The sequence below is a fragment of the Peromyscus maniculatus genome, chromosome 12 (assembly GCF_049852395.1).
Source record: "Peromyscus maniculatus bairdii isolate BWxNUB_F1_BW_parent chromosome 12, HU_Pman_BW_mat_3.1, whole genome shotgun sequence".
NCBI lineage: Eukaryota > Metazoa > Chordata > Mammalia > Rodentia > Cricetidae > Peromyscus > Peromyscus maniculatus.
The window spans coordinates 52,639,262-52,927,619 of NC_134863.1; the positions used below are offsets into that span (position 1 = coordinate 52,639,262).

General features: G+C 39.7%; 4 protein-coding genes and 2 long non-coding RNA genes across 8 annotated transcripts; 3 read left to right on the top strand and 3 right to left on the bottom strand.

Moving 5' to 3' along the window:
* Window positions 1-44,363: 44,363 nt before the first annotated feature.
* On the bottom strand, window positions 44,364-91,952 carry Nsun3 (NOP2/Sun RNA methyltransferase 3). The gene is made up of 7 exons (XM_006981612.4): window positions 91,451-91,952; window positions 90,447-90,556; window positions 78,752-79,095; window positions 71,335-71,489; window positions 70,278-70,399; window positions 46,227-46,922; window positions 44,364-46,034 (listed from the first exon to the last, which is right to left on the bottom strand). The coding sequence occupies exons 1-6, from the start codon at window positions 91,460-91,462 to the stop codon at window positions 46,658-46,660; spliced, it is 1,008 nt and encodes a 335-aa protein (XP_006981674.1). The 5' UTR covers window positions 91,463-91,952; the 3' UTR covers window positions 44,364-46,034; window positions 46,227-46,657.
* A 6,909-nt stretch (window positions 91,953-98,861) lies between these two features.
* Arl13b (ARF like GTPase 13B) lies at window positions 98,862-159,103 on the bottom strand. Of its 3 annotated transcripts, none has more exons than XM_006981614.4 (10): window positions 158,764-159,103; window positions 143,129-143,199; window positions 136,820-137,069; window positions 119,096-119,201; window positions 117,571-117,773; window positions 111,277-111,382; window positions 107,103-107,325; window positions 106,148-106,264; window positions 105,137-105,205; window positions 98,862-99,580 (listed from the first exon to the last, which is right to left on the bottom strand). In XM_006981614.4, exons 1-10 carry the CDS (start codon window positions 158,820-158,822, stop codon window positions 99,504-99,506), a joined length of 1,281 nt encoding a protein of 426 aa, XP_006981676.1. In that variant the 5' UTR covers window positions 158,823-159,103; the 3' UTR covers window positions 98,862-99,503. The 3 variants fall into 3 exon arrangements, with proteins under 3 accessions (XP_006981676.1, XP_076405200.1, XP_076405199.1); XM_076549085.1 differs by having other exon boundaries at window positions 136,820-136,903; window positions 158,764-158,804; XM_076549084.1 differs by lacking the exon at window positions 105,137-105,205.
* Window positions 120,752-130,648, top strand: Stx19 (syntaxin 19). Its single transcript, XM_006981613.3, has 2 exons — window positions 120,752-120,889; window positions 129,617-130,648. The coding sequence occupies exon 2, from the start codon at window positions 129,627-129,629 to the stop codon at window positions 130,518-130,520; it is 894 nt and encodes a 297-aa protein (XP_006981675.1). The 5' UTR covers window positions 120,752-120,889; window positions 129,617-129,626; the 3' UTR covers window positions 130,521-130,648.
* Window positions 159,104-159,243: 140 nt separating the features above from the next.
* On the top strand, window positions 159,244-165,095 carry LOC143268142 (uncharacterized). The gene is made up of 2 exons (XR_013043790.1): window positions 159,244-160,476; window positions 162,932-165,095. It is a non-coding gene; the product is annotated as an uncharacterized LOC143268142 (long non-coding RNA).
* LOC107401765 (uncharacterized) lies at window positions 163,080-167,729 on the bottom strand. Its single transcript, XR_006062592.2, has 3 exons — window positions 166,653-167,729; window positions 165,890-166,019; window positions 163,080-163,398 (listed from the first exon to the last, which is right to left on the bottom strand). It is a non-coding gene; the product is annotated as an uncharacterized LOC107401765 (long non-coding RNA).
* Pros1 (protein S) lies at window positions 166,382-236,814 on the top strand. The gene is made up of 15 exons (XM_042259472.2): window positions 166,382-166,637; window positions 188,943-189,100; window positions 192,379-192,403; window positions 202,315-202,401; window positions 203,591-203,713; window positions 203,824-203,955; window positions 208,645-208,770; window positions 212,520-212,641; window positions 214,798-214,913; window positions 218,166-218,355; window positions 222,438-222,605; window positions 224,044-224,212; window positions 229,728-229,876; window positions 231,547-231,772; window positions 235,533-236,814. The coding sequence occupies exons 1-15, from the start codon at window positions 166,562-166,564 to the stop codon at window positions 235,691-235,693; spliced, it is 2,028 nt and encodes a 675-aa protein (XP_042115406.1). The 5' UTR covers window positions 166,382-166,561; the 3' UTR covers window positions 235,694-236,814.
* Window positions 236,815-288,358: the final 51,544 nt, after the last annotated feature.

A 288,358-nucleotide genomic window follows, 5' to 3' on the forward strand; every position in this document is an offset into this window, starting at 1 on the left:
CCTTGAAACCCAAGCTATTAAAAATTTAAGTCCTCTCCCTTAGCAATAAATACCGAATGAAATACAAATATACTCAAGAAGGAGGAAAGAACAAGAACCTTGAGACTGCTGTCCTAAGCAAGATACCAACATTTCTACCAATTCTATCTCTAGCTTGAAACAGAAGCAGAAGCATACCAAAGTAGCATACGGTCCCTTGAAAGAGCTTCAACTTGACAGGAGAAGGAAAGGACATGTGAAGTGTCATTCAGGGCAGTGAAAGGAAATGTCTCCATTTAAATCACACACATAAACAGTCTTTACTGAGTTATGTGTGTGAATACCCAGAACCTATCTCTTCCCCTTCACTTCCTGGCAAATTAGGGAAGGTTATTCGCATTGGGGCAGCAGCAGGGCCGCTGGACCCGAGACTTCCCTTTCACCAGCGAGAGAGAGGGTGTCTGCCATCAGTCAGCCTCCAGGCAGGTGCCCCGGCGCTTAAGTCACTGAGTGCCCTCAAGCCTGATGAAAACGATGGTGCTGCAGTCCTTGAAAAGTCCTTCTCCTAATATTAACACCAAAATGGTGCCCCCTTTCCACCTGGCTTAGTACGGTCACATGGGCTTTGATAAGAGGTGGTGGTTTATAATACTGTGCAGAGTTTTCAAGGGCTCACGGGGGGATTCTGTGGACCTCCTTGAGCTCAGCTTTCAACTTCACTGAATTTAGAGCAGAGGATACTATTTATTTTCTAGCGTTCTAGAGGGCCTCTTAGCTTGAACTTATTACACAGTACTGGTTGGTGATCTGTAACTGATGAACATAGCTCTGGCCAGTGCATGGAAAGCTATGGCTTCATGCTTCAGTAGTGTATATGTGTGTATTTAAATCTTAAAAATATAATACATGAACTCCCATGAACAGAAACAGAATAAAAGAAACACCCTTTATGGTGACACAAAAACATTCTGAGGGCAATTGGCTAAGAGAAATAAGCCAATACAAAAAAGACAAATCCTGTATGATGCTGCTTCAGTACAGAATCATAAAATGGAGAATTTATGAAAATGGAACATGCTAGTAGTTGACAAAAGCTGGGAAGAGTAATGAAGATAAGGAGATGATGAATAAGTTCTGGGGAACAGAAGTACAGCAGGAAGGAAGGAAAGTAAATCATGGAAGAATATAGTTTTTTAATTATATTTTTGTTCATTGATGTGGCCCAACCAATAATCAAGAAAAGAACTTAGCATGAAACAAAAGCTCTAAAGTTTATTCATAAAATTGTATGCATTTAGCTGGAGAGAATGGAAGGTAAAGAGAATAATCACATAGCGTTGGGTGTACAAATTAATACAGAGAGACATAGAGAAATCAGTGTGGAGGTTGAACTATGATATGACCAGCAATACAACTCAACAGAAATGAAATCAGCATATAAAATAAACATCTGCATGCTCATACTCATTATGGCATGGTTCACAATAGCTAAGTTATGAAATGGGCCCAGGTGTTTCTTAGCACATGAATTTGTAGATAAAGAAAATATAATAGGTGACAGATGATAGACAGATTTATAGATCAGTGGATAAATAGAGATAGATAAGTAGGTAGATAGATAGATAGATAGATAGATAGATAGATAGATAGATAGACAGATAGATAAATAGAAGTATTGTTTGACCATAAAGAAGAACAAAATCATAACATTTAGAGGAGAGTATGTGAAACTAGAGGCCACAATGTTAAGTGGAATAAAGTAAATAGAAATGCAAGGGACATATGTTTTCTCTCCTATGTAGAATCTAAATTTTTTTTGAATGATGATGAGGTGGAAGTAATAGAGGTACTAATAGGAAAAGGACAGAGGAAGTGGGAGAAAGGAGAGGCTTACAAGGAAGGATATTAGGAATGATGTATTCAAAGAAAATACAACATATGGATGGAGAGAAATATGTCATGTAGACCATTAATCTACATACTTGGTTATGGATTAAAAATTTAGAAAAGAAAAATGTTTAAAATACAATGGTAAATATAAAGCCAAACATATTCTGGAGGGCGTCACAGGCTTGTAGAGGGCATATATAAATAAATAATCGCAATACATCAGTATTAAATTTTTGAAGTGTCTACAAAAGGGGCGTGTGGGGTAGCTCAATGGTAGAGTATGTATCTAGTGTTTTTAACTCACGAGCTCCCCCATCAGCACCCCACACTGGAGAAAGAGGAGGAAGGTAAGGAAGGGAAACAGAAGGAGAGGAGGAGGGACTAAAAAGATGGCTCAAAGGTTAAGAGCACTGACTGCTCTTCCAGAGGACCTGAGTTCAATTCCCAGCAACCACATGGCGGCGCACAACCTCTGGTGCCCTCTTCTGGCATGTAGGCATAACACTGTATACATAATAAATAAAGCTTTAAAAATTTTTTTTAAAAAACTAACTTTGACTTAAAAAAAGGAGAAGAGGAGAAAGAGGAAGAGATTCTCCACAAATATGTATTTGATCTAGTTATAGATACAAAATGAAAGCCTCAGAAAGCATTTAAGTTTATTTCTCAGAAAGCAAGTCAAGTTCTGGGAAAACGGAAGACTGGAGTGACGCTGCACTCATGCTTTGTCGCCAAGGTGACAGCCAGAGCAGAAGAAACAGATGGGCCTAGCCCGATTAAATGTGCTGGGTTAGCTCCTCGCATGTGTGTAGCAACCCATTCTCTAGAATTCCTTCATCCCTCCATCTCAAAACATCAATAATAGTCTTTAAGTTTGGGTATTCAGTCGAATTGCAGAAACTGGGATATTCGGTTAAATGCAACCATCTCCATTTTACAGCTCAACACCACAGCCTATGAAGCTCAACACTAAACCCCAAGGGAATGGCCAGAGACAGGACTGGGAGAAGATGTATAAAGAAAAGGAAACCACAAACGCGTGGAGTTTGAGACACGGGGAATCACAAGGCCAAAGAACTGCAAACAGTTCCGCAGGGCTGCGTCTACAGTCCACAGGAGAGTGAAGCAAGGAAGCAGTGGCTGGGAATTAGTCACACGGGACCCTGAGTACCATGATGGATTACCAGGTTCACTGACGGCCTTTAAGCAAGGCATGACCTAATGAGGCATAGAACTTACAAAGGACCTCCTAAATGTTCTGTGGTTTATGGAGGAAAGCAAGAATAATGTCAAGGAGAACACTGGGCAAACATCTAGAGTGGTTCTAGGAAGAACTGGTTGCTTGAGTTAATGTGTTAACACTGAGGGGTGGAGATGTATGGAAGTAGATAGCTTAGACCGGTGGTGCTCATCTTCCCTAATGCTGTGACCCTTTAATACACTTCCTCATGTTGTAGTGTCAATCACAAAATTATTCTGTTGCTACTTCATAACTGTGATGTTGCTACTGTTATGAATCATAATGTAAATATCTGATAAGCAAGATATCTGATATGTGACTCCTGTGAGGGTCCTGACCCATAGGTTGAGAACCACTGGCCTAGATGATCTGGACAGAAAACATGCAGAAGTGAAGAATGGATAAGCAAATTTCTGGTTATGGGAGACAGTGGTGGAGGTACCTGAGCACATACCTAGAGGAAGGAAGACACAGAAAAGGCAATGAGTTTGAATCATTGGAACTGACGTTATGTAACACTTCTTTAATAGCACAGCATGGTGGCTGGCCCCCAGTAAATACTCTACAGCGCATTTGTCAGTGAATGAGTAAAATGCTTAGAAAAGAGGTCTGAAGCCCGGCAGTGGTGGTGCACACCTTTAATAGCCAGCACTTTGGAAGCAGAGGCAGGTGAATCTCTGAGTTCGAGGCCAGCCTGGTCTACAGAGTGAGTTCCAGGACAGGCAGGGATACACAGAGAAACCATGTCTTGAACTGCACCCCCCCTCCAAAAAAAAAGAGATTTTAATCTGAACTTGGAAAAAAGGAATAACAATCATAGACTTGTAGAATTTATTTTATGAGAGTGAATTCAACCAATTCTACTCAAAATGAGGACATAAGAGAATGCTGGCCTAAAAACTGCCACCCATCTTCAATGAGATAAACAGAGGTATTTTAAATAACAATTTGGAAATTTTCACAGCATTTTACTAGGTAATTTTATGTCTGTTTCAGCTTACATAAGAAATCTGGCTTATATTCTCTCTCTCTCTCTCTCTCTCTCTCTCTCTCTCTCTCTCTCTCTCTCTCTCTCTCTCCTAGTAAATCCAAGAGATTCCTTCTTTATTTGCTAACTTTTATAAAATTCAGGGACTGTAAAAATTGGATATGTTTAAAACAATGACCACGAATAAACAAAAATCTAGGCCCAGAACCATAAGTGGTTGAAGCACAGAATGAGGCTATTTGAGGAAGACGTTGACAGAAGCCCCTTTCTCAACCATTTTCACCTCCTCTTCTCTTCTCTGTTTCTATAAGCCAAATCTTATTCCTCCACCTAGTATCTCTGCTGGTTAGGTTTTTGTCACCTTGACACAAATCAGTGTCACCTACGAGCAGGAGGGAAATGCAGTTGAGAAATTGCCTTCATCAGACAGATTGTAGGGCATTTTCTTATTAATGATTGATGGGAGAGGGTCCAGGATACTGTAGGTAGTGCCAACTCATGTGCAGGTAGCTCTATACTGTATGAGAAAGCAAGCTGAGCAAACCATGGGGAGCAAGCCAGTAAGCAACCTTCTTCCATAGTCTTTATTTTAGTTTACTCCTGAAGATTCCTGCTTAAGGTGCTGCCCTGACTTTGCTCAGGGCTTTATTATGGCAATAGAAAGCAAACTAATATGGTATCTGATAGTGAACAAATTGAATTCCGTTTTGCTTTTCTGTTTCTTTATTCAACTTGGCTTTAAGTTCTCTTATTCATTTTCCTTGCCCAGACCCCACAGAAAGAACAGTGTGATGAGAAAAAATTATAAGACAGTCCAGATGCAACATTGTTTTTATTCTGTAATGTGAACAGGGTCTATGATTTTCTTCTGGCTAAGGGAATTTGGTAGTGGTGATTGGATGTTATTCTCTTAACTAATATAGATAAAATGTAGAAAATAGATCTATGAATGATCAGTCTCCCAGAAGACTCATTCTCACACCAGCCTTGAAGAAGCCAGGCACAAACTATTGTTTCTAAAATGAACATTCTTTTTAAGTTAAGGATTCTGCCACCAATGTACAGAATCTGAGAAGCTGGTCCTTTTCCCGTTGAGCTGTTGGATGAGACCTAACATTTAGCCAACAGCCCTATTTCAGTCACCTTGCAGACCTCATACACAAGTATCACTCATAGGTGATATCCGGGATCCCAGCACAGAGTAAAGGTGAGATGGTGACTCTTCATTGCTTTAATAGCTAAATTGGTACTAATTTCTTATGCACCATAAAAGATGAATGTAATCAGACAAGTGGTACCTGATTGGATTCAGATGAAGTGGAATCGGGGCAAATGGTGCCTGCGTTGCAGTTCTATTATGCAAGACAAGAGAAAAGAGGACAATTGTGAGAGAAATAAAACTTGTTTCAGGTGGAATGAATCTACAGTACCACAACTAACAGAATATCTGAATAACTTACAATTAAAACAAGAAACACAAGATTATGGTCTGATCTTTAAGTCATTCACTGTGAAACTGATGGTCTTGTAGGTGGGAGCTGGGAAGAAAGAATTGAAGAGTTATGAGATCTTAAGAAGGAGAAAAGGTTTCTTGAGAGAGGGCATTATCAGCCAAGGCTAGTTTTAAGACATGTGAAAAGGAATAAGAATTAAAAAAAAAAAAGAAAGAAAAGGAATAAGAATTATGAAATACCATTCATTAGAAATGCAAAAGAATCTGTAGGGCATTTGGCAAGAATAGCTTCAATAAGATGGACTAGCAAAATCAATATGGTGTGACATTGGTGGCTGGTAAAAATGTGTAAGTATTGAATAGCAATTCTGGGGAGGTAGAGAAAGAAGAAGTGTTTAATAGCAAACAGGTGATAGAGAGTACAGAGCCAAGAAATTTCTCGCATGGAAGAGGGATCCAAGAGAGATGAGAGCAAGGGGGCAGAGAAAGAGAGGTGACTAAGATACCACACCTAATGCTCAAGCACAAGGAATAGCCTTGACACAGAGATGCTTCTCATTTTCAATTTGTTACAAAACACAAGTAGCTGGACATGATGGTACCTGTGTTAAGTCCCAGTACTCAGGAGAAAAAGGTACGCCAACCTCTGTGAGTTCAAAGCCATCCTGGTCTACATAGCAAGCCCCAGGCTAGTCAGACCAACAAAGTGAGACCCTGCCTCATAACAACAACAAAAAAAATGCACAAAGGATCAGACTAAGAAAAGTGTATTATATAAACACATATTATGCTCAGCCTCTGCTGCTTGAAAGAGAAGAGAAGTTGTCCACCTCAAAATAAGAGACAAGGGTGAGACCAGAAACTGGGAGTGAGACCAGGTTTGGAATAGCTCATGTGCAGACTGTTAGAGGATCAACTAGAGATTAATGAAAGGATTAAGAAGCAATTAAAGTCAGGCAGCATGAATTGGTTGGAGGCCAAGACTGCAGAGTTTTGCTTGAAATCTGTTATTGACACCGGGTAACAGTGAGGAGAAAAGCTAGATTGATGGTGAGTTGGTGGCCCACAGAATTTCATCCCATCAGTAAGGATGCAATACTGCATACACTATGTGATAGCACACGGGCAGTCAGGAAGTGGAGGCTTTTCACGGCAGGTGGCAAATGGTCTTTCATCCAGCTATGACACAGGTACATTTTGAAAATTTAACCAGTAGAAAAGAGAAACTTCCTGGAAACATTTTAATCATGGTCTTTTTAGCACTGCCTTTGATGATCCACCTAATTGCCTGAAATGGGTATTTTTTATTCTGAAGTTCCTCATGCTTTGTGTTTAAATGCACACATGCATGAATGCATGCATGCATATGCAGTATTGTCATTTCCTTGAAATGGGTTAAGCAGGAGCAGCATAGTTGACTTTGTCTTTATAGAAGGGATTTAACGTCTTGGTTTTGTAATTTACTAGGTGCATTAAAAAGTCATTTCAAGATTGGGACCAACTGTCAAAAGAAGGGCGTCAGAAGGTACTGAGGAGGGCAGGAGAGAAGGGAACAGTATGAGGACATGTGAACATGAAAATCTCATGTTAAAGCCCATGACATTGTGTCCTAACCTAAAGTTTAATTTTTTAAAAGTTGCTTCATCTCTACATGCTTTAGATTCCTCATTCCAAGCGGCACAGGTAATGACTTCTAACTCCCAGTAGGCATTTGACAATAAAGGAGATCATTTATGTGTTTGCTCTTTGTATCATGGCATCTATACTACATCTGTAGATAAGACTGTTAATACAACTTCATATATTACTGTATTTTTGAGCCAGTAAAATATTAAGAAAAAATAGAAATGTGGAAATTTTAAAAAGAAAAGTGATCAAGAATCTATCATCTAAGCATTAATTTTCTTGACATTTTGGTACTAAACATAAGATTTGAAGCCAAAAGAATTCTGAGGCCACAATACCCCCATAGTTCTATAAAAAGAGAAAACTGAGGCCCACAGAATCCATCTGGCCTTTCTACGAGCATATGGCTAATGAACTGAAGAGTTGGACCAACAAATGGGGTCTTCCATCTCTAGGACATTTCTACTCTCTGTGATGGGGGCAATAGGATCAATAGCTAATGCTTACTGAACCCACAGATGCTCAGGGCACTCACTACCCTGTGTCGAGAACTGCTGTTTGCTATCCATTTATATCCGCTCACAAACTGGTCAGAAGTAGATCAGCAAAAGCCAGCCCTTCTAGATGGAACGAGAGCACCTCAGAGCTATGCCCACAGCACAAACTGAACGAAGTTTAAGTATGCACTCTTCAGCTCCCTTTGATACCAAGGAGAGTACAAAAGCTGTTTGTCATCCACTGAGTGAGTTCTGAAATTAGTACCTAGAGACACATGCCTTACAAACAGGCCTATATGATAAATTCTGACATTTTTAGAAATAGAAAAAAAATCATTGATAAGGACTTTGTGTGGGTAAGTTTTTCTCATCAACTTGACATAATGCTAGAATCACCCGGGAAGAGGGAGTCTCAATTGAACAAATGCCTGTCCATATTGTCATGTGACCGTGTCTGTCAGAGATGGTCTTGATGCTTGTTGTGGGAGGACCCAGCCCACTGTGGGTGACATCATCCCTAGGCCAGTGTGCCTGGACTATATGAAAAGACAACTAAGCATGAGCAAGACAGTAAGAACCATTCCTCCAGGTCCTTCCCTCCAGGTTCCCACCTGACATTTCTCAAAGATGGACAGTGACCTGCAAACAAAAGTCTTTTCCTCCCCGAGTTATTTTTGTTCAGTGTGTTTGATCACAGCAACAGAGAAGCAAACTAATGCAGGCCTCGAGTGTAGCCCATCAACTTGAAACTCATTCTGCAATGTGGCAAGGCTCTAACTAGTTTTTTAAGTGATCAAGCAAAATGGAATAAAAGTTGAGCTCAATTTGCAATGATAATTTAACAAAGAAATACATGCTGCACATCTCACACGGTGGTTTAGACCATAGGCTCTCAAACTGTGTTTGTTACGTTTAAAAAAGAAGAAAAGAAATTTGAAAAATTAATTAACCTTCTGCATTCTTTAAAACAATAAAATTCATAAAAGTCTTTAAACTTAAAACAATAAGGTGAGAATCATTGGACAGTGTAACAAGTAATAGAAGTCACCTAACTAATGGAATCCCTTCAGCTTAAAATCTGTTTATTAAGTGTGGCCAGTGCAAGAAAATTTTCATTCAGATTTTTTGTTTTGTTTTGTTTTTTTTCTGAGGCAGGGTTTCTCTGTGTAGCTTTGTGCCTTTCCTGGAACTGACTTGGTAGCCCAGGCTGGCCTCAAACTCACAGAGATCTGCCTGCCTCTGCCTCCCAAGTGCTGGGATTAAAGGTGTGCCACCACCGCCCAGCTTCATTCAGATTTATAAACTTGCTGTATTCCTACTATGTGTCAGTCATTTTATGTTCATGTGCATGGGTAACTAAATGCCCTGCCGTCTAGAATTCCCTTGTCTTCTAAGACAGGCAAATACATAAACAGATAATTTCAATGTTAAGTCAGAAATATAATGAGGGGTTCTATTTGGAGCGTAGAAGCAAAGAGGGGTGTGGGTGGCATTTAGTCTCATCTCTAGCTCAGAGTTGTAGAGGAAGATGATTAATGTACTCGAAGGAGAGGAACAGAGTTAGCACGGTGGTAAAGGGTGAGGAGCATCCAGGCATGGAGAAAGACACCTGGCATCCGCCAGCGTCATGTGTTCTGAGCACTGCATGCTGTTGAGTACTGTTAATTAGGAAAGTCAAAGCGGAAAGTAGGAGGAGATAACGATCAAAGTATTCTTGAAACCAGTTATTGGAGGGGCACATGAGCTATGTGCAATATACCTTAATAGCCTGGGCTTAATTCCAGGCACCCTGAAGCTGCTAATGGAAGTCAGAATGTGGTACAAAGCTCACTCAGAACAAAGCAAAGTGTGAGCAGCTTACAGGGGACTAGGCTAGAAGGAAAAGAGCAGCTAGTATGGTCTAGATGCAATAAAACAAGCATCTAAGGGGTTGCAGTACCCGTGCACGTGAGAGCTGTTAGATGGAGAGAATGTTTGAAGAGGTCAGCTGCAGGGACCAGTGGCAGCATCAGATGAGGAGGTAAGAGTCTAAGACGGGACTGTGGTTTGCAGTATGCAAGTATTCATGTCACTACTTCTGGCTAGGGACACCGGATAAAGGAGGGATGGGGGAAAGAAAATGAGATTGGGACAAGTAGAATTCTGGGTGCCTGTGAAGTATCTAGATATTATGGTCTGGTAGATGAAGGCTGCAGAAGTCTGTGGTTCGGAGTTTCTCCTGACTGCCACATTTTTGCTGCTCCAGCAGTATGTGGCCCATTCTGAAGTTGTGTAGTTACCCAAGGAGGCACTGACCCAGAGAATGTAAGCAGAAGCACCACATCCACTTCTGTGTTTGAACTGTGCTTCCCGACAAGAAGCCTTTCTCGCCTTTGACCGAAGCTGGACCAAGAGAGGCAGACAGGATGGTACTGTGCATAAAAACCATGGTACCTTCCAGGACCCCTGCTATGTGCTCCTTCAGTCTACTGACCAAGTGGAGTATTGCAGACTTAATTACTTCCATGGCCAATCTCTTCATCAATGTCAGCACATGTGCAGCATGTGATGTTTCTGTCTCACTATCTCATGACTGAGCTACTCCCCATGGACGTGAATTCTTAAGACCACATTCATGATGAACTGAATCACCTGGAATCTCATCTTTCGCTCCTCCTTGCCTCATGCCGGGCATTTCCCTGTTCCTCTAGAGGCTGGTCATCTTGTTTGGTCCTGCAGGTCTCAAAATAGTCTAGTTATAGGCTATTTAATGTTAGATGTTTTTTTTTTTTCTTGACTGTCTTACTGACTTTACCACCCAATTTCTGGATTGAGTCTCAATCTTTCTACATAGGCAAATCAGGTGAGCTCACTTTGTCTGAAAATGGGGGCACAGAAGTCTTTCCCTGTCAAGATGGTGAAAAGAAGATGAGGAGTGATGCTGAAGTGCCGGGCAAGTGGTAAGATAGCCAACAAAGACCACTTCCCTTCCTGACCATCATTACTTCTACCCATGAATTCTTTACAGTTCATCTTTGTCCTTCAGCTTTCTGCTTCTCTGTCTGTCTCCCTGTCCTTATTCATTCATTCATTCATTCATTCATTCATTCACTTTTTGAGAGAGAATCTCACTATTGTAGCCCAAACTGACCTTGAACTGAGAATCTTGCTGCCTCAGTCTGACAAGTGCTGGGATTACAGGCATGTGCCACCATGTTCTACATGCTTTCATGTTTTCTAGAACACTGCCCTTCTGTTTTCTTGCTCAGTAAGTCTTCCCCGATTTCATAGTCACAGCACTTTGCACAGAGAAGGGGGACAGTCATGTGGAGAAGCCTGGATTACAAAGCATGCACAATTCTGATACCTGTTTTCTTCATATCCCTTTCACAGTAAAGTCTCCAGGAGCAGTCCACCTCTTTGCTGTGCATCTGTAGCTGAGTGACCATTTTGTTGGTTCTTCTCTAAAGATTTATTTTATTCTTTTACTTCTGTGTATATGTATGTGTTGGTGTGGAAGTATACAGGTACTCTCAGAAGCCAGAAGAATGCATCAGATCTCCTGGAGCTAGAGTTAGAGGCATTGTGAGCCTGGCCATCTGTGTTCTGGGAAGTGAACTCTGGCCCTCTGCAAAAACAGTATGTGTGTGCTTTTAACAGCTGAACTCTCTCTCTTTCCAGTCCCTCATGTTCTTAGTAAGCTTTCTCAAATCATGCTGATGTCTCTCAGTCAGTGGAAAGTGTATGAGGTCCCCAGTCTTCCCCTGACTCCCTTCTGCTCTTCTTGTTCTAAAACTGTTCTAATACAGGCCCTCTGATTATTAGAACATATGTTTTAGTACATGTTTCTCACCCGATGTCCTGAGATGTCATCTGCATAACAAGAGTTTGGAAGTTCCTTTCTGCATTCATTAATATCAACCCTGGGGCTGTGGAAGCTCACCACAGAAATCAAATTCTGTAGACTCATAAGAGCTTAGGTTTTCTAACTTGTTTGCTGTTTCTTGAACCATGCTTGAAATGAAAGGAGATATTTTTATTCTGTTTAATTAAAGCATTAAGAAACTGGCAGAGTCCCCAGGCAAAACTCTTCTGCAAATTCAGAGTTCTGAGTTGCATCATTAGTTATGATGCTTTTAGCATCAATTAACAAAAATTTGAAAAGAGGTAGTTGAAACTTTTACCTCATATTTTATAATCCCAGAGACAGGGTTCATGTATGATTGGTTCAGTGGGTCAAAGTGTGGTACTAAGGACTTGGATGCTAATATGCCATTGTTTGCCTGTCAACAATCCACCTTTCATGATTCTAGCAGGGCTAGACACGATCTGCAAACAGAAGTCTGTTACTCAAGGCACAGGAACTTCCCTCTCTGGTATTCCCTTTACCTACTGAGGAAACTTTCCCAGGAATATCCCAATTCCTGTTCATCAGGATTGCATCACTTGCCTGTAGTCACCCATCATTGGCGAGGGGCATGAGAGTACCACAGTGGGTTTGGACTTTCTTGATTCAGAACATTAGTTAGGAAGAACATACCCACTGGTTATCCAATACCAAATGGCCAGCCCTTAAAAGATACATAAAAGTAACATTACAAAGGCTGAGCAGGTTATATTTAGGGATGGATATGTATATATACATATATATGCACACAATATAATTAATGAAAAAAGATCATGAATTTGTAAAAAAAAAAGCAAGGATGTGTCATTGGAAGAGTTTAGAAGGAGGAAGGGGAAGAAAAAAATCACTTAATTATATTATAATCTCAAAACAAAAGAAATAATAGAAAAGAAAAAACTCATGTTGTATCAACAAGACAAAAAGGAGAGTAATGGCTGTTGGTACTGTGAACATCCATGTCATTTGTTACCGTCCTAACAAAATTGTCAGTACAATGCTCTGCACATGCTGTAGACCAGAGTTGAGGTTTTGGCACTAGGGTCACAAAATTTACTCTCAAGTGCTGACTCTGAACTCAGGGAACAAATGCATTATTAAGTTCTGTACCTTAGCAAACTCATAGGCTTCACCCTGGACATGGACCTGACGGCAGATATGACATTAGCTCAATAAACATGTTTTTTTTTTCCTTCTCAAGTATGTTGTAAATTGATTGTTTCCATAATATCTTACCTGACTCATAGAATCTACTCATGAGCTTTTATTCCTTTATGGGAAGCTTTCTTTTCTCTTTCATATTCAGTGCCTCTAGAGAAGGAACTTATTATATGGTTATCCTCTTTCCTTGAAACAGAGAGACACATTTTAGAATCAAGGCACTAGGTTGTCCACACACACGGTATCTGTGTCAGGCATTCACTGCTTGAGGCACCTTCTCTGGTATCACAGTAGGATAATATAATGCTGGATTTTGGATTTCTGTCAAGTGCATTCAGGACATACTGGCATCCCCCTAAGGTTCGGAGGTAATATCACCAGAAATACAGGACACAGGAGGATAAAAGGCACTTCATGGGAAGCAGTTTACCTGGGATGCAGAACCAAATGTCACATGACACAGAGGCTTGAGGTAGCATCTGTTCGCTGCTCTGGAGACTGTATCTGCAGTGAGGTTCTGCTGATTTCAGAATGTCTCTGTCAGGCTTATTCCAGTGTAGCTTGAGCAAGAGCTGCAGTCTCCAGGATAGTCTTAAGTCTTATTACATGGAGCTCTAGGTCTTCCACTACCTAGGAGGTAAGCCCCAACTTACATGAGACTCTCCAGGTTGCACAAACGGCAGAGAGGCAAGGTGTGGAGTGCTTTGCATTTGTTCATATGAACCTATTTGCTCATATTCCATTAGCCAAAGCAGATCATGCAATTAAACCAAAAGTCAGTGTAAGGGAGCACCAGTCTAGGGGGGGGGAGGGCAGGGAGGGAGGGAAGGAGGGAGGGAGAGGGAGGGAGGGAGAGAGAGAATGAGAAAACAAGTGGCTATGTTATCTGTTTGACACGGGACTATTCTTTTCTGTGAGTATTTCAGGGTGCCTATATTAACTTTCTATTACTATCATAAATACCCTAGATAATCAGCTTGTCCATTTTGCTCTGTGGTTTCAGGGATTCTAGTCATGATTAACTGGTCCTGTTGCTTTTAGGCCTGTGGTGAGACAGTACATCCTAGCATCAATGGATAGAGAAAGAAAACTGATCATCTCATTGTTAGCCAGGAAACAGAAGGAGGCAGAAGGGGTAGATTGTCATAATCCTCTTCAAGGACATGTCTCGAATAACCTAAGATCTCCCACTGCACCCCACCATTTAAAGACCCCATGATTTTCCAGTAGTGTTACTCTGAGGAGTAAGCCTTTAGCACAAGGGCTTTGGGGACATTCAAGGCCCCAACACTGATACTGTGTATAGGACTCTAGAAATTGTTAGGATCGTCAAGGAAGGCTTTCCTGAGAGAAACAATTATGTAAATAAAGACCTTATCGTTAGAGCAACCACTTCAAAATGATATAGAAGCTCTGTTACAGGAAATGCTGACGATGTCCAGGCAAATACTAAGCCTCCAAGGTGATCCCGAAGTACACCCTAGCAGATATTCTTGTTCTTGTCTCTCTGCCTAAAAAGGAAAGTCTCTGGTCATTTGAATCATGTGACTTACCACCTTGCTCTAATTCCTTGATCATAAAGCAAGTTCCTTGTGTCTTAGCTTACTATTTGACCTATAAAGAAGAGAGTGCAGTAAAAATAATGGAAAATTATGTTTGAAATCTGTATTTCTCATGGAAAAGTAATACATTAGCGTTCTGTCTTATTATGATAGTTCATACCACTTCTCAACTGAATGAGATATAGATTTACCTGGGAGCTAGGACTCTGGGCCTGCCTGTTGGGGGGTTATCTTTACTATGTCAATTAAAGTAGGAAGAACTGCCTAGGTGGCACCATTCCTGAGCTGGAAGTCTGGACTGTATAAAAAGAAAAAAGTGAATTGAGTGCTAACATCCCTTGCGCTCTGTTCTCTCCTGATCACAGATGAATTATGGTCATCTACTTCCATCTCCTTTTGTACCTCCTTCCCCATCATGATGGAGTACACCTTGAACCGTGAGCCAGAATAAATTCTTCCTTCTTTAAGTTGTTTTTGTCAAAGTATTTTATCACAGCAACTGGAAAAATAACTAAGACATTTATATGTGTCACCATTGTGTGAGATTTTAAAAGTATAAAAAGACTTTAAAATAATTCAAAGATATCTTCACATCATATTATGATAAATTGAAAGTTTAGAAAAAAATGGTCTATATGCATCATTATATCACTAGATCTTATTGTTTATAGGCTTAACAAAGACATATATATTACCGAAGCATGAATTTCTCATAACTTTATAACTACATTTTAATGTAATTTTTCTTTGTAAACAATCACAGGCAAGAATATTTCCTGTTTTGCCTTTAATATATTATTCTGAGATGAGATCTCCAGGCTCCAGGTTGTGATGAGAAAAATGGCTTTAGAAAAGTTTGGAAGTTGCCGTGAACCAGTCTCCCTGGTCAAATAAAATGAAAAGAACTGATATGTATTCTTGAACTTGAAAAATCGAGAAACAAATCCTAACACAAGGAAAATCACCAAGTATAGTGGTGCTCTTCCTGCAATACTGTTATATAATTTCCTACTGTGTTTAGTAGTGATCTGGAAATGCCAGTGATGTTATTAAAGTGAGCTTCTTGGACTGTGTGTTCTCTAAAGGCCATTCCAACCTAATGTTGTACCATTTTATTACTCTACGGCCTACCACAAGCCCTGGACACAGTTATTCCCTAACTAAATGGAGAAAGTTACATCCAGTCTTCTATCAAAAGAAGGTAAACTGCCCTCTGCAGATCCATGGTCTGTTTTTGTCCTGCCTTCAAGCTAAGGATGCTGTTATATTTTAAGTAGCTAAACAAGTCAAGAGAAAAATAATATTTTGCGACACATCAAAGTATATAGACTTCAACTATGGACTTTTGTAGACTGCTTGATCACAGTACAGCTACATCCTCTCGGTTGAATATGTCTGAGGCTGCTCTGTCAAAGTCGAGTACCTGGAGTAGATCCCATGTTGCCTGTGAAACCCAAACTCCTTAATGTTTAGCCCTGGATGGAAAAAGGTTGCCAAACCTTTGGGAAAATTGAGCATCTAATCCTGCCTGTAGTGTCGGCGCTTTGTACTAAGTGTTCCTTCCCAGATGAAGCAAACCTAAAATAACTTTCTTCTCTCCCTACCTCAACTGACTTACCGAGCAGTTTCACTGCGTGTTCCACTCACTGAGTCACATGTCAGGCAAATCATGCACATAATTCACACTTTAAACGAGTTAATTATTTAAGTGCTCAATCTTTTAGTCAGTCTATCAGCCAGAATTACGAGGAAATGAATAAACATGAGGGCATTTCATACTCTCTCCCCGCCCCCATCATTCATTAAAAACATTTCAGCGACTCATTAGTTAGGAGCTTAAGCAGTCTTTCCAGCAGGCTGATAAGATGCCAGACATTACTTCTCATACTCTACAAGCATCACCTAAATGGAGGGAGTGAAATTCCTATCAGCTCATAGAAATTAACTGTGACTCAGCCTCTCACTACCTTCCTTTAGCTCTTCAGGAAAATCTAATTCCATCTCTTTTTTTCATTTAAGTTGCTGAGGAAAAAAACTGGAAGTGAATAAAGGGCTTGGATGCATAAAATGCTGTGTCACTTGCTTACCTAGGAGTACTTTTCTGTTTCAGCCTCAGAAAATGAAAAGTAGGAAAAAATTGGGCACTGTGCTCCCAAAATCTCTCATGGCTTATAAAAAGCCTAGGATATTTTATCGTTTTGTGGCATGATGATGGCAAACATTCTCTTATTTTAAATGTAATTCTAAAACGTGTCCCTTTAAAGTATCTTCCACAGCAGTATTCTTAACCGTCTCTATTCTTTTTTTTCTTTTCTTTTATTTAAAAAACTTTTTTTTTTATTTTATATGCCAACCACAGGTTCCCCTCTCGTCTCTCCTTCCCCTCCCCCCAGCCTCATCCCCAGAACCACCTTCCATCCTCTCCTCCAAAAGGGTAAGGCCTCCCATGGGAAGTTCACAAAGCCTGGTACATTCAGTTTAGGCAAGACCAAGCTCCTCCCCACTGCATCAAGGGTGAGCAAGGCGCCCAACCATAGGTAATGGGCTTCAGAAAGCCAGCTCATGCACCAGGGATAGATCCTGTTCCTACTTCCAGGGGTCCCTCAAACAGACCAAGCTACACAACTGACTCCCATATACAAAGGGCCTAGTCCAGTCCCGTGCAGGTTCCACAGCTGTTGGTCTAAAGTTCATGAGTTCCCACTAGGTTGGTTCAGTTGTCTCTGTAGATTTCCCCATCATGGTCTTGACCCTGCTTTCTCATATAACCCCTTTTCCCTCTATTTGACTGGACTCCTTGAGCTCGGCCTGGTACTTGACTGTAGATCTCTGCATCTGCTTCCATCAATTACTAGATGAAGGCTCTATGATGACAGAGTATTCACCAATCTGATTACTGAGGTAAGCCAGTTCAGGCACCCTCTCCACTATTGCTAGCAGTCTAATCTGGGGTCGTCCTTGTGGATTTCTGGGAATTTCCCTAGCACCAGGTTTCTCCCTTACCCCATAATGTCTCCCTCCATCAAGATATCTCTTTCATTGCTCTCCCATTCCTTCCCTCCCCCAGCTCCACCATCCCTTTCCCTCATGTTCTCATTTCCCAACCCCTCCTCCTACTGCCCCCCTTATCCCCAGTTTACTCATGGGGATCTCCTCTGTTTCCCCTTCCCAAGGTGATCTGTACATCCTCTTAGGGGCCTCCTTGTTTCCTAGCTTCTCTAGAGCTGTGGGTTGTAGTTTGATTATTCTTTGCTTTACATCTAGTATACACTTATGAGTGAGTACAAACCATGTTTGTCTTTCTGAGTCTGGGTTACATCACTCAGGATGACATATTCTAGTTCCATCCATTTGCCTGCAAATTTCATGATGTCATTTTTTTTTTACAGCTGAGTAATACTCCATTGTGTGTACCACATTTTCTTTATGCATTCTTTGGTACACCTTCCTCTTCTACAGTTCATATATTGTACCAGGGCAGTAAGCAGTGACCTCAAGAAAAATTGCTTGGTGCCAGAAGCTTCGGGTGGCATTTTGTGATAATTCCTCATGATTGCCTGTTGCAGTTTTCCTGGTCACATCTGGTTGTTGTGTTTGTTTGGAGTTTACTGAAAGAGCATCATATTTCAGTAGATGAGGATCAGGAGAAAAGGGTTTGTGCATCTATTTGTTACTAACATGCCAAGAGCTGTGAATCAAACAAAATGAGTGTCTTTTGTGCGCATGTAGTTTTCGAGGTTACTCTGAACACTGAAAATCCCTTAGGTTCAGTCTTTGTGCCCAGAGCCTGTGTGGCATCTGTTCTCAAAGGCGGAACAGATTAATGTGTGGTTTCCCCATAGCGGCAACAAGTTCCAAGGGTTGAGGGTGTATGCCTGGTGGGGAGAACTGTTTATTTTGGCAAGGAGGGGAAAGGACAGCAGATTGGGGCCAATAGGAACAGAAAGGCATAACGGAGCCTTGTGCTGCCATCTAAATGAAAGTCTGCCTGCCTCCTACGAAATGGCAGCATTTGGCAATGAACTGCTTCCAATAAGAAATAATGAGCTCCCTTACTATAAAGTAATAGTCCTTAAAGTAAAATTTCAAAGCATAATTAATGAGACTCTGAAGACTGCCAGGAAAACAGTAGCCCTGAATGTCAGCTCTGAAAGTTTACGCGTTTATATATGGCAAGGGATATTTGCTAGCCAGGTTTGAAGGCTTACCAAAAACTTTCAACTATGTTTCCCTTCATAAATAGTACCTTGAAATTGTATCTCTTATCATGTTGATCATGTTCCTCTCGAATGTGTAGTCTAGTGCATTTAACTAAAAAGGTGTGCGGATGAAATCATGCAAGGGCTATTAAAATATTCATTTATGAGAGTCCATAATTGCATGCCTCAAAAGAGAAGGACTTTACTTATCATATAACATGATGGGCTCAAGGATAGCCAGTCATTCAATGAAACACAACATTTCAAATCATGACTACTCCAGAAGAGACATGACATTTGTCTATTATACACATAAATGCTTTGATTCTGTGTCAAACCATCTAGTTACTATGTATGTATGCTTAACATGCAAGCATTCTTTTTTTTTTTTTCCTTGAGAAATTCAGGCCAATTCCTGTAGGAAGAATAGTTAGGGATTAATTAAGGGAGATTACCATAACAATGTGGACTCGGTCATTGCTACAAGGGTAAATAAGTGACCAAACCAAGCACAACAGAGGCACTTCTTCTTTGCATTACAACATGAACACTGGGAGAAAAAAAATGGTTCATTTTTCTTTGGAGATGCTAAGCTGGCACGCTACGGGATGGGAGGGTGCTTATCAGCTCATTTTCATTCCAGCCAAAGAATACAGAAAACCAACAGGATTGAGTGAGACTTACAGGCAAAGAGAGGGAGAGTTGAACAGGCAAGAAGAGTACAGATATGAAAACACAATTGGAGTCCAGGATCTGGTCGTATCTGATGTGGTTTGGATCAATAGACCACTGTTTCCTTTAGGCTGCTTGGCGATGGATGTCTATTCCTTATTGCTTAAAATGATCTGACAGTCTGTCAATAGGCAAGAAAGTCTCTCATAAAAAGTGAGAGGGCCAGCCATAATGAGTAAGTTATTGAGCACACTTTCAATTCTACCATAGCTGTATGCTGGAGGATGATATAATTTTCCCTTCCTAGTTAAACTAAAGAAGACATTGAACAGCAAGCCTGGGGTGATGAATGGCATAGATCTATCTTCAGTACGGACAGCCCAGAGAGTAGTAAAAGGTGTCTAGGCCACTTTAGAGGGTCTTCCAAACTTGTATAAGATTATCAGATTGGAAAGGCAAGATAGGTGTGTGGCCATATCTCCCTGAAATCTCCCACTGTCTTCATATAGCAGCCTATATAAGTGTATAATTATTTTGGGCCTTTGACATCTTTTCAGTATTTTATGTTAGCATCCCGTAGATATTTCTCTATGCTAATTGTCTTACTGTTTCTTTTGTTGTTACAAAAGATAACCAAAAGGCAAGTTGGGGAGCAAAGGGTTTATTTGGCTTACACTTCAGCATTGCTGTTCATCACTGAAGGAAATCAGGACAGGAACTCAAGTAGGGCAGGATTCTGGAGGCAGGAGCAAATACAGAGGCCATGGAGGGGAGTTGCTTACGGATGTGCTCCCTATGGTTTACTAAGCCCATCTTCTTATAGAACCCGGGACCAGCAGCCCAAGAATGGCACCACCCACCATGGGCTGGGCCCTCCCCGATTAATCACTAAATGAGAAAATGCCTTACCACTGAATCTCATCGAGAGGCATTTCCTCAGCCGAGACTCCTTCCTCTGATGACTCTAGATTGTGTCTGGTTGACACCCACCCGATACACTGATTTAAAAACAGAAGAACCCAAGTCCCTGCCAATATCCTATTATGAAGATGGAAGCTACATAAGCAACAGCAAAGCAATACCTAGGGCTGGGTAACTGAAACTTAGAGGAAGAGATTTTTCAAATATGGTGGTGAGACAGGCTGTGTGGTGTTAAAATGCAGTGTATGTACATGTTGACAGCACAGAACATCTCCTCAGCAGCATGGACCATAACTGCTCCTAGTTAGCAAGACAAATTAGTCAAAAAGAGGGAAACTGCCAGATGGTGCATGTTGTTAATAATGCCCATCTGTGAATTATGGAGCTGATTTGCGATTGTATTTGGTGCTACTTTTTTTTGGGGGGGAGAGCAAAATAATAAATAACACCTCTGTAAAGAAGCCCAGCGCAGACACCTGACTAGTTTTGTGGGAAAATTTTATTTGTTCTTAGCATTAGATTTTGATGAAAACTTGCTCAGCCTGGACCCAGCAGATCTATGCTGCTCCGAAGGAGTTATTGGAATTATTGTGACTCACTTCTCTTTCTCATTCTTTTTTTTTTCTCATTCTTTTTTTAACATAATTTTTTATTGATTCTTTGGGAATTTCACATCATGCATCCCAGTCCCTCCATATCCACCCTTCACACCCGTAGCATCCTCTGCAACAGAAGAATTAAAAAAGATTAATTAAAAACAACAAAGCAAGCAAACAAACAAAAACCACTTAACTCCTTCATCTTTCCTGCCTCTCTAACACTTCTTCATTCATCTTAGTAGCATTGGGAGTTGTGGTGTGTCTCACAGTATACCGTTTGTCCACTCAGCTTTACTTGCGAATGTTCATTGTGTAATATATTGTTGGTCACGTTCAAGGCTTCTGATACATCAACGCTTGACACTCACAAGATTCTTCTTAGATATCCTGTTGTCCTAAGTCATGAAGATCCTTCTGCCATGGTTCCATGAGACCACTCCCTTCATGCACTCCCGAAGGTCATAGATGAGGTAGATGTTGGGATGGGCCAACTCAAAGCCCTAGAGGTGGGTCTGGATTTGGTCAGTCTGGACTACTGGGGTGCCTCCCACCCCCCAGGCTAGAAGCAGAGCCATCTCTTTTATGCCCATGCCATTGGGACCAGCTCTCCCATGCCCATGGTGCAGGGTAGGATCATCTCTCTTGATTGTGGGGCCATCTCTTCTGCTACACTGACCAGCAAGGAGTAACACCAGCTCTCCCAGGGCCAGCAAAGGGCAGGGCTCAGCACACCCCTCTAATTTCAACACACATGATTCCTATGGCCCCTTGTGCTAACATGGGCCATGGAGATAAGCACAGCTACAGGTGCAGCAGGACCATGGGACCATACATGGTCTTCAGCAGCAGCTTGGGCCCAGATACCACCATGGCCCTGGTTGCAGCACCAGCCACCCAGATCAGTATGGCCCCAGTGGCCACATGATCTCAGGTGACTGACCAGACCGTGGATATTCCCATGGTCCTCGGGGGAAACAGGAGCCATGACATCAACTCAGACCCTGGCTGGTGACGGGCCACAAACCCAGACATGGCCAGCAGGAGCAGCTTGCTCTTTCTCATTCTTCAGCATGTTATTTTTATTTTATGTGTATGAATGTTTTGCCTGCCTGCATGTCTCTGTACCAGGAACATTCTTGGTTTCCAAGGAAGCCAGAAGAGAAGTCCAATTTCCTGAAACTAAAGTTACAAATGGTTGTAGCCACTATGTAGATCCTGGGAAGTAAACCAGGGATCCTCTGGAGGAACAACCAGTGCTCTTAACTTCTGAGTCATCTCTGCAGCCCCCATTGCTCACCCTTCCACAAAAATCAGGAAAATAATAAATAAGAGAGGCTTCAGAGTGTTAACTGTAAACACGCTAAGAATCAAGACATGCAAAGTTCCTAGCCAGAACCAGTCTCCTAAAGAAGATGGCATTTGGGTCTAAATAGAAACTAAAGAGAAAGGGAAGAGGGCCACTCTTTCAAGGTGCAATGTTGGTAACAAAAAAAGAGCAGGAATACTTAGGAATCCTCAGGAATCCTCATGACCTCAAGATATAGTAAGGATGCCTAGATCCTGATAAGGTCACGACTTGAATGAAGAGTCATGTGGAGGGTGTGGACAACAGATTCTGATTCTCCATGTAGGTATGCAGATGTGACAAGCATGCTATTCTGAGATCTTGATTGTTTTGATGTCAATCATTCTGATTCCATACTCAGCACACACACTTTTAATCCCAAGCTTGTTCAAGTTTTCTCATTATTTGCATCTCTGTACCTGTAAAGGTACTTTCAAAAGTAATCAGAAAAGTCATGATAGATTGTTATTGTCTGTCTTAGTTTGCCTTATGTTTCTGTGATAAACACCACGATCTGAATCAAAATTGAGGAATGGGTGTGGTAGTTTGAATGTAATTGGCCACCATAATCTCATAGGGAGTGGCACTATTTGGAAGTGTGGCTTTGTTGAAGTAGGTGTGGCCTTGTTGGGGTAAGTATGTCACTATGGGGATAGGCTTTGAGGTCTCTTTTGCTCAAGCTTCCCTCAGTGTGACACACACTGTTGCCTACAAGATGTAGAATTCTCAGCTACCTCTCCAGTACCATGTCTGCCTGCACACAACCTTGTCTTACCATGATGATAATGAATTGAACCTCTGAACTGCAAACTACCACCTCAATTAAATGTTTTTTCTTTAAGAGTTGCCATGGTTATGGTGTCTCTTCACAGCAATAGAAACCCTAAGACAATGGGTTTGTTTCATTTTAGGCTTTCAGGTGTTTGCAGTCCCTCTTTGAGGGAAGTCAGGCAGGAACTCAAGGCACATCGGAAACAGAAACCCTAAAGGAATGCTGTTTACTGTCTCTTTACTTCTGTCTCATGTCAGCCAGCTTCTTTATATACCCAAGAACATCTGCACAGGCTTGGCACGACCTACACAGAGCTGGGCCTCTCCGTATAAACCAACGATCAAGCCAATCTCCATAGGCATGGCCGCAGGGCAATTTGATCTGGGTAATTCCTCAGCTGGATATTTTGTCTTCTAAGGTAACAATAAAACTAAGCTGGATATTGTCTCCCCATTAAGTTAAACCTAATAAATTTACTGACAATTGATTATCTTTAGATGTGTGAAACAAGGCATTCCTACTGCAACTGCATGAGGACTAAGAATTAATAACAGACTTCAATAAGTTTCCCTGTAAGCTAATAACAAACTGATATTTCCAGTGTCTACTTCTGAATCATCTATCATTTAGTTAGAGCAAGACAATAAAATTTCCAAAGGATCATGGAATGTCAGAGGCAGAATGATTAGATGTCAACTAGCCCAATGGTCCAAGTTTAGAAAAGTATCAACTAAAGTCTGGATTGGTTAAGCAACTCATTGGGACATACAGAGCATTTTGGCATCATAAGTAAGACTAGAGTCTAGAAGAGTTTTCTTCTATCACATTAGACTGAAAGTTAAGCTAGCTCCCGGGATCACAGAGGGGAAAAAGACAAATACCAAAAAAGTGATTGTACTTAAAGAAGTGAAGTAAGTCTTGTTGCATCTCTTATTTATGTTCTTGTTTTTATAAGCACTCTGGAAAGGTGCCACGCAATTCAACTCTTTTCAAGTAATACCTTATTAAAGAAAATGTCCACGACATTGAAATACATGCAAAACAATGGATGTTATCTATAACTCTTATCAAACAGAAAAATCAATATGGACATTTGGCAAATTTCTTTCCAGTATTGTGTAGATATAAATTTATGTGTCTGTTTTCTTTCCAGTATAAATATTATTCCACAAAGAAGAGATTGAACTAGCTAACATAGGTTAAAATCAACAAGAAAACCTCATGTTCTGCTACAATGAGTATGTGACTTTGGATAATTAATTAGCAACACTCCCACTCATAGGTCAAAAGCACTTTTTAACAAAGTTTTGAGAACTTGGGGCTGGAGCAATGACTGGGTGGTTAAGAACACTTACTGCTCCTGCAGAGAAACTGAGATTGTCTCCAAGCATCCATGTCAAGCACAGCTCCTTGTAACTCCAGGAGATCTAATGCTCTCTTATGACCTCTCTGGGCATCTGCAAACATGGCATGCACTCACTAATGTAGACACATATAGATGATAAAGTATTTGTTTAATATTAAAATATAATTATGAGTCATGGTAATATCTGGAAATGCCTGAAATAATAGTGCTGAAAAAATACTATAGAAATGTATAAAATGGAAGCAAATATTAATTTAATAAATATTTATGGGATTAAATATATGGGTGTTCATGATTATAAACCATAATACAACAACAAACTTTATGCTTTGTTTCACTAAATATGATATTGTTAAAATTTTTGTACATTAACAAAATAATTACTACATCATCATTTGTTCACTCTCTACTAATTGGCTGTTATCAGTTCACATTCCTTTTAGTTCATTTTCATGGCTAAGATCCTTAGCAAATTTTGGGTCCTATGGTCTTGACAATGAACCCTCCCTTAGCCACTGCAGCTGTGAACTCCGGCCCCCGTCCTTTCCCCCTACTTTTCGATTTTCCTTCACGGCACACATCACCCCCTAAAAAAAACCTGCATTGTGTAATTAGCCATTTATGGCATTTACATTATTTTATCCTTCCCCATGGACAGTAATTGCATGAGAACAGGAAAATGTTTTGTTCATTGATTCCTCCAAACCTCGGCAGAATGCCTGTTTCCAAACAAATGCTGGGGGCACATCAGCTAAATTGAAAGGCATTCCTTCTAGTCTTGTTATTACAAATAATCTTGCGCTGGATACTTCTGTAATTTAAATTCTCTTTCATTCACACTGTTGAAAGTGAAACTATTAGGTCAAATGATGATAACAGTTTTGATGCTCTCATTACTTAATGAGTTATTCAGGTCTCTCTGAGGAAACTTGGACCGACTGTTCAGTGAGAGAGGGAGTACAGCAACTGGCCTTCCTCCTCAGTTCTGCTCCTCTACAGAAAGCTGAACTAACCTCTTTCCGAAATACTGAGTCCTTGTTAATCTGACTGATCCATATCCAGATAATGATTGGGCAAAATATACCAGTGAAAGGGTACTAGACACAAACATATCAAGCACACCTGTAAATCCCCTCTCCATCATTTGAAGACTCCAGTGACCACATGGCACACCACCCCGAAGCAGCTACATACCCCTGCATCAGCTACACGCCCCCTGCAAAAGCTACACACCCTTGCACCAGCTACACCCCTGTGCATCAGCTACACAGCCCTGCATCAACTCCACACCTCAGCAGCAGCTACACACCCCCTGGAACAGTTGTACAACCCCTGCCCCAGACACGCACCCCTGCAGCAGACACAGATGCACACTCCTACATCAGACACACACCGCTGCAGCAGCCACACCCACATTGCAGGAGACACACCTCATGCAGTAGCTGCACAACCCTGGAACGGACACACAGCTTTGTACCACATACATACACATCTCACTTCTTTTGGTCCTGCTGACTTTCCCTGTGTGTAGGTTAAAAAACCCATAGTTTGAACACTTCATTTTCTTTGAATGTATTTATTTATTTACTTGTTTGTGTTTCTGTGAGTGTAGTGAATACATGTATGTGAGGAGAAGAGGACATCGGTTGTCTATCTTCTATCCCTCTCTGCTGATGCCCTTGAGGTCTCTCACTGAACCTGTGGCTGGGCTGGCAGCCAGTAAGCTGCAGTGATTTGGTCATTGTGTTCCAGTCCCCTACAATGCTAGGATGACAGACATGCACACTAACCAGCGTTTTACGTAGGTGTTGAAGATTTGAACTCAGGATCTCATGCTTGCTCAGCAGGTGCTTTAACCCACGGAGCCATCCCCGCAGCCTCCATACTTTAAATTAAAAATATGAACCTTGAGTCACCAGAACTCATTAACGATCTGAATATATTTCTATTTGTAGATTTAAAATACTCTCTCGTCTTCAACTTCCTTATTTGAATACCGCTCCATGGGCCTCTATTCCTTTAACAATTTTCTATGTAGAATATAATACCGGTTCCTACCAAATGTCTCGGTAGAGTATAAGTGTCACCTTCCTCATTCTAGACAGCATTCTTCTGCTAACGCCCATTATTTTTATTGGCTGCCTCAGCCCCCTGTTTGGTTCATTAAGTTTCCTGCTGAACGCACGTCCCCTTTGGCCGTTTGTGCTGACATCCAGCCTCCTCTTTCCTACATTTGTGACCTCCTTTGATGGAGTCAGGTTCAAGGTCTTACGTAGTGTTCGTGCCCATCGAAAAGAACCCATTACACCCCTCCAGACAACCATGTGTTCATCTCTAGATAGTTTCCCCATGTCCACTGTCATTTCATGCTTATGAGAAACACTGCTCAAAAAGAAAATGTGGTGTGGTGTACTTTATGGGGGTCCGTGCCACGTACAATCAGCGAGGGATTTTTCAGCGTTTTCTGTAGCAGAATCATAAGCCAATTTTAAAGGCTGCTGACTGTGGGAAACTGACACAGGAAGGAAGTCAGCAAAAGGATTTAATACACAAAGGACAGTGGGAGTATTGAGCACACACACACACACACACAAAAAAAAACCCTGGCAATATACGGTGGTTTATAAATTTGAGGAAATTAGACTGTCATCATTAAGCACTCATCAGTTAGATTTTAATCTTGCACCTGTTTCACAGAGAAATATCTGTTCTCACAGACATTTCACAGAAAGTGTCTAGTTCTGTAAGCACTTGAAGAGATCAGAATCTTTGTCTATGTCACTGGTACGGTACTGCTGAGAGAATACTTGAATTATATTCAATCCAATTAGATAGGCATCCCAATGTAACAGAAGAATTGATGCAGATGACCCTCGGGCCAGGGTTTCTTACATTCCTGTGTATTTATTACATTCTGTCCTGTGCTACTGGATACAGCCATTTTTAGGATAGAATACTACCGAGGCTGATCTGAAAAACAGAAATCTGTTGGTCACCTACTTTTGAAGAAGCATTTCTCCCTTTGCAGATAAGGCTTGAAATATTTGTGAGAATGCAAAGATTATTTTTCACATTTTTATCATGATTTCTTTGTGTTCCTCTTAGTATCATAATTCCTGATATTTTCCTGTGTTTAACCAGGAATTGGCTAGGTTATTAATTAACTTATGAATAAGCTAAGGATTGCTGTTTTATATTAAGGATCACATTTATCTTAAGGAACTGTAGGAAAAGTCCCAGGGTGTATCTTAAAATTTTCTTGAAAAGTGGCTCATGGTTGTCAAATTTCCCAGGTAATGTTCAGACCCTGCTAAAAGTACCATGAGTATTATATTTTTGGTTGTGAGCCTAGTCTTTAATGGCTGAGCCATCTCTCCAGCCCCCATGAGTATTATAATGATTAAAAAATGAAGTGTTCACATGAACTCACAGAGACTGTGAATACATACGCAAGAACTACAGAAGATCAAGAGAGGCAAATCCAGGTACAGATGGGGGTGTGGCTCATGAAGTTCCACCCCGAGAGGAGATGCTGTTAGCATCTGGTAGCTTTTGAAAGAGAGAGAGCCAGTTTTCTTCAGGGATGTGTCCCCTGAGAGGCTGTCCACACTCTAGTAGCTGGTCCTATGTCCATGCACATACAGCAAGCACTAAGTGGATTCAATGGACACCCCATCCCCCAAAAAGGAGCACATGAAGTTGGGACAAGGAATGGAGAGAGAGATGGGATAGGAATTGGAGGGAAGGGATGGGAGGGAATTTGATCAAAATGCATAATATGCATTAATAAAATGTATGGGATTCTAAACAATTTTAAAAATAATATTCTTAATAGTAAAATTAAATAAAAAGATTCTAGCTCGTCTATTCCCTAGACATGGACACCAACTTCTTTAAGCGCCTACTCTCTCTTTTAATTAATGAAGATGTGATTATCCCTTCAGAGGTCTGGAATGAGATTGAAATAATATTTTTTTTGTAGTAGAATATTATTTTAAGGTATGTTACTTTTGTTTATGTTGCATTTGTTTAACTCTGAAGCTGTGTTACTGTGCCTGTGTAAAACACCTGACGGTCTAATAAAGAACTGAACAGCCAATAGCAAGGCAGGAGAAAGGATAGGTGGGGCTGGCAGGCAGAGAGAATATATAGAGGGAGACATCTGGGAGAGGGAGAAAGAAAAGATGAGGGAGAAAAAGAGCTAGCAGCCAAAGAAGGAGGAGGACTCCAGGGGCCAGCCACCCAGCTACACACACAGCAAGCTATGAAGAAAGAGTGAGATGTACAGAAGTAAGGAAACAGGAAAAGTCCAGAGGCAAAGATAGACAGGATAAGTTAAGTTAAGGAAAGTTGGCTAGAAACTAAGCCAAACTAAGGCCAAGCATTCATAAGTAAGAATAAGCTTGTGTGTGAATTGACTTGGGAGTTGGGTGGCAAGCCCCTTAAAGAGAGTAAAAACAACAACAGCATTTGTTTATATGTGAGAGGCACTCAAGAAGAGTGGTGATGATTGCGTTAGCTCTCCACTGCTGAATAGCAAGTGGATATCAATACCTGAAGCATCCCATGGTTGCCTCCACAATGTCCTGCTGGTTGCACAGTCCATCCTTCATCAACTACAGTGTGTTAATACTAGAAAGCAAGGGACATTAGAAGCCTCTTGGAGACTACTTACCAAGATGACGAAGATGACGACGATGGTGATGGAGGTGATGGCAGTAGTGGCGGGGACACCAATGTGGAGAGACAAAGAGTGCATCTACAGCCCAGTAGAAGTGAATGGCACTCCATTTACCTTTTATGATGCTTAAGAGGCTGGATAGTCAGTGCGAAGCCTTCAGAGCTCTTTATACCTCAAATACCAAGAAACTTCCTAAGTGCACTGTTCTCTGGAAGAGCAATATAGATTACTGGTTCTATGTTCCCCAAACACAGCATATTCTCAATGAATTCAGCAGATATTTGCTAAGTGATGAGAGTGTTTCTATTTGTCAGGTCAATGAATGTAACAAAACTGTCTGCCGTGGGGAAGCTTCTTTTATAGTAGAGAGAGAGGGATGATAGAAAGTGGCAAATGACCAAGTATGCTTCCAATAAATGAACAAACAAAGCCGGGCGTTGGTGGCGCACGCCTTTAATCCCAGCACTCGGGAGGCAGAGCCAGGCGGATCTCTGTGAGTTCGAGGCCAGCCTGGGCTACCAAGTGAGCTCCAGGAAAGGCGCAAAGCTACACAGAGAAACCCTGTCTCGAAAAAAAACCAAAAAAAAAAAAAAAATGAACAAACAAAGAACATATCATGTAAAAAGAATCTAGAACTTTGGTGTGAGGGATGAGTGTGTGATATTTCCAAATAAATGCAAATTTGACTCATGTTGTTCTCTCTGTCTCTCTATGTCTCTCTCTGTCTCTCTCTGTGTGTGTCTTCCTTTCTTGTGTGTGTATGTGTTTACACAGATACTCCATGATTGCTGCCCTAGAAATCCATACTTAAGTAGGCAGACTACCTACTAAGTGCATCCTCACAATTTCATGCCAATCTTTTCTCTCCAGATACTCAGTTATCTTTAAAAGAGAATGGTGACACTTTTGCTTAAACAAAAACTCACTTTCATTTTAATTTCTGGACACTGTGTGTTTAAAATCAGGCCATGTAGGCTGTGCAATGCTTGTCTCTGCTCCATCAGACCTAGGCCAGCCCATCTAACAAAAAGGGCAACTGAGAAGCATTTTCCCAGCTTCTAAGTGTTAAGCCATACATGGTAAGGTAGGGCCTCACTCTTCAAGCACACTGTTGACAGGTGCCATTCCTTTGTTGTCCTGTCCTGTCCCTTTGGTCAAGGTCGTTGCTGGTCTCCCTTCTTCACTTTAAAGAGAAAGAAGACAGTGTCTATCTTCCCTCACTCAGCCCTGGTTTGCCAGGCTTACTCCTGAGTATGTAAACACTTTCACAGGAACATAAAAGGACTGGCTTCTCGGTCTGTGAAGGACAGAACAAAGCCGGAGTGTTCTCAGGGCAGGCTGCCAGAAAGCCAGGACATAGTCTTTCCCCTTAGGAAAGTGTGTAAGCTACTTCAGCTGGATACCTTGGACAAGCAGCTAGGAACTCCAGGATTGCTGCTCTAGAAATCTGTACTCACATAGGTAGAGAGGAGAGGAGATCGGAGAAAAGAAAGGACGTTGAGGGAAAGGAAGTGACCACTGGTGACAATCTTTGTGTGGCGCTAACAGCAGCGAGACAGCTGTCTAAGCCAGCTTAGTGTGTGATTTCTTAAGCAACATACCTGGGGTTATACAGCCATGCTAGGCTTGACAGAAGACACTTAGAGTTCTTCAGTCTGGCAGTACTGGGAATTTATGACATCACATGCTATGAGCTAAGTGCACAACATCCTCAGGAAAGAGTCTCATAATACAGGGTCAATGCCATAACAGCCCTCTGCATGTGTTTTGAAATAAGGCACATTTTTGTGTATTACATTAGCACCACGCTAAGGACTGATCTTCTATGGGGACCTTCAGAATCAATCTAGAAATTTTTGTTTATCCCTTTGCCCTTGAGTTGCCAATTCAAACAAAACAACACTGTGTAAAAAGAAGGTATTAGAGGGCCAGTATCAATGCGTTATGCCACTGCCTACATGACCTCCCTTCAAAGTCCTACTATGTCCTTGCATGGCTCCAGGGATTAGACCTGACTGGCGCAGTAGGAAATGAAGACATGATGGGCACATGGACACACAGAAAAGCTGGGATTGGCTGGACTGGGCACTCTGATGAAGAAGCCTCAGCACCCAGGAAGCTCAACGTTCTTATTACATACAGAACATAGAAGTGAAGTTACTGCATATAGCTAAACAATGAAGTGGGGGTCATTACCTACAGAAAAGTGAGCACTCATTGAATATACTCTATCTGACATCATTTAAAGTAATAGACAAAGTTGTTTTTTTGTTGTTGTTTCAAATTCCTGTCTTTAAAGTGTCCACAGCACTATAGTGCTTTCTCTGAGCTTCTGAAATCTGTGTTACAGTGAAGTAAGCCTATGAGAAATAAAATTATTGAAAGTTATGGATAGAGTCATAGGTGTTGATACAAGGAAATATTCCATTGGGTTAACTGAAAGTTATAATATACAAATGAGCTAGATTCCATAGAATATCAATTATATGAGATACAAACTAGCACTAAGAAAACTATCTTTTAATGAAAGCATTTATACACACACACACACACACACACACACATACACACACACACACACACACACACACACACACACACACACACACACACTGCTCTTTTATACTTGAGCTGGTTGGGGATTGTCTTCTGCTGGGAGAGAGATACCGGAATGACAGCAGTTACCATTCCAACAGCACCTTGAGGGGCCTTTTGTGCATTCAGAGCTGAAACAGCACTAAATAGTGTGCTCCCACACCCATGATCTCATCTTAACTCTGTGACCACTATCAGAAATCTCCACCACTTTGGAGGCATTGATTTCCTGAAAAGCAAATCAAAATGGATAGAATACATGACCAGATTAGCTGCAAAGACCTATGATTCTTAGATGCTTCTGCTTTGAATCAACTGGAAAAGAGTGAAGTCCAGAAACACTGAACCTGCAATGGGCAGCAGCCATCCCCTTTAAATCTCCAAGGCTTCCTCTCCACTTCCCTGAGATCAGCTTAGCAGTCAGTCACGGTCTCACAACTGCTGGAATTACTCAACCCGATCTCTTCTATTACTGGTGTGTTTTCCCCAACCTCTCCAGAGCATTTTATTCTAATAATCAACTGTTCCTTCTTAAAATGAACTCTTTCCTGGCCAAGTGCTATACTTGCCTGCTTCTTTCCCATCTCAGCCTATTCTTGCAGGCTTATTTGCAACCCTAAGCTCTGTGAGAGCTATGTTGGGCTTTTTAGCCATGTATGCCTCAAGTTTTAAGTCACTCCAGGCCCCTTTTCTTCCTTTTTGGACTCATTCCTACTTACGATCCACTTGTACTTAGATACTGCCCCATAACCATTTGCCTGAAATTCTGGTCCATTGTCTCCAATTGACTGGAAAAGCAGTTTCTCTGGATAGATTTCTCCACTCCTGAAACTCAGCACATCCAAAAAAAAATCAACTATTTATTTCCTTTCTCCATCAACATTTTTACTACCCTCCATCCAGAACCCTTGAGTTGGACCAGAATGAAAACAAGAAGTTTTCCAATTATTGGAAGAGTGACATGTTATGAATGTGTGTCACACACTTCTAACTTTCTCAGAATCACCTCCATTTGTATGTATCCAGCTTTGTCTCCCTGATTTCCTTTGAGGGTTACTGGGGTATTTGCAAATGTGCTGAAGAGTTAAGCCAGAGACTTTCATCAGCCTGCGCTAGAAGACTGAACCAGATATCTCTTTTCACCATAAATGCATTAGTATTAGGGAGCACAGCATAGTTATTTACAGAGTAAATTCAAATACAAATAACTGCTCAGTTGGTTTAGGTAAGGGTTCACTAAAACACTCACAGTTAGACAGCTGAGTGTGTTATAAAAATAAAACAAAACAAACAGTGATTTTTGGAGCTGTATAGATCTGAAATTATGTATTAAAATATTTATGATAAAACAAATATTAATGGTGAAAACAATGTTGAGATAAAAATGATTCACTTAAAACTGATAATTACATCTGTGTATATAAAAATGATAATAGAATGTGTGCCTCTCAGGACCTGGGAATACTTATTTCCCTCATTTTATATATAAGAAAATTATAAGATGCCACCCTGAATTTTTAATATTTTCCATTCTAGTATCTTGTGTCTTTTTATTTTCTTTCATCTGGAGCTTGCCTTCATAACCTACTGACTCATTTCTGTCGGTCCCTGTCTCTGGAGTCCCCATGTTGTAGTATGACTCTGGAGTCCCCATGCTGTGGCATGTCCTAATTTTGGTTCTGTACACTGTGCTTTGGATGAGAGTCCTCCCAAATTGCTTCTGGTCTGAATTTTATCACAGCAACAGAAAATCAAATTAGGATAATGTCCATGTGAGCAACAGAGTCATAGAGTGGCAAGGGGTTCACAGTAAGTAACAAAGGTGTGCAATAAGGGAGCATCAGCCACAGATCACCCTTGGCACTCACTGCACACTAACTCGCCAAATGTGGACTGCGGTATCAACTGTGATTCCTGTTCACTTCACCCACACTTCCCAAAAGTTAAACCATTGTTTGATGGTGTCCTAAGACCACTGCGGGTGTTTGGCAGAAGACTAAGATTTCTAAGAAGTCTAAGATGGCGCCCAGGACTCTTGACACAGCAGCCCACACCTTTGAACTCTCCTCTTAAAAATATAAGCCACACTTGTTAATATGATAGACAATTACTCCCATATTTGAGTTACTGATTGATGCACTCAGATTAAGAAAAGGGAAGTTATCCTATGTAGATCTGATCAATCAGTTGACTAGTTACAGGGACTAAGAGTCTTTCCTGACAGACGATCAAGAGGGGAGAGATGACCTATGGAAAGGACTTCTAGCTGCTGAGAGTGGTTCCAACCAGTTCTAGTAAGAGTTGAAAAGAAATGAGTTGTGCCAAAAAGCCAAGGAGCTGGGGAATGAAACTGGACTCAAGCTCTAGAAGAGGGTGTAGCCACACTTCGGTGAGTGCATCTCTATTTTAGCCTTTGGACATCTGGAGCAGCCCATCTGTAATTTCAGCCTAAGGAAGAGAGAGACACGGGATCACAGAGCAAGCTGGCTGGTTAAAAAAGCTATATTGACTCACTCTGGGTTCAAAGGAGAGACTCTGCCTCAATAAATAAGCTGCAGAATGATTGAAAATGACATCTGACATCAATGTTGGGACTTCATACACAAGGACATGGGTATGTGCAACCTCATACACCCATGACCACACACATGCTTGAACACCACAGACACACAGACGCACAGACACACACACACACACACACACACACACACACACACATGCACACACATGCATGTGCACTTTAAAAAATAAAACATAGAGAATGATAAAGGAAGACCCCTGACATCTATCTCAGGCTTTAAGCCACATAGCAATACACACACACACACATACACAGGCGCATGCATAACATATGTAGCTACATACAAAGGTGTGATATATTAAGTATTAAATATATAATATGTATGTGTTATAGATGATTATGCCCAACCTCAAGATTTCAAGAAGAATCATTCCATCAACTTGTCTAGCAGATGTTTCTAGAATAAGACATGAAGACACACTTTATATAAGTTTATATAACTTCTCCAGACAAGACTATATTTATGAGATTTCCCTTGTTGTATAATACTGAAAAACAAAGATAACCTATTACAGTGTCAGCTCTGAAAATATAAGATGATAATGATAGCTACATTACTGTCCTTATAGATTAAGCAATAAGCTACATTAAAGTATTACCACATTTATTTCCCAGAAAAAAACCTCAACACAAACATTGTGGTTTCTTTTCTTCTTGTTAATTCCAACTTTACTGATAAGGGAGCTATGAACACAAAGAGGTTGAGTAAGTGGGCTTCATCACACAACCAGAAAGTAGTATATGATCTCAACTTGACCTGGTACCTCCACCCTAAATGTACACTTGCTGTATCAGCATTTCATTAAAGGGTGGATAGAGGAGCAAAAGACCTATGGAGAGTGGAATGGATAGAGGGAAATTAACAGAGGTAATTGTCGAAATTATCATAAAATTCAGCTGCTTTCAGTACCAAATCCCAAATGGAATGGAATGTAGCTCACATGGCCCAGACCACTGAAAAATGTTCACTGAAATCAAAATGAAAGTAATGATTATACTTCTTAGTCAAAGGGGACACTAAAAACATAGTATATAATATCTCATATAGGATTATTAAAATGTGCTCCAATTCACTCAAGCCAAGAATAAAATGACCAAAGTGAAGTTTTATAAAGCAATGCAGATACAAATTAACAGTACCTGTATATGCCTTTTTACTTAACTAGAAACAGAAGGGAATGGCTAGTTACTAATGGTCTTCAAACTGCATGTATATCATAAGCTATCAGAAGGCCATGAAATCAACAGAGTGGACCACAACTAGTAGAGAAAATGTGTGTGTGTGTGTGTGTGTATGTGTGTGTCTATGTATGTATATATGTATGCATGTGTACCTTCAGATTAAGGACACGTGCTGAATAGTAAAACATTTAACACATTTGTGGGATTATAATTTTTCCATCTTATAATTATGATTCATTTTTATATTTGAAGTCCATTGTCATAGAATTATTCATTCATCTTTACTATTTTATCTCAGCTAGGATCTTGTCAAAAGCATCCATCAAGGATGATAGCAGGTTGAAGTCCTTAGTGCGTGAATTCTTTTGAATTGATTACAAGGGGACCCTCACCCTTTGCATTTGCAGAAGATAAGTGGGAAAGGAAGTCCTTTTTGTAAGTAGAGAGGAATGTACCTGGGCTGAGTATCTGAGAATAGGGAATGAAGGAAGTGTATAGGAAGGATGAAAACATTTCCCAGGATTAAGTTTTGTTTGATTGATGAGTGCTGTTTGATCTATTCATATGCAGAAGTCCTGTTCTTCTCTCCACATGTAGGCTGACCATGAGGTCAGATGACTATGGTTCCATAGTTGTCTGGTTCTGAGTATTAATAGATTGCCCCTTTATTCTAAAAAAAAAAAAAAAAAAAAAAAAAAGTGGTGTTGGATGATAAATTACATGGGCACTCTTTCCATAGTGAAGGCAAAAGCATGTCCCTGGCCTAGAAAGAAATATTTGTAGGAAAGGGCTGTGCACCAAGGATCTCTTATGTTTATCCTTTCCAAATTAATTCCTAGTCCTTTGGTTTCTGTTCGGAGCCCCCTGAGATACACTTACTAGAAGAGATGCTGTGTTTTCCTATTCAACAGTGAGAAGAGACTAGTGCCGTGCTTGTAAAAGGAACTTCAAGAACCGGGAAATTCTCCAAGGATGCTCAGCTAACAGAGCTTCCAATGTGCATTTATGTATTGCACAGTTTGTCTTTGAACTTATTTTACATCTTAAAGTATAGACTGTAGGTGTAATGTGGATCATCTGAATGACCACTAGAGACTCAAGTGTTTCTGTTATCCATGAGTATAACTGAGCCACACTTGGAATGTTTGGGAAAGAACTTGAAAACAAAAAAAAAATATATATATATATATAATAAATCCTGTATTCACAGGAACTTGGAAACAAAATGGTATAATAGGAACCAGAAAAATGAAAGTTTTCCTGTGGTTAAAATACATACACACACACACACACACACACACACACACACACACACACACACACACATTCTAAACAAACAGGCAACAAAAACACCAATGAAATAACTGAGAAATCATAAGATGAAGAGATGAGGTATTGGTGAAATTATTAAGGCCACTCCACGTAGTTAAAAGGGAGGTTTGTTTTGTGGGGTAACTTACAAGTGAATGGATAGTTTACAGAGTCTGGGAAAGGTGTGGCACAGTCTGGTGGTGTTCTCTGGACAACTCTGCTTGATCTACCTCCAGCATCCAGGGTCCATCAACTCAGAGAGTTGCCCATCTGGCACCCGGGTCTTCAGTATCCTCTCTCAGCCCCGCCTTGTAGGTGTGACCGTCACCGAAGCCTCAATGGAGGTTGGAGCTTCCAGGTCAAGCTGGAATGGCTACCCACTACAATGAGGCAATGATCTACAAAGTTCTCTTTCTTACTCAGCACAAAGTCACATTCCTACCCAAGATGCTATTTGCAATTGATATCTGTTAGGGGAAGGAGGGAAAGGAAAATTAGCTTTCTCCAACGGAGGGACACTGGGTCTATCAACCACACTCCAGGGCTGGTTCCTTTCTCAGGAGTCCCTGGCCAATGCAAAATGTGCTCCATGGTTTTATTGTTTTGCTTTGCTTTGCTTTGCTTTGCTTTGTGTGTGTGTGTGTGTGTGTGTGTGTGTGTGTGTGTGTCTGTCTGTCTGTCTGTCTTTGGGGGTTGATTTTCATTTTTGAGAGAAAGAACACAAAGTTGGGTGGGAAGAGAGGGAGAAGATCTAGGAGGACCTAGGGGAGGGGAAAGAATATGATCAAAATAAACTGCATGAATTTTTAAAAGTCGATTAAAAAAAAAACAAAACAAGCTCAGACTTCGTGTGGCCACATCCTTTCCGCAGAACAACAGGACAAATTAATGTTATCCATTTCTGTTTTATTTTTTAAGCTTTAAGAATTTCTGTAAATATCTGTGTACTTTAGCGTCACACAAAATAACAACATATATGGGATTTTATATGCAGTTGTTTGTTCATCGTCAAAGAAATAATGGAGGAGGGGCTGGAGAGTGTTTTGCTATTAAATTGGGATAGATTTCTATTACCAGAGATTTAGATACAAAAGAGTGAAAGGCCCCACGCTTGGAAACCAAGTCTGGTCCGCTACTGCTCAGAAGAGTAAATGAACACAAAACTAACCCTGCTTTCTGACTTGATGCAGTGACCGGAAGGCCCTTTTAACCAAAGAAATAGACTTGAGGAGAAGGTGACCTAGCATAGCCATTTGCGTCCCACCTCCAGTCCCTGCACAGGATCCTGTCACCCCCACTGCCTGTTGAGACTGCCAGGAGACTGATTTATCAACTCCCCTCCGAGTTACTTTGATTCCCGCACTGCTGAACTACCTCCCCGCCCTCCTAAATTTTGTACACAGCACTAGCCATCTGCTTCAGCCTTAGGAATAGTTCAGAGAGCATTTCCAAGGAGAAGACACCAGATTGAATAAACTGTTGCACCCAGAGTCCCCCAAAGACCACCAAGAAACCGAATCCAATGCAAAAGCAAAGAGTCTTGTTTATTACAAGTTAACTCTCCGTCCATTTGACGCAGCCGCAGAGTAGGAGAGACCCCGAGTAGCAATGCTGTAGGGTTTTTAAAGTAAAGGGGGTCTGGGGTCTACAGACTACACAGGAGTAGACTCAAGATTGGGTAATGCTAGTGGCAATCATGTTTGTGATTTTTAATTGGCTAAGGTTAGTTGGGGGTTACAGTTATCATTTTGGGGGCAGGCCTGGACAAGTCGCAGGCTTTGTCCTTGAGCTGCCATGGAGGCTGGGCTGGCTTAGCACATACTGACAATGGGGGTTGACTCAGTGGCCCAGGCTCTGTCCTTGACTCATGCACATGTCTCTAAATTGGTGAGGGTTCCCAGACAGTAAACAACTGGCTGAACCTTGAGCAGTCAGAGTACGTGCAGAAAGGGAGCTACGGCAAGGACTGTCTTCTGTTCATGGCCCTCCCAGAAACTGCTTGTTCACGTCTCAGGAAACTGAAATTGAGGCTGATCTCTGAGAGAAACCTGAGCAGCCTGTTACATCATCTGCTTGGTGCTTTCAAAACTAGCAAACACAAATACCTAACGAACGGCCTGGAACATAGAAAAAGTTCAAAGTATATTCACTTTTCTCATATTAATCTGTTAGACTAGACAACTGAAGTTCAGTAGGTTTGGAAACAATTTAATGCTGCCAATCAATTTAAATGCAAATACAGTTCATGATCATAGTAATTTTCATTAAAAAAAAGACAGTTCTTGGGCTAACATTTGTTTATTAAAAAATAAGATGTCTGTAGTTTCTGCAAGTGTTCTTTAAGATCTGTTTTTTGACTCTCCTTGATGTGCCTGGGAATTATTTCTTTTTCTATTTTGAGACAGCTTCATCTGCTTTTCTGCCCTTGGATATTCCTCCTAGTTTTGAAGCATCCTCCAGAAGACAATTATGGATTTATCCACTGGCATCCCAACCTTATTATTGAACATGTTTTATTTTGAAAATTTTCCACACAGTATGCATGCCTAAACTTGCCCTTAATAGAGTGGATTCTCTATTGAATTTGCAATTCTCAGACCAGTGAATAGCATTTTGAAAGTAGTCTATTCTTTTAACTCACTTTGGGGGAAATTAAGTATTGATATCATTGGCACTTGGAAGCATTAGGATAAGAAAAAAAAAACTTGTATTGAAAAATATCTGGACCTGCAGAGACCCACAGCCAGACACTGGGAGTGGGGAGAGTCTAAACTGGAGGTGAGGGAGAAATATTCTGAGTAAGGGGATGGAGGACACCAGGAGAACATGGCCCTCTGCATCAACTAAGCAAGGCACATACGAGCTCACAGAGACTGAAGCAGTAAGCACAGAGCCATCATGGGCCTGTGTCCGGTCCTCTGCATATGTTATAGCTATTAGCTTATTTTTATGGGATTCCTGACTGTGAGAACGAGTGGATCACTGACTCTTGTGCCTGCTGTTGGGACTCTTTTCCTCTTACTGGGTTGCTGTGTCCAACTTCGATGTGAACGTTTTTGATTCATCTTATTGTATTTTATTTTGTCCTGTTTGGTTGTTATCACTTAGAAGCCTGTTCATTTCTACTAAGAGACAGAAGGGAGTGGATCTGGAGGAAGAGGAGGAACTGGGAAGGGCAGAGGGAGGGGAAACAGTATCAGAATGTATTGTAAGAGCAAATAATCTATTTTCAATTAAAAATGTCAAAACATATAATTATTTACTTTCATTGGGGGAAAAAAAAGAAAAAGAAAAATTATCTGGACCCCTTTGCAAAATTAACATCAAGCTCCTTACTAGAGTTCTAGCTAATGTATGGGGCATGGCAAATTGCTTAAAGGGCAATACAGCCAATGAGCAATACACTAAGCATTCTGATAATTATGTGTCTTCAGTGGAATTATTCAAATTTTAACAAAGAAAGTAAAAGAATACAGTGTGTATATAAGATCATTTGTTTTCTATTGCTATAATAAAACACTGTTCAAAACCAATTTAGGGAGGAAAGGGTTCACTTGGCTTACACATCCTCATCATGGTCCACCACTGAGGGAAGCCAATAGGATTTTGTTGCAAAAAGGACACATAGATCACAGCGATAGAAAATAGTTGGTTGTGAGGTATAAGGCAGCAGGCAGGAAGATGAAGAGTTAAGAATACAGAGAAGGCCACTGGACAGTATGGCTTAGATAGTGTCCACAGAGATGTTGAATCCATCTTGGGGGAACACAGGTTCTCTCCGAAGATTTTAGATTGTCAATAAAATCCTCAGTGAATACAGGAGACTGGACAGACAGTCCACACCTAATGCACGTTGGACACACACACACACACACACACACACACACACACACACACACACACACATATATATATATTATATTTATTATTTTAAATAATAAAAATATGTGGTGGTTTAAAAGAAAATGGCCCCCAAAAGGAATGGCACTATTAGGGGTGTGGCCTTGTTGGAGGAAGTATATCACTGTAGAGGCGGAGTTTGAGGTCTCATCTATGCTCAAGCCATGCTCAGTGTCTCAGACCACTTCCTGTTACCTGCAAGACAAGATGTAGGACTCTCAGCTACTTCTCCAGCACCACGTCTGCCTGCCTGCCACTCTGTCACACTATAATGGACTAAACCTCTGAAAATGTAAGCCACCCCAATTAAATGTTTTTACTTTATAAGAATTGCCATAGTCATGGTGTCTCTTCCCAGCAATAGAAATCCTAATTAAGTCAAAATGCATCTTAAAAAATTACACATGCATAAGCTAGCTACAGCCTCCCATGGAGGAGGTAACTGATAATATCTGTCTGGGAATCTAAAACAAGCAATATATAAAAAGATATGCTTTTGAAACTGTCTATGTCACTTAAGCTGGTCTTTTACTCTGAGCTCAATTGATCTTCCTGTGTCAGTCTCTTGTGTTGCTGGGACTAGAGTTACAGATTACTATGGCTTACTGACAGAGAAATCTTTTATTCAAGAACACAGGTGGTTAGATTGTGTCTGCCTCCTGTATTTGTTAAACATATTTGCTATAGTCTAGGGCAGCAATCAAGCTTTTTTTTTCTTCTAATGATCAATGTCAAAAATATTTGTTTAACTATGTAAAGATGTGTTGCATTTGTTTATGCTACGGGATATTTGTTTAACTAGGTAAAGATGGTTTGTTTGCATTTGTTTAATTATGTAAAGGTGTGTTATTGTTTTACCTTGCCTTCCTCAGGCACCTGATTGGTCTAATAAATGGCCAGTAGTGAGGGAGGAGGTATAGGTGGGACTTCCAGGCAGGGAGAGTAAGTAGGAGGAGGAATTTAGGCTTGAAAAAGGAGAAAGAAAAAGAGACACCAGAGAGATGCCAGGGGCCAGACAGAAAGACATGGAGCAAGCAGGAAAATAGGACATACAGAATGAAAGAAAAATAAAAAGCCCTGAGGCAAAAGGTAGATGAATAGAAAGAGGTTAAGTTAGAAGAGCTGGTGGGACAGGCCTAGGCTCGGGCTGAGCATTCATAATTAATTATACATCTTCCGTGTCCTTGTTTGGGAGCTGGTTGGAGGCCCAAAGAAAATGCCAACTACAGATCAGTTTAAGAGGAGTATCTATCTTGTGCCATATGATGCAGGCAATTATACTGGATATTTGTGACTCAAAATGCCACACAGAGTAGGGTCTAGTGACATTAGAGACAGTTGTCATTACCGCCACCCCCATCCTCTTTTCCTGAGAGTCGATAGTGGTAAACTCTTTGGACCGCTCCTGTCAGCATCATGTTATGAATCATCCCACAGCCTCCAGCAATCTCATTTCTCCGGCCCTCAGCCTCATGTGTCATTTTGGAAAGGTGCTTAATACCTTTGGAATCAGTTTTAAAGAAAAATAATCACAGGCGAGTTGTCTTATTTTTCCCTTTCACCATTACTGATTCCTCTGGCTTTTGCCTATTATTATTATTATTATTTGCCATTTTATTCCCCTTTTGTTTTTAAAAACTAGATTGGGTCACCTTGCCCAGCCTTAATACATGGGGATGTACTTAGTTTTCCCGTAACTTGATAAGCCATGTTTGGTTGGTACTCATGGGAGACCTGCCCTTTCCTAAACAGAAACGGAGGAGGAGTGGATTGGGAGTGGGGTGGGGGTGGGAACAGAGGAGGGTTGTGGGAGAGGGACTCAGAGGAGAGGAGAAAAGGGAAACTGTGGCCAAGATGTAAAATAAATAAATAAATTTATTTATTTAAAAAAAAAACCTGAAGTTGGGTTCTATGGTCCTGTTTATTTCTTAGTGAACTATATACATTTTCAGTCTGTTTATCCTGTGGTATGGTATAGTTATTCACATGCAATAGGCTCTTCCATAGCAATATGCACTGGAAAATTCCTTTTGACAAGCCATAGCAAGCTTAATTGAGTCATGACGTATCCCATTAAATGGTTTCCAATGAGGCAAACAGTCCTTTCCCTGAGGTAGCAAATGCTATCCTACAATTTCATCATGACTGTGTGGTCTTAAATGCCTAAGGAAATGAATTTCTTCATTTATAAAAAGTTACAGAGAGGTATGGAGTTAACATTAGAGTTATCAAATTAAATTTTAAAGAGGTACATGTTCTACAAAGCTAATCTTCCTTGGATTGAAGGAAACCCATTTTAATTTCTTTTTTTTTAAATTAGCACTGGATTACAGGTCCATTTTTAAGTGTTATGCTTCTTTGGTTGCTTAATGAGTCCCTTATGAGAATCCCAAATCAACTCTTTTTAAGTTTAAATTTTGTTATAGAATGTCACTTGTCATGTTAATAGAAACCAGTCTGTCAAGATAGTATTTCTGATTCTCTCCCACTGACTCTGCAGCCTGAAGCCATTCCAAATCCTGACATTCCAGTTACTGTTTTTAGGACAGATGGTGTTAGGGCTCTCGGAATTACAAGACTAGTAGAAGCTGATGGTGTACAGTATTTAACTTGTGAGCTTCCATCTGAGTCTTCTGTCGGTGCCCCTGGGATCAAGTGATATTATAGCACTGCTGTCAGTCTGGAGAGGGACATCAGGAATGGGTCTCCTCCTTGCTTCCAACCCCAGTGCAGCAATAAGCCAGGAAAGGGAGATGTAAACCATTGATTTGAACCATACAGACGAGCTGAAAATAAATTGTGCTGTCTGCTCTATTTGTCCCTGAAGTCAAATTTACCTAACACATACTACGAGTAGCCCCATTCAGCTGCATCAAAGGACTTCCTGGCAAGTAATGCAATTGTCACCGTTCGTTCCGATCTTCTCTTCTATTTCAGATGAGTTGCATTAGCCTATGCAGATGACCTGATGCTTCTGATCAGGCATACAGGCTTCTTGAATAAAAATCTACTAGGCCTTGATTATTTATTCATGCACCATGTATTCAGGTAGCCATTATTTTATACCTACCTACGTTATATGAAAGCGTATTTTTCACAGCACCACTAAGGGAATAATATGTAATTCAAGTATAAAGCTAAATGGATATATGTAATAGGATAAAGAATAGTAGGCCACCTTGACTTCAAACCACAAATAGTATCTTATGCTTTAAAAATTCAGTACAAACCATTTAAATGCATGACATTTATTCGTAGTCTATTTGTGAAACTAGTGGCCGTTCAGGGTGCTGATGGCAGGGAGAAGCTAATGTGTTGGTAGGTAACCTACATTTTTATGAAGCTGCTTTTAAAGTGACTTCATGCCACAGAAAGTGGCATCAATTATTCCTCCGTTTTCAGTTGAAATTGAAAGGCTGTCCAAATTTCTATTCTCCAGCTCGCCGTCTGTAACAGAGAGGGAGGCACAAAACACCTCCGTGGGAGATTCCTTAGCATTACAATCACAAGACACACTTTCTCGGAATAGGACTGAAATATTTCAAAGGCTTTTCTTTCCCAAGTATTGATAAAGCCTTTGATGCTCTGGGAATAGGGAATTGTGCATAAACAGGAAACTGAATAGTGGAGGAAAGGCATAAAGGTTCTATAGTCCTTACTGGCTGGGAGAGCACCGTGACAGAGGAGGGGCTGGCAATGGAGCCAGCTCTCATCTGGGTTCCCTCTTAAGTTGCCAGTGTCCTTGACAAACAAGTAACTCTGGGCTTTGCTTTCCTCATCCACAGAGAGGAATACCAAGCCACTACCAGCTGCTGTTCATTTGACTGCTTGTTTTGAGACAGCATCTCCCTCTGCGGCCAGACAGTGGGAGGTCTCTGCATTCCAAGGGCTGATTACTGGCCTACACCACCACCATTCCTAGCCCATGGTTATAAAGATCAAAAAAGGCAACATACAGACTTCAATCAACCATTTAATGCTCAATAAATGTTTGCTGTTTTGTTAGAATCATTTTAATAATAAAATACATAAATACATGGAATAAATACATATGAAGCTTTGTTCAGTTGAAGCATCATGACATTATACAGGAAAAATAACGACATTCAACACCTCATACCGTGAAAATTTACATTGTGGTTAACTTCCACAAAAGAAATGCACCTTTAAAACTAGAATCCAAAGGCAGGATTTCAAACAGAAAAACAAACCACTAAGTCAAACTAAAATAAACAAAGCACTTTTCTGTCATTAATCTTCCATATTAACTGAATACATCTGATGGGCCCAAGAGATAAACTCTTACTTTAAACACACTGCTCAGATAAACTTGAACATTTTTTTAGAGAAGAAAGGTGGGGCAACATTTTTCCTAGATTTTCCATTCACTTGAATCTAGTTACGCAGGCTTTCCAAACAAAAAGTATGTACTGAAAAGCTTAACAAACAGAACAGACAAGCAATACCATTCTGCTTCCAAAGAATTTTGTGTTTCACAGCTGATTTTTTAAGCAAATTTTTGGCTTGAGAGATGCCTTCACTCTTAAGAGTACTTGTTGCTCTTGCAGAAGATCAGAGTTAGATTCCCAGCATCCCACAGTGGTTCCCAGTCATCTATATCTCCAGTTCCAGGGGATCTGAAGCCTTCTTCTGACTTCCTCAGGCAACAGTCATTCACATGGTACACAGATTTACATGCAGGCAAGACATTCATACACATAAAATAAAATAAAAATAAATAAATCTTTAAAAATTTAAAAAGCTAATTTCTAATTTCAAGTATGCTTTGTAATTATCTCTCTTGCTCTACCCTTCCCTCCTTCACTCCCTTCCTCCGTCCTCCCTATCTCTTTCTTAAAGAGAGCCTTGCTATATAGCCCAGGCTGGACTTGAACTTGTAATACTTCTGCCTCAGCACTTCTCCCAAATGCACTGCCATGTCTGATAGCATGATTTTTCTTAATAGTTGGAAAAATGTTTGGATCCAAGTGAAGTAATTTCTAAAGAAAAATTCATGATTGAAAATTGATGCTAAAATCCTAAACATATATATAGAAGCATGCACAGAATTTTTGGGGGGATATGCATAAATAGAGAAAGCCATGCAGTGAATGGTTTGGGGTCTTGGTAACGGATAATTGACCCTCATTAGGCATCTCTCTCTTGTGCATTAATATGTGACATCACACTCTCACATAACATTTTATAACCGAGTGAAATAAAAAGCCCCTCCAGATTGCAACTGTAAGATAATCAGATTCTGTAGTACTCATTATGACTGCAATTATGTAACAAAACACTCCAAATATAGTTCAGTTATTGCCGTTATTAATCATTCTGGTTTTGTTTCAAGTGCTTGCTTTATAGCCTGCTGGATAGACTGCATTATTTTACAAGCTGAATGTCGAAAGTCAAACACGTGCACGGGGATCTGATGTTCTAAAGGCCTTTCAACGTAATTTACCCTTTCCGTTTGTGTTTGTGAATAAAGGAGAACGGGGCGGAATGAAGCTGGTGTCAATAGAGTCACTGACCTTTGCAGTAAACAGAAGAGAGTCCTTAACAAAACAACTTTGCAAATAAGAAACCCGTTTTGCTAGAACTAGAAATTGTGCTGCTTAAGAAGTTAGCCTTGGAGCCGGGCGGTGGTGGCGCACGCCTTTAATCCCAGCACTCGGGAGGCAGAGCCAGGCGGATCTTTGTGAGTTCGAGGCCAGCCTGGGCTACCAAGTGAGTTCCAGGAAAGGCGCAAAGCTACACAGAGAAACCCTGTCTCAAAAAAACCAAAAAAAAAAAAAAAAAAAAAAAAAAAAAGAAGTTAGCCTTGGAATACCAATTGTTCTTACAAAAAGAATCTGCACATTTGATGAGGAAAATGGTGAGCGCGTTGGCAGATCCAGTTTTAAAGGAAAGGTTTAAAATACCTATGTCAAGAATACAGTCCTAAGCATTTTATGTACAAAACCATTACTCTGATTAATTTATCAAGTAAAAACAATTTATTATACAGGTCAACACCATTTGTCCCACTTTAAAGCATCACTATAGATATATTTCGAGGAACAAAACTGTACCTGAAAAATTCTTAAGCCTTTTCTCTACAAGGCTGAAGAACTAACTACACAGGATTCCAAATGGTCCAAGGGAAAGTGGTTCTGTAATTTATTGAAGTACTAACATGTAGTGGACTCAAATAATATGCATATAGTAACATATCAACATGGCTTACAAAATCACATCGCCATTTCCTGTACTCAAGTTTTTTTCTTCAGCTTGGCTATAAACATTGGGCCCCAAGCTTTGCCCTTTTCAGGAATCACCAAAAGACTGCATTTCTGGTCAGTGGGGGCAAATGTGAAGTCTTGGGAGCAAGTCCTTGCGATTCCACTAATATCCACAGGCACGACGGTACTGCTGGAGGTCAAGATCTCACTGACCACATCCTGATTTTCAGCCTTGGAAAGTGTGCATGTAGAGTACACGAGGAGCCCTCCAGGCCGTAAGGCTTTAATTGCAGACCTGTGGGTAATGGGAAAATGAAGAGGTGAGTTAGGTACAACAAGGAAAGTAGGGGACTGGAGTCAAGGAGCTCACATACCAGCCCTGCTCTGCCTCAGGCTGCAGTAACTGGTGGCCGTCTGACCCTAGACATAGTTCGTTCGCACCCTAGTCATAGTTTATCACTGATGCCTGGGAAATAGTCACCAGATGACTCAAGATGGAAACGTCAGAGAAAGTGAATTTGGTTGATGGTTTGTTCTTCTAAGAGAAGGAAGAAGGGGGCAGAACACAGATAATATTTTTTAAGTCACGGAAGTAAAACAGAAAGCAAGGATGCTAATTGAAAACAGACATAATAAATTACTGGTTACACTCTATAAACCGCAAGTTGGGCTATCAGGTAGAAATCAGAAGGTATTCATCTGAGAAAAAGGGATAAGTAATTTGTAGAGACATAAGGTAGCTGCTGTGGGCTGTGAAACCAAAGACCTTGGACTCGACCTTAAAGGGGTCCTCTAGAGTAAGAGCCAGCTACCCACATTGTAATGTTAGCGCTGTACTTTAAAAGGATGCTCTAGAATAGGAGCCAGCTTCCCACAGTGTGATATTAGCAGAAAAAGCTCCCACCCTTACAATAAACCTCCTGTACATTGTTGTTTCATTACAGACTGAAAAGGTATGACCAAGGATTCCCAGGAAATGATTAATCAATATATAAGAAAAAGAACACAAACAGCAAAAATGTGGCCTAGAAAGAAACTGACAATTCAATTCAGGGAACAAAATATGACACACTAAACACAGAAAGATCAGCAAAGATGGATCACTCATAAAAGAGCAACATCGTAAGAGAACAGCAAGAAGATAGCTCACACAAACCGAAAAAGCACACTATCTCTGACGACAAGTGTTCAGCCCTAAAGACATACACATACAAGTAACAATGAGTACACTAAGGAGTTTGTACTGTTAAATTTAGGAACACACACATATGTAAGAACAACTAAGAAAAAGAAGCCATGAACTTGAGAGAGAGCTAGGCATGGTACATGAGAGGAAGGAAAGGGAAGGAGGAAATGATGTAATTATATTAATCTCAAAATAATTTTAAAAATTTCCACTCCCTCCAATAGGAGAGTAGAGGGAGGGGAAATGGAGGTCAGGATGTAATAGAGAAGACTACATTTACAAAAATAAAAACTAAGCCGGGCGGTGGTGGCGCACACCTTTAATCCCAGCACTCGGGAGGCAGAGCCAGGCAGATCTCTGTGAGTTCGAGGCCAGCCTGGGCTACCAAGTGAGTCCCAGGAAAGGCGCAAAGCTACACAGAGAAACCCTGTCTCGAAAAACCAAAAAAAAATTAAAAAAAAATAAAATAAATAAAAATAAAAAATAAAAACTATAAAAAATAACACATCCAGAGACCTGAGGAGGGGGGACCTTTATTTTCACAAATATCATATTCTCACGATTGTTTCAGAGAGATCAACTATGACAAAGTATACCATTGACTGCACAGTGCCCCTTAGACCTTAGACCTTTACAATGATGTGTAAACACACACTGTCTCTGCATGGGACTGAGTTTGGAAACAGGCTCTTTAATGAGATAATTCAGTTAAAATCCAATCACTGGAGAGGAGGCACTAATCCAATTTCGCTGATATCATTATAGGAGGAAATTCAGACAGAGTTACAGAGAAAGGAACTTGTAAGCCACAGGAAAAGAAGGTCTGTGACCATGGAGGGAGGGGCTCAGAAGAAGTCAGTCCTAGCAGTGTGTCTGGGACCTGCAGCCTGTCAGCTGTCGGAGATGAACTACTTCGTCAGCTACTGTCAGGGGCACTTGGCCATGGTGGTCAAGGCAAACTCACAGAAAGTACATGTACACACATAAATCTACATGCACGAACATGTAAGAATATGTGAGTCTGTATGTATTTTTATTTCTTGTGTAAATTAGTGGCAGGTACCATGAAGATACACCTAAATCAAGATAAAAAGATTAGGAGCAATTGACCAGCGGGGAATTGTAACTTTAAGTAAGGCTAAATTGAGTAACAATGGAACCAAGCCGATGGGTGACAGATACACAGTCTATACAGTAGGAATAGCCAGGAAAAAATCCCAGGGGAATGGCCAAGGAAAGAGGACAGATGTATGGCTAAAGGCAGGGGAGAGACAAAGGATATCATGAGATCAGAGAGTCGGAGGTGCAGAGGGGCCTGTGAATGCTTGGTAAACTTCACCTTACACATTTGCACTGAAACACATCGTTGCTAAAGTTTAAAATGGCGAGAAAAAAGAGAAGATATTCATCCCCTCCAGAAGGAAAAATGGACACCAATAAACGGGTGGTTTCAGCATTCAGAAATTGGCCTGCAACAGTGGATGTCAAGTGAGTCCATCTGCAGCTGACCCACCAAATAAATGTGCCGGAAGAATACAGAAACTCACGGAGATTAGATGGCTCCGAAATTCTTCCTCTAGCAAACTGAAGAGGTGAGTCAAGGAGGAGCAACAGAACCCATAAAAGAGTAAATACAGCATAGAACGGTGAAGGGCAGGAAGCCTCAGAGCAAGAGCAGTGTGTGAGGTTTGGAGGGAAGGAAGCCTCTTCAGGCGGCAAGGAGAGGGAGGTTTCCAGAAAGAATGACTGACAGGTAAGAAAAACCTACAGACCTGCCATGCACAGCTGGGAAAGAGAAAGTTCGAGGCTCCCATCTGATTTGGTTTCAGGAAAATTCCTTAGTGGTACTCCTGTGATAAAACTGAACTAACAGAAATAGAAATTATATTTTAGCACATTACCCAAGGAAACAATATTTATAGAGTTAAACAACATATACCTGCTGTGGATATCATTCTATATAAATAAAACACTGATGGCCAGTGACCAGGCAAGAAATAGGTTGCCAGGCAGGAAGTAGGTGGGACAAGGAGGGAGGAGAATTCTGGGAAGCGGAAGGCTGAGGGGAGAGACACTGCAGCCACCGCCAGGACAAGCAGCATGTGAAGACTCTGGTAAGCCACCAGCCACGTGACAAGCTATAGATTTATAAAATGGGTTAATTTAAGATAAAAGAACAGTTAGCAAGAAGCCTGCCACGGCCATACAGTTTATAAGTGATATAAGCGTCTGAGTGATTATTTTATAAGTGGATTGTGGGACTGCGGGGCTTGGGGAACCTGGAGAGAAGCCCTCCAGCAACATATACCCTTTATGGATCTTCAATATTCAGAGCCACTCCATGACGGATAGTAGTAATGTCTTCGATAGTAGATAAAACCTCAGAAGGAACACTACCAAGGTTGACAACCACGAAAATGAAAACACCATCAAAGGGTACTGAGAAGTGAATGAGAGGGAGACATGCATGGCAGGGTCTGATAGGAATTCCAACCACGCCCCATGGTCCTGCATGCCCGGTGGGACACTTAGTCATCTCAGCCTAGTCATTTGCAGGTCATAGGTCTTGCGTGACCCATGCCCCATGGTTACTCAGACATGACCGCATGATCTCTGCATGTGAGCCTGTGTGTGCAGGTGCATGCAGCCGCCGCCATGACCAGAGACACTGCAGCCGCCGCCATGATCAGCAGCATGTGAAGACGCCAGTAAGCCACCAGCCACATGGCAAGGTATAGATGTATGGAAATGGATCAATTTAAGATAAAAGCACAGTTAGCAAGATAAGGACAGTTAGCAGGAAGCCTGCCACGGCCATGCAGTTTGTAAGCAAAATAAGTCTCTGTGTTTACTTGGTTGGGTCTGAGCGGCTGTGGGACTGGCGGGTGACAGAGATTTGTCCTGACTGTGGGCAAGGCGGAAAACTCTAGCAACAGGTGCATCCTGGCTTTTATAAGGCAGTGCCATGTCTGTGTCCGTCCGTGTCATGTCCGTCCCCCATCTCTCTCTCCCTTCCTCCCCCCCCCCCCCCCGCCCCCGGCCCCCAATAAAGCTCTAAAAGGTACCAGTGGGTTCTGTCGTGACCTTTCCACACGTTAACCAGCGCCAGCAACCAGCGCTGTTTTCCTTTCAGGGTGAGCATACAAATACACTTATTTGAGAGAGAGAGAGAGAGAGAGAGAGAGAGAGAGAGAGAGAGAGAGATAGAGAGAGAGATATGGAGATGGAGGTCTAAGAGCTGGCTAGGAAGAAATGGGTAATTTGGGGTGCGGGTGTGCTCCACTCATTATAAAGCCCAGTCTGTGCAATCAGTAGTCACAGATGACCAAGGACACAGGGTGTAGTGTAGGGTCATGAACATGAGATGAATACCAGCAGCAGGCTAGGAGTCAGTGCCTAAAAGCTAGAAAAGAAAAACAAATTCTTTAGAGAGCTGGGGATGCTCTATAGAGATTTGGTAGTGATCTGGAGAAGAAATTAAGAACAGAAATATGTGAAAGTCATTGCCTCTGAAAATAGGAAAGGAGAAGAAAGCAACATTTTATATACTCAGTTATATTTCAAGATTTCTACCTCTATGGTTAATTTTTTTTTTTTTTAAATAATCCTCTTCTTTTTTTTTTTTTTTTTTTTTTATTTTCGAGACAGGGTTTCTCTGCGTAGCTTTGCGCCTTTCCTGGAGCTCACTTGGTAGCCCAGGCTGGCCTCGAACTCACAGAGATCTGCCTGGCTCTGCCTCCCGAGTGCTGGGATTAAAGGCGTGCGCCACCAACGCCCGGCTTTATGGTTAATTTTTATGCTAATACAAATAATAGGGGAGATTTAACAGTAGGATAAGTACCTATGTGAAAAAGTCATTTTCACATGGTCATTGTTTTATATACATTCTGGTTGTTAGGGGAAAACTTAATCTCCAGATAGTCTATGCCCTGAAATCCCAGACAGCTAACATTTTCTAGTATGTAAAATTTCTAGACTTCCCATGTATTCCTTTGCTGAATAAAATTTATGTCTAGGCATATTTGGTTTATTTAAATGACAAACAGCAGTAGCAAATGGCAAGAAGGACTTGATGGGAATCTATAACATTTTGCCTAAGGTTGTGAGATTAATCCAAAATAATTTGTATTTTTAATTTATATTAAAGGAAAGCCGGGGTTGGGGATTTAGCTCAGTGGTAGAGCACTTGCCTAGCAAGCATAAGGCCCTGGGTTCGATCCTCAGCTCCAAAAATAAATAAATAAATAAATAAATAAATAAATAAATAAATAAATAAATAAACAAACAAGAAAGAAAGCCTTTGTGTTATTCCACATGGTTTCTTTGTTTAGAAATTAGTGTGGCCAGCTCAGTTATGCCAACCTAACTTTAGAAGATAAATTAAGGATGTTGGAATGAAAACAAAGCAAGCCAATACTGCAACATTACAGAAATTAATTTAAATTTGCATCAAGCCAGGAACATATCGTTTGTAACTGGTGAGGCTTTTGTGTCCTTCTGTACAACTTTAGTGAGAAGAAAAAAAAACAACCCTACTCTTTCTTGATTAAGTACTAGCTTTGTTATCAGTGGAATTAAGACTAAAATAATCCTTTGAATGAGAGTTTAAAGATCTCTGCATTCAAAACTGTGTATATCCTGTGCACAGTGTCTAGCTAATGGATTTTTTAAATTTGTACACTATTGCCATAATCCATAGAAAATGATCTCAAATGAGTGTAGTTCTAATACAATTTTAGTAAAATGAAAACACATTTAATGGCTTAAAGTACTGGAGCCATATCTCCTTTAGGCCTGTGGAGCCCACAGTTTATAATGGGCTTCATGAATCAAATCAAGGTATTCCTAGGCCGTATTACCCCAGAAGCTCGGGGTGAGGAATCCTTACTTTTGTTTTGTTTTGTTGTTTTAGCATCCATGTACCTTGACCAGACAATGCTGTCCTTCCAACGGAACACTGTCATCATAGCTCCTTGTCTACTTCTATGCTTCCTCCTCATCTGCAGGGACCTCTGTGATGACACTGCTCTACTGAGATACCCAGGCCAATCTCCTCATGTCAGGATCACAATCTGGTCAAATCTCAACAGCCTTTGGCCTAATCTGGTGACTCTGGTCATCACTTTCCTTACCACGGGGGGTTATCTTATTAACAATTTCCTTCTCTGATGTCTAGATATGAAGACCTTCCCCCACACTGGCTGTGTACATATTGCAGAGAGTGAGAAGAAAATATGGATAAACTCTTTTAGGGACTCACAGCATGCATGGAAGGTAAGTAAGCCCCACATGGCAGGCAACCCCCCCCACCCCCCCACCCCCCTGGGTATGTTTTTAAGCAATTGAGTTTGGTAGACCTTGACACACTCACTAGAAAGTTAAAATTTGGGATGAAAAGGCATTTAAAGACTAGGGAGTTGAATAATAGATTCTGGCAAATCAGTATAATGCAGGTCACATAAAAAGACAGACAGAGGAAGAACAGACAAGAAAAACAGACGCTGAGGAGTTAACAGCTTCTCCCTCCAGCATGAGCGTCGGTGCTGTGCAGTTACTCTTTCTGTTTTATTGAGAGGAAAACTAAAGGACCCCGATAACCTCCAAGGGAGCAATGGCCTTCTCCATGACCCTGTGTTTTCTAGATTAACAAGATCTTAGCAAACGTCACATTATTTTCTTGCACAATAACCACCAACCACACTGCATGAAATGATCACAAATAACATTAACATGCATTATTCACCACTGAAAAGCAGCAGAGAAGGGCTTACTTACAAGCAGAAAACAGATAGCATGGTGTCATGCTAACTACAACAGAATCAGAGGTGCTCATCCAAATACTCAAACCGGTTGCAAATCTCTGTTCCTAAAATGAGAACTGATAAACAGTATCTTGGGCTACATACATTCTTCAATATACAATGTCCAAGTATAAGGTAAAATTGTGGGGAGCCCTTCACCAGGAAGCAGAATGCCACATAATACAACCCCTCTCGTTTCCCTAGAGCATCTATATTCTTCTCAGAACCTTCCTACATAAGCGCTCAATTAGGCTTAAAGCCTATTTGAAATAGAAAGAGCCGTGCTGTAGTAAACAGAGCTGAGGTTGGTTAAAGGTAACAGAATACAAAGAGGTGGGAAATGCCTTTTAGCAAGAACTACTAACAGAGAAAGAAGGGCACCTCAGCCACAGAATGCATTCCAGTCACCTGGTGCTTCACAGCAGATCTGGGCTAACTAGCTCTCCCCAAATCTCTCAGAGCTTTGCAGGGCTGTATGGGAAAGACTGAAATGCATCTTGTGCTTAAGCATCTAGTTAATGAAGCATCTGAAAACAAAGCCAGGCATATTCCTACTGAGGAAATCATTACACAGAAGAACATTTTGAGTTCTTAAATGCAATAAAATCCTTACTGCATCTTTGGAAGTTTACAAAGTATATGCAAATGGACTCCAGGCCTACTCTGCCTTATACTTCACCAGTAAAGCCCCAAAGCTCGGAAACCTACAGAGGTCTGTTTTTAAAGTTTTCTTTTAGTCTAAAAGTAACAACCTCACACAATCTATTTATGATCAAGACCTGTGGCATATGGTGTAACTATTTCTAGGTTTTGCTGAGTAAGTGTTGATGTTTGATTACAGAGTGTCCCTTTAAACTCTGCAGGGAAAAGGAGGTTATCCCTTGAACCAAATAGGTGTTGTACTCTTTCTAGACCCCCATCTAAATGTCTGAGTTCTGAAAACACCAACACCATACCTCAAGTGTTTTGAACCAGATTTTGAGCTTCGGTCTTATATTCAAATAAGCTTCATTGAAAGGTTATGAAAAATAAGATCTGCAACATATCTGCAGCTAGCCACACAGTTATTCATTGAACATTTTACTCAATGCTTTATGTAAGCGGACAATTGAAATGTGAATTTAAAAGGCATCAGAAGGGTTGATATGTGCAGCTCAGTGGGAGACCACTGCCCAGCATGCATGAAGCCTGGTTCAATCCCCAGTCAACAAGGGTAAATTAAAGACTTTTCAGACAGGCAGATCTACTACTAAGCAGTCTATGTGCTCACCAGTGCTTTCTCATCCTAACAGAAGAAGAAAAACTAGATTCTTTTGCTTTTGCAAGACATCAAGGGTTCCATCCCCTTGACGTCCAAGTGCTTTGATTTGTGTGTGTGTGTGTGTGTGTGTGTGTGTGTGTGTGTGTTTAATTAAAAACAAAACAAATGAAGAAAAAAAAAATCCCAGATCTTTGTTTATAGGTACTAGCTAAAGCCAACTGTCAGGGCATTCCTTTTGTCTTTCTGAAAATTAAATCCTCTGCTTTTCATTGAAGCTCACCATCCTTCCAGGGTCTACTTACAGGAGAGCAGCGTCAACCATCAAGAAAGCTTTGAGATACTGACTCAAAAACAAGGTAAGATTGTGCTCCTTCTCAGCACAAGAGAGCTCATCTTTAGCTCTCTAGATGGGCTCACAGAGTCCCAACTACCAGCCCGTGATCTACAGAGAACAAAAAGAAAAGGCAGAAGGCTACCTGAACTGAAATCCTTTAAGGAAAATCACAGTACTTTCATACCAGCATGTTTCATGAACTTGGAAAGATAAAATGAAATAGAAAAGCAAAGGAGTCTTAGAATATGGACAGCTATCGGAGTTCCAAGGGGAAAGCAATGGATAACTCAGCCAATTTAGCACGGGACACAGGATGTCCTGTCCTGTCTTGCCTATGGCAAATCTCAGTCTCAGAGAAAGTTCTTTGTGTAAATACTATTAAGACCATCTAACATGTAAAGACTGTAAATTCCCCTTTCTCATTTATCCTTCCACTGCCTGATTACAAACCTGGCATTCGGTGGGGAGGGTCACTGTTAATTAGATCAGTACACTGAACTGTTTTCTGAATGTAAAAAGGACCAAACTCACATTACAGGAGGAAAACAAAACAAAACAGAAACCTCCCAGCACGGCAACAGTGCCATCTTTTGACTAAAGAAGATAAAGAAGAAAATGGTTTTCATTTTCCTCTCATTCCTCAGCCCTGCCAGGAGGTAAGCGACTTCTTCGTCTGTCATCACTCTAATGGAATCTATCTTGAGGTGCAGATCCTGCCTCACCTCCAATTTCTGATGCAGAGGTAAAGGAATCATAGATGGCTGTAGTCCTGAAAATAGAGGTGATGGCTGAAAAAATACTGTTGACTAATATATCTCATCTTTCTTCATGTCTTCCTCTTGACACTGTAGAATTAAGGCGACTGGACCATATCATTGGATATAAGTACGGGCCAGGGGAAACAATACAGTAAGACTCACATATTGCTTTCAGTGGACAGAACACAATCTTGGCAAGCTTATCTACCGTAGACTTTAACATTACACTTCAAAAAAAGAGAAAAAAATCAAGCACAGAGGACTCAGTGCTTAAGAATACTTGCTGCTTCCAAAAGAGCTGAGTTTGATTCCAAACACCCACACTGGTCAGCTCCCACCTATCTGCAGCTTCAGCCAGAGGGTGTCCCATGCCTTTCTTTGGCCTCTCGGGTACATGTGGTATATAGATACACCCATTTAGACATAAAAATAAATCCGTCTAAAAAAAATCAAGTAAAAGTTTAATAATTTTAGACATTTAAACTAAATGTAAGAAGTCAATCCTGTAACTGATTATCTTAATTGTCAAGAAATGCCTCAGAGATTCTGGATCACAGTACTTTAAAGCACATGCAACTTGTACCGAAAAGAAAATGGATCACAATGATAGGAAAACTGGAAGCCTCCTTCCCCCACTGCCCAAATAACGGTTAAACTGCAAAGATACAACATCTTCTTCCAGGGTACACTACACACTTCATATATATCATCCTGTGAAGACAATTTCACTCTTTGTTTAGAACAAAAATATAATGTTCCTGAATAAAAGGGAATGTAGATTTACCTCCAATTAACTTGGAGCAGGCAAGCGAAACTCTCCTATTCTTGAACCTCATAAAAGGAAGCCCCATAGAATAATCAGGGCTTTGGAGAATCTTCATTCGAGTGGTCCTCTGTACTCCTGCAGCAACCTGTGCTATCCCTTTTTCTGAGTAAAGTGTTTTTGCTATTCTATAGCCTGTATGCACTTTCATTTCATTCTCAAGATGCCAAGAGCCTGGAAATAAGTAGCTGAAACCCCAACTGCCAACTACCAATAACAAGCTAAACTGTGTGAAGGACATATGATTGGTCTGCGTATTAACACTTATTTGATACCTAAAGAGCACTGCACATGCAGTCTTAATGAGACCGTACAAAGTGTACACGGTAAACAGTCTGACTCCATTTATCTAACCAAGGGTCACAAACTCTGACCAAGTTACACTGCTAATTAAGAAAGCACAGACTGCCAACCTAAGCTAATATCAGAACAGGGCTACAAGCTCTACCACTGCTTCCTCCTAAAGCAAACATTAAACGGGCTAAAATAAGTCATGGAATCTAGGGCAACAAGACCTAGGGTGCCACATGCATTCGCTTTAGCATCCCAACTGTATCAAGTCCTCGTGGAAGGGAAGGACAAACTACATGCCTTCAGGCATTCTAACACGAAGGAACCAGGAGCTGGCAGGGCTGAGGCAAAGACCTGAGTGTGTGTACACTATTACTTATGCTTGCTTACTCCATCATCCTACAAGGTGAATTCTAATTAAATGGTAAGAACCAGACTGGCTGTCCCGGTGGGATCAGGCTCTCCTCGTGACTGTGGAACCTGGCTATCTACTGGTTGGCAATACTGCTTTGGGAAGCTTACTTAAGTTATTATTTATTGAAGCCATTACATAAAGTATCTTTTCTCTGTTCTATCAGGGAGAAAAATACCTTCAGTACTACCGAATCTGGCACTATGCTGGAGCTGCTATAGCAGAATCTAAAATGTCATAATGGTATAATAAGCAGGGAATAAGTTACAAAGCTACCAGTTACAGTGCTAGAATGGTAACTTGTGTCTTTGGAAAACTTCATTGGAACACTGTGCTCAGATATTTGGTTTAATATTATTCTGAGCATATCTGTGAGGGTGGAGAGGTTAAATAAAATTAGCATTTGAATTGAGAGACTAATAAAGCAGGCTGCACTCCCTAATATGGGTGGGACTTGAACAATTAGTTGAAAAACTGAGTTGAACAAAACATTGACCTCACTTAAAGAAGAAACTCTGTAGAGATTGTGATGGACTCACAGAGCAATGTGGGTTCTTCCCCAGGTCTCCAGCCTGCTGGTCTACCCTGTAAATTATGGACTTACTAACCTCCTAATTCCATACAGGTTCTCTGGAGAACCCTAGCTAATAGGGCCAATGACCTTTACTATACTATCACATTTTTTAAATTCACATTTTCCATCTCTTCATTGAGTTATCTAATTGGCATGACTCCATAAAGTGCACAACCCCAGGTCCATGGGTTCAACTTTTAGGTAGAGGATAACAGCTGTGCATACTTCCTTTTGGAATCACAGGGAATCTTTCGGCTTCTAGTTCTGAGAACCTGAGTTCTAACTCTGGACCATTTAGTTCTTGGAGGAATCCAACCGCTCCTCTTCAGATCTCTAACACCACTAAAACTAGAAGCTTAAGAGTGACAAGAGATGTACACAGGTTTTGGAAATGAGATGGATCTCTCTTCATCCTCGTGGGTTCTCCCCATCTCGTGTGCAGTCAGCCTGCTTAGTTCAAGTCCAGTCTATGTAACCAACTCTAATAAGTGGATGGAATCTAATTCTCAGACTACATCCCTGCAGCATTCGGGGAGATTCGTCTTTAGCCAAAATTGCTCCCAGGCAGCCAGACAGACACCATTGTGCAACTAAACAGCTAGTCATGGAATTAAAGTTATGCTTTGCTTCTTTCTATAGGCTTAGTTTTAAGACTTATGTAAGTTTCCCCCACAAAATCATGCTCCTTTTTTTAAAGCAGGTGAACATTGATTCATCTGTCAAAACCTGCTGCAAAGTATGCATAGTGTTGGAAAACTTCACTATGAAATTCCCTAGTACATTTTCCCCAGGCAACATATTGTCAGCTTTTTTGAAATGACGGCTTTGTTATAATCATGCTGTATGTGTCCATGTATTTACTGTTCTGCTTTGAGACAGGGTCTTCCTATGAAACTCTGGTACTTGCTATATAGTCAGGCTGGTAAAGAATTCATGCAAGCCCCCTGAATACTGGGATTACAGGTATGAACCACTATACTTAGCTTATAGTTATAAAATATAGTAGAATAAATGAATGGATGTTACTTTATGAAGGAGATCATGAAAAAATATTCAACATTAAACATAAGGATGTACTTAATTTCAGCAAACATTCACAAATTCTGATTAGAGAATAGCTCAACAGCCTCTAACTTTTATGCTGCAGAAGAGGTGAATATAACAGAGGCCATAAGCTTCACTTGGGGAAAAAAAAAAGGTTTTTGTAACACTTGAATGAAAAAGGGTTTTCCTCATGCCAACATGGGTTTCAGGTAAGCCCCACAGTAAGAAAAACAATCAGTTAAGGGAGGGCTAGTACTAAAAGCAATGTGGCTTCGCTTTTGGTAAAGTGGTATTGTTGCTGTTTTTAAAGGTTTTACTTTTCATTATGTGTTTAAGTGGCTATCTTTTTGTGGGTTTGTACATGTAAGTGCAGTACCTGTGGAGGCCAGGGGAGGGTGTCAGATCCTCTGGAGCTGGAATTACCAGGAATTGGAAGCCATTCCTCATGGGTGCTAGGAACCAAACTTTAGTCCTCTGCAAGAGCAGTACTCATCCACAACCACTGAGCCCCTACGTGGTAACTTTTGCTAAGTAACTGGACTCCATAAAAAAGCATGGTTATTGCTTTAAAAGAGATATGTAATACCAAAAATACAATTAAGTCATCTTAAATACTAATTATCTCAGATCTTGCCTTTTTATTAAGAAAAGAGACATCTAACAGAATACATTTAAAAATGGTGGGGAGGACAATTTGACCTAAAAATAGATTCATTTTTAAAGGAAGATATTAGCCTAATTTGATGGAGTAACAGAACCAATTTAATCACTATTCTATGCTTTGACAAATTGCAAAAGAATCCCTGAACTGACTCTCAGGGCTCCTTTAAACCTCCAGCCCAAATGTCTAATTCCTGTGCATCCACCCTTTGTCTCCCTAGGACTGGTGGGTGGCTTTTATTTCTTTTACCTCTCCACCCTGGGTCTGTCTCTTTCATGGTACACCTGCAGCTTCTAGTATTCCTTTCCCAGTTTCCTGCTTCTGTTCCTTTTCCCTGGCTCTCATTTCTTTCCTTCCCACTGCCTGTTTCTTATCATTCCCTCCTCTATCAGTTTCCTGTTGCTGCTGAAAACAGCAGCCTGGGCAGGGAAGCAAATCAAATATCCCTGCATGATTATGCACTACGACCACAGAAACATTAAGGTGAAAAGTTGGAGCTCATGCAAGATCTATCAAATAAATGCAGATCTGAAATTAAGTTTCAGGTACTATAAGCATCAAAACACAGATATTTCTAGGTTGATAGCTATCCCATGCTATCATCAGTTTTAAAAGTATTATTTTACAAGCCTTGAGGGTACCCTTCACTGTGCTCACAGTAAGTAATCAGATTTCTAGATAGCAAACTGTTTATTATCAGAGAAGTTCTGTAAATTCAAGATAAATAAACAGGACCAAGCTTGCTATTGCAGAGGCACCATGCCCAGTGGCCAGGCTTTTGTCAGTGTGAGAACGAAACCACACTGATAATTAACCATCTCTCTTCTGGCAGTAAGTTTTCACCTGGAAGAAGTGTATTTCTTACACTGTACTAGAAGAACACAGAAATGGCATCAGATATTCCTGAAGCAGATTATAAAGGACAAGCTTTAACACACTTATTACCACTTTCCACTTGATGATGGCAAGTTTTGTGTATCTTTTGCAAATTTACTTTGTTAATATGTGTATGAGAGAGGGGGTTAAGTATTAAAGGTTCTCTGCTTAAGACTGAATATAATACATTTAAGATTGCGCTGCCTAAATTAGCAGAGTGGCAACACAACATTAAGTCTGCCTAACTTCAAGATAGGGCCTTTGATCTACCGGTGAAGTCTCACTTACAGAAAGAAAGACAAGTTTACAAATCTTCAAGCAAATCAACAGAACTGGTGTTTGTGTGTGTGACGGGTGGGGGGTAGGGAGTGGGGTGGGAGTTGGTTCTGGAAAGAGCTGGACAGGAGAGACTAAGGTGTTTATGTGTGCTAGGGGAGTTCTGGGAAGAACTGGATGGGAGAGACTGGTGTGTGTGTGTGTGTGTGTGTGTGTGTGTGTGTGTGTGTGTGTGTGTGTGTGTGATGGGGGAGGTTCTGGGAAGAGATGGAGAGGAGAGACTAAGGTGATTGCATGTGATGAGGGTTTCTGGCAAGAGCTGGGCAGGAGAGACTAAGGTGTGGGTTTGATCAAAGCACTTCTTAAATGCATAAGATTTTAAAAAGAAAAGAAAAGAAAACCATCAGGACCAATTCAATTTGGGCTCATGATGAACACATCTGTCAACAGAGAACTGTTCAGCAATGATTTTGAAATACTATTTTTTTTTAAATAAGAAACGGTCTTTAATTTAAAATCTTATTTAAAAAAAGAAGTGGTCTTTAAATGAAATTCTATGCTTTTACTTAAAGATATCACATCTAACTATATTTTGGGTGCAAATTAAGGGGCTCTAAAGATCATCTTATATACTCCCTCAAGATGTTTCCTGAACCGGTGCTCTAGAACCCTATGTCTTTATAGATGGTCCCTGAATCAGTGCTCTAGAACCCTATGTCTTTATAGACGTTCCCTGAATCAATGCTATAGACTCCCTATGTCTTTATAGACGTTCCCTGAATCAAAGCTATAGACTCCCTGTGTCTTTACAGACGTTCCCTGAATCAATGCTGCAGAATCCCTATGTCTTTACAGAGCAGAGCCACATTGACCTGAATCATTCTTTAGAGAAAAACAATGATCTCCTCTTAAAGAAAGAAGTCATTTGACTCCTGCAGTGGCCAGATTATAAGATAATTAAAAGCCTGTAAGGCTTAGTGATGGCATTTTAGTGAATCCATTTAGGTCAACAGCATGGTAAACTCAGGTGCCTATAGTGAATGGTAGAATGGGGTCAAGTGCCATAGCATGACTCTGATGGAAGAAGCTTTGCAGGGCACTGTGATGAACAGGGTGCACTAATCTAGTCAAACTGTCAGGAGAAGGAATAATTGTTCCCGATAGAGAGAGGTTTCAAGGAAAATTATGAGGCACCAGGTAGCACTTGAGAAAGGTCAAAGCCTGGTGCTGTGGAGCACACTTCCGCCACTCTCTAGAGGCATGGCTAGGGCTACCGACTACTAATGGCTGCCGTGGAGAGAGAGAGTCAGCTGTACTAAGGCGGTGCTCCTGGTAGGTCAACCGAGCTCCAGTGGCTGGCCCATGCCTAGAAGCAAATGGAAAGCACAAACTGAGGTCACTATGTCACGGAATAAACAAAGAAGACATGGAGTTGTTAGGTGGAGGGAGGTGGGGGAGGGCCTGGGAGGAGCTAAGGGGGAGGACTGGGTTGAATACGGTCAAAATACAATGAATGAAATTATTAACAGTTAACACAATATTTATTATAAAATGAAGTCACATAATGAAAAATATTACTTCAGTAGTTCCCTAGTAATGAGCTATTCTCAGCTATTATATAATAAAGCTTTTAAATGAAATGTTAATCAAATGTTAAAATTTTAAGTAGAGGCCTGAGGGTAGGGGCCAGGAATAGAACATTTGCCTAGCATGGACGAGGTCCTGGATTTGATCCTTAGCAATGAAAAAAAAAAATTAGATTGTACACAGTCTGGCTCAAGAACAAACAGTGTGGAAAAAGAATGAAACAAGTGTTAGCCAGTAAGATGGCTCTCTAGGGAAAGGTACTTGCCATCGAGACCGGCAACCTCAGTTCAATCCTAGAACCCCAAAACGTTTGCCCTCCGGCCCCCACACATGCACATGTGGCTCAAAATAAGTAAAGGTGGTGGTGGTGGGGAATAGATTAATAGTAAATACTGATAACACAGCCCCAGTTTTCTTTGTGACGGTACACTTGTTTATTTGTACGTGTGTAAGGCACTGCTTTTCCTGCATTACCTGCCCTCTAGCTATTTTCTCTAGTACAACCTTTATTACATTTTCTGATGTTTTCCTGAGAACATTAAAACTACATATTTTATTATTTACAGTGCTTGGCAAAGTACCATACAAAGTAGATATTTAACAAATGCTTGATCAATTAATAAATACTGATAAAATACTATGCTCAGATTGTATTTCATTGTACTAGAGACACTTTTAATAACTAAAAACCACAGTAAGTTTTCATTTATGAGTGAACACAATAGCTACAAACTATAGGGTTTGATTTCTCCTGAAGTTACTTTGTATAATTTCATTTAATGCAGAAGTTTGGACAACTATCACTGAAGAAGACAAAAGGAAGGGTTGAGGACTAGAGATCAGCAGGGGTGCATGGACCTAGCAGGCAGAAGTTCCTGAGCCTGATTCGAAGTACCAAAAAAAAAAAAAAAAAAAAACAACAAAAAAAAAAAAACCAAAAAAAACAAAAAACCTAACAAAACAAAAAAAAAAGGTTCACTTTGCCAAATTATAGATGATTAACCTCGGAGCTCTGGTTTCTAACCCTAACTTTAAAAAAAATGAAAAGAAAATGAGGGAGAAAGTCAGGATTACTGTTACTGCAGGAATAGTTTGCTTTTGTTTTCTGGGTTCCAAACAAGAATGACTAAGCATGTGATGACAACATGTAAGGTAGACTTATAGGAACTCAGGGAGCAGAATACTCATAGCAGAAACAGTGAAGGAGACCTCCCATACTGATGTACCATGCAGCCTATGATTATTCTTTGGACATCCAGACTGATTTTGGCCACCGTATTGATAAATGATAAAGGCCCATACTCCAAGTCACTAGGAGTCTCTCAGCTCCAGAGCATCAGAGAGTAAATGTTAGTGATTTCTTTATTGCTTCCTTTAAAACACAATTCTTGCTGTCAGCGCACCACTTCTTAAGACTTGTTATCTGGATGATTTATACAAATTTTCAAAACATTACCCAATAAGCTAAACTTCCTCTTTCAATGAGTTCTCAAATTCAATTTTACTTGTCAAGTAGTGAGAAAAGAAAACCAGAAGGGGTCAGTATTTTATGTGTGATTGATTTTCTTCTAGGAAACGGATGACATGATACATTACTGCAATAAGATACCTATATTTTTGTGATAAATCATACTCTCCACTTAGTACTTTCCCAAGCCCAAATCATGTAAACTTCTCCTGCACAAATATCCAAACCACTTTCTAAAAAGATACCATGTTTATCACTTTCAGCATATTTCTCCATTCTGTATTCTTCTGAAGATATTGAAATGTAAATGGAGTGACAGAATTCTATTGAGTAATGTACATACACACGGCACTCACCAGCAGTGATTGCTCGGAAATTATTTTCACAAGCAACAATAGAGGTATACTTTAAACAGCAGCCTATGGATAAAATTGGGTTCTGTTCAAATATTCCTTTAATTCTCGCTCTTCAGTCTTGTATTCTAAGAATATCTTAGGGCACTGGTTCTCCTTCCTAATGCTTCAATCCTTTATATTAATATAAAATTCCTCATGCTATGCTGACCCCAACCATAAAATTATTTTCATTGCTATACTTCCTAACTATAATTTTGCTACCATCATGAATCATAATATAAATAGTTTTGAAGACAGAGGTTTGCCAAGGGGGTCATGATCCACAGGCAGGTTGAGACAGACTGGGTTAGGGGCTATTTGTGTGCTCAAATTTTATATAATGTGTATGTTCATCCTTAAAAAACTCAACAGAGATTTTCACATAGACCAGAGTACCTGCTACATTTGCCATCAACTGGTATGCTTTGGGGATCTGTCCTCTGTCATCACTGTGCTATTCATGTTTTTAGCCATCAACAGTAAAAACAGTAGGTTAAATTACTATTGTCATGATTACATCTAATACTACACATAGATTTGCTTTTAAATGATTTTGTAAGAGAATATAAGTGCTTAAGACAGAGCCCAGCTTGTTTGGGTTTTATCTTCAGCAACACAGAACACCTCTACTAACAAAAACCAAACAACTCGTACATATACTAAAAGTTCTTTTTAGAAATAAAATAAAAAAAAGAAATAAAATAAACACCTTCCACTAAACAAATACTACTTTTAATTTATGCATCACATAAAATGTGCAATATTAATATATGACTATAGATCATTAACTTTCAAAAGCGAAAATTCCAAACCCTTTGAAGATTACCCATCTAAGGAATCATTAAAAAAAAAAAAATCTTGGAAGGTCATAGGTGGCCTGAACTAGAGATCCTCCTGCTTCAGCCCTTACAAGTGCTGGACTCACAGCCTGAGGCACAGGTCTTGCTCACCATCTGGACCCATTGCTTCTCTCCTTTTGTAGTATCATCCTTTGTCCCCAGTATCAGGCCAGGCAACATACGCTTGCTTTTTTCCTAGCTGCTCTTTGCAAGGATTTATCAATTCTTTACAGTTTGGCTAAACTTATATGTATAAATTTACTCTCTTATAAATTGCATATAAATCCATTTATCTGATATTACAGAATAAAATGGCTATTACCTTTTCTTGAAAAAATAAGCATGCAAGGAAAATTAAAAATACCAGCCAAAGAAACTTCTTTGTAAATGATAGTGGTATCTCTGATTTTAAAAATTACCATAATCCTTTTCTTTTCTGAAGGGGTGAATGGGAGATAAGGAAAGATTGCTTGGTATGCTTTATCTTTTTAACCCCAAGACTTGTCTGTATCAGGAAATCGGACCTTTTTTTTTTTTCCATGTGTCTACAGCTTATGCATTTGACTCTCTGCCCTTTTCATCATTATCGCTCAGCCAGACACCAATTTCAGCTGCTTCTCATCACTCTACCTCCAGAGCAGCCTAGGAAGCAGAGGCAAGGCTTGCAGGCTCACTGCTCACGGAAAGGACAGTCAGCTGCAGTGGTGGCCTTTCCCAGTTACAGCTGATGACGTGAAAATGACACCCATTGTGACTGACAGCCACCTACTTTAGCATACGCCGTCCTGTTCAGAGTTAAGGAGAGTGGAATGCCTACTAAGGAGCAGCTTCAGCTCTGAGGTCATAAGAGGTGCAAGTATGTTATGATCTTCATAATGACTAAAATGCTATTGGATCTGAAGATGCAGTACATGGGGAAAAAACATAAAGTCAAGCCAAAAGCACGCTTTGTCTATATAAAAGCTATAGTAATCAAAATATATTATGTAAATTGCTTTACATTTATGCCTAATTACCTTGCAACACAATAATGATTATAAGATTATTCTGATCAGATTAACTTTGGCCAGAATAATTGTAACTGTGTATTCCAGGTATTCAGGCATTGGAATGTACTGTTTTTAAACAATTATTAACTGAGCTCCTTTCTTTGTTGGGTACTACATCGAGAATCAAGATTATTCGCTGACCTACGCATCAACTAAGCAGGGCTCACAGGTGCTCACAGAGACTGAAATAAAATCACGGCCCATGTATGGGGCTAACCTAGGTCCTCTGCATAGACATTATGATTGCATAGGTTGGTGTTCTTGTGGGACTTCTAACAGTGTGGGAGGGGGGGCGTTATCTCTGATGTTTTTATCTGTGCTTAGGATCCTTTTACTCCTACTGGGTTGCCCTATCCAGCCTTGATATGAGGGTTTGTGCCTAGTCTTACTGTAATTTGTTATGCCATGTTTGGTCAATGGTCAATATCCCTGGGAGGCCTGTTCTTTTTTTTTTTTTTTTTTTTTTTTGAGGGGAAACAAAAGAGGAGAGGATCTGAGGGAAGGGGATGTGTGTGTGGAGGGGCTGGGAGGAGTGGAGTAGAGTAGGGGAAACTGCAGTTGGGATGAACGTGTGTAAAGAATAAGCCCCTCTTCTCTAATATGCTTGCAGTCTTGTTGAAAGAAAGATCAACACAGGCAAACATCTAGTGGAGAGTGACTATACACCACACACACACACACACACACACACACACACACACACACACACACACACACGTAGTGGGTAGCTGTTCCAGCTTTGACCTGGAAGTACTACCCCCACTGAGGCTTCGGTAACTGTCACGCCTAGAAGGCGGAGCCAAGAGAGGAGCCCTGAAGACCCGAGACCCAGATGTGCCCGCTCTCTTGGTTCCTGGATCCTGGACACTGGAGGTAGACTGAGCAGAGTTCATCAGAGAACACTGCTAGACTGCACTTCACCTTTCCCAGACCCTGTTACTGATCCCTTTACTTGTAAGTTACCCCACAAAATAAAATTCCCTTTTAACTACGTGGAGTTGCCTTAATATTTCAACCAACACACACACACACACACACACACACACACACACACACACACACACATACACACTTTGTTTTTGGTTTTCCAAGACAAGATTTCTCTATGTAGCTCTGGCTGTACTCGAACTCACTCTGCAGACCAGGTTGGCCTCCAACTCAAGAGATTCACCTGCCTCTTCCTCCTGAGTGTTGGGACTAAAAGCATGTGTTCCCCACTACCCGGCGCACCATTTTTAATAAAGGTAAAGATGTCAAAATACTATCATTGATTGAGGCTTCAATAGAGGGTTAGCAAAGCTGATCCCTGAAGAACCAATAGTTAGTCAGAAGGGAAGGCTAGAATGAGTTCGAACTCTAAGGCAAAACAAACAGGAAATGCATTGGCCTTAGACCTGAAAACTACAGGGACTACATGAGGTGCCGCTCCCTTGAAATACACGTACACTGAGAGTCTTAAGACAGTGAAGGTTAATGAAGTAAGAGCGAGCCAGGTTGAAGAGTGGCCTTGACTATTAGGTTAAAGAGCTGGAAATCTTTATGCTAAGGAGGAAACACTAAACCTGCCAGAATAACCAGGGTTCTGACTTACATTCCAGAGGCATTTCTCTGGCTTCGCTGTGCAGAATGAAGTGAAAGAGCTTACCACTGGAGACCTGCCAGAAGCCAGCTGCAATCATTTCAGTGATAGATACTGGTAGGATCTAGGTTAGGCCGTGAAGAATTGAGAGAACTGGATGGAGCTGACAGATATGTAACAGTTACAACAGAAATGTCTTAGTGATTGATTGGACATAGGAGAAGAACGGGAGTAGCTTAGGATAGCTTTCTGACTTAGGCATAGACATCGCAGCATGCCATTTACTAAGACAGAAGACAAGCAGATTTATAAGGCTTTGTTTTTGTTTTTTATTTTGTTGATTTGGGCAGTGGGTCTAAAAAAGCAATAGAAATTATGAGACTTCTTTGTCTAGAGATCTCCCTGGAAGGTTACTGAGTGCACAAGTCCCAGGCTAGGGAGAAATTTCAATTTAGATATATATTTGTAATATAGCACTTTACATCATTTGAACTCATCATACAGTAAAACAATATAATTAACTTAAAAAAAAACAAAGTTTGTGAGATGAGCTAAGTAAAAACTAAGAAAAATATAGAGAAGATACAACTGCAGGTAAGGAGAAAACTTAATCACAAATGTTAAAAGCAGAGAATATTTAAGAGAGAGCAAACAGTCAACAAAGTAAACTGTAACTAAGACTATGGGCTGGCATCACATATTTTGGAAGGTAATACAAATGTAATCAAGAAAAATGATATTATGCCTGCCTACTGAGACAAAGGACAGCATGCAAAAATGTTTTTGAAAGAGAAAGAAAACAGAATACAATAGACTATTCCTCTTGAATAGTTCACATAAGTTGAGAATGAAGCAGATCTATACAGAGTCTGAAATATTACAAGAATATATGCACATAACAACACCTGCTATTTTTAATGTATTTTTTTTATCCTTACTTACATGCAGACACAGAGATTGATGCAGAGAGTTTATAGGCATATAAACCACACTTAAGTCCAGTGGTTAGCTTTGTAAAGAAAGAAGGTATGTGGATAGATGTGCGGCCAAGAGGCTTGCATCATTTGATAGTTTTTACAATATCAGTATTTCCAGATATTATAAATATACTTAAAAATACATTTTAGCTGGACATCGTTAGGATGAGGTATATGGAGCTGCTACATGACAGACAGCATGGAAATAAAACCACTGCCTTAGGGACCCAAACATAGGACATTTCAGCTGGACATGGTGGCTCATGCCTATATCTGAGGCAGGGGGACTAAAACATGTCGGAGGCCAGGCTGGGTTAGATCGCAAGACACTGTAACCAAAAAACTAAGAGTGAGAAAGGAAAGAAACAAAGGAAGGAATCTTAAAATCCCATGGAATCTGGAAGGTGAGGTGTCTCAGCAGGTGAGAGTATTTGCCATGCACATGATGACTTGTGAGCAATACCTGGGATGGATGGAGGGAAGAAAAACTGACTTCCCAAAATTGTTCAGTGACCTCCATACATGCACCATGCACCATGTTATGCCTGCCCCCCCACATTTATAATAATAAGAAATAAAAATTTAAAATCCTGTCAAATTTATTTTAAACGTAGACTGAGTAAAATTAAGATAGAAAAATATTCATTTAACAATTAGATACTTAAGAGCTTTAATAAGAAAAGGTTTGCAAATGAAGCAAGCAGAAAACAATACATTGAGACGAAATGGGAAGAAAGGCATTAAATAAAACGGAAAAAAATCAAAGAACTTGGTAATGGCAATGGCAGAAATAAAAAACAGTAGAGGCTATTTCATGTGAAGTTAAAAAAGAAAAGTCTGTGCCGGGTGGTGGTGGTGGCAGAACACTTGAGAGGCAAAGCCAGGTGGATCTCTGTGAGTTCGAGGCTAGCCTGGTCTACAGAGCGAGATCCAGAACAGGCACCAAAACTACACACAGAAACCCTATCTGGAAAAAAAAAAAAGAAAGAAAAACAAAAGAGAGAAAAGAAAAGAAAAGTCCTTTGGAAGCCTCACTCTTACAGTTTGGAAAAACTGAGGAAAATCTTGCATAAGACAAATGGAACAACACAACACCTCCCATCTTCCTGGGAAGTTCACTTTTCAGAAAATTACCAAAATAAGGACTGCTCCCAGACTTCGTCAACAGGAAGACGCTCCAATTCTGGTCAAACAGGGTGATAAGCCCCTGGCTTGGAACAGACTAGCCAGAAAACAACTTAATCATGCAAATTCCTTGATGTTTTTTGAAAGACACTTTGAGGGGAGGAGGCAATACAGCATGAGAGATGGCCTGGAATTTTTTGCTCGGAACCTTTGCAGGAATTAATCAGAACAGCTATGGGGACAAAGCTTTCCATTTGCCTGCCTGCCATGCTTGGCTGCTGCCACTTAAATTATATCAGGAACCCAAATAAGCTTTTGAATAAACAGTCCTCACCTTAAGAGGTCTACCTGTAGGACAGGCAAATTGTTCCTTTGACGGATCCTACAGGCAGCCTTCTGAGAGTCAGACGAGAACAGCCAGCTTCGATCATTGGAACACGGAGCATCAACTAAGACCTGGAGAAAACAAAGACAAACAATGCAAACATCCTTAGGATGAGGTCTATGGAACAGCTACATGACAAACAGCATGTAAATAAAACCGCTGCCTTAGGGACCCAAACGTAGGACACGCTAAGTCCTTTGATATATTTGTCTCTGATAGCTCAGAGAATTTTCCCATGCAGTGTTAGTGTTTGTCTCAATGGAGAGAGCGAACATTAATGGACTAAGTGTGCATTGATGTCTGCTATTTGAATTGAGTATTCTTTTTTGTTTTGGGTTTTCAAGACAGAGTTTCTCTGTGTACCCCTGGCTGACCTGAAACTCAGTCTGTAGACCAAGCTGGCCTCAAACTCAAAGATCCACCTACTTCTACTTTTCATGTGATGGGATTAAAGGTGCACCATCATGCCTGGTTGAATTTAATATTCTTGATGACTACAACCAAAACTTACAAAAGTTACTCATCTTCAGAAGGCATAACTGTATTTCTGAACTCAGAGTATTTCTTTTTATTTTTTACCCTAGTAAAATTTTACATTGTTGGGGGCTAAAACCCAGGGTCCAGTGTTTATTTTTAAGAATTAAAAATTCAATTTTAAGTTACTGGAATGGCTTTTCTTCATATACCATACTCTGATATGAAATATTCTGAATTAAAGTAAAATGTTGAAGTGTTTTCTACTGGCTCAAATGATAACTGATCATTTCCACAGTAACTCTAAGGTACCAGAAAATAGAAAACATTCTATAATCCCCGAACCCAAAGTCACTGTTTCCACTGAACCATACTAACCATCAGATGAAAAATGCTTCCACATCCACTTTATAAGAATCTCCCAGATCACTGAGAAAGTGTACCATCTGGAATCAGAAGGTGAAGAACAATGGAGCAACACAATATCATATCACTAGGAGTCTGTCAGTTTTTCACAGTACAATAAAAGTACCTTGTCAAACGTTTCAGGCTGGGCATCTCCCATTTCTCTGCCATCCAATTCAGACACTTTAATTACATTTGTCAAAGACTGTGGGATGAAAGATTCCAATGTCTGTCTCAGCCATCTTACTCTCAGGCCATCATATTCATTACAAAGAAGATAACCTAGATATAAAGGATTAAAAAGGTTCAAAGCAGTCCAAGGCAATACAAGTGGGAAATTTGTACTTTTTAGCAAATAAACTTCAGAAAAAATCAATCCCTCAGTGTTATATAGAGATAGGGCTCAGAGGTAAACATTATGATAACTTTAAAAACAAAAATATACACTTTATAAAATATTTACCATCTTATGCCTCACATCCTCCCAGAAGCTCTCACATTTATTCAATCAAGTTTAATTTGGGATGTGAAAACATAGATTCCTAGAGAGGCTGTACTACCAATACCTCATGTATAATTTTCACCTTGAAGTACCAGCTGTTGAGAGTAGACGGTGTATTCTGATAGGTATGTAAAGTTCCTCGTTGGGACAACACATTCATTTTAAATGAAGGAAGGTAATACAGTGTCAAATAAAAATGGGCAAGTATACAATGTACCAGTAAGGAAAACAGGGGCTTAAACTGTGAGTTGAGAGCCCGGAAAAATTATTTAACTCTGTGACAGCCTTCGTTACCTTGTGGCGTGGTTAAATGGGGATCATACTTGCATAGTGGTTGTTATGATTAAATGTGACAGAAATTGAGATATGGTGGCTCAAGAAGTGGAGGCCTCCCACAGAGACACTGGTGTAAGGGATTGGGGAGTCAGGTGAGAGGCACCAAATAAGAAGAGATGCACTAAGGAAAGCAGAAAAGAAAGAGGTGTCCTTGTCCACACCCCTCCAATTCTAGGCACTGTGATGAGAGATTCCTCCTTTTGGGGGAAGGAGAAAGGAATGAAGTCTAGACTTTTACTTGAAACCCAGTGGCATAACCTGCCAATAGAACCCTGTGCCAACCCTGTGCAGTCTTACAGCTCGTACACTTGGGCTAGTACTTGCAGACTGTGACTGTATTTTCTCCTTAGCTAGGCAGGTAGATGCAGCCACCACACCTCCACCAGGCAGACTGTAGCAATCCCAGTCCACAGGCCAATGCCCATGGACAGAGCTCCTGCCCTAATGCCACCGTCAACTGAACTTGTAAACTAGCCAGCATCTCTTGGGGCTGGAGACAGATGTTCTGGACCACGAGTGGACAAAAATCCACCTAAGGAACAGACAGTACATAGCAATGTAGGTCTCGGTATCCCTGTGCTAGGCTGGTCTCAGCAGGCTGTGCACTCTGTGTATAATCCAGGGTTGGAGTGTGTTTCACTATGGAACTATCCACTCCATTTCCTCCCTGACTCCAGACAAATCAGAGGGAACAGCTGTCTATTTCACGGCAAGTAAAGGGAGGTGCTGGGCTAGTGAGATGGTCACCGAGTAAAGGCGTCTGCCACTAAGCCTGACAACCTGAGTTGGAGCTATAGAGGCACAGAGGAGGAGACAACGAACCCCTGAAAGTTGATCCCCAGGAACACATGCTGGAAGGAGACCACTGACTACTGCAAGTTGTAATTTGACCTCTACAAGTGTGCCCTAGGAAGAGTACATGTGTGCCCCCAACACACATACACACAAATCTATGGAAAGATAGATAGATAGATAGATAGATAGATAGATAGATAGATAGATAGATAGATAGATAGATAGACAGACAGACAGGTTGGTTTTTGTTTTTTAAGGAAAGAGAAGGGAGGTATACATCAAGCCACCAAATAAGTGTGACAGAGAACCAAATAGAGCTCTATCGCCTGACCATAGGCCAGTGACTGCAGCTGAGGCATGGGGGGCTACCCAGCCTTGGAGTAAGGTTTGTAATGACAAACTACTACATTCAGGCACTCCTTGAGTTCATTCTCACCTACGTACCTACTGAAGATACATGACAAAATGCGGCTTGGGGAATCAGGCAGCTGAACCAGCAGCAGCAGCAGCAGCAACAAAAAACGCAACAGTGGAATGGGATAAACCTAGCCTCAGGGTGCCATCTAGTGCTGAAGTACCAGAAAGGCCCACAGACTCACGCAAACCACTCTGAATGAGCAGGCACAAACCTAGCTAGATTCCAAAGACTGGGAGAACTACCTAATGTTTATGCACAGACTACGTCACAGGCCAAGCATGAGAATTCACAGAATCATGACCAAGCCTAACGGATAACATAAGACAAGAACTGGCCATAACAGCACCTGGCTTATGGAAAGAGCTAAAAGTGGCACTTTTAGGGAAACTTGGTAAGTTTCAGAAAACCCAAAGAAGCAAGTTAATACCTAAGCAGAGAAACGACAGATTAACACAACTCTTAGACACATCAAATATTTAAATGCAATGGAAGGAGGCAGCAACAGAGAACAGACCAAACAACAACGACAAAATGCCAGCTGCCTTGAAATCAGTATTTGAAAATATACTGCTGGAGATAAAAGAAGTAACTGAAAAGGGGAGAGATAGAGAAAGTCTGTGAAAATTTGGGGTTACCATTGGAAGAGCAGTTGCAGGGGTTCATAAAGGAAGTGAGAATGTCAGTGGGTAGAACAGACTTCATGAGAAACCACCCCAAATCTAGAGAAAAATACAGGAATCCAGATGCATAGATGTCAATGGTCACATCCGATCCAACGCAACCGCAACCAGATTCACTTTGAGGTATATTATGACTGAGCCCTTAAAGGTTGAAAAAAGAGATAATACCAAAAACAATAGAAAAGTGAAAAAATTCTGACAGACATGAGGGAGTGGCTAAAAGGGCAAGTATAACTAAACAAGGGGTTCTTTCTAATATTTCCTATCACTAAAGGTTAACCAGATGTCTAAACCTTACCGCTGATAGCAAGGAAAATTTCACGCTAGAAGGTCTACAGTTCTTATGGAGAAGCTTGATCATGCCACTCCACTAAGCTGCATCATCCCCGGTAAACAACTCACGCTTTACTATTTAGGATCATAATTGTCTGGTCTTTTTCAGTGAAAACCAGCACACTGCAAAAGCTGTGTTAATGATAATAATAATAATAATAATAATAATAATAATAATAATAATAATTTAAAAAAGCCAGTCCATCACTGTGGTACAGGTGAAAGCAATACCACATTTGTCTAGATCAACAGGCAGACAAGCAGACTAATTAATTCTTTAATCACCTTAAACTTTTTTGTCACCCAAAGCCAAGAGCCTCATTGCCTAGAATAATGTCCAATGTGGATGTAAAGAAATTCAGTGTCACTCTTGAACGCATTGGCACCGGAGACCATTTCCTAAATAAAACACCAACAGCACAGACCCTGAGCACAACAATTAATAAATGGGACCTCTTGAAACTGAGAAGCTTTTGCAGGGCAAAAGACACAGTCAATAAGACAAAAAGACAGCCAACAGGATGGGAAAAGATCTTCACCAACCCCACATCTGACAGAGGATTGATCTCCACAATATATAAAGAACTCAAGAAACTAGATATCAAAGTACTGAACAGTCCAATTAAAAAATGGGCTAAAGAGCTAAACAGAGAATTCACAAAACAAGAACTACAAATGGCTGAAAGACATTTAAAGAAATGCTCAACATCCTTAATCATCAGAGAAATGCAAATCAAAACGACTCTGAGATACCACCTTGCACCTGTTAGAATGGCTATGATCAAAAACACCAATGACAATCAATGTTGGAGAGGATGTGGAGCAAAGGGAACATTCCTCCACTGTTGGTGGGAATGTAAACTTGTACAACCACTGTGGAAATCAGTATGGCAGTTTCTCAGAAAATTAGGAATCGAACTACCTCAAGACCCAGCCATCCCACTCTTGGGCATATACCCAAGGAATGCTGATTCATACCATAAAGATACATGCTCAGCTATGTTCATAGCAGCACTATTTGTAATAGCCAGAACCTGGAAACAACCTAGATGCCCGTCAACGGAAGAATGGATGAAAAAAATGTGGTACATATACACAATGGAGTACTACTCAGCAGAGAAAAACAATGAAAGCATGAAATTTGCAGGCAAATGGATGGAACTAGAAAAAATCATCCTGAGTGAGGTAACCCAAACCCAGAAAGACAGTCATGGTATGTACTCACTCATAGGTGGATTCTAGATATAAAATAAAGAACAATCAGACCACAACCCATAGAACCATAGAGGTTATATATATAGCATGGAGGTCCCTAGGACGACGGTGGCTTATAATAAATTTCAGTTTTACTCAATTATTGAAAAAAAATAGCCAAATGAATGGAAACACATGAACTATGAACCAAAGGCTGAGGGGCCCCCAGCTCGATCAGGCCCTCTGAATAGGTGAGACAGTTGATTGGCTTGAACAGTTTGGGAGACAACTAGACAGTGTGACCAAGTCCTGTGCTCATTGCATGAGTTGGCTGTTTGAAACCTGGAGCTTATGCAGGGATACTTGGCTCAAGTCTAGGAGGAAGGGACTGGACCTCCCTGGACTGAGTCTACCAGGTTGATCGCAGTCCTCGGGGGAGGACTTGTCCTGGAGGAGGTGGGAATGGAATGTAGGCTGGGGGTAAAGGGAGGGGGTGGGAGGGGGGAGAATACGGGAACCCATGGCTGATATGTAGAACTGAATGGTATTGTAAAATAAAATAAAATATATATATATATATATATATATATATATATATATATATATATATATATATATATATAAAGAAATTCAGTGTATAAATCACACATTCTGTATGGCCTTCATTTTAAGTTTTGCTTATAGAAGCACTGACTAGGCATTGCTTCTGAATTCCACATTTGAATAGTGTGGCTAACTTAATTTGGGCTTTAAACATCACTATAAAGACACCAATGCTTTGGAGGGAACCATTAACATTAGTCTACTTAGAAGAAAAGCTTCTTCATTTGGAAAACTACTGGTAGTTCACTGTCCTTGATGAAGACTTTCCCCATCTTCAAAGTCCTAGAATGTTATGAGTTTATAACCTTTGGGTTCCTGAGCCAATTCCCTTCCTCACTACAAATGTGTCAAGTATCTAAACCTACAAATGAGGCGGTTTAAAATTAAAATGTAACTTTTAAAATGGAAATAGATTCAGATATTTCTCTCCCCTATTTTACAATATTAAACATTCTATACCAAAACTTATTAAGCTTGTGAGCGTTAGTATAAGAACATCAAGGGACACAGAAAAAGTAGGTGTAAAACAAATACTTACTGGAATAAATGATTTCACAAAGGTACAGTCAAATTATAAAAATAATAACGTAGTCTTACTAAAATGTAGTCTATTCATTTTTATTTCTTATAACAAAATACAGAAAGTGTCAGGTGGTGGTGGCGGCAGCGGCGGCGGCGGCGCAGGCCTTTAATCCCAGCACTCGGGAGGCAGAGGTAGGCAGATCTCTGTGAGTTCGAGGCCAGCCTGGGCTACAGAGTGGGTTCCAGGAAAGGCACAAAGCTACACAGAGAAACTGTCTCGAAAAACCAAAAACCCACAAAAAAAAAAAAAAAAAAAAAAAAAAAACACCAAAACAAAATACAGAAAGCTTCAGTTGCAGAGTTTTAGCAGAAATCTAAAACATACAGTGTTTTTCTTTTAAATATCAATATATCTGTACCACAGCCAAGTACAACTGCGTTTCACATTTTAAATGTCTCCAAAAATTTTTATTTCAATAGCACATGTTCTCAAAAGAAAAAATAAAGAAATAAATCTACAAGCTAGAAGATGCATGTCCTGGGGGAAAATAATACCTTTCTAAGAGACAGGCAAGCTTGGAGGATCTGAACAAATCGCTCTTTCGCTCATCCACTTACTAAAGACATCTCTTTCCACATGTCCATTCACCAGCTTTACAAATAAAAGCATGTTTCTCACTCATTCATAATCTTAAGGAAATGTGCTAGAGTTTAGAAACCTCCAGTACATCAAAAGTACAGTTTAAAACTCTAAGAGGCTGCAGGCAAGGCTCAGCTGGTAAGAGCTCTTGCTGCTCTTTTAAGGGACCAAAGTTCGAGTGTGCACATCTGGTAGCCCACAGCTGCCTCCATCTCCAGTTCCCGGCTTTCCAAAGCTCCCTTCTGATGTGTGTGTGTGTGTGTGTGTGTGTGTGTGTGTGTGTGTGTGTGTGTGTGTGTGTGTGCACTTTTGCATGTATACACACACACACACACACACACACACAATAAATTTTTTAAAGAAAGAAAGAGTGATTTCTTTTTTGAAAGAGTGGTAGAGTGATGTGTTAACAATTAAGCAAGGAAATGAATGGACTTCAAATTTACTTTTGAAAAACTGAACACATTTCAAAGAGTGCTCACCTAACAGATCATTAAATAATACCTGCTGCACCTATAGTTTGCAACCATAACTCAGAAGGAATTTAAACAAACAATGTAACAAATATAGCACAACTCTTAGTATTGCTTGGGTTTTGTATCTCTGTGAACAATAAATGAAAGTAAGATCATAAAACACAACCAAACGGAGCTGGAACTTAACTCTGTCTCATCTAGCAATAACTAACATTCAGAGAAACATGAATTAGGGTTTTAAAAGTTTTAGCAAAGTGATCATCTATATTATTAAGAAGGTAATTTACAATGAAATAGATTTTGTGTGAGCATATGTGTATACACGTTCATGTGTGTGCATACACATGTAGCTCAGCAAGCATGTAGAGGGGCAGAGGTTGACTTTGGGTATCCGTCTTTGTCCATAGATCTCCAGCATAGCCCCGGGGACATTCCTGGGTCTCCTCAGTGCTGGGATTAGAGGCGCAAGCCAACATAGGCAACATTTTCTTTTTGATGTGTGACTGTGAATCCAAGCTTATTAGGTCCTTATGCTCACATGGCAAATACCTTACTGACTGAGACAGATTCCTAGCCATAGACTTAACACCAATATTAGCAACAATAATAAAGTCACCATAAAAGAACTTACTCCATTGTTTAAAACTATCTTCTCCTCCAAGTACAAGGAGCTCAGAGGCAGAGTACTTATACAGCCTGAGAGATGCCCCGAGTGCCACCCCCCATGAAACTAAGCACAAAAAAGCAAATGACAATCTCAGAACCCTACACTATTAGCTTATGAGCACTCACTCACATTCTCTGGGAGATCTGTGCTCCCAAAATAGAGCCAAGACATGAGGGAAACAATGCTTTTTACACTGATCTCCTCAACTATCTGTTTCCTTCTTCCTCGTGGTGTCCTACCTCTTACTCAGGCTTTCTAACTCTGCATACTCATGCTAACACTGCCCACTCATGCTCACGTTTCTCTTCATATACTTTCATAGTATCTGGACTCCTCAGATGTGAAACAGGTGTGAGGTGTGGTGAGAACAGACAGTACCTGGGTAAGCACACTGCAGCAGAGCTACTGATTTGCCTCCTGGAGCAGCGCACAGGTCCAGAACCGTCTCCCCATCATTCAGTTCCAGAGCCAGCACGGGGAGAAGGGAGGCAGCGTTGAGGAGGTAGTACTTTTTCAAGTTTCCAGTCTGATGTCGCTCTGACGGCATTCGGTCTGGAGTTGGGCTGAGGTAACACTTCATTGATTTAGGATAATACGGTAAGGACCCTTGAAGGATTGTGTGATAGCCCCTCAAACGTAAGTCCTTTTCCAGCTCAAAGGGATAATTGAATCGGTTGAAGAGGATGGCGTATTGCCACAGTGATGGAGATATTAGAACATCTCTATGACAGAAAAAGAGCAATAAATGAGTATCAGTATCATGACCTAGTGCGATTTTATACAATTAATAAGGTGAACGTGGTCCTCGGTTTACATTCCATTTCCCTGTGATTGTTCAGACAGGATCTGTAATGGTTAATCTGGACTGCCAGTGTTACAGGGCCAAGAAAAAAACTAGATTTAGTGATGCACACTTCTGGATGTGTCTATGAGATGATTAGTTCATGAGGCTCTTACCTAATCAATAGATTAATCCCTGGTGGTTCATATATTATGCTATAATTGGGGATGATGAAAAGTTGGATGTGGAGCTTGGTTGGGAGGTAGTAATCACTGGAGCTGAGTCCTGGGAGGTAAATTTTGCCTCAGCTCACCCCCCCCCCCCCCCCCCGATTCCGTTATCTGCATCCAGGCCCTGATGATGTGACTGGCTTTGTTCCACCTTGCTCTCCTCACCCATCATGAACTGACACTTCCCAATCTATGAGCAAATAAATGTCACTTTCAATCTTTTCCTTAACTTGCTCTGTCACAGCAACATAAAAACCTGACTAATAGAGGGTTGGTCTTCCCAACTCTTCCTTTTGCCTCATAAGGCTGGGAAGTGGCCCACCCTGACTTTACTTAACAACACAATTTTATTTATTTTAGCTTATTGTAAAATTAATTAATTAATTTTTTGTTTTGTTTTTCAAGACAGGGTTTCTCTGTGCAGCTTTGTGCCTTTCCTGGAACTCACTCTGGAGACCAGGCTGGCCTCGAACTCACAGAGATCTGCCTGCCTCTGCCTCCCGAGTGCTGGGATTAAAGGCATGGGCCACCACCACCACCACCACCACCACCACCACATCAACAGGAAACATTTAATTTATTTACTAGCTGACCTTTCTGGCTGAGTTATTTGGGAGCCTCTTTAACCATGGTCAATTAAATAAATTCCAACTACTACTCACGGTGGTGAAGTTGCTTATATGAGAAAGGGCGGGATTGAAATGTGACACCTGTGACTCACACATGCCACGTGAGCATCGATCTCACCCACAGTGTGGACTGCTTTTGTTTTTCATTGCCTCCCGCTTACTATGGATGGGGCACCTATTTCATTTACTGTACCACTGGATCCTGTTTGGAGTTACTGGTTCAGCAGGATAGGGCCCCAAGTTTTTGTCTCTTTTTAGGAAAATGGATGACTGACTTACTTATTTGTGTGTGGGTGTGCACGGAGAGTGTGCGGTGTGAATGCAGAAGTACAGCTCCACACACACCTCAGTGTCCATGTGGAGCCACAGGACAGCTTCTGAGAGTTAGTACTCACTCACCTCCCTCCCTCCCTGAGGCGGGGTCTCCCCCATTTCCACTGCTGCACTTAGTAGCCCAAGCTAGCCAGCCCTCCAGCTTTCAGGCACTTCTCCTTCCTCTACCTCCTACTTTGCTCTAGGATTGCTGAGATTATAGATGTGTGCAGTAGCACTCAGTGGGTCTGAACTAAGGTCAGGCCATCTCCTCGATACAGAGCCAAAAATTCTCCTTTCTAAACAGGTTCCAGGTGGTACGATGGCATCTGTCCTCTGGGACCACACTGTGGGAACTACGGCTTTAACACATGCTCCAAAGTGAAATCAGACAGTCATTACAAATCGTATGAGCGTGCGTCCCCCTCCTGTCCCCCAAACTAGATGGAGATTTGCTCAATGCTGAGAGTCACATGCACAGCTTACATCACCTCACCTCTCTCTCTCTCTCTCTCTCTCTCTCTCTCTCTCTCTCTCTCTCTCTCTCTCTTTGGTTTTTCGAGGCAGGGTTTCTCTGTGTAGCTTTGCGCCTTTCCTGGAACTCACTTGGTAGCCCAGGCTGACCTTGAAATCACAGCGATCTGCCTGGCTCTGCCTCCCGAGTGCTGGGATTAAAGGTGTGTGCCACTACTGCCCGGCAACCTCGCATCTCTTAAGAAATAAGGGGTACTCTCTACTGTTTGGCCTAGGACACAGTCTTACTTTGCTTTGGAACTCCCAAAGCTATTCCTGGATTTCTATTCTTTCAAAGAAATTTTAAGAATCCACTGCTCAAGTGCTCAAGTTAAAAAAAAAAAAAATGTGGACTGGGCTCTGTAATGGGTTCCAGATCAGACTGTGCCAGACTGAGAACCTCCTCAAATTAAAAAAAAAAAAAAAAAGTGAAAGAATCATGTATCTAGAAAGCTCAATCATTTAAATTGGAGAGAATTAACAACTTCGTGGCATTCAGTCTGTCCAAGCCAAGCCACCTGTGTTTCCATTTATTAAGATTTTCTTTAAGTTCTCTTAGTAAATGTTATTAATCCTATTTTCTTTGAAGCACATTGTCTAAGAAGACTGTTAGTTTAGGAATACCCCTGTTATTTGTCTATTAGCTAACATGCTAATTAACACAAACCAACACTAGAAAGCAGTTCCAGGAAAAGGGCAGCAGCTCCTGCACAGGTACCACTGGTGTGAGGAAGAACTGGCCTTTGGAAAGCCCAGTTGGTGTTGGCTCATGCTGGAGATATGGACACAGGGTGACATTTAAAACACTGGCTTAGTGAGATGGGACTCTTCACAGACTTAAGGATGAGAGAGCCAGCCTGATCGGATCTGAAAACAGGCACTGTGGTGGTGAAGTAGACATCTTCAGAAATTGTTCTCCTTCATTTATGAACTAGACAAAATAAAATCTCATTAAAACAAGTAAAACTTGTGATCTACACCTAGACCTCGAGAACTGTGTGAATTCCCGAGAAAAAGATCCTTGGAGACAGAATGCCACTATAAAGTCCAGACTAAACTGTAGCTTCAACTTTCTGAACGGTTCCCCGGAAACCCTGCTCCTACAGCATTGGAAGTATCTAAGAGGGAGGGTTAGAGCATTTCTATCCTGGTGTACTGAGGCAGGCCTACTGCTTGCCCCATAGGAACAGCTACCACTGGACAAAAACTCAAGGAAGCCCTGCAGGAGCTGCTGAGGCTGGTGCCTCCGAGCCCTGGGAAGTACCACTGTCTGTCACTAGAGGACTCACACCTCCCCTGTGCAGCAGCCTGCCACTGCTGGATACGGCAGCAGGGCTCCTTCCACAGGGCAGACATGGAGTCAGGACACACACACACACACAGACACACAGGCACACACACAGGCATACACACAGGCACACACACACACACACACACACACACACACACACACACACACTGCAAGCACAGTTACTATTTCTAGAGTTATCTATGATGGATAAACAAACAGGATTAGAACATTCAAGGAGACAAATGAGCTGGGTTCCAGACTCCAGGCCTCCTCCGAAGATTCACAACTATGTAGTCTGAAGCTACTCTAGTTCTTGGACTCCACAGTCAGGAGAAAACCATGTACATCTGAAGCCAGCCTGACTGGCCCCTTCAAAGTCCATGACCTAGATACAACTGTTTATGCACATAGAATAGTGCTGCTATCAGCTTTGGTCAGAGAAGCTTAGTTTTTTTCCATGGTCAACAGTGAATGTAGAAACCCATTGCTGGTGAGGGTACAGAGAATAAATGACTGCTGAATGTCCTGTTATAATTGGCACGTCTCTATCACACTCTTCCCAAGCTCAAGGAACATTTTGGAAGAAGCAGAAGAAAGAGAAAGATGGGTGTAGGTGTGTTGCTGACATCTGGGCAGGAGATGGCTGCTGTATTCTTGGACTCACAGCAGTGTTATTACATGCACAAGATCTGCACAAGGGCTGGCGAGATGGCTCAGTGGTTAAGAGCACTGGCTGTTCTCCCAGAGGACCTGGGTTCAATTCCCAGCACCCACATGGCAGCTCACAACTGTCTGTAACTCCAAAACACGAATGCACATAAAATAAAAATAAATACAATTAAAAAAAGATCTGCACAAGGTCAGACCAGACATCACCTTGTCATGGAAGGGGAAGAACTCATCAAGACTGATACAGTTAATGGTTAGTGCGAGACAGAGAAACATTTTCTTCATCGCTGTAGTCATTGGTAAGCTGCCCAAGCTTCTCTAAGTTGTAATCCACATCCCAACTGAAAATCCTAAGGATACTCATTAGTACACACACACACACACACACACACACACACACACACACACACACACACACACACACACACACACCATGAAAGCAGAAGTGACAGCAGTAGGGAAGAAAATCATCATCAGGAGTGGAAAGGGAACAAGAGAAGGTAACAAAGGGTATGACTATGCTCAAAATACATTATGCACAAGTATGGAAATGCCATAATGAAACCTACTATGTATAATTAATATATACAAGTTCCTGTCTCAGGGGCTGGAGAGATGGCTCAGAGGTTAAGAGTACCGACTGTTCTTCCAGAGGTCCTGAGTTCAATTCCCAGCACCCACATGGTGGCTCACAACCATCTGTAATGAGATCTGGTGCCCTCTTCTGTGTACGTAATAATAAATAAATCTTAAAAAAAAAAAAATGCTCAGAAACCACAACATAAACAAATATAAATAAATGTACCAAGTGGAACATGAATATTAGAGAGACCTGACACCTGTCACTGTTCACATAAAGCTCATATACTGATGATTCTTCAATAAGTAGAAATATATGCTTCCATCCTTTAGCTTTTTCCAATAAATTTTAATGCTTGGAATCCTTTTTTTTTTGGAGGGGGGATCTTTCAAGACAGGGTTTTTCTACGTAGCCCTGGCCTGGCTGTCCTGGAACTCATTATGTAGACCAGGCTGGCCTCAAACTCACAAACTCAGAGATCTACCTGCCTCTGCCTCCCGAGTGCTGGGATTAAAAGTGTGCACCACCGCTCCCAGCTTGTTTTTTGTTTTTTGTTTTTCAAGACAGGGTTTCTCTGTGTAGCTTTGTGCCTTTCCTAGAACTCCCTCTGTAGCCCAGGCTGGTCTTGAACACACAGAGATCCACCTGGCTCTGCCTCCCAAGTGCTGGGATTAAAGGCGTGCGCCACCACTCCCAGCTTGTAATCCATTTTTATTCACCATTTTATTCACACTTCTGTGGTATGCCCACTCACATACACGCTTCACATGTACTGTGCTTGCTTTCCCTGTGCTCTTCAATCTATAAATGGTAATTTCTAGATTTTATTATCAATAATCAGTGCAAATTGACTTAAAATTTGATATTCATTAAAGATAAGTAAAATTTGATAGGAAAGCAGTATCTTAATGAAGTAAGTGTTGGGGAATGTTACTTTAAGCTGTGTTACTTTTGTTTATGTTGCACTTGTTTAACTCTGTGAAGCTGTTACTGTGCCTTACTAAAATACCTCATGGTCTAATAAAGAACTGAATGGCCAATAGCAAGGCAGGAAAGAAGACAGGTGGGGCAAGCAGGTATAAAGAATATTTAAAAGGAGAAATCTGGGCGGAGAGAAAGAAGCAGCCAGAGAAGGAGGAAGACCAGGGTCCAGCCACCCAGCTACACAGCAAGTCATAGAGTAAGAAACAAAGAGAGTTATACAGGAAAATAGACAGATAAAAGCCCTGAGGCCAAAGATAGATGGGATAATTAAGTTAAGGAAAGCTGGCTAGAAACAAGCCAAACTGAGGCTGGGCATTTAAAATTAACAGTAAGCCTCCATGTGTGATTTATTTGGGAGCTGGGTGGCGGGCACCTCAAGAGAGCAAAAACAACAACAACAAATGTTTTGTTTCCACATATCCATAGATGATTATTACTTTTTGCTAGAACGATCCATGGTTCAAGATCAATTTTATAGCTATTTTGGAAAAAGCGGAGAAAATTCCCACTTAAGTCAGTTAAAATTCAATGTTTTGTAAAACTAAATACACTTGCCAAGTTTCACACCTTGAATGCTTCTGAGTTATGTCTCCAAAACTGTTATGGATCCATCACCAAAGCTATTTTAATGAGCTGTCAATTGCATGTTCTCAGTTTTGTTGACATCAAGCCCTGGAAACATCTCGGCCATCAAACCATTTTCCATTTCCTTCCTCGGCCTGCTGTTGACATCCCACGTCTTGAGCCTATGTGGATTTTGATGCCCTGGGGAAATGCTTTAGAGAGGCTGGATAAATGGCTCAGAGATTAAGCATTTTTTATAGAAGATCCAGGTTTGGTTCTTCACATCCATATGGTGGCTAACAACCACCTGTAACTGCAGTTCCAGGGATCTGATGCCCTCTTCTGACCTCAAGCACTAAGCACGCACATGGTACATCTATACACACATGCAAGCAAAATACTCATACACATAAAACAAAGTAACTCTAAAACATAATTTAAAAAAGAAATGCTGTATGGAAGTCAGGATAAAGTACAGCTTTCTTTGTAAGTGTGTATGGTATAAATGTGGGCTCTGTTTTGTTGCGGTTTTTGTTTTTTTCTGGTTATAGGAGGACCAAGAATGGCAAGCTGAGGAAGGAGAGTCCGTACTGGCTTAGGCAGATGGGAGGGCACTCTTCTGAAAGGACTCAGAGACTGTTGAAACTTGCTGTGACTGTCTATGCCTATGACAGTCTTTGTAACTCATGTTTCCTACTCATACTACAACAGGCCAGCTCATTATTGTCTTCTTGCTAAGATTTATTCATTCATTCTCTAAATAAACACTCTGCTTTGGCTATAGGCTATTATCTATTTCCAGTATAAAAAATTTTATGTTTAAATCTTATGTAAAGTGACTTTAAAAGAGAGTAACTAAAACTAAACTTGTACACAGGAGCGACTGATGTTTGAGAAAGTCAATGAAGTCACACCAGCAACAGTCATGCTGTCTGCTTGGCTACTTTCCTCCAGCCGGTGTGTACTGGGTAAGAACTCAATTCTACTGCTGGGGACTGAAGCTTCTGGACAAGTCAAAGAAGCAGATTCATTTACAGAGCTTTTTTTTTTTTTCCAATTGCTCTTTATTTTTGGTCTGTGATGAAACCTATGTCTCATGGATGCTGACAATGCACTCTACCACTGAGATATTCTTTGAGCCCTATAATTACTATTTTAACTAAAGTCAAGCACTTAAAAAACGAAAATGTTGAAAAATCACCTATTTGGTAATACAATCTTCATTTAGCTTTTCTGTGACAACCTTTTTCTCCTGTTATTCTGTTCCCTATCCAACCTTCTACGGTAATAAAATAAAGCTAAGCACAATGGCTATTACAAATTTCAAGTGTTGAAAAATACAGCAAGTCCTAGTGCTAATGTCCTCACTGTCCACTAGAGGGTGCTCCCTAGATCACTTTGAGGGTTGGTCTCAGAAACATGACTCCTGGAAACACTTTTTTTCCAAGGCATTTAATCTTTATTCTTCAAAGATTGTAACACGGGGCTAAAGGCTTCTCACCTTTTCCTGGCAATGTTTCTCAGGGGTTGCCTAAGAATACCATCGGAAAACACAGATATTAACATCATGATTCATAACAGTAGCAAAATTACAGTTAGGAAGTAGCAAGAAAAACAACTTTACAGCCGGGTGGTGGTGGCACATGCCTTTAATCCCAGCACTCGGGAGGCAGAGGCAGGCGGATCTCTGTGAGTTCAAGGCCAGCCTGGTCTACAGAGTGAGTTCCAGGAAAGGTGCAAAGCTACACAGAGAAACCCTGTCTCGAGAAAAAAAAAAAAAAAAAACCAAAAACTTTACAGTTGGGGTCACCACATGAGGAACTGTATGAAGGAGTCATTGTATTAGGACAGTTGAGAACCAATGGTGTATATATTTATGAGAATGTATTTGCTTTTCTGATATAACTCTGGAATAGACATTATTTTGCTTGTCTCACAGATCAGGTCAGTGTGGCAGAGATTTTCAATAACTCATCTAAGTTATATGCTACAAGATGCTGAGAGCTTTGAACCCACACTCGTAATGACTAGAAGGAAGGGTATACCTGGCAGAGGAGGCAGCACATTGAGACCAGAGGCACAAAACAGCCTCTTTAATGGTAGGAATTATACACAGCAGGAACCCCAGAAGCTGAAGGCTGGCAAGGCCAGGGAGCCCGGTCCATGTCCATGAGGGTGGAGATACACAACCTAGACACTGCATCCACGTGGAAATGGTTTATTATAATAGGGAGAGAAATGAAGAGGCAGAAAGACAGAAAACGAGACAGAGAGGGACGGGGTGGGATGGGGTGGGGGGGGTCCGCACCTTGTGGGAGGAAAGCGGAAGAGAGGAAAATAAGCAGAGTTTTCCCGTAAAAATGGGCGTATTCAGGGCATAAGGTGGCGCCGAGGGGCGGGATCAGAATGTTAACATTAACTCTTATTATTTTTGGTTCAAATGTAACACTGCCCATAGCGAAGCCATAAAGTGGGTCTGTGGACAGGGTGACACAATGGAATAGAGAGGCTAAATAAACAGCAGTGACAGAATTTAAAGGGCATCCAAATAAAAGGGTGAAGCAACAGCCCTGGGCAGCCATTTTCCCTTTTGCTAGGGGGAGGGGTTGATCTGAGGTAATACAGAGTTGCCCAAGCTATGCAGTTTCCACAGCAACCACAACTTGAGGGATCTCAGAGGTCACTCCCACATTCCAAAATTCATAGGACACAATGAAAACTGTTGCACTTGCAGTCACGGGCACTGTGCACCACAGCAAAAGCACTCACACTCAAATGTCAGGGAAGAGACAACTCCCGGGGGTTTGTTGGCTCCAGTAGAACCCCAGACAAGTCTAGCTTTTTCTGACAGCAATGTGGGGTAGTACTGCCAACCAAGGATGCTCATAAAAACCTAGGTACCCAGCCTGTCTTGGAGATTCTGTATGGAGACTTAACTGACAGTCCTTATAGTCAATTTTAGTCACCAACCCCCCTGGATGTTGTTAACTTATCTGTGGTCTGTAACTTCCTCTTCCATCATACAGTCAGACTAGCAGGTGTGGCACAAGCCCCCAGGTAAAGCTCCCTCTACTATCAGGGCAGAATCAGTACATTTCAAGGACTTAGAGATCACCTCTCAGGAGCTGAGGAAAAACTCCAGGCTCACTTCCCAGGAAGCTTTCTTTTCTTACAAAGATATAAAGGTCTAATGGAGTAAGGAGACAGGAGCGAAAGTAAGGCCTCCAGAGGAGGGAACGTAAGTCAATCCGGAAAGCAACGTAGGTCTAGAAGAGAACAACAGCACGTACGTGAGTATGCTGAGCAGGGGAACTAAGGGTGATTGCTAGAGAACACAAGTACCGCACTAAAGCTGAAAAAGAACGGCACAGTGTAAAAAGACATCCCATGAAGGAAAGGTTCACGTTCTGCTAGGAATGGACTTCCTGGAAGGAACAAGCCGGAAGCAAGTATAGCAAAAGCTGAATTATGGAAACCCTGAAACGAAAAGTCTTCCCCACTGCTATAGAAATTTGAGAAACTGGAATCCCTTTCTAGATGAGAGGGAAGAGGAGGACAAGGCCGGAAGTAAAAATACTTACAAACATGTACTTCTGTTGTTTTCCTATGCTGTCTTCCATGATCAGTCTTTCTAAGAAAGCTTTCAGTTTGCCGATGGCAAATTTAGTAGATGTTTATGCAAAATTTAAGTTACCATGAAATCCTAGCAAAAGGGGAGATGGAACAGAAGGCCCAGCTAATTAAATGGCTTTGAGGTTCACTGCTCGTTTTGTTCAGGGTCAAATAGTCATTTATAAGCCTTTCTGGAGATATGAAGTAGAAAATCAACTCATTACAGGCTATGAATAGCCAGGTTATTAAAAAGGCTCTAGACAAAATACTTCTCACAATCTTTTGTTTTAAATCATCCAAGAATGCTGATTCTATCCCAGGTATGAGCCAGTACTGTCAGTAGCGGGAGATCTGCCCTTAGACAGACTGGGCAAGAGTCCCACCTCTACTTACTAACCAGCTGAATGAATTTCGGCAAGTTACTTTAACGCCACGCTACAGCCTCAGAAGAAACACTGAAAAGAAAGCTCAAGTTCGTTCTCAGGAGTACTTAAGTAGGCACTGCTTGCATCGAATATTCATGCAAGATGTGTGGCTCTTTAGTTATTAGTCTGTATGAATACCTTTACATACTAAAAACCTCATGAATTCATTATATACTTCACTATTCATTTTCTGAAAGACTCATTATAAAATGTAGCATTCTTAAAATAACTGCTGCATTTCCATATTATAAGTGTCCTAAATATCTTAGCATCCTAAAATCATCTTTGACCCACTTCATATTTTATTATCTTTATTAATAAGACTTAATCTTTGTCTCAAGATATGCTTAAAGCTCTTCTGTGAAAAGGAGAAATACTTAGTCTAAGATGAGATGACATAAAATAATAATTTGAGAAATTATTGTCTGAGCTAAGTTTCAGACTATCTACAGTCATACCACTTTTTCTTTGCTCCGCAAAACAGATTGGGCAAACTCCATTCAGTCCTTATTGTCTGGTTCCAGATTGGGCAATCTCCATTCAGTCCTTATTGTCTGATTCCTTTTACCAAGTTAATTCCAAAGTCACCAGTGGCTTTTACTGGCACCCACACACTTCAATAAATAAAAGACACCATTCTTGCTCATGTTTCTAGAATGTTTACCACGGCTCTCCCATGAACAGACTGTATGTAAACTGGACAGAGGACTATGCTGTTCTTTGTATTCCGGGGGTTACCACATACACACATCAGGAACTCCATACAAAACTCCACTCACTACCATTCTGATCAAGAGCACAAACTCACAAACCCACAAATCGTCTGTTTCTTAAAAAAATAATGAATGAATTTATTTCAGGGACATGGAGTAGGACTGAGCATGGAGGTCAGAGGACAACTTGTAATGTAGTCCCTGCTCTGGATGCCAGCCTTGATGTCACGTGCCTTCCTTCCCCACCAACTGAACCACAGCATCACAGGCCCACTGGCCACTTTTCTTCATTATATGCTTATTTCTTTAAAATACATTGTTCCAAATACAGACATAACTGTGCCTAGGATTGCCAAATAAAGTATGACTTTAGCTAAGATAAAGGAGCACTGACTTTAAGGATTTGTTATTTTCTGAATTTCGGAAAGTTAAATGTCTTCAGAGTTAGAATTTTTGTTACAGACATAGTTTTAAAATGCAGTGCATTTCCATTTTTACAGATAAAAGCCATTGCTTGGGAGGAGGGTATTCATTTTTATTATGGCTGTGTTTTCTTTCTTCATTTAAAAAAAAAAAATTTACGCCTCATTTTGTCCACAGTTCAGGCAGGAGAGGGCAGCTGGGTAATTCCTTCACCTTTACTCTGACTGTACCTTCCCTCCCAAAATGTGTACTAAACTTTTATCTTCATGGGGCCACTCTCATAAAAGAGGTATGGCACACACTTCCACTGTTCCCTCATAAAATATCAAGAGATGAATCATACTAACCTTACTGTATTCCAGGAATCCCCAAGCTCTTTGGAATACTGTTGGTCAAACTGATCCAACACCACTCTGCAAATCTGTTTTGCAAGCGTCCCCTCTGATTTTGCTTTCAGCTATGACGATAAAAGAGAGTTGCTAACGACACATTGTGATATCACACATTTATTGAGATCTGACATTAACATGACCTTAATTTTTTTCTTTACATCTGTATTTATTCGTTAAGCATTTCATACACGTATACAATGTATTTGGATAGTAACCACGCCCCCCACACTTCTCCAACTCCTCCCAGACTCCCCTGGTAAGCTTCCCTCCCAACTTCCTGTCCTTTTAGAGGATATCGTTATGTACATGTGTGTGGGATCACACGCAGAAAACTAAGTTTCCTGCAGCAACTGCCAGCTACTGCCAATAACGCCTCGGCTAGGAGTGAGGCTTCCTGCTTTTAAAGAACTGTTTAAAATAGCAGTTCTTGCCTTGAGAGCAACACCTTACTTGTGACAGATTTCTATCATTGATATTCTACCTATTTATGTAAATGGCGTTTCTCAAAGTAGTAATTACCCAAATGTAAGGCCCAGGTTAAAGATGTATTTATGTTAAGAAAATTTTAGAATGCATAAGGGTTTTTTGTTTGTTTTTTAAGTAACACAGCAAAGATTTATCACCACGGCTGGGTGTATATTATGTAAATGTAAAATTATTCCACACTAAAGTTTATTTACGGAAATAATCGTCGCCCTAACTTCCTGGGACCCCCTGCAATTGTTTCACGTATTCACCCAAGTGCATGCACCGAGGGCCGGGAAAGTTGGCAGAATTACTGGCCCCGGCATCTCAGCGCCGACCCCGGGGCTCGGCCTGCAGTGCATGCGGATGGGCAGAACCAGCCCAAGGGCGGCTTTCAGCACGGCTCCCGGGCTCTGTGCAGAGTGGCTCCCGTCCCAGTCCGCCCTGTCTCTCCGCCGCTTCAGTCCCAAGCGCTGGACCGCCGAGGGCCTCACCCGAGTCAGCATGGTCCCCGCCCGAGCTCGCCCACTACGGTTCTTTGCACGAGTTCGCCGGAGATCACAGCGAGACGCCACACTTCCGGGGGCCGCTAGGAGGTCACGGATTGCCTCGCACTTCCTGCTTCCGTTCTCGCGCGATTGTACTTTCCGGGGCCCCAAATCTCGGCGGAGGCACGGGTCCCGCGAGACGCGGGGGCGGGAAGCGGATCCCTGCTCGGAACCGCGGTGGGTTTTGCGCAGGGCAGAGGTTCGCGTCTGGGTGACTGTTTACAAAGTCACCCTTGGCGTCTGTGATCGTCGTCACTCTTAGGCTGTCGGGGTTTCATGAGCAGAGGCATACTAATTTTCCACGTCGAGAAAAGCGGTGAAAGGATTAATGGTGCTTTTCCTTGGGGGTGGCCCGAGATAATGTATGCGTAGAATGGGAAGTGTTAAGTGTTGCATTGAAATAATAGTTGAGTAACGGGCAGAGACTGCGGAGCAGACGCCCACCGCTGGCCGTTGTCAGTACGTTCTGTAGCCCCCCTGGCCCGCCTGAAGGTCCCCTAGAGACGTTTGTGTCTCGGGGTCTCAGCCTGCGGAAACAATGCACCCCCAAAGAGATGGGGATTTCGCCAGGAATATCCCGAGAGAAGGAAAGGAGGCCAGCAAGAGGGGGAGCTGGTCTGGTGGAGAGATGTTTACCACAGTTCTAACGGGCCAGACCATCTTCTAACAGGACGAGGTTGAAACCCAGATAATGATAACCCGCTAGTCCCAGGGACCATGGGTCTTTCGTTAGGACCCCAAAGACAGACATGGGGGGGGGGTGTTCACTATATCTGTGTTCCTTTTCCCAATGTGGTCCTTTTCTGCTTCCCACTTTCATGTTTTTCAAATAGGCTTGTTGAGGGTAGGTGGCTGGACTTGATGTGACTATTATATATCATTGATAGTTGAATAATGGCTTGTTATTACCAAGCACTGAGACCATATTCCCAAAGATCAGGAAGGACCCACAAAGCTCCCAGCACAGTTCAACCAGCAGCAATGTTAATTATGTTAGGAATAACCATTCGTTAGCATTTTTTCCCTTGTTCTGTAACAAACCTGCAATTTCTCAGAGATGATTTGGTCTCTTACAGTAACTAGGCATCACCACTTTGAGATAGCACTGGACTGTCAAAATGTCAGTATAGGTATATGGAATAGGTAATGTGATGGAAAGCTTGGCATATTTATTTAGGTAACTTTCTCAGAAATCTAAAAAGTCGTTAATTTTGATTCAGTGCAAAATAAAATACAATATTTGGTATGCAAATAATTAAATGAATACCACCAGTTGTGTATTTGGGGGACAAGTAATTCATCTACCTTTCAACTGTTATATGCAGAAAGATTTCGTGTATTTTCTGTGTTCATTATAAAATGGCTCAACTACTGAATTAATAGACTAGCTTTATGTTTGCAAAGTAGACCTAGGAAATAGGAGGTAGACTCCTATTAGGATGTTAAACTTGGAAATATCAGATCTATTCGTCGACTTGTTTTGAACTAACAGACATGAGATAAACAGAACCGACATTTGAGGATTTACTTGTTGCTGGAGGGCTTCTCTACAGGTTCCACCAAGCCCCGCAGTCCCACAATCCACGTATAAAATAATCACTCAGACACATATTACTTATAAACTGTATGGCCGTGGCAGGCTTCTTGCTAACTGTTCTTATATCTTAAATTAACCCATTTCTATAAATCTATACCTTGCCAAGTGGCTGGTGGCTTACCGGCATCTTTACATGCTGCTTGTCCTGGCAGTGGCTGCAGTGTCTCTCTCTTTCTTCCTGTTTCCCCAATTCTCCTCTCTCCTTGCCCTGCCTATACTTCCTGTCTGGTCACTGGCCATCAATGTTTTATTTATATAGAGCGATATCCACAGCATTTACTTCAGTGTTTCTTTGTTAATATTGTTTTGAGGTAGTGTCTCATGTAGCTCAGACTGACCTTGAAGTCACTATGTAGTGAGGGATGACCTGAATTGACCCCCATGCTTCCACCTCGAAGCTTCTGAGGCTATGTGTGGCATGCTTTTGTGCCTACTTTATGTGGTTGCTGGGGACTAAACCTATATAGCTTTGTTAATGCTACCATGAACTGCATCCCTGCCCCATTCATTTTTTTTCTCTCTCAATAATAGTTTCAAAGATTTAGTAAGTTAAAAGATTAGTAACATCTCTAAGGCAAGATTTTTTAATCTAAGCATTTTTATCATTAAATTGTTTTATATTGAGGAGTGCTTTTGGCTATACTTCATAGTCTTTTTCTAACAATTTTGTGAATTTTCATATTTATAAATCATATGTTGCCGGGCGGTAGTGGTACACACCTTTAATCCCAGCACTTGGGAGGCAGAGGCAGGTGGATCTCTGTGAGTTCGAGGCCAACCTGAGCTACAGAGTGAGTTCCAGGAAAGGCGTAAAGTTACACAGAGAAACCCTGTCTCGAAAAACCAAAAATCATATGTCAAACTCTTCTTGTTTATGTTGCCAAAAAGGTGAAGGTCCACTGGGTAGTAAAAGCAGTCAGGCATTGTGAGAGATGTACCTGCAATTAAGGCTAGCGAACACAGTCCACAGTCATGGACTTTCAGCAGATGAGACTCCTATTACTTTAGGGATTCAGGTATTGTGTAGAAACCCAAGCACCTGGGCTGAGGGGAAGGGGAGGGGGGTAGGAAGGGGGAGAACAAGGGAATCTGTGGCTGTTATGTAGAACTGAATGGTATTATAAAATAAAATCAAATTTAAAAAAAATAAGTAAAAAAAAAAAAAAAAAGAAAAACCAAATTAAAAAAAAAAAAAAAAAAAAAAAGAAACCCAAGCACACAATCCACTGCAGGAGCAAGTAAATATGACCTCTATTTTGATTCCATTTTAGGGTTTTTATTTTTATTTTTTTATTTTTTGGTTAAAGTTCTTTTTGTAGGGGGATATAAAATGTATGTTGTCCAGGTAAGTATGTATGTATAAATGTATGAGGGATTAAATTTGTTGTTTTAATATTTTCATGTTGAAGTTTCTTTTTTTATTTTGTTTGGTTTGGTTTTTGAAGACAGGGTCTCTCTGTGTAACCCTGGCTGTCCTGGAACTCACACCATAGACCATACTGGCTTCAAACTCACAGAGATCCACCTGCCTCTGCCTCCCTGAGTGCTGGGATTAAAGGCATGCACCACATCCCCTGGCTCACACTGTAGTTTTAGTCCTCAGTATCTTAGGTTGGGATTGCTTTTAAAAGGGGGCGAATCAGGTTAAAATGGCATGGTGAAGATGAGTCTTACTCCAGTCTAAGTGACAGTTTTTGAAATGGATACACTGAGACACACTAGGGAAAACAAGAGGAGAGAACCTGGCACTAAGGGAAGAAGGGAAGAAGCCTTTGGAAAAGCCAATCTTGCTGGCACTTTGGCTTACCCTTCCAGCCTTCAGAACTGGAAGAAAACAATTATTGAATCCACTAAAATGGCATTACCCAGCTATGCTAACCCTAACCAAATAGTAACAACAGGTATAGAAGAATATACAAATGTTCTTTGATAAAACATGTAATAAAAATTTGCGGACTACTGATTAATTCACCATGTTGTACACTGTTTCCTCATCAGTACATAAATGGAACTTACAACTAAAGACTTACATCCTATTTACCCTGTGGTTATAAATTTGAACCACTAATGAAAGGAAATTCATTTCTCCTTTCCTACTTTTCTTGTTTGGTTTCTTGTTTCCGGAAAGGAATAAGTATCCTCACTTCTGTTTCTACAAGACAAAAAGATCATCACCATTTTCATTACCTCTGCCATATTTTAAGACCTGCGTTATCTGAATTGATTCTCTGGGTCAGATGACACATATTTCTCAATAAATGAGCATCAGCAGAACGTCACTTATAAAGTATCCTCTATTCAGACAAAAGCAGGTATTAAAAGCCAGGGGTAATAAGACCAATAAGCTACAGCTGTATTTATATAAGCAGTTTCAACTTTTGAAAACTTTTAGCCAGAAGCATGGATTTCTTCACTTAGGGTGGGAGAAAGTGAATACTCTGGGAATGATGGCATAACACACTGACCATCAAATAACTTCAGAAGAGATTTAGTTACGGGGTGTGGTGTGGTGTGCATTGACAGCACAAAGGCCCTCATAAGCAAAGAGGGCTTCAGAGCTACTGGAACTGGAGTTACAGCCATGTATGAGCAGCCTGATGTGGATATTGAGAATGGAACACAGGTGTTATGCAAAAACAGCACATGCTTTTACCCTGTTAGTCATCTCTCCAGATCCCAAAATATTTCCAGCTAGAGAACATTTTATAAAATAAAATGTCTAATGGTGTTTTCTTGAAAGACCCTAACCCTTCAGGCTTACACCCCCATGCCCCAGGAAATAAGGAGCTAAAAAGAAAACTAGTTCCAAGGGCCACCTGACTCAGCCATTGTTTAACTTGTAACAATGTAACAATGTAAAAAGATTTCTGTTAAGAGATGTGCTCAACTGTGACTGGGGTAGTTGCAAGTGTTCCAGGAAGGATCACTGTGACCTTTGTGTAAACTCCACTCCTGCCCTGATACCCCTCCCCCCCCCCTTGAGGTTTCAGGAAGAATGTACATGTGGACGTGACTGTACCCACTCTGTGATCAGACCATGATCTTGTGAAATGAAATTGTATGGGAATTGTAATCTTATGGCTTTTGTGGGTTTTTCCTTTAAAAGCCTGCAGTAAGATTCGGCTCTTGCTCTTAGGAGCAGAGTTTGCCCGTCTGTACAGTCGCTTCAATAAAAACCTCGTGCTGTTGTATCAACTGGACTGGAGTCTGGGTTCTTGGGGCGCCCCCTCGAGAAGGTAGTATCCTGGGTCTGGGGTCTATCATTCTATAGGTGAACTTTCCTAGACCATTAAGAGTTTTAGTAAATTCTAAACATTAACTAAAATAGTGTTTAATTTTCAGCTTGAAGAAAACATGGCATGGGGCTGGAGAGGCAGCAGCAGCAGCAGCTTGGCAATTAAGAGCACTGGTTGCTCATCTAGAGTTCCTGGATTTGCAGCCCAGTGCTCACATGGCAGCTCATCACTATCTATAACTCCAGTTCCAAGGGATTCAACACCTTCTTCTGGCCTCTGTGTACCAGTCACACATGCACACATACATTATGCAGGAAAAACACCCAGAGAAATAAAAAAAAAGGTCAGCCAGGTGGGGGTAGCACACGCCTTGAATCCCAGCACTCAGGCGGTGGAGCTCTGGGAGTTTGAAACCAGCCTGGTCTACAGCATGAATGAGTTCCAGGACAGCCAGGACTACATAGAGAAATCCAGTCTTGAAAAAAGCCAAAACCAAACCAAACCAAAACAGAACAAAAAAACCTCTTAAAGTTCAAAAAAGAGAACAGCACTTAAAATAATAAAAATTATAAGTTTGCTTCCCTCAAACAGTTGAAAATTGAGGAAAATATCTAAAGATGATCTCTTGAAATTTCAGCTGGCACTCTGTACAGTTCCACACCCCACATTCATTACATACAATGTCTTCTATGTAGTGCATACATATGGACTGTCCAGTAAGAGCACATGGAATTTTCTTTTTTGTGTGGTTTTTCGAGACAGGGTTTCTCTGTGTAGTTTTGGTACCTGTCCTGGATCTCACTCTATAGACCAGGCCAGCCTCAAACCCACAGAGATCTGCCTGGCTCTGCCTCCCAAGTGCTAGGATTAAAGGTGTGCACCACCGCTGCCCGGCTGGAATTTTCTTGTAAATAAGTTAAAATATATCTTTTGGGCAGTAGGGTTAACAAAACACTGGGGGCAGTAGCGCGCGCGCGCACACACACACACACACACACACACACACACACAAATCACCATGTTGTTTCTCACATCTTTAAGTAGTTTTCATATTAAAAAAAAAGAAAAACTAATCCACTAACTCTTTCCACAGTAATAATGCAAAAAATATTAATTAGCTAAAGATAATGATGTAAAACCAGAAAAGGAAGAGAAAAATGGTATACTGGTGTAAATTATTTTTTTATTGTGATAAATTATAAGTCATGATGAGTAAGAATGAAAATGTATAATATAACAAAATAAGCATCGAAGTGTTAAAATCTGATAGGATTTAGAAAACATCTTTTAAAAGGTTTTTACATGGCTTTAAGAAAACATATAGTATTATAGAAAACATCGATTCCAGTTTATGTTACATTCAATTTCAAAATTGTTTTTATGAAATAGTCGGTAATTACTGTTCTCTACAGTAAACACTGGTAGGAAGCAAGAATTTTTTTTAAAAAATCTTTATTCTCAAACCAGATGAATGTTAAGAGATAGCAAAAGTGTGAGTTTAGTTTTAAAAGGGAATTTAAATATTACAAAGTGAACCAGAAAGATGAGCACATTTTCCTCTAAACTCCAGTTCAGAATTTGCATCCTGTGTTCTTGTGAGTCTCCTCATATCTGAGCCACCTACCAATTCTGCATATGGGTTTTGCATAGAAATTAAAATGCTTCTTCCTCAGTGTGCAAGGTAGGTACCATGCACAAACTCATAGAAACTCTACCAATGCTGACTAGAATAATGTGACCTAACTGATTCAGGTCCGGTGAGCTAAAATGGGAACAATGCATTATAAACATTTAAAAGACAATCATTTCAACCCACCTTAGATGGACTTACATTCAGAAACTAGTATGTCTATTGTCAGTATAAGGTACCAGTCTTAACAAGGTGATAGGAGAATTTTTCCTTTTTATCTTCACTTTGACTTAAAGGCATGCTTTCAGTTGGCTATTACAATATGAATCCATTACTAAATATATCTCTAGAAGCTTTGGTAAGGGACAGATGAACAAAGAGCCTCATAGATGGCACTCATGAGCAAAACCAGTGCTTTCATTTTAAATTAAGATGTCATGTTGTAATCAGCTCTTTATAAAAGGATTTGAGGCAACATTTTCATTCGAATGGCTGTGTTTTACTGTAAAACTGAACTCTCCAGACCTACAGGAGCCCTCGCAGTCTTCTTACCTTTAAGTTCCCAGCATGGAGAATGAAACAACCCGAATAGCCAATGGAGCGCCTACAGATAGAAGGCATGACAGCGGGCACCTGAGCTCTCAAAGTGTCCGGTCCTTGAGTTGGGTCTTTTAGGGCTTTGAGTAATGTCTCACAGGACACATTCTTACTAATTTAAACAACCTTAGGATGTTTTTTAAAAAGTATTTCACATACCTTAACATTTATGGAGAGCATCACCAATGAAAGCAATCAGTGACAAGGGAACTGAATTCTCTCCTCAGGTACAACTTTCAAATCATGTAACTGGATAGAATAAAGATCTGAGAACTTGCTTTTTAAAATAGCAACTACTTTAAAAAAAATAGCAACTATTTTAAAATTACGTCAAAAAAGGGTGTACATTTTAAAAACAATGTTATCACAAAACATACCTCAAGTCATTTAAACACATCCTGCTTGTACACTTCATGTCTGTCAAGTAACAATGTTCCATCCAGACAGATTGAAGCAAGCATGTGTAGAAAAGTGCACAATCAATACAATAGCAAACTCAAACAAAAGCTTTAGAAAAAATATAAAAATAGTTAAAATTTAGGTTATAAATGCCCAGGAATACCCTTTTCATGTACGTGTACTTTATAAAACATGTTTAATGCATAGAAATACAGACTATTAAAAAAATCAGGTACGTAGAGTCCACTGGCTCCATTTCTGAGGAGGTTTTCCTTCGGGAGAATGTCCAAGAGTAGGCACGTGTAAACCAAAGAATCAACACTACATCTTGCTAACTTGGCCAAACGCTCTTGTCAGCTACTGGTCATTTTGTTTCCTTTCTGCTTTACCCACAGAATGTGGAGAAGTGAATGTTCAGGTCAAGTTCTTGGGTATTCTTTCCTCCCTGATATTATAGTTGTCTTGCCCCAGTCATCAGTGTTAGGGCTTTCCTGCTTCGGGAAAGGTCTGCTATTAAAAAGACCAACCCGTCTGTCTTGGTTATGAGATCATGTCCGGAGCATCACCATTAGGTCTCTGCCGCACAGCCAGGGGAGGCAGTGGCTTCCCATAGAAATCTGCACAAAGGGAAATGGAAAACATGAAACAGTATGGTAATCAAGTCTTACACAGCTAATTGTTTTCCAGCCAACATCCTTAAAAGATTAAGACGCAGACAATTCTCAAGTGAGTGGATAGGGGGAAGACAGAAAACAGAAACAAATATAATCCAAAAAAAAAATTGAATGAATTCAAAAAATAACAACCTGGGTAAATTCTAAATGACTGGTAAAATGTTGTACCTAACAGACATACTTAAAGTTTTTTTTTTTTTTAATTACACATTCACATTAGAAAACAAATACAAAATACTGTGAATTGACACCATCTGCTACTAAGACCCTGGTCAGTCACCATTTGTATACACCATGTTGCTTTCTAATGATGTCTAGGTATTTTAGAAGAAGCAGATTAACTTCCTTTACCTAATCCTACTACAATTCTGTGGTTTGGTGATGACTGTACAAAATGGTCTTTCTTTCTGAGTATGTGAATTATACTGAGAATTGAATCCAGAACCTTGTGCATGCTAGGTAAGCACTCTGTTACTGAGCCATATTCCCAGGCCCCCAACCTTTCCATTTATAATACAACTATATTCTCTGTTTGTTTGCTTGTTTTTTCGAGACAGGGTTTCACTGTGTAGCCCCGGCTGTGTACTACCACTGCCCAGCTCATTGATACTCTTTTTAAAAATACTGCATTTCCTTATTCTGATGTTTGTGTATAACAATCTGTGTGAGTTGCTTCTCTCTTTCAACTGTTAGTCTTGGGGTTCAAATTCAGGTCTTTAGGCTTGGCAGCATAAAGTACCTCTACCAGCAAGGCTGACTCACTGGCTCAAATTTCATTTCCTACTTTGCCACAAATTAGATTATAAACCTAATGCCACATTTAAGTCATTATAAATTATTTCCTAGCATATTACCTTAAAATTATTTTAGAAGCACAGATATTCAAAAGCACTTAAAATAAATACACTGGTAATGTACGAGGGGAAATATTTTCAAAGCAACTGCAAATCAAAAATTAAACTGCCGAGATGTCTTAACAAATATTAATGGCATAGTATAAACATAAAAACTTACAGTATGGATTTCAAAACCAGGCAGACGTAAGTTCAAATCTTGATTCTGCAGCTTAGCGGCATGAAAGCTCTTGCCTAAGGTAGTTTGCTGCCAATATTATAAAGCAATTTGGAAGAGCTAAAATTGCCAAGCACAATGGTAGGTACCTATTGCTTGCTATTATTGTTATGATAAAAATGATAAGATATATCCAATTATTTTGATGAATTTAAAACTATTTTTATTAAAAGACCAAATGCATGTATGTAAAATTTGTCTTCCAAGAAATTAGTATACTTTTGTAGTGGGTTCTGTATCACTTCCTTATGGGAAACTGAACCATTCTATAAGATACAGTATTTTAATTCCTAAACATTTTTATAGTGATTATTGAACATTTTGAAGATGAAATTTGAAGAGCAGTAAAAGTATACAAACATATTTAACTTTCTTTTTAACTTGTAAGCCTTGACAACATCCTTTAATTTGTATAGCTGGTATTTTTGACTACCAGAAACTTTGATTATTTTTCATAATGTTCAATATATAGCACACTAAAGAAGTACAGACTGAGAGTGTTCACAAAATAAATACAGATTCTCATTTTATGTCTTTTTGATGTTTCTGTCCTACCCATTACACAGAGAAAGCTTTGTAGGCAATAAAAGTGATTATAGAAGCAAGCTGTTACTAAAGCCAATGCCTATAATCAAAGTAAGAATCTCCCTTAAGCTGCTTTCAACCTGATGATGGCAATTTTTGTCTAAGTCAGTAAAGTATAAATCACAAACCACATACAGCTGGTTTCTAATTATCCATTAGCCCATTATATATCTATTGCATATTTGTCATTAGACTTTTGTCCATATATATTTATATATAATGGGAAAGAAGTGTTCAAAATTAAGAAAAAGAAGAGGGTCTGGGGAGATGGCTCTGAGGTTAAGAGCACTGGATGATCTTCCAGAAGACCAGGGTTCAATTCCCAGCAACCATAAGATGGCTCACATACATCACACTCCCGTTCCAGGGAACGGGATGCCCTCTTCTGGCCTCTGTAGGTACCAGGCACACCAATGGCACACAGATTCATGTGGGCAAAACACTCATATACATTAAGTACTTTTTAAAATTATTTTCTTAAATATTAAATAGAGTAACATTATGTCCATGCATTAAATGAACATTAGCTCTTGAAAAATTACTAATAGTAAACCTTTATACTTTAATATATAAGGCCTTCACCATTTAGCCCAAGTCCAGAATTCCATTTTCTATAATTTAAAATTCCTCTTTTAACCACTATGTAACTCCATGCCTTCAGACAAACTATTGTTCTTTTCTTTGTTTTGGTTGTTGTTTGGTTTTTCTTTTTCAGTCAGCCTCTCCTATAGCTGAGGCTGGCCTGGAACTCCCAACCCTCTTGCCTCAGCCTTCAGTGGTGCTAGGATTACAGGTATACTTACTTTTGGATCCTGTTTATCCTGGATTTTCTTATTTGAACCTCTACTTCTTATGCCCCTCTCTATAAATGCCCATGTGGTTTCTGAACAGTACTCCAATTCTCCACTGAAGAACTTACTGCCATAGATATTACAGTAATTTAGAGGACTATTTTTTTCTATTAAATCAGTGCGTGTCGTATCTTGATATAACAAACATTTAGCTGGTCTCAAATAAAAAATACGCACTGGTATTGTCTGAGTCTGACGTGATTCCCCTCCCCCTTCCCAGCTCGTGTTTTAGCACATTAGTCCCGAACTGGTGGTGCTGCCGTTTTGAAGGCCGTGGAAACTACAGAAAATTAGCAACAGAGCAATGGAGTCCTTGCTGCAATGAATATTATTCTGTAGTTCCTAGACTTTTACAGCTGGTTTTCAGGATGCATACAGAAGAGTTTAGAGTTATGGGCTAGAGAAGCCCTAGAAGGGCTACCCATAAAGATCAACAGAAATTCTGCTAGACATCTGGAAGATCAAGTTAACAAACACTGATGCATGCAGTGATGACCATGTGCATGAGGGTTCAGAGAGGAACAAGGACTCTACTGGTTGGATAAGAGGCCATTACACAAAGAATCTGGCCACATCCGAGTCATCCTGAATTCAAAATTAATAGATTATTTTCTTTGGTGTTTAACATTTAGACTGTGGCCTGGTTACTGTTAGATGCTTTCAGCCAGTCTATACTGAGAACAGAGAGCAAAGGCTGGAACAGAAAGATGGAAGCAGTTTGTCCTGGAAAAGGGAAAGAGCACATTGAACACAAAGAAAGTGCAGACACTGTCGGCCTGGCTACTGAAGGGATTAGGACCAGGGAAGAGAAGCTACACACTTCATACACTGCACTACAACAGAAAAGGTCAATTGGAGGCTACAGCTCTAGAGAAGGTCCTAGAATGTAAAAGTACAAACTTACTTGAAAGACTTTCCTTTACATAGAGAGAGCAGAAAAGGTGACCTACTAGGAAAAGGCCACCTAGAGAAAGATTCTGTAGCCATGGGGAGATGCTCAGAGTGCTGCAGCCATAGCCAATGAGAGTTTAGCTCTACCTTCAGCTGGCAGCAGAACTTGTCACTGACCATGTGGTGATGGTTTTGCAGGCATACAGAATGCAAGAGTTACAGAATCGTGGAAGAGTTGCAGAGAACAGCCTAAGGCCAGGGCATGTTTAGCAACAGCAGATTCTCTGACAGTGTGAACCATGAAGCTGTGAAGGTAAAGCCTAGGCTGCTACCCTGGGATCACCACAACATGGGATGTCTGTCTAAAAAAGAGCAGGCCCTGGGGAGCTACCTCAAGAGAAAGGCCATATGTGCTGCAAATGACAAAGCCACGGGTGAAGGACAGAACAGGACTACTGAAGCTGATGTGATAACACAACTGGTCCTCTATGCCGTACATGTAATGGCAGGACTTAATATTTGCCTTCCTGGGCTTCAGTCTTGCTCCATATCCATCCTTGCTATTCTGTTCCTCCCTTCTGAGAAGGTAATGTTTATTCTGTGCCATTTTATACTGGAAATATGTAACTTCCTTTTTTATTTTAGAGGGCTCACAACTAAGAGACTATCTTACATTTCAGGGTCCAGAAGTAGCAGGTTATGTTTTGATTCTCAACTGTTCCTCCACATGTATGGGAGGCTAGGGGCATTGTTTTAGCACTACCAGGAGATGGAGCAGGTCACTAGGGGCAGCTTCTGAAGGCCACACCTGCTCTAGATGGAGCCCTCGAGGCTTTCTGTATGCTGGCATGACCTCAAGTTGCCACTGCAAGCTCTCTCTGCTCTTGTGAGAAACTATTTTTCTTTCTGTGTATGCATATATGTACATATAAATGGACAGGCTCTAACACTATTTTCTAACACTGAATATTTAAATTGATAATGTATTCTAATATGAATAAAGTCAGGTTATATAATAATACAGGACTTAACCTATTATTATTGATAAAAATATTACAGTGTACAAATCAGTAAATATAATAGAAATATGTAATTCTACTGAAACTATCCTATCAGGAAGTCTAACAGTAAATTCATCTATCTATAAATATAAATTTTCTAATTTTCACTAATGATTAAGTAGAAACCATTAGGAACCTGTACAGTATTTTGAAAACAAAAGCAAGAAGTAGGCTTGACTAGCTTTCAAATAGTATGTTTCAATTTCACAAATGTAGAGTTTATGGTAATGCTTTTTCTAAAGATTCAATGTCTTTTTCTATAAAGTGATCCTTTTAGGAAACATAGTTCTATTACGTTAGTACAGAAAGTGTATTGGATGCTCTTAAATGAGTGAGGAGATGAAGTTACAATTAAACTTTTCCTTTGCATTCTAAGTTCAATGTGAAAACCTAGACATCTGGTCAGGAATGACTTTTGCCTGTGAGTCCTAACTATCTTTTCCTAGGCTCTATTTCTTGAAGTTCTAGGGCAGTGCACTGGCCGGATTACAACTATGACCATTTCATCAAGGGAAATTGTTTCTTGACTCAATAAAGCCTTCAACAACTTTCTGTATTTGGCTTACTAATCTGATCTCTCATTCTATACATTGTGTTGATCTTGATTTCACTTTAATGTTTAGCAGCTGAAAATCTTACAAGTAGAGAGAGCAATTACATTCATGATCACACAGTGCATGAACACAGGCTGGGCATGGCAGTTTTCCAGCACAGTAAATAAAACCACAGTGGCTCAGACTTCAGTTGCTGGGAAGCTTTTTCCATCTCATAATTGTTTCTGTAAGGTTTATCATGAATAAACACAAGAATGAGTCTTCATGTATTTGTATTAAGATTAAAAAAATCAAATTATATAATTGTAAGATGCATTCAAAAATTAAAAAAAAAAGGAGTAAAATGAAAGTTAAAAGTGTAACGAAAAAGATGGTAGTGGATCTGAAAGCTACCAAAAATGAAATACTGAAAATGTGAAGTTATAGGATAAAGAAAAGTGGCTGTATATGCACAGATGATATTGAAAACTGATCCTTTTGCATTACCATTATGACGTGTTTCACCAAGAGGCTCAAGTTTTGGAAGTCTAGTGACTCTGGGGGTTCCCCAGCCAACTAAAGGAAAAGAAAAACATTTAGAAGCTCTGTTAAATGAGTATTTGTTAAGGTCTTTTCAGAGGATCCCTCCCTTGACAGGAAATGTACTTAACACTCTATGACACAATTCTCAACAGACACATTTTCAATTAGCTTCTTTTCACTGTGTTACTATAGGATGCTAACATCTGCTTCAGCATAATATTCCATTCCATTATATTATATTATACTATGTATTGTTATACTTAGTTCTTAACACACATTTAACTAAAAGTTCACACCTCTTATCACCATCACAAATAAACTATTGGCAACCATTATAATACCTAGCAGAGGCTAAGAGAACTGTTTTGTTAAAAATAATACAAGAAATGAATCTTGTAAAAATTCATAATAAAAAATATTACCATATAAAGCTCTGGCACAAAGGCTACAAGGGAATTATTAATGCATGCATTTATTTAGTTCACACATACATACCAACAACTGTAAGAGGTAGGACACTATGCTCAGTGTTGAAGGCGACTTACAGTTTTTGTGTATTGGGTCCCACAGTTTATACATGCATTAACTCCTGCAATGTCTTAGGAATATATGAGAAAAATCACATATTTACATAACTTTTAGGGATAAAACGATTAAAGATCCAGATTTGAAATCCCGATCTAGTCGCCAATCCACTAAACTTCAATTTCCTTCAGCAATGTGTGGTACAGATATTTTGAATATAATCAGATCACATTCAAGGGATTATTGTGTAAATTTACATTAATACATTTTACCATTTCCTTCTTAAAACAACAAATGCTGCATAACACAGACAATAAAGTGTTCTTTCTCACACACTGACAAAATAATGAAAATACTAACTACCAACTACCTAATTTCTTCTTCCTTTTTTTTTCCCTCCAGTACTTAAATCAGTGCTTCTACACCCAGTGTCAGAATCAATTTACTCACCAGGAGGGGGAGGTGGGGGTGGGGTGGGACTCTTCGGAGCAGATTCATCTGTATTGACTGGTTCTACCCGATGACTCCTTTTCATTCGTAGTTTCTTAGTTTTCTTTTTACTATTATCTATAAGAATATAAACACAGAACTTTAACAACTAAGTATGAACTTATATACACTGAGAATACATTTTAGATGGCTGACAGGATAAGTATATGACTAATGAATAAAACACAAACAACCAATTTCTAAGAGAGGTCTTCATTTCCAAAATTATGGAAATGTTTTATGGAAAATCCACAAGGCTGGGAACACTCCTCAAGAGAGATAATGTAGAATAACTGAGTCTAAGGACAAGTATTCCAAAAATAACCATTTAAAAGATGACCTAGAGTCCAATCAAACCTAAACATATTACTCAGTAAAATAATCCCTAAACCAGGCATGTCCGGTATAAATATATGTAACCAACATCACATTGGTAGACCTGGCAGAATCTACTATTCCTAAAAAGGCAAACAGAAACCATACAGGCTCTCAAAGAAACACACATGAACACTCTAAGGCTTTCTATATTATCAATTTTAATAACATAAGACCAAAATTGAACAGTATATTCAACACATTTAGAAAAAGTTATAAAAGTATTTCAACTAAAAATTCTGGACTTCTAAAATTTATTTCATCTATTTGAATGTACATGTAACACATCAGATATATAACAATACATTTTCTAAAATGAAAGTTATCGGTAACATAAGCCATAACTAACATGCAAATATATCTAGAAAACAGTGATTTTTTTAAGTGAGCAAATGTAACCTGAATCATTTCACCTCGTGGAGAATCAAAACAGATATAAAAAGTATTATATTACAGAACCATTTTGGTGACCATGATGAAAATGAAACCGAGTATAAATTTCCTTTCCATATGGCAAGCATGGGAGGCTGAGAGTTAGCACCTGACTCTGATGAGCGCTGGTCCAGCTCGTCTTCATTGTCCAGCTGCTGGGACAGGGCCTCCTTGTAACTCTCTACCACTCCACCGTCGTCGTTTTGGGGGCAGCCACTAGGCTGGCTCTGTGACTCTACTTGCCCCTGTTCCACTCGATGTTCGGGGAGGCAAACATCACTCTCTTTCTCCACAGTCTGCTTCTTTTTCTCTCTCTCTTGCTTTTTTTCATTCTAACAAAAATGAAATACATTTATCTTTATCACAACGGTGGCATTTAAGATCATTTCAAGGAAGAAAGCAAGTAAGCACTTTTGGTGAATCAATGTCACTGTGAGATGCACAATGAACTGTGAATGTATCATTAAAACATACTAACTGCTAAATGCTCCCTACAGACAGAGGTCTAAAGATAAATAAATGTTTCCAGTAGTTTCATAATCTGGAGATGACCACTATTCCATCTATAATCATGGCATACTCATATAGACACACACCACCAACAAACATACATAAATGTGGTTCTCTCTGTACACACATACCATTTACTTGCTGATGAAACAAAAATGAACTGAAAGTTTTATTTTAAATTGTTTCCTTCCATGTTAATGAATACATGAATACTTAAAATAGTACCTCAAATGCAGTAAATATTATGTGTTAGCTTCTATTATTTTTATCAACTGAATTAACATTTCTGTTTATGTTTATAGTATGTATGCATGCATGTATATACACTTGTTAGTGTGAGTGTAAGTAGGATGTGACTTGAGATACGATCTCTATGTAAATCTGAAGGTAAATTTGGCTAGATAGGATGGCTAATGAGCTACAGAGCTCCCTGTCTGTTTTTCCTGTTGTTCAAATCTTAGATGGTCTTATAATAAAAAACCTGGAGCCAGGTATTGGGGTGAACATAAAAGATCAGAGAAGGAGAGCAAGCCACAGCCAACCTAACCTCGCCAACTCCTCAGCAAATCCAGTTTCCTCAGACTGAAAGCCTGTGTCCTCACCAGAAAGGATCTCAGCTGAACTGCTTTAGTTCCTGTTTCCTCATGCCTTGTATATCTTTCTCCACCAAGCCATGTCACTTCCTGGGATTAAAGGCATGTGTGCTTCCCAGTACTGGGATTAAAGGCGTGTACCACCACTGCCTGGCTCTGTTTCCAGCATGGCCTTGAACTCACAGAGATCCAGAGGGATCTCTGCCTCCCAAGTGATAGAATTAAGGGTGTGTGCTGCTGTGGATATTGCTCTATATAAATAAAACACTGATGGCCAGTGACCAGACAGGAAGTATAGGCGGGACAAGGAGAGAGGAGAATTGGGGAAACAGGAAGAAGGGGGGGAGAGACACTGCAGCCACCGCCAGGACAAGCAGCATGTAAAGACGCCCGTAAGCCACCAGCCACGTGGCAAGGTATAGATTTATAAAAATGGGTTAATTTAAGATAAAAGAACAGTTAGCAAGAAGCCTGCCACGGCCATACAGTTTATAAGTAATATAAGCATCTGAGTGATTATTTTATACGTGGATTGTGGGACTGTGGGGCTTGGTGGAACCTGGAGAGAAGCCCTCCAGCAACAGTGTGCTACCATTATCTGGCCTCTAAGTCTAATCTAGTGGCTGGTTCTGTCCTCTGATCCTCAAGGTAAACTTTATTAGGATACACAATATATCACCACAGTCTCCCAGTACTTGCATTACAGGTGCGTTCATCCATGCCCACCTTTTTACATGGCTCTATACGTTGGGGAACACAAGGGTCCTTGCTCCCACAAATCTCTAGGAAAACTAGGAATGTTAAACATATAGGGACCTCATCTCAGTGGAGTAGTGTAAGATAAAATACCTGTTTCCCACCCAGAGGCTGGGAGTGGATATTGTTAATGACCTGGTGACCTTTCTGCTACCTGTGGAGGCAGATGTCACCCACCTTTTGCTATAGAGGCACACCTCATCCAAATTCCCTAGAAGGATTATCCCGGACTCTTGCCTCCCTTGACCATTACCCATCCTTAGGGGAGATGTCACATGTACTTGATATCCTGCCCACTTCTATGCTACCTTGGTCGGAGACCACACTAGATTCTAGGCCTTTTAGCTATAGAACCCCCACCCCGAAGGTCACATGTGCTTTTGAAAAGGAGTTTCTATGTAGTCACACCTTAAGCTTTATTGTGCACCTGGGATTGGACTGACTGACTGTTGCTTGGAAACCTTTTCCCAAACTGTGCTGTATTTTAAATATGCTGACAATGAACCGCCTGACATTAGACTCCCCAACAAAGTCTGATCCAAGTTGATGAAGTCATCTGCACCGGGTTTTCATTCTCATCTCTTTGAGCAGTTCACTTTCCTGTCCGACACCTTCAGGGAACCACTCAGGGAACCACTCATCTGGGGTTCTAAATCCAGGTCCTCATGCTTGTGGATAAGGTAATTAGCTCTCTCCCTAATTCCCCAATTACAGTAATATTTTTAGATGGCTGTATCATTGTAGCGGGAGAGAAGTCCTGAGTGAATGCCTACTGTTGACTTGGGCATAGCCATGTTGGGACTGCAATATCTCAGACTATGGGAATGGCAAAGAACCACCCCACACCACTCCACCCCCATCCCCAGGGAAAGGTTCAAAGGGATGGCAAAGGCTCCTAGAAGTCCAAATGCAAATGTAGACAGTGTGTGCAGAAAGTGTTCCTGGTAGGTTTATGACTTGAAGCCTGCTCCCCTACAGGGACACTTCGTATTGAAAGCAGCTAACCCTGCCTCCTTGTTCAGAAGTATGGAACAATGCTGCCCCCTTGTTCCACTCTATACAACAACCTTGCCTCCCTGTTCAGCTGTATATACTAAACACACTGAGCTTCCAATGTGCTGTGCTTCTCCCCTTTTCTGTGTGTGTCTCTTTTCTTCATTCCTTCACCACCCTGAATATGACAATCCCTGAGGTCATGCAGAATTCGGCAGTATCAGAACTTACTGTATACACTCCAACAGATGAAGTTATATGTAATTTTTCACTATTATACAAAGGAAGTTGCCTTAGTGTTTTAAATTACATTCCTCTCAGTGGGGCAATGACCAGTTGGTCAGTACATTTTAAAATATGTCATAACAGCAAAGCTTACCTTCAGAAAAACTGAATCAATTATATATGCCAGGGTTGGGAGAGTGACATTTGTTTCTAAATGATTTGGAGAAGGGAGGATACTGGGGATTGAACCCAGGGCCTTGTGTCTACTAGGCAACTGCTGTACCATTGGGCTACATCCTTAGCTTCTTTCCAAGTCATTGCCAAGTCTGTAGCTCTGCTAAACTAGCAAATGTTAACTTGCCACTGTTTTAATTTGATTTGAGTTTGACATGACTATAATTTGTTACTACTGGAAAAGATTAGGAAACACCTTTATGGTCATGCCCTCTCCCAGCTTTGGGGTCAGGTCCTGCTTTTGGTAATCCAATGTCCAGGTTTTTATTATTCTTACAGTAATTTCCAGCATTAGTCCATAGTTATAAGACTGTGTGTCTGGTGTGTCTCTTAGCAACAAGGTTATTTTATTTATTTATTTATATTTTGTTTTCATTGGTATTTTAATTCTGTATAGCAATTTTTCTAAATTCAAATGTAATAAAATCAATTTTTTCTTTATGGTTTGTAGCTAGAGTGTTTTGCATTTTAAAGTCTTTATGTCAACATATAATATACATGAGTATAATATAATTTAAAATATAGATATTAAATTATATTTTTCATTATCATGAGAAAGTAATATCAATCCTGGCACAAAAAATAAGATTAAATGTTAGTACTACAAAAATATGGCAAAACAGGTTTTATCAAAAAGAGTAACTATGAAATATTCAGCTTTTACTTTTATTCCTAAATATTTTGAAGTCATGTTTCCCATTTTACACTGTATTAACATGTTATTTTTTAAAAGAGATTGTGTTAGACAAGCATTTGCTCTATCACTGTGCAATTTCCCCAGGCTACAAAGGAAACTATGAGTGGGAAAAAAATTGGTTAACTTCCACCTAGTCCCACACCTTTACCTTTGTTGGAAATCCTCTCTTGAGGAATTCTCTACTGCCCTGCCTAGTGTCCCAACACCTAAACACCATTACCGAATTCTACCTCTATTGTTTAACGTATCAAAACACATATTGCCACAATCCATACCTCAATGATTACAGCTGCTATGGGCTGGAAAGGATTAGCCAGAACTGGTCCTGAGTCCATCTCAGCCAGACCACTGGTCCCATCGAGTTCAGTTTGCTCTCGTTCTCTGTTTGTGGGAGGAAAAATAAAAATTCATTTTGAAAGGGGGCTGAATCATTTTACCTACGAAAACATGCTGATAATAGGACACTATGCTTCTATAAAATTCAATCATTTGAATTTTAAAAGAAATCTAAGAAGAGGAAAAACCCTGGCAGAATGGAGTGGCCTCCCTCCCAGTGTCTGAGTAAGAAGAGTCAACGTGACAAATGAAACCAGATATTCCAGGACAGAGAGCCTGGAGGAAATCTGGGAAGCAACAGGAAGTGAAGACAAATCAAAACCACGAGAAGTGGGAAGGCCTCAGACAAGCACAAAGCAGTCCTGGAAGTCAACCTCAGTTCGCCTCTTGTGGAAGGAGAATACCATGATGCAAGCTGCAATCCTAAGGTAAGTGTGAAGGTCCCAGCAACACATGCAATAGCAGCAGACCGGAAGTCCTAACTACTGGAGAAACCCAAGCTTCTGAAGCTGTGAGTCCAGAACAAGTCTGCTCTCATATCTACTTGTACCTAATAAATACCTAAAAACCCACTACTACCAGGGAAATCATGCCTATTGCTCAGCTCACCAAACACTCCAATAGCTCCAACTAGGAGCCATTTTTGAGAAAGGTCCTAGTGCTGGGAACTAAACTGCTCTAGGGGTCAAAAACCAAAACAAAACAGAGAATGATCACAACTCAGGGTCCTAAAAACCCTATGTAAGAGTGACAAGGTGGGATACCACCAAACAATACAGTTGTTGATAGGATATCAATGAAAAATAACTGTGAGGTTCAAGTGGAGAGGGTTAAGTGTGGTACAGAGGGGAGAGGGGTCCCATTCTGTGAGGAAGAGTGAAACCATAGACCCAGGCTGCCAATTCTGATTTACAGAATTCACTGTTTCGACTGTTTCCTTCATTGTCAAGGAACATTCCACAAACACACCACAGCTTGGGTATTTGCCATGCTCTACAGGCTGGCAGGCTGAGGGCCTTTGAAAGTAGCATGCACTGCCTGGCCATTCCACACTCTTCTGAGGCCCCATATGCAATACGGGCTCTTGGCACACAGACTTTTGCCACACCTCTGATATACATATAAAAAACCTTCAGAGTCACCACTAATTAACCTGTGTGGCAGGAAACAGACAGGGAGCAGCCTGGATACTGACCTAAATTGTGAGGGCGGAAGCAGAGGAAAGACAAGTGGTTTCAGCTACAACTCACTGGCCTTTCACACCTGGTGCACTGGAGTATTAGAAGACCCACAGGGAGTCACTTCCAATCCAAGAACTTGGGCAAAAAGGGCAAGGCTGCTTGTTATTCTCCTAACGTATTAACTTACTTTCTTACCTTTTAATTGGGTCTTTTTTCTTTTTCTCTTCTACTATGTTTTCCTTTCCCCCCCTTTTTTAAGCCTTTAATCCTTTTTCTTGAGACAGGGTTTCTCTGTAGCTTTGGAGCCTGTACTGGAACTCGATCTGTAGACCAGGCTGGCCTCGAACTCACAGATCTTTAATCCTTTTTAATGTTTATTAATTTTTAAATTTTTAGTTTACTGTGTGCTACTTTTACCTTTCTCTTCTGGTGCTCTTAGCATTAGGGTAGATGCGCCTTTAACTGGTTAATATATATATATATTTCCACGAAAACAGATTTGTAATTTCAACACAGAAATATAATTGTGAAAAATAAGGCCAAGAGACTCATGTAAAAGTTTGGACTCACATTGCAAATGGCAGGCCATGGCTATAAGTACTTGGAGGCAGCACAGAGAGATCGCTGGGTTCAAGAACCATTCTTCCCATCAGCACATGCCAGAGTACAAAATAAAGTCCACCACAGAACATTTAATAACTGTCACAGTGATGAGCATTGCATTCCCAAATTCTACTTACACATGGACTAAAGAACCACTTTTTTATTACAACAAGCATCAATGGGTTTTGCTGTGACATTTCCAAACACATGTGTAATGTGCTTTGTCATATCCATCCTTCTTGCTCACCTCTTTTGTCTCTGTCACTCACTCATCTCAGTAGTCCCTCTTTACCTTTCAGATGCATCACCTTTTCTTTATTAGTTAAGTCCCACATATGAAAGGAAATACACAGTCCTTAACTCACTATAGTTGGCTTATTTCTCTTAACATGATGACCATCAATTCATTTTGCAAAAGTGACATAACTTCTTTCGTTTATGGCTGAACAAATGTTCTGCCATGTGTATGCATAGGAAAAGATAACAATGGAATAAAACTAGAAATTAACAGCAAGAAAAACTAAAGAAGCTATACAAACATGGAGACTGAAAATGGACTTTTTGAATAATCAGTAGATCACAAAAGAAATCAGGAGAAAATTTAACATTTCTAGGATCAAATAAACTGAAAGCAAAATAACATAACAGTACCTGTGGGGTATGGGAAAATAATACGAAGGAAGTTCACGGTTATGAATTTCTACTTTTTTAAATGGGGTGAAATTCCTAAACAATGGATTGATGCACCGCAAGGTCCCAGGAAAACAAGAATAACAACAAGTCAGCAGAAGAGAGAATCACACCAATAAAAATCACACCGAAGAAAGAAGCTGCAAAAGATAATCCAAGGTAGAAGGAGCTTCCATATTCAAAGATTAGCAGAATACCATGAAAACGTACATACTATTGAGAGCAGTCTACTGAGTCAACATAATCCCCATCAACATACTCAAACACAGAACTGGGAAAAACCTCAAATTGACACAGAAGCATAAAGAACAAGAATAGCCAAAGTAATCAAGGTCAAGAAGAATAATGCTAGGTCTATCATAATAATAAATAAATAATAAACTACAGTGACCTAGGAAAACCAACAAATAGCACAGCACTGTTAACAAACATGTGAACCAATGGATAGTATAGAGCGCTCAAAATGAGTCCAGCATCTACAGGGATCTGACTGTGATTAGCTACCTATCTTGCAATCTGTTAAAAAAAAAAATCAATTCAAAAGAATTAGAAACCTTAGAGGGAAAATTGAAACTACTTTAGGCGATCATAGGAGAGTCCTTCAAGATCTTAGATAAGCAATTTCCTGAACAGGACCCTAGTGCTTTGGAGAATGAAAGCAAGAATTTGCAAAAAAGATACTATGAAATTTGAAAAGCTCTGCACAGGAAAGAAAACCAGAAACAAAATGAATGGGAAAAGTGCAGAATGGGAGAAAACCAGTGCCCCTGTCAGCTATGCATATGACAAGGGACAGGTATCCAAAACAAACGACAAAAACTTTACCAACAAAATAAGTAATCTACTCAACAAAGAAACACAGGCAAACTCTCAGAACAGCCACTTCCCAAAAGAAGTGCAAATACACAAAGAAAGTGTTGAAGTTTTTAGTCATCATAGAAGTATAAACCAAGACTATCAAAACCACATTGAAACTCAATCTCACTACAGTTGGAATGGTTACCATCATAAAACAAACGAAACGTTGGCTGGCAAGGATGTGAGAGAAAAAGGAACAGTCCTTGCGGGTAGGAATACAAAATTGTATAACTACAATGAAAACCAATATGGGAGATGCTAAAAAAAAAAAAAAAAAAAAACTAAAAATAGAAATACTGTATGATCCAGTTATAGCACTTCTGGGTGTACACCTACAGAAAATGAAGCAAACAAAACATATACGTGCAGACCCACATTCACTGCAATATTGTTCACATTCACCAGAATCAGCCTAGAGCTCATCACCATATATATAATATATGTGTATGTATATAATAAATGGATACTATATATTGTATATAATAGACCTATTATTTATACTGTTTTATACAAATGCAGATATACAATAAAGTATTATTCATCCATAGAAGAAAGAAATTTAGCCTTGTGAAGGAAAAGGAATACAACTAAAGTTATCAAGTGAAGCAAAAGAGCCAAAGAAGTTAAAGACTGCATATTTTCTCTAATACATTAAAGAAATAAAGGGGGGAAAGCTATCGCTCTGAAAGTCAAAGAGGGATTATTGGGGAACAGGAAGGAGATGAGGGAACAGGAGCAGAAGAGGTTAGTGGGAAAGGTGGTTATGATCAAAGTCCATCAAAACCCATTAATATGTTCTAATAATTAAACCAGAAAGAAATGGTTCTCCAATCAGCCTGTATGTAGAATATAGTTCATTGCTATGTCAATTAACTATGTTCCATGATGAAAATATCTACCTTTTCATTCTGAACCTAGAAAGCCAAGCTATGGAGATTGTTCGCTTTACTACCTCTTATGACCTTTGACCTAGAATTCTGAGCCTCCCCTTTCCTACAGATGGGATTACAATATTCATCTCAGAAGGCTATTTCAGCACCAGAGAAGGTGTTCATCTGAGAATAGTCTATAAACGAACACACATATAGAAAAGCATTTGTGGTTACCCATTCATTAGAAACAATTTCAAGTTTAAAATGATAGCACACCATTTTCATAACAAAATAGTATATCCTACTCTTTAATAGAAATGACTATGCAAACCAGTTACATTGGATTTAACATGGCAAATTACTGATTTTCAGTCACTCCTCTCATACTTCTTTAAGTCCTATCTCTGAATTATGTGAAAGGTACCACTGGAAGGCTTCCTTCACAATAGAAAAGATGCCTCACAAAGTCCCCAGAGTAGGGGACAACTTGGAGGCAGCCTGTAAAACTATATTGAACCAAGCTCGTAGGAACTCACGAACTTTAGACCAACAGCTATGGAGCATACATGGGACTGGACTAGGCCCTCTGCATAGGTGAGACAGTTGTGTAGCTTGGTCTGCTTAAGGGGCCCCTGGCAGTGGGATCAGGATCCACCCCTGGTGCATGAACTGGCTTTTTGAAGCCCATTACCTATGGTGGGACACCTTGCACAACCTTGATACAGCGGGGAGCAGCTTGGACCTGCCTAAACTGAATGTACCAGGCTCTGCTGACTCCCCATGGGAGGCCTTACCTTTGTGGAGAAGGAGATGGGGATGGGTTGTGGGGGAAGGCTGAGAAAAGTGAGAGAAGGGATGAGAGGGTGATCTGTGGTTGGTCTATAAAATGAATAAAAAAATTCTTAAAAAATAATTAAAACAAACAAACAAAAACTTTCAAGCTAGGGCCTGGAGAGATGGCCTGGTGGATCGGAACCTGAGCACAGCCCTTCCTGAAGACCCAAGTTCAGTTCTCAACACCCATGATGGGTGCCTTACAACTGCCTGTAACTCCAGCTCTAGAGGATTCCATGCTCCTGTCCTTCCTGGGCACTTGTACCCCTGTACATATAGACAGACAGACAGACAGACAGACACACACACACACACACACACACACACACACACACGCACACACGCACACACGCACACACGCACACATGCACACACGCACGCAATTAAATAAAATAAATCCTAAAAAATAACACACCTCAAGACAGTACTTTTTTTTTTCTTAATGCAACAGCCCTAGCTGTCCTGCAACTAGCTCTGTAGACCAGCAGGCTGGCCTCAAGAGACTCACCTACCTCTGCCTCCTAGTGCTAGGATCAAAAGTGTGTGCCACTTTTGATCCTAGCCTGGTGACAGTGCAAGTTTTTGATAAAATTAGTGTTCCAGATGAGGTCTGAGTTAAGGGATCCCCTAACATCTTAGCTCTATGTCAAGGGTACACACAAGCTTCTCATCCTATTGCATTTTGACACACTGAATCTAACACTTCTTTTCTGAGGCTCCCTGTGCATTAAAGGGTGGTTGACACTATCCCTGGCATCTATCTATGCCATCCCACCCACACCAGTAAAAATGTCTCCAGATACTTCCACCTGGTCCTGAAGCAAAATCTCCCAGGCCTTTGAGAAGAATTGCTCTGAAATCCTCACCACTAATTGATACAAATTTAAAACTTTGGGAAACACTGACTAATTATGAAGTATACTTAATGACTATCACAGGCCCAGGAAAGTTTTATAAGTCCGTCACTCGGCTCCATGGTAGAATACTTGCTTACCATGCACAAAGCCCTGGGTTGGGTCCCTAGCACCACAAAACCGAAGTACCATCTACACTTGTGCATACAAAGGTTCCCAGGCATCTTTCTTCATACAGAAAGAGAGAAAACTGAATAGGCAGACTGAACAAACAAAACTAACAGATGAAAACTGCCCTTTCTAATCTTCAGAAGAGCTGTGTGCTAAATTGATCTACTTACCTTTCTTCCCGTAATTTTCGAACTCGCTCAGCCCTCTCTCGTTTCTCTTGTTCCTCCAGAGCTCGCTGCTCGGTTGTGTCTTTTTGGATGCGTTCACTTAAGGCATCAAAGTCTTTTGCAATGATATGCAGGAGCCAATAAAGCCCCTTTTTAATGGACTTGTCAATTTTCTTTCCATATCCCAAGACTGCCGAACAAGGTTCCTAAAAACAAATCATTTGACTCAAAGATTAAAACTAAAAGTTCTCTACACAAACATATTCATAAACCATTAAGTAAAATTATAGGCAAAGCAAAATTTAGCCTTTTAAGTTAATAACTTCCAAAAAACAATTCTGTAATAACTAAATTTAGTTTAGTACTAGTAGAAGTTGAGAACAATTATAGATGTTATCTATGTTACATTATGAATAAGATGAGAGGACCAGATACAATTTTATACAAATTTACTGGAAGACAAACTGAACTCCCCTGAGGAAAGCACTGCTATTTATTAAGAGCACCTGTAGCGAAGAGACTCAGGAGACACACCTTTAGTCCCAGCACTCGGGAGGCAGAGGCAGGCAGATAGATTTCTGAGAGTTTGAAGACAGCCAGGGTGACATAGACAGACTCTGCCTCAAAAAAAAAGGGGGGGGGGCGGCGGAAATATTGGAAATTATAAATTCTGATGCTGAGCTAGGCCTGGTGGCACACACACCTCTAATCCGAGCCCTCCGAAGGCAGAGGCAGGTGAATCTCAGTGAGTTTGAGGCCAGCCTGGTCTACAACGTGAGTTCCAGGTCAGGCTCCAAAAGCTACACAGAGAAACCCTATCTAGAAAAACAAAAACAAAAACAAAAAATCTTAGAAGCAATGTAAGAAAGTTTCTGGGAGTTGGTGAAAAAAAAAAATAGAAGAGATATTACAGTATTAACTACTATTAACTGAACAATGACAGAATTGTTACGGCATGAAAATTATTTTAGTACTGTTTTCATTATCTTTTTACATTTATTTATTAATCTGGGGGTGTGCAGCAAACTCCACAGCACAAGAGGTCAGGAGACAGATAAAATGTTTCCGTACCCCGATATTAAGCCTCTCTGCCGAGGCAGGAAATCAGATCACCGCAAATTATTAAGTCCAGGTTTAATCTGAGCAGAGCATTCCTGGGCAGTCCCAGGGAAGGGGAGAAGCCAGGATGGAAACCACTAGAGAAGTCTGTGGGCCGGACCTTACATACTCTCCAGGGTGGAGCTGCTGCTTGGCGGCTTTCTTTGGGCTGGGTCTGGAGAGGTCGGCTCCGGAAGATGCCCAACAACTACCTGCAGGAATCAGTTCTCCCTCCCACCACCACGGGGTCCCAGGGAGTGGACTCAGGGGGTTAAGCCAGGATGCCTTTTTCTAGCTAAGCTATGGTACGGGGCGGCCCCAAAAGACTGTTTTCTAGTTGACTATTACTTTATGTAAACTAAGTTTTCTGAACAAAATGTAAAAGTAATAACGATGATGATGATGATGATGATGATAATAATAAACTTACTATCTGGCACAAGCACTTGTGCTCATTGACCAGCTTTTCCAGGGAGAGACATTCAATCACATCGGCTTCTCCTAAGGCCCCCTCCTTGTCCTGTTTATTTGCCAGCCTAGGAAGACAAATGAACTGTTTGTACAGCAAATGTCATTTTCACGGTCTCTGTTCCCACGATTTAAATCTACTGAATTTAGAATAAGCTGGTTCAGGGAATACAGTAGCACAGATTTCGTAACTTTTCATAGTTAGTGCTCTAAAATCCAGTGTGAAGGAACTGGCTACTACTACTAAAAAAAAAAAAAAAAAAAAAAAAAAAAGCAAAAGCAGCCAACGAGAAAGTTCAAGGAAGCACTAGACCGATAATTAAAAACCACCAACAGAAGAAGAAGCAGGCTGCTTCCCACAGGCCACAGCCAAAAGTCCAGACCTTTTCTTCTTAAGAACAATGCCGGTGGGAATGTGAACTCCATTCCACTTCACACTGGAGTGACTAGACACGCAACTATGGAAACCAACATGGAGGCTGCTCCTATCCACCCCTCACTCCACACACAATCATTTTCACTGTTTCTTAGTGCAGCTTCACATTGTCTCCTTTTGAAAATATAAACACGCTTTTGGGTGGTATTTCAAAATTTATACAACTGGGTACTGTGGAGAACATGTTTCTTTTGTATCATGATTTTTTTCCTTCCAAACACAGAATTCAATCCTGAAATGATCTGGATGCAGAAGAAAGCAATCTGTTCTTTGCTCTAAGCTGCAAGATAACATATCATATACATGATCCAGTGTCCATCACCAATCCTGCACGGAAGGATTTCTTGTCTTCACGCAGAGTATCGTGAAGGAGTTGATTTCTTTGGTAGGGGAGGGGGAGAGAGTAGATTTCAGGAAGTGGGAATTCAAAGACAATCTAAACTGTACTTCGAATGCAGCCATGTTCAGCCCATATCTCCAGTGGGCGTGGGAACACCAAAAGACTAAAGGTTTGGAAATCTGATACTATGCAAGGATTTTCATTCCTACGTTTCCCTGTAAGTATTTCTTGCTGGTAGAAATTCACTTTGAATTTCTATATTGACATAATAAACAGTAGTACTGGGTAACGTTATTCTACATTGAAAATTATAGAAACTTCCTCCAGAGTAAAAGTAACAGTATGGGAAGAAAGGTGAAGTGGAAAGTTCAAAGACACAAGTCCTCTCTGGCTAGTGTTCTTCTATTTCTCTATTTTGTGAGTTAAGCCCTGTGGGATTTCCAGGTAGAAGAGGATTCAATCATAAATGGAATCTAAAACACTGCACACTAGGCTTCATTCCATTCCTATTCATGGGTACTTTTAGGTTTTGAAATCTACAAAGAAACCTTTGTTTATCTACAACAGCATTTTTCGGAAGGAAGGCATTCCACAGGTAGTGCAGACTAGGTCCAGAGAATGTACTCAAACTCTGTGCAGACAGTTTAACAAGGACTTCCAGCTACCAAGGAGCTCCGGAGAACAGGCTTTTCCTTTAATCTAAGGAACAGGTGAGGAACAGGCAGAACCTGCTTCTCCAGGTGTGAAGTAAGCAATCCGCGCTTCTCATTTGATAGCAACAGCAAATGTACAACTTTATCTCCAACTTATTTGACTTCATTGTTTGGCTTTCAATTAACTGTATGAGAACCATAAAGCCAGCCTGTGGCTTAGAAGTGATTTAAGCGTTTGATCGAGCATTACACTCCATGGCACTCGGATTTTTTCCCAGACTAAGCACTCTAACACCACGGGTGAGAAAACAAGAACAAGACAGTAAGGTAAGCGAATTAGTGTGTGTGTGTGTGTGTGTGTGTGTGTGTGTGTGTGTGCTATTTAAAGTGAAATAGCCAGACACTGAAGAATGGCTCAGCAGGTCCTCCAGTGACTTTTCTGTTTAGATTTGCACAGAGCTGCAAGCAGCTGACCTGTCCTGGCTATGAGGATCAACCAGAGGACTGAGGTGGAGTTACCAACCTTAGATGAAACCATTACTTTAATTCTAATAAAACGACTTCTCATTTTAGAAACATTAGAAAAGCAGATCCTGTGAAAACAAATCTGAAATTCTTTCTTTATAGACATTAAATTAATAATGCTATGTTTATTTTAGACAGGATTTTCATAATACTGAACAGAACTTTATGCCCAAATTTGAAAGAAAAATATTAATTTCGTCATTCTTATTTCCCAGGATCTGCTAAAACTAATTTGCAGAAATTTTAAAATGGTTTTGTTGGAAAAGGACTACTATAAAATATCAAAGCACTCAAGCATTTTAATGTTGTAGATAGTATGTTGAAAATACTCAAAAATTTATCATAGTTTTTTCAAGCTATTAGATCAACTTAATAGTTAAATCGGCACCATTTAAATTTAACATATTTCCTGAGTTATAATTGTTCCTATATCTGAATTTAATAAATACTCATTTCAAATCAACATAATGACTTTTATAAGTATTTTTAAAGGTGATACGAAGTTGGCCATGTAACATGCAATGCAATCTCTCTTCAAGGCTACCCACTTTGAAATTTAGTATGAAAACTACTTCATATCTATTCAACTTATCTGAATCAGATAAGCAAAAGTAAAAACAACAACCCTTAATAAAGTTATGATATTACTAATTAGTTCAACAAGACAACTAACACTTCTACATCAACTCCAAAGAAAGAATACTGAAAGAATACATTACTGAAAATGTCAGCTAATTCAAGCTTAGAAAATATATATAGTAAGATCCCCAGTTTTAACCTTGAGCTAGAAAATGCTGAAGGTTGCCTTCATATACAAGAAAATGTATTTCTCGAATATTTATTAATCAACATAGTAACTACAGAGAGTTTACTTTAAAAAATCCACAAGCATATTAAACATGTATCCCAACTTAATTTTATTATTATTTTTCGTTAATTTTTTGTTTTGTTTTGTTTTCAAGATAGGGTTTCATTGTATAGCCCTAGCTGTCTTGGAACTCTGTAGACCAGGTTGGCTTTGAAATCACAGAGATACACCTGCTTCTGCCCACCAGTATTAAGATTAAAGGTGTTCACCACCACTGTCCTATGGTATATTTCTAACACTGTCTCACTGTATATTTCTAAAAGTAATGCACATTCACATTTGTATCTAGGAATTGAATTCTCTGTAACAGGGTGGAGAAAGTTTTCTTTGAGTCACTCCTCTTTACTTTCCTCTTTCCCACAAGAAATTATTACAAGTTATTACCACATGTATCAACTACCATCATATTTTTCTTTTCTATAATACCATGTTTAAACTCAGAGATATAGGCAACATTATGAGTGAAACTCAAACCACATAGCAAATTCAAAAACGCAGAGTAGAAAATTAAACATACTGATGATCTTATCTTCTACAGACATAATACTACTGCACGAAGAAACTGCATGGAATAATGATCTCATGAATTTCATCTAGCCTAAACAATTAAATTTCTTATGAGTTTCATATTTTATGATTACATGAACTGTATCCAAAATTTAAATTATAATATGCTTAGTTCTAATTTATGAAAGTAAAATTAAACTGAAAACAGTGTACATATAGTTATGAACACCAACTGCTAAAAAATACATACACACAGCATTTAAGTGGACCTGAGTCCTTTTAAGTGAGTTTCTACACAGTCATACAAAAATTGGAAGAAAATTATGAATATGATAACACTATTGTAAAGGTCATCACTTATGTCTTCATCAAGGTAGACAGCTGCTTTACAAATGGTTCCCTTTAGTTTGGAATATGGAGGGATGTCTTATATAAACTTAACTTTAAAAATATCAATTTGAAACTATATTTTTTTAAAATAGCAAAATCTAGCAGGTTCTAGAAATGAAGAGGGAACATAACCACAGTTATGAGCGGAAGTTAAACACAACTACGCTGGACTACTAGAAGAAAAGAGTCTGTCTTAGAGGCTGGGACTTAGGAAATAAATATTACAGGAAATAAAACTGAATTTCCTAGATGAACTAGGGAAAATAGAACATAGTCTGTGTAGACACAGAAAAACCTATTTTAACTTATCCAGAATTACATTAGGAATAACAAAAATCTCAGAAAACTGAGATAACTATCTGTCTGTCTGACTACCTACCTATCTATATACATATACAAACACATTTGTTTCTGTATCTTTTCTGTGATACTGTAAATACAACTCAGAATATCATGCATTACTGAGCCAGCTTTCTAGCACTGAGAGAAGTTGCCAGACTCCGCGTCTGCATTTCCACTCCCTGACGACAATGGACAAATCTATGGCTCTAGTGGAAACAACCAAACAATCTCAGATTGAATCCATAACTTAGAAAAGCATCAGGGGAATTCCTGCATAATATAATACCTCAAGGGACACAAAAAAACACTTGTCCACCTTCAAGAGAGGAGCTAGAAGTTAATGGCCACCGGAAAGAAAAGAATTTACTACCAAGAAAGATAGCATAATAATATAAAGAAACTTTAACATAAATATGTTAGATATTCCAAAGAAATAAACTGGCAATATCTTATTCATCAGAAATGATGCATACAATATATACATTATAGCTAACTATATAAATTACACATCATCTAATTTATATGCATGCCCTGGTATTCAGCAGCAAAAAGAAACCTAATTCAATGTTTGCATTTTCACATCAATAACAGCGATGTAAAGAAAGAAATGTTCTAATATTTACTTGTGTTTTCTGTGTACACTTGGCATATGAATAAGTGTACATGCGTGCATTTGCACACCCCTCTGCACCTATTAAAACTACACTTCAGGAAAAAGCTTGTCTATGGCCCCAATAATTGCTGCAACTTTTATAAAGATGAAAGAAAGGGTCATCCCATCCTAAACATGTGAGAGGAGGTGTTGTAATGCCTGTGAGAGACTCAGGGCTTGACTAGATATGGAGATGGCCACTGCCAGAAAAGTGGAAATGAGGTCTCCAAGTAACCAAGATGGAGACCAGAATGCTTGTGAACACACAGACATGAATGTGAACAATAACCATTCCAAACTTTAACTAAAGGCTTGAGAATAGTCACTGCACTGCCATATCTTGTTGGGCAAACAGAATGTTAGATTTATTCACAAATGAAATTTAACTTTTACAAAAAATTACAAGTTAAATTTATTACAAAGCTAATAATATCTCCACTGTAACTCTTAATTTAGAATTAAGGATTTAGACTCTAAAATTTGCATTAAGGATTATATTGATTGTAATTAACTATAATTAATTATAAGCTATAATTACCTATAATATGTGACATAACTTGTTTAGTATAATTAAAACAGGGGAAATTGCTGGGTGAGTGATGCATATCTGTAACCTCAGAGCTTGGAAGGAAGAAACAAAGGATTATGAGTTCAAGGCTAGCCTGGATGAAAAGCAAGACCTGTCTCCAGAGCCCAACGGCCAGTGCTGGTGAGATGGCTCGGCAAGTGATGTTGTCTGCTGCCAAACCTCATGACCTGAGTTCAGTTCCTAGTAATCCGCATGGTGGAAGGAAGGAACTAACTCCCAACTCCAGAAGTTATCCTCTGACCTCCATACAAGGGCTATTACACATACACACACACACACACACACACACACACACACACACACACACACACACAAGCATACACATATGCACAACACTACAGCACTAATTATATAATAAAAGGAGGAAAACTATAAAAAAGAGATATAAAATATTTAACATAAAATTGTTTGCTCTAATATTGAAATCTTTCCTGATCAAAATTATTGCTTTCATTTTAATAAAGGACATAAACAATAATAGTCTGAATATTGCTCAGTACATTCATTCTGTTTTGTTTCCTAGACCCATGGAAAAGGGGTAAGAAATATTTCTAGAAGATATACATGATACACAGATCCATAATTACATTTCTAGCATAATATCCCATCTTCTATTCCTCTGTGACGAATTTTCATTTCACAAGTTTTCTACATTTAATGTCAAATTTTATTACTGTTGTTCACTCTGAGCTGTGAAACTCACTGCTTTGGTAATTTCAAATGCAACAGTCTTCATCAGAAGGTGGAGAAGTTTCTCCTTGCAAGGTATGTAGGAAACAAAACAAAGAAGGTGACAGGCGAGAAGAATCCTTTTCCGGCTTAGAAAATCCTTATTTTGAATTTGGATTTAACGTTACAACGTCACATCTGTGTGTGTGTGTGTGTGGGGGGGGGGATCTACAAACTACTGTGGCTAAAATATTTAAAATAGTTGAAGTAAATAGAACACTTCAAATGTCCTATAGTCAGCAGAAGCTTGCAACACAAGAGTTCAGTAATAAAATTACAAAGCAAGTATTGAAGCAAACAGCTAACATGCAAAAGAACTTTCTATGTTAAAAAGGCTTCCTCCCTTGTGAGGCAGAGTCTTTCCTCCACACTCAACCATTCCAATGACTTGTATTTAGAACTTGCTGTGTGCCTAGATAATCTTTCCCTTCAACATGCTGGCTTTTCCTCTAAGAGAAACCAAAGGGGGTTCTCAGGCACAGTAGTAGACTTTAACTGGACTCTGTCTTGAGAAAAGGTGAGGGTAAGAGGATTCGAAAGAAGAAACAGCACTCGGGAGACTATGATAGTAATCCAAATAAAATAGTAATGCCTTGGACCAGACTGGAAGAGGTGGCTGGCTCCAAACATACTAAGGAAGAAAGGCTAATGCATTTTATTAGTTGTCTGGAAATGAGCTAAGATATAAAATGTTGAAAAGAAATAATCAACAATGACTTGAGCTTTTGAATCTGAGTCACTGAAAGAACAGAGTTGCCACTGTCTAAGCTAGAACAATCTAGGCATTGAGATAGTGCAGAGTCATTTGAGATGTGCACATCCAAATGGGACTCAGCAATCAGACAAGTGTCTAAGAATAATCTAGATTGAGATCCAACTTGGAATCAACAGTATTTAATACCATTATTAAAACTAATGATGGCTAATCTTCACCTTATAAGCATCCCAATATTCAGAGATGGGGAGAGAAGCCAGGAGCCTGAGAGAGGGTGGGAAAGAAAGAACAAAGGATCAAAGGTCAAACATTTTTTGGGACAGTGTCTCAAAAAATAATTCTGTCGTGTGTGTCTGATCAGTTTAAAAAAAATCATCAAGCCATATTGCTTCTAAATCCTAAAACATTTCCCACTGATTTCCATGTATCCTATCTCTGTTTTATTATTCAGCTCTCTCATGAACCGTTTTGCTGTCCTGGGAAACAATTCTATATAAAACAAGTAAAAAAAAAAAATATTGGAAAACAAAACTCATGCCAATGCCACATTTGCTTTTCATGTGTCTTCTACTGCGTCTGTGGAAAACTCACATTCTTTACCCTGCATACAAGTCAACTACGATCTGTTTCCTAGCTACCTTTCTGATTTCTCTCGTCTATGTTAATTTTCCTTCTCTTAATTTCTATCTACACAGGCATTAATTTTGTTCTTAAAGTACAATAGCCTCGGGCTGGAGAGATGGTTCAGCAGTTAAGACAATGCTCCATCCCTGCAGAGAATGTGCGCTCCATTCCCAGCTCCTATAGCAGGTGGCTCACAGCCACCTTTAGCTCCAGCTCCAGAGCATCCAACACCTCTGGTCTTGACAGACATCGATACTCATGTGCGAGTATCCATTCAGAAACACACACACACACACACACACACACACACACACACACACGTACACATAATTAGAGAGAAAAAATCTTCTTTCTAAGTACATTATTCTTACTCACTGGTTTGGTATTCTATCTCCTATATAGAGCCTATACTCTCTTGCCTCTTCACCTGAATGACTTCTGAAGATTTTGGACTCACAACCCAAGTATTTCCTTATAGAGGTCTTGTGTAGCAGGATTTTGGGACCAACTCCCAATTCATGGCATAGAGACTTATTAGTTATCTTATGCTCAGTCTTATCTTACACTTCTCTGACTAGCTCTTATAACTCAAATTAATCTGTTTCTTTTCATCTACATTTTGCCTCAGGGCTTTTTACCTTTCTTTCATTCTGTATGTCCTACTCCGTGTCTGGCTGCCTGGCCCTGGGTGTCTCTCTCTTTCTTCCTCATTCTCTTTTCTCTTCTCTCTGGAACCTAGATTCTTCCTCCTACTTATTCTCTCTGTCTGCCAACCCCTATCCCTCTTCTGCTTAGCTATTGGCCATTCAGCTTTTTATTAGACCAATCAGGTGCCTTAGGCAGGCAAGGTAAAACAGCAACACATCTTTACAGAATTAAACAAATGCAACCAAACAAATGCAACACACCTTTACATAGTTACAGTAACATTCCACAACAGCCTTGCCTGGTTATCTGTTAAGACATAAGATGATTTTATGTATCTCTTTAATCTAACTTCATAAACTAGTTTATCTCATGATAGTTCTACATGTTTACAAAGTCTTCTTTATACTGCATTAACACTCCCCCCATAAAAGTCCTACTCAATGATCTTTAGAATGATGCTATGTCTAACCATGTTATATAGACAGGTTTTCACATTTTAGAAAATAATTGTAAAAGAGATCTCTTACATAGGGCAACTATTTAAATTTATTTCAATGATTCCACTTCCTCTGGTTTTCTAGTCTTCCCCTTCTATGTTCCTTTGGGAATTTCTAATTTATGAGTTTCCATCACAAAGCATCCCACCCTCAGTGTACCATGATAGCATAATTTAAGTGGCACAAGTATTTCTTAGTCTATTGTACTGGTACTCACTATTCTGGTGACTCTGGTTAAAAGCATGTATTGAAGTCAATATTTGTCATAGATAACAGCTGTGAAACAAAGTCTTCTACTTTATAGATGTGAAGAAGTTTCCTAAAGGACTTGATATTTCACATTCTTTCCCATTAAATATTTCTTTCTTTTACTTTACATTTAGTATATGCTTGATGTTACTTTAATCTCTGAATCTCAATACAACTTCAGGAGACTAAAAGATGATTCCACACTAAGCACCATGAATATATCTGATAACAATATGTGTGTGTGAGAAGATTCAACCATTAATTAAAATAAACTGTATAAATATGCCCAACATTGAGTCTCATAGTAGCACACCCTACAGAGCTTTCTCTATTCAATATTTAAAAAATGTCTAGAGATCAATGAGCTGTTCATATTCTCCACTCAGCCTTTTCAAAACTATGAAAGGCATTAAGTGTCTTTCTATACTCAAGAATTGAGAAAAAAGTGGTTTATTAACAATAATAGCTTTTATTTATTTTACTATATATACGTGTACTAGCATTACCTTATTATATATAATCATATGTAACTTATTTCCATTTAATTTGATGCTATGGACAAATAGGAGCACTAGGTGAAATTATAAATACTATCAGCATTCTCAGATAAGATTATACATAAACATGTTCTCAAGTATCTAAAGATTATCAAGATATTAATTCCTATACATTTTGCCCTGGGAATTGAGATCCTTGGAAACAGCTGACAAGAATGAGAAGTCATCATAATCAACTCAATATTTTTCATATGTGCAATAGATAAGAAAACAAGGCTATATAAAATATGCTAATTCAAAGACCTCATTATATGTATATATATTGTTTAAAATCCACATAGAATTTATTCTGTCATTATGTTAGTTTTAATTAAATTATATATATTCAGTAAAATGAATATCTATTTAAAGATTTTTATGTGTATGAATGTTTTGCCTGAATGTATGTATGTGTATCACATGCGTACTACCTGGTCCCCACAGAAATGAGAAAAGGGTATCGAATCCCCTGAAACTGGAGTTAAAAACATGTGTTGTTGAACTGCCATGTAGGTGCTAGGAGAGGAGCCTTGGTCCTGTACAAGAGCAGCATGTACTCCCAACTGCTGAACCATCTTTCCCGTCCCAGAAAAATGTCTATTTTGAACATGACATAGACTAAATTCCTGGGGAAAGGCATCTTTAGTAATGGTATTTTAGGAGGCTAAAGGCCAATCCTAAAAGTTCAAGTACAGTCAAAGCACCTTCTGTGATAGAAAGTCATGTTGTGGACAGTATAAGGACACGGATGAACTTATGGGAGGGCAATTGTATCCTCCCCATCACTTCCTCAGTGACTATACTCAAATAAATGCGATGTACAGCAGGGGTAACCATCCAAAGTAATTCCTAAATTATCTCACATTACTTTCTCTATTTTGGCAATCTTTATGAGGAAATTATTTTTGATTCTCTTTCTTTTCTTTTTTAGTTAAGCTGTTACTATATAGCTTAGGTTGGCCTCAAATTCCATCTATAGCTTAGGACAGCCTAGAATTTGCCTCAGTTTCCCTAGAGGGATTATAGGCAAGAGCCATCATGCCATGTTGATCCTCAATTTTTAAAACTTCCTGTTAGAAAACTAGAATTTTTGCTAAGAGACACAGAGCTATCTCAGTGCAACTGCTAACAGGGAAAATAGCAACTTCTTCTTTGTTAAAGTTTCATTATTTTTATTTCTTAGGAGGAAAGGAATGATGAAAGACCGTCTTCAAGAATTAAAACAGAAAACCAAGGAAATCGAACTCGAACTCTCTCGGGACAGTCAGGTGTTTGGAGAAGCAGAGGAACAAGGTGTGCTTGTCCAGCAAGCTGTTATTTATGAGCGAGAACCTGTAGCTGAGAGACACCTACATGAGATCCAAAAACTGCAAGAGACTATCAACAGCTTTGCTGATGAGGTTCAAAAGTTTGGACAACAACAGAAAAGTCTGGTGGCTTCCATGAGACGGTTTAGCCTACTTAAACGGGACTCTACCATTGCAAAGGAGATCAAATCCCAAGCAGAACACATTAACAGAGCGCTGGGTGATTTAGTCAAAGAAGTAAAAAAGTCAGAGGTTGAAAATGGTCCATCATCGGTGGTCACAAGGATACTTAAGTCTCAGTATGGCGCGATGTTCCGCCACTTTCAGCAAACCATGTTTCTATACAACGACACAATAGCTTCCAAGCAAGAGAAGTGCAAGACATTTATCGTCCGTCAGCTGGAAGTGGCTGGAAAAGAAGTGTCTGAAGAAGAAGTGAACGACATGCTTCATCAGGGAAAATGGGAAGTGTTTAACGAAAGCTTACTCACAGAAACCAGTATCACTAAAGCCCAGCTCTCGGAGATTGAACAGAGACACAAGGAGCTTGTGAATCTGGAGAACCAAGTGAAGGACCTCAGGGACCTGTTCATGCAGATCTCTCTTCTGGTAGAAGAACAAGGAGAGAGCATCAACAGCATTGAGGTCATGGTGACCAGCACAAAAGAGTATGTTATCAATACCAAAGAGAAGTTCGGACTCGCTGTAAAATACAAGCGAAGGCACCCCTGCAGGGCCCTGTGCTGCTGCTGCTGCTGCCCCTGCGGCGGCTCCAAATAGAGACGCTATTTTAGAAACGCCTCAGGGCTTGGGGGGAAGGTTTCCACATTTCACAGCCTCGTTTTGGTTGTCTTCATTTCATGAGTCCAGGTACGGGCATTCTATCACGGCTAACTGGTCATTTTCCCCTTGACCATTGACCCACTAACATTACAGAACTGCTGAAGCCGGGGACAGAAACAAGCATTTACTTAACATCTCCAGGTTAACTATAAAAAATGAAAGGCCTTATGTTTCTGGAAAAATATTGAGTGCTACTGTGCATTTATATGCTCTTAAGATGAATATTCAACTAAGTGATAACTATTAATCTGGCTTGAGAATATTTTGGTAATTAAGAGTTGTATAAAACAAGACCTCAAAACATGTCACAGTGCACCAAAATGAAACTAAATGCCTATAAAGCCTCTATCCTCAGCCGGGCGGTGGTGGCGCACGCCTTTAATCCCAGCACTTGGGAGGCAGAGGCAGGTGGATCTCTGTGAGTTCGAGGCCAACCTGGACTACCAAGTGAGTTCCAGGAAAGGCGCAAAGCTACATAGAGAAACCCTGTCTCGAAAAAGCAAAAAAAAAAAAAAAAAAAAAGCCTCTATCCTCAGAGAGTTGAATAAACCTGGTGATCATTAGGTCCCGGGGAAACTCAATCATCAACTTGATGAAAAACCTACCTGGTGACAGTCAAGCATAAGACCTATGGTGTGGTAAGGCTGTTCCTGTGAACTTGGAAATGGACAAAAAGCTGAATTACATACAGACCGGAGGGCTTGACAAAGTCTAAGTAAAGGCAATCGTGTTCTTGAACACGTGACATCACTTTATGATAAAGCAAGCACTAAAGAACAAAAAGTATCAATTAATGGAGAGGCATTCCTAAGCACTCTTCAGCTTCGGGATGGTCCTCCTGACATGACAGCCTCCGGAGTGCTTGGATGACACAGGGATGTAGCACTGAGCCCGTTCGGCTCTTTTTCTTTAAACATCTTTTACTTCACTATCTGTTTTTGCCCACTGTGGCCCAGCTGTACTGTCCTCTTTCTGTAATGGAGCAGGAGTTTCTATAATCTTTGTTTCGTATGCCTGAAATAAACCTGTCTATTATCACCAATTTCATGTTTACTTGAATGTCACCGTTGGTGGGTGGGTGGGTGGTAGACACCATAAAGATATTTAGTCTTCCTATACTCAAGAATATGATGCTTCTTCATTAATTTATATCTTTTTTAATATTGGTAAACTCTTACCATTTCCTACATATTTTCGAAAGCAACATGGTCATCTTTGTGGTAGTTTTGTTTCTATTGCTATTATGGAGTAATATTTCTCTCCAGTAAATATTTGCCACGGTTGTCATTCGAAGAAAATAAACAATTGCCTTTGAGAAAGTCCTTCCCTGATGACTCAGCCTAGCAAGGCCATCCTGAAGACCTGTGGCACCTCATCACCCTTCCTTTAAGTGTCTGCTCAAACTGAACAGCCTCTTATAAACCTCTGTTACCACCTTCTGTGTTAGCATGTGAATTTCCAATTGATTTCCTGTGCGAGTCCAACCAATATCCAGAGTCTGTAAGAGTGCTCTGTCCTACCACCGAATTTACTCCACTGTCTCTTTTCATTTGAATGCTGTCTCCCCTCCTTCCAGGATGGAAGGCTGTGTTTCTGCTCCAGCCCAAGGCCTCTTCATTTGTGCCCCAGATGCCAACCCTTGCTACTGCAGAGTTTTCCTTCTCTGCAATGTCAGGAGGGAATGCTCCTCTGGGTCACTGCCTTGGGCACAGTGCTCTGCGTTCCTTGTATTAGGTATCCTAAAGTCCCTTCACCCCAAATCTCTTCAGGACTGACTCCTCACCATAGGGTTCTCTATGTGTTTAAACTGTTGGCCAGAGTGGTGGGAATTCGTGTGTGACAATTTCTATTTCCTGAAAGACCCCTAAGACAAAATTATCAACTGAGAAGAGCAGAGTTAAGGGAGCAAGAGGATGAATGAAACAATCAGGTCAGACGGAAGAATGCAACACCCTGAAAAGTGGCAGGAGATAACCAGGAGGCATCCAGGGCCCATCTGAGATGTACTGGGATAACCTGAATGTGATCTCAGCCAGGACACCTAGCAACACTCGGCACCTTGAATGCTGGCAGAGAACATGAGGATCCTTGTCTGCTTAGGGTGGTGGCTCTTCCACACCTTTACAATGCATGGAATATGTGCTGAGGGAGTTGGGGAACTTGAAAGGATTCAATTGTCATGTTGCATCATATTATAAGTACTATGAAATAATTTTAGTTTAAAAATATACATTGAATTGCTTTCTACTGTGTCAGTTACCAAGCATCACCCTGGAAAGGATGTTTCATATGTCCTAGCTTAAAATGCTTAAAGGAGCATTCTAAAACAGATTCCTGTAAAACTCAACAGCTGCCGGGCGGTGGTGGCGCACGCCTTTAATCCCAGCACTCGGGAGGCAGAGGCAGGCGGATCTCTGTGAGTTCGAGGCCAGCCTGGGCTACCAAGTGAGTTCCAGGAAAGGCGCAAAGCTATACAGAGAAACCCTGTCTCGAAAAACCAAAAAAAAAAAAAAAAAAAAAAAAAAAAAAAACTCAACAGCTGACTGGATAATTCCAGCTATTACCTCCACTGTTCCTTTTAAATTTTTTATCTAGAGTTTTAAGCACACTCGGTTATAGCTTTTCTTAAATTATTTATCACGAAAACTAAGACTATTAAGTACTGTTTAATATGCATTAGTTCAATTATGCCCAGATGGATTTGTAAAAAGTTCTTTCTGCTAGTATTTTATCATGCTTTTAAAGTAAGAATTAAGCACAGATGTATTGCAAAGCAGTGAATAATATTCAATTTCACTGCTACATTCTTTTTATCATATTAATATGAATTATACATATCAATGGGTTCAACCTGACATTTCCACATGTGCATTGTTGTGCTTGATCATATCGACCTTCTTGTGTCTCTCAAACCCTTCTCTGGTAGTTGCTTTCTATTCTCAGGTTGCTCCCTACACACACTTAGATTCCAAATTCTATATATAAGAGGAAAAAAATGTGACACTTGTCTTCCTGTCTCTGGATAAGTTTGCTTAACTTGGTGACACCTTCTTGCTTCCATTTGCTTACAAATGACTTGATTTTGTTCCTCTATGCTGCATCTGCATCTGTGTTGATCTGCACCTTGGTTTATGCCATACCATGGCTATGATAAATGATATCTTATGGCTATGTCTTCAATTGCTCAGTATTATCCTAACCTAAGCAACAACCACAACATATTTAATCAGTTGTTAACTATTCTGTATATTTTATTTCCACACTTAATACAAAGCATAAGCACCAATTTTTTTCTTAATATAACTATCTGAAAGAGAAAACTAATTCTTGAAAGAGTTGATGGAACAATATTAGGAATCTGCTGGAAACAGAAGACAAAAATAACATTTAAATAAAAAAGAACAATTAACTATTTTGGGGCGCATGTTAACACCACTAAATTGGTGTAAGTGGTTTGAATTCATGTAACACTTTGAAGCACTGTGTCATCAACAATAATATAAAAATCCATTTACAGAACAGTAGGAACACTTTGCAGGCCATGCTTTCATAATTCACAGGCTGGCACAGGCATGCAGATCCTCATTCACAAGGAGAGCCATAGAGGCTCAGCCAGAATCAGTCACTTTCGGGACTGTGTGGTGTTTGCATACCTGTAATCCCTATCTGGGGCTGGAAGGTTGCTGGGAGTTCCAAGTCAGCCTGGGCTACAGCATGAGACCTTGTCTCAAGGAAACAAAGAAAGGAAGAGGAAGAAGAGAGACAAAGGGAGGGGAGAGGCAAGGAGGAAAGGAAAGGGCACCTCTTGAGGCCTGTCTGCTTCCAAAGGTCTCACCCTCAAAATCCTGGAGGTCTGGGATGAAAATGGTGAAGCAGGAGGTCCTTGGCAACGTGCTGATGCCCACCTAGCAACACTGTCAAGTATATGTTCTTTGTTAGTTTTAGAGAATGTGATAGGGAAAGAAGAGTGCAGCACAGGGGTGAAGGAGGCTGGAGCGCAAGCCCAGTGCAGGCAGCCTCAGCAGGCTCCAGGAGCAGCAAGGCTTCCCACAGTGGCCCCTTTAACGCCAGTGAGCTGGGGACCCAAGAGCATGAAGTCAAGGCAGTCACACCCACGTTTAAGAAATCCTGGTGATACGACTCGAGTGTCTCGAGGGTCTCGAGCTCAGTAAAGACTTGTCCCTCTAGGAAAAGATATGCCACTGTTCCAATAGCTAAACCGGACTAACACAAGTAGAATTCCTATTATCCTGAAAAGAGATTTTAGCTGGTGGCTTAAGAGACATTCTGGATGAAAGTCCAACTAAACTGGACTCCAAAAAGGTGACAGGCAGAGTGACTTATTTTCTCTTTAAAGACAGGGGTAAGTCTACCAATGGCACCCGTCTTCTTAGGACATTGCTACTAACTGGGGCTGAGGAAAATTTCAATATATTTAGTTATGGAATTAAACTTCCAGTTCAATTTATTTCATAGGAAATCAAATGGTGCCTTGCATAATTAATTTGAAGTACAGCAGGTACTCAGTATATTTGTTGAATTAATATATGCACAGATGCATAGATGCACAAGAGAAAAATGAAGAAAAGTAAATGGCTATTTAGTTAAAAAGACATGAACTACTCATTTATGACAAACAGTGACTAACATTTTAATATTACTTCAGAAACCAGTGAGTCTCTGTTTAAATATTTTCAAAGACCAAGTTAGCCTGTAAGGCTCAACCAAGGTCACCTTTCATATATACTTCTATTAATATTTTACTTCGCATTCAATAAAAGTGAGACATGATTCTATAGAGGAAGTAACTTCTTTAATCAAACACTTAAAAGTTTAAAAACGTAAGCTTTACCAATAAATGATCCAATAAAGTTTCAACTTTTATAACCAAAGTTTCAAATAGTCTTGTTTAAAAATCCCCATTTGCTATGGAGACGCACAGGGAAGAAACTCCACTTGCATTACTCCTCTTATTAATCAACCATGACGGGTTGGTTTTTTTTTTATACCTTAATAATGAAGTACAGGAATGAGGGCAAAGCAAAGACAGACACGGGCAAATCCTCAGTAACTTCCCGCTGAGGAGCAATCTGAACTAAGACTTCTCCTTGGCCTTCTCTCACGTCACAGCGCCACCTGGCGCTCACTGTGCACAAATGCGAGGAAGACCAATGTCCCTTCTTCTACAAATGTTCCAGCTTAAGGACAAAATGCTGTAAGCATATGACTGAGACAATGAAGCTAGATCACATGTGCAATGGGGAAATATGAAAGCTCAGAGTGAGAAATTAAAGTGTCATTAGAGAGGGACCCATTTAAGGAAATTTCAAAAAATGCACTCCCGGGAAAAGAACAGCCGTGGGGGAGATAGCTCGGTCGGTTGGGAGAGGGCCTGCCTAGCTCGCACAAGGCTGTGGGTTTGCTCGATCAAGGGGGTTCACACCTGTAATCCCAGCACTGGGGAGGTGGAGGTGATGGATCTGAAATTTGAGGTCATCCTTAGCTACATAACAACCTCAAGAACAGCCTGAGCTAGACAGAAAACAAAACCCAAAAGGAAGCCAGTAAGAAAGGACAATGACAAAATATAAATTATTAAGAGAGGAAGCTAGATGGCACAACTCACGATGCTGAGGCAGGAGAATCAAGAGCTCAAGTTCAACCAAGGCTACATGGCAAAATCTTGTTTGGAAAAAGGGCTGAGGTTGCAGCTCAGTGGTTGCAAACACTCAGAGCATTTGCCTAGCATGCCTAAGTCATATCTGCAGGGGAGGGGGGATGAAAGCACTCAGAGCATTTGCCTAGCATGCCTAAGCCATATCTGCAGGGGAGGGGGGATGAAAGCACTCAGAGCATTTGCCTAGCATGCCTAAGCCATATCTGCAGTGGGGGTGTAGGGAGGGATGACAGCGCTCAGAGCATTTGCCTAGTATGCCTAAGTGATATCTGCGGTGGGGGGAGGGGGATGAAAGATATCCTAAAACTGCATTCAAAATGCAAAATTTAATACAAAGCAGACCATCAAATAAAACGAGAGTTCATACTTGATTTTTCAAGGCATTCAATTAGTAAGCTTGCTCATAACACAGGCTACATTCTTTAATCCCTACCAAAAGTAATATGACATTATAACTGACAGGTAATTGTACACATTTAATATACTAATAGATGATCACCTTGGTAACTTAAAATTCTGTTAAAAGACGAGCATCTCTTGTTAATGCTCCATTACTTACACCAGTATAGGCTTTCCTGATATCCTCGGATGTCTCAGCACTTCTGACATCGTCTCTTTTGTTTCTTCCATTCTTTCTTCATCACTGGAATCCACAACAAATATTACCCCATAGGACTCAGCATAATAATTCTTCCAAATTCCCCGAATTCTTTTGCCACCTCCCAAGTCAAAGATGGTAACTTCAAACTTTCCTTGTCTAAGGTCAATTTTAGAAAAGCCAACAGTGGGAGCTACGTCTTCAGGATGCTCTGTTTGAAATGATATAAAAAAAAGAGGACTCTTTAGACTTTAATAACAGTAATTTATCTCTACAACATAAATCATATCAAAGGTAGCATTCATATATCATTACACTTGCTGATGCAATAGACATTACCATCAAAAACACTTGTGTGAGAGACGGGTTAATAATGTAAATTCCCAACTAGTATTTTCACTATCCACAGATAGGAATTTGTGTTTGAGTTATTTGTTTGTATTGGTTTTTGTTTTTCGAGACAGGGTCTCTCTGTGCAGCACCAGCTGTTCTGGAACTCACTCTGTAGACCAGGCTGGCCTTGAACTCAGAGATCTGCCTGCCTCCTGAGTGCTGAGATTTAAGGCATTCGCATTACACCTCCACTTGGCTGTTAATTTTACTTAATTACTCTAATCTTAGCAAATAACATGAAATGGGCACTTAATAATTAAATGTTGAATGAATGAATGAGTTCTTGTGTTAAGGCTAATTTACTCTTCAATCAATTTTAATCTTTCAACACCATGCCACTCAAGGGCTCTATTATAAATTCTGTGGAAGAATAAGGAAAGTCAGGAATATTAAGAAAATAAAATAAAAGAAATTTGAAGAATCAAAAATAGAAAAAACTGAAAAGAATAAGGCAATTCTTTTCCAATCAGATAAACTAAAATTACAGCTACAATTGGAATACAGAGATGTTTAAGGGCATCCTGCAAAGAGAGCTCAAATTCAGAACTTCTGTAGAAATGTTTCTCATATGTTCCAATAAATTTATAATTGGGATTGGAGTGAGAAGAGGAATTTTATATCTGAAGACACCAAGTATAGGGGGCACATTACCATACCTGCCAAGGAGAGCAATGATAGATAATAAGAGGTTTAAAAGGATGCCAGAGAGACACAGAAGTCTTACTCCAGGAGATGGGCTTAGGCGAAGGCTGGGGAGCAGGAGGACCCTAAGAGTGAGAAATCAAACAGGTACCAAGGGCTAAACATTGACACTGGATCAAATTCTTAACAGGTTTTATTTGGTTTGGTTTTGCTTTGGAGACGAGGTCACTTCTGTAGCCTAGGCTGATCCCCAACTTGTGATTCTCCTGCTTCAGTTTCCCCAGCGCCTGGATGACAAGTATGCACTGCCATGCCTGGCGAAGCCTTCTGCAAATACAGGTGGAAGCCAGACTGAACAGGGTCCTGAAAACAGGAAATGGGTCCCTGACATATCAGTTATACCATTCGGTGCTTAAAGTAGCGCTCTGTGGACTGAAAATGAGTGACAGGCTATTTCCCAGAGAGCTAAAAAAATTAAAACAAGAGACAGACGAGAGAGCTTATTAAACATTAATTACTTTATAGATTCAGTGGGTAAAACTTTAGTGTCATATCTGCCTCTTCCGTTCTCTCCTTATCACTAGAATATACTATCAATCTTTCTCCACAGGACTTTGCTTAGAGCTGTATGGTTCAAGACTAGAAAGATGCCACAAAAGGCTTTTAATTTTTTATGTGATATTAAAAGATTAAAATTCAGTTCCTCAGTTGTACCAGTTATATCTCCAGTTCTTGGAAATAAAATGTGGTTAGTAGTCCACCCTATTACATGACTCAGTTTAAACTATTCCTATCACTCAGAAATTTCTGTTAAATGACATTGGTTGTTTATAGTAACTGGTTCCTACATTTAACAAAGCGTTCACTGTGATAAATCTGTGAGGCGTGTTCAAGGATTATTATAGCTGAGAAGCAGGCTTGCAAAGTACCACACTGCCTCTCAGGAAGTATCCGAGAGCAGCCTCTGCCCTGCCTGAGACACTTAGCAGAGCCATTAAAAGCCACTTTTCTGCTGCTAATTTCTCCATTACTAAAAAGACAAAAGGGTAAAGCTGAACCTGACAAAGTAGCCTGACTTTTCAGAAACAGGATCTCAAACAGGGAGCTTGCTCAGGGCTGGGGAGGTAGCTCCACTGGTAGAGTGTCTGCCTGGGAGCTGGAGTTAGATCCATGGCACTCCATAAATCAGGCACAGTGGTGTTTGACAATAATATCAGCATTTAGGAGGTGGAGGCAGGAAAATTAAGACTCGACTAAGAAAAATAATAACAATGAGGCAAATTACAGCCCGAAAAAGGTTGTTGTCTTTGAGTATGAACTGAAAGATACCCCCAGGAAATTAACAATGGAAACAAATTCACTACGCTGGAGCATGGGCAAGGGCAAATTAGAGCAAATGCTAATTTGATGAAAGAACGTTACTAGAGACCAGGGTTCAAAGATAAATAGGTTATTGTTGTCATCCTCAAAGAACATTGCAAAATATAAAAATCAGGGGGCTGGAGAGATGGCTCAGTGGTTAAGAGCACTGTCTGCTCTTCCAGGAGCAGGGTTTGATACCCAGCATGCACAAGGCAGTCCCAGCTGTCTGGAACTTCAGTTCTAGGAGGTTCAAGGCCTTCTTCTGGCCTCTGGAGGTACCAGGCACACAGCAGACATTTAGGGAAACAAAACATACATACAAATAATAAAATAATTGTTAAAATTATAGAGATCAAATATTGAGGAAATGACACCAAATGTGTATCTTCTGTGAAAAGGCTGAGATGGTGTTATGAAGGGAATTCAAAAAGATGAAGGGAAGGAGTGAAGTGGTCAAGAGAGGAGAGTAAGAATCAAGTCTTAGAAGTGTCACAATTACAAGAGAGGGTAGGAAGCATTATTCTAAGCGAGAGAACAATGTACGCGGAGATAAAGTGGTTGGAACATTCCTAGTAAACCAGCTAGCATTAGGAAACATCTGGGCTGGGGGAATAAAAAGCTCAGTGGTGGAGCGCTTGCCTAGCATGTATGAGTGTGAGTTTCAATGCACAGCACGGGGACTGGGGAGGAGGAGAAGGAAAAGGAGGGGGAGGGTGGAGGATTGGGGGGGGGAGCTGTTTTCAAGGTTATTTAGCATAGTAGCACATACCTGTAATCCTAGCATCAAAGAAGGTGAGGCAGGAGGATCATGAGCTTCAGGCCAGCCCTATGTAAAATAACAAAGCAAAAACAAAAAAACTCAAAATATTTTCAATGTTAGATAGCAAGTAGGGGAGCCAGGACCGTAATCCGAGCTCTGCGGACTTAAAAAGCCTTTACTATGAAATCAGATTTTCAGGCTGGGCAGTGGTGGCGCACGTCTTTAATCCCAGCACTCGGGAGGCAGAGGCAGCCAGATTTCTGTGAGTTTGAGGCCAGCCTGGTCTACAGAGCGAGATCCAGGACAGGGACCAAAACTACACCAAGAAACCCTGTTTCGAAAAAAAAAACAAAAAACAAACAAACAAAAAAAAAAAAAAAAAGAAAAGAAAGAAAGAAAAAAGAAAAAAAAATCAGATTTTCAGGACAAAAGCCAGGGCCTGGAACGCCCTGAGCCTCTGACCCCTATTCAGGATCTGTGCTTCACAACAATACAAATGTGCAAATTCAGTTTCTCCTCATGAATCCTTTTCTGGTGATTCCGTGCCACTCTCTACCAACTCCACCCTCTATCACTACATCCTACCTTCCATACCTTCCATACCTTCCATACCAACAGGTGGAACCATGTCTGCGTACCCTGAGTGCTTAGCACACAGTACATTCCACCTTTCCCTGTAATCATTTACTGGTGACCTTTTAGAGGTAAGTTAATTGACACAGAGATACACAGCCCTCAATCTTAAGACTTACAGTAATGCATATGTAAAGACACAATAAATCTAAGATAAAATACAAATACATAATAAATAAGTATTGATTAGGTGTCTCTTATGTGCTAAGTTATATGCAGGATACAACAAAACAATTATTAATCAGATTCCTGATCCATAGAGCTCTTGGCCTATTCTTGAAATATACATATATGTTGTGTGTGTGTGTGTGTGTGTGTGTGTGTGTGTGTGACTATAATACAGTGAAGATATGTTAATAATAAACAAAACAAGAGATAATTCACAGAAAAAACTAACTTTCTACCCAAAATGATACAGTTTCCTATTAAGAAACAGTATTGGATAGAAATTCCTAGGAATTTATGTTTACAAAAGACATTGATTCCCAATCTCAGAGGTAGCGACTGGCCATTAGAGGAGGGTCTAGACTAATCAGTGGTGGTCTATTAAATATCTAACAACTTATTTGGAAGTAGAGGGAGAAGGCTAACGTGTACTACATGCCCATTTTCAGAGTGTAATTACTCCCACTATGACAGATTGCAACTAAGTCTAGGTACTCGTAAGATACCCACGAAGAGATTTGGGGGGAAACAGAGAGCACTGGCTCTTGCTAGAGAGTGACTCAATATAGAGAAGCAGTAGTGGGGTCCAGAACATCAATGGCACATGAAGTAAAGTGGCGCATCAGTTTCTGGTTCATGGTCCTAAAGGAGAGAAGCATGGCCTCCTCCTCTTCTCTCTTACCACTCCCATGCAGCTCAAATGCATGCTGCAGAGAGATATCTTAGGCCATGTAGAAGAAAGAACAGTAGGGACAGCAAAGTGAACAGGGCAAAGGGCTGACTCCCTATCATCAGGAAGTGCCATCCTAGTCCTAGACTACTTTTGCATGGCCAGAGGGAAATAAATCAATCTTGTTGAAACACTGTGACTTCGGAGCCCAATTAACACAATCGTTCTGATAGTCAGGGAAATGAACAGCCCAGTGAAAAAAGTAACAGTCATGACAGGGATGACACTTTTAGAAGAAGCTACTATGACAGCTGAAAGACACTGGGGTCTGGATTTGAGCAATAACAATATAGTTAAAGAGAAGGCACACATGCCGGGTGGTGGTGGCGCACACCTTCAATTCCAGTACTTGGGAGGCAGAGGCAGGTGGATCTCTGTGAGTTCGAGGCTAGCCTGCTCTCCAAAGCGAGTTCCAGGAAAGGCACAAAACTACACAGAGAAACCTTGTCTCGAAAAACCAAAAAGAGAGAGAGAGAGAGAGAGAGAGAGAGAGAGAGGGAGGGAGAGAGGGAGGGAGGGAGGGAGGGAGGGAGGGAGGGAGGGAGGGAGGGAGAGAAGGAACACAGATCTCAAACAAAACAAACTTGCTGGAGAATTTTTCTCCGGGTCCCGCCAAGCTCCAGCAATCTGACAGCCCACTTATAAAATAAACACACAGACGCTTATATTATTTAAACTGTTTGGCCTAATGGCTCAGGCTTCTTGTTAACTGTTCTTATATCTTAAATTAACAGATTTCTATTAATTTATACTTTGCCACGTGGCTCGTGGCTTACTAGTACCTGACATTTTCCTTGTCCTGGCAGCGGCTGGCAGTGTCTCGCTCCACCTTCCTGTTCTCTCAATTCTCCTCTCTGTTAGTCCCACCTATACTTCCTGCCGGGCTACTAGCCAATCAGTTTTATTTATCAATAAACTTATCAATCATCCACAGCAACAAATAAAACACCTAGTGAAAGGGGAATGAGCCGAGAGTAAGAGCAGAACCAGAACTAAGGAGAAAAGCATGTGACATGGAAAGGAAGTTTTTATGAAGGCTTGGCTGCATGGCAGGGGTGTGTGTGTGTGTAATCTCATCACTTGGGAGGAACGTTACATAGAGAAACCCTGACATGAAAAACAAGAAGATGGAGGAGGGAGAGAAAGAAGAAGGGTGCTGTCTACTATTCTCAAGAAACACGCTTTAACCCATTGGAACACCAAAATGAATAAAACTACCCTTAGGGGATTAACAGCCTGGAGTTTATGAAAGAGGAGACTACATGACGAAAATGAGTCTTTGTGGATTATTTGTGTAATCTTAGCAATTGAGAGGCTAAGGAAGAGGACTTCTAGTTCAAGGCCAGCTTGGGTTACTCCCCTGTCTGCCACCGACCAATGATGTCAAGATGTCAAGGAGATTATACCTGTTCAAACCTGAAACATGGTAGGAGGGGACATCAGGAAGCCAGAGCCTACTCATAGCCTAGGTATATTAACAACACAAAGTAGCTATCTCTGTCCAATTAACAGGTAATGAAGCAATTAACATAAGCAAATGACTCGGAAAAATTAAGAGGTTAGCAAGCAAATCTTTTCCACTTACCTCCTTGGATTCCCTTTGCGGTGGCTGTTTTACCAGCGTTATCAAGGCCCACCATCACAAGGGTCACCTTTCTTAAAAATAATAAAAAAATGAAAATCACTCAGGATGGAGGGGAGGATACAAGCAAATTTATCCATTCAAGCAACATTTAAGGAGTATATACTATATACCAGACAAGCTTCTAGATGCTAGGAACTACACTGATGAATAAAATACTGATTTAACAGCAGAACTTATGAAAATTCGATATTATCATCCTATTGTCCTCTAAGTAAAAATTATAAAATATAGACATAAGCAATAAGGAAAAAATAAGGGAAAGAATGAAAAGAAAATTAGATACATAATGCCTAACCCTGAGCTACTGGTCATTATTAAGGACTTAACTATCTAGTCAGTCAAACCAGGAATTACAGCAGATTTACCTGTCTTACAAAGCACACACAGAATTCTTTGCTAGGTGTTAGTCTCATCTCTACACTTAGATAGGCAGCACCATGTCAATAAAAATATCAAATACAACATAATGACATGAGTACTAGCTGAAGAAGTAACATATATAGAAAGAAGCTTTCAATTGTTATAAAACATAAAATATTTGTTACTCCATAGAGTAAAAACAATAACAAAAGTCTAGTTGAGCTTCACAGGTGAAGAAATACAGGGCCAGAAAGTTAAATAATTTGTCAAAGGCTGCACAATGAATCAGTTAGCATGTCATAACCAGCACCTAATACTAACTTCTAGGAATTCATAAACCCAGAGAAGGTACATACTAGTCCTATTAGCCTGGTGATTCAGTACCCTAGTAAAGCTCATCCTTGGCCAGGGTGATCTCTGCACAATGTAAAGGGTGGGACAGCTTATCATCATTGTGGATCTAGGGATGAAACTGTTCAGGGAACACAGAACTACAGCACAGCATGGCTGCCATTCTAAGACCACCAGGTAGAACGTAAGTGAGACAGATCAGAGGACAGAACTCTGGGGGGAACAGAAGCTAAGCATTATTAACGTTGTTAAATGCTAGAAAACACAAATGTTTCTGGCAATGTCAGTTTTAAGTTTTAACTATGTATGCATACAGAATATATAACATATATACACACTTCAGACAACCTGCACTGGGCTTAGAAGGCATTCCAGGCAAGCCAAGCCTCTGTTACTTTAGATGGCCCTGAAGCTATTCTTCCTAAAACACAGGAGTGGAGGTGGTACCTCCTCAGTAACTCTGCAAGAAGCCAGTGACTGATGCAATGTGGGACTTGTGACTTCTACAAGGTCTGTGCTGGGCTGGGCTGTGATTGGTGCAAATACAAACCTTCACCTGTACCCCACACTCATGCTACTACATCCTGCTCCTCACTATATAATCAGACTATTTGGTATCTGAGTCTGTTGGTAGGGCCCAATCAAAAGCTTCGGTCAAATGGTGTTTTCTTTGATCAAAAGCACAGCTTACAACATGCAGAGAAGGCAGCAGGGGCGCCAGCAGCAGCACCTCTACAGCAGTGGAAAAGACAGTACCAAGAGCAGTAGGGGCGGAGGATGGCGGAGACAAAGAGGACGCGGAAACAAAGATGGGGGCCATGGGCCTTCATTTCCAGAAGACTTTTAGGAACCTGCCAAGGCCTAAGAGTTGAAGTTACCTGGAGACGAATTTCTAAATGGTCTCATTAAATAAAAAACACGGAGCCAAATATAGGGGTGAAAACCTTAGAGATGAGGGAAATAGGGAAAGCCACCAGCCAATCTCACCTCACCAACTCTGCGGCTTCCAAATGTGAGTTACTTCCTGTCTACTCATGTTTATATGCCTTTTCTGTTCTGTTCTCTCATTAGCACCCTTATAGCCCAGCCACATCCCTTCCTCTTCCTACACAGCTCTGTCACTTTCTGTCTGTTTGTACAGACCACCAGACCTCTATGGTTGGTACTGGGATTAAAGGCGTGTGTCACCACGCTTGGCTCTGTTCCCTAGAGTGGCCTTGAACACACAGAGATCCTGCCTGCTAAGTGACAGGATTAAGGGCTTGTGCTACCACTGCCTGACTTCATTTACTTAAAATGGCTTGCTATTTCTTCTGATTTCCAGGCAACCTTTATTAACATACAAATAAAATATCACCACAGTTACCAATGCTCAAAAGCTGTAACACCAACCACTACAAAGTCCACAGGAGGGCCACTGGGTAGGAGGTGTAAGTCCTGGGACACAGGTTTGGGAACTCTAACTAGTAGGCACTGACAGCTACTACTGCCACCTGCTGCTCAGAATTAAGGATTACACTAGCTGCTGATGCACCACTGCCCAGGGCAATACCCTGAGATCTCAGCAACCAGGCCTGTTAGTTTCTGGCCTCTGGAGCCTGAAGTCCAAATCCCCTAGTTGTCAGGACTTAGAGCTATAAGCCTTTGAATCTATTAACCCAACTCACGTGCATTTGACACGTAAAGGCCCAGGTCAACCAACCTACAGCCACCTGCTCGGCACTCCGAGGAGGCCAAGAGAAACCCAGGCGTCACTTGTGTTAGTTAATGTAGGTATATTCATTTCTCACTGGCAATGAGCCTAAAGAATGCTTGAACACAGAATCAAGATGGTAGTCAAGGGTGTTCTTTAAATTCTAGGCATGACTCTCATGGATCTGCACATTTATTTCTTCTCCCCCCTCTCTCAAATTCGAAATGTATTCAGAATCCACACACACAAAAAAAAAAAGAAAGAAAGAAAGAAAGAAAGAAAAAGAAAAAGAAAAGAAAAGAAATAAAGAAAAGACATATGTGAAGGTGTCGGACATTCCAGGAACAGGTCACAGGTTAGGAAGAAAAACTCAGTCTCTCAAAAGCCAAACTGGTCAAATATAGAATAATCAGTGATATGATTCTATACATTAGTCATCTGTGTTGAAGTATTTAAGATAAACTTGTTTATCAACTATCACCATAACAAAACATTTTCTGGCAAGAAAGAAAATAAAAAGAAGCAAATAGGTATAAATTATGTAGTATGCTAGAGCACTGTTAAGTACTGTGGGGAAAAAGAATAAAATGGATGAAGAGAAAAAGAACTGAGAGGAGAAGATGGAGCAGTTTCACATAAAGTGATCAAGGCAGGCTTTATGCAGAAGGAAAGATACAAGCAAGGCCTTGAAAAACTTAGTTACTCATCCTGGCAAGAGACCTCAGCTGGTGGTGACAGACAGTAGATAAGGAAGCTGTGGGAAGGCTACAGTGTAAAATCACACAGAGAAAAGTACAGAATGAAAGGACAAGACATCAGACATTCATCGAACTCAGATTCCATAGGTAAGGATGCTGACTTTTACATGACTAAACTGAATTTGTTCTGCATGTTAGTTTCCCTTGTTACCCAAGAATCTTGGTCCTTTTAAAGTGTTTCAGACCACCATGGCAAATAAATGAAAATCAAAGTTACATTTGACTCAGCAAATAAGAAGGAACCTCAGACCCTGTCCCCAATCAGCCACTGAGGAGGCCAGAAGAATGTCAAGGAGATCCATAACAGATGATGAAAATGTAGAGATGAGGTCGTATGTAACGTAAGTTCTTTCTGTGCATATGAAATTATACAAGCATTGTTAACTGTGAATAGTATGAATTTACTTCCTAAGAAAGCTGGGAGGCAAATGGTATACACACATACTTACAGCCCAAATGCTCACACATATAAAATAAGAAAATAAGTCCACATTTTCATACTGTTTCTATCACATTCTAAATAACATGGATTCAATATAAGGAACAAATAAGCCCTGAGAAATCTCAGCCCTCATAAACTACAGAGTCTAGCAAAGAAACCAGAATATTGGAAGATAATTTCAGGAATGTAAGATAATTATTGTAAAAGGGAAACCCTCTTCACAGCAGGATCGTGAATAGAGCTAGAAACAGAGCCTGCTCTAGAAGTTTAAGACTGTCTTACAAATGAAGACCACTGAGGCAGCAGTTTCTAAGAACATGGAATTCTTTATACACCTCTTCAGGGAACCACCCCTGTTTCCCACAGCTCGGGGTTTGAAGAAAGCCTTTAGCTGGTGGAATTATTTAAGGAGGCTCTGGAAAGTTAGGAGGTGGGGCCCAACTGGAGGAAGCAAGCTTCTAGGGTGGGTCTTTGAGGGTATACTATCCCTGGCCATTTCCTGAGAGAGAGGGTGTGTGTGTGTGTGCGTGCGCGCACGTGCATGTGTGTAAGATTTTTTAATTAAGTAATTAATTAATTTTCCTTGAGTGTTTTTGTCTGTATGCATGTATGTATATCACGTGCATGCCTGGTGCCCTTAGAGGCCAGAAGAGGTTGCCAGGTTCCTTGGAAGTGGAGCTACATATGGTTATGAGCTGTCACATGAATGTGGGGCCTGAACCCTAGTCTCCTCTGTAAGTGCAACAAGTGCATTTAAATGCTCAGCCATGTCACCAGACACCTGATTTTTTTTCTTTTCTTCCTACTACATGGGTATGTGAAGATCTATCCGTCCTTCACCACAAACCCTTATAGTCAGTCATTCTTGGGACCATGACACTGTGTAGAAGGCGTCTGAAATCATAAGCCAAACTAAAGAATGTCCCTCTAAGTCATTTTGTAAGGTGTTTGACGACAGCTATGGAAAAGTGACTACTAGCTTCACTAATAAACTTTTCAATTAATGCAAGTGAGATAACCCCCATGGGCAGGTCCAGAAGTCCATCTCACAGGTGAGTCTAGATTGTGTCAAGTAGACAATTAGACTAACCATCACACCAATGAACAGCATTCACTTGGGGGAGGGGATGCTGGGAATGGAACATGGGGCCTTACAGATGCTGGCCAAGTACTACCACTGAGCTATATTCAGTGTTGTATAAGACCCCTTTGCTTAGTCTGGCTGGCTGACTCTCTCTCTCTTTTATTCAGCATTTGATTTCATTATTAAAATTTCATCTTTTAAGTTATAAAGGGTCAAATGAGTAAATTGGCAAGGAGATAAAATCTGTGATTTAGAGTACATTACTTGGAATACCTTAAGAGCATAATTAATATTAGCATTCAGAGGATTACAAAAAGGTAGATGAACATTTAAGCCATCATAGTACCACAGAATGTTAATATTTACGTTTTAGTCATTGTCCCTGGAGGAGCATTTTTGGGTAGAAATCATATCGGGGCAGTTTTGTACCCTTAACAGCCAATGTTTTTATTGCACTCTTGTCTAAACAAATGAGAAAATGATTGATCTTATGGCCTGTGCCAGTTTTTCTGGACTCTTTAGACCCAAGGGTACTACTGTATGCCGCCTTTTCCTGTTTGAAGGGCTGCGCACTTGATCAGCCATCAGAAGGCTAAAAGACAATCTTTCCTTTCACTGCTGTCCTACAGCACCACAGCCAAACTGTCCCTGGTGACAATCTACCATATTTTTCAAAGCTATACTAACATTCACTTTTTAATGTGTAAAGTGGGCTGCACATCTTTATTACCCTAAAAGGCTGCATAGAAAGAGTTTTACATAGGTGTTAACTTTTAAACCCACTTGGTTCTGAAAGTATAAATTACCAAACATTGCTGTTAATTCATGCTGTGATTTTTTTATTCACACTAACACTTTATTTATTCACCATGCCATTAATTACCTCAAATATTTAGTCATGGACGCCTCTTTTAAAGTACGTGGTATAATCTTAGAAATTACGGGCATACTCTTAAGTAAAAGTAGAAAATCATAGAGGATTATTCTGTGCCAGTCCCAGTATTATATTTTTAAAATGAGGTGTAGGGTGTGTGTGTGTGTGTGTGTGTGTGTGTGTGTGTGTGTGTCCATGCTCGGTAGCTCTGTGGTGCTATAAGATCTAGGCACATTTAAACTACTAACAGGCAACATAATATGGCTCAAGGCACTGAGATAAACAGGTACCAACCTGTTACAGAGTTCTAAACTATATGACAACAGACACATTACTGCTCACAATTTCATCAATAAAATACAATGCTAATAGTGTGTGCATGACAGTGGCATACAGGAGGTGCTCAATCTGAAGTCATTCTCATGACAACCCAATGTGCAAGCCAGGGAGCCCACATCTGGGCCCAGGTTCTGAAAGAGTGGCCAGTTCCTTGGGCACATGTTGACAGGGTGCTTGCTCTCATGGCTGAAGTCTGAAACTGAAAGAGAGATCTTGACCAGGCATCTGTGTCTTATTAGTAACAATTTAATCCATCGCAACATAGGAAACAGCCCAAGAAATGTACAAGACACAGGCCAGGAGACAAGGAAGATGAGAACACTTTCAACTTAATTGGAGGGATGTGGGGAGGCAGTGAAAAAGATGGCAATTGTGTGAACAGTTTCTAGAGGAGTGAAGAAAGGAACAGCATCAAATGCTGTGAAATCTCATCGACTTGTCCCTCTCAGTGGGTCACCAGGGGCAGTCATACACACCTGTAATGCCAGCATAGAGAGACTAAGGCGGGAGGATTTTACTGTGGCCAGCCTCGGGTACTTGTGAGAACTTATCTCAATTAAAGACAGAAGGAAAAGAGGTATTCTGGTGCTCACTACCTCAAATTAAGTGCCTCTGGACTGATGCTCCCCCTCTTCTCAGCCCTGCAATAACTAAGACTTTGATGTAAAGGGCACGTCTTCAGAGTTCAAAGACAGTTCTCTCTATCATTTATCTCCACGCTGTGCCTAGAGCAAGGGAGGTACAAGAGACTCAAGGCTTCAGTACTAATAAGAAGTTAGTCCGCTGTAGTTTCCAAGGGAAGTTTAAAGACAATGGCTTATCAGAACAACAGGCACTACTGTATTTTGGAACAGCCTGAAGCACTTTTATCCTAATATCTGTATAATTTTTATAAATGCATACCAAATCAGGTATACAGGGGCAAGGGCTCCTTTTCACAAATATAACCAGGAATTTTTTTTTTTCTCTTCCTTTGCCCAGCACACTCACAACTTAGTTCCTGCATCTAAAAGAAAGGTGATATGTTGTTGATAAAGCCCAACTCTGTGGCTGGGCTTTAATCCCAGCACTTGGAAGGCAGAGGAAGGTGAATCTCTGAGTTTGAGGCCAGCCAAATAGCAAGTTCCAGTCCAGCAAAAGCTACATAGTAAAATGTTGTCTCAACACCCTATCCTGCTCTCTAGGAAGCAAAAAACCCTATGTTTATTTAAAAAGAAAAAAAAAATCTACAAATAGCATTTTCTGCTTAAAAATACAGAATCAAGTTCAAGCTTAGAGGCTTCTTCCTTGCCATCCTCAGCAGACAATGGCCAAGACATTCTTTGCTCCACACGGTCACCTCAAGCAGCTCTTCATCGTCTCCTCAGCTAGAACATGTTCTCTTCAGCTGTGAAGCACCAGGGCCAACGGTGCCAGGTCATTAATTCACAACCCTTACTTTCTGATTTCCCTCTTACTGAGGCAACACCATGTGACGCTAATGCAAATAATTTTAACTTAAGAGAGTATTACATTGCATTTAATTCACATAAATCTTCATCAATATGAGAATGTAAGTCAAATTGTTTATCTCATGTCCAAATAGCTAAAATTTTCTCAAAAAAGCATTCATGCTCATGGACTAGAGGTAATAATGAGCAGAAATATTTTGAAACTAAGTAATTCTTAGGAATTAGGAAATGAAAGGAAGTGATTGAGATATCAATGTTCTGATTATATATTTGTTCAGCTATTTGCCTCAGGGTGAAGGCTTCTGTAGTCCAGGTACTAATATTTGATGTTACTCAGTTAATGTAGTGGCTAATATACTCCAAAATTGAGTGTATTAAGATATTCTATTTCAGGGTTCATTTCTAAGCAACACACACACACACACACACACACACACACACACACACACACACACACCAGAAATTATACTAGAGGGACTGGAGAGATAACTTGATACTTAAGAGCACATACTATTTTTCTAGAGGACCCAGGTTTGATTGCAAACACCCACATCAAGTAGCTCACCACCACCTATAACGAGCTCAAGATGTTTCTGGCCTCAGACACTAACACTCACATGCACATATACACACGCAGGCTCCCACACAGACATACACACATATGTAAAATTAAAACTAATAAAAATGAAAAGAAAAAAGGCACACAGGAAAGTTTCAACTTAAAAACAAAACTACTTATCTTTTGCCAACTTTGGTCAGTGAACCTTATGGTAGGGAGCAATAGTTAATGCATATCTTAATCATATCCAGTGCTACCCACATGAGTGTGGGCACTGACTGGACTAGGTGGAAGAAGAAAGAGAAGGAGGAAACAGAAGGGAGGAAGAGATGAAGATGGAAGGGACACATGTGGGAATGGCGGGGACAACTTGGAAATGGACTGATTAAGATCTATTGTGTGAAATTATCAAAGAATAAATAGCTCTGTCAACATAGAAGGATAATACTTAAACTGAAATAATTATATAAAAGTTATTTCTAATGTTAAAAATAGTATGCATATCAAAGATAAAATAGTTTACTCAAGAAACCTAAGGGCAAAGTTTGACATACAGAAACTAACTACATTAGTGAAAATACTTCAAAATTCATAAAGCAAGTTCTAAATTTGAGCATAAATATATATATGTCTCTCCAGTAATTTTTAACTCTAATATCCCACTATTTTTATTAAGCATATACAAGAAGTAGACAGATTAAAAAGAACGTCAGACACTCCAGTTTAGCATACAGCACACTAGATAATCCTTGCTAATCTGTATGGAAAGCTTAATTAGGAAATTAAGAACTCAGCAGCTTCTATAAATGGTCTAGATTTATTTACATTCATTTAGACAAAAAAAAAAATGTGGTGGTAGGGATATATTCCCTCCATGAAAGACAATCACACCATGAAAAGCACATCATAATCAGTTTCATGGGACATTCCACTGGTGTACAGAAGCAATAAGATGCATTCTGCATGCTACCTGAAGCTCTTCTTTCTGGATGGGTTAGTTAGCAGTAAACACTTGAAATAAAGCTTTGACCGATGGAGATGCTAAAATCATGATAGGGGAGAAATTATTGTAAATAGCAAGGACCTGTGGGGGAAGTGATGGGAGATGAGCAGGATGCAGGACACTTAAGGATGAGAAACCTATGTCTTTGGGATTAAAACTAACTGTGATACTAAAGGATAATATATGAGAATCTTGAGTAGCTAACACAGATACTCCTATTTTCTTATTTAAAATAACAGTTGTTTGTTATTTTACATAATGTTTGTTTTCAAGATACTATCAGCTAAATTAGTCTTACTTTTCTGATTTTAAGTGGGCCCTTCTTGACATCGGAATCACAGAAGGCATATGTATATAAATGTCTTTAGACACTAATAAAATCGCAAGCCTCTCTTCTGAATTCGCCTGTCTCTTTCCTGCCCTGAGGAGCAGCAGTCTAAGGTTGTAAAGTGTGGAATCTGAAAACACAAAATGAAGGCGGAGATACCATACCTTTCTTCCACTTTTATTTACCCAGGGTGTCTGCAAACCCAAATAGAGTCAGTGCGTTGAAGGAAAAGCAACCTCTGAGTCCTCATTGAAAGGTAACACATTATGTGAGAGCACATGCAGAGTAAACTCCCTTACATTTAAGATACAAAAGGAGAAAGAAGAGGGAGGCTTGGGTCTCACAATTTCCTTTGAGGTCACATCCCTAGTGACCTAACCTTCCACTAGGCTTCATCTCTAGAACTGGACTACCTGCCAATCCCACTATGGGGCATTCAATCAAACCACAGCATGTGACTAACTGTGCTCTAAAATTACTAGAAAGTTCTACAGTGGAGCCCTAACTTCTTTACTCTGTGTCCCACTAGTACAATGAAAGTATCCTCCTCCTCTGCCATGCCTGGGTGTGACCACATGAATCACATCATGGATTTCCTCAGCATATCCATGCTGTATATGCAATCCATCTATTAGTTATCAGGCAACCCTGTCAGTTACCTGACTGGTTTTGCTCAAGTCACCCTCATTATACTTAATAGAAGCACCCAAATGGTAGGGCATCCATACTGGTCGTATTATTACAGTACATTGCTGCAATTGGTCTTCTTTATTATTAGTTATAATTGTTAAGGTTAAGGTTAAGGTATTACTGTGCCAAATTCACAAGTTAAAGCTTACCATTGGTGTGTATGTATGTATTATAGTATACTATATCACACACACACACACACACACACACACACACACACACACACACATATTATACAGGGTTGGCATTACTCAGTTTCTGGCATCACTAGGGATCTCTCTGAAAATGCCCCTTACAAACATGTGAGAACTAGTCTATTAAAAGGGAGCCCAGCAGGACCTAGCGACATAGGAGAACAAAACTTAACCTAGTACTCAGGTTACTCTTTGGTAAGAGGAAGACAAAATAAATCCGCTAACATAAAATACAGGTAAAACAACAGGAACTTGTGACATGCAAAGGAGACAGGGCACTAACACAACTGTGGGTGTGCTGAAACTAAGAATTCTGTAGAAGACCAATCTCCCTGTACCAGGAATACGTCCACTGTGTAGCTGAGATGCTATCATAACATCTGATCGGTTGTATAGTGAGAACATGTCACAGAAAAGAAGAAAACCTTAAGGAAAACTGAGAAGACAGATGAAGGAAAGCAAACTGGTGATGTAAGACAAAGGAAGCAGGCAGGAGGAAAAGGAAAAAATGCTGAGAATTCAAAGTGGACGTAAACATCTAAATTTGCTAGGAGCCTCAGCATCAAAGGGAAGAGTAAAAAAGAATCATGCATGCAGTTATGGTGGAGCAACTGGTTTAAGAACACTTATATACACAATGGAGTACTACTCAGCAGAGAAAAACAATGAAAGCAGGCAATGGATGGAACTAGAAAAAATGATCCTGAGTGAGGTAACCCAAACCCAGAAAGACAGTCATGGTATATACTCACTCATAAGTGGATTATAGATATAAAATAAAGAACAATCAGACCACAACCCATAGAACCATGGAGACTATATATATAGCATGGAGGTCTCTAGGATGACTGTGGCTTATAATAAATTTCGGTTTTACTCAATTATTGAAAAAAAAATAGCCAAATGAATGGAAACACATGAACTATGAACCAAAGGCTGAGGGGGCCCCAGCTGGATCAGACCCTCTGAATAGGTAAGACAGTTGATTGATCAGTTTGGGAGGCAACTAGGCAGTGGGACCAAGTCCTGTGCTCATTGCATGAGTTGGCTGTTTGAAACCTGGAGCTTATGCAGGGACACTTGGCTCAGTCTGGGAGGAAGGGACTGGACCTGCCTGGACTGAGTCTACCAGGTTGATTGCAGTCCTCGGGGGAGGATATGCCCTGGAGGAGGTGGGAATGGGGGGTGAGCTGGGGATAAGGGGAGGGTGTGGGAGGGGGGAGAATAGGGGAACCCATGGCTGATATATAGAACTGAATGGTATTGTAAAATAAAATAAATAAATAAATAAATAATAATAATAATAATAAAGAAACATAGTAAATAAAAAAAAAAAAAAAAAACAGAACTCTTGCCAGGCCGTGGTGGTACATGCCTTTAATCCCAGCACTTGGGAGGCAGAGGCATCTCTGTAAGTTCGAGGCCAGCCTGGGCTACAGAGTGAGTTCCAGGAAAGGCGCAAAGCTACACAGAGAAACCCTGTCTCAGAAAAAAAAAAAAGAACTCTTCAAGGGACAGGGCAGTAGTCTGTTATACAGGGAGTTAGGAAATGCATGATAGAGGAGGAGGTAGGGACAGCACCATAGACCACTGTGAAGTGAGAATCCCAGGGGAAAAGAAAAGAGACTAGAAGCTGCAAGGACAGAAGATGGTGGAAAAATGTCTTCCAAGGATATCTACAACCTACTCTCTAGCTGTGCATATACTACTTTACATGTAGTGAATTTGGGATGTGATTAATGATGGGAGCCCACCTTGGACTGTACAAGTAGATGCAATGTAATTAGAAAGGTCCATATAGGAAGGTTATATAGCATGCCATTGTGATTGGCTATACTATCAGTCTTGAAGGCGGAAGAACAGGACCATGAACCAAGGAACACAGGTTGTCTCTTGAGGCTGGAAAGGGCAATGGGAAGTGGATTCTTCCCTTAAAGCTTCCACAACCCAGCAGACCATCTGTAACTTCTGTTCTCAATAATGATAATAACGTCATATTGTTTCACATTACTATACTTACAGAGATGTGTTATAGCAGCTATGGAAGGCCCATCAGTTTGGGTTGGTTATGCAAGAAAAGTCTGAAAATGTATTCTAAAACGAATGTAAGAGAAGAAACTTGGAAAACTACAGAGAAAAACAACACAAATTTATTTTTATAGCCCACAAGCCCCCTCTGTGGTATATATAAAGTATACTGATCTAAGTAATTAAGACCTGTCTGAATATAGAACTAAAGCAAGGAAATGAGATACAGAGCACAGGCCTAAGAATTAACCTTGGAACTCTTTTAGGGAAAATAGGAAGAAAAGGCCAAGCTAGACCTGATAAACATAAGTTATCAACAGAGGAGGATAAATTACTATACAGTTTGCTGAGTGGATGCTTGGTGCCATTGTGATTGTAATTCTTTGTTGTCAACTGGACTAGGTTTGGAATCACCTAGGAGACACACCATTGGGAGTGTCTGTGAGGGTGTTCCAAAGAAAGAGATTTAACAAAGGAGGGAAGCCTCACCCTGAATATGAATGGAACCACTCAGACTAAATAAAAAGGTAAAAGAGAAAAGCACCTGAACTTCAGCATTCTCCGATTACTGAGTCCTGGCTGCAGGCACCCACCAACTCTGGTCGCCTTCCCTGCTGCCATAGACAGTGTTTTCTTAAAACTTAGGCCCAGATAAACCCTTCTTGTCCTAATTTGTTTCTGTCAGGTTTTGGTGGCAGCAATGACAAGAGTAACCTCAGCAACCATGTTCAAATACTTGCACAATTTTTTTTCTCCTAAAATGCTGTGAGATAGAAATAATCAACAACTTGGACGTGGGAAAATGCTAAGACTTCTAGGATTCAGATTCCAAATCTACTAAACCTAAGCACTACACTGAGAAACCTGGAAGACAACATGTTGACCAAGTGGCCAAGGTTAACCTTCCCAGCAATACACCACACTGGCACTACACACCCCTTGATATGATTACTGTGATATGTGTCCAGCAGAGCACTTGCCTATGATGAGTGACACACTGTCTCTGCAGTCTTCCTCCCTAAGTACCACCTTACTCAAAGTACAAGGAACTAAAGAGCAAATTGAGGGGTAATCTGCAAGCAACCACAGCCTCAACCTTAAAAACCTTAAGCAGTACTGTTCAAAGTGACCTCAAAGATGGCAACTCTGAGAAAATGTAGTGGGAGACCCTAGACTGGATCCTAGATACACACAGACACAGACACAGACACAGACACAGACACACACACACACACACACACACACACACAACCAAATTAAAAATTATTACAATCAGGTGAGCTGTAATACAATATACATTTTAGTTAACAGTATTACACTGATTTTTTAAAGTTTTCATCATTGTACTATATCTCAAAATAAAAATTAAAACAAAAGAAAATCCAGCACTGTACTATATAGCTTCTTTTGGGGCAAGTCACTTGTCTGTGGGTCTAGCACTACAGTCAATTCAGGATTGATTTACACGGCTTGAAATCCAAGGTTCATGTTCTGACTTGTCAGGCAAGTACGGTTTGAACTGGCTGGATCCCTGGTTCTCATTATTAACCTAGTGCCTTCATGCTGAGTCTCAGCCTCCTGCCTGGTACTTACCAAACAAAGCTAACACACTCAATGGGTTGTGGGTTACCATGAGACATGAGCATGTGTATACATGAGCATGATGAAAGAACTTCCATGTGAAGAGCACAGAATCGATTAGACAAGCCAGCATAATCTCTCCGCATATTCTGAATCTGAATAATCATTAGAGCTTCCCTCCACACTTGCAAATATATTTTCAGAAAATACATAAAGAATCTCAACATCAAGCAGCACATATAAAACTTAAAAAAAAAATGAATGGAAACCGTAAGTATACTAGAGGCAATTTTTCGTGAATTAGTGTAAGTCATAAAAGCAAAGCTCTGACTGTATTCATGCTCTAAAGGTCTCCTAAAAAAATCCATTCTTTAAAAGTGAGAAGAGGCATGTATGAATGAACATATGTTCTGACTCTCAAGTCTGAGTAGAAGCTGTGAAATCAGCCAGAATACGAATACAGCCAATCACTCAGAGGCACACTGAAGAACACACCTTGGGTTCTGAGAGGGATCCTATCACTTACACTTCAAACACTCAGACCCAGGTCAAGGAGAGGGAAAGAATTCCAAAAGTTCTGTTTAAAGCAAATTTCTTTTCCAAATGCAGACATGTGTTTTCCTATAAATTTTCGAAGTATTGCTTTTCAGGTGCATTTTTTTTTTTTTTTTTTTTGGTTTTTCGAGACAGGGTTTCTCTGTGTAGCTTTGCGTCTTTCCTGGATCTCGCTCTGTAGACCAGGCTGGCCTTGAACTCACAGAGATCCACCTGCCTCTGCCTCCCGAGTGCTGGGATTAAAGGCGTGCGCCACCACCGCCCGGTTTGAAGTGCTCATCTTTATGATTATGAACTGCTCATCATCATTATGACAAATATATATTGGTGGAGTTGGGGTTTAAAAAAATAACACTTTGCTAAATTTTGCCTGTGGTCTAATTTCAAAGCATAACTATAAAAAATCAATAGTTATAAAGAGAAACACATTGTGCAGTTTGGGCTTCTAGGTTTCAGAAGCATCAGCTTCTTCACCGACTCCATCCTAACACAGTGCCTGGTACATGTTCCTTTCTTGACAGTATTTATTGAATTAACAACCAAGTAACAATGTACTGGACATTAACACATGTACTAATGCAAAATGAATCATGAAGCAAGAGACTTTTCAATTAGAAGGTTATACTAGTGTGTACATGAAAACAGCAGCTAAATTATAGCTAAGAAAACACTACCCTTCTCACGCTCTAATTGAATCCAACACTTCTTAGGCACAGATATTATCATCCTCATTTAATAAATAAGGAAGATGGGCCAAGTGTGGTTGAATCATATAATTAGTAAGAAGTAGAGCCAAATAGCCCAACAAAATAGTGTGCGGTTGTGTTTTCAGATGTGCACAAGAGAGCTGAGAGGAAAGAAAGGGAGACAACAGGATGTGTTTATTAGGAAAACTGTACTTCATGCCTCTCTTCAAAAAACTTTTCCATTAAAAAGGGTTTGGAAGAAAACCACAATGGGTAACTCTCTCCCTCCTTCTCTCCACACAGACACACACACACACACACACACACACACACACACACACACACACACACACACACACACACACACCTTTCTAAGAAATGTAAAACAATGTTATCCATAGGCGCCGTGGATCAAAACTTAAGCAGACAAGAGGAGCCACAGTCCAAGCTCCCGCTCCAGGAATGGTCCATCTGGAAGGGTGGCATCCCCTGGACCTGGCCGACTCCTCCCAAGCCTAGGGAAGAGGCGACGCCCCGGCCCGGCCCAGGGGCGCGGTCGTCCCCATCCCTCTGGGCAGCGGGCCCACGCCCCAGCCTACCTGACAGGCTCTCGCCACCGCTTGAACAAGTTGCAGCAGTTGGCCATCAGACTGAACATCCCAGGTCTCTCCTCCCGCCACCTCCCATCCGAGCCACGGGGCGGGGAAGGGCCCCGAGCTCCCCGGCCCGGCTCAGGGACCCCACGTCGCCAGGCTCCCCTAGGGTAGACCGGCCAGGAGGACAGGCCGGGAGGGCGGTGACCGGGACCGATCCCAGGGTCCGGCCCCGAACCGCGTCGGCCCGCCGCCCCGGGACAGCCGGAACACAGGCTCCGGAGTAGAGGCGCGGCGTTAGCGGGACTCCGGAGAAAACCCCCGCGTCGACGTGCTGACGTTCCCGCAGCTCGGAAGGCCCGCCCTCAGAACCGCCCACAACGCGCTTCTCCAATCAGAGGCTGGCGACCTACGTTCCGGGCTTCTCAGTGGCTGAGACTGCCTTGCTCCCCGCCCTCTGTCAAAGGGCGGAAAGAGGAAGTGGGCGTGGTCTAGAGGAAAGGGGAGGAGCTCACGGAACATGGCTCTGGTAACTAGGCAACTGGAGCGTCCTTAGATCAATCCAGGGTTCCTGGAGAGATCCCACACAAGCCCTGACTATACCCAAGCGAAATGCCTTGCCTGCCAACCTTTTTGTTTCTCATTCATGTCCGGTAACTCAAACGCGATCCAAAGATCTCTGATCGTCTGCCTGTTGTTTTGTTTTGTTGTTTTGTTGTGCAGTAGGGATGGTGATCCTCTGGGGCTCAGGCCAACTCAGGCTGAAGAACTCAGGAGCAATACACTGAGGCAATTATAAACAAAAGACACACGGGGGAAACTCGTTTGCTAAGTTGTCTCAGCAGTTCAAATGGGAATGCTGTTTTAATCTGATGTGTATCGCTGTTATGTTAAAAAAAGTGAAGAGTAATTATATTTCTTGTAAGAAGTGGTTACAATTACAAGAGCAACATGTCTTTGCTGTAGAATGTGCAAACAGAGAAGGAACAAGATGAAAACATTGTGCACTTGCCACTCAAAAATAAGGAGTGATGATAATTTAATGTATGTTTTTGGGGACTTTTTAGCTATCTAAAAATCATGGCTATTTGCTTTTTGAATTTTGAGATTGTGAATATGCTGGCTCTTTTGCAATGCTTTATTTTTGAAGAGGTACTTAATGTATGTATTTCTAATATATTTATTGAAGAAAAATGACAAATACCTTTTCAAAAATGCATGCAATAACATGTACAAAGCCATTTTTATCTATTCAACTTCTAAAAGATAGATGAAAGATAGACAGATGATAAAGACATTTCAAATCATAGAAGAAGTAAAGAGAATACTGGGAATTCACAGTATGCAAGAGAAAAAGATAGTGTAGGACTAAGACAGATTGGGGTTCTAAAGTAGTTCTTTTCTAAGTCATGAGTTTGCTGACTCTGAACCTCTGTAGCCCTTCTGTAAAATGAGAATGAAAAACCACCAGTTCACAAGGTTACTGAGATGGTGAGAGAGATATAGCTCAACCCAATTTCTGATAGATAATAGCAGGTTGGGCATCAGGATGCGGCCCTTGAGTCTTCTCCATACCCTGGTGTGGAGGGTTTCCACCAATTGAGCTTGATTTTGACATACGCATCTGAATAGTGCTGGATAAACTTTTTTATTCCCCTTATTGAAGATCTTGGGCTTCACCAGAGGCCTGAGGGGAGCCCTGATGCCATGGAAGAGATGGTGAGCAGTGTAGGGGGGAAGAAGCAGCTCTTGGCATCTCTTGACACACTTAATGCAGTTAATGCCTCTAAAATTCTTTCCCATCTCATCTTGTGCTTTCACAGTTGTATACTGTTTCTCTCCAATCCCTGAAAATTCGTCCTTTGTCTTCCTATGTTTTCTAAGAGCTAACTTCTAACTTGCTGTTTTCCTTTTAAAAAAGAAACTTAGAAAATGTAATTGTTCCTCTGTGCCTGAAGAAACTTGCTATGTGCACATTCCTTTAGCATTTCAGGAACCATATTTGATACCACTTGCTTTGAAACTATAGTTGACATTAGGTCCAATTCATACCTTCCTCAATTCTGATAGGGATTTCTATTGCCAACAGGTAGTCAATCATTTAATGAACTAGACTCTCGATTTTTCCAATGCCTTAAGTGGTTTGATTGACAGGAGATATACTAATCACTTCTAGTTCCTTTCTTTATAAGTCACACAAGAAAGCTATTCTTACCTTATAGAATCAAGCATACCGAGTAACTTCCTGTGTCCCAGTTGAATGTGAGTAGAATGTCAACCTTACATGAAAGTACTTAACAGCCAGAGCCATGGTCCTGTTCTCCCTTTCTTTGTGAATAGTTGTAAGAGTCTATGTTAGCATGTTATGCCAACATATGGTGAACCTCTTCCTGGAAAGTTATGCAGATTCTGATTTCCTGTGACCAAAAACTCAATCACTGCAGTTTTGTGGCTCTTTTACCACATGAGTGAACAAAACAGTCTTGTTGCTATCATCCTAAATAAGATCCTTAGGCAGGGTGTGGTGGCACATTCCCTTGATCTCAGCACCCAGGAAGCAGAGGCAGGCTGATCTCTATGAATCTGAGGTCAGCCCAGTGTACATAGAGAGTTCCAGGCCATCCAGGGCTGCATAGTGAGATCCTATCAATAAAAAGGAAAGAAAGACGAGAAAATTGTCTGGTGGTGAGGCTATAGCCTGTAGATGAATTTCTAAATTGTTTTATTAAATAAAAAACCAGATATAGGGGTTAAAGCTGAGAGCGATCAGAGAAATAGGGAACACCACAGCTAACCTTACCTCACCAACTCGGCAGCTTCCAAATGCGAGTCTACCCACGCCTGTATACCTTGCTGTTCTGCCATCTGATTTGCTCTTTGTCCAGCTACATCACTTCCTCTTCCTGCCCAGCTCTGTCACTTCCTGTCTGTCTGTACAGCTCTCCAGCCCCCCATGTTAACTACTGTTAGAATTCAAGGCATGTGCCAGACACCTGGCTGTTTCCAGTGTTGCCTTGAACTCACAGAAATCCGGACAGATCCCTGCCTGCCAGGTGATAGGATTAAATGTGCTATCATTGCCTGACTTCTTTGTTTACTCATAATGGTTGTTCCTATTCCTATGATCTCCAGGTAAGCTTTATTTATTAAAGCACAAATAAAGTATCACCACAATAGCCTAGTGGTAAAGCAGTTCCCTAGTATGCATGAGTCATAGAATTCGATCATTAGTATTGCTAACAATCAAGCTACCAAAACTACAACCCAAAAGCAAGATTCACTTCTTTTTTTTTTTTTCTGAGACAGGGTTTTTCTGTAGCTTTGGAGCCTGTCCTGGACTAGCTCTGTAGACCAGGCTGTCCTCGAACTCACAGAGATCCATCCACCTGCCTCTGCCTCCTGAGTGCTGGGATTACAGGCGTGCGCCACCACCGCCTAGCAAGATTCACTTCGTGTTCACCATTCATACTGCTATATATATTCCCTGGCTCAAACTGTTCATTTGAATGTCTATGAACTACTCAGTGTTCTAGGCACTGGAAACATAGCTGTAAATCAAACATCAAAAAAAAAAAAAAAAAAAAACTTGTCCTCATAAATTATATTTTCAGAAAAAAATAGTACATAAAAAGCATGATTAATGAATGTATTAGTTGTTTTATTAATAAAAGATTATACAGAAACACTGTATAATTTGATATGGAAACAGGATTAGATTAGGAATTAAAGTTGGGACAAGTTTTGTTTGTATATAAGGAAATATACCTAAATCAAATTTCAGCTGTATTATATTAGCCAAAGTGTTAATAAATACTTACAGCTGAAACCAGATCTCAATACTGAATTAAAACTGGAGTGAACTTCTAAGTTTAAAACCCACATATTTTATCCAGAGATGTATTCTCCAATTTCCTTATTAAGCATTTCAGATAGAATTTCAAGTTTGGCATTACAGTGAAGGAGCCAGTTGTTGTACATTTACAGTGGTACTGCAATGTATTTCTGAAACTAGAAAGTCAATCCCTTTCAAGCAAAGAAACTGGAGAAGGTTGGCTTTTCTTTTTCTATTTCCTTGAAATGCCTCTATTTCTTTAACATGCCCTTCTTGGGCTCTCTCTGTTGTTGTCTGAATTGGAAAGGATACTTTATAGAATGCTGTTGATTTTTAATTTAGGAACATTTCCCTCTGAGAGAAATTTTGAGATCTCAAAGTTGACAATGTGCTTTAAAATTGTCCTCACTTATTGAAGAGATTACCAAATGGAGCTTTTCATTGAAGACCCATGGCATACGTGCATTTGCACACTAAAGATTAAAAATAGTACATAAAGCTTCTTTTAATATAATCCAAACAGTTCTAAGGGATTAGATTTATATTTATGAGAATAAAGAGGTAAATACATAGATCTGATGGAGTCAAAGGATCCAAAAAGGAGAAACGTTTTTAAAGGGAGGGGTCACAGACATGCTGGATGGTTCTTATTCTATTAAACTGAAGGGATTAGATATGATATAGCAACATGTACTACTTTGATGTATATATGTATGTCTATTTCAGTTAAACAATTTTCCTTGAATATGTGGACCGGAGCCCTACCATCTTCACAGCCATGGCCGTGTCGGCCTGCAGTTGCAGTGGACCTGTGGAAAGACAAAGGCGTCATGACAGAAGCCAGAGAAAGACATGGGATAGTGGGTGTCTGGAGGCCTGGGTTTCACCCTCCCAAAAATGAGTGGCAGGTGTTGAACTGAGGGTCCTGAAGCTGCAGGTGATGAAGCCCCAACTCGTTTTGTTTTCAGTGACTGCTGGTGACATTGGAGACATATTAAACCCAAAGCAAATAAAAATCCAGAAGTAGCGGACTTTTTAATGAGCTGCCTCCAATAAAGTATGAGTTCTGTGATTTGGAAAGGAAAGTCTGTCAGTCAGCTTCTGTCCTAATGAGAAAAACAACAACAAAATAACCCAAGGATCAATGTAAGTGGAGAAAATGCGTATTTTGACTCATGATTTTAGAGGTTCTATAACATAAATGGCACAATTGTGATGGCATAATAATGCATCATGGTAACGCTTGTACTGGAAGAAAGAGGCTAAAAAGGCTGCTTACCTTGTCACAGGTTACTTGGTTACTTTTCTCTAAGGAAAGTGGAGAGAGAGAGAGGAACACATCCCCAAATGACATCCCATTAGGCCGAGTATTGTAGAATATTATTTTAAGGTGTGTTATTTGTGTTTATGTTGCATTTGTTGAACTCTGTGAAGCTGTGTTACTGTGCCTGTCCAAAACACCGGATGGTCTAATAAAGAGCTGAACGGCCAATAGGGAGGCAGGAGAAAGGATAGGTGGGACTGGCAGGCAGAGACAATATAGAGAAGGAGAAATCTGGGAGAAGAAAGAAGAAAAGAGATGGAGGAGTGAAGAAAAGAAGTAGCCAGAGAAGGGGGAGGACTCCAGGCGCCAGCCACCCAGCTACACTGCAAGCCATGGAGTAAGATAAGATTTACAGAAGTAAGAGAGCAGGAAAAGCCCAGAGGCAAAAGGTAGATGGGATAACATAAGTTAAGAAAAGCTGGATAGAAACAAGCCAACCTAAGACTGGGCATTCATGAGAAATAATAAGCCTCCGTGTGTGATTTATTTGGGAGCTGGGTGGTGGGCCCCCCAAAAGACTAAAGAGGGGGAAAAAAAAAACCAACAGTCAAGTCCTAATGTTTCTACCACGGACACCACCATGGGCTGTTGACAAAGTCTTATCACAGGAGCTTTTGAGATACCACTAAGATAACTGAGACTGGAGCTTTAGGGGCTGGAGAGATAGTGCAGTGGTTGAGCACTTAGCGCTCTCCCAAAGGACCTGGGTTTTGTTCCTTCTACTCACATCCTGTCTCAGAACCCTCTGAAACTCCAGTTCCATGAGGACCCAATGCCCTCTGCTGGCTTCTACAGGCCCAGGGTGCACATCCACAGGCAAAGTTCATACGCATTAAATATCTTTAAAAGTAGTTTTTAAAAAAAGATTCAAGCTACAACAGGAATTTACACCTATAAATTTTTGATTAGTAAAATTTCTGTCATACCAGAAAGAGCAAGTTCCAGAGATGAGTTTGGCTGTCCCTAAGACAATAAGGCAACCCCCTTTTGACCATACATTTCTACTCCTTGTCTTTCCTTAAGCTGTTTTCTCCCCAACTCAACCCCTTGGCTGGAAGCCTCGAGCTCTATTTCTACGGCTTAAGTTGTTATATGTCTTAGTCATCTGGCCGCCTCCTTGAATCTCATCATTTTATGGAATTCCCCTGTATAGATAAGATTAAATATTATTTCCTCCTGTTAGTCTATCATTCATTAATTAATTCTTAAACAAGGCACAGAACACAGATTGGTATGGTTTAAGAGTTTCCCTTCCCCCTACTGAATGAATGGTAATTCCCAAAGCCACTCCTTTATCAGAGAAATTGACTTCAATATTCATTATCTATCACTCAGCTGGATCACAAAATCATTAAGGAAAAGAAGAAAAAAGAACAACTAGATATTAGAATAATCCTTAAAATATGATTCTGCTTAGTAAGTTTCATTCACACATCTAGAAAAAAAATCGATGTTTCATTTGGGCAGAAATGAGCAATAATATATATGCATTGGGTACTATTTGACATGACCTTATTGCTTCACATAGGATCTGTTGAAAGTCTCACATCAACACTATGAAACTCTATTGTCTCTGTATTGCAGATGATATGACCAGGGCTAAAAAGGGTAAGCGCTTTTCTTAAAAGGCATGGTGGTGGTGGCCCACGCCTTTAATTCCAGCACTAGGGAGGCAGAGCCAGGTGGATCTCTGTGGGTTGGAGGCCAGCCTGGTCTACAGAGTGAGTTCCAGGAAAGGCACAAAGCTACACAGAGAAACCCTGTTTCGAAAAAACAAAAGCAAAAAGAAAAAAACAAAAAGAAAAAGAAAACAACAACAACAACAAAAATTGTACAACAGTGGTCAGACCAAGTATTCTGCTTTGACCCCAAGAAGTTTAGTTTAGAGTAGCAACCTAAAGCCCGATTCACAGGCTTTAACCGAACCGGAATGGTAATACATTAATACCAAAACAAGCTATTTGGAGGAAACACACCGTAGGCGATCAAAACATTCCATTTTCTTTTCCTCCCATTACTTCTGCTCTGCACAGTCTTCTTCCTAAAGTCCACATTGACTCCTGAGTTCAGGTTGACATCCTGACATCCTCCTGGCTGACACAGTCTCTGGATAAGGAGAGGAGGGAGAGGGAGAGAAGAAAGGAGGAAAGGAGAAAGGGAGGGAGAGAGAGGGAAAGAGGGAGAGAGGGAGAGGGAGGGGGAGGGGGAGGGGGGAGAGAGGTTGAGAGAGAGAGAGAGAGAGAGAGAGAGAGAGAGAGAGAGAGAGAGAGAGAGAGAGAGAGAGGTGTCTTTTTTTCACCATTGGAAAACTTGACTTTCTAGAGAAAAGAAGTAAATGCAGAACTTGGCGAAAGTGACAAAGGACCTCTGATAAGCTTTCCTAGGCCTCCGACCTCACTCTCTGAGCCTTCCCCCCTCCCCACCCCCCCAGCTTCCAGGAAATGTCCCAGTCATCGCTTCCCCTCCCGGGCTGGGGGCTGGGAGCGGGCGGTCCCCTCCGCCCCGGGGCTGCTCCGCCCGCCCGCGCTCGGGCTGGGCCACAAGCAGAGCTGGGAGAGCTGAGCCCCGGCTCGCACCTACCCTCCCTCGGCCGAGCGCCGGCTCGGTCTCCGCTGCACCAGCCGTGACCCCCGGCCGCCCGCTCAGCAATGAGGGTCCTGAGTGTGCGCTGTCGGGTGCTGCTGGCGTGCCTCGTCTTGGTCCTGCCAGCCTCCGCGACAAACTGTAAGTAATCCTTACCTCCCGGCTTCTCCCTTCACTACGTGCTGCTCCGGCTGGTAGGATTTTCCTCTAGGCTGCCTGCTGCCTCCTAAGTTTCCAGTAATTCCCTCCTGGCTCAGAGCTTAGCAGCAGCCTGGGTCTAGAGGGTACTGTAAAGGTGGGACAAGACCAAAGCTTGCCTTGTTTTGAGAACCACGGGACTTGATGCAAGAACATGGGTGACACTAAGTGTCCAAGGAATTGGATGAGCATGATACTAAACATTGCTAGGGAAGCTAAGTCAACCCTGTTGCGCCCCCCCCCCCTCCTTTTACAAAAGAGTGCCCCAGCCTGCACCCTCTCCTGCGGCTACCTTAACTTTTGCAATTTCTGGACTTTGAACTTGATTGGCTTGTCGCACATTGACAAACTGTGTGAGGATTACCGAAGTTTGACTTATCATTCTCTAACCCTGATATAAGAAGTGGCTGGTTGGATATTATCTTGTCCCGAGGATCATTTTTGTAAGGAGGATATTGACTGGGACCGCTCTGAGGTAGTGGCACGAATTCATTGCACCTTACTTTTGTGTTTCTTGATCTTTTCTCTTCCCGTCCCCAGATTCCCCGCAGCACATCACAGTGTTTTCTCTTAGAAATATATAACGAACAGCAAGGCTTCAGTACATTTTAATTGTCAATTAAATTGTTTTCAAAAGCTTAAATATGTTCGTAATTAACAGTGCGTTCTTTTGCTCTGTTGTAGCCCCAGAAACTGGCATGGGAGCAATAACTGAAAAACAAATACCATTTAGGCTACCAAGGGCACCAAAGAAACTTTTCAAAGACGGTAACTAAATAGAAGTTTGCTAGAATTCCAAGTTTTTATTAATTAGTAAGGAAGAGAGCCAGATATCTTTAAAATTATAAGTAACTTAAAGACTAGAATGTAACTTGAGAATTTCATATTGAAGATAAACAAGTTACAATTATAAAACGTAAACAATCAAACTCCTAGACCAAAGCTTGCATGTGACTGGATGCCTGCACATGATCGGTCTTGTTCACTGGGACAAGCCAATGTTTTCAGATAGCAGCAGGGCGGTGGTAGCATATCCCTTTAATCCTAGCAAAGTCAGAGGCAAGCAGATCCATGGGTTCAAGGCCAGCCTGGTCTACAGAGTGAGTTCCAGGACAACTGGGGCTACACAGAGAAATCTTGTCTCAGTATTTCTGAGTAAATAAATAAAATAAAATAAAACAAAATTCAGGTAGCCGGTGTTTGGAAAAAGAGCAGGAGACAACAGTGGCCGGCCATACAGAGAATAAATAAGTTCATTCTACAAGGACATCACAGAAGGAATATTGGAACCTTTGATGACCATAATCTTTCTGGATTTTACCTGGGTTAAATCATCTCTGGTTTATTGATGAAGAAACAGACACTATGGGCTGTGACTCCTCCCTAAGATTTTGGCTTTTGTTTTGGTGCCTTGTTTTTCATGGGGTTTCATTGTGGCACTGAGGATTAAATCCAGGGCTTTGGGCATGCTAGGCCAGATTCCCAAACTCCCAGGCTGTAATTCAAATTTTAAATACCTTATGTATAATCCGTTGTATAGTTCTAGAAACATTGCTGTACTAAGGGAAACCTTTGCAGATAACAGTTCTTTTTGAGAGGGTGCTTAGAACAAAAGAAACGAAGGGAACAACAAAAACCAGTGACCTGCTCTGTAGTTCTGACTTGCACTTAGCCTACATTAACCTTCTTGACCTTCCAAGTGATGGGATTACTTGTGTGTGGCACCAGGCCTAACTTTCAAGCTCTTTGTTTTAACAATAAAGCAAGGATTCGGTTATCAACTGACTTTGCAAATGCATGTGCATGAATAAAAACCACAAAAATATAAAAGTAAGAAATATACACACAAAAAGCCTTGTATTTAAAATTTACATCGTGGACGTATTTTACTCATCACTCATGAGAGCTTGTGGTGAAAAGGGAAGAGGAGGATATCTATTTTGGGTAGGGCTAATTTGGCCTTATCCAGACTTCCCTTTTGGGTGGATGCAGTGTACTCAGCACATTATTGACCCATCGTTTCTACGTGTTTTTGTGCTCTGCTCCATCTTCTGCTAACTCTCCCCTTTGCCATGAGTTTATTATTATTGTCTTTCCTTAAATTTTCATTACTTCAAAATCCATACTGCCACACTAATGGGGTGATTTTCTCGAGGTTAGTTTATATTTGGGGTTTGAGCTTCAGGAGTTAGTTTCTGATATAGCCACGGTGACAATAAAATCCATGGTATATTCTTCTAACATGAGCTCTATGCCAGCAAGCACAGAGATATACTTCACATGGACATTCACATTGAAGTTTCATGTCTTCTTTGTATCTTGAGTGAACTATTTAAATATGTAAGCTTTAATAATGTGAGAATAATAGTAACAACATTATTATTATTATTTAATAATAATGTTGTATACATTAAATATTAAGTGCATTGTGAGATGGGCATAACCTTTGAGGCCCAGGTACAGAATTGTATACTTCAGATAATAAACAAACTGGTATTCATACATATATATATATATATATATATACACATATATATATATATACATGCATGCATACATATAAACGTGTATGTATTCTTTATCTGAGAGTAGCAATAATGAATCTTGTGCACTAAAGGAAAGCAGGAATGTCTTAGCCAGGTTTAGTCATTCTGACAAAATACATGAGACAATCAACTAAAAGGAAAGGAAGGGTTTATTTTGACTCATGGTTTTTGAGGTTGCCATTCATGGGCACTTAGGGAGGCGTGTGTTAAGGCAGAACAATATGGCGATAGATGTAGCATCAAGGAAACCAAAAGAAAGCTCATTTCTATGATGCAACCCCTCACCCCAAACCTACGAAGCTGTGAATTCAAAGCTTTGGGCAACTGCTCTCATGGTCTAATGACCTCTCAAAGGCCCATTTCAGATTACTGCTTGCTTAGAGACCAAGTACTTAATGAATGAGCTTTTGTAGGACATTTAACATCCATACCATAACCGTATCCCTGGGCCTCAAGGACTCATGCCAATCTCACGAGGCAGAAGGCATCAGAACGCACTAGTCCAGCTTTATGAGTCTTTGTGTTTTACCAGTTCCATCAGGGTGCAAAAGCCAAAGTTCCCAAGTTTTTTTCAGACTCAAGGGAAATTCTTAGATACGAACTTGACAATTCAAGAAGAACAAGTTGCATCCATCCGATAGGCAAGTGTACGTGGGAAACACTCCTACTCCCGACGAGAAGAATTGTAAAACAGTGAGGCAGAATCAAACCAAGGCTGAAAGCTTGAAGGGCAAACACTGAGTGTTATAGTGACATGTCTGCCATCCGAGGCACATGATGTTACGATATGAGCCCTGAAAGCCACCCCCACAGCTATACTGACTGCAGACCTTAGGGTCCTCCTCTTGGGCAGGCTGGGCTTGCTATTGGCAGCTTCCTTTGATGGGTGTGCCATGTCACTGGCATCTCTGCTGACCTGGTGCCACCCGTCTTTCTTTGACTTTACTTTCACAGCTTCAGGACGTTCAAGATCTGCTTACAAAACCTCAGCCATGATACAAGCTGTCCACCTTTCTAGATTATCTTTTGAAATCTCAATGGGACGTTTGCATTCTACACCTAAAAAAAAAGTAGTACCATGTGGTTGATGCCAAGTTCTGCTAATAGCAAGTAGCCACCACAGCTCCTTTGCACCATGGCCACAGTGGATTCTTCAGTTATTTCATGACTAAAGATGGAGTGAAAAACGTTGGAAATAATTTCTTAGCCGTGGGACCCGAACACCCAGGGATGCGCTTCTCAAATGAAAGGTTTACATTTATCCACCTTTGGGCCCATGAAGGATGGATATTTCAGATTCATGAGATCACCTCAAGGCATTATCTTCCCAACTGTCCGGGCACAAAGTGCTCGGATTATTTTTAGTGATGCTAATCTCTTGAATGTCCCCATGGGCATCAGCCTACCTCTACAGGCTTTTCTTTGGTGGTCAAACAGTAAATTCCTCAAGTCTTTCCTCTGGTATTTTTTTTTCTTCCTGAGTCTTATTGTAAATCTAGCTGAGATCAAGCAACAATACTGAAACCACATCCTGGATGCAGAGATGCCTTGGAATTTCTTTCAAAGGGCTAACTGGTGTGTCATTTCTAAGCCTCCCCTCACATACAGTTGCAAAATATGGGGAAAATGCAGACAAGTTCTTTGCCAGAATGTAGCATAAATGACCTTTAGTCCAGTCCCCAAAGCAGTCTTCACTTTCATTTGCAACCTCCTCACCATGGTCTTCACGTTAGATCAACAGTCTGATCTTCTGAGGTTCTTCCAGAATCACCCGTTAAGCTCCACTTACAATATTGTACACCCTTCTAGCCTGCTTCCCCAAATGATTTCCAAATGTTTTCAACTGCATCATTCATAATCACAGCAACAGCCCCAACCCCAGTGTCAAGTCATCTTGCTATTATTGTGAAAAAATACCCGAGAAAATCAAATTACTTGGGTTCATAGTTTCAGGCTTTTTAGTCTATGGTCATTTGACCTTGTTTCTGTGCCTGACTACAGTCATGGAAGGATGCTGTAGTACTGAAGCACTGTTTGCCTCACCTCACTGATGTTAGGAAGCGAAAGGGAAAGCTTTTTTCATACTCCACCCGCAATCCATTTAAGCTATGCATCCACCTATTGGTTAATCCATTGATGAATCCAGAACACTCTCTCACCATTCATTCCCATACCAAAGACTCCATTGCTGCTTTGGGAACAATAACCTTCAACACTTGAGTTTTTCTGGTATATTTAAGGGCTAGACCATAACAAGGAAGAAATCAGAGAAGGTTGGAAACGTTACATTGATTGATCGGAAGGGTATGGAATGTAGCCTTGTGTGATCAGTCATGCATAGGGAAAGCAAAGACGTGAGTATTTAGGCGATGTATGTAGTGAAACCTATGTGACACTACTTTAGGGACTGCCTTCAGATGACCAAGTTTACCTGCCTTCTAGACCTATGTGTCTCACAGGACTCAAATTCCTAGGATAGCTCAATTCCTTCTTTGGCTTAGCTTGACTCTGAAGTCCTGTGATTGACAGCTTGCATACAGTCACACAGAGCATCAGAGGAATGGTTCCCCCAGGGAATGGCTACTGAAGCAGACAGAAAGTAGATGGAAGAAAAACTACCTTGTAGTTATTTATGCTGTAACATGCATACATAGCCTTCTTTCCAAAGAAAGGCATACAATGGAACAGGTAGGGACTTTAAGGCTTGCCTGAGCCTCTCTTGCTTAGCAAGTAGAGCTTGGTAATGATGCCACCATGACTCATTTTTTTTTTTTTTTTTGGTTTTTTCGAGACAGGGTTTCTTTGTATAGCTTTGCGCCTTTCCTGGAACTCACTTGGTAGACCAGGCTGGCCTCGAACTCACAGAGATCCGCCTGCCTCTGCCTCCCGAGTGCTGGGATTAAAGGCGTGCGCCACCACCACCCGGCTTCATTTTTTTTTTTTTAAATCATTCTTGCCCCGGGGGAATTCTTCCAGTGTTTCTTTTCTGTAAGAGCGATTCTACACTTACTGATTCTATGCCTCCCTACCTGTGGGTGATGCATCAATTCACTCCAGAGGAGTTCTGCTCCTCCTAACCCTGACTCATATGTTGCAAAAACACTGTTTTACCTTGTTCTCTGTTATGACTTCAGCACAATACTTTTTTTTTTTGCTTTCAGAAGTAATAAAGAACATCAAATGACTATACATTATTCCTAGCTTTTAATAAGATAGAAAGGAGAGTAGGTTCTCTTGTGAAGGCATTCCTTCTACGTCTCCAAATTTCTGGTTGAATAAAACTTAGTTGTAGCACGCCTTTAATCCCAGCACTCGTGAGGCAGAGGCAGGCAGATCTTTGTGAGTTCAAGGCCAGCCTGGTCTACAGAGCAAGATCCAGGAAAGGCACAAAGCTACACAGAGAAACCCTGTCTCAAAAACCAAAACAACAACAACAAAAAACCAAAACAACAACAATAACAAACTTAGTTGTAGAAAAACAAAGCAAAAATTTAAGAGCAAATCCCTGTATGAGTTTCCCAGGCTCATCATAACAAAGGTGCTTTGAGTTATATGACTTAAACAGAAGGTATTTACAGCCTTAAGAAACTGGAGTCTGCATCTAAAATCAAGCCAATAGCATAGTTTCTTGCTTCTGCAAGGTACGAAAGAAAACGTGTTCCACGTTTGTACTTAGTGACAGGTGGCCTCAGATGTCACTTGCTTTCTTATGCTTTCACATCTTTGCTCTGTACATTTGTGTCTCTTCATCAAATTTCTTTTTAGAAATACCTCTACTGGTGGTGGATTATAGTCTCCGTGTCTTCAATTTAATTTGATCATCTGCTAAAACCCTATTTCCAAATCAGTAAATATTCACAGGAGCTGAAAGGCAGGACTTCAGTCATCACTAAACAGTAACACACCACAGCTGCTTCTTTTTCTCCTTCATTCTTGACCTGAGTCTTTTAGCTGTAGCAAAACATCAATACCTAGTAATGATTGTTGACCCAGAGTATATACCCTTTTTATTGTCATTGAATTACGATTTTATTCCAAGTCTATTAACAATGGGAATAAGACATTTTAATTTTGTGATGTTACAGAGTCAAGTTAAATATGATGTTGCACAGACAAAAGACCTTGACAATAAAATAGCCAGGAGACAGTTTAGAATCTTCTAATAATTATATCATGATCTGTTTCAGTAACAAGGAGAAAGAAAAACAGCAGATTAGAGAAAAACAGCTATTGAATAGACCTGTGTGCACATGCTTTTTAACATTCCCGCAGTCTGTGCCAGCTGTTTCCAGTGCTTTCTGCATACACTTAAAGCACATTATCTATTCACCTGGAGTCTCTGGGATCCTCCTGTTTGTCAATGAGATCTCCACAGCACAATCTTTGTCATGGAACACGTAGTTTTGTTGCTTTTCTTCTCTTTTTTTTAATTGAAAATATTCTTTTCTCATTCAACACCCTGATCACAGGCCACAGTCTCTCCTCCTTTCACTCCTAGCTCCCCCTGCTCTCCTCTTCCCCAGAGGCACTCCCCCTCTGTTTCCCTTCAGAAGAGAGTAGTCCTCCAAGATAAAACAAGCAAACAAGTTACAATAAGACAAGGCAAAAGCTCTCATAACGAGGCTGAACAAGGCAACCCAATAGGAGGAAAAAAAATTTTAGTTCCAAAAGCAGGCAAAAGAGTCAGAGAAACGCCCGCTCTCCTACTGTTAGAAGTCCCTTAGGAACACCAAGGTAACTAACAGTCATAACAGATACACAGGACTTGGGGCAGACCCCTTCAGTCCAGGTGCTTGCCAGTTCAGCTTCTGTGAGCCCAGGTGAGCCCTGCTCAGTTGATTCAGTGGGCCATGTTCTCCTGGTGTTCTCCATCGCCTCTGACTCCTATAATCATTCCTCCTCCTTTGCCAATGGGTTTCCTGAGCTCCAAGGGGAGCAACCTGATAGAGATCTCCAATTTAGACTCCCTCTCCATGTTGTATCTGGCTGTGGGTCTCTGCATCAGCTCCCATCTGCTGCCAGAAGAAGCAGTATCTAGAAATTGTCGGTGGTGCAACAAAGAATATTACATTAAAAAACACACACATTTAAAAGTTTTTCTAGGTTCTTTGAGAATTTTAAACTATGTTTTGAGAAATTATTTTTATTAGACCAGGTGTAGTGGCACTTTCCTTTAATCCCAGCACTCAGGAAGCAGAGGCAGACAGATCTCTGTGGGTTTGAGGCCAGCCTGGTCTACATGGCTAATTCCAGGACAGTCAGTGTCATACAGAGAGACTCTGTCTCAAAAGCAAACAAACAAACAAACAAATCATTGTATTAGTTCTTTGAGAATTTCATGCAATGTATTTTGATCATATTTACACTCCTCTCCCAGCTCCTCCAGGATGACCCCCCCCCACACACACACCTAACTTTGTGTTTGTTTAAGAAAAAGGGAATCTATTTTGTGTTATACATACCCTCTTATGTGCATGATTATCCACTGGAGTGTGGTCAGCCTACCAGGGGCCACACCTTTGAGAACTTACTCTCCCTTCTCCAGAAGGAAGAGTTGAGATGGAAATAAAGCCCCATCCCTAGCTAGTAACTAGTTAGACAGTAGTAGCTAGGTTCTCAATATTGGATCAATCAATCACTCCATTTAGCTAACTCCTAAATATTTGGGTATATAATAAGATCAGTGAAAAATTTCCCACTAATATTAGTACTATTCCCTAGTTAGAGGTAATATTGTACGGGTATAGGACATTGATTAAGTCTATTAACACCAATGATGACAGATAAAATAAAACCAAACTCAGAATAAATGTCTCTGGGTGTAAGTCATTACTCCTTCACAACAGAATAACTTTAGTTCTTCCACTTATCAATAATCTGCTGATTACAGTATGTCCGATTTCAACACCTTAAAGAATACTAGTCTTCTGGAGACATTGGTGTTTTTATTTCTGTGAGTGTGAGCCTTGATGTGCAAAAGTCCACATGGCAGAGTCCTTGTGTAACCATCTTTATATTTGTGACTGTTTTTTTTGTCTTCAATATTATTATCATTATTATTATTATTATTCAGAGCTGAGGACCAAACCTAGGGCCTTGCACTTGCTAGGCAAGCGCTCTACCACTGAGCTAAATCCCCAACTTACCAATATTATTTTTTATATATTGTGTGTGTGTGTGTGTGTGAGAGAGAGAGAGAGAGAGAGAGAGAGAGAGAGAGAGAGAGAGAGAGAGAGAGAAGAGGAGAGGAGAGGAGAGGAGAGGAGAGGAGAGGAGAGGAGAGAGGAGAGAGAACAACTATGAAGTTGATTCTCTCCTCTCGTCCTTACATGGGTCTAGAACTCAGGTAGTCAGGTTTGCGTGGCAGGTGCCTTTACCTCCTAAAACATGTCATTGGCCCTGTGGCTGCTTTTTTTTTTTTTCACAGACTTTTCAGGATTAAGGAATAAACTCTAAACCACTGAGAATTGGAAATTTGAAGATTATTTGGAGAATTGAGAATTAATGTTTTATGATTCTGTAGCCAATCTTATTCTACAAGAAGGTTATAAAACTTTAAAGTAACAGATATCAGCAATATGCAGCTATGTCCTTTAGTTAATTCTAGAAATCCAGGGATTCTGATTAAAGAAAAAGCACATAGATAATCACATAAAGTCTGGTGTGTTTGGTATAACTCTCTCCCATCTTACAGCATCTGGTACAGATGACCTCCAACATACTTACAGTAAAGAGAGCAGTGGAGGAGGTACTCTGTCTCGGTGGGGAAGTAACAAGGCTCACTTTTACTTACTGTTCCAATAGTTCCAAGCCAAGGGAGTTCAGGGAATAGTCGATGAACTTTGTCAGCTCTCTGTGTCAGATCCATTTTTTCTTTCAGGTTAGAATTAATGTTTCTTCACCTAAGGGAAGTATGAGTACCCATTGCCTGATTAACCTTTGCCAATTTTTCATACAAGTGTGAAGCTTTTAGCTATCTGCATAAAATTTGTGGTAGACAGAATAGATAACTATGTCTAGAACATACACACCAGATTGGGACTTAGAATTATTACACTGAGTTGATATTAATATGGCAAAATGAACAAATAAAACAACTGATTCAGAAGTTATTCTTGTAATGAGAACTTGGTCTCCTCTCTTGTTGCTCTCCCATTGGTAATAGTAATTGGTATTGTTTATGATGGCCTGTTTGTTAATCATAATTATTAGTCCTACTTTAAAAAAATAACTTTTGGCATTGTCTAGACTGTTATCTATTTTTAGTGATTTCTTTAGTTGAACACTATGGTTCATATCTGTCAATTTCCAGCTCTCTGGGAACCTGAGGCAGGAGGATTGTTGAGACCTCCAGACTAGCTTGTCCCATGTTGTGAAGCTTGATCACAATAAAGAAAATAATAAAACAAAACAAAATAAAAATAAAATTTTCTGGGCCAAAAATGTATGCCTGCTGTGTCTGTAAGTACTTTCAGGGTCTAATTTTCATTGTTGTCTACACATGCTTAGAGATTGGGCTTCTGTGTTTTGAAGATCTTTTCTTTCCCTTGGATGGTAGGATTTACTGAGGTTTCCTTTTTTTAATTGGCAATCATATTAATTTAGGGAGCACAATGTGGAATTTTATATATGTATACTCATGAAATGACTAACTCATGGTTATTAGCACATAAGTTGCATTTAGTGCTTATCATTATTTTTTGTGTGGAGAGCATTTAAAATCTTCACTTAACTGTTTTGAAAAACCTCAGTACACCATTAATAGCGTAGGGTCTCATGTAGACCTAGTCAGCTTACTCGTTTAAACTTGTTTTTAGAAAATTCAATTTTTTGTTACATTTTACTTATTATGTGAGTGTGTGTCCTATGGTACACATGTAGAGGTTAAGGGACATGTGGAGTTGGTTCTCTCTATTCACCATGTGCATCTGAGAGAAGGAACTCGGGCCTTCAGGCTTGGCAGCCAGCAGCACCTTTCTAGGCTGAGAATTCTCATTACTCGGAAGTAATCTAAGTGTTTCTAACTGAGAACATATCTAAACAGACAATGTAACATTTGTTCTATATTATAAATTTCTCATTGTGCATTCTTAGATATTAATATATGTGACTTGATACTAATCATTAAAAGTGATACTTTTTTATGGGGCTGGAGAGATGTGAGCAGTTAGGAGGAGGTACTGGTCACGCAGAGAACTAGAGTTCGGTTCCCAGCCCCCACGTCAGATGGCTAGTAACTTCATTTAACTCCAGCTCCAAAGGATGTGACATCTCTGGTCTTTCACATACCTACACACAAACACACATGCATTTGGTGGGATGTTCTGTATGCTGTGAATGTGTTGCTCTGATTGGCTGATAAATAAAAAGCTGATTAGCCAATAGCCAGGCAGGAGGTATAGGCAGGATAGGCAGACAAAGAGAATTCTGGGAAGAGAAAGGCTGAGTCAGGAGACACCAACCCACCATCCAGGGAGCAGCATGTAATGGCACACAGATAAAGCCACAGAACACGTGGCAACATATAGATTAAGAGAAATGGGCTGAGTTTTAAATATAAGATCTAGCCAGTAGTGAGCCTGGGCTAATGGCCGAGCAGTTTTAATTAATATTAAGCCTCTGTGTGATTATTTTATAAAAGGCTGCGGGACTGTGGGTGACAGATTTGTCCTGACCCCAGGCCAGGGGGGACACAGAAAAACTTTCAGATACACATGCATACAAGTAATTAAATATAAAAATAAAAATGTTAAATGATCCTTGTCTTAGATACAATGAACTATACCACATACCACCCTTTAAAACACACAAATATTCTTAGTTTGTGTTTATAATAATTATATAACCAGAGCAGTATTTGAGAATATTTAGCATGTTTCCTACCATTTGCCTATCTCAATGATATTGAGGGCCACATATTCATAATATTTCTTTGGATATGACTATATTAATTTCACTGACTTAATTTCCTAGAATTGCAAGCTGAACGTCTAAATAGTATGTCTGTTTGGAAGGTTTCAGATACATATTATGAAATAGTTCCTTGGAAATCTGCTTTGAAAAGTTGATAATGCTTTCAACTTTGCCAACTTAAAAAAAATCTTTGTAAATGCAGTAATTGAAAAATGGGAGGAGACAACTTTTGGGGGAAGTGAAGGAGTAGAATCTTAGATTGACTTTTAGACTTGTCCAAAATTCTTAAGAAAAACTTGAAAAGATTAGAGTTTTTGGATCACTATTCTGTGATACTTGGTAATGTACCCTTTCTGCTTATCTACTTCCTGGGGAGGCTCTGTAATTCTGATAACATTTGCATTCAAGTTTTTTTTTTCATATTTGTATTGGTCCTGTGTTATCTATTTTGAAGTTTGATGTTTCAGTTCATTCTTTTTCTAGTGGGGTATTTTTCTTATGGATTTATAGATTCTATGTGTGTGTTAAAACTTTTAATCCCTTTTTATTCTTTTATCTAGTTTGTGCCTTGGTTTTCTTATAACGTTTATTAAATGTATTCTTTGACAATTTCACACATGTATATAAAGCATTCTGATTACTGTTACCCCTGCCCCAGGACCAGCTTGTCTTATCATCCCACCTTGTCATCCTCTCCTCCTCCCTGAAAGACCTTTTCCCCACATCCTTGGGGTTTGTTTAGTTTTGTTTTTCTGGTTTTGGTGAACAGACATTTTAGTATTTATAAGCCAAATCTATGTTTATATGGTGTCCCTTTTTTATTTGGATTTGAGTTATAAAGGACTCCCCCAATTCAATAAAATATAAACACAGGAAAACCCTGCTAAATCCTGTGGTAAAACAGTAGAAAACCCACACTTTTATAAAAAATAAGTGACATCCCTTGGCAGATGATTGAATGACAGGAGTGAACTTGAGTGGCTAGCTGTCAGGTTTGGAAGCAGGCAGCAGGATCTCAACTGCTCCAGCATGGGACCACTCATGTCTGCCCAGCTTAGGTATTAGTGAAAATCATTTTTAGCACTGCTACTGACTGGGACTTGAGAGACAATGGCCAGCAATTCCAGAGGCTCCTGGTTAGTGACCACCTATTTTTCCAGTGCAATTTAAAGATGCTGGTCCGTAAGCCAGGGGCCGTACATACCACTAATCTCTGACCCCAGGAGTTAAGGGAAGGAGTGGGGAGGAACAGGGGCTTAAGTCCATCTTTAACTACATAGTGAGTTTGAGGTTGGCCTGGGCTACATGAAACTCTATAAAGTGGGCTTAATGAACAATTTGTAAAAGTCTACAGAAGTTAGGGTTTTAAGTGAAATTACATCAAAATTACAGATTAATTTGGGTGGTGTATCTCTTAAAATATTTGCCTTTCCTGTTAAGAATTATTATATGACATATTAAGAATTATTACATGACATATTTATATCTTGTAATGTTTTATGGTGTCAGTATCTGTGTGTGTGTGTGTGTGTGTGTGTGTGTGTGTGTGTAGTCTGTATGTGTATGTGTGTATTTGTGTGTTGTGTGTTGCTCTGGATCAAACTAAGGGTCACATGAGTGCTCAGCGAATACTCTACCACCAAGTCATATCTCCAACTCTACCATGTTTTTTCAGTAATGACCTCCAACATGTGTTGCTTAAGTTATTATTTAATACTAATATTTCTGCTGACATTATGTTGCCACTCCACTCATATTTTGGGTCTGATTTTTATTTGTGTTAGAAAAAGGTGCTGAGTTTTTTCTATATTTTATTTGAAAAAAAGTTTCATGCAGTTTGATTGTTTGCTCTTCCACGAACTCCTCCCAGAACTAAAAACATCCCTACTCACTCAACTTTCTCTCTCAAAAACTCACAAAAATGAAAATCAGAACAAATAAGCAAAAGACCAATAAAGCAAAAAGTGTCCAAACACACACACACACACACACACACACACACACACACACACACACACCAGACAAACCAAAAACCCATGGAATTAATTATTGTTCGACTTTTTTTTTTTTTTTTTTTTGCTTTTTCAAGACAGGGTTTCTCTGTGTAGTTTTGTGCCTTTCCTGGAACTCGCTTTGTAGACCAGGCTGGCCTTGAACTCACAAAGATCCGCCTGCCTCTGCCTCCTGAGTGCTGGGATTAAAGGCGTGCGCCACCACTGCCCGGCTTATTGTTGGACTTCTACTTCTGGGCACAAGGCCTGCCCTCGAGTGTGTTTGATATACTTGGTGACACTCCATTGGAGGAAACTGACGCTCCTTTTGCCGGCTGGTATCAACTGCAGATAGCTCCTTAGGGATGGGACCCTCTTGTCTACTTCCCTGTATCTCAGTGCTGGGACCTTCTCGGGCTTGAGTCAGTGCAGATACTGAGCATGCTGCCACAGTGTCTGTGAGTTTATGTACCTCAGTCCAGTCGTGTCTGGAAGACACGGTTTCTTTGGAGTCATCCATTACCTCTGGCTCTTACAAACTTTTCACCTACAATTTCTCATAGATCCATGAGCCTTGAGAGGAGGGATTTAGAAGACATATCATTTAGGATTTTTTTTAAAAGAATTATTTTCTGTCTAGAACTTTTAGAATATTCTCCTCAACACTAATTGATTTTCAGTCTTCTTTGGATGTCCCTGATAATCATTCATGTTATTACCAGGACAATTTGTTTTTGCTTATACAATTCTTCTTCTTCCTCTTCTTCCTCTTCTCTTCTTCTCCTTCTCCTTCTCCTCCTCCTCCTCCTCCTCCTCCTCCTCCTCCTCCTCCTCCTCCTCCTCCTCCTCCTTCTTCTTCTTCTTTTCTTCCTTCCCTGAGACCGGGTTTCTTTGTGTAGTCCTGCCTGTCCCAGAACTCACTCTGTAGACCAGACTGGCTTCAAACTCAAAGATCAGTCTGCTTGTGCCATCTGGGTGTTGGGATTAAAGGCATGTGCCACCACATTGTGCTAAAATATGTAGACACAAAGCTGAGGATATGCTTATCTGCAGGGCCCTTGTCTGAAAGAGGACAGACAGAACCCAACTGCTTTGTTATTTTGAAAAGTCATTTAAATAATTTGATGGTTATAGTTTCTTTTCTGAGGAAAGAAAGTTTTACTATGTTGTCCAGGTTGACCTCAAATCCATGATTCCCCTGCCTCAACCTCTCGAGTGGTTGGGAAGCATTTATCACCATGCCCAGATTTAATGCTTATTCTTATTATGTCTTGATTAGATTATCATATTATGTCTTTAGCTTACTATCTTTTATCTAGTTGCTGTCTTTATATGAAGTATAGTGTTTCTCATCAGTTCTGGAGATGTCTCTATATTATATTTTATTATATTATATTATATCACATCATATCATATTATATTATATCATATCATATTATTAGCACTGCACCTGAACTACAACCCAGTGCCTCTTTTGTATTTATATGATGGCTTCCTTCCCTCTATCCTGTATCCTGTCTTCTTGGAAGTCTACAGAATGAATCCTTTATGATTTTGATCTCTGAATATTCTGGCTTTGAAATTTTATTTTAGGTTTCAGAAAATGTTTTTAATTTTTTTTTTAGCAATTTTCTGTTTTGATAATTTCATTGTAGTTTTTAAATTTTTATTTGGTTGTAAATTTGACCCCCCCCATGAATGTATTACCTTGAATCATTTTAATGATGTTCACTACCTTCCGAAGCTCTTTTTTTAAAGTTCTGTGAATTATCTGTTTTTCCAAATCAAGCCAGTTTTGTTGGTATTTTTTTTCTTCATTTTATTTTATTCGAGATAGGATATCAATATATAGCTGAGGCTGGCCCAAACTTGTGATCCTGCCTCTATTTCCAAGTGTTAAGGGGATAGGCCTGCACTGGATTTCCTTTCTGAATCTTCATCAAAATCCTTTTTTTTCCCTTATTTCCCTAGTAAGTTGTCATTTGATTCTATGTTACTTATATTAGCCTTTGACCATTCCACAGGGAATTCTGAGAGGCTGATAGAAATGATATTGAATTGTAAACATCTAGTGGATGATCAGTCAGTATTCCAAAACCTTACTTGCATGTGTGTACTTTGAAAGTTCAATAATATGTTGAGGGGGAATCCACTGAATACTGTAGTTCTTTTTTTTTTTTTATACTCTCTTTTTGTGTATGTATTCTGATCAAATCCAGAGCTCATAAATTGCACATTAAGTCGAAGTTCTCTTTAATTAGCTGATCTGGAGAAAGGACCCAGGAGGATTTAGCACTGTGAAGTGCGTGCTCCATCTCTGAGCAGTACCCCAGGCCCCTGCAAGCCTCTAAGCACACTTCATACTTGTTGATTTCAGAGATCTGTGGGAGGCTGCAAGGAGCGGAACGTTACGGAATGAGGCCAGCTCTTCAGTGTTGACTTTGATGTCCCCAAACAGTCAGCCCTTTATTTGTCCAGACAGAAGCACAGACACAGGCCAGTGAACTAATAGTACTAATGGCATTTTAATAAAATAGGCCAAAGAGAACAAAGACAAAATATTTTTCTTGCGTTCACTCCTTGGTACATGACGTCAAATTCGGTCGTGTTTTGGTGTTCCCAGTGGGCAGGAAATCAGAGTGCCGGGGGAGCCGACTGTGCAGCTATCTACTGGGGCCATCCAAGGGGCTCCTGCTGTAACTTCACAGAGTCATAGCATAGCAGTTGGGAGAACAGCAAGGCTTAGAGAAACTTTCTGTCAGACCTTAAGAACTTCAAATCTCTTCAACTAAAGTATCTTCATTTGTCTCTCAACTAAAGACATGGACAAAATAATATTTTTGGTGTTGCTTTGTTTTATCCCCCCCTTTTTTTTCCTGGGTGACAAGTTTGCCATTTGGGAGTAGATAACTAACCTTGTACTGCTTCATCTCTCCCTGGTGAAATCAAAGGCTCCCATCTAGAGAAGACAACGACAGTGATTTATTCTGTTTCCCTCTAGAATAGGGGCTGGAAACTAAAGTAGTAATTAAATCTTGGAGTCGGGAGATGGCCACTTCACTTCTGCTGTAGATAAACAGTCCAGACATTGTTTCTCTGCTCATTCACTCACTGAATTGTTCCAGAGTAAAGGTCAGTGGTCACATTTTAAATGACACCAATGGCTCATCTATTTAAAAAAAAAAAAAAAAAAGAGCCAGCTTCACTCCTCTGTTAAAATAATTGGCCATCACCTTTGCATATATCACCTATAATTATTTCTTCTTTGCATTTCTTCCTCACATCCCAGATTCAAATCCTAACTCAAACCTATCTTGTGATCTCTAATCCTTGAAAAACGTTTATCATCAACTTTTTTATGGTTTAGTTTTTTGAAGCCCTAACATATGGCTTACATTTCCAGAATAGTTCTTTTACAATTGTCTTATCATTAGTACAGTTATATGAGAAGAAATGCTTTTCAGCAACAAAAACCAAAATATTAAATAAGATGTAAAACTTAGAGAAAAACAAGTACAACACCCTTCATTCAAAGAGAATACTGTCTCTGACAAGATTAAAACATAAGATACATATAAACACAACATTACATTATGAAAGCTGTGAGAGCTTTCCTGAAATTTGGTAATAATTTAAAGGGATGAAAAGCCTACTTAAGAATGTCTATCTTTGGATTTTTCTTAATTCCTGCAAAAGCCACATTTTCAAAACATACTCCACACTGCCAAATAGAACTCTCATGAAATATTTATGAAAAGAAATGAAAATATTTATAGTTGAAATCTAATCATTGTTAATGAAAATTTTCACATCCAGTCATCATTGTTGACTCAAGACTAGCGTGTGCTAATGCAGTTTTGTTTTTCATAAGCTTCAAGGAAAACATGCATTTCAACTACTCAAGCCATGAGAAGTACAATGTTGCAGTGTCAAGTGGCTGTTCTGTTTTTCTAGTGAAAGGCATTTCCATCCAACACTGGATCACAGACAGAGATATGAACACTGCCAAGAGTCTTCTCTCATACACATTCTTTCATGAGCAGTTTTTCATTCTTAGGATGCCCAATAAAAAGGACTCAGGGAAAGGAACAGAAGGCAAACCTAAAAGAGAAGCAAGTTTTTAGAAGAAGGAATTGACAGTTATCTTTGCTAGACTGAAAGAGCTTTATGTGAGCCTTTCGAGAAGTTGGATGCTCCTTCACCTGTCAGCTGCTCCTGACTGTTGAGTAGGTTTGGGATGGAAAGACTTGGAAGTTTCTGGGAAAATACTTCAACTATGTACTTCTATAATTATTAATATCAAAATCTTCATTGCTTAATTTAGTATTTTTAAATTAATTTATTCTTCCATAGTTTCATATATAATACATGTTGGTTACACTCACCCCCCATCTTCTCTTAACTTCCTCTCACTTCCACAAACAGCCTCTCTCCTTTCTCCCAGCACGTCTCCATTCCACTTTCATGTCTTTTTTTACTTCTCTTTGTCATTCACTGGGTTTAACTAGGGCTGCTCATGTGAACATGGATGAGGAGCTTTGTACTCAAGCATCATGAGTACCCTCAGCATTGAAAACAATGACTTCTTCTTCTTCGTGGCTACCCAAAGCTCCCCTGGTCAGGGTGGTTCAGTGAGCTCCATCTGCATCTATTGCTGAATATCTAAGGGCTCAGTCCTATGTAGATCTATTGCAAAAATTCCTTATTCCTGGCAGGCTTAAACAATGTCTATCCCTCTTCCTCTTAAAATTCTAAGGACAAACAGAGGCATGATTCCACCAAAGTTCATTGGGGGAACCAATAAATGTATCAGCCTCACTAAGAGCAGAGTACCCACAGTACTGTGAATGTCACCACCTCCCCACAAAGGCTGCACCAGAAAGTCTTTACTAGCTTTCCTGTAGCCTCATAGGTGGAGGCTCACCCCTTCTCCCAGTTTTATACTCTAGCTCTTCCCCAAGACCAAGTGCAATTTGGGCAGAATTACAGAATTGCAAGAGGGGGTATGGAAATTCCCCAAGCCCCTCTACAGTTCACAAGCCCAGTTGTGATTTTTTTTGAAAGTGGGCACAGCTCAAATTGTCAGTTGTTCGCCTTGGATTGTCACATAGAACAAGGTTGTCCATTGGCAACTCCTTTTGCTGTAAATTCATGAGTGGCATGGTCATGTCATGCTCCTAAGACAGCATTTTACAGCCCTTCTCCCCAAGGTTAGACTCTTAGACTATTTTTGCCCCCATCTTCTGTGATATTTCCTGAGCCCGAGATTAGTGTTCTTTTTTAAAAAAATATTATGATTGTGTGTATATGTGAGTGTTTATGATGTGTGTGTGTGTGTGTGTGTGTGTGTGTGTGTGTGTGTGTGTGTGTTTATGTGAGCATGCCATGGTACACATATGGAGGCCAGAGTACAAGCTTTGTGGAGTTGCTTCTTTCCTTCTACCTTTATGTAGATTCTTGTGGTCAAAGTCAGGTCAAATCAGATCAGACCTACGTATACAGTGCTCTTACCCACTGAGTCATCTTGCGGCGTGGTTCATAAGCTTAGTATTCTTGATGGAAGAATTGCTGGGAAGTGAATAGTATGTCTTTTAAAGTATTGAACCTTGATTTTTGTTGTTGTTGTTGTTATTGAGCCAACATTTTCATTGTTCTGTAAAAATAGTACTGTGTTCCTCAGAATTATATATTTGCTTTGAAGTTCAGGAATTCCATATTGTTTTGTTATATTTATTACAAGTAGCTGCTCATGTAGGATACAAATTATTGACAGTGCTACCATTTATCAGGTAGCACACTCATCGTTATCCTTTATGCACACAAAGCTTTGTTTGAATCTTTGTCTTTTAAAGAGTGGTGATGAAATGGAAAGACACAAGAGTTACAAATACAACCCAAACTGTTGTCTTAGCCATTGCATTTACATTTTTGTATTGGAAAATAAGAGACCTAAAGCAGCATTACTTATTGCACTTATTTTCATTACTTCCTTTTTGTGAGATATAATGTAATAACATCATTTACCCTGGGCCCCTCCCTCTAGACCCTCCAATATTTCCCCTGTCCACTTTGGCATGTCTGATGAGGTCCTTGTTCAGCTTATGTTTAGGTAGCCATATTAATGAGATTTTATAGATGTAACTTTTGACATTGCTAGGTGACACAGTCTCACAGCTAACTCCTTGATCCTCTGGCTGTTACAATCTTTGCACACCTTTTCACAATGTTGCCTGATCCTTAGATCCTGAAGTTGTTTTGTGGGTGTATCCATTGGACCTAGGCTCCACATGTCTGCATTTTGATTGTTTGTGGTTTTCTGTAATGGGCTCTATGTGTTGCAACAACCACTTTCTTTGATGAGGGATGAAGACTGTCTGTGGGTATAAGGACAAATATTTAGAATGAAGTTAGGGATTATGCTGATTAGTAAAGTGGTGGTTATCGTCTCTTCCAAGATCCATGACTTTGCTAGCACTGGATAGTTGGCTAGGTTTCCAGTACCAGGCTTTGTTTCTTTCTTGTGGACAAGCCTTAAGTCCAATTAAAGAGCTGTTGGTTACCGCTAAGGTCTGTGTGTCACACTCTTCTACTCTTCGGGCTATCCTACCATGGTAGTTGCTGTTGTGTCGCATAGTCATCATGGCGGGGTAGGACTGTTGCTTGCTTCCCTTCTTTGGAAGCTTGCATGGCGCCTTCTGTTTCCTAAAAGCTCATCCTCCAAGAGGAAGAATTCATATCAGTTCCAGTTCAGGAGTCTCTGGGCCCTGTGTCTAAATTGCAAGGTGTCTTCAGCAATGGGGACTTAACTTCCATCTCTGGGGACCAAACAAGGGTCATACCAATAACCTGTAATGTTATGGGAGTTTCTTGGACAACCCTGACCAATAATTCAATGGAGAGCTTTCTCATACCTGATGCTGTTTTTGTTTTTGTTGTTGTTTGTTTGTTTTTTGTTAGTTGGTCTTTGGCTATTAGAAGGAACATTGGCAGCCAAGATGAGTAAATTTCATTTAAACTGTATATGATTAAATACATGAATGTCATAGTTTTATATGCAATATAGTTTTATGTAATATAGCTTTTAAGTAGTTATGATTACTTATGACCTTTTCAGATATCCTTACTGTTATTTCTCCCTCTGTATTTGTCTCCCCCATGCCTAATAAGAAGTGCCCCTGTTTTCCCCCTCCCCTAGTCAGATCACATGCATCCTGCTTTTCCCTTAACATAGCTCACTTCTGAGTTTCGGTTGTTCAGGTAAATTGCTTATTGATCAGTCCTTTTCCTTTTACCCCCTTCTTTTGTCAATATTTTGAGTATCTATTGTTTGTTATAAGTGATGAGAGATGGACATGAAATAAACTTATCTGTTTATAGACTTACTCCTCTTTATAGTAAAAAGGATTATTTATGCATAAAATCTAAAAAATATTTAAAGACTTTATGCTTTTAAATTTTTTCATTAAAAACTATACTCCATCCAACATACAAATATTATATAAAAGTTCACATTTTTTCATTATTTTCTTCAAATATAATTGCTATTGGCTGATGGGGGATCGTCTTTCTGTATGCTGTGAATATGTGTTTCTCTGATTGGTTGATAAATAAAGCCGTTTGGCCTATGGCAAGGCAGCTTAGAGGCAGGTGGGAAATTCAAAGGGAGAGGCTGGAAGAAGGTAGGGGAAATACCAGGGAACAGCATGTAGTGACACACAGGGAAAGCCACGGAATACGTGGCAACATATAGATTAACAGAAATGGGCTGAGTTTAAATGTACGAGCTAGTCAGTGGAAAGCCTGAGCTAATGGCCAATTTTAATTATTATAAGTCTCTGTGTGTTTACTTGGGGATGCGAGTAGGAGAGATTTGTCCTGACTGCTGGCCGGCCGGGACACAGGAAATCTTCCAGCTACAACTGGCAGTTTAAGAATATTTTCAAATTCTTTTACATATGTTTGTTCACATAACTTGTGTGTGTGTGTGTGTGTGTGTGTCTATATAAAAGTTTATACTGAGGGAATAGCATTCTAAAATTTGCATTTGAACTTTTATGTTGGAGGTATTTACCTGCGTGTTTTCTTTTAAAAGTTCCATGATATTCCTCAGTACAGGTATTACAGCTTATTATTTTTTAAGCTATCCCTCCTCATATATCTGTAGTGTTTCTAATTTTTGTTCTTATAAAAATATTTATATTATTTTCTTTGTACTGTTTGTATTCAGTGATTTTGTATAAGACCTTGCAAATGTATCGTTTTATTACTGGCTTTTTTAATTTTCAAAAATGACTTTAAAACTCTGGTTGCTATTTTCTATTCCATACACTTTAGTAGTTTCCCCCAAACTTAGCTGTTAGCTCTCACATGGCTAATTGGACTTCACATCTGGATTTCTCTATGTCTATAGAAATTCCAAAAGTTTTACATTAAAATTGAGAACATTGGTTACTCCTGCTTTAAAAGTATCTCTGGTTTTGGGCACCTCATTTTATCATGGTGTAGCTATAGTTAAGAAAAAAACACACTGAATACTATCTAGCATGTTGGGCCTCAAGCATGAGCTGGATAATTAGTGTAGCTCACATAAAACAGCTGTAGCTAGCTGCATAAATAGGTGTGCACCGAGTTTGCTGGTGGAATTCTTAACCAAAGGGTTTACAGATCTATGTATTTTAAAATTATATCAATTTTAAATGTCATGCAGAAAATTATTTCAGTGTTTATTGTTTAGTAAGATTATATATATTAGAGGAAAAATGAAAACTTTTATTTATGTAAGTTTACGTTTTCTACAGTTTTGTCAAAAGAACATGCTTCACAAATCCTGGTGAGGAAGCGCCGTGCAAATGCCTTGCTTGAAGAAACTAAAAAGGGCAATCTAGAAAGAGAATGCATTGAAGAACTCTGCAATAAAGAGGAAGCCAGGGAGGTCTTTGAAAACAATCCAGAAACGGTAAGAATTCCTGGAAACTGTCAAGTGCACACTTAGATACACATTTACAGTAGGAACGTTGCCAGCTTGAGTTTCCTTGGTTGCATTTGAAAGCTGATGCTTTTGCAGATCATTTGTGTTACCACTGTCATTTCAGGCAGACTGCCAAGGACAGGTGCTCTGGCCAAACTAGGATTTCCCTTAAGTCTCATTATCAACAACTAGTATTGACTTTTTGATTTGTAACTATTTTATTATCCTGATCAAAATTTGGTAGCATTGTGGGTTCAAGAGCGGATGCGTGTGAAGTGTTAAGTGACTGTGCTTTTTATATATTTTGTTTTGGTTGATTGTTTGATTGTATTTGAGAGAGTCTCTTACTCTGTAGCTCGAAGTACGATGGAACTCACTATCCTCCTGCCTCTTCTTCAGCCTCCCAAGTACTGTGATTATAGGCTGGTATACACCACCATGCACAACCTTGCCGTTTATCATTAAGAAGCTCTAGAAATCGGGCCACCTACCCGAGATCACTTATTACAGTGTTATGTATGCAGAGTGTATGTTATTCTGTAACCTTCATAAAGTTTCCTGAGGCCACTGATAATCAGCAATAATCTTTAGTGTATAAAAATTTCCAAGTTGCCCACCCTTCAAATATAACCATAAAGACAGCAACATGGGACTTATTGATTTAGGAGAGGGTGATCTATAGCATGCCTGTGGCTAGCAGGAGTAGCATTAACATCTTCAAGAAGTGGTGTAAACATGACGTTGTGAGTCTAACTGTCACACCCTTCAGGGTTTCCTCACATATTTTACCTTAGCTGACTTATGCAATCTGGAGTAAAAGAGGGAGAAGCCGTAGATCAAGCTCCTCCCATGCCTCTGTCACAGCTCCCAGCACCATGACAACAGCTAAGTTAGAAAATTTGTCCCAAACTGTAGCTACTTGTGTTCTCTGTGGCTGGGTTTGCCCCTCTTTTTAACCCTACATGTTCTGATAGGTTCAAAGGAGAAATTTCCCCAAATACACAACAATTAATTTTTAATCTGTCCAGAATTGGGACAGAAATGTGTTAAAATACCTTGATTTAAAAAAAAAAAAGCAACTTAGGGAGGGAAGGGTTTATTTATTTGGCTTATTATCCTGAATTACAGTCCATTGAGGGAAGCTGAAGTAGGAGCTCAAACCAGGCGGGAACCTGGAGGCAGGAGCTGCTGCAGAGGCTATGGAGGAGTGCTGATTATTGGCCTGCTCCTCATGGCTTGCTCAGCTTGCTTTCTTATGGAACCCACAGCCACCATACCAAGGGTACCATCACCTAAAATCTGCTGGGCCCTCCCCCATCAATCACTAATTAAGAAAACTCCCTACAGGTCTACCTACAACACTATTTTATGGAGGCATTTTCTCAATTGAGGTTCCCTCCCCTCAGATGATTCTAGCTTGTGTCAAGGTGACATAAAATTAGCCAACACAGACATTAATGATACAAAATTTTCTATCCTACACAATATAGTACACTTATTGTATAGGATTTTACATATATATATATATTCCATGTTTTAAATTTCCATACTTAAAAGGAATATACATACAAACTTCCATAATATGCAAGAATATGGTATGTATTAGATAAATTCATATATTCCTTACCTTAATGGAAATTTTAAAAAAGTAGAAAGAACAATATCATAAACCTCAACATACCACCTCCCTCTAATAGTGATCAAGTCTTCCATTTTTATTTTGCCTGTCCACCTCATCTACTCAGTGTTTTTGATAGATTGCTTTGAGTACTCATGCCACACAGTTAATATCATCCATAAATGCTTGAGTGTCTATTTCTGCACTGTAGATATGTTCTTAGAGGTCAGCCTTGAAAGGGTAATAGGGAGGGAAGATAGAACACAGGAGGGAAGGGGGAAGAAGGTGGCGAAGGAAAATACAGACATGTTTCTTCACTTTCACTATCATTGGTTTTGTTGACAGATCCCAGCCGCTCCCTGTCCATCTCCCTCAAGTATGTCCTTAGTCCATTATTCCCGGAGTTAACCCCATTGTTTACCTCTTCACTGTCGCTGATATTCATGTCATCACCATTTCACCGCTCTTTGAACCCCATCTGTTGCTCTTTATTGTCTTGCCCTCGTTTCTGCCATAAACAACACTGTTCTGAATGATGCAGTGTCAGACTCCTTTCTCATAAGTCAGTACAAACCTGCTGGACAAGTTTATATGTGATAGGATGAAAGAGTGAGGACTTCAAGTTGGAAAAAGCCAGGCTCACCTCTGACTGAGCCAGAACTGTGAATAATTTTTTTGTGCAGAAATTTTGTTTCTGTATGAAATATACTTGTGTTATTTATGCTAAATATTAGCTACATTATGAGTTTACTGTCAGAATTTCATAAAAATTACCCCCTTCATAAAATACATTCCTTCATCCATGTGGCAATTATTATTTTGGTACCCACCAATATATAAGGAAGGTGTTTTATTACATGTGCATTGCATGCACCAGGTAAGTATTCAGTTCCCTTCAAATTATTTCATTGTTGACTCCATTGTAGAGAATCATCATGACATCAGATGTGTCAAATGAAGGCTGGATGTGGTGGTGCACACCTTTAATCCCATCACTCAGATGCAGAGGAAGGTGGGTCTCTGAGTTTGAGGTGGACCTGATCTACATAGTGAGTTCCAAGGTAGCTAGAGCTATGTAGAGAGACCCTATTAAAAAAAAAAGTGTATTAAATTGATGTTTAATCACCATGAAAAAAACTAAGGGATTATAAAAGAGGGCATATATTGTTATATTTACCATCTTAAGTACAACAAGCTCAAATTAGAAGCTTTAAAGATGTTATTTAATTGTTAAGTAGTATTATAAGAATAGATAGATAGCCAATAATTGACCACTATACATACATACATACATATATACATAATTATTGGCTATCTATCTATCTATATTCTTGAAGTATTTTCATATAGGAAAATTAGAATTGTGAAAACACATAACATGTAGTTTATTTTCACATTAATATAATATAAAAACTACAGATTTTCGTATGTTAAACCATCCTTGCATCTATGGGGTGAAGCCTACTTTATCATAGTGGATAATTTTTTTGATGTGTTCTTGGAGTTGGTTTGCCAATATTTTATTGAGTATTTTTGCATCAATGTTCATGAGGGAGATTGGTCTATAATTAACTAGAAAATTAATTTTTAACTCTGTAATGAAATTTGAGTTTGCTAATATATCTTTTTTTTTTAATTTTCTTTCTAGGATTATTTTTATCCAAGATATTTGGGTAAGTTTTAAGTATCTGTAATATAAAATCTTGAAAATTGAAGGGAATTTAGATATGTTCAAACTTCTCTCTGCCCCAAACCCATCCAATACTCTTTTATCATCCTTGAGAAGATGTAAGAGGTAGGATGCTCTTGTATTTAAAGTCATGTACACTAATTTAGAATGGCTTTTTATTATGTTGCACTTTAACTTTCAGATTTCCATGTCTTTCTTCTAAAGTGTCTTTAGGCTGAGGCCAATTATATTCAGGCACTCAGACATTATGCACAAATATGTATTCATGGGCTATCTTTCAAGAAATAAAAGATATCTAAGCTCATCAAATAGTACACAGTTGTCACCCAGCCATTTGTAGAAGTCATTCATAGCTCCCCTCTTTGTTACATCATCTCATCACTCCCATTAGTATCCCAGCAATAGTCATGCTGTTATGGATTCTGGGCTGCCAATAATGTAGTACATGTACACTCAAGTTCTGCCATGATGACAATGGACTGAACCTCTGAAACTTTAAGCAAGCCACCACAATTAAATGTTGTCGTTTATAAGAGTTACAGTGATCATGGTGTCTCTTTACAGCAATAGAAACCATGACTGAGACAAATGACTTCAAATAATACTACTTCAAAGTAACAAAGTTTGTTTTCTTAAAGAAAATGTAGAGATGTTTGGTATTAATATTGTTTGGGAGTGTCATTTCTGTTTCCAAATGGTCACACTGGGGTCTAATTTGTGCATCTGTTTCTTAGGTGATTATCCATGTTTGCAACAGATGCTTTTTTCCTCCTTTCTTGCTGAGTACTCCTTATCTATGCTTGTTTTCATTCCATTCTTACCTCTAACCAACTAGGAATAAAAAGCAAATCTTTGGAAAAATATAGAAATGAACTCTGATGTTATTATTACTATAGTCTTATAAATGCTGAAGTCATTATACTCATTTATCCTCAAATTAGAGTGTAGTTAAAGAGTTTGTTTATTTATTTACACACACACACACACACACACACACACACACATTGCTCTCTGTGTACTCGGAGAAATTCCAGGAACATTTTGAGAAGAAGAATATTTATATTTACACCTTTGGAAATCTTATATTGAAATAATGTTATGGATTTATATTTATCTTTCAGGACAATTAGTAGGTTAAAAATCAAAGACCATTGGGTACAAGATCTTGTTTTAGAAACAGGTCCTCAATTGCTCTTCCACAGTTCTTAGTGTACATGATGGTTAGGATCCCATATTTATAGCACTTGCTGAGCTTGGGTGCTTGACTATATTATACAACACTCTAGTACATTGTGTTACCAACTGTAAGACATCAACCAGTTCTACAGTATCTCGTCTGGAGCACAGGAAGAACTTAGCTCCCCAAGCTCTATGAGCTCATTTATCATCTCTATAAATGGGTTTTCAGCATGTTTCCAAAGCTCTTATTAAAATGTATTTCGTTTTTGTTCTCTTCATTTTTCTCTTGTAATGTGCAGTTTCTGCTTGCTTCTTTCTCTTCCTTTCTTTCTTCCACGTTTTAACCAGGCTGGATCCCTCTTAACTTCCATGATGAGATGAGATGGGATGCATTCAGGGTGGTAAGGCCAAGTCCTTTCTTTGCTTCTCTAGCTATTAACACTAATGTTGAATATTTTCTTGCAAGAGCACACCATGAACAGTAATTGGAAGGTGGTGTTACTTGCGCCTGCATATATGAATTGCAACAAGGTTTTGAAAAACCCTTTGCTTTTACATTTTAAATGGTAGAGAATGGAAAAGCATTCATCCATGAAAGGATCTCTATTTTTGTATACATAATGAGTCACTACTTTCTAAAACAAAAGCCAAGGATTTACATTACTGAAGTTATTGAAAAAGGATAGGTCATCAAGCTATTCCAGCCTCTCATATTTGGAGAATAAAAATAAAATATTTTTATTATAAAATGAGACATTACTTAGCTACTAAAACTGTAAGGTTATCTTAACCTTGTTTCTTAGGGCCATGTAATGATGTAGTGTTTTTGCAGGAGCAATAGTCTAAAATCTTTGATCAGAGTATATTTGAATAAGGATAAATAATGTTTTAATGTAGAACTATGTGTTTGGGAGAGGTTCCTTAAATAACAACTTTTCTCTTTTTTTTTCTTTTCTAATTTTTTTTCTTTTCTGGATCCATCCATCTTTCTCTTCTGTTGCCCTAGCTTCCTTGGCAGCATGATAGAAGACTAAAGTACAAAACAAAACTCAGAATCCGAGATGTGGGCTCCAGCTTCAGAGTAAACGTTAGCTGGCTACACAACTCATTGGATTCTATGTTCTTGCTTTTCTTTTTTTCTTTTTCTTTTTTGTGGTGTTGTTATTGGTTTTGTGTGTTTTTTTAAAAAACTATTTTAAGGGGTTTCTATTTTCTATGTGCAGAATATCACTATATTTTTTAGTTTCAGAGCTCTTGAATTTTAAGGAGATTAATAATAGATTTATTGCCCATTTTTCTTCTAATATAAGGTGTTATTATTTAAATCATCAGATGGAACAAAAATGCTTTTGATTGAAATTTTATATGTAGTATTGTATGTATAAGTAGTGAGTTCCACTGTTGGTAAAGAAAAAGAAAATCCCTTTCCAAAGTTACACATTTAGTTACTGGATGGGCATAGGGGCAATGGTTCTATTTAGAAAAAAATACACTGTATAATTCTGTTCACAATAAAGATAGTAGTAGTTTAACCATCCATAACTTATGCTGGGCTTTTCTTATAAGGACAGAAGGTTATTCAGCAAATTAGAGTTAAAATTGAAGTACTTTATCCAGTTACCTGTGCCATCTGCTGCCCTTACAACATTCAATTTGGAGTAGAAATACCCTGGGTTCACTGATATTTATTGCATACATGGAAATAATTGATGTAATTAGTTTGCTTCAAGAAATAAAAAACATAATGTTTTCAACAAATTCATTAAAATGTAGTTTTATTATACAAACATGTTTATATGTAAACTTATAAAATCAAACTTAAAAACTTTTTTTGAAATAAATTTATTTTGAACTGCTGGAGATTGAACTCAGGCCTTGCATGTGCTAGGTAGTACTCTGCCACTGAGCTATACACCCGAATAACATAATTCAAACTCTTTTTTTTTTTCCCTGAGGAAATAGGATAAATAAGTTTACCATCTACATAGACAATGGAAAATGTCACCTGGAAAATTAGATGACTTTGTTCATGGAGAAAAAGTTTTCTGCAGAATGGTAAACTTTGACCTAAATGTAAATATTAGAAATCATTATTTTAGGGTTGGAGATGTATCTCATTGGTAGAGTTCTTCCCAGACATACACAAGACCTTGGGTATAACTCCTAAACACACACATGCACACACAGACACACGCACGCGCGCACACACGATAGATAGATAGATAGATAGATAGATAGATAGATAGATAGATAGATAGATAGATAGATAGGCAGGCAGACAGACAGACAGACAGACAGATAATAAAATACACGCCCGGTGCCTGTGGTGTGACGCCTTGTGCAGCCTTGGTACAGTGGGAAGGGGCTTGGACCTGCCTCAGCTCAGTGTGCTGGGCTCTGCTGATTCCCCATGGGAGACCTTGATTTAGGGGATGTGGAGTGGTTTGGGAGGGAGGGCTGGAGGGTGGGAGGAAGGAAGAGGAGGGGATCTGTGGGTGGTTTGTAGAGTGAGCAGAAAATTTCTTAATAAGGAAAAAAGAAAATCCATGCTTTAGTCTGCAGGTCCTGCCAAGCTGATGAATTAATCCAAACTTCTTACTCCATTTTTTTCACATCATCTCTAGAGAAACATTAGGAGTCTAGATACTAATGATAATAAAATTTTGAAACAACAAGAAGTAGACTGAAGTCTGGTGTCACCTGGTGAGAGACAAGTTACTGCAGTAACTAAGTGCTCAGGTGAGAAGACAATCCATAAGGCTTGAAGGAGGCCCAAGGGCTCCAGTGCAGAAAACAAGAAGTACAACAGAGTAAGCCACAAATAACAAGAAATAAAAACATGAATGAAAGTAGGTGAAATGGAAAACAGCAAAGAGAACTGATAAAAGCAAAATTCATGCTTTGAAGAGGTTTGCAGTTCACAAGAGTAACAAACTAAAAACATGGAGTGACTTCAAAGGAGCCTTTCCATCTGTCTTTGATAGATTGCATTTTCCAAAGGTGGCACAGAAGTCTCTCCTGCTCCTCATGCTCTCTGATGTGTCATTTTCCCACTCCCTTATCAGGAGGTAGATTCTGTCTTCACCACCCACACCTCCTTGGGTAGATTCTAGAATTGCTTTCATCATAATATATGGAAGCAATGGTATCATACCTCTTAAAGGGACTGCAGCGCCTCTCTCCTTGGATGTTAACTGCTATGGAATAAGGTCCACTTTCAGACCAGCATAGTGAAAGAAGCTCACTCATGTGAAGAGACCCTGACATAGGACACTCTGTCTGCCAGTAGAGGTGGGGTACCAGATATCATGAGCTGTCATGTCAGAGTGAAAGCCTATCTTGGAATGGCTTTTTACTTTAATCAGACCCTCTGGCTGACTCCACATGCCACAGAAAACTTTAGTTAGGTGAATCAATTGCTTCCCAGATATTTGACTCAAAACAACAGTCCCAAATGGCTATTATTTAAACTAATAATTTGGGTAACTAATTGTTGACTATTTGAGCAATAAAGTAATATATGCCATTTCTTTTATGTCATTTGGGAAATATGTTTGGAGAATTAAACAGCTCTTAATAACATTAAAGTCCTTAATTGTTTTATCTCGATTACATCATGTGTTATTTCGTAGTTTGTGAGCCATTTAAGCCATTTCTTTTATAGACTTGTAGTCAGGAACAAAAGGAATGGAGTCAACTGTGGTTGATATATTGTGCACCCCCAATAAACTTATCTGGGGGTCAGAGAACACAACAGCCACTATATTAAACATAGAGGTTAGGTAGTGGTAGCACACACCTTTAATCCTAGCATTCAGGAGGCAGAGATCAATCTGGATCTCTGTGAGTTCAAAGCCACACTGGAAACAGCCAGGCATGGTGACACACATCTTTAATCCCAGGAAGTGATGGCAGGAAGCAGAAAGGTATATAAGGTGTGAGGATGAGGAACTAGAGCCTGGTTAAGCTTTTAGGCTTTTGAGCAGCAGTTCAGCTGAGATCCATTTGGATGAGGACACAGAAGCTTCCAGTTTGAGGAAACAGGATCAGCTGAGGAATTGGCGAGGTGAGGTTAGCTGTGGCTTGTTCTGCTTCTCTGATCTTCCAGCATTCACCCCAATACCTGGCTCCGGGTTTGTTTTTATTAATACACGAACTTTTAAGATTCATGCTACAGTCAACCATTTTGTGATATTAAGGAATTATGCAAATAGTAATGTGTTAGTCTCTATGCAGCACTAGAAGAGCTTGAGGTTGCCTGAAGCAACCGGAAACACTGACTCTTACTGACTTAATTATACATGCCGATTCTATCAGGCTGTGGTCTGCAGCTTCGAAAGTTTCCTTGCTACAAATTGAAAACATAGATTTATGTGACAGTAGATTTCCTTGATAATCTTAGGTCTCTCTTTCTTTTTTTGTCTTGTTTTGTTTTCGATTAATGTTCTTATCCACATACAGAAGCTTTTATAAACTTATTTTCCATGACTCTGCTGCTTATTGCAAGCTGCATAGTAGATTTTTTTTTTAACTTTTCAGAGAGATAAATGTACTACAACAAAATGCTAGCTGTGAAGCTTCTACCGGTAATGAGTCAGGAAGAAAAGTGCCAGGTGAAGGAAGACTTGACCAAGAATGGGAACAAAACCCAGCCCGTTTTTTCTTTTTCTTTCTTTCTTTCTTTTTTTTTCTTTTGGTTTTTCGAGACAGGGTTTCTCTGTGTAGCTTTGCACCTTTCCTGGAACTCACTCTGTAGCCCAGGCTGGCCTCGATCTCACAGAGATCCGCCTGGCTCTGCCTCCCCAGTGCTGGGATTAAAGACGTGCGCCACCACCGCCCGGCAGTTCGTTTCTTATGAAGTGGACAGTGAAGCAAATGTTTTGGATCCACAAACCAGAACAACAGATGAATGGGTTCTCTTGGTATCTTATCAGAAATGGAGTCTAGGTCTAGGACAGGTGTGGTAATGCGTACCTGGAATTTCTGAGCATTCAGGAGGCTGAGGCAGGAGGATCTTGAGTTCAAAGCCAAACTGCACTATTTGGGAGAATAGAGAGAGGGCTGAAGAGATAGCTCAGGGGTTAAGAACATATGTTGCTCTTGCAGAGGACTTGAGTTCAGTTCAGGTTCTAGGGGAATCTGATACCTATGATCTCTCACAGATACTTGTACATCCCCCCTGCACAGATACACACATATACACATCATTTAAAAAATAAGTCTTAAAAATAAAAATGAATAAAAAAGAAATTATCTAAGGTACTTTCTGTAACATCTCAGGGGAGAATTCCTTTTCATCCAATGTTTCAGTATCTAGATGGTCTGAAGACCTGCCCAGTGACAACAGTGACTCCCCCGGGCACCAGACCATTGTCGACATACTTACATATATGCACTCTTGTTCGAAGCATAATACACATTTGTGCTTTTTTGCAAGGCATTCTGCTTAGTACAAAAACCCGACGTCTTCAAGAAAAAGAAAAGCTCACAACAAACAGAAATTGAATAGTGGCAGAAACTTAGGAATCAACCTGGAAATTTATTCTATCAAGACAGCACAGCAGGAGTAAAAAGAATGAAGTGTATTCCGGGTTCCTTTAGCACTTTGGCGTGAAGAACCTGCCATAAGTCAAAATGAAATCGCTACTAACAAATCCCAAGAGCCTTCCAATAAAAGTTCCATCCTGTGAAATAAAGGAAGGTCAGACGGCTCCACTACAGAACGATGTGTCTCTCGTCAGAAATATGCAGTCAGAACTGAAAGATTGACTTATGTTACTGTGAGTAAGACAGCTAGAATTGGGCATCCCAGGTGATGTCAATGATTTTATACACACAGCAGTTGTCAAAACCTCCTGGAAGAAAGGCTAAGCAGTTGGAATTGCTATTGATAATTGCAAGAGAGGCCACTTATAGAAATGTGGGTGAATTTTGGAACAGGGTCAGTTTTCAGACAGGAAATAGCCAAATGTTCAATAGTCCGAGCAGACCTCAGCACTGGCAGCCAGAACTGAATCCACGAACACTAAGGAGCAAAATATTCTTTTAGAACAAGAGCTGCGTGAGGTGTAGAAAGTAAACTGAAGCAGGCCACAAACTGCAGGAGGGAAACTAGAAACCACAGAGCTGCCACCCAAAGGACAAACAGGAAAAAGATACAAAGGTAGCAGTCTCTGTGATGCCCAAGGAACCACAGAAATGAACGTTTGATGCTGGAATTTTCTAAGTTGAAAGCTCTGCTCACTCATGCTCTGGCCTTCCTATGTGTCTTCGGAAAGTCTTTCTCAAGAGGGAGAGTGCTTGCCTCACAGGAGGAAACGTGCCTGTTACAGGAGGAATCGACATTTGGGGAGCTCACAGCCCTTACTATTATTTTGCTAAATGAAAGTAGTATCAAACTGCCCTGTAAATTCAAATGTCTCTACCCGTACTTTCCTGTAGCTCGCAGACCTAGACACAGAAATGTCTTTATGCAGTGGATGGTGATTAATGCAGAAACACAACTGGTCAAAGTGCGGAGAATACTTGTCAGTGGAGTGCTCAGGAGCAAATGGGAATTTTTTTTTTAATCCCATCCCTTCTCTGAGGTTCAAAGTCCATGCCCAAAGAGAGAATGGGGAGACTGCTAGAGTCAGAGGTAGGGGAGTACTAGAACAAAGGAATATCATCTGCACATGACAGGTCCGATGCCCTCATGTGTTCAGAGCAGCTGTGGATGCCTGCCCAAGACCAAGGCAGTCAACATTCTAGCATGGAGTGGGAGGGGTTCGTGAGACTCCATGCCTAGCTGGGAGCTATGGGCAGTTGATGGCACCTGGCAGAGGGAGGGTCTGGCCCTAGAGTGAGGAATATATGGGCAGAACAAATTGAAGTGAGGGAAATTTCATACGTGATACCTTAGCAATATGGCTGCCTTGAAAAAGACCTGAAGAAATACGGTATCAATAGACATGCTAATACCGAAGAGTTCAATCTTGTGGGGCACCTGTAGACAGAGAACTAAAGGCAACCCAGGAAGGCTGACAGTAGGAGAAATAGTCCTTTCCAGAGATGAAATCCCTGATGGGTTATCCAATACCAAGTGGTCAACCCTGAAATCTATACATATAAGTAACCTACAATTGAGGAGGTTGTGTTTGTGTATTTATGCCATAGTTTTGAGAAGAAACGAGAAGGAGTAGGATAGAGAGGAGGGCTGGAGGGAGGAGAGGGAAAGGGAGAAATGATGGAATTATATTTTCATTTACAATTCAACAAAATAAAACAAGAGGACATGATGTTGGTGAGACCGAGAGATGGAGTGGATCTTGGAGGAGTTGGAGGTGAATCTGATATGATTATATTAAAAATATAATATATGAAATTCTCAAAAAAATTAGCAAAAATATATTTTTATAAGAAAACTTAGAACAACTGAGTGTTATAGGAAGACTGTGGCTTAGAGCTGGCTGCAATGGGCCTTTACAGACAAACTATGGCATGAAAAGATTGCCTCTCAGGGTACCAAAAGGTGAACACATATCAAATAGAACCTTTCAAATGAAAGTAGAAGATGAAAATGTTTGTAAGTAGACTTTATTCTCAGTTTCTCCCCAAAACAGAGCTGGCATAGCAGGTGTTCAATATCCTATATTACAAAATTTAACCGAAATAAACCATGATACAAATGAGATAAACTTTGCGGTGGGTTGTTTACATAGTGAAAGCATGTATTTGCTTCTCCTAGCTGTAGCAGATTATATCAATACTAACAAGAAATACATTTCAGAAGTCTTTGAAGGAACCTTCTGGAACTAAATTATTCAATTATTGTATCAGAGTGTTTTGATGAATAGCCCTAAAAATATGTACCAGCACAAAATACTATCATATAAGAAGAGGAAAAAACTGAACTCCAAAAGTGAAGCCCCAAAGTCCCCCTTCTTTTGATTTCGGTCTACACAGCAGTAATCCCTCACCTCAAGCGGAGTGGATAAATGAAGAACATTTCAGACACTTGTCCGTTGTTGTCACCTGGTCACCTAACTGTGGTTCTTCAATAGAAAACAGCCAGACCTGTTTTGTTAAGTCCTCACAGGGGCCAGTAAAATGGCTGAGCAGATGAAAGATGACCTGAGTGCAATGCCTGGAACCCATGTAAAAAAAAGCCAGATGTGCTGGTTCATGTCTACAATCCCAGCACTCCATAGGGAGATGGGAGGCAGAGATAGGGGAATTGGCTAGAAACTCAGGAGTGAGTATAGGAGCATGTGTGTGCACACATACACATTAAATAAATATCTTTTAAAAATGCATATAAATTCTGTTCCTTACCTTATCAATGTTGCTTTACTAATATGGTGAATATGTGCTTTGTTTATGTCTATCAATCCATTTCTATAGAACACGTACTGTTCAGTGGTCACCAAAGTATATTTTAGACAGCATGTTATTACTCAAGGGAAGAGGAAAGTGTGCACTTGAACCGTCAACCATAAAAAGACAGTGCGTCTTTTCTTGGCCACCTTTTTAGCTGGGCGCTATGCAGAACTCATGAGCATCTTCAGCTTAACTGAGATGTTTTCTTGTACTTTGACACAAAAAGGGGGAAATGGACACTTGAGTACTAACTCTTGTGAAGCCCTCAGAACAGAAGTACTCCGGCTTTAGGGTGATTTCTACTGTGAGTTCAGACCAAGGCTGCTGTGACATGGTTGCCTCTTTTCTTTCCCGCAGGTTGTCTGGGCACATTCCGCGTTGGCACATTCAGTACTGCGCGACTGTCAGTGAATGCCTACCCTGACCTCAGGAGCTGTGTCAATGGTGAGCTGCTATTTAAACATAAAATTAAACAAAATACAAACCTTGAAAGTAAAATACACCGTGTCTATACAAACTAATATTTAAAATTCAGTAAGTGCAACCTTGAAGGAGGTTACGCCAAGCAGCTATATTTTTTGAACTGCATATAGGAGCATATTTTTCAGTTGTAAATGTATTTGTCTTACATAAAAAGAATCCCCCCCCTAACATATCCGTTGAGGGGTGGTCAGTGATAGTAGGTTTCAAGTTACTGCTGTCAGAAATGTTATTTGTAGCATCTTTATTTTGGTTAGAGTTGTATAATCATAGTATGTCCAAATCTTACTGTTCACTAATTGTCAGAGGAAAGCCACAATCATTTGTTACCATTTGGGCATCAATAATATGAATTTGAAAATATGCATATCAAGACAGCCTTCATTCTCTGAAGTCTATGCAGGACCTATGGTAACCGCCATGTGATTGTTGGCCACACTTCCTTTCATCCAGGCACCACATTTTCCTGCAACTCATTCTCCAGGATTTGAAAAACCATTATTTCATGTATTTTAATAAGAATTCTACTTATTTAAGGCAAGAAGATTCCTTTTAAAAACCCCATCTTAATCCAAGTTGGAATAGCCAAATTCTATCGTTGTCAAACAGAGAATAGTTTGCTTGGTTGGTCCTCCTCATGGAATTGTTATAAGGCTCAAGTCAAGTGAAGTATTTGCCTGTCTTGGTGGTACACATTAATCCCAGCACATGGGAGGCAGAGTTCTCTTGGCCTACATAATGAATTCCAGGACAGCCAGGGCTACAGAGTGAGGCCTGTCTCACTTTTTCTTCTCTTCCTTTCTTTTTTATTTTTTCCAGTTAGTCTTTTATGTAGCCTAGTCTGGCCTTGAACTGGCTCTATAGCCAAGAGTGACCTTGAACTCAGGATCTCTCTCTCTCTCTCCCCACTTCCTGAATGCAGGATTTACAGGCATGAGCCACCCTATCAGGTGTATGCTGTGTTGGGGATCAAACTCAGGGCTTTGAGAGTGCTGGACAGTCACTCTACCAATTGAGCTACATCCCCAGACCTACTGTTGGAAAGAATTCATCTTAGCCTTACTGGTTATAGGCATGCAATTGTATGTGTCCATTTCTGCTATTGCCTCTTCTTGCCTGAGGTAAAAATTAAATGGAGGTCTGTTTCCTTTAGCCATCCCAGACCAATGTGACCCTATGCCGTGCAATGAAGATGGGTATCTGAACTGCAAAGATGGCCAAGCAGCTTTCACTTGCATCTGTAAACCAGGATGGCAAGGAGACAAGTGTCAGTTTGGTATGTATGAAAAATCCACGCCCCCACCCCCTGGCTTTTCTGGGCTGGCCACATGACATATTATCTGAAAATGGCATTTCTTTAAAAATACTTTATTTTTCCCATTGTAGATGTAAATGAATGTAAAGATCCCTTAAATGTAAATGGAGGCTGCAGTCAGATATGCGACAATACTCCCGGAAGTTACCACTGCTCCTGCAGAAGTGGCTTTGCTATACTTTCAAATAAAAAAGACTGCAAAGGTAAGAGCACGGAAACAGAATAAAAAATATGTTCAATTGTAGCTAGGGTTTTCCTGCCTTGCCCACAGTCAGGACAAATCTACCGGCGTCTTCACATGCTGCTTGTCCTGGCGGTGGCTGCAGTATCTCTCTGCCTCAGCCTTCTGCTTCCCAGGATTCTCCTCTCTCCTTGTCCCACCTACTTCCTGCCTGGCCACTGGCCAATCAGTGTTTTATTTATTGACCAATCAGAACAATTTCACATACAGACCATCCCACAGCACTTCCCCTTTTCTTTTTTTAAAAAGGAAGGTTTTAACTTTTACATATCTCCAAAGCCAGCTTGGTATATTTGGGAATTTGGGTGTAGCTTCTCTTACTACTTCCTGCTGGAGGGGGGCGCTGTGTCTTATGGGGACACAAAGAAAATTTTAGGATCATGGAGTAGTCCGTGAGACCGTATCGTCTGAGCCAGTTGCCTTGAAACGATTCTGGATGTTGGATCATCTGGGCCATGGTGTCATCGGAGACCTTTCAGGGGGTCTTGGCTGGTCAAACCTGATGTATCTTAATCTGGAACAAATCCATAGCCTCTGGCTTTCTGTAGAAACAAAAGCAGAGCCTCTTTTCCAAAGCAACATATCCTTATAGCCAAATTTTGAAGTAAAGGTACCTTTAAAATACACATTTTGGCATAACTCAACAGCTTTTGTAATCAAATGTTTTTCTTCAGTTACAAATATCAAAGAGAACATAATCCAGATTCTCTGTGTGGTAGCCATCTTTACGTGGCTTATTTTTTATATTACTTTGAGCCTATTGCTTTAAACTGCACCATTCTAAGACTGAAAAGGTGCTGTGGCTGCTGGCTCCGCCCATTTGAGCTTCCCAACATGGCAGTGGTACGTTTTCCGCCAGCTTTGGGAGCCATCAATTCTCAGAAATAGTGGGTCTATGCTTCTTATCAAAGCAGTGTGTAGCCCAGAAACCTCTTTTTGTTTTGTACTAGCAAAGGCTAAATCCACCACGCAGCTTAATGTGCCACTTGCAGATGCCTCATTCCCGCCATACTGCTGGTCAAGCACACACGCCAGGAACCCGCCAGTAACTTAAACACTCAGGCTGTCGCTAACTTGAGAGAGACAACTAGAAACTGTTTTTAGCTCCGTTTTAGAATCTTTTTACTCAGGTTTTAGGTGGAAACTCTTGCCAACACGTTGGGCACCATTTGTAGCTAGAGTTTTCCTGCCTTGCCCACAGTCAGGACAAATCTTTGTCACCCGCCAGTCCCACAGCCGCTCAGACCCAATCAAGTAAACACAGAGATTTATATTGCATACATACTGTATGGCCATGGCAGGCTTCTTGTTAACTGTTCTTTTATCTTAAATTAACCCATTTCTATAAATCTATACCTTGCCACGTGGCTTGTGGCTTACCAGCATCTTCACATGCTGCTTGTCCTGGCGGTGGCTGCAGTATCTCTCTGCCTCAGCCTTCTGCTTCCCAGGATTCTCCTCTCTCCTTGTCCCACCTACTTCCTGCCTGGCCACTGGCCAATCAGTGTTTTATTTATTGACCAATCAGAACAATTTCACATACAGACCATCCCACAGCATTCAATGTGTGAGGCCAAAGTTTAGGTAGAGGGAAACTTCTGGAAAACACTGTGGTCAGAAAGTACTTACTGTAAATGAGCCACCATGTCTTGGAGCCTTGCAATGCTGTGGGACTCCGTTTTAGTTTGCATTACCAGTAGCAGGAGTGTTTTATTTTCTTCTCGTGTGCGTACATGCACAAGTGCATATTTCAAGAATTTATTTAGTGGTAAGTAAGAGTAATTAAAGCACTTCACTCGACAGAGAGCCTTCGCTGCTACACTTGCTGCCTGTTTTCAGAATCAGCTACTGTCCCATCGTTCCGTAAGATGGACAGCAGCCACACAAGGAAATCTGCAACTCGGCATAACAGCACCGTTATATTTATCTTTGCCTTTCAGAAACAGCTTTCCGATTTCCAAAATAAACCCTTTATTTTGCACCCCATTTCCAATGGTCATTTTGAGAAAGATGAAGAATCTCTTTTTCATTTTCTTTACACATTTATAACACAGCTCCTAAGTATTTTTTTTTCCCTTAGGATTTAAATCATCTGTTAGGTTAGCTTTTCATATGTTGTTAGTGTACTTCCTTTGGCCTTCTCTATGAGACTTTGTCTCCCAATGCTTTTACTTTTTCTCCTTGCACACAATGCTTCACTGGACTGCATGACTTGCCGTAAGATACCTACAAATATTCCCGCTAGGTGAATGGATAGCTAAAACCAGAATTCTGAGGCTGCAGTGAAATCTTGCCACAAAGCAGAAACCCTTAAGAAGTATTTTGTTCTTCCTCCTAAGAGATTAAAAAGTTCAGTAGGGCCGGGTGGTGGTGGCGCACGCCTTTAATCCCAGCACTCGGGAGGCAGAGGCAGGCGGATCTCTGTGAGTTCGAGGCCAGCCTGGGCTACCAAGTGAGTCCCAGGAAAGGCGCAAAGCTACACAGAGAAACCCTGTCTCGAAAAACCAAAAAAAAAAAAAAAAAAAAAATCAGTAGGATAAGTGTGAAATTTCCTTGTGAAAGCCTTTATAAGTCTTAGAAAATTCCCAGTCTGAATTCGTATTTAGAGAATTTTCTATCTGCTTGGTAGTATTCATTCAGTATTGTGTAGTCTAAAACAGTACCGTTTAAAGTACCATGGAATGAAGCTGAAATGAAATGCATTTACTAACATTGTCTTCCAACCATTATCCAATTTATAACTGTATATCTTTCTTCTCTGTTTTTTTTTTGAACGCTTTAGTTTGACTCTTAGAGTAGGGGCATCATTAGAACAGTAGTTCCAGAAAGCCATTATAATTCAGGATACCACATACATCATATAAATAGATAGTTCCCATTCCCACTTTAACATTTAAATACTTGAATAATCTTCCTTTTCTCCAGTTTTGTGAATTTTTCATATCCACATTGAATTAATACATGCATGTACAATTATAAAAAAATAAGTATTTTTTTTTTTTTTTTGCTGGGAATATAGTTCAGTGGTGGAGTGCTTCCTTAGCATGTGGAAGCCCCAGGTGCATTTCTCAGTGGCATCAAACAACCTACAGAATGATTCTGATGACCAGAACATCTGTCTTTCATTCTTTCTTTGCATAGTAATTTTGCTATAGTATACAGCAGAGCACAGAACTTACAGAAAAGTAAGTAGAAAACTATTACAGGAGGACCTTGGCCATGGTGTAGATGTACACAGAATAATCAAGTTGGCCGCTATTGACTAAATATGAAAGTCTAAAGCCTTACCTGGTGTTAGATGTGGATGCTGTACCTAAATTCGTATGACCTATATAATTCCCTGCAAATATGCCTAGAGCCAAGTTATTTAAGTAATGTTTTTTTTTTATTTTCTTCTAAAAGTATGGACTTCCAAAAAGCTTTTTTGACATTTGCCTTTTTAAAATTAACTGAGGATTCATATTAAGTTGCAAGGAATATTAGAAATTTAAGTATTATTTTTGTTTTCCCTCATTATTAATATTTACACAAGTCTTGTATAATTTCACTCTTAGAACACTGGCATTGACACACTTAGGATTTAGAAACATTTCCTTACCACAGGGATTGATTTCATTATTTGGGAGCAAGTTATTTGAAACAGAGCAATGTCTAAGTTTTCATCTACTCATCTCTCGAGATAAACTGCCAGTTTTCAAAGTTTGGAAATGCATTTCCCATTCAACTTTGTCTTTCTCCATTGACCTCTGTGAAGAAAGATGAGTGGTAATTGCATCAATGTAGAACTGTGTCTCCCTTGCTTCTGTTCGCTTGAAAATCCCACCTACCACTTCCTTGCAAGCCATCTTTTGCTTCCTACTACACTACGTAATACAATAAGTACATCTGAAATGTCTGGAATATTAACCCAATACAAAGAAAGGTACTACAGTAAGTGCAGTTTTAGAAATACTTTTAGACTTTATTCAGTTCCACCTTAAATGCAAATCATTGTTGACTACTGTAGACAAGATGGGTAAAATATTAGATCTTTGTCTACTTCCAAATAAAAATATAAAACAAGGCCGGGTGGTGGTGGCGGCGCACGTCTTTAATCCCAGCACTTGGGAGGCAGAGGCAGGTGGATCTCTGTGAGTTCGAGGCCAGCCTGGTCTACAAGAGAGTTCCAGGAAAGGTGCAAAGCTACACAGAGAAACCCTGTCTTGAAAAACTAACTAACTAACTAACTAACTAAACAAACAAATAAAACAAATGAGTTTTCATTTGTTAAATAATTGTAGTAAGGAGTTAAGTGAATCTACATTTACAACCAATTTCAGAAATATAAATTTAGAAGTACAGTTAAAGAATATTAAGAATACAGTTGAGCCTCTTCTCTCATGTGTTTTTATACTTCTCCTTGGTATATAATAAAATGACTAAATCCCTCTCTTTTTCTTACATACCTACCTGTAAAGGAACATCAGTCAAATTTCCCATCAATTCATATGAAAGTCATATTTAGGGAACTAAAGTATGGTGATAGATTTATTATTTTGCTGTTCTGTGGCTACTTTATTGCTATACACACACACACACACACATATATGATTCAGGAAAGAAGTGTTCATTTGCTATTGGGAAAACATTAACATATTGATTTTATTTGTAGATATGGATGAGTGCTCTCTGATGCCAAGTATTTGTGGCACAGCTGTGTGCAAGAACATTCCAGGAGACTTTGAATGTGAATGTCCTGATGGCTACAGATATGATCCTTCATCAAAATCTTGTGAAGGTAGAATGATGATGCTACCATTGCTCTTGGTAGAGAGGGTGGGTTTGAACCCTGGGTTAATATTCCAAAAAAACATCTCTTTTGCTAATCTGTCATATGGCTTGGTTGATTTGGTGACTGTTGCCTCCCTTACAGAAGTATCAAGTAAGACCCACGGTCTTTGGGTTTAGTATTATTCATTCCATTTAACCCATTGAACTTCATAAAAACTAGAGACTCCCTTTGTTATAAAAGCAAAAAGAACACATTTTAATAGCCTCTGGATAACATTAAAATTTTTTTAATTTGAAAGAAAAAATTTATATAGACAAAGAAAAATGACCCAAGCTTTAATTGTGTGGCTAAAACCAGGAGCCACCTTATCAACCTTAGGTTTCATTACAAATATTTTTCCAGCCATTTTCTGTACATGTATAGGTGACTTTAAAATAGGAAATTGGGACTGAAGAGGTGGCTCAGCAGTTAGGAGCATTTATCAGCTTTGCAAAGGATATGGAATCAGTTCGCAGAGACCAATTCATGTGGCTCACAACCACCTGTTGCTCTAGTTCTAGGGGATCTGACACTCTCTCCTAGTCTTCTCTGACACCTGCACCTACATGGTGCACATATATGCACTCAGGCGCACATACACACACACACACACACATAAAGGAAATAATAAAAAGAAGCTGTGAAGTGTGATGTCGGCTATCCTGACTGATATCCATCATAATGGAGCCCCAGAAAGCTGAGGATTGCTGAGCTTTGATGCCAAGACCCCTTATGGATGCTGTTTTCTCTTTGTAAAGGTTGCCAAGGTGTCAGCATGGATGCCTCGGCTAGCATCAATGCATTATGTCTGCTTTTGTCTTAGATTTCAAATCATCATATATGAATCATCTCACATACCCCTTTTAATGTTTTAAAATTTCAAACTGAATTAACATTATGTCTAACACTAATCACATCAATAATAGAACATATTGTACGCTGGAAATGGTTTATAAACAGAAGCTCAGTGACACAGCTCTGCGGCCTCCTCATCATAGTTGTCTGTTTTCAAAACCTTTTCATCACCCCAAATAGAAATTGTTAAGCAGACAACAGCAAGTTCTCTTAATGGTTTCCTTTCTACAGACAATCTGTTACTATAATAAACCTTTCTGTCTTTGAATTCATATAAGCAGATAGTGATTTTTATAATAGACTTTGTTGTAATTATTTATAGTGTGCTGTTGAAATGTTGATGTTTTACTTCACCCTATCCCCACACTCACCCATTTCTACTTTCTACTACCCCTCATTGCAATTATTAGGAAACCTAGAAATTCTCAGATTCAATGAAACAGAGATAATCAGGGTTCTTAATCACAACAGAGACTTCCTAAGTTCAACTGGTCTTAACAAAGGAGTTAGAGCATTATTAGAGTCACAGAACTTCCATGAGTCAGGTCTTTGTCTTGTTAATTCCACGGATGAATCTCATGGACCACAGTGAATTTATGTTTTAGAAAGGTTCTTAGACAGGTGATTAAGAAAATGCAAACAAAGCCAGGCGGATCTCTGTGAGTTCGAGGCCAGCCTGGGCTACCAAGTGAGCTCCAGGAAAGGCGCAAAGTTACACAGAGAAACCCTGTCTCGAAAAACCAAAAAAAAAAAAAAAAAAAAAAAAAAAAGAAAATGCAAACAAGCAGAGCTTCTGTGGGCCAACAGCCGCCCCAGAAAGGTACCATTAGTGTAGGACTTAAGACAGAAACTGTTGAGTAATGGGAGGTGAGCTGTCCATCCAGCCCCCTGCCTGCCTCCAACATCTATTTCAGGTGTCTGGAAGACTATTTGGTCACACCCTCAGATGTAGCTTCTAGATGGCTGTGTAAAAAGAGAGGCAAGATAACAAAAAATCAGATGGAAACTAAAACCCCCAAACACTATTGGCATTTGTTGCTTCCAGCAATGACAAAACCATGAACGTTTCCAGCCTCTGGCCAAGGATAAGAATTAAAGTCCTTGTTCCTAAACTGCGTGACCAGCCTCTGATATCTTCTCTCATCATTATTATTAGACATTTTCATCACCTAGATTGTAGTTTCATTTGCTAAAGGACAGATTTTTAAATATGAGTCCATATATATCTTATTTTAATTCTATATCATACAATTTTAATGCATTTAAAGTATCATTAACTCTGGAAATATATTTTAAAGTATTTAAAAGAGCATATATTACATGGTAATATTAATAAGAACTTCATACATTTGTAATAGGGTGTATCCAATGAAATGTCAAGGACTTTCTGTAGCCCTGAAACAATCTTTAGCTTAGGCATGTTATTACAGAGTGAGGAGTTGGACAGATCAGTTAAAAGACTTCAAATGATGGGAAGTAATAGCACAATAAGGTTAGAAAAAAAAGAACATTAATATATGTCATTAAATTTATGGCTACAAGTTCTTAATATCACTCATCATGATCATGACAAATATTCATTATTCAACATTATTTACGGATGGACTCTACAGTGGAAACAAAATGATGAGTCAAATAGCCACACTTTCTTCACTTAGAAATTTCAACTGGAGACACATGATAAAATCAACACAGATATTAACATGTATTATGATATTCAGTATGAATCGGTGGAGAGAGTAAAATACTCTAAATGTCAAAAACATTAATGTGTTAGGAGATAAAGGACTTCTTTGAAAGAGGGAGAGGTAGGTGTTTTGTTCAAAACATCTCAAAGTGATGAAGAGATGTGAACATGGGAAAGGCTGGCTAATGAAGCATGATCATCAGGGAGGAGGAGAAGGAGGAAATAAGGCTATGAGGCCATGTGTTGATCATACATAGAAGGACACTGAATGTGAAAGACAGAGGACACTGGCAAAGGTCATGAGCAGAAGCAGACAACAGATGAATGGGTAGAAAATCCTGTCTAGATATGTGTGGTAGATACTTGTGTGGATTGGAATTACTACAAAGGAGCAGGAACTACAAAGACTGATAGATTGGTTAAAGCTGCAATGAGTCTGAAGGGTTCTAATTGTTGCATGGTCAGAGTCTAATTACAATTTATCTTGGGCTATCTTAGTCCTCTAAATAGACACTCCCTGCCCACCTCTGCATCAGACTGTCAGACTAAACATCAGGTGACTAACAACAAGTGCTAGTTTTCAACAAACAAAAGGCTGGCCATGGAGGGCACCTCTAATCTCAGCATTAGAGAGGCAGATGCAGGAGAATCTCTGAGTTTCAGGCCAGCCTAGTCTACAAAGCAAATTCCAGGACAGCCAGGGCTACACAGAAATGACAGAGGAGACTCTAAATGCTTTTCTTCTCTAAGTTGAAAATCATAAAATTAGTATAATTACCACACTATTATTAATTATTGAAAACAATAAAAAAATATTTGGGATATATACATAAAAGTTGCACTTAGGCCGGGCGGTGGTGGCGCACGCCTTTAATCCCAGCACTCGGGAGGCAGAGCCAGGCGGATCTCTGTGAGTTCGAGGCCAGCCTGGGCTACCAAGTGAGCTCCAGGAAAGGCGCAAAGCTACACAGAGAAACCCTGTCTCGAAAAACAAAAAAAAAAAAAAAAAAAAAAAAAAAAAAAAAAAAAAAAAAGTTGCACTTAGATCTCTTAAATTTCTAGGTCATGTGTTTAGATATGCTGTCATAGCAATTCCATTTTCTGAGTAATTACTCCTGTGGCTATTGAATTGGACATTTAGAAGCTATGAAGTGTTCTTCTCTTTTCACCTCAGATGTGGATGAATGCTCTGAGAACATGTGTGCTCAACTGTGCGTCAATTACCCTGGAGGCTACTCATGTTACTGTGATGGGAAGAAAGGATTCAAACTTGCCCAAGACCAGAAGAGTTGTGAGGTAAACCTTTTAAATGCAAGCTTCTTACCAAACTGGGCATGGTGGGACATGCCCTGAATCCCAGCACCAGGGAGGCAGAGGCAGGAGGATCTCTGAGGCTAGCCTGGTCTACAGAATGAGTTCCAGAACAGCTGGAGCTGTGCAGAGAAGGGAGAAGAAAACAAAAACAAAATCAAAACAAAACAAACAAAAAACTTCTTTTTTATGAAATGAGAGACCCAGGTGGTACCAGGATCCCTGCTCCCTGGCCTTTCAGTGAAGAGCATTGATCTTCACTAAAAGAATTCAGTTGAAATACAGAGCACAATGCGGAAGATAGGTGAATTTACTGTAGAATAGGGAAACATGCTCTCAGAGGGAGAGAAAACACTGCAGAGTGACTCTCAAGGGATAATAACAATGGCTAGACCGAACGTTGATAAGAACAATGGCTAGACCGAACGTTGTGCCTATGTGCAGTTTAGTCGTCTTCTCTGTTTTTAAAGACTTATAAAATCTCCAGAACAGACAGCTCTCCAGAGTGCCATTTTCCTGCCCTGACAATCGGCAGGCCCATTCGGTTGAATCTCACTTGACAGGGCAATGGTGTGCCTTTGTTCTTTATCAGAAAGCCTCCAGCCAGGTAGTTATCCATTATGAAGTGTTGGGATCTTGGAACCACATTTAGATAGTTATCAAGTAATGACCCCTCTGCAATTCAGTGTGCCTGTCTCCTCCCAGTCTCAGAGGACCCAGGTCTCATTTCTCTGACCAGTAATTAAAGCCTGGCAGTTCTAGTCTTTGGTTTTACAAGGGGCTGATTATGAAGAAGCATCTATCTCCTAATCCCACTAAAAGAATATTCCATAGAAATTTTAGTGATAACATTTTCTGATGTCCTATGTTACATTCTGGAAAGTTTACTCACTGCCTATTTTGTGGTTATAAATGTTCATAAACTTCCTAGTGAAAACAGATTTCTCATGAGAAGATCTAGTGACTTTAAATGTATCATTATTCAGAAGGCAATTATGTTCATCAGTGTGTCTCAAACACACTTTTCAACACTCAGATTTAATGCATAATTGACCCAAGAAATCAATTCATAGGATGGTTTTAATTTTTCCTTTATTGAATGAATAAGTCAACATTTGACCCCCACCTCTCCTTTTTTATAAGAAATAATAAGGCATACATGCTAGTGATTCTTTCTATTCTTGCATTTTAAAACATGTAAGAGTCAAATTATATATGATTATGAGGCAGACTGCTTAAAATTCCTAAATAATGATTTCACTGTGTATAACTATAACTACACACACACACACACACACACACACACACACACACACACACAGGACCATGATGAATCAGTATATGCTTAAAAAAAAACAACAAAAAAATCACATTACCCACATGAAGAAAGATCAGGAGGTTAATGGGTATAAATAATAATTCTGGGGCTCCTCAGTTGAAAGGCCATGTAGTAGAATTTTTTTTATTTTATAGCTTAATCCCTTATTATTTCAGTATGTTCTGTAGTACATACTACTATCCACCTTGGAATGGTTATGAAAACTTTTTTGGGGGGGCTCTATTTAATAACTGTAGAATCCATTGAAAATGTCCTTCACTGTCCCCCAAATCTCATCTCTAGGTAACTTTCTACTTTAATGTTGCTGTTCAGCTTTAAGGAACAAATACTTGATAAAAGATCACATGACTTTGAATCATTTTCGTGCAAATTTCTTAGAGAATGAGAAGCTCACTTAGGTTTCTCCCCTCCTGAGTTGTCAGCATTCTCTTGAGTATGCTGATAACACATTTTTGCTCACAATACTTTTTTCTTAATCACCAAATGAATGATATGCAGACATAATTAATGCAAGGCATTATACAGTTTATTGAAGACATATTTGCTGGGACTGGAAGGAAAAGTTTGTGTTTAGCACTGAGGTTTGTGAAAGAAATAATAAATAATATAATAAAAAATGATAAATCGAAAGCCATGCACACGTATTTTTGGAGGCTTATGGATGGACTTTGCAGGGAAATGGAAGTTATTCATTATTGTTTGCAGGGCCATTCTGATGGGAGGGTGTTTCACAGGCTGTTTGGGGAGCTACAGGGAGAAGACAAACTGCAGACAATAATCCATGCATTTGGTTTGCCTCCAGGGTATTCCAGTGTGCCTTTCCTTGAACCTCGACAAAAATTATGAATTACTATACTTGGCCGAGCAGTTTGCAGGAGTTGTCTTATATCTGAAGTTTCGTTTGCCAGAAATCACCAGGTGAGGAACCAATGTCAGTGGGAATTCCTGCAGGTGAAACAGACGAGAGAAGACAGACAGCTGCTGGTTTGTCATTGATCTGATAACTTAGGCATATTACCATGTAGGTGATCTTCACACATGGAATTTTCCCACTAGCGCCTTTTCAAGTCCGCCCAGGCTGACTTTTCCAATGCAAACTTACTTTATCCCATCCCTTTCCATTTCCCAGTGGTTGCATATTTCCCAAGAAGCTGGGAAGTTAGATCTAACTCACCTGTGAAAATGTAACCCTTTTTTTATACATTATAAAAACTAAGTGAAAATATCAGTGTACTGATGGAATGGTGTTACATTCAAAACTAATAAGGAAAATTAAGAAGATGGCTCAAGAAGTGGTCTAAAGAAATGCTTACTTAGTTTGGCAGTTTGAATACTCAGCTTTTGCTGCTGTGGTTAGACTGGCTTTAGAGAAAGTGTGCTTCTCAACGGTGATTCTCACTTGGCCAGTTTTCTCAGTGCACACATGTTGAAACTAGAAGCAATAATTGATGTAATAAAGAGAAGGGAAAATTATTTGAAGTTAAGTTTAAAGCCTAACTTTCATATTAATATTAATGAAATAATCATTCATGTTTAGAACTTAATTAAACACAGATCATTCACTAATCAATTGAACTGAATTATAGAAGTCTTACCATGAAAGAACATTGAAAGTTATTCTGATTGATTTAAGTTAGAGTGTTACTTGGACATTCCATTTCCCTCGATATCTGATTTTCACCACAAACATCTCTGAACGAATATTATTTTCTTCTGAGTGAGACTGGAAACCCTTCTTTGCTATAACAGCAGTGAGGATGAGGGAGAAAACTGTTGCAATATATCTTTATTTACTTTCACATTATTTTTTTTATGACAACTCATTCTAACTCAGTAGCTAATATTGGATCAGAATTAGCAAACCAATTTCCCCAGTATTCCTTAGTTTCTTCATTGATTTATTTACTCTACACTTTCAGAAGTGTAATATCTTTTATACATTCCATATTAAGTGCATAACTTGATGAATATTTATAAAGTGATTTGCTTAAAGCAAACCTCTTCACCTCTGTTTCCCATAACCAACTGCTTCCCTTGCCCTGCCAAATGTTGACAAATTCTGTCTCTTTTCAACTCTCCAATACTTTTGAAACAGAATAAATTGATCCCCAATGTAATGAGTCAGGATGTGATGATGTATTCCAGAAAGAACATATGCAGAACATGACTCTTTGAAATGCCATTTAGCATTATTTTACAAAGAAAAGGAAATTATCTCCATAATAGGATCAACTCCTGGAAGATCGTGACCAAACACAGATTTAGTTTTTGGCAAGATGGTTCATTCTTCGCATCAGCCAAATGCTCAGATAATTGTGAAGAAGGACATAAGTCCTTATGGCAAAGAAAATGGTTCCTTTCCTTTCTTTTCTTTTCTTTTTTTTTTTTTAAATATGAACAGGTCCTTGCATTCATATTATAGTATTATCCATCCAATGCAGTTCACTCCACATTTTATCTCTTTCAAATACTTACTTGGGAATTCAAAAAACAGGAATATTTATTTATTCTGCCTCTTTTTCTTGGTTCCCTGTGAGGAAGGTCTGTCTCCGTTACAAATACTGCCTTTGTGACTATTAATATGTGATGATGGGATATCTATATTGGATTCTTTGTTGACTTATTAGCAACCTTCAGAGGTCCTGACTCTTTAACTCAAATTCTTTTAATTTCATGATAAATAGTTATACAACTGTTTTTCCTATTTGTCTTTGTTTTAAAAACATTTTTATTAGCTGGTGCCTTGAGGAACTTCACTCTGGTTCTCACTAATACATTCTGAGGGCAGGCACTCAGTCACCATGCAGCACCCATACGATTTTCCATCCTGTGCTACTTATACTGTGCACACGCCCAGAGTCTTGATAACACCAAGCATGATCAGATTGCACACTCCCCCAATGACTAGCTCGACTATATTATTAAGCTCAATTCTCATGCATCCTACTTCAGTGATTTATGCTATCACAGTGTTTGGAAAGCTTTTCTCTTCTTCTTTCTTTCTTTCTTTCTCTATTTTTCCCATCTCCCCTTTCCCCTCCTTGAATTCCTTCCTTTTCTGTAAAACTATTTTTTTTGATTTTTCGAGACAGGGTTTCTCTGTGTAGCTTTGCGCCTTTCCTGGGACTCACTTGGTAGCCCAGGCTGGCCTCGAACTCACAGAGATCCGCCTGGCTCTGCCTCCCGAGTGCTGGGATTAAAGGCGTGCACCACCACCGCCCGGCGCCTTTTCTGTAAAACTTTTTAATGCACTTGAAAGGAGGGGTCTCCAACCTTCCTGGCCGCCATTTTCCTTACAGTGGCAAGCCCTTACTCAGCTCCTCTAGCTTCGTTTTGGCACTACTGTGTGTTCCTACCCTCTTCCTGATGAATTCAGGACATTTTTGTCTACGGAGCTCTTGAGTGACACAGGAGCATAGTTCTTTCGACCAAAGGCACACACCACTCCAATCATGTCTCACACGGACTTGGCGTGTTATGTGAAATATTCATGGCAGCTGCCGTGGTGCGGCATGGTCACAATTTCTGGTCAGATCTTATGGCTCCCAATCCTGTCCTTAGGTAAGGCAGAGCCATGCTGCTTCTTTTTTAATGATTACATGAAAGTTTACTTATAATTTTAATCATCCAAAAGTTAACCTTGTGGAGCCCTGTAAGTGATCCTTTCCTGGCTTATGTGAAATCAGAGGGAGCATATGCCTGTTCTAGATAAATCAAGTATGCCATTGTAACATCTTTTACTAATCACTCATGGATTCAGCAAACACACACACACACATACACACACACACCTTACTCTTACATTTAGAGTATATAAAAGGTTCCAGGAAACCCAATACCTGTACACGTGCATTAATTTTAGTGTTTTGCCTTCAAAACACTACCATAAATGAAAAAAAAAATCACCCAAGTATTGATTCATTGAGAAAAAAAGACTCCAAGAATAATCAAGAGATTATAATAGCCAGATTTTGAAATACATATGGAAGTATCGACAATTGGTGAACAATTTAATGCTGCGCTCTTGAATCTGTTTTTAAAAGTCTTCTTTTTAAATCTCAGGAATTTTTTTCTCTTTCAGTATAGTACTGTTTGCTGGGACAAGTGTGTGTGTTGGGGGATACAGTGAACCTTCCGAGTTCCTCACAAGAAGAATGTCTCTTTGTTTAGATTTTCAGCTGAATTTGATTTTCGGACCTATGATTCAGAAGGCATCATATTGTATGCAGAATCTCTTGATCACTCAAATTGGCTCCTGATTGCACTTCGTGATGGGAAGATTGAAGTCCAGTTTAAGAATGAGTTTTCAACCCAAATCACAACTGGAGGCAATGCTATTAACAATGGTATATGGAATATGGTATGTTTGGAATTTCAGAATTATCTTTTACTTTGATGTACTTTCTGTAAAATTATAATCTGATTGTCAAACCAAATTATGTTAGGTTTCCCAATGTCACATGAAGTGCATTCTACACATTGTTAGTCCTGGGAGCAACTTGAACAATTATTCTAGTTACTTTTGAACTGCTCCGTTTTCGAATTTTCACTCTTTTTAGTAGCTGTTTTTTAAGTGAGTATTGGATCTCCCTGACAGGTCAGGATTCATTAGCAGGCATAAGTTAATGAGAAGATTTCCCTTATCAAAGAAAATCACCCTTAGTTGTAATGAGTTTTTTCTTTCTTTCTTTCTTTCTTTCTTTCTTTCTTTCTTTCTTTCTTTCTTTCTTTCTTTCTTTCTTTCTTTCTTTCTTTCTTCCTTCCTTCCTTCCTTCCTTCCTTCTTTCCTTCCTTCCTTCCTTTCTTTCTTTCTCTCTCTCTTTTCCTTCCTTCCTTCCTTCCTTCCTTCCTTCCTTCCTTCCTTCCTTCCTTCCTTCCTTCCTTCTTTTCTTCTTTCCTTCTTTCGTTTTCTTTTTCCCCCGAGATGGGGTTCTACTGTGTAGCCAGAGATCTGACTGCCTCTGCCTCCCGAGTGCTGGCATTAAAGGTATGTGCCACCACTGCCCAGAAAGTATTTTTTTTTAATTAGAGAAATGCATACCGTAACAACAGCAAAAAGTTAATTCTATTTTAAATGTAAGTATATAGATAAGTAGCCAGTTCTGAACAAATAAATAGCATACACTTAGCATTCAGCAGCCAGAGTACTTTAACATTTTCATGTAATAGTATAAATTTATTTTCTATTATTAATTATGGTTATCTTTTTAATCAGTTCAGTTAAAACTGAAACTTTTCTTGAAAAAAAGATTACCCCTTGGTGATAGTGGGGAGAAGTGTGGGAGAGCCCTTGGTTCTAACAGCATGCCGCAGCTATTTCAAGAGTCTGCACCTGCGGGGAGGTGGTGATGCACACCTTTAATCCCAGCACTCAGGAGGCAGAGCCAGGAGGATCTCTGTGAGTTCGAGGCCAGCCTGGGCTACAAAGTGAGTTCCAGGAAAGGCACAAAGCTACACAGAGGAATCCTGCCTTGGAAAGAAAAAGAAAAAGAAAAAGAAAAAAAAATATCAAGAGTCTGCACCTTAGAATGTGGGGCTCTTTGAGGCAGGAGAATAAGATAAGCGGAGGCAGCTTTAGTTCCATGTTCATATTCAGTATTTGTGATCATTGTTAAACTAGTATTTAGTGACATGTTCATGTTCTAATTTAAATCGCCCTTTATAAGATTTATATAATGTGCATGAGTATTAAGCACCCCTGTGTGCACGTGCTTGTTCTGAGGCTTGGTGCCTTCCTCATGCTTTCCACCTTATGTTTTGAGATGGGGTCTCTCACCTGGAGCTCACTGGTTTGGCAAGACTAACTCGTCAGCAAATTCCCGGCTTCTGTCTGTGTCTCCCACAGTGGGATTACTGGTATACGTCATCGTAAATGGCTGTGTGTCAGGGATACAAACTCAGGTCCTCATGCTTTTTTGTCATTTTAATTGAAAAGTGTTCATTTAAATTAGTCTATAAACTGAACATTTTTTATAGCAACTGATTCCTTAATTTTAAATTATTTTAAATTTTCAAAATATAATTTCAAATGAGAAGAAATTAAATATCAAACACATGATCCAGAATTGTTTTAAAATTCGTAAGAACTACGTAGGTCATGCAGTGATTAAACAATCATGGCCCAAAGTCAAGGAAATCATGCTACTTTAAAAGTTTGTCACCAGCAGTGGTGGAGCATGCCTTTAATCCCAGCACTTGGGAGGCAGAGGTAGGCGGATCTCTGTGAGTTCAAGGCTAGCCTGGGCTACAGAGTGAGTTCTAGGAAAGGTGCTAAAGCTACACAGAGAAACCTTGTCTCAAAACACAAACAAACAAACAAAAACAAAACAAAACAAACCCAAGTGATTTTGTCACTTATTTTGTATGATCCTGGTACGGGCATTGTAACTCATTCAACAGATATTTATTGAGCCCTACACTTGCTAATCTTTATTCTACCAGGTAAGGCTACAATGATGAATGAAGCAGTCATTGGTCATGTGAAACTTGCATTCTAACACTGAGTGGCAAGCGGCAGATAAATTATGTCAGGTGCTCACTGATGCTAGGAAAGCGAGGCAAGGCGTGGCATGGATTGTGCATACAGTCAGTGAGCGTGTGGAGTTGAAGAGGGGAGCCAGACAAGACTACATCTGAGTAGAGGCTTGAGAGACCAGCTCATGAAAAATGTGTGTGGGAGGGGTGTATCATTATAAAGTGATTCTGTGCAGTGTGTGTGAACAGCAAGTTCCAAGTCTCACTGGGAGGATGTGTTTGGTGTGTTTGACAATCAGCACAGAGATGAGTGTAGATGCAATGGAATGGGAATAATTAAAAATGAAGTCAGCTCTGAGGTCTAGATAAAGGTCTTTGGGGACCACAGTGAAGACTTGGATTTTATGCTATGTGGGAAGTCCCTGGATAGTTTTGGGAAGTGACAATGTAATTTACATTTTAAAGAATAGTTCTAATCAAAATCTGATGGCATTTTGGAAACGGTTTGATATAGAGTAGGGCAGGGGTTGAGAGACCATTGCAGTAACCCAGAGCAGGGTTGACTCTAGCTTGGTTGGAGAGCTCGTAATGGGGTGTGGAAAAGTGAACACATTCTTGGGACATTTTTTTTAAAGGTAAGTCTTAGTGCAAACTTATACTAATGATTTTTTTAATTGGTATTCACTTTAGTAACGTGAATCCACAGATACAAGCAGTGTATAACCAGAGTTACAAGTGAGCCAGGCTTATGCAGGTAAATTTTTGCTTAGAGTGGTCTCATGTGCAGGTACATGAATTAGAACAATGTGTCTTGAATTATGGCCAAAGTGTTTTTAAAACACAGAAATGCAGAATTGCATCTTGAACATATAGAAGCAGTTTACACACTTCAAAAAAATCAAATGTTGCTCAGATCAGAGAAGCATGACAGCTAAAGGATTCAAGTGACTTGTAATTTGTTCCCAAGCAATCGATACTGGTCAAAGAGAATGGGAATACGTGTACATTTTACTGTGTTTACATGCTGTTGTTTGCTTTCTGGTATTGATTAGTAAGCCTTTGCAGCAGGAGTGTGGCAGTCTTATGGGAGGCAATTGTAGCAACCATCTTCTGATTGTGTCGGATGTCTTTTCATTCATGCTTACTGTCATTTCGAACCATTTTTTAAAACCAAAATTACTTTCAAAATTCTTAATTTTGAGCATTCAGTTTTTAAGAACTAATTTCAGATTTTGAAAAAATACAATTTATATATGCTGCACAGAATGTTAGGCATTGCTGATTTTTTTGTAACTAATATTATAAACTTACTAATGCATTGATTGAAAAAAATAAGAGTGCTTAAAATTTTCTTCAAGTAAAAAAGCTCAACTTTCTTTTTGAAACTTTACTTTATGGCATTGTGGTCTGACAGAAAATGGCCCGCAAAGGGAATGGCATGCTATTAGGAGGTGTGTGGCCTTGTTGCAGGAAGTGTGGTACTGTGGGGGCAGGCTTTGAAGTCTCTTTTGCTAAAGCTTCGCTCAGTGTGACATACAGTCCACTTCCTGTTGCCTTCTGATCAAAATGTAGCAAGCACCATGTCTGTCTGAATGCCATCGTGCTCCCTACCACGATGACAATGGACTAAACCTCTGAACTGTAAGCCACCACCTCAGTTGAATATTTTTCTTTATAAGAGCTGCCATGGTCACGGTGTCTCTTTACAGCAATAAAAATCCTAACTAAGACAGGCATAAAGGGATCAAAAGTATAGATTATAAATGAATGTTAAAATGTTCGTGTTTTTAAACTTTAAAATAAGATGTACTGTTGAGATCAAGTTCTATCACCTTAAACTTTTATCAGTAATTAAAGTTTTTATTATATTGATTGCTATAGAAAATTACTTAATGGGATAATATGATTTTTCAATCAAGTATCTTAAGTAGCCATGCAGTGATGTTTGCCCCGTGTTTTTAATTGTAGGTGTCTGTGGAAGAACTAGATGACAGTGTTAGCATTAAAATAGCTAAAGAAGCTGTGATGAATATAAATAAATTTGGGAGCCTTTTTAAACCTACAGATGGATTTCTGGATACCAAAATATACTTTGCAGGATTACCCCGGAAAGTGGAAAGTGCCCTCATTAAACCGGTAATGACGCAGCTTGTGCTGTTCATCTTGAGTGAATTCCTGTTTCTGTCACAGGCTTAAAGATGTGTTTTCATGATACTCCAGAGAAGTGATTTGCTAGACATGCCAGCTGTGATCATTTGTATTGGACTTGGGAAAGGAACTTTAGACCACTGAGATTATAGTAGGAAATGAGAAAATGACTGTTGTGGTTTTGTGTCCGTTTCGATTACAGCCTTATTCATTTAGCAGTGGGTTTGTTAAATTCTCAATTTGTTAGCTCAGTGTTTGCATTGTAATGTTCCACACTCAGCCATTAAGTGTGCAAAAACACACAACTAATCCCAAAATCATATGTATTTTGTAGAAGCCAAAATCTTCCAAAGCTTTATTTTAAGACATAAATTTGGAGGTGAAGGGTAACAAAGATGGTGGATGGAGCAGATTATCAGAATTGTTAGTTACAACAGATGAATACAATATTCTGAGTACAATGCTTATCAAATAACCACTGAATAGAGTTGAAGAAATCAATTACTGTCTTTGAAGAGTTTACAAAACGTCATTTAACCAGCACTCAGAGGTAGAGGCAGGTGGGTCTTTGAATTTGAGGCCAGCCTGGTCTACATGGCAAGTTCCAGAAAGGCCAGGGCTGTACAGAGAAACCGTGTCTTGAAAAACAAAACAAAACAAAACAAAACAAAAAGCAAAAAACAAAAAAAAAAAAGAAAGAAAGAAAGGAAGGAAGGAATAAAGTCACCTGAATTCATGACCCTGCCAGATGATCTGGTTGATTTAATTGCTGATCTAACTTAAATATTAACTACTTCATATCTATCTACCTTTCTCTTATCACTGCTCAGTTATTTTAACTTTTAATAGATTTCTATGTGATAATAATTTGGATTAGTTAATCCATGCCAAAATGAATATTCCAAATTTTTGAAATTGATGAATTACGGTAATGGGAAAGTAAATTATTCAAGAAGAATCAATCATTTATAAAATAGCTACCATGCCTCTTGAAGCCGACTGGATGCTGTGGTGAGGCCTAAAAAATGCAAGCCTCTTGTTCTTGAAGAGGTAGCATCTGCATTGGCAGATAAACCTATATTGTAAATGCACACCAGGAATGATAACAGCTTAGAGCCTGGGGCCACCTGAGAAGCAGACAGAGGATTTACCTCTGAATCTGGATGATATGGGAGAAGCAGGTGGAACCTCAGGAAGTAGATATCATCAGGACCCCACTGGAGGCCTTCAATGATATAGTCTCAGTTTACTGAAAAGTATTATCTATCAGAAAGAAAAAAAATAGATCTAATTGAAAGTATTTTAATAAGCTATCAATGAAAGGTTTTCCATCCAAATGTAACCTACACTGGGAATCAATTGACGCTATTTATCTTTCCTACATAAGTCTAAAATGTACTCCTTGATTTATATCTTATTGTGCTAGATTAATCCTCGTCTGGATGGGTGTATACGAGGCTGGAATTTGATGAAACAAGGAGCTTTAGGTGCAAAGGAAATTATTCAAGGCAAACAAAATAAGCATTGCTTCCTCACAGTAGAGAAGGGCTCCTACTACCCTGGTTCTGGAATTGCTCAGTTCAGCGTCGATTACAGTAAGTGATTCCTGTTATGTTTCTCTTTTCTCATTAATCCTTAAATGCATCCACTGACAAACTGCAATGATTTATTCTGTTAGCATCACCGAGTGAGTAACTGTTATGACAGGCATTGTCTTATTTGTATGGTTAAATATTTATAAAAATTTTAGGTACTTTAGGAAAACATGTATAGACTGGTAAATCTGCTTATTATTATTAAAGTTTACCGGCATATGGCATATTCACTGGGTGTAGATTCCTTGATCAGTTTTAAAGTTCACTGCTTTTACAGTCTGTTTGAGTACACCAATCAACGCATAGAAGGCATTGGTTTTGATTTCTATCATTCATTTCTGTTGATCTGTGTTAAAATTTCTGTCTCTCCTGAGGTTGCCTATGCATTTCCAAAATATATAATGCCTATGTATGCTGTATAGCTCATACCAAGCCTGCAGCATACTTGTTATAAACTAATTTTATGTTGCAGCATGTGTTCATGTGATCTTGGTCACATTGTTTCTTTATTGTATGTTGTTCTCTCAGGTTTCTTAGTATGTTCTGTAATGCTTGGTTTAGAGGTGGGTATTTTACAAGTAGTAGTAGAGACTGAAATGAATACTAACTACTTGTGTCTGGAAATGAGCACACTTTCCCTTGGTTAAGTCCTTATTGACATGTATATGGGGGGAGATTGCTCAATTTAGTGAGGATTTGAGACATTATTGAGTTAGTACTTGAGGGATGGGTTTTATAAAGAGGAGACCTTTTGTGAAGAACCTTGTTCCCTGAATTCATGTCCCCTCCTGAGATCATTTCCTCTGTACTGGGCCTACCATTTACCCTAAGCCTCACAAGAGTTGCCATCATGCTATTTAGATTTCTACCTTCTACCTTGAGCCAAATAAATTGCTTGTTAAAATATGTTACCTAGCTTCACGGACTACTTTTTAATACCTTTGGAAAATGTGCCAGTCCAATTCAAGTTTCTGTTTGATTAGAGGCTCATTTACTAGAAGTTTAGGTTCTTTTTTATTTGTTTGTTTGTTTGTTTTTATTAGTTTGTGTGTGTGTGTGTGTGTGTGTGTGTGTGTGTGTGTGTGTGTGTGTGTGTAGAAATTGCTGTGGGATGTTCTGTATGGCAAATGTTTTGCTCTGATTGGTCAATAAATAAAACACTGATTGGCCCGTGGCTAGGCAAGAAGTATAGGTGGGACTAACAGAGAAGAGAAAAGAAAGAACAGGAAGGCAGAAGGAGTCACTGCCAGCCGCCACCATGACAAGCAGTATTTTAAGATGTCGGTAAGCCACGAGCCACGTGGCAAGGTATAGATTCATGGAAATAGATTAATTTAAGATATAAAAACAGTTAGCAAGAAGCCTGCCACGGCCATACAGTTTGTAAACAATATAAGTCTCTGTGTTTACTTGGTTGGGTCTGAGTGGCTGTGGGACTGGCAGGTGAGAGAGATTTGTCCTGACTGTGGGCCAGGCAGGAAAACTCTAGCTACAAGAAATTCTTATCAGATTGGGTTCACAGTGAAGTCTGAGTGCACCTTTACAAATAACCTGCTGTGAATATCCCTGAGTGTCCATCCTGCACTTTTGTATAGTTAAGTGTGTGTATGAGAGAATTTCAGAATTAGATTTCCTCCATCAAAGATCCTGCAGATATATATTTAGTATAGGACTGATTACATTCTCTTCTAAAGATTATTAATTGCTACTCTTACTAAAAGCAGAAAGTTCATGCTCAAGATAGTATTTTAATCTGATAGATCCAACTGAAATGTTATAGTTTTAAATATAATTTTCCTAGTTTCTACTTAAATTGAACACCTTCCCATAGATCAGTAGTGATGACGTGTTGCCTAAGCAGGTTCTCGGGTGCAGCAACAGTAGCCAGAAGTCTGGATCTGAGGGGTACAGGCACTGCTTTTTCATCAGGGTATCTCCTTGGGCTAGATGGGAGATGCAGTTATGACTATCAGTGAGCCAGGCAGCAGCCCTTGGAACAAAGGAATAGGTAGGTGTATTGATATTAAAAAGATTCTTGTCTGTTGTTCCTGTTCAGGTCCTTTTGTGCAAATTAGGAATTCAAACTTATATAGAATGTCTGGGCCTGACTGGCCAATGTTCATTCTCCATGGTGGGCAGATCTTTGATCAACTTTAAATGAGGATAAGGCAGGTGCTCACGATGCTGACCCTGTTAGCCATCTACTAGCAGAGGTCTTTGCTCTGCCTGCATAGAAATCAAGGGTGGGCAATGAAAAGTGCCTCAAGTCCTGATCCTTGGCAGCTTTACATTCTTTAGCATTTGATAGGAGTAAAAGGAGCAGCAGAAGGTAGCACCCTTTAGTGTTCCAGCTCTTTTGTAGCCTTTAAGAATTGGGACCCGTAGTTCTGTAATCACAGTCCAGGAAGCTGAAATTCCACAACACGAAGCAGCAGCAGCTGATGTTATAGATCCTGGCTCTGGGATATCTGAGACACCTTGGCCCTAAACGCTTGAGAGCTTCTATAACTCCTCCAGTAATCGTGGCCTGCAGGGCGTCTTCTCTGGCTCTTTACAGCTTTCTAACCTTCATCCTCAGTTCTCCACTGTCTCTCTCCTCCCAGTGCCTGTTCCTGCCCTGGCTACTCTCTACCAGTTCAGCTGCTGCCTCTCCAGCTGTCGAGCAGCTGGTCTCCTTGCTGCTTTGCCACCGAAGCCTGCTGGCAACTCTTCTGCTGTTCCTATTGCCATTGTAATGACCCCGTCTCTCTACCTGGCTGCCTTGATGGTGTTTGTACTGCGACTTTATTCATATTTCCAGCTCAGCCCACATCAGCTAAAGTAGGCAAGAGGAGAACACTTCAGAGACGCCTTTTGTTAGTCCTGCTGTTTCAAGCACCAGGGAAAGTGGTTCGGTGAGCCCAATAGCCTGCTTTTAGAGCCACAGTAGGAGCCGTCCCACCCGTCACAGAGTTGTCTCTTTAGTGCTGGCCTTAGAAGAAGATCCTCTGCTAGGCTACCAGGGTCAGTGCCCCTGCTCTGGTCTCAGCAGAAATCATGGCAGGGTCGTCTAGAGTTCAGTGAGGACTGTGATAGCCAAACAGCCTTGGCTGAGAGGCTAGACCTTCCAGAGCGGAGCAATTAACTTTCGTTGTGTAATTATCCTAAAGTGTCTATGGAGTGTTTTAAATGGTTGGTGCTGGCGTAAGGCTAGTCTGGCTGGCTACTGAGTGACAGACCTTTTGTTCAAGGCAGGAAGGGCAATAAAGGAAAGCTCACCGGCTTCCAACTAGCGGTCAAATTTCCCATCCTCCAATATCTTCCTTATTTACAGGGAAATGAACATCAGAAGGAGTCTTTCCAATAAGAACTCAAATTACTTTTAATATTAATCATGATTTTAATTGAGTCTTCTTGGTATTAGCCTTGTACCTGTCAGACAAACTATATTCCAAGTCCACGTTGAATAGTGCTTTGACCTCACTGATGCCCCAAGGGCAGGTAAGCTCTTCCTCTGTGTCATCCCTGGCTTGTCTGCATGAGTAGGACATGCTTGCAGCTGTCATAATTGTAACCCGGGGACTGTCGTGAGCTCTGGCTTCCAGCTCATGTCCTTCTTTGGCTTTACAGTAAAAAAGCAAAACAGCAGTGATCCCTGGAGGGCCCCTTCCCAGAACTCAATTTGTTAAAGGAAATTTTCCAGAAAAAAGGAATTAAAATAAGTTATATTGTACTTTAAAAAAATTACTTTCTTATTTTGTGGATAATTTAAAAACGACTTACTTCATAATTAATATTTAATATTATAACATAACTTCCACACATTTTAATATTCATTTTAGTATGAGTTTAATATCCTTTGCTTAATTTATTTCACAATAATTTCATATATTCTTTCTGTATAAGAGTTATAATGAGAAGTATAGTCTCATTATATGCAGCTAAATAGAAGAACATCTAGCCTAAAAAAAACCATTTCTTCATTCATTTTTACCCTTTCAAAGACTCCAGGTGGTATATCTAATTTGTTACATATTACTTCATAATAAATGAAGAACACTTCATTTATATTATAAACTAGTTTTTTTTTTTTTTTTTTTGGTTTTTCGAGACAGGGTTTCTCTGCGTAGCTTTGCGCCTTTCCTGGAGCTCACTTGGTAGCCCAGGCTGGCCTCGAACTCACAGAGATCCGCCTGGCTCTGCCTCCCAAGTGCTGGGATTAAAGGCGTGCGCCACCACCGCCCGGCATAAACTAGTTTTTAAAAGTACTTGAGGTTAAGTAATTTGTGACCGTTAGTGGGTGACTATGTTCTGAAAAATGTGTCTGTTTTGGTTGCATTTCCAAAAGCGACTTAGAGGAGGACTTACAGTGCCAGGTTGTACAGTGGCAGGAACTTGAGATAGCTAGTCACATCCATATTCAAGACCAGAAAGAAAAGATTGCATGCATGCTCACTTGTTTGCTTGTTTATGCTTAGCTCAGTTTTTCCACTCTTAAACAGCTTAGGACAATCTGCCTAGGGAATGCTGCCACCTTTAGTGGGCCGGGTCTCTGCATCAATTAACTAATTAGGACAACCCTCCACAGACATGCCCGTAGGCCAATTCAGTGTAGACAACCCCTCATTAAGAATATTCTCCCAGTTAATTCTAGGTTATGTCAAGTTGATGATTAAAGCTAACTATCACTGTATCAATTTCAACATTTGGTGAACATCACAGAATAGACTTAAATTAAGTAAGCCAACCATAACGTCACTAGGAGATGTCATCTTAGGAGAACGTTGTCATATATGTCTCCATCATTGACCTGACTATAATTATGGGTGCATGACTACTTTGAAAATAGGAACTCAGTGATTATTTATCGTCTGCTATGAAAAATAACATGACGATAGAGACACATACCTCCTATTGCCTGCAGTCCACTTTGATAGATAACTAGCTTAATTATTTAAAAGATGGGAAGTATTCAAACAAGACTATCACAGAGCACGAGTCCCCAGACTAATTTAAAAATTAACTGTGGACTTCACAGTTTTTCTCTGCTACCAGACTATCTAACTCTCCCTGAATATACAACAAATTTCCCCTTCCCATTGCTGTAGAATGAGTAATGATAGGGGATTGATGGCTTCTATATCAATGTTCTAATCAGGAAGAATACAGTGAATCTGTTGAACTTCCTTCTAAATGTGTACTGTCAAGTCTGAACACTCTGAGGTCTGAACATTGGTGAATTTGCATGAGAGGAATAGGTTAAAGAGAAACAGGAATTTTGAAGAGCTCCTTAATATTACAGCACAGAATTTTCCTTGTGGAAGAATGGAAGTGTGGAGACTCCACTTGCATTTAAAAAAATAAAGTAGCCCTGTTCTGTGTTGCTTCAGTGATCTGCATCATCGAGAAAAAACCTTAAAGACTTTAGTGCTTCACAAAGTCTTTGACTGTTAATCAGATTGTAATAATTGATGATTACGATTTTTCTCTAGTGTAATTATGATTGCTTTGTGTCTCACTTTATCATTTTAAATAGATAATGTAACCAATGCAGAGGGATGGCAAATGAATGTGACCTTGAATATTCGTCCATCCACTGGCACTGGAGTTATGTTTGCCTTGGTTTCTGGAGACACAGTCCCCTTTGCCTTGTCCTTGGTGGGCTCCAGCTCGGAAAATTCTCAGGTAACCTTATTCCCAATGTAGATGAACCTCTCTCTCTTTGGTTTGTCTCCTTTTTCCTGACTTGTTGGCAGATTTCTAAGGTCTGGAAGGATAATACAGTGGGATACTGAGAAACCTTTGTATCTGGAGCTATGGTTCAGTCGACTCAAGCACAGGCTGGCATGGATATAAGATTCACGTATAGGTTGCTTTGGACATAAGACTCACACGCAGGCTGCTTGGAGACATCACAGAGTGCATAGAAATCGACCCATATTCAGAATCGGAAGTATTTATTATGGGAACTTCTCTGTATACAAAACGGTGTGTCATAACAATCCACTCTCAGCTCTTTGGTATACAGTTGTAATTGTTGGTTCTTTCTTGAACGTTAATCTTTTACCTCACAAGTACATCAACCAAAGAGGAGAAAACTGAAACTGTCCACCTTGCTTTCTTTCTGCTGACTCCAATTTGGAATGAAGAAGAACAGGAAAGTCTTCAATAGAAAAGAAACACCAACTTTACCAGGAGATCAATGCTATTCCAGTTTCTCATAGTGCTAAGAGCTAATACCTGCTCCCAGGTCGTGCACTGGCATTCCAGCAAGGTTTTGCCAATAGCTTGTTTATGCCAGGATTGGAATTTTTGTTTGCCTTGCTATAAACAAAAAGGTGGAATTCATCTTGCAAATTGGAGTGTAATTTGAAGTGAGTTTCTGTTAAGTAACACCCCTCCTTGCCCCCAAATTCCATATCTCCCTGTGTAGCCCTGGCTGTCCTGGAACTCACTGTGTAGATCAGGCTGGTCACAAACTCACAGAAATCCACTTGCTTCTGCCTCCCAATTGCTGGGATTAAAGGAATGCACCAACATGCCTGACTTGGCCCGAATTAAAGATGTGAATATTTATGAAGTTAAAGATTCCCTCAAGTAATCCAGAGTTGGGAAGTATAGACTTTCCACTCACCATACGTATCTCAGCCTGAGAGGCAATTTTAGATTACATTTACTATCTGGCAAGCATCACAACATCTCTCTCCATTTGGGTTTTATCTTCTCTTACTTTTTATATTTCCTCTTTACCATCTATAAGTTAGCAGCAGAGGTCACCCTCAACAAGTTGATTGCTTTGAAAATTCCAGCAGAATAAAACATTCCTTTTTGGAGACTCTTCAGCTACCTTATTGCTCACAATGCCTGGTCTCTTTCTCAGGCCTCTTTACCCACACTGTTCTTGGGCTATATGATTACTTGGATGGCACAGACAAGCTTTGCTACTTACTAAAGGTCTCTGAATTTTCCACAACACAAAGTGCACCCTTCCTTTTCCATATGTAACTTTTGAAATTAGAAAGACTTGTAAACTTAAGTATTACTGAGGCATACCATGGAAGTTTCTTTTATTTGGTGATACAATTCACCTGATTTAACTGAATCTTTAGAAGTTGGTATACATTCACATCTTAATTACACCCGGAGCTTGTAAAACTTGTATGTCTGTAAGTTTGTATGTTTGAAAATTCATTGCTAAAATTAGTCAACAATTTACATTTGAGCGTAGAGGCCCTATCGTTTTTTTCCTTTGTTGACATTTAGTTTTTGAATTTCAGCACAAAGCCATGCTTCAGTGGCTTTAACACTCCTGCCCCTCATGCTTGGTTATATGAAGTCTTTGTTCTGCTCTTTAGGATATAATGGTATTTGTTGAAAATTCAGTGGTGGCTCGAATAGACGCCGTCACTCTGTGCTCTGACCAGCAATCCCAACTGAAATGTAATGTTAACAGAAATGGCCTGGAACTGTGGACCCCACTTAGGAAAGGTGTCATCTACTCTAAAGATCTCCAAGGGCAACTTGCTGTCTTGGACAAAGCAATGAAAGGAACCGTGGCCACTTACCTAGGTGGCCTTCCAGGTATTTCTTTACCTTTTTCTTCAGTTCTAAAAACATGTTTTAAATCAAATGTCTTTGGGTTTGTTTTGTTTGTTTGTTTGTATTGAGATAGAGTCTCTTTACATAGGCCTGGGTGTTCTGGAATTCACTATGTCTATAGACCAGGCTGGCCTTGAGCTATAAGATCCACTTACCCCTGCCTCTTGGCTGCATGCACTATCATGCCTGGACAAATTGATAGTATCTTAAATATAGAATTTTAGTAACACAGCATTTAAAGAAGACAAAATTTCCAATATCCTTTACACTTGTTTCAGATGTTTATACAAGCATTTTATTGGTGTGTGTATTTTCAACAGTAAAGTAAGGCTAGTTGATTTGTGCGGCTTTTGGTGATCTATATCAGAAAGAATATGTCATTTCATTTCATTCTCATCATAATATTGTAAGCTCAATATTTATTCAGTTCGTTCATCATTTATCCAATAGTTGTTCACTCTGTATTTAATTCATCAATTAAGAACATCTGGGGAGAGGGGAAGTGGGGACAGCTGGAAGGGGTAAGGGAGGAGAGCTGTTGTGATGCTTTATATGAGAGATTAGTAATAACAATAAAACCCCATATATCCAGATAAGCAGAAAGCAGTGGCTTCTGCAGTTCAGGCATTTACACTTTATTTGAGGAGGCAGACATTAAACAAGTCACTAAGGAGATACCAAAATAATCAAAATTGTCATGAATTCAATGAAGAAAAATTACAAACCAAGTTTAGAGCATGAAAATAAGGACCTGACTTGGTTGTGGGGCCAGGAAGAATCTCTCTGAACAAGAGACTAAAAACATAGATTTGATATTTAAAGACTTAGGTGGTAGGAGTGGGTACTGCAGCATCCATAGGTAGACTGCCCAGTGTGTGAGCACAGGAGGATATGGAAGTATGGCTAAGGCATATTGAACCAAGAGGTCATGCAGGATGAGTCTATAAAATGGCTAAATGGGTAACTTATAGACCTAGTTTAGACCTAGTGTAGGGTTTTGTTGTAAAAGACCTGGGTGTCGTTACACTGCTGAAGGCAAAGGAGTGGCATGTAAATATTAAAATTATAAAATGTAATTCTGGATGAACGAATAGAGGGGGTCGGGGAGCAGAGGAGAGGGGGTGTGGTTATAGTCCATGAGTTCGGAGCCCATGGAGTTGCCTGAGGACATAGTAATAATAGTGTCAATAAGCACATTACACTGACCAACGTATAACAGTCTGAACACCATCCAAGGGTCCTCAGATGTATCCATTATTTAATGTTCAGAATAGTGATGTGCAAACTGTTATCTTTACTTGGCAATAAGGAAGCTGCTGGACTAGGGTGGTAGCATCTGTGATTGCATAATTGCATAGAGTGAATCCAGTTAAGCTATAGAAAAGGCACAAAGCTACGCAGAGAAACCCTGTCTCGAAAAACCAAAAAAAAAATAAAAAATAAAAAAAAGATATAGAAATAGTACCAGTAGAATTTCATGATTAAAGGACAGGTAGGCAAAAGAATAACTCTTGGGCATCTGACATTAATAATTCCACAGTAGGATTGCATTTTTAAAATGGGAAAAATTGGAGAAAAGTCAGGTCCATGTGTAACAATATTGTACCTATGATATTGGCATCAGCATTTTTAAAAAATCTTTTAAAAGCCAAACAATGTTTGGCGAAGATAAATTTTAAAATACTCAGATTTTCTTTATCTAGAATAAGATTCCAGTTTATTTATATTTATTGTGCTTTGAGTTTTCTTTTCTTGTTTTAAATTTATTTATTTGTTTTACATCCTGACTGCAATTTCCCCTCCCTCCTCTCCTTCCATCCTCTTTCCCATCTCCCCTTACTTTAAATGTTAAAAAGGAGACACAAAGTTATTTAGAAGCATTTTCCAGCCCTATTTATAGATTATTCTCCTGAGGAGAATTCTGGATTCACAATAACCTTTATTTTATTGCTTTAAATGCTCAAGGTCTTAATGCCCTACATACAGGTCTCTTTGTAGTAGTACTTTTTTGTTGGGACCACCAGCCCTCAAATAACAACGCAGAGACTTATTATTAATTATGAAAGCTTGGTCATTAGTTTAGACTTATCTCATTAGCTCTTACAATGTAAATTGACCTGCTTTTATTAATCTATGTTTTGCCATGTGACTTGGCTACCTCTACTCTGTACTCTGTGTCTGACCTCTTCAGTGTTTTCTGCATGCCTAGATTTCTTCTCTTCCTTTCTCTACCTGAAAATCCCACCTAACTTCTTCTTGCCTAGCTATTGGCTACTCAGGTCTTTATTAAACCAATCAGAAGGTGCTTTAGTCAGAGACACATTTTTAGAGTGTACACAAAAAAAAACGACTCTCTGGTATTTTGGGGAATGGGAGGAAATGGGTTCCAAAAGTTAGTGGCAAAAAAGGTACATAGAGTGCAAGTCACCAGCTTGGTTAGTTATTAGGAAACATGATTGCAGCTAAATTGGATAAATCAGTGAACCCTGTATTGAGACTTACTCACAAATTAGTTGAATGCAATTTCAGGAAATGAAACAATGAATTCATTTGAAAGACATAAAACTACAAAATTTGCAATAACACTAAGTGTAGTTGACTTTAGAGAAAAAAATGAGAGGAGACTAAAATTGAGATATTTAAGAGCATAACTACTAATTGAGCAAATCATTTATATACAAATTAATCATGTTTAAATTCCTTGATTCCTTAATGAAATTAAGAGGAAATTGAGTCTTGAGTTTTTTTTTAAAAACTAATTTCTGTTTATAATTAATACATAGTTATTATATGTATTCTGGGGGTAAATTAGTGTCATAGTCAGTGATGTCATTGTGGTTAAAATAATCCATAATCAGTGACATCAGCCAGACTTGAAGAGGATTCCTAAAAGATACATTCAGCTCAAACATAGGGATTCTATCATCGTGTTGTAGACCTGAAGGTAGGACTTTTGAAGCATCAATTTTTGGCATAAAGCATTTTGAGAAGGAAGTACAAGAGATAGTGAATGTCCACTGTGAATTCAAATCCATGAAGGAGAAATGCCAAAGGAGAGGAAGGAGGTGGGTGTCTTGGACTCCAGCTCTTAGGAAACCAAAGATGCTGCATGAGCCTTGAGGATGAGACTTGGTAATGAGAGTGAAAGTGCAGTAAAGCCCAGCGGCACTAACGACCTTACACGACTCACCAAGGACCAGTTCCAAATGTTATTTTGTAGGACAGTATTATCACATAAAAGTCAGTCCTTTATTATGACTTGCTTTGATGCTCAGCCAGAAACTATTTCTTGGGAAATATAAAAATCTGTTTTTGTTCCAGGAATTATAAGAAGTTATGTTTGCCATGACATTTAAAAAGGATGTCTAAGACGCCACAGTTTAGAGTTGAAGAGACAACCCAATGGCACTGAAAATGTTGCTCACATTTAAAGAGAAACCGATGCATATTATTTTATTAGTAAATGTGAAATAGCATAAGCATGTGCTCTGTTTCCTTCTTTGTGTATGCACATGTTCCTTCAGTGTGGTTGAAAATGATTGTCTTTATGAAATCAGAAGAACTCATGATTATGCTCAGCTCTGAGCCCAGCCTAACATGTATTTGCTGAATAGATCCACATTAGTCCTTCTTCCAGTAGGATTGGAATTTGTTTGGAATTGTGAAGTTTGGGTAATTCTTCTAATTGTAAACAAATAAGATGCTGGAGCACTAGACTAATCTTGAGACCCTGTTTTGACAGAGATTCCCTTCAGTGCCACCCCAGTGAATGCCTTTTACAGCGGATGTATGGAAGTACACATCAACGGTGTGCAGTTGGATCTGGATGAAGCCATCTCTAAACATAATGACATTAGAGCTCACTCGTGTCCATCGGTTAGGAAAAGCCAGAATAACGTCTAAAGTCTCTTTTCCTTGCTTATAATCTCCCTTTCCTTGTAATGATGCTCACGTCTCTATCACCAGCTGGCAGGTGTTACCTGGGATGTGCAATGCTTGAAACTATGTGGTACTTTGTCCTTCAGATTTTTGTTATATAAATCACATTTTTAAAAAGTTTGGCTACCATTGCAGTCTAGAAATGAAATAATGAAAACACATGATAATTTCAATTTCAATTTATTTGCTATCAATGACACTGCTTTAGTTTGTTATTTTGAAAGTAAGATTTCACCATCATTGAACTAGTATTGAAATACCTATTTTTCTCAGAAAGCAAGGCGGTTAAACCCAAACAAAAGCTTGTGTGACTACATGTTAATAGCTGCAGATAGACACTGTATTTTTGCTGTTGCACCCTACCCCACCACTGTGAAAGCCGCAGAGCTGATAGCATTCTGAATGTGAGTTGAGTGGAAAGTCTCACAGCTTTATTCCAAAGTACTTCCTTGGAGTGGGGAGCAGCTAGCTCAGGCTTCATCTTCCTTTTACCCAGCTTTACACTTGAGCCTGACACCTTCTTTGGATTAGAGAGCAAGGGTAGATTTTCACGGGAGCAGCATTTGAATGTTGCCTCTAAGGCACTGACTTCTATCAGAAACATCAGGTTAAGCTGTAAGGGGTGTGACATTGGGTGGACACATTTCTCAAACCTGGCTGCATAGGCCACATGAGCTCTGAATCCGAAAGGCAGCAGCCCTTAGTGGTGGGAAAGAGAGTAGACACATGGAGAAATCCATAGTTGTCCTTCACTCTGGCTTTTAATCACTGTAGATGGCTTGAATGTGATGTTGACGTTCAAATGGGATGAAAAGTAGAGTAGCTGTTTTAACAAATGGATAATGATAAGAGGGATGCTGGGAATGGTTATGCTCTATCTTTGTAATGGAAGAAGTACGGAGGTGAGTTTGTCAAGTATTTGCTGGTAGTGCATTGCAAACTGGCAGGCTGTTTTGTTGTTCCTGAATCAATCATTTCAGGTGTGTATCAGACATTTTGTTGCTGTCTGAGGAATTAAATTTTATTTTACTGTAGATATTTTACACCACATGAAAAATAATAAAATGACATGTATTTTTAAAGTATATGGATAATGTCTTTATTTGAACAATTCACAGCATAAAATTACGTAATGTACATCTAAGTCTTCACGTAGCATAGTGGAATTCCAGTTGAAAGACTGACAGGTCTGAAATATTTGGTGGGTGGTTATCTTGGTTGGAAGGTAGAGCTCAGAAAGGGAAGAAGAGCAAGACTAACATGTAGCATGAATCTTAAAAGTTCTTATTAATAAAATCAAACCTGAGGCTAGTTATTGGGGTGAATACTGGAAGATCAGAGAGACAAAACAAGCCACAGCTAACCTCACCTGGCCAACTTCTCAGCTGATCTTGTTTCCTCAGACTGGAAGCCTCTGTGTCCTCATATCCGAATGGCTCTCAGCTGAACTGTGCTGCTAGAAGCCTGAAAGCTTAACCAGCCAAATGCTTAACCAGCCAAATGCTTCTAATTTCTGGTCTCCACGCCTTATATATCTTTCTGTTTTTGCTATCACTCCATGGGATTAAAGCCTCGCTTTCTGGGATTTAAGGCATGTGTCACCATGCCTGACTGTTTCCAATGTGGCCTTGAACTCACAGAGATCCAGATGGATTTCTGTCTCTGGAATGCTAGGATTAAAGGTGTGTGCTACCACTGCCTCTTCTAAGTATCTAGTGGCTTTTCTGTTCTCTGACCCCAGATAAGTTTATTAGGGTACACAATATTTTGGGGAACACAATACCACCACACTAACACATACCTAGTGCTTTGTGCCTGCTATATAGATGTATGCTTTCTTATGGGATGTAAGTTTTCTCCTGCTATGTACAATGGGTGTTGAACAACAGCAAGAGAATACTGATTATGCCGGTATAAAAAGAAAATGGGACTGGGAAGGTGGCTCTGTGGATAAGTGCTTCTTGTTCAATCATGAGGACAAATTGAGTGAGCACTCACCAAATACTGGGTGTGGTGGCCTGTCCTGTAACCACAGCATTAGTGGAGAGCGACAGAAACAGGTAAATTCCAGGGGCTCGCTGGCAGCCAACCCAGCAGGAACTAGCTCAAGGTCCATGAGGAAATAGTATCTCCAAAAATGAAGATGGAGAGGAATCGAGAAAGATACTCTATGTCTCCACATTTGTATGTCCCGTGCCTCCCACCACCACCTCTACCCCCTACCCCGCTCCCCCCCAGATGTATCCACTTAACCCAGAGGAAGGAAGTAGTAAGTATGATCAAAATACACTCTTTATATGGATGGAATGTCATAATGAAACACAGAATTGTGCATAATTAATTAAAATATGCCAATAAAATGAAGGCACAAGAAAAGTAGAGAAATAAATGAATTTTTGTTTTGGAGATTTTGTACTTCTCATTTAATAATGTTATATACTAGAGCAGCCATAGGGATCAATTACAAGTTTCCTATCAGAAGGAAAAACCTCCCTACAGTGAGATTTACAGGAGATAAAAAAAATTGCAAATTTCATATATTTTGAGATACATTATTACTTACCTAGAGTGAAAGGGTCAGACTTTCAGTTAGAATATTTGATTTGGCCATAGATTTTGATATTTGCTATGAAATAGGAATGTCTGTTGGTGGAGGTAGTGAAGATCTAAATTCAACTGGACAGGAAATGATTCTTATCAGTGCTTGCTACATACTCTCGGGTTTCCAGTCACTGGAGTTTCAAAGCATGTTTGTGTTTTCTTTTTCAGGTTATCCTAGGTAATCAAAACAATGTGCTCCTGTTCAGTGCTCCCATATCAAAGTACTTCACTCCTTAACAAGATAGATTCGATGATCTTTCACATAGTTTACCTGCTATAACAACTTTCAAACTTCCAGTGACCTTACCTTTGAAAACTGGATCTTCTCTGGAAGTGTCAGGGTCTAGTTACTCTGGGTTTGTGTTTTCAAAGTATAAGGGTTTGGTGAACTTCTCTGGGCCAGTGTCCTGTGAGGTTCCTGTGAAACATACTCATATAAGCAAGATAATGTGATAATGCTTAATGGAACTATGCAAATGGCATCATTGTCTCGTTTATGTAACTTGAACTATGAGCTAGATATTGTCCTAGAGAAATGTCTTGCTCCTGCTGTGGTGTATTTAATCTAGAGGAGCTGATACACGCACAAATAATTCAAATATTAGTTCAAGTTTGGTAAGGTCGGTAGCAGAGAACTAAACCTCTGTAGGGGATTATAAGGAGGGGGAAATGAGTTCCCAATGGAAGGGTAGTGAGCCGTTGACTGTCTTTCCTAGTGTCTCCTCTGATGCTCTCACCAATATCACATTCCTTCAGTGTTCGTGAAAACCTTCCTTCGCTTTCAGATCTAAGTTTTTACAGATTAAAAGGCCTAGATAGTCAACCCCTACTTTCACGGGGTTCACCACTGCGCTTATAAGCCTCAGTCCAGGTTGCTTATTAGCTTCACAAGATCAGAGGATTCATGTGAAAAACCAGAGTTATAAACCACATCTTACTTCATCTTACTCTATGTGTTCCTCCTCTCCTTCCATCCTGAATCCTGTATACACGTGAGTGTGTCAGTAAGCAGAAGGATAGTTGTGAAACTAAATAATTGTGAAAACAAAGAAAGGAGGATAGAGGAGAATGGTTGATGTTGCAGCTGCTGTTAGTGTTGTTGTTGTTGTTGTTGTTGTTGTTGTTGTTGGTGGTGGTGGTGGTCGTGGTGGTCGTGGTGGTGTGTGTTATATGTAAATACAGGTGGGAAGCCAAATATGAAGAAAATAAAACATTAGAAAGGAAAAGGAAAATTTGAAAACTGATTCATTGAGAGATTTAATAAGATAAAAAGTAAAGAATGAGAGAATAAAGAAGTGATAAAAAAGATAACATGAAGGATGTGTGGTAGGGACAGAGAACAAACAGAAAAATAGATGAAACATTTGCTTTTATGTAAATCCTTAAACAGAAGTAAACAGTGACAGATTGAGAGACATCAAGGAGAAAAAAAGGTCGGAAAGATATGGTGGTAAAGAAGCAGGTTTATGCCGGGCGGCAGTGGCGCACACCTTTAATCCCAGCACTCGGGAGGCAGAGCCAGGGGGATCTCTGTGAGTTCAAGGCCGTCCTGGTCTACAGAGTCAGGACAGGCACCAAAACTACATAGAGAAACCCTGTCTTGAAAAGAAAAAAAAAAAAAAAAGAAGAAGTAGGGTTATAATGAATGCTCAAAATGCTCAAAAAAGTAAACGAAGAATATACTAAAGAGAGAGAGATACAGAGGGGTACACAGACATAAACAGAGATGATGAAATAAGACCAGATAAGCATAAGAGATGAAAGTAAACATCAGGGAGAGGGAAAAAAAAGATGAGTACAGAATCAAAGGGAGGGAATACAGGAAGAGCAAATGAAGAGAAAGAATATTAGAAGATAAAAGAACAGCAAATAAAGATTAAAAGAGAAAAGAGAATATCTTTGAATAAAAAGCAGGAAATGGACAAATGAAAAAAAAGGTGTAGAGGTCTCTTGCAAACACCAAGGCCAGAAGTGTAGTATGAATCTTAAAAGATCTTATTAATAAAATCAAACCCAGGAGCCAGGGATTGGGGTGAACACTGAAAGATCAGAGAAAAGGAACAAACCACATCCAACCTCACCTTGCCAATTCCTCAGCCGATCTTTTTTTCCTCAGACTGAAAGCCTCTGAGTCCTTATCTGAATGGATCTCAGCTGAACTGCTGCTAAAAGCCTAAAAGCTTAAAAGCTTAAAAGGTTCTAGTTCCTGGTCCTCACACCTTACTATACCTTTCTGCCATAACTTCCGGGGATTAAAGGCATGTGTCTTTCCCAAGCAAGATATGAGATCTCAAGTGCTTGGGTTAAAGGTGTGTGTCACCATGCCTGGTTGTTTCCAGTGTGGCTTTGAACTTACAGGGATCTGGATGGATCTCTGCCTCCAGAAGGCTAGGATTAAAGGTGTGTGTGCCACCATTTTCCGGCCTCTATGTCTATCTAGTGGCTGTTCTGTTCTCTGACCCCAGATAAGTTTATTAGGGTGCACAATATGTTTGGGAAAGACAATATCACCACACAGAAGAGCAATGCCTATGTAATGCCAGAAGGAAGTCTGGTTCAATACGACTCAGAGACTGGTGTTGGTTCAAACCTTGAGAGTCTGACACAAGGCAGTTTATTTTAGGCATATTTGGGGAAACGTTTCCTGGTGATGATGAATTCAATCACATGTGTACAACAAAGCTGAAGACATGATAACATTGAAAATCTTTGTAAAGTACGTGACTTCTTCCATAGAGATGGGTTCTATAGATTGACTACACATGACATCTTAAGGGTCTGGGAAGGATCTGGTGTATACCCAGTCATATAGATACCACAAAGGTTACCAGGCTATAAACCACCTCTGCTCCCATTTGTAAAGTATATATGACACTCCCCATAAAGATGGGTTCTATAGATTGACTAAGAAACACTGTTCAAGATAAGTGTCTGGAGAGGATGACTAATAAAAGTCTGAGGAAGCCCAGTGTCATACTGATAGCACAGAGGTCATGAGGCTATTAACCACTGACTTTACCATCACCCAGAAAGCTTCTCTAGTGGCTGGTCTAAAGTTAAGTCCTCATTACAACTAGAGCTAGTTAGTGGTGGCACAAGCCTTTAATCCCATTATTCAGGAGGCAGAGGCAGGGGAATCTCTGTGAGTTTGACGTCAGAATGGTCCACAATGTGAGTTCCAGAGCAGCCAGAACTACACATGGAAACTCTGTCTTCAGAAATCAAAATCCAAAAACCATAAAAAAAAGAAGAACAACAACAACAACAACAAAGAACTGCAGTTCAGCCCTTTTTAGAAGTTCACTACTTTCCTGACCACTAATCACTTTGCTTTACAACCCAGCCCTCTGGAGGGTTGCCAATGACCATCGCTATATATTCCTGCTTACTTTCCCTGACCAGAATTTTAACTTTATTAAGTTAGTTTTTTTTTGTAGCTCTTACCAATGTCCTTTGGATCATTTGTCTTAATATACTTAGCTTGTGTTTATTAAGTTTATTTGTTTGAGAGAGGATATTGTTTTGTTGCCCATGATGACCTTGAACTTGCTATCATCTTCTCAAGCACTGGAATTATAAGCATGTGTCACAATACCCAACATGCTTTATACATTTTTCATGCCGATAGGGCAGCCATCTCTACCATTATATAGATTCGTCCCAAACCAAGCCTCAAATTCTCCTGTGTAGCACTTATTTATAACATTTATATATAATGTACCCTGTGCTGTTATTTTACAGTGGCCCTCATTGTAGATTATATCATTTTTAAAGAAAGGATGAACACTTAGTGCACACCAGTAAATAGCATTTAAAAAGCAGGCAATGTTTGTGAATAAAAAGTAAATTCCATTATATATGTATCATTGTTTACTTCCTCACCAGCTAGATTACAAACACTTCAATATGGGGAAATGTATTCCGTTATTCTTTTGGGATCGCTACCTATTGCTGGAATATCTCTTTGCCCACTGAAATACTGGTGACTTCATGGAAAACCGTGGCTCATCAGAATTATGAGGTAGAAGTGGAAATCAGAGGAAGAACAAGGAATACAGTAAAAAGAAATGGGATGTGAATTTTTTACTTTCTTTTTTTTTCCAGCTTGCTGAGATGAACTGTCAAGCATTTCATTACCACTTCTTCTAGACGTGTGTCTCAATAACAGACTATTTTTGAGTATTTACAGTAGAGCATCGCCTGGAGAAGAGTGGAAACGTGCACACCATTTATGCTTGTGTTCTGTCTTCAAAGAATGAAGAGTGAGCTACCCCTGCTTAAGAGCGTAACCCAGTGATTTAGGAGAAAATGCATTGGAGTCTAAAGAGATATCACCAGGCCAGAAAGATATTGGCATGTAAACATACATCACATTTTTTCTTTTCATTCTTGGAATTTTGTGTCTTGGGCAAAACAGATGACTCATATTACTGCAGAACATCCCACACTCACAAATCATGCCAGAGCTGTCTCAAAGGGAATCCTCAACTCATGTCAACCTCAATGTGTCATTATTTTCAAATGCTCTTACAGAAGGAGTGTTTCATCATGACTTTGACATCTCTGGGAATAACATCATCTGAAGTGAACTCTACTCAGTCACAAAGGAAAATAATCACAATTATTTATATCTACCAGACCTATTTTCATCCCCCCCCGACTTAAAAACTATTTAACTCCATATTTTTGTACATTTTACATTTTTGCCTGCAGTCCTGCTTTTTCTCCTGGTCTGCCTTTAAAGATAAACTCATATTTCAGTCTCTATTTTGTTTCATGCCAATAAAGTCAAACAGAACCCAAACACACATTCCTGTTCTTTGAAGATCTCTACCTTTTCCATTTCTGTTGTCTTGCTTGAACCTTGACTGAAGGACACAGCCTCTCACTTCTCATGACTTAGCTTTGCTGAGTAAAATTCATATAAAATAAAATATTGATATTTTAAGGTCATTCTATGGTGCCTGGTATACAATGTGTTTACTAATTTATTTACTTTGCTCTAATTCATCCCCTAAGTTAGTGTTCTCCAGAGAAGCAAAACCAATAGGATGGACTATCTATCTATCCATCTGTCTGTCCATCATCTATTGCTGTAGGATGTATGTCAAGTTGCTCTGATTGGTAAATAAATAAAACACTGATTGGCCAGTGGCCAGGCAAGATGTATAGGCGGGACTAACAGAGAGGAGAAAAGAAAACAGGAAGGCAGGAGTCACTGCCAGCTGCCTGCCACAACAAGCAGCATGTGAAGATGCCGGTAAGCCACGAGCCACGTGGCAAGGTATAGAGTTATGGAAATGGATTAATTTAAGCTATAAGAACAGTTAGCAGGAAGCCTGCCATGGCCATACAGTTTGTAAGCAATATAAGTCTCTGTGTTTACTTGGTTGGGTTTGAGCGGCTGTGGGACTGGCGGGTGACAGAGATTTGTCCTGACTGTGGGCAAGGCAGGAAAACTCTAGCTACAAATGGCGCCCAACATGTTGGCAAGAGTTTCCACCTAAAACCTGAGAAAAAAGATTCTAAAACGGAGCTAAAAACAGTTCCTAGTTGTTTCTCTCAAGTCAGCTACTATGGCGGGTTTCTGGCATGTGCACTCAACCTGCAATATGGCGGGAATGAGGCCTCTGCAAGTGGCACATTAAGCTGCATGGTGCATTTAGCCTTTGCTAGTACAAAACAAAAAGAGGTTTCTGGGCTACACGCTGCTTTGATAGAAGCATAGACCCACTATTTCTGAGAATTGATGGCTCCCAGAGCTGGTGGAAAACGAACCACTGCCATGATGGGAAGCTGAAGTGGGCTGAGCCAGCAGCCACAGCACCATTTCAGTCTTAAAAGGCTGCAGTTTAAAGCAATAGGCTCAAGGTAATATAAAAAATAAGCCACATAAAGATGGCTACCACACAGAGAATCTGGATTATGTTCTCTTTGATATTCGTAACTGAAGAAAAACATTTGATTGCAAAAGCTGTTGAGTTATGCCAAAATGTATATTTTAAAGGTACCTTGACTTCAAAATTTGGATGTAAGGATATGTTGCTTTGGAAAAGAGGCTCTGCTTTTGTTTCTACAGGCATCCCTGACTGATAATTTATAGGGAGGTATCCTGTGCCTTGCACTGGAATTTGTATATCAGCCAACCTGTCTTCTGGGAGCAGCATTATTCACATAGGCAGGATAATTGTGTGTAGATGTAACCATCTTTTTAAGTAAGAAACACAGAGCCAATTCAGAGATTTGAAAGCCAAGAGGTCAGAGCAATACCTAAGAGCTGAGATTAAAAACCTTACCCTTCACTGCCGCTGCTGTCCTACCTCTCCTCAAGAGAGCTATTTCCTGTGTGTTTGTGCTTTTTATTGACTTTCTATTCTGCCTTTTCATTGGGTGTAAACTCAACCACATGACCTCCTCATCACTGCCTGTCTATACAGACCTCTAGGTCTTCTATGGTTGGTATTGAGATTAAAGGCATGTGTCTCCATGCTGGCTGTATTCTTGAACACACAGAGATCAGCCTAGCTCTGCATCCCAAGAGCTGGAATTAAAGGCATGTACCACCACCACCCAGCTACTGCTATGGCTTTCTATTAGCTCTGACCCCCATGCAACTTTATTTATTAACATACAAATAAAATCACATTTCAGTATAATTAAAATATCAGCATAATTGTGGTCAAATTTATTTCAGTTACATTTTCAAATTAGCTTACTATATAGTGGTTTTCCATAAGAAATGTTCAAGCGAGATGCAGGTAGGCCTGTGGCGGTGGCCTGTGGAGGTAGATGGGCCCAGCGGCGGCAGCCGACAGGGATATTCAGACCCGGTGGCAGCCGGCAGAGACATTCAGGCCCAGCGGTGGCCCACAGAGGTAGACGGGCCCGGCGGCGGAGACAAGCAGACGCAGGTAGGCCTGTGGCGGTGGCCCGCAGAGGTAGACGGGCCCAGCGGCAGCCCGCTGAGGTAGACATGCCCAGCGGCGGCAGCCGACAGAGAAATTCAGACCCGGCGGCAGCCGGCAGAGACATTCAGGCCCAGCGGAGGTCCACAGAGGTAGACGGGCCCAGCGGCGGCCCGCTGAGGTAAACGGGCCCGGCAGCAGCAGCCGACAGGGACATTCAGGCCCGGCTGCAGCCGGCAGAGACATTCAGGCCCGGTGGCGGCCCCCAGAGGCAGACAGACCCAGCGGCAGCTGACAGGGACATACAGGCCCGGCGGCGGACCACAGAGGTAGACAGGCCCAGGGACGGAGACAAGCAGACGCAGCTTGGAACAGGGACACCCCTAACCCCAACATCTGGGGAAGAAGCTATCTCCATGGGCAGAACCAGAACGAATCTGAACACTCCGTCTGAGGACAACCCAGGGCCCAGCTGATGATCCTGTGAAACCCAACAACTTGGAGGTGTTGGTGAGACTACCCTGCTCAGCTGAAACCCATCTGGGAGAGGATTCAGATGCCTACAGTTTAAAGTCTGAAGAAACAAGATCAGCTGAGGAGTTGACAAATGAACAAAACGTGACCTGGGAACACAGAAGAAGGCGCTACCCAGACACCAAACCAGATCACCAGAATCATAAGTATATAATTCACCGATCAAAATCAGCTGCCCCTGAAGAAATAGCCCAATAGCACCAATTTAACCAAGAACCCTTACTAAACCCAGACTAAAAATTAGAACAAGAGAGGCACTCTCAGACACAGACACCACCTGCACCGAACAGAGGAAGAGATGAGTAGACGCCAGTGCAAAAATACAGGCAACAACATAAAGACCTATATGGCAACATCAGAACCTAGTGATACTACAGCTGCAAGACCTAAACATACCATGACAGAAGAAACAGAAGAAATCAACCCTAAAAATGACTTTAAGAAGATGATAGAGGCCCTTAAAGAAGAAATAAAACATTCCCTCAATGAGGAAATAAAAACTTTCCTTAAAGAGGAAATGAAAAACTACCTTAAAGAGGAAATAAAAACTTTCCTTAAAGAGGAAATAAAAAACTCCCTTAAAGAGGAAATAAAAACTTCCCTTAAAGAGGAAATGAAAAACTCCATTAAAGAGGAAATAAAAAACTCCCTTAAAGAAATGGAAGAAAAAATGAACAAAAAATGGGAAGAAATCAAATCAAGCCAAGAAAAAGCAATTAAACAGATGAAAGAAACATTCCAAGATCTGAAAAATGAATTTGAGACAATAAAGAAAACACATGCTGAGGGAATGCTGGAAATAGAAATCCTGACAAAACGAACAGGAACTACAGAAACAAGCATAACCAACCGATTGCAAGAGATGGAACAGAGAATCTCTGACACTGAAGACACAATAGAGAAAATAGATTCGTCAGTCAAAGAAAACAATAAAGACAAAAAAGTCCTAACACAAAACGTCCAGGAAATTTGGGACACCATGAAAAGACCAAACCTAAGAATAATAGGGATAGAAGAAGGAGAAGAATACCAACTCAAAGGCACAGAAAATATATTCAACAAAATCATAGAAGAAAACTTTCCTAACCTAAAGAAAGAAATACCTATGAAGATACAAGAAGCTTACAGAACACCGAATAGGCTGGATCCAAAAAAAAAGTCCCCTCGCCACATAATAATCAAAACACTAAACACACAGAATAAAGAAAAAATATTAAGAGCCGCAAAGGAAAAAGACCAAGTAACATATAAAGGTAAACCCATCAGAATAACACCAGACTACTCAATAGAGACTATGAAAGCTAGAAGATCATGGACAAACCTCATGCAGACACTAAGAGACCACGGATGCCAACCCAGACTATTATACCCAGCAAAACTCTCAATCACCATAGGTGGAGTAAACAAAATATTCCAGGATAAAACCAGATTTAATCAATACCTGTCCACAAACCCAGCCCTACAGAAAGCACTAGAAGGGAAAATTCAACCCAAAGAAGTTAAACACATCCATGAAAAATCAAGCAATAGATAATCCTACACCAACATACACCACAAAAGGACAACACAACACAACCAAAAAAATAACAGGAATTAACAATCACTGGTCATTAATATCCATAAATATCAATGGTCTCAACTCACCTATAAAAAGACACAGGCTAACAGAATGGTAAAGAAAACAGGACCCATCCATATGCTGCATACAAGAAACACACCTTAACTCCAAAGACAGACACTACCTCCGAGTAAAGGGCTGGGAAAAGGTTTTCCAAGCAAATGGACCTAAGAAACAAGCTGGTGTAGCTATCCTAATATCTAATAAAATAGACTTCAAACTAAAATCAATCAAAAAAGACCAGGATGGACATTACATATTCATCACGGGAAAAATCCACCAAGATGAAGTCTCGATTCTAAACATTTATGCTCCAAATACAAAAGCACCCACATTCATAAAAGAAACACTACTAAAGTTTAAAACGCACATCAAACCCCACACATTAGTAGTGGGAGATTTTAACACACCACTCTCACCAAAAGATAGATCTACCAGACTGAAACTTAACAAAGAAATAAAGGACCTAACAGATGTTATGACTCAAATGGACCTAATAGATATCTACAGAATATTCCATCCTAACACAAAAGAATATACCTTCTTCTCAGCACCCCATGGGACCTTCTCAAAAATTGACCACATGCTTGGACACAAAACAAATCTCAACAGATACAAAAAAATTGGAATAACATCCTGTATCTTATCAGACCACCATGCCTTAAAGTTAGAACTCAATAACAACAAAAATTATAGAAAACCCACAAACTCATGGAAACCGAATAATGCCCACCTGAAACATCAATGGATCAAGGAAGAAATAAAGACAGAAATTAAAGAGTTCCTAGAATTCAATGAAAATGAAAGTACAACATACCCAAACTTATGGGACACTATGAAAGCAGTGCTAAGAGGAAAATTCATAGCTCTAAATGCACACATAAAGAAGATGGAGCAATCCCATACCAATGAATTTACAGCACAACTGAAAGCTCTAGAACAAAAAGAAACAAACTCACCCAGGAGTAATAGACGCCAGGAAATAATCAAACTGAGGGCTGAAATCAATGAAATAGAAAACAAGAGAACAATACAAAAAATCAATGAAACAAAGAGTTGGTTCTTTGAAAAAATCAACAAGATAGACAAACCACTAGCCAAATTAACCAAAAGGCAAAGAGAGAGCACCCAAATTCACAAAATCAGAAATGAAAAGGGAGACATAACAACAGACAATGAGGAAATCCAGAGAATCATCAGATCATACTTCAAAAACCTGTACTCCACAAAAATGGAAAGCCAGGAAGAAATGGACAATTTTCTGGATAAATACCACATACCAAAATTAAATCAAGACCAGATAAACCATTTAAATAGACCAATAACTCCTAAAGAAATAGAAACAGTCATCAAAAGTCTCCCAACCAAAAAAAGCCCAGGACCAGATGGTTTCAGTGCAGAATTCTACCAGACTTTCAAAGAAGAACTAATACCAATCCTCTTCAAAGTGTTCCACACAATAGAAACAGAAGGAACACTACCAAACTCTTTTTATGAGGCTACAATTACCCTGATACCCAAACCACACAAAGATGCAACAAAGAAAGAGAACTACAGACCAATCTCCCTCATGAACATTGATGCAAAAATACTCAACAAAATATTGGCAAACCGAATCCAAGAATACATCAAAACAATCATCCATCACGACCAAGTAGGATTCATCCCAGGGATGCAAGGATGGTTCAACATACGGAAATCAGTCAATGAAATACACCATATAAACAAACTGAAAGAAAAAAACCACATGATCATCTCCTTAGATGCTGAAAAAGCCTTTGACAAAATCCAACACCCCTTCATGATAAAGGTCTTAGAAAGATTAGGAATACAAGGAACATTTCTAAACATAATAAAAGCAATTTATAGCAAGCCAACAGCAAACATCAAATTAAATGGAGAGAAACTCAAAGCGATACCACTAAATTCAGGAACAAGACAAGGCTGTCCACTCTCCCCATATTTATTCAATATAGTACTAGAAGTTCTAGCTAGAGCAATAAGACAACAAAAGGAGATCAAAGGGATACAAATTGGCAAGGAAGAAGTCAAACTTTCACTATTTGCAGATGATATGATAGTATACATAAGTGACCCCAAAAACTCTACCAGAGAACTTCTACAGCTGATAAACTCCTTCAGTAAAGTGGCAGGATACAAGATCAACTCAAAAAAATCAGTAGCCCTCCTATACACAAATGATAAAAGGGCTGAGAAAGAAGTCAGAGAAACATCACCCTTTACAATAGCCACAAATAATATAAAATACCTTGGGATAACACTAACTAAACAAGTGAAAGACCTTTTTGATAAGAACTTTAAATCTCTAAAGAAAGAAATTGAAGAAGATATCAGAAAATGGAAGGATCTCCCATGCTCATGGATAGGTAGGATTAACATAGTAAAAATGGCAATCTTACCAAAAGCAATCTACAGATTCAATGCAATCCCCATCAAAATCCCAACACAATTCTTCACAGACTTGGAAAGAAAAATACTCAACTTTATATGGAAAAACAAAAGACCCAGGATAGCTAAAAGAATCCTATACGATAAAGCAACCCTTGGAGGCATCACCATCCCGGACCTCAAACTCTACTATAGAGCTATAGTAATAAAAACAGCTTGGTACTGGTATAAAAACCGACATACGGACCAATGGAATCGAATTGAAGACCCTGACATTAATCCATGCACATATGAACACCTGGTTTTTGACAAAGGAGCCAAAACTATACAATGGAACAAAGAAAGTATCTTCAACAAATGGTGCTGGCATAACTGGATGTCAATATGTAAAAGATTACAAATAGATCCATATCTGTCACCATGCACAAAACTCAAGTCCAAGTGGATCAAAGACCTAAACATAAATCCAGTTACACTAAACTTAATAGAAAAGAAAATAGGAAGCACTCTTGAACGCATTGGCACCGGAGACCATTTCCTAAATAAAACACCGACAGCACAGACCCTGAGCACAACCATTAATAAATGGGACCTCTCGAAACTGAGAAGCTTTTGCAGGGCAAAAGACACAATCAATAGACAAAAAGACAGCCAACAGATTGGGAAAAGATCTTCACCAACCCCACATCTGACAGAGGATTGATCTCCACAATATATAAAGAACTCAAGAAACTAGACATCAAAGCACTGAACAGTCCAATTAAAAAATGGGCTAAAGAGCTAAACAGAGAATTCACAAAACAAGAACTACAAATGGCTGAAAGACATTTAAAGAAATGCTCAACATCCTTAATCATCAGAGAAATGCAAATCAAAACGACTCTGAGATACCACCTTACACCTGTTAGAATGGCTACGATCAAAAACACCAATGACAACCAATGTTGGAGAGGATGTGGAGCAAAGGGAACACTCCTCCACTGTTGGTGGGAATGTAAACTTGTACAACCACTGTGGAAATCAGTATGGCGGTTTCTCAGAAAATTAGGAATCGAACTACCTCAAGACCCAGCCATCCCACTCTTGGGCATATACCCAAGGCTGATTCATACCATAAAGATACATGCTCAGCTATGTTCATAGCAGCACTATTTGTAATAGCCAGAACCTGGAAACAACCTAGATGCCCATCAACGGAAGAATGGATGAAAAAAAATGTGGTACATATACACAATGGAGTACTACTCAGCAGAGAAAAACAATGAAAGCATGAAATTTGCAGGCAAATGGATGGAACTAGAAAAAATCATCCTGAGTGAGGTAACCCAAACCCAGAAAGACAGTTATGGTATGTACTCACTCATTGGTGGATTCTAGATATAAAATAAAGAACAATCAGACCACAACCCATAGAACCATAGAGGCTATATATATAGCATGGAGGTCCCTAGGATGACTGTGGCATATAATAAATTTCAGTTTTACTCAATTATTGAAAAAAAATAGCCAAATGAATGGAAACACATGAACTATGAACCAAAGGCTGAGGGGCTCCCAGCTGGATCAGGCCCTCTGAATAGGTGAGACAGTTGATTGGCTTGATCAGTTTGGGAGGCATCTAGGCAGTGGGACCAAGTCCTGTGCTCATTGCATGAGTTGGCTGTCTGAAACCTGGAACTTATGCAGGGACACTTGGCTTAGTCTGGGAGGAAGGGACTGGACCTCCCTGGACTGAATCTACCAAGTTGATCACAGTCCTCGGGGGAGGACTTGTCCTGGAGGAGGTGGGAAGGGAGGATGGGCTGGGGGTAAGGGGAGGGCGTGGGAGGGGGGAGAATAGGGGAACCCATGGCTGATATGTAGAACTGAATGATATTGTAAAATAAAAAATATAAAAAAAAAGAAATGTTCAAGCATACTTTGTTCTGGATAACTTACCCATGACTCTGTGTTGTCCAGCATCCACCACCCCCATTCACACTCAGTACATTCATTCGCATCTCACACTCCAAAGATCATCAATGAAAGCTTCACTTCCTTCACTAGATAACTTTCTAAGGCTCTACTTTTTAATCCTATAACACTAATGTTTGAGCATATTAATTTGGGGAAACCACTTAGAATATACCGTGTGTTGTTCATCATTCACTAGGTTGTGGATCTCGTAGGAGACATGGTAGTTGTGAATTCCTAAGAGTTTCCTGCTCTCTGCCTATGTTGGCTGAGATGCCTTACCAGCCCCAGTAGTTCCATCAAAGAAGTGGGTGGGAGTGACCTTCAAAACAGAAAGAATAAACTCCTATTATTTTAGGCAACCAAGTTTGTGATAATTCATTACAGTGCTCCCAAGAAAGGAAAATAAAGCCTATGTCCTTTCACTGCAGAGGCAGCAAATAAGAACATTGTCTTTCAAATGGGTCACAGCTTTTTAAATTTGTCTCAGTTTCTATAGGTAATCCCATTATGCATTTTGAGTCACTTATTGAATATCTCAGTACTCTTATAAGCATGTAACAAATACCTCCTCTTTGCTTAAAGCATCTCAGCCGAGTTTCTGTACTTGATGCCTCCATTCTTCCTTTTCCTTAAGCAACAGATATGCCTATGAGGCTGACCATTGCTTCCTCCTTGGATAACCCAGAGTGAGATCCTTGGAGCACGCATCATGCCCTCCACAAGGACTGTAGATTCAGGATGCTTTCATTTACAGAAAGTATTCAGGCCTACTATCTCTAGGTACCCCTGCCACAAAACTCATGGAAACTAAATTAAAAATTTCTGCAATTGATAGGCACTTAATATGTGGTGTGGTTTTAATTGTATTATTACCACCCTTCATTATAAAGCCCCATTTGTAGCTAGAGTTTTCCTGCCTTGCCCACAGTCAGGACAAATCTTTGTCACCCGCCAGTCCCACAGCCGCTCAAACCCAACCAAGTAAACACAGAGACTTATATTGCTTACAAACTGTATGGCCGTGGCAGGCTTCTTGCTAACTGTTCTTATAGCTTAAATTAATCCATTTCTACAAATCTATTCCTTGCCATGTGGCTCATGGTTTACCGGCATCTTCACATGCTGCTTGTCCTGGCGGCAGCTGGCAGTGACTCCTTCTGCCTTCCTGTTCTTTCTTTTCTCCTCTCTGTTAGTCTCACCTATACTTCCTGCCTAGCCACTGACCAATCAGTATTTTATTTATTGACCAATCAGAGCAACACATTTGCCATATAGAACATCCCACAGCACCTGTTGACTAAAATTTGTCTGCTTGGGAATGTATTTTTGGTTTTCACAATAAGTACTCATGACAAAACTAATATCACTATTTCATCTTTAATATAAAGCCATACATATGTTTTAGGAAATCACTATGAATGAAAGCTGTACAATTACTGAAACTTTAAGAATAAAGATTTATGTTAGGTTTATATTCATGCAGACTTTATATCTGCTGAGAATCTGATGTTTGTTATCTAATAATTAGTGATTGATATTCAAGAGAAAAGAAAGGAAAAAATTGAGGTTTTTAGTCTTTGGAGTTGATTCACATTTTCAGACTTTTCATTATAAACCAATGTGACAAAATAGCATTAAGACAATATATAAAGGGAATAGAATTGAAATGACTATACTTCTCTCTTTATATCAGATGCAAACTGCATCATTTCACTTACTACCTTTTAGGATGAGAAAATGCAGTAACTGTATACAGTTTTTACTATATTTCCAAAATGTTTTATCTCTAGGAAAACAAATTTTAATCTTTCATAAGTTAAAAATGACTTCATTGAAACCCATAATCATTTTATTATCAAACTGAATTTTTGATTTCTATGCTTTGTTCTTAGAAGAAAAACTTACTTGTGAGATAGAAATCCATTTAAGTAAGTTTATTCTGATCAGGATTTGTGTGAGTACAAGTCTGAGGGGATTTTTTTTTTTTAAAAAAGGTTCAAAGGAAGGAAAAAGGCTGAAGGGAGCTGGGCAAATGTTTATGTTGTTAGGATGATAGTCAGATGATGTAGTTAATCAAAATATGATAATCTGGGGTTAGAATCTCCAATTAATGTTGCTCCCTTTGGCCCCTCCTGACACAGGCTTCTACACTTTCCCATTCATGAATTAGATTCTGGGTTAGGTAATACAGGCATCATGGTTATGGAGCAGCATATTTGTTCTAATTGTGATTCTGAAAGTGATTTTTAGGAATAATATGACGTTGATCAACTGAAGGATCTCCTTTTCCCCACTTTTTATTATTAATTAAATTTATTCATTTATTTTACATCTGGACTAAAGTTTTCCCTCCCTCTTTTCCTCCCATCTCCTCCGCTCCCATCTTCCCCTCCTCTGTGTCTGTTCAAATAGGGGCAGGCCGTCCAAGTGTATCAACAAAATATGGCATATCAAGTTGAGGTAGGACGAAGCCCCTCCTCTTATATTAAGGCTGGGCAAGGCAACCCAGTATGAGGAACAGGTTCCCCAGAGCCAGTCAAAGCATTAGATAGGCCATGTTCATATCACTAGGAGTCCCACAAGTAGATCAAGCTACCCAACTGTCACACTTACGTAGAGGGCCTAGGCCGGTCCTATTGCAGCCTCCCTAGCTGTCAGTCCAGAGTCTGTGAGCTCCTATGAGCCCAGGTTAGTTGTTTCTGTGGGTTTTCGTGTGATGACCGTGACCTGCCTGGCTTGTACAAGCCTTCCTCCCTCTCTTCAACAGGATCCTCTGAGCTCAGCCCAGTGCTTGCCTGTGGATCTTTGCATCTGTTTGCCTCAGTCACTGGATGAAGGCTCTCTGATGACTATTGGGGTAGGCACCAATCTGGTTTCAGGAAATGGCCAGTTCAGGCTACTTATCCACTATTGCTAGGAGTCTTAGCTGGGGTCATTATTGTAGGTTCGTGGGAGTTTCTGCCTGACCTCCAAATGCCTCCCCATCAAGACGCCTCTTTCATTACTCTCCCACTCTATCCATTCCCCCAAACCCAATCTCTCATGTTACTGAGAGACCTCTTGCACAAGATACTCAGAATATTAAGCCACAACAGGAGAAATGCAATTTCCTTCCTGTGATCTTATCAGCTAAGCTAACTTGTCTCTGATTTGAAACGCACTTTCATCTTGCTTATAAAGAAGTGCTTAGGCTTAGATCTATGGGATCAGGATACTGCAGCCGATCTATTTTCTAGGCTCTTTTCTATGGTTTCTGACATGAGAAAAAAACAAAAAACATGCAGTGCTTTTTTTTTTTTTTAAATGGGGCTAGTAGTACAATGTTTGGCTACCACTAGGTGGCGGTACATGAATATCCTATAAGTATATTTCAGACTGTAACAATGTAAACTATGCACTTAAAATGTGAATGCATTCAAATACACTTCTCCTAGTGCACAGAACATCATTCATATTAAAATATTGTGAAATTATGCCCATCCTATTGAGAATTACTCCACCGAAGAGCGATAAAAGCAGGTATGTGTTAAAGACATTAGCTTGGTTTTCCTCTAAAGAGTAGCACATGATCAGACATTTATGTTCATTAGAAAGAAAACCACATTAACTCTTCAATTGCTGCAAACTCTTGTAAAATTAATTATTTCACTTCTACAAGAGGTTTTTTCCCCTATAGAATTCATTCAGGACGCCCTAGAAAGGGAGCATGCTGAATTATATCACTGTAATTAATGATAGATTTAATAAAATACTGAAGTTTCACGACAAATGGGAAATAGTATTTTTGTTTTGAAGGGGCAACTCTGAAGTCAATGTTTGCATCAACCAAATGGGAACAAAATCAATAGGTAGGAGCATAAATATTTTAAAACATAAATGAGGAAACAGAAAATAAATAAGACATGTTTCATTATTTATATGAGTGTTAACTCTCATTATATTTGTCCTTAAAGTACAGGAGCAAAAAAAAAAAAGGAAATCATCCCATTGACTCATACATTTTTAATAATACTTTATTTCCATTGTTATATTCTCAAGCACTTTATTACCTGTGTATAGTTTAAGAAATATTTTAGTTTGTGCAGCATACAGTAGGCATGGTCACAGGCCTTGGGCTCATTTAATTGGAAAATGTTTCTGTTACTTCATTGGTTCCTCTTGCATAGTAGGAATTCAGATTTCCAATCTTTGTGCAGTACTTTTTCTCTTCCTCATTAGTTTTGTTTATTTTTAACATAGCTGAACAGCATCCTTTATCATTCATTGTTTGACTCTACTTGAACCTCCATGTTTTCTGAGTTTCATTGAGGGTGTGCATGGTCATTGATAGGAATTTCTTTATTCTTTGTAAAATATCTTCTAGCAATGCAAAGCATAAAGAGAGCTCCTAGTTGTCTGGGGGATGCTTCTGAGAATGGACAGCCATTGGTCTAGTTCCATTTCCTTGGCTGCATAAACTTCACCATATGCAAAGCCACAGTGGGCATCTGTTTAGAGAAGGCAGAATCTTGTCTGCTGTGATTTCATCTTTGGGTAAATCTGTTCTCTCTTGTTTCCTTCAATCCCCTCTATCACTTCTGTGTACAGAACATGAAAGCTACAGAACAAGTTGTACTTTTTCATTCTCTGCCTTCCCTCCTCATCTCTCCATCCCTATTCTTTCCACCCAGTTTTCCTTCTGTCTTTTTTTTCTTAATATTTGAATTGAAAGTTTTTAACGACAGATGAGAATGAACATGTCAATAGGGAAATGCGCTATTGTCAAATTGCAGTCTCGAGAGACACCATAATGAGCATCAATCTGAAGTGATTTGGGACTAGATTGCATGGTTATTACAGGCATATGTAAACGTATGTAAATAAACTTGTGACCTGCTTGCATATTGATCTTGGAAGTCATAACTAACTTCTTAAATGCTGCTCATTCTGACTATTCTGAACTTTATCTTCAGCATGAAAGATTACCTCTATTAAAAATAACAACAATATTTTTATTTCAATTGCTTTCAATACAGAGCCAAAGTAAGCATATGTGGGCTGTTACTTTACCCTGTCATCCTCATTTGTTTGGCCATGATGATTACACTCTGTAATGAGCTTGAATTTTCTTTGAGTTCTAATTCTGAAATGATGCATGTTGCCACAGTGAGTATGTGTTTTTATGGAGCTGGCTCCATTTCCCCGTCCTTAGGACTGGATGATTGTGTTTCCTTTCTGGATGAATTACAGTAGTATATTTGAGATTATATTTCATTAGTTTTATTGCTGCTTGTTAAGGTTTTATTATCCTCTCTGTTTTATATTTCAGATTGGCAAACATTCGCCAGCGGTGCTAAGTGACTTGATATATATGAATCATAACTTTGTGACTGAAGAATATGCTGTCTGCAAATAGAGTGGAGCATTGGAGGTGATATTTTATAGTGGCATTAAGCACATGCATTCACAGAACAGCTCCTATTCAGAGAGAAGCAACTCTATTTCAAGTTTTCTTCCATCCTACTTGAAGTATTCAGCATTTTTCACAAGTGGTACATAATGTGCTCTAAATAAGAATTCATTCTTTCTGAACAGTTATCATTTATTGCATGCAATTAATTGTTCTCTATCATGCAGCAACAATTCCATCCTGTCTGTAAAACAGTCTAGCAATAGGGGAAACCAGGAAAACTTCATATTTTTAGGTTGATGTTTTCTTACTCAGCTGAATGAAAAGTTGAGCGGGTTTAATGGACAGTTGCATGTCACATAATTTGTGCTACCAGACAGATTGATCAGAAAGTACTGGTTCTTCCACAGTTAGCACTCCAACTCCTCTAACCCAGTTAACGTCAGTTTTTTGCTCTATAAATGGAGGTGAAGAATATATGCTCCCTGAGACATTAATAGTGATTACTGAAACAAATACAACCATCATCCTCATGATTCAAAAACACCACCTGAACTTGGGCTTTTCCTTAAGAGGTTTCACTTGTAAAATCTTTTTTTTTTTTTCAGAGCAAAAGTGGTGGTTATGTTTCCTAGTTAAGAGATTATGATTGTATGCACCTACTTGTGATTACTCAGTCTACTGAAAAATGATTCACCTATGAATCATTTAAGCACATTGTTATTTTTATGCTTTACTAACCTGAAACTTGTTAAATGACATAAAAATTCTGCCGATCTAAGTGCTCAGTTGCCAAACAACCTAGAATGCCTTAGGTATTTCAGAAAAAAGAAGTGTGTTCTGCATTTTTACATGGTTATCTTTTATTGATCATACTATAAGACACATTAAACAAAGGTGGATTATTCATGAAATCCAACTTCTCCACACAAAAGTAATTCAGTAAAAACCAAACACACAAACAAAGAACAGCAAAGCGCCAATGTGTGTGAGAGAAATCAGGCAACCCGGCAATATCGGCATCTTAGATGCAGAAGCAACAGAAACTTCATCCTTGTTTCTCTTGGGCAGAGCACTATGAGTGTCCCAGCTTGCTCCTCAGAGAATAGAGAAGGAAGGAGAACTGGAGAGTCTAGTAGTCTTTACAACTTGAAGTAAATAGAGGGAATGATATTTAATTTTCCACTGATTCCCAATCCCTAGGGACCCTAAAAGAGAAATATCTGGAAACCTCTAATTATCTTCGGAAGACCTAGGAGTTTGAAGGCAAAACCAAACACCAGGACAGCAAATTGTTTTGAAAGTAAACAGTCATGTGAGCCAGGATTACAAGAAACTGTGTACATATTCCCACCCCCCTTCTTTCTCTCGTGCTTCCTGCTTACTTCAGACCTCTACAGAAAGTTCTTTCAGTTCTCATGCCACTTTGATGCTATGATGGACGATAAATTATACGGGGAAAATTGAAGAAAAATGGGAGGGGGAAGTTGCCGTGTATACTGTAAGAGGAAGTTAAACAAAAACAAGAAGGGCAGGAATGATGCCAAGTGAAGACCTGAATTCTGGTTGCCAGAAGCCACTTAAAAGCTGGGCATAGCAGCATGCCTCTAATGTTAGTGCTCGGGAAGGGGAAAGTGCAGTCAGGAAGACTCCTGGAGGATGCTGGGTAACCAGTCTAGCCAAAACAGCAAGCTCCAAGTTCAGTGAGAGATGCTATCTCAGAAACATAGGTGAAAAGAGATAAAGGAAAATGCCTGCCTTGACTTCTGGCCTCCACATCCAGCACACATGAGGGCCACAAATGCAGGTTCAAGTACCCACATGAACACATATACACACATGATTTTTTCTTTAACTCTAAAACCCAACAATGTAAACAAACTCAGGGAGAGAAGGAAAGTGAGACAAAGACCAAAGCCTGTGTGGGATGCTTGGACTAAGTGTAGCACATAGTTGACAGTTGAGATCATCAGCAAGGAAGATTTTTATAGCTGATGCCCTCCATGTGGGGAATGTGAGTAGTAATAGGGATGGCGAGAATGGATATTTAAGATGATCTGTGGTTTTCAAAGTGTGTTTCCATCTTGTCGTTTTTCAAAGGACATCTTTAAATGATTTGAGTGTCTTGTAATTACTTCTGGTTATTGTATTGTGTTTCTTTTTACCACAAGTCTAAACTGAGCTTGGATCACATACACATGGTCATGACTGAGGTTGCTCTGTATTTTTGCTAGACATTTGGTTGCCGAATTTAGGGAACTCTTGTGGCCATTGAACATATCTCTTGGTAGGGAGCACCCAGGCTGAATTTGCAGGCAGGGATAGGAATAGAAACACAAAGATGCTCTTCTTCATCTTAATAGAATGGGTTTTGACGTCCTAAGAGAAAGTCACTTTCTTGAATCATCAGTCTCTTAGAAGAGACAGAAAAAACTATTGTTGAATGTGGGAAAGTGAGCATGAAAGAAGAGTCTAGGCAGGAGGCCCGACTCAGTGCCCCCGAGGCAAACTACATGCTTCCCAGATGCTCAAAATGGAGGCCTTGACATTTCATTGAATTTTAACATCAAGGCTCTGCTCCTCTTTGTTTTGTGTTGAAAGAAGAGTGACTGTGGTCAAAAGAACAATAGGTTTTAGCTTGTGTGCTTTTGCCAGTGCTAGACATGGCGGTAGAGATCATTTGTGCATATTCTCCTCTTTGTCAAGGTTTAATACTATGCTTCATTTTTTCCTAGATGTAAAAATAATGACTGAAAACTCAACACATTTAAAGTTAGACTCTGACTTCCTTTTCTTCTCCTGTGAGTGCTCCTGTGAATTTTCTTGCTGGTGTGGGGGAGTGAATCTATTAGTAGATAATTGTTCATCTGGAAGGAGTCATGCCCCAAGAAACAATCCTCCATACATACATCTGTCATATATTCCAAATGATCCAAAAACTATAAGCATTACTTCCTTTCCTCAATGACTGCCCCTTATGCTTGAGTAACCTTTGAATGTGTATGAAAGTGCTGGCTCATAAAAAGTTGTCATTGTGACCAGAGACCTGTCCCAGGTCTCTGGACTTGGGGCACGAAGATGTTTACCCATGAGCCCGCCCAGCACCTCTGGCACCAGACAACTGGACACCACTATGGTGAGTAAGTAGAGGGTGGTGATATGGGAAGGGGGGAGATAGAGATAGAAATATAGATGATAGAGAGATAGATAGATAGATAGATAGATAGATAGATAGATAGATACATACATACATACATACATACATACATACATACATAGACACATAGATACATAGATACATAGAGGCAGAGACAGAATCACGTGCATGGGAGAGAGACAGATTTGAAGAGGCAAGGGTGGTGAGGAATGAGCTGAAACAAATACCCTGCTGTCACCAGATATCTGGGTCTGGGCTGCTACCAAGGGCCATGACTTGGTCCATGTCCTTGATAAAGGGAGAGAGGATAGGGCTGTACAGAGCTGATCCTGTCCCTTACCTGCTGAAGCACTCAGGAGAGGGCCCCACACCTCACGTGGGCAACACAATAGAGCTGACCCTGTTCACAGGGGCGTGGTCGAGCTAGCCTTGAGGGTGTGAGAATCGGAGAGCAGGTCGTGCCCCTCTTGTCTGCCATGTGGTGGCATGGGTGAGGGGAACATGCCTTCCTCCCTTTGCCACTTGGCACTTGCAGCAGCTGGGGAGCCTGACCCAATCCCCCACCACCTGCGGCACTCAGAACAGGTCCTCCACCTTGCCTTGGCAGCACAGTAGAGTTGACCCTGTAGGCAGGGGCGGATGAACCAGCCCTGAGGGCCATATCTGGTACCACCTCCTTTGTGTGGTGGTGGGGATGAGGGAAAGATGCCCTCTCCTCCTTGCCCCTACCGCCTCCAGTTGGTGAAGCAGCTGACCCCTTTACCAGCTGCAATATTAGGGAAAGCCGGTCCTGCACCTCCTCTGGACAGCACAGCAGAGTTGACCCTATTGACCAGGGCACAGGTGGGCCAACCTTGAGTACCTGAGCACATCACCCCGCATCTGCCATATGGCGGCATGCACAGGGAAGAGATGCCTACTCATCAACTCTGGAGGCAGGTAGGAGAGCTGGCCCTGAGTTCATTAGAGCAGAAGAGCTGCCCCTGCCCACCACCAGCTGCAGCACTCAGGAGAGCAGTCCCTGCACCTCTCCTGGGCAGCACAATAGAGCCAACCCTGTTGGCAAAGGTGTGGGTGAGTCAGGCCCCAAGTTGTGGGCATGGGAGAGCTGTCCCCACTACTTGTCTGTCATGCAGCAGTGTGGGTAGGAGAGAGACGCCTCCCCCCTTACCCCTCGCCCCTTACCTCCTGTGGCAGATAAGCAAGCTGTGGTGGACAAGGGAGCTGATCCTCCCCTTCATGAGCTGCAGCACTCGGGAAAGTGGACCCTGCACCTTGCCTGGGCAGCACAATAGAGCTGACTATGTTGGCAGAGGTGTGGGTGAGCAAGTCCCCATGTTGCGAGCATGGGAGCGCTGTGCCCATTACTCATGGGTCATGTGGCAGCATGGGTAGGGGGGAGATGTCGTTCCTCTCCCACCCATCAATGTCTGAGGCAAGTGGAAGTGCTGGTCCTGAGGTCATAGGAGCAGGAGAGCTGTCCCTGTCCCCTCATCTGTTGCTGCACTTGGGAAAGTGGCTCCCACACCTCTCCTGGGCAACACAGTAGAGTTGGCCCTGAAGTTGTAGGTGTAGGAAAACCGACCTGAGGAAGTGAAAGCCAGAGAACTGGCCTTGCCCCTTGCTCATTGCTGCTAGGGGTGAACTGGCCAGAACAATGCTGGAGAGCTCACCCTAGTGGTGAAGACAAGGGAAAGTTGGTGGGCTGATCAACCCTCCAACTACCCAGGCCCAGAACGGGGTTATGTGTTGGCACACCCCAACATTCACCCTATCTGTGATCTGCTGCAGTACAGGGGATGAGGATAGGGATGGGGGTTAGTCCTGCAGACCCAGGGCTGCAGGATCTCTATGACACAGGGAAAGTCCCATTGAGGGCTCTGCATTGATGATGTAGCAGAGACTAGGGGCCTTGAACCAGATCAATGATTCCTTGCCAATGAATGCCTGCATGTAAAAATGTATGGATAAAGGGGTTTGCTCTGAGACTCACTGTGTCACACTACAGCTTCCATGACAAGATTTTATCTTTCTTCCTTTTATTTTTTCTTTTATCTCTTAAATTTTATATTGTTTTATTTTTTGGGAGAGAAGGAGATGGGCAGGATCGGGAGGCATGATGTGAAAGACACAAAGAATAAACAAAAAGAAAGTTTAAAAAGTTTTTCATTGCTTGTTAAGTGTAAAGACACAGATTTCTACTTGTATAATGGAAGATGAGAAAAGCTGTTGACAATTCCAGGAACAAGAGGGAGTAGAACCATGCATCTCATATTTTCCCTCTGAAGACCTGGAGCTGAAGAAAACAGGTGTGTATACTAGGGGACATTATAAGTTGGAAGAATATGTGTTAAATATATTTAATCTCCTGTTTAAGCTTAAGAGTTCCAGGGAATTACTCTTATCTCTATGATTTCAGTATTTGTTTCATTGTACAAACAATATTTTAAATTATATTTTAACAATTTCTCTTACCTATGTGTGGCAATGAAGTTGATATTTCAAGAGATTTGCCTATAGTGTTTCCCATCCTTCCAAATATATCTAGAAACTTTTTGATGACAGGATCAACCCTTTGCTGAGATTGAATTGTGTTCTAAACTAATTTAAACAGCAGTGGGAAGGAGTTCTCTACATATTTTCTCAAAGGGGGCTCTGTACATATATGCACTGATTAAAATCATGAGTACAGTAGCAAATGCTTAAATTTGGAAATTATTTAATTAATAATAAATCATGTTTTATTTATTATATGATTGAATTTTAGTATTATACAATTATCCAGCATAGTACATTCTACAAAACATAAAATTCTAAAGAAGATCAGGTTTTCTAGAATTTGGTTTTACTTCTAAAGAGATTTATATGAGCTTAGTATTTGAATATGCTTCATAGTCACTTTTCAAGTGAAAAAGAACTTGTAGTGAAAGTTTGCAACAGACTATTGTTTTATCAACTTGTAATCAGCATATAATGTACATATATTATACTAAAATACTCTGATTTGATACATTTTGTCATTCTATTTTGTGTGTATTGGTATAATATTGTATTATATCAATATTGTATGTATATATGTTGATATTTTCAGTGTTGTATAATTGATATTAACATTATGTTTACCATATCAACAATTTTTTCACTTATGAATCGGACTTCAAGTTAGTTATGCATTTATAAATAAAATGAGATAGTGAGTAACTTCAATACAAGTTCTTCCCAACAGACAGGCCATCCAGACCAAAACTGAACAGAGAAATGATGTAGCTAGCTGATATCATAACCAAATGGACCTAGCAGATATTTACAGAACATTTCACCTAAACATAAAAGAACATATTTTCTTCTCAGCACCTCATGTAACTTCCTCCAAAACTGACCACATTCTTGGACACAAAGCAAGCCACAACAGATATAAGAAAATTGAAGTAACACACTGTCCACCATAGATGAAAAGCTAGATATTTGCAACAACCGAAACCACAGAAAGCTTACAAACTCGAGGAGATGGAACAATTCAATACTGAATGAAAAAGGGGTAAAGACAAAAGTTAAAGACTTTCTCGGCTAGAATGAAAATGAATTCATAACCTACCCAAATGTTAGGCTTTCTTGGCTAGAATGAAAATGAATACACAACCTACCCAAACTTTAGGACACAATGAAGGGAATTCTGAAAGGCAAGTGCACAGCACTAGCTGCCTACATAAAAAAAAAAAAAGGAGACATCCCATACTAGTAACTTAAGAGAATATCTGAAAGCTCTAGAACAAAAAGAAACAAGAGCAAAAAGAGTAGGCAGCAAGAAATAATCAAACTCAGGGCTGAAATCAATAAAATAGAAATGAAAATTAACTATAAACAATCAATGAAATAAAGAATTGGTTCTTTGAGAAAATCAATAATAGTAACAAACACTTAGCCAAATTGACTAGAAGGCAGAGAGAGGCAATCCAATTAACAAAACTAGAATTGAAAAGGAGGAAAACAAGACACCTAGAAAATGTAGAGAATCATATGAACATACTTTAAAAGCCGGGTGGTGGTGGCACATGCCTTTAATTCCAGCACTTGGGAGGCAGAGCCAGGTGGATCTCTGTGAGTGCAAGGCCAACCTGGCCTACAGAGTGAGATCCAGGATACACACCAAAACTACATAGAGAAACTCTGTCTCAAAAAACAAAAACAAACAAACAAAAAACCCCCATACTTTTAAAAACCTGTACTCCACCAAATTGGAAAATTGAAAAGAAATGTTTAATTTTCTGGATAGATGCCAATTATCAAAATTAAATAAAGATCAGATAAACAATTTAAACAGACCTACAACTTCTATTGAAATGGAAGCACTCACTAAAAGTCTTCCAACCAAAAGAAAAAAAGTCCAGGGCTAGATGATTTTAGCACAGAATTCTACCAGACTTTCAAAGAAGAGTTAACATCAATACTCCTCAAACTCTTCCACAAAATAGAAACAGAAGGAACATTGCCCAATTCATTTTATAAGGCCACAGTTACCCGTAAGCCCAAACCATGCAACTTCTCAACAAAGAAAGATAATTGCAGACCAAAATCCCTTGTGAACATAAGTGCCAATAGTCTCAATAAAATACTTGCATACCAAATCCAAGAACAAATCAAAAACCTCATCCACAATGATCAAGTAGACTTCATCCCAAAGATTCAGGGATGGCCCAATATAAAAAATTGATAAATGTAATCTACCATATAAATAAACTGAAAGAAAAAAATACCACATGGTCATCTCATTAGATGCAGAAAAAGATCTCTGACAAAACCCAGCATTCCTGTGTAACAAAAGTCCTGGAGAGATTAGGGATACAAGTGACACACCTCAGTATAACAAAAGCAAGCCCATAGCCAAAAATAAACTTAAATGAAGAGAAACTCAAAACAGTTCTACTGAAATCAAGAACAAGACAAGGTTTCCACTCTCTCCATATTTATTGAATATAGTACCTAAAGTTTTAGCTAGAACAATAAGAAAACTGATGGAGATTGAGGAGATACAAATTGGAAGGGAAGAAGTTAATGTATCTCTATTTGTAGATGATATGATAGTACACATAAATGACCATAAAACTTCCACTTGGGAACTCCTAGAGCTGATAAACACTTTCAGCAAAGTAGCTGGATACAAAGTTAACTTTCAAAAATCAGTGGTCTGCTTACACACAAATGACAAATGTACTGAGAAAGGAGTCAAGGAAACAATAGCCTTCATAATCGCCTCAAAAATAGAAAATATCTTAGGGTAACTCTAACTAATCAAATGAATGGCTCATATGATAGAAACTTTAAAAAGAGAAATTGAAGAAGATATTGGAAGATGGAAAGATCTCCCATACTCATGGATTAGCAGATTAATACAGTAAAAATGGCCATCCTACCAAAAGCAATCTATAAATTCAGTGCAATCCACATCAAAAGTCCAACACAATTCTTCATACCTCTTGAAAGGACAATTTTTAGCTTCACTCAGAAACACATAAAGCCAGGAATAATTAAAACAATCCTTAATTATCAAAGAACTGCTGGAGGTATCACCAATTCAAATTGTATGACAGAGCTATAGTTATAAAAACAGCATGGTATTGGCACAAAAATAGACACATTGATCAGTGGAATTGAATTGAAGACTCGGATGTAAATCCACACACTAATGGACACCTGATTTTTTGATGAAGAAGTCAGAAATATACACTGGACAAAACACAGGACAATCATATTGCTGGTCAAACTGGATGGTTGCATGTAGAAGAATACAAATAGATCCATACTTACCACCCTCCACAAAACTCAACTCCAAATAGAATAAAGACCTCAGCATAAGGCAAGACACCTTGAATTTGGCAGAACTGACCATGACAAGTATTTCTGAACTATATGGCACATGGAAAAAGACGTCCTGAACAGGACACCATTAGCACAGGCACTAAGATCAACAAAAAGTGGGAGCTCATGATACCAATAAGCTTTTACACAGCAAAGGACCAACAAAATTGGGACCTCATGATACTGATAAGCTTTTATACAGCAAAGGACATTGTTATTTGGACAAACTGGCAGTCTACAGAATGGAAGAAAGGTTTTCACTAACTACACATCTGATAGAGAGCAAATAACCAAAATAGATAAAGAACTGAAGGAAATACCTAGGTTTAAAAAAATACGAATAACCCAATTAAAAATGGAGTACAGATTGAAACAGAATTCACAAATGAGGAAACTCAAAAGCTGGAAAGCGCCACTTAAAGAAGTGTTCAACGTCTTTAGTCATCAGGGAAATGCAAATCAAAACTACTTTGAGATTTTCCCTTACACCACTCAGAATGGCCAAGATCAAAAAAGCAGATGACAGCTAATGCTGGTATGGATGTGGAGTAAGGGAAACACTCATCCATTGCTAGTGGGAGTGCAAACTTGTACAGTAACTATGGAAATCAGTGTAGTGATTCCCCAGAATAATGGGAATTGATTTAGCTCAAGATCCAGCTATACCACTCTTTGGCATGTACCTAAAGGACACTTCATTCTACCCCAGAGACACTTGTGTAGTGGGTAGCCATTCCAGCTTTGATCTGGAAGTTCCAACCTCCACTGAGGCTTTGGTAACTGTCACACCTACAAGGCGGGGCCAAGAAAGGACCCTGAAGACCCATGATCTGGATGTGCTGCCTCTCTTGGTTCCTGGGCCCTGGACGCTGGAAGTAGACCTAGCAGAGTTCTCCAGAGAACGCCGCTGGACTGTGCTACATCTTTCCCAGACAATGAAACCTACCTATCCCTTCATTTGTAAGTTACACCACTAAATAAACCTCCCTTTTAACTACATAGAGTGGCCTTAATAATTTCACCAATACACTTGCTCAAACATGGTCATTGCTACCAGAAATCGGAAACAACGTAGATGTCTGTCAAAGGATGAATGGGCAAAGAAAATGTGCTACATTTACTGTCAATTTTTGAAAAGTAAAAAATGATGCACTTTGAGGAGACAGTAAAACACTTTATCCTGGTCATTATACTCAATGATTTCAAGGCACAGACTGTTAGAGTCACTCCAACTCAGTGGGACTGCTTTGGTTTTCATATTTGCAACAAGAGATGAAGCTCAAAGCGGTGCTCACCAGTACTAGTGCCATTTCTGGTCATCCTTGATGGGACTTGAAAGGAGGGCAGGATACCAGTTGCCTCCCTCACCCAGCTGTGTATTTCCATTCTTTTGTTTCATTTTTAGGTCACCTGCTTTGAATACTGGCTTGTGTTATGCATGGATGTTTCTGAAGCTTTCTCAAATCTAAAATCAGAAAAATTTGGCAATTCATAGTTGCATATTTTTAAAGGATTTATTTATTATTTGTTTATGGGTATGTGTCTGGAGCTTCATGAGTTTTTGTGTACCCAATTGCATGCAGATCCCATAGGGCAGAAGATCCACCAAAACCAGAGTTATAGGCTGTGCTGAGGCAGCCTGATGTATGTGCTAGAAAACAAACCTTGGTGGGTCCTCAACCAGAACAGTAACTGCTCAGAACCACTGAGCTTCTTCACTTCAGTACTCCCATAGTATATTTTATTTTTATACCTTTTTTCTTTGATCCTGTAAATTTTTTCCTTGAGACTGAAAAAGATTCTGCAGTATAAATATTTTCTGAATATTTACACTGCTTTACTAAAACCAAACTATTTAAAAATACATCATTTAAGGACATGCTTTAAAGGATATGTAATTAAAATACTTTGCAGATAAAAATAAGCACATGAGATAAAACAATTCCTCCACTATCAGTCAATCAATAAATCCTCAACTCAGCTCCTGCCTTGAGATTTCTGCATTGATTTAGGATCCTGTGTTAACACATCAGCGGTTCCAAGAAGACTTAAGAATGATTACTACTGTTTATCTTTCAAGCTCTTCACAAGTGCAAAGAAGCCAAGATGAAGACAGTAAGAGACACTTTCTTTATTGTTTTGCTTTTCAAAATTGCTGTTGTGTCCAAGAACCTAGTATATTGCTATTATGTCCAAGAAACTAGTATATTGCACACTTATAGCCTTTTTATAAGGTTTATTACAATAGGAAATTCTAATTATAACTTTGAGAGGACAAACTAAATGCTTGAAGACATGGCACTTGTTTATTTCTCCAAAGCTTCTTCCTCTATTAGGTTGTTTCTTTTATTGGTTGTAAATATAAAATTTTTGATTATATATTATAAAACCAATTCTCTAAAGGTTTTCTATATTTCATGTGTTTGCATCACAAACTCAGTGACCTCCTGGTTTTTGGTTTTCATTGAACATGAGGCAGTGGTTCTCAATGTCAGTTACTTATGAGAACCACCTGAAGCATTTTTAAAACCCCTCAATTCCTCAGCCATTACAGAAATTCTTAATCTGATTAAGAAGAAGCTATGACATCTGTAGCTAATGTAAAATGGAAAGGTGATTTTAACACACAATCCATAGGGAGACAATTCACATTAATACACTGTGCCCAGTGCCAGCCTATGTTCTGCAGAACTTCTCCACTAATTCTGATGGTTTCAACAGGCTTAGTATAGAAAATGAGTTCTTTATGTACTTGGTTGGACTGCCCACTTGTAGCTTTTTGATAAACCAATGTTGGCAGGAGTTTGGTTTATTAATTCCATAAAAATCAAGTCAATGTCATCAAGTTATGCCTTCATTTGATGATGAATTAACACTTGAATTTCATTTGTTATGGAATGTATGGTTGAGATTAGGAAACTTAGTGGGTCAAATACATTTTGACAAAGAGAATAAATAGGAAAGCCTCAAGCCTTATAAGGGTAATGAAGCCCTGCCAGTTACATGGAGGAGCTCCGGCAAAGATTAACCATCATAATCATACTGGGGGTGTACCCAATATCTATTTCTCCAAATTAAACATCTCAAAATTTTATTTGAAAAGCTGTTCCTGTTGGTCACTAAATACATAGATACCTTTGTCACCAACAAACCAAATTACTCAGATGTCTTATTAATATAATTGTTTTTCACTATTTCTAACAATTTCTGATTAATTTTTACAACATTAATTTTCAGTAAGAAAGAGATTCGGAAAAGAAAAGTTTATATGTGAATCATACCAGGCCTTTGCTTGATGATTGAATCATGAGGGCTCTCATCAAATCAGTGGCTTAGTCCTCTGATGGGTCTATAATATTTTGACATTTTGGAGGTGAGCCTAGATGGAGGAACTAGATTATTACAGGAATGATTTGGACAGACATTCTTTTTCCCTGGCCCCTTCTCTTCTTTTGCTTCCCAGCCACCAGGAAGAGAACCAAAAACCCTTCCTCTCCAATACATGTTTCTCCACCAAGATGTTCTGCCTTGCCTTGGAATAAAAACAAAAGGGTCAACCGACTTTGGGCTAAAACCTCTGGAGCCATGTGACAAAATAAATATTTTTTCACCCTTGAGTTGCTTGTTTTGAGTATTTGTGACAGCGATGAAAAAAACTAAGACAAAGGACTCTTTTCTTTCCATGTTGGCTTTAGTACCTAGAGTCTGCAATTGACTGTGTCTAATTAAGAAGGGATATGAGTAAATGGTTCTCCAACTTGCCTGAACACTAGAGTAATGTGGAACATTTTCAACAATTCTAATGCTTCTTTGGTAGCCCAAAGCAGTTGTGAGTATTTCTAGAATCTCCCCAGGGGAGGCGAATGGGCAGTAGAGTTTGAGCATGTGTGTTACAGGCGAAGATGCTACATTGTTTCCTGTAAAATACATAGCCCAGTTATAGTGGCATATAATCTAAATGCCTTCGGAGCCACTCTCAGTATGATGCATCAAATAATAAACAGTACATATTTAATGGTTTACATAATTATATCCTCTCATTTAAACCTCAAAATGATTTGTATAATTAATCCCCTCCTGCAATCGAGACACTAGAAATGCAGAAAAGTTAAGTTGCTCAGCAAAAGTCTTGGCAAACAGGGACTGAAGGACTTGGTCACAGACACTCTGCTGCAGAGCTTTCTTCCTTATTATCACCCACTACTACAGTATACATTTTCCGTTGATGTTGCTGACATGATGTTTGCTGCATGTGGTTCACTGTGCTGTAATTTTTGCATTTCAAACTTCTGTTAATTTGCTGTCAATACTCAATGCACATATTAAAATCAGTAACTAACAAAAAGATGAGTCAAAAGTCATACCTCCCCCATACAAGCATTTGAAGCAAAATAAGTTCCTGGAAAATATCTCAAACTAGTGAAACATCTGAATGATGAGAAAGCATCGTTGGCGCGTTAAGCCTAGAGGAATAAGAAATGAGCAGGCTCTGGTTAATGGCAAGGAACTGTCTACTGAATTCATGTTATTAGTCTGGCATTGGCCTAGCTTCCTCATTAATGGGCCTGTGTAGTGTCATCAATGATGTATTTGTGTGGAAAGAAACACACCCATGGTCTTAGGTTTTGGATCAGCCATGGTTAGGATGTATGTTGCAAAGAAAATTACTGTACATGCATTATATGCCTGTTATGTTTGGAGACTTTTTAAGTATACTGTCTATTGCATCAATTTAACGTTCACTATTGTTAATTGAGCTTGGAACTTTTCCCACTTCAGTTATCACTTCATACATAATTAAATTTGGGGATCTGGCTATGGTCATGGCTATAGTATCTTTCATGGATGCCTGTATGTCAGGTTTCTAATTTAAGTTGCTGGAATCAAAAAAGGACCAACCAGTTATGGGATTTTGGAAAAGTAAAAAAGAAATCAAAAGGAACAATTAAGGAACAGCTACAGTGGCTTCTTTGTGGGCTTGAAACATCAGTCTGATGGGAATTGCAGATTAATGCAATCTTTGTCTTCCTGGAGACTTCATACAGCAATGATTGTGTGAGTCCACAATATGGATTTGTCTTAAATATAATTGCAGGCTATCTGTGTCCCTGGGTGGTAGTTTGCTGAGCTACTCTCTTCCTGTTCTAGGAATGCTCTGAGGCATGAAGCTTGGTGTGGATCCTATTAATGTCTTAGTCTCACACTCAGGGAGAATAACTCTTTTTTTAAAATTTCTCATTTCAGAGGTAGCACTTGGAGCTTATTTAAGTTGTAGATATAACATATGTTTAAAGCATCTTCTAAGATCGGTTTCAAATGTTGGTTAAATGTAATGTTCTATTCTGTTAAGCTAAGATTGGTTCTCAAGACATTGATTACTTTGAAAAATGAATCATTTCTTCAATGTACATTAAGCAGATACAGAAATCTATTTTTAGCAATCAAATCACAAAGGTTCCTATAAGAAGTGTGTAATGGAGAGACAGATGGCCTATTTCCTGGTCAGTGTAAAATTATTGGCTGCAGAATAAAGAATAGCACTTGTGATCTTTTACTTAATCAAGCTCTTAACTCACTGTTTATCTGATAACTCGTAAGCTCTGTAACTCTATAGGTTACTGCTCTTGTCTGTTGATAAGTAAGCTCTATAACTCTGTAAGTTCCTGCTCTTGTTTTAAATATGGTAAAGCAGTGCTTTTAAAATATACACTAGTAGCCTTGAAAGAAGGCTCAGTGGTTAAGAGTGTGTATTGCTCAGTTCCCAGCATCCATGTATGGCAGTTCACAACAATGTAACTCTAGCTCCAGGGGATTCAATGCCCTTTTCTGTCCTCTATGAACATTGCATTTAGGAGCATGCCATACATAGACACACACATATACACATCATTCAAAATAAAAGTCTTAACATTGTTAAATGATAGGAAAACTAGAAAAATAAAAAGTTCCCTCAATGTGATATATTTAAATGAGTGCACTTTCACAATTAATTTACATGCAATGGTTTTGTTAAACTGAAATAAATTTTCTCAGAAATAGGAACATCTAATGATACCAAATAGAGCTAGAGCACTACCTACTTTCTGTTGGCTATTCACTTAGAAACCAAGCCATAGAATAAACCTTTTACACATTAGTAAGCTTCAGTTTTGCATATTTAACTTTCTTATAGGACAGAGGTAGTGAAGGAGGAGGAAGAGACAGACAGACAGAGAGAAAGAGAGAGAGAGAGAGAGAGAGAGAGAGAGAGAGAGAGAGAGAGAGAGAGACATAACTTAGAGGAAGGTTAATATATAATTGCTCATGGCTTACCATTGTACCAACATGATGTTATTCCAACCTTTCTACAGGCTTGGATGTCTTCTAGCCCCTTGGAAAAGGAAATACTCTTTTATCTCAAAAGAAATTCACTTGGAAAAATTAAAGGCTTTTCCAAGAATTTAATTCTTCTACTTATGTCAACTCCTAGTTACTTCATGTGAAAAAAAAGAGGACAACATTGTTCACAAACCAGTGAAATAATGCTTGTAATATAACACCATAAACAGCAACATACTGTTAAATTGGAATACAGTCTCATTTTAAAATGAAAATACGAATCCACAATATCTCTGACAAAACAACGATCCATTTGGAGTGGGTAGAATATTAATCTTTCAGCAATGGTTAGAGGCACTAGACAATTTTGAAAGGGGATGATTAATTTCCTAAAGAAAATCTAGCAAATATATTATTTATACTGCCTCATCATGTTTCTCTCTTCCTGTCTTTTTTTATTTTGTGTGGTGCTGTCCAATTCAGTTAGATTCCTTCTAGTGATTAATAAAACCTGTAATTAATACAGTTTGAGCTAACTGGCATTGTCCTATAACAGAGTTTTAGTGTGCTAAATGGAAGAAGCAGATGAATGAGTTTCAAAACATAAATAGACCAACAAATATTTAACACAAAGAGTAGATCACTATCCATGTTATGAGCATGAACCCTGGACCACAGTCACTCTGTTCAAATTTAAGCTCTTCCACACACTGAAGTGTGACCTTTGGCTGTTAACCTCTGTGTGACTCATTGAGAAATGAAACCGACAATGCAATGGCCTCATAGAATTGTGATGATTAGGGGCTGGAGAGATGGCTCAGAGGTTAAGGACACTGGCTGTTCTTCCAGAGGTCCTGAGTTCAATTCCCAGCAACCACATGGTGGCTCACAACCATCTGTAATGAGATCTGGTGCCCTCTTCTGGCCTTCGGGGATACATGCAGACAGAACACTGTATACATAATAAATAAATAAATCTTTAAAAAAAAAAAAAAAAACAAGAATTGTGATGATTAAGTAAATTCATACACACAAAATGTGTATGAATTGGTTCTATTAAAAATTAATTAGAGTAGCACTTGACATTAATGCTATGTCCCAAATGCTGGGGCTGGTGCATACTCTAGGGAAAAAAGGGTACAAGGGAAGACATGAGGACTTTAATGTTCAGTTGTTGAGGAGGAGAGTGCCATTCTTATTTCATTAACAATAGAGAGACTCAAGGAGGAAGAAAGAAATTGAGAAAATCAATATTGTGGGCTACTGAGGTGAAATTATGGAGAGAAAAGAAAGAGTAGACACCGAATACTAGTCAGATAGTGTAAATTCAAATATGACATATGAACATGAATTGTTAGTTGTGGCCAGAAATATTATGGCAAGCTATATCAACAATATGAGATGAGTCACATCTCAATGAAGAAAGGATTAGCTATGGCTTTGCTAGAGGATCTATTATTGACTGGTAATTACTGGAAAGGGTGTGTATTAAAAGTTCTTATGCTTCCTTTCGAGCACTTCAGGGTCTAAAGTTGTATAAAGGAATTGTTTTTCTGGCACTCTCTGTATCCTGTTGGTTATGACTTTTACCTGGAGCAAATTCAGGGGGGTTTTGAAAGAGTCTTCTCTACTGAGCCTGTGGACTCAGAGTCCTTAAAGTTATCTTAGCTGGGTGGAGCCTAAGGCTAGTCTTTTAAAAAGTGTACTCTCTTTCTCTTAAACACAACTTCAAACTGAAAGTAAAGTTTCAATTGACAAATCCTATGATTTTTGTTATCTTAGAAGGTAAGAAAAAGGATTCCGTGGTCAGGTTTCTCTAGAGTTGAGTCAAGGGTGCTGTATGTAGAAGACTTAAACTTTTACAAGAGGTCTGCTCTTTTCTGAGGAGAGATGGAGGGGTGGATCTGGGGGAGAGGGGAGGTGTGTGTCGGTGGGGGGGGAGAGATACTTGGGGGAGAGGAGGGCGAGGGGAGTAGAAACTGTGGTTGGGATGTAATATATTTGAGAAGAATTAAAAAAAAAAGACTTGTAATAGAGCATCTTGGTATGGTGAGTTGAATGCCTAGTTTCTTAAAAAAAAAATCTCATTTAAGGTACATTAATCAGGAATACATGTTTAGTACTAAACTAAAGCTTCTAAATTATTTTTAAACAAAATTTATTTCTGATTCAAAAATGCATATAAGTAAGGCAGTGTACTATGGCCCACATCTTTCATATTCACATTCCCCTTGTCTCTGCTGTCCTCTCCATTGCAGTCATACTGCTATCAGTAGGGATCAGGCTCCTGAAGGTATCCCATGGGATTTGCAGATTCTTCTGTCTCTGAACTATGATTCAGGCAGAGACATGTGAATAGTAACAGGACACACACACACACACACACACACACACACACACACACACACACACAGAGTTTATTAAGACAACACCACTATTGAGGTTGGAAATGAGCTAATGTGGAGGTAGGTCCAGGCTCAGGGACCTGTGCAAAGTGAGAACTTGGTGAGGTTTCTATGGTTCATCTACAAGTTAGACACTTTCTGTTCGTGCTGTGTTCTGTAGTACCAGTCCTGATGGTGGTGGTAAGGGTTCCAGCCTACCCCTGTTCATCTTCAGATCTTAATCTCCTACTGTATTCTATGCCCCCTCAACCTCACGCCTTGTTTTCACTCCAGTATTGAAGCCCCTCCTGCCTGACACGCTGTTGCTTCACACATCAGAAGTTCTTGTGTGCTTTCAGGTTTTTCCTCACAATTCAGCAGCAGTGAGCCAGCCTTGCCAACATTTAAAATAATTTAAAATAATTCCTTGTAGCAGGAATCTTAAAAGTTCTTATTAACAAAGTCAAACCCGAGGCCAGTTATTGGGGTCAATGCTGGTAGATCAGAACAAGCCACAGCTATCTCACCTTGCCAGTTCCTCAGCTGGTTCTGTTTCCTCAGACTGGAAGCCTCTGAGTCCTCATCCAGAATGAATCTCAGCTGAACTGTGTTGCTCCAAAGCCTGAAAGCTTAACCAGCCAAATGCTTAACCAGCCAAATGCTTCTAGTTTCTGGTCCTCACGCCTTATATATCTTTCTGCTTTCTACCACCACTCCCTGGGATTAAAGGCTGGCTTTCTGGGATTAAAGGTGTGTGTCACCATGCTTGGCTATTTCCAATGTGGCCTTGAACTCACAGACATCCAGAGGATTCCTGCTTTATGTAACTACCTCTTCATGTTCTCTCATTTCTTTCTTCCTCCTTCACACTGACTAAAACCATACACACACACACACACACACACACACACACACACACACACACACATATGCACACACATACATAAACACAAAGACACATGCACACATATACACACACAATTGATTAATTCCTATTCTATCTTCCAAGCACAAATTAAAGTTTCACAGTAGCAAGGGATTCTGGTATACCATCACATCCATGGTGCCTAGCAGCATGTCAGTATTTCTAAATATTGTATTCATAACTTTTAAGGTTGAAATATGAATGATTCTAGGATGTCTAGAAGGTTTTCCTTCTTTGAGAGTTGTCCATGATGAGTGTAAGTTGCTTCTTCTGTATGTAAGTTCACACTAAGGTGTTTTGGACATCAAATAATTGGTTTCAAACATCTATGACATTTAAAGGTCATCACCATAAATAGAAAACCCATGTAATAAAGATGTACACAAATTTTCTTGTAGGACCTTTGGATAAGTAAATGATACTTTTGGACACATGGAGTTCTCCATTGTTTGCTTTCCTAAGGAACAAATAAATCAGCAGAAAAATATTTATATAGGTGGTATGCAATAACACCACAGGGAAATATATTTGATGAGTTCTAATAAAATATGTTCCAGGCAAATTATAATTGCTGCCCAGGAGAGAAGAGCAAAGACCTAAGAAATTATTTCTGCCTTTATTTAGTGGGAATTGTGTGCACATAACACACTTAACAGAAAACAATGAAAAAGCAAAGGAAGAATGCTCACAGCAAAATAGTCATGATTTCACAGCGGAGTACAAGTCAAACTGAAGTTTATCCAAATGAGCTTATAATAATAACAAGGACTGGTTTTTCTTGACTATGTTCTTTATGCGTGGCTCTATAGTAAGAATTCTGCACACCTTAATAATCTAAACTCCCCCAACAAAACTGTGTTGAATACTATTTTTTTTCTATCTTGCAAATGAAAACATTGATTTTCAGAGAGGCCTGTGTCTTACTTCCTTACTCTGCTGCTGAATCGGAGGCTACTAATTTTGCCTCACCTAGGCCTAACTCAGCTACAAAATACATTGCTGGATATGAAAGCCATGACTTGACGCTAGTTCTAACAGCCGTTTGGGGTGATAATATTCAACTTCAAGGGCTTTCCCATCTTTGGAGCGTCCCTTGGATTAAATGACCTACTAACACTGACAGTGAATTTCACAGTAACTCTTAACATGCAGCTTTCCCAGCTATCGTATGCAGTGGGTCCCAGTTTGCATCAGTTCTTTAGTTAATCTTAGTCCTGAGATTAGGATTTTGAGAAGATTCAAAGTCTGCAAAGCATCACCTCCCGTTAATCAAAAACAAAAAAAGTCTGTTGCATCCATTGTAGCTGGAGAATCCCCTTGACCCTGGAAGAAGGGCCTATCTATCTCCCTCACCTTGAGATGTTCTGTCCTTTCCAGATTGAAACAAAAGGGACCACGGAGGAGTAAAGCAAAAACCAAGATAAACTTTAAAAACTTAAACTTTCTTAGTTAAAAAAAAAAAAAAAAACTAAGAAAGAAAGAGTCCAGGATCTGGATTGAAAGCTATAGGTATTTGGAAGTGGTGCGAAGAGGATGGGAGTTCTTGAGTGTGAGGCAGGTGAGTAGATTCGGGAAATGCTCTTTTCAATAATACTGACTGGTCCTCCTTGTTGTGGGAGGCAAGACCTCTTCTTCATCCAGTTTGTCCTTGACTTCCATTGTCCTCAGCAGCCCCTCTATCTATACTGTGTTGTTTCTGCCTACATGTTTTCAAACAGATTGGCCGTGGTCCCAGTTCTGCAGAGTTGAATGCCAGTAAACACCCAATGGTTTCTCTTAAGCCCTAGAGAATATAATATAGAAGTACTATAAACTAACGACTTTCTCCTCTTTTCTCCCCTTTTCTTGTTTAATTTTCCCTGGTCTCCCTTAAAACTTGATCTGCTTTCCCCAGCTATAAAATTCTTTCTATTTTGTTGCATTGAGTTGGTAGTAATCCACTGTGTATTTGGTATTTTATGATAGTAGTTTAATATACTGTATCATAGGCAGGTTCAGTTTATTTACTTCAGTGACCTCTGAAGCTATAGTGGTTAAAACAAGAGGAAAGGAACCAAGTTCTCTTTTAAGAGTTTTCAGCCAGATTTTCTCTGTCCAGATGGCTCTTGCTATAGAGAGAGGAGAACTAAAGTCTCTCTCACTCCTGCTGCTTTGTTTACAAAGGACCAATTGCTATTAATGATCCCCAGCTTTCACCCGGCTAGCCCTGTCTTCCCTCCACCTTCTATACCCTTGTCAACCATTTGGGGCAGGTCCTGGATTCTTCACTATTTCTGCTCTACCTTGACAAAGGGAAGACAACTTCCATTTCCAGACCTCTCTAGGAAAACGCAACATGATTCTAGGAAGGGTTTTTTTGATGTATTTTTGTTAACTTCACACTCATATAATCATATATACATTTACTTTTTCATAATTTCTTAAAGATGAATTCAACACCATTTTAAATAAAAAAAAGTTAACCATGCCCATATCTCTATGCATTTCAGATTGCTTGGGGAGTTGACCTAAAGGCTTTCATTACCTGAAGACCACTCTTGACTACTATCCCACACTTTTCACACAGGCTGTCCATTTCAGATGCCCCAGGGATAAACAGATAAGAATTTCATGGGACTGTTCATTTTCTACTATGCTCAAGCATGGAATATTTCTGTAGCCTCTGACTGAAATACTTGTGCCGGCTAGTTTCATATCAACCTGACATAGCTAGTGTGATCAGAGAGGAGGGAACCTCAACTGGGAAAACGCCTCCCAAAGACCAGGCTATAAGCAAGCCTGTAGGGCATTTTCTTAATTAGCAATTAATTGATGTGGGAGGGCTCAACCCATCATGGGCGGGGTCCTTGGTTCTATAAGAAAGCAGGCTGAGCAAGCCACGTGGATCATGGCTGTAAGCGGCACTCCTGCCTCCAGGTTCCCGCCCTGCCTGAGTTCCTGTCCTGACCATCAGTGATAGACTATGATGTGGAAGTGTAAGCCAAATAAAAATAAACTCTTCCTTCCCCAAGTTATTTTGGTCATAGTGGTTCATCACAGCAATAGAGACCCTAACTAGGACAGTATATAGGACCTACCCTATGTCTGGAGTAATAGAACATCCATGGCAGGATAAAGAAGAGGGAATGTAGTGTAAATAAACTTCCACCCATTCTGTACATGGGGAGAGTACCAAGCAGTGGAGCAAGTTCCAGCATTAGAGTGCCGTTGGCTTTTGGCGGTTTCTATTTTCTCTAATATTACCTTGAATTATTAAGTTATCTTTTCTTTTAGAGACTTTTTAAACTAAAATTTTTTTTTGTACAATATATTCTGATCAACTTTCCCCCTGCTCATTTCCTCCCAGATCTTCCCCATTTCCTCACCCAACCAACTCCATCTCTTCCTTTCTCTCTTTTTAGAAAATGAACAGGCAAATAAAACAAGAAAAAAATCAGAATTTTTTAAAAAAAGTACTGGAAACACACACATAATAAGCCTTTGTAGCGTGCATCTTTGACTTTCGACAGGTTATTTGATAATAAGCGAGTTATCTTTGAAATATGTTCTGCTGACTGAGGTGCCATTCACTTTACTTGTATTAGTTCTTATTCTTCACAAAGACATTTATACTTTTAAGTAACCATCTTTTACAAAGGGAGGTACTGAGACCCAGAGTGACTGGGAAAAAATCCATCTTGATACTACATTTTTAAAAATACATAAATAAATGAATTATCTAGTGATTTTTCTCCAGTTGGAAGCTCTGATGTTATAGTAAAAGTGAAAGAAGATATAATCATTGTTGTAGGAAGAAAATGTAGACTTGGGCCAGGGAGCAAGCTGTTAAATTGTGGCAACATCAGCAGCAGCATTGAAGTCTCAAAGCCTGCTGTTAGAAGCAGTAAGAGAAGGATTAAACATTTAATAATCTCACCACTTTTTCTTTGTAATCGAGGAAGAACACATTGCTTTTGATTTTCTTTCTAGATGGTAGGAAGAAATATTTATCTAACATACATACACACATACACATATAGATGTAATATAATTAAACGTGTCTATATTTTAAATTATAAAATTGCAAGCTCTTTTATAAACTTAAACTCCATACATTAGCACTTCATGATACACCTCATAATCTTCTTATTGAATTATTTTAGACCATATGAACAGTTTTTTCCCCATTATTTTATGCCATGATTCTTTGAGGGAAAATTGCTATTATCTTTCCTAAAATTCTGGCAGCATTGATTTTCTTACTAGTAATTTTAATAGCTTCTCCTTCTCAAAAAAGTGTACTTAGAGCCTGACCAAGCAACCATCTCTCCAGGAGGGCTGTGTTATTTGTGGGAGTGCAGGGTCACTGAACTAATCCCCTGGTAGAAATACACTGTCTAAAACAGTACATTACAGAGTGCTTCAAGTGAACAATACATTCCCAAATCAAATGACATCTTGGGGAATTGCCCACATTTAACCTAATAACCAGCTGTGCAAATGCTAAAAGGCAATTGATCTGCTATAGAATTTGAGAACCATGGCCGGTCTTTTAGTTCAATACTCAGATGGGTACCCAGCAGGGCTGGAGGCTGAGCAGGGCCAGCAGTGACTGATATTAGTCATTACTGGAGATGATCAAAAAGGCTAACTGAGGCTCTTTGAGACCAGCTACCACGCCATTCACAGATTCCTCCCCTCAAGTCTCAGATCCTATTAATTTCCTCCCTAAAGTTTAGCTAAGGAGAGGTTTTTGGTTTATGATTTTCCTCTTTTTTATTTTTTATGCATAGATAGGCATGACCAACTGAACTAAAGTGCAATGGGGATGTGGTATTTTTTTTTTAATCAAAGGGAAATAAGAATTTTAGGAAAAGATACATATTTTCCTTTCATATGTTTTTATCTTTCTGCCCTTATGCTCTAGTACAATTTACCTTGTTTCATAATTTGGGGTTCCTGAACTCTGTATTGAGTCTTTGTATTTTATGTGGCAAAAAAAGTTTTATTCAAATCTTAGATTTTATTGTTCAATTGTCACATCCCTTTTTTCATGTGTTAACTACCTTTGTATTTTTCTTAGCTTTATTCCAATGAGTTATTCCTGGTGGTTGAAATGTATACTCAGTGTTTTATGTATATTCTCTCTCTCTGCCTGTACATAAATTAATTTATTAAGAACGTGCACTCTGGAGGCAGAGGCAGGTGGAGTTTTGTGAGTTTGAAGCCAGCCTGGTCTACAGAGAGTCCCCAGGACAGCCAAGGCTACACAGAAAAACCCTTTCTTGAAAAACCACCAGCACCAGCACCAGCACCACCACCAATCTCCCCACAGCAAAAAAACAAAACACTTGTTATGTAGATGCTGGCCTTGAATTCACAGACACCTGCTTGCAAGTACCTAATTAGTGCTGGGATAAAAACATGAACCTAATAGCCCTTCAAATTTTAGATAAGGGCTTTCACAGGAAAAAAAAAAAAAAAACATTTTGTGCTACATTTCATTTTAAATTTTTGTTATACTTTCTGAAAACAGTCTGGAAAATGCTTAAGACATGTCCTTTAAGTTCAAATGAAAATATGTATTCTTTAAAAACTATCTCAGAGCTGAAATTACACATTAAAATCATTCTTATGCTTAGATAAGTATCAATTTCATCAGAAAAATAACTGAAAAATTATAGTGCCATAAAGGTTAGTTTTTTGGAAATCCCTGTTAATGTGTAGAGGGTCAAGGAACCCTCAGAAGGTAGTGAAACCACTGGGCAGACAGAAGCATGAACTCAGTGACAAGATGGTGGCTGCAGTGAAGCTGATTACCATGTCCACCATGTCACGTAATTATTGCCCCCTTTTGACTTGTGGTGAATACAGACAACTCTCTTTTAGGAGTCCCAAGTACAGTACAGTTTTATTCACTACAGCCCTTAGGTTAGGTTATGCATTATACTTCTGGGTATGTTTATTGTACATGTCTTCCACTTGTGTCTTCTCACCTGTATCTTACAATTTCTTCACCTTCCTTGGAGAGAAGTAAATTTTTTTTACCCTCAAAAACAAATTAGCAGACAGCTTAAAGAGAAAGTGCTTTTTTTAAATTCCAGGTTTAATGTACAGACATGCAATGCCAGATATTCTGGATGCTGATAGAAGTGGATCACAAGTTCATGGACAACCTGGACTAAAGAATAAGTTCAAGGCTTGTCTGAGTAACTGAGAGGGATTTTATCTCAAAAATAAAAATGTCAATAATAGGGTCCTAAAGCTGTGGCTTAGTGACTGTATGCTTACCTTTTATATTAACACATTTAGGTTCAATCCCTAGTACAGAAGAAAGAAAGGTAGACAGGTAGACAGACATATATGATAGAAAGATAGACAGATGATAAGTAGATAATATAGATAGAACAAAAATAAATGAATAAATCATTTTGCTCATTATTCCAGTTCATAATGCCCATATTTCCATTTCTTCCTAATAACCATCAAATTACTAACGGATGGGGGCTGGAGAGATGGTTCTGTGGTTGTGAGCATTTACTGCTCTTTCCTGGAACCTGGGCTCATTTCCCAACATCCACGTGACTGCTCACAACTGCTTGTAACTCCACTTCCAAGTGATTAGATTCCCTTTTCTGGCCATGGTAGACTCCTACATGCACATGGTGCCTGTAGACTTACAAACATTCATACAAAAAAAAATCTTTCAAATGTTTTCAAGTAATCTATTGATGAAAGCCTTTATGATCCAATCACTTTCCAAAACTCCACCTTTCAGAATCCTTGCTTCAGGGAGCAAGTTATGAAAACATGAGACCTGGGTGTGAGGGGTGGGATGCCAGATCCTAACTATGACAAAAAGAAACAGGCTGAAGGAATAATGTATCACAACAACATCCGAAGACAACTGGAGAAAACAAAGAAGAAGAAGTTCAGAAAGGCATGACTGAAATATGCCAACTGCTTAGTTTTAAAGATTACCTTTAAATCACAAAACCGTACACACCCTTCATAGAAATCGAGTGATACCTGCTAAATGCCATCTTAAGTAATAAAATATCAACAATCTCTTGATGACTAAATATCATTAGATTTGCATTATAAATGGTGTTCCCTGTATTGTGGAAAAGCATAAGACATCCTAGCAAGCTGCATCAGGGCATACATAATTGAGAAAGCAAAATAATGGGAGGAATGGTAATTATTCATGCTGAAGAAAGACCTCCATATGTCTCCTCCACCCAGCTTTAGACCTCATAACATTTTCTCTACCACCTGCCTGTCTAATAAGAGTTTATGAGATTTGTCTAACATTTTTTTTTATCATTTTTTGTTGTTTGATTTTCCTTACTTCCAGCTATCTGCTTCTGCAGGTGAAATATATCCATAATGACTAGAATCAATTTTTAACCTAAATTTAGAAGTCTCATTTTCTACCTACTATTTGTCAATTTTTTATTTGAAAATGAAAGTTTTACTTTTAACCTATGCATAGCCCAAGGAAAATGGAAATTTAGCACAATGAACTGGACCATTTAGTTATTTGCAATTAGTATTCCTCTTCCAATTATACACTGTTCACAGTCAACTGCTTAGCTAAATTAATTTCTTTTGTTCCTTCAAATTGTATTCCCTTTAAACATGCTCCCAGTGGTGAAGAAATCCGAGGGTAAGAAACAATGGTCTATGATGTCAATGATAGGAATAAGGCTTCATATTATCACATCATTATGCTAAACACCCTGAAATGAATGCATTATCCCAGAACAGTTATTATTGTGTTAGGTAGAGTCGTTTTTAATTTTTTTAAAAATTCATTTCCTTTCATCGAAAATAGAATTTTCCCTCATATAATATATCCTGATTATGGTTCCCATCCCTCTACTCCTCCCCATTTCTCTCCACCTCCACCCCATCCAGATGCACTTACCTTCTATGTCACACTAGAAAACATATAGGCTTCTAAGGGACAATAATAAAATATAACAAAATAAAATATAAGATGAAACAAAAACTATCACATTGGAGTTGGACAAGACAAAGAGAAGGAAAAAAGTCCAAGGCACAAGAGTCAGAGACTTAATCGTTAGCAAACTCAGGAATCCCATAAAAACTCTAAGCTGGAAGCCATCACATACATGCAGAGGACCTGGTGTAGACACATGCAGGCCCGGTGCATACTGCCTCAGTCTTTGTGAGTTCATTTGAGCTTTGATCATGTTTTAGAGGGCCTTGTTTTCTCGGTGTCCTCCACCCTCTCTGGCTTACACTCTTTCCTCCTTCTCTTCTTCAGAGTTCCACTTGCCCTGAATAGTTTAAGAAATATTCATCCTTGAAAACATATTTGAGATTACAATATACAACATTTCTCCCTTCCTTTTGCTCCCTGCAAATCCTTCCATATCCTACTCCCTGGTCTCCTTCAAATTCATGGCTTCTTTTTTCAGTTATATATATACCCTTAGGATCATTGTGCCATGCTGATCATTGAGGTGGTTCATAAATGTCATAGCTGGGTAGAGCCGTTGGTTGCCTTCCTTTTTTGGAAGCTTGCACGGTGCCTTCTAGTACCATCAAACTAATCCTCAAGAGGGTGCATTCAGATCAGTTCCATATATATATATATATATATATATATATATATATATATATATATATATGTGTGTGTGTGTGTGTGTGTGTGTGTGTGTGTGTGTACTGCTCAGTGTGGATAATGTTATTTGTATGTATGTTTTCAACACTGACCACTTGGCACAGTACGATCAGTTGGTGTTCTCTGACCTGAGGAAGACCAACTCTCCTGCTCCTGGCTTTCCTCACTTGCCTATAGCTCTTTGTGTAGGGTTGAGACCTCCTGGACTTTTCTCCATCCAGTTTGGCAGGTTCATTGGTGTCATCATTGCTCGGCTCACCTTTGGGCAGTCATGTTGGTGAGACTTCATAGGTGTAGCATCAATATCACTAGGAGACACAATCTCATAGCAAACTTCCCAATCCTCTGGCTTTTACAATCTTTCAGCCCCCCCCCCTTCTACAATGTTACCTGAGCATTAGGTGTGGAATGGTTTGTAGATGTATCTATTGGTGCTGGAATCCAGGACCCAGGAGTTTGGCTGCTTGTGGTTTTCTGTAGTGGTCTGTCTGTTGAAAAGAGAAATTTCCTTGATGAGGGTTCATGACTACAATTATCTGTGCATATAAGGACAAATGTTGATAGACTGTTGTTAGGGATTATGCTGGCTTTAGTAAATTAGAGGTTGTGGATTCTCCTCTAATAGCCATGACTTAACTAGCACTGAGTAGTTAGCTTGGTTTCCAGTACCAGGCATGACTTTCCTCTTGCTCCACAGGTTTTAAGTCTGATTATAGAGCTGTTGGTTAATGCCAAAGTTTCCATTCTGCTGCTGTACCCTTAGGATCATTGTGCCATGCTGGTCATTGAGGTGGTTCATAAATGTCATAGCTGGGTAGAGCTGTTGGGTGCCTTCCTTTTTTGGAAGCTTGCGTGGTGCCTTCTAGTACCATCAAACTAATCCTCAAGAGGGTGCATTCAGATCAGTTCCAGACCTCTTTTATTCTCTCTCTCTCTCTCTCTCTCTCTCTCTCTCTCTCTCTCTCTCTCTCTCTCTCTCTCTCTCTCTCTCTCCCCTCCCTCCCTCCCTCTCCCTCTCCCTCTCCCTCCTCCCTCTCTATCTCTGATATAAACACTCATATATTGCATGTAGCCAAGGAAAACTTTGAATGTTCAATTCTCCTGCCTTCCCTTTCCAAGGGCTTGGAAATACAGACATGTATGACCACACATCCAATTGTATTCTGCACTGACCATCAGACTCAGGGCTTCATGTATGTTGCCAAGAACTCTCGCAATTGCATTACATCCTCAGGGCTAGCTTTGTTGTTTAATAATCCAGTAAGGTAGCACAAAGGATGGCTTTAAATAATGGGAAAAGTTTAGGTTTATAGAAATAATAGGTTGAAGGTCCCAGAGACTGTGATGTATTCACACATTTGGAGGATTGAAACCACAGCTAAGTATTATCTATGATCTAATAGGTACAGTGAATATTTCTTAACATTTATGTTTTAAAAAAAACAACAGGATGTGTTTGGCCTGGTTCATCATCTTCCAATATCTAATGGCTTTCCAGGGTGGGAGTTTAGACTGAGGTCCTTTAGCTATCACTGGTCTGTTTCTTGCTGCTCCAGTGTGTTCTAGGTGGAGGTTGATTTTCCTGAATGCACATTTGAGAGAATTAGGAATAGGTGAAAAAAAATTCTGGCCACTTTCCCTCAAAAGACAGTGCACTTTGCAACTCATCTGTGGTTATTGTATCTCCAGAGGTGTGCTCAGGAAAAATACCATTTTCTGTTAAGTAAATGTCATCTTTCTCATTGAAATCAATGGACTCTATCAAATGAGTTGTTTCACAGATACATTAGAAAATGTAGTGGGAATGGATGAATTCAGGGGAAAGTATTCTATGTTAAGCTACTCAAATGTATTACCTCATCAAAGGAGAGCCTTCCAGTTTTACATTTTCTTCCTGATGCACATTAATTTGTGTGAATTGTGCACATGAAGGAGTTGGGAAACACTGCTTGATAAAAAAACTAAAATTTCAAGGCTCATTGTTTCTGAGGACTCTGGGCTGAGCTGCGAGGAGCCTGAGGTACCAGACATTTGGTCTTGTCAGAGAATCGTGAGACTCCGATGATAGCTCATGGGGTGGAGGCTGGAGAAAGCTCAGTTTAGAACGCAATTTTGTTATTATAAATAAAATCCACTAGCTATTCTCTCCCTTTTCAAACAAGACAGTCACGAGGGATAGAACAGATACGACCTGCTGGCGTTCCTCCCACTGGTTTTTGCTCTTTTAATGGGATGTGTTCTGAGGCGGTTCGCAGGGAACAACTGACACTGCCTTCCCAGGGAAGGTGGGCAGTAAAACAGCAAGCGCCATGGAGAAGCTGCCGAGGTATTTCTGCAGCCTCATAAAACTGAATTCTACAAGGAGCTGTCTGATTAAATTGTCACAGCCTGAAAGAGTCACTGCTGAGCGCCGAGCGCTCTGGGAGGAAGTTTCTAGCAGCTTTAAAGGAGAGAGAGGCTCAATGTACTGGCTTCAAAAGGTGTGGGACTTAACACTTCTACTTACCCAGTTGCGCCAAATTAAAAACAGGACTGAGGGGGGAGGTTGCCTGGAAACTCTAAATTATGCAAGAGGGAGGGCTTAATTATTGAACCTCTCTAGCCATTTGCACACATGGTTAAAGTCTGAGAAACACAGTAGGCTGTATTGTCTTGATGGCTACAGGAAAATGCACTCATTTTTATAGGATGTGGGAATATAGCTAACATTTATGGCGTGCCTATCATATGATGATGCACATCATATGATGTGGTTGTGATTTTGTATTTCATTTGCAACTCTCAACAACTTTTGTGCTGATTCTATCTACTTGGATCTCTGAGAAAGTGTCAGGGAGGTTAACTTGTTTATTTAAGGTAGGAAGTTGGCCATCTGTTTGGAACTGGAATTTATAATGGACTGATTGAAACTCAAGGTATTTATAGAAATTTTGAGAAATCTCTTTGTTATTGTTCTAGTCACAATAAGACACTTCTTTATGGAGTTATGGTGGCATACTACTCACTAGTTAAAAGAATATTAAACAACTTAGAAAGTAAATTTTAGTACCTCTTTCGTTTGCTTAAACAACACTTGTCTTGAGCCAGGACAATAGGTATTTAATGTGCAGCAGATGGAAATGGGAAAAATGAGACCCAGTATTCATCCAGGAAGCTTTGGTTTTAGACAAGAGATGGCCTCATGAATAAAAACCACAGCAAGTTGTCACATGGGAGCATCAGATAAAAAGTTATTAAATATATTTTGACTTTTTGTATAGAGGCATACTTTATACACAGTGAGATGTATGGACTTCCAATATACAGTTTAGGGAGTTTTGATGGAAGTGCAAAGTATTTAGCTAATGCTCCAAATAAGACATAGGACATTTTCATTGTTCTTCCTGCTGTTTGTTAGCCCCTTGGGAAGTATGACTGCAATTCATATCATCATAAAATTTCAACCGGACATGCAGGCTTGATGACACATACCTGCACATACGTCCTCTGTAGAGGCTAAGGCAGAAGGACAGTATCTCAAACAATAACAAAATTTTCATCTGAACTTCAACTAAATGAAGCCCTTTAGTACTTTTTACTTTTTAGTACTTAAAATTTATATTATTCCTTTCAACATGCTGTTTTGAAGACTTGTTCAAATTGTTTATTGTCTCCATAATTCTGTATTTATAGACTTCATGTTATTCCATTGTATCAATCGCATCGCAATTTGATTATTTACTTTTCACTGAAAAGTCGGACTGTTGCCAGCCTTTTTTTTTTTCTTTCTTATTTTCTTCTGCCTGTCTATTGTGAACAGTAGCACTTATCTCCAAACTTTTTGGAAAGAGGTATTCATTCATTCATTCATTCATTCATGTATTCATTTATTATATATACAAACACTATTATCTTTAACCAATGTGAGAAATCACAATGTACATTTAGGGTACTAGAGTTTTTGTT

Bases quoted from the DNA above. Each gene is read 5' to 3' on its own strand.
- Arl13b (XM_006981614.4), bottom strand. From the start codon at position 158,822: ATGTTCAGTCTGATGGCCAACTGCTGCAACTTGTTCAAGCGGTGGCGA. The intron at 143,200-158,763 runs GTAGGCTGGGGC...ATTATTTTTAAG, and splicing joins CGGTGGCGAGAGCCTGTCAG to AAAGGTGACCCTTGTGATGG. The intron at 105,206-106,147 runs GTGAGTAAATTG...CTTTTCCTTTAG, and splicing joins ACCCCCACCTCCCCCTCCTG to TTGGCTGGGGAACCCCCAGA.
- Stx19 (XM_006981613.3), top strand. From the start codon at position 129,627: ATGATGAAAGACCGTCTTCAAGAATTAAAACAGAAAACCAAGGAAATC.
- Nsun3 (XM_006981612.4), bottom strand. The intron at 79,096-90,446 runs GTTAGTATGATT...TTTCTGTCATAG, and splicing joins GATTCCTGGAATACAGTAAG to AGATGTTCTAATATCTCCAT. The intron at 71,490-78,751 runs GTACTGTCTGTT...CTTTATATCTAG, and splicing joins GCTGCAGTGTGCTTACCCAG to GTTATCTTCTTTGTAATGAA.
- Pros1 (XM_042259472.2), top strand. From the start codon at position 166,562: ATGAGGGTCCTGAGTGTGCGCTGTCGGGTGCTGCTGGCGTGCCTCGTC. The intron at 202,402-203,590 runs GTGAGCTGCTAT...TGTTTCCTTTAG, and splicing joins CCTCAGGAGCTGTGTCAATG to CCATCCCAGACCAATGTGAC. The intron at 224,213-229,727 runs GTAAGTGATTCC...CATTTTAAATAG, and splicing joins TCAGTTCAGCGTCGATTACA to ATAATGTAACCAATGCAGAG.